We start from the raw sequence: 216,102 nt of genomic DNA, 5'->3' as shown, positions 1-216,102 counted from the left end.
AGCGAAGTTAAATATCTGCAATTCAATTGAATACAGTGGGAGGCCCCAAACAGATTCCCAAATCCTATCCTATATGGCAAGATAGTCTTAGGGAAAGTGTCTGTCTATCTTCTCAGCTACTGCAGGCAACAGAGAGAGGCACTCTCTCCATCTGGAAATATCCATCAGAAGAAATACCTGCGCAGCTTCTTGTGAGCTTGTAGTAGGTTTTAGTGTCTGGGTACAGGAAACGATGATCCTGGGTTAGTGATTCTTGCTAACGAGTATTTAGGAATAGGAAGAGGAAACAGGCACTATTACAGGTGCTCCTCAAACTAACTCTCATTAATTGCTCACCATGACTCTGGAAGACCAACTCCTGGTAGGTGAGAAAAGGAAACACTGCTGCCTAGTGTTCCATTATTGGAACGCTAAGCATGTGGGAGTTATTTATATCCTACTGCTCAAGGTCATCGCCAAGGTCCGGTTTTTCATTCATGCAAAAATTCAAAAAATTGTAACCTCTGGCATAAATGGGTTAAGGAGCTTGCTGAAGCTCATGCAGTTATTTTCACTACGTATTTATTGAACACCTTCCTACTAATTGTGCTACCTGCCAAAAGCAAAGATGAGACCTGTTCCTATCACGAGTCATAACTAGTCAACATAAAGAACCGAGTCCACAGCTGACTGGCCTGGAGTGCTCTTCTCTGGGGTTAAGCTTTGGATGGCCTTTCCTTTCCAAAATCACAGGCAGAGCAGTGGGGCCAACACGAAGAGCCAGAGTGTCCGATCTCCTGCAGTGGGTCGGGTTCTTGCTAGAAGACTCCACGGGTGTTCTTTCTAATCCTTTTGACAGCCTTGGGAGGAAGTATGTGAACTTCACAGATGGAAAAACAAACTCAGAGAAGTTAACAACTTGCCAGAAACCATTTAGTTATTTGACAAACAAGGTCTCAAGCCCAGGTGTGTCTGACTCCAAATTCCAAGTTCTGACCCATCGTCCCCAAGCAATAACTACAATCCACTATCTCCTGACTCCACCTTCTACACAGTGGGCTCAACCAGGGAGGCAGATCTCAGCCCCAGAGCTCTCCCACATTCTCCAGATAAGAAAATTAGTCCATTTCATCTGTGGACTCTATATCAGAACTGCTGAAATTGGTATTTGCTCCACTAAATGATTAGAAAAGTCCAGAAGCAGATACAGGAAGCTTTTTCCAGCAATTGAGTCTCTTAGCATGTGCCCCCATTTCTTCAACTTCCATTGACGTTATTTTTTGAATAACCCAACATAAAAACCCCTCTAGCCTCTCTCCAGCCTTCTCCTGCTATTTGCTGTCTTCCCTAGTGGACTTTCAAAAAGCTGCCTCTATTACAAATTAAAATGTACACAGCGTGTGTTTAATATGTGCAAATACACACACACACACGAGTGAATACACAGATGCACAGCAAACAGTTATCATGCCCTGTGCTGGCTGCAAGGGCCGCAGTGATGAGTGAGATGAAGTCTCTACCCTCTCTGAGTCCATGAAGTGACAGCTTTGGGAGGTACACAATTTTATTTGCTGTGAAAAATGCAACCGTTTAAAATTTTACAAATTCCAAATTAGAGTTTGAATTAATGAGATTCCAAAGAACCTTCCTATGTTACACTTTTTAGGCTCGTTTCATGAAAATAATGAAATATTTTATCCTCAGAATGGCCCTAAGAGACTGGCCGAGTGGACACCTCCTCTCAGTGGGGGAGCAGCGGCGTGGGTGTGTGATGACTGTCTGGGGTCAACGTCCTGGTGACGGAGCTGGAGTAAAACCCTGGTCTGTAGACTTGCAGTTGGATTCTCTTCATCTTGGTGCCTTCACATCTATGGGAATCTGGAAAAGAGCTTCCTGGTGTGCACTCAGGCAGGCCCATGTCTTGTCTCCTTTGGCCCTAGGCTTGGCATGAAAGGAGAGGGGAAATGGGGCCGTTCTCTTGTGTTTCTGTTTCGCCTCGACTGTCAGCACTTCTCTGTCTCATTCCATCTGAGCTCTCACCAACAGGAACCCACCCAAAGGCCTGTCTACATGTTGCCTGGTTGTCTTATCTAAAGCTTATTTTAATTTTTAAAAATATGGTTTTTGTGGGGTGTGATGGCTTATGCCTGTAATCCCAGCACTTTGGGAGGCCAAGGCGGGCGGATCACTTGAGGTCAGGAGTTCGAGACCAGCCTGGCCAACATGGCAAAACCCTGTCTCTATTAAAAATACAAAAATTAGCCAGGTGTGGTGGAGCAGCCTGTAATCCCAGCTACTCAGGAGGCTGAGGCAGGAGAATTGCTTGAACTTGGGAGGCGGGGCCCCTGCACTCCAGCCTGGGAGACAGAGTGAGACTCTGTCTCCAAAAAAAAAAAAAAAAAAAAAAAAAAAAAAATATATATATATATATATATATATATATATATAAAATCAGATCTGACAATAGAACCAGCACACAGATGCTTCCCGATTAGCTGCGACTACATGCATGTGCTATCGTGCCTGGCTATTTTTTGTATTTTTAGTAGAGACAGGGTTTCACCATGTTGGCCAGGCTGGTCTCGAACTCCTGACCTCAAGTGATCCACCCACCCAGCCTCCCAAAGTGCTAAGATTACAGGCATAAGCCACCATCCCTGGCCAAAAATATTCCATCTTCAGGTGCCAATTACTCCATAAACTTTAAGATAGTTATATTTTATTCCTGGGAAATACCCTGCGTGCCTCCCCCCGATTCATGTTCGAGTAGCCGTGAGGAAAGCCTCGTCGTGTCGGGGGTCGACTGCCCCCTGCTGGCCAGCTGTGGAGTGTGCAGCCAGTGACTTTCCGTCTTCACATCTTGATGACTCCGTGGCTGTGTGGACACAGGATTGTAGGGGTAGGAGTGGAAGCAGGAAGTCTCCTAAGCAGATGGATGCCGGAGCTGTGGTGAGAGGGAAGGGGGGCTGAGGAGGGTTGGAGAGAGATGGGTTGACTAGGACACATGGCAGAGCCGGTGCAATGGCTGTAGGGAGTGAGGAGTAATGGGGAATCAAGGATGTCCAGCTGTGGATGGCAGAAGGGCCACTGTCTGAAGTGGGAAGTCTGGACATTCCCAAAGGAGTCTTTAAAGACTGGGTCTTCTCCTGAGCCTGAGAGCAGTGCTAATTCCAAGGACACTGCTTCCATTTTAAGGTATGTGGAGGAAACAGGATTTGGGGTGTGTGTGTGCGCGTGTGTGTGTGTGACATTTCAGATGCCACTTTGTTTGCCAATGGGATTTCTGCCTCTGCCTCCCTGCCTGCAAGCCTGTGTCCACATAGCCAGCAGAGTCACTGTTTTGGGGAAAAAAAAAACTCAGCTGTTCAAAACTCTCCAATGGCTTCCCATTGCCTGAAAATGGAATTGAAATTCCTCAGCAGGCCTGCAAGGCCCTCAGTGGGCTGTCCCCTGCCTCTACCCTCCCTCAGTCTCAGCCTCCCCCATCCCCCACTGGACTCCCTAGGAGGGCTTCATAGAGTGCCACGCTCCTCCTGCCTGGAACCCTGGCTCTCGAGTTTTCATGGGGCTGGCTGCTTCTCCTCACTCAGTCATCAGGTCCAATGTCAATTCCTTGGTGAGGCCACCTCTGCCCAGCCAGCCAAGGTGGACACTCAGGTGCTCCTTATCATAATACCTTGCTCTAAGGACCTGTCCTCATGTGGGTTAACCTGCACACTGCCTCTCTTGCCCCACTGGAATGTGACCTTCTTGAAGACAGGGGCTTGACTCCTTGGTCTCCATCTCATACCCAGCACCTTAGCACAGGCCCTGGCACACCAACAGATACTGGTTGGTTAACTGGATGGATAGGTGGGTGGATGGATGAAGGATCCCACAGAATGGAGAGGGGTCTGGGGGCTAGAGTTCGCCTCACAACACTTTGACCATGTTCTTTGCATTCTCCAGCATCAGCGTGACCCGGGAGCTTGTTGGAATGAAGAATCTCCAGCTCCATCCCAAACCTGCTGAATCAGAATATGCATTTAACACATTACCAGGACCCCAGGTAACTGCTGTGCACAGTGAAGTTTAAGAAGTTCTTCTAGAGCACTGATTCTCAAATTGGCCTGCACACTGGAATCACCTGGGGAGTTCTAAAAGTCACCGATGCAGGCGGGGGACGTTGATAATGAGGGAGGCTGTGCACGTGTTGGGGGCAGAGGATATGTGGGAGATCTCTGTCCCTTCCTCAATTTTGCTATGAACCTACAACTACTCTAGAAATTAAAGCCTTTAAAAAGGTTTTAAAAACACTGATGTCTGGGCCACTCCTGCCAAGGATTCTGATCTAATCAGTTCTTGGACTGATGAAAGTCTACCAGCTGATTCCACTGACTACCCAGTTGACACTAATGTTTGGCCAAGGTTGAGAACTAGCCGGTGTCTAGCATTCTTTTTTGTTGGGAAGCAGAGAGCGAAGCTCAAAGAGTGGTCAGGAGAGAGGCTGGGAGAATGCGAAGAGAAGAAAGGAAAATGTGTGATGCCTCCCGTCGCTGGGGCTTGGCTGTCTGCAGAGTACTTGCTCACCTTCATTAATTATAGTAGGTGCCTTTCTCCTGGTTCCTAAGGTGCTCTAGGCCCTTCAGGAAGCTCTCAGGGTCAAGGTGAGGCCCAGACCCATGTGCGTGTGCCCATAGTACGCATGCACACACACACACAGTGCAGCCTGACTACCATCTCGGGGAGTCCAGAGCTTAGCCCAGGCCTGGTGGGCCCAGCAGATGCTCAGGCAGAAGCTGCAGAGAGGTAGGAGTTGGTAGAAAACCAAGAGAAGCCAGGAAAATCACACTCCATTGCTGTGTTTTTAATGCAAAGGAGTCTGTCCATGGTGGAACCACACAGAAGAAACACCTCAGTGTTGTGTCTCAAAGAACAATTCCAGCTCCCACTTGAGGAAAAGCTTTTGGGTCCAAGAACAGGCCTCCTGCCTCTTCCACCACCCCACCTTGCAGGCCCCTCCCCAAAGGTCTTCCCTACCTTTCCCTCAACCCCTAGCAAGCTATGCCTGAAATCAGAGACTTGGGCTGAACCATGATTGCGGTTAAAATGCAGACTAATTTGTAAGTTGTTTTCATCATCTACACCTCAATGTAACTGGAGTAACCAGATCCTCTTTTGAGAATGGTTTGCTGGGAGGCAGCACAGCCAGCGGGCCCTGGCCAGGGGAGAGAGGCCTTGTGGGGCTCACACCAGCCTCCCGCATTCTCCCAGCCTGACTCCCACCTCCACGATGCAATTCTTGTCTCCCCTTCTGACTCCTTGTCCTCCAGAGCTGCCTCTTAATGGGGGGAAGAAGTCACTAATCTAAGGCTTCCTCTCTGGTTTGCAAAGTTACTCACTTTGCATAGCTGCCTTCAATCAACGTGCCCAGCCCTCTGGTGACAGTCACAGTGCCTACTGTAACTGCCAACAGATCTTGTAGTGTATTCATTTTTTTTAAATCACCAACTGATTTAAAACAGACCGAGAGGCAAAGGTTACAGAAGTCAGCCCTGGGTCTCTTCTCGGCTGATTGCACAGAGTTCCTCCAGTGCCCTGCAGAGACCTCTGTCCACCCAACCAGGCCTCTTTCAGGAGGCTAAGGGGTGACCCTTCGCAGAACTCTACAAAAGCCAGGGACTCTCTCACCAGAATAATGCTCAGAGAATTTAAGTACATTTAAGGTCCTTGTCCACAATTTTTGGGCCTCCAGATAACTCTGAATTTCATATGAAGATCTGAAAAGGGTCCACAAACCCCAAGTGAAAAATCACTACATTTTTTATATTTAAAAATTCAAACTACAAACTCACAATACTTCAGAAACCAGGCAGGTGTAAATTTGTAAGTGAGTAATTGAGTCCATGGATGATAAGGAATGGTGGGTACCATTTAAAGTCATTTCATAAATTAAATTACCAGATAGACCAAGTAATATATATCTTCAGACCAGATTTAGCCCATGGGTAACCCATGTATTGTACAGAATTTTCTAGGTATTTATGCCTGCCTCCACCCTCCATTTGATAATAAGATCTACCTAGTATCTAAGCCCAATCATTTCTGCAGGAATATAAGCTTATTTCTCCTCAGTTTTACTTGGCAGAAGTTCTCTCAATTCTCCTCCTCCATACTACTGTCAGTTCTTCCAGAGGTCTGCCCAGCTCCAAGGCCCAAGTTAAACAGCCCCTTCTTCCATGAAGCATCCCTGATAGCCCCACACCTACAGCCAGACCCGCATCCCTCGCCCTTCCTTTCCTAGCCACAGGTGTGTCGGCACTACAGTATGCTCCCTGAGTCCTCTCTGACTTGATTGTCGACACCCATTCCCCAAGCTGTTGCTCTTACCCGGGAGCTATTTTGCTTCCCAGGGAACATTTGGCCATGTCTGGAGACATTTCTTTTAGTCACAGATTGGAGGGAGGTAATGCCCCTGGCATCTAGTGGGAGAGGCCAGGGATGCCGCTAAACATCCTACAATGCACAGGACAACCCCCACAACCAAGAGTTACTCAGTCCAGATGTCAATGCTGAAGCTCAGAAACCATCCTCAGTGAGCCCTGGATAAATCCCTTGAGGGCAGGGCTGTGTCTGGGTTAATGTGGTCCTGCCAGAGCCTAGGATACAGGGTCTGGCACGCAACAGGCACTCAGACTGGCATGTTGATGGGTTTTAATGGTAGCGGGCTAGGTCAAAAGAGAAAGACCCAGTCTCAGCCCCAAATAGCTCATAGCTAGATCAGAGAGGAAAACACATGTCCAGCTGGCTCTCCTCTGCAGTGGATGATGCAACCAAGGCTGGACAGCCATGAAATGAGTTTGCTCTGGGAGGGGCTTCACCACTTTCAGGAGGGGGCATTAGGACGGGGTGTTTGTTTCAGCTGAGCTCTTTATTGCAATACAGAAATGAACTCAGGGCTCCTTAAGAGGTGAAAGATCCATGCGAAGAGACACCTGAATGAACACCCTGGCCTGGGAAGAGCAGAGCATCTGTCCATGGGAAGGCTGGGCTGGGACGGTTGCACGGGCGCTGCCCACTAAGGACATGCAGAGACAGCCCCACCTCTTCTCTCCACCCCACCCACCCCAGGTTCACCCAGACGTTTCTGCTTCCCCTTGACCTGGGACCCCACCAGGGCCAATTTATCTGTTAGCCACAGTGCCTAGGGCCCACAATACTTCTTAGGGGCCCTTAAAAATGTTTAATTTTCATTTCTTTTGAAATCAGAAGAATAAAGGAACATAACAATGAATCTAAAATAAGGAATCCAGCCTGAATTGTATTCATCTATATACCAATGCAGTCATATTGTCTAATTTTTTCTATATTTTTATGGAGAGGGGCCCAAAGGTACCACCCATTACCCCCTCCACGCCCTCTCCACTCCTCCCGGGTGACACTCCCACCCCCTCCGCGCCCTCTCCACTCCTCCCGGGTGACGCTCCCACCCCCTCCAAGCCCTCTCCACTCCTCCCGGGTGACGCTCCCACCCCCTCCAAGCCCTCTCCACTCCTCCCGGGTGACGCTCCCACCCCCTCCAAGCCCTCTCCACTCCTCCCGGGTGACGCTCCCACCCCCTCCAAGCCCTCTCCACTCCTCCCGGGTGACGCTCCCACCCCCTTCACGCCCTCTTCACTCCTCCCGGGTGACGCTCCCACCCCCTCCGCGCCCTCTCTACTCCGTCCGGGTGACGCTCCCACCCCCTCCGCGCCCTCTCTACTCCTCCCGGGTGACGCTCCCACCCCCTCCACGCCCTCTCTACTCCTTCCGGGTGACGCTCCCACCACAGACCAGCACTCCTGGGTTCTTCATGAAAATCTCATGGAGGATCCACTGGAGACATTTTCTTTCTTTCTTTTCTTCAGTCATACTACCAAATATCTATGGAGATTTTGTGGTGGTTGTTGTGGTTGAGACGGAGTCTCACTTTTTCGCCCAGGCTGGAGTGCAGTGGCATGATCTCGGCTCACTGCAACCTCCACCTTCCAGATTCAAGCGATTCCCCTGCTTCCCGAGCAGCTGAGATTACAGGTGTGTGCCACCACGCCAGGCTAACTTTTGTATTTTTAGTAGAGACGGGGTTTCACCATGTTGGCTAGGCTGGTCTCGAACTCCTGACCTCAAGTGATCTGCCTGCCTCCGCCTCCCAAAGTGCTGGGATTACACGTGTGAGCCACCATACCCAGCCTACGGAGATATTTTTAATACAAATATGTAACTCAGAAGTTCTCTGACTTTGATGAATTTTGCTTGGGAAAGGGTTTTCCAGAATGGACTCCAGTAAGTCAATTTAATTCCTTGATCAATTGTATAAAAAGCTCAGTTAAACTGTTTCCAATTTTTCCACTTTTTCATTTCCAACGGACTGAAATTATTTTCATTGGGACCAATTCTTTTTCACTTAAATTTTATATCAGGACTGTGGTTCATAGATCGATTTTTGTCAGTATTAAATTTCACCAATGATAGCTGCTGCCATAGTAAGTTTCTTTTTGTGGACTTCATTTCTACCACCTCCATTTTCCAGGGTCAAATTTTGTTCTAAATTTTGTCAAGAACATTTGATTATTTCATGAGTTCTACCAGATAACAACCTACCTAATTTAGTATCTGAGATTTTTTATGCATTGGACAAAAGACTTTAGAGTTTGTAACTGCTTCTTGGCTTAAACTGTGAGAAAATTGTGACTATATTTATGAGACAGAGAGGGTGCTGCAGGAGAGAGGAGAGGCAGAGTAGAAAGGCAATGAGTTTAGCAGCACTGTTAGGCTGAATGCACACTGCAGGTCACGATATCCTGGGGAGGAGAAGAGAAACAAGTGGTAGAATCAAGACGCTGTTTTCTGTTCCAGCTCGTTTTGTGAACAATGTCACATCACAGGTCACTTGGCTGTCCTTGGGTCAACTGTGAGTAAGGAGGAGTCCTGCAGTATGAAAAATGACTACCTAGAATTGCCACCAAAATCAAGCAGGAGTGCCTTAGAAAGCAGGTAAGGCACAGGAGCCCCGGTCTTGGGGCACAAGAAGAATGGTCTCCATCTGTCAGTCCTCTTCATGGGAGGAGCCCTTGCCTGTGCATTTTTGTTTTTTCTTTCTTTTTTTTGAGACAGAGTGTCGCTCTGTTCCTCAGGCTGGAGGGCAGTAATTCTCCTGCCTCAGGAACATGAGCTCAAGTGATTCTCCTGAGCTCAGCCTCCGGAGTGACTGGGATTACAGGCATGCACCACCACACCCGGCTAATTTTTGTATTTTTAGTAGAGATGGGGTTTCACCATGTTGGCCAGGCTGGTCTCGAACTCCTGACCTCAAGTGATCCACCCACCTCGGCCTCCTAAAGTGCCGGGATTACAGACGAGAGCCACTGTGCCCGGCCGCCTGTGCACTCTTTCATAAGATTTCTAAGCAGTGCTGGGAGGCAGGCAGGATCACTTTCGACTTATGATGATGGAAGAAAATTAAGCTAAAATGGGTCATCTTGTTTCAAACCCAGTGATTGTCCCATCATGCCTTGAAGCCTCTCAAAAGAAGAAGTGTGAAAGTCAGTACAACACTTTGCCGTTGGCAGAGGTCTTTGGGCTGGGTCCTGATGCCTCTGGGTCCTGGAACAAGAGAACAAATGGAGGCCACCCACCATGTGTCTAAATTTTAATTATTTAAAAGGTATTAATTAGGGGCTGAGCACAGTGGCCCATGCCTGTAATCCCAGCACTTTAAGAGGCCAAGGTGCGAGGATCGCTTGAGCCCAAAAGTTCAAGACCAGCCTGGGCAACATACAAGACCCTGTCTCTACAAAAAATGTAAAAATGTGCTGGATGTGGTGGCGTGCCTATAGTTTCAGCTACTTGGGAGGCTGAGATAGGAGGATGGCTTGAGCCCGGGAGGTTGAGGCTGCAATGAGCCAAGACTGCACCACTGTGCTCCAGCCTGGGCCACAGAGTGAAATTCTGTCTAAAAAGAAAAAAAAAAAAATTATTAATCAGGCTCACAAGCCATTAAAAGAAAAATATTTTTTTCTTCTACCCTGACAAATATACCTTCACAATGGCATGTTTGAAAAAAATAGTTGCTTCTCATGTGACTGAACACTAGTTTTTATAGGACCAAGTTCGTCATATCAGTGATGACTGAGTGCGGTCATTGCTTTGTGTGTCTCAGTGTTCTGTTGATGGGCTAATAATGTTTGAGTAAATAATAAAATAAAAACCATCTGAGTCATACATTATTCATTTACTTCATAAAATTTGTTTCCCTTTATTTCAACAAAATTACTAATTCTATTGTTACAATAAAAATGTTTATGAAAATTATGCTGTATTGGCAGAAGTGCCAAATGAACTACTCTTCCTTCAGTCATTGTCCTCAGTTTTTTATTCAATTCAGTTTTCTGAGACAACAGCAACTGGAATTATCAATACACTGTATTCCTTGAAGCACTTTGATTTGGAATGAACTATAAATTTTACATGTCATGTTCAAACAGTGTAATGGGTAATCCATGTATGTTCAGAATATATGATAACTTATATGTGATCATATAGAAGTTATATGTCCTATGATATATATATAACTTATTATCATAGAAAACATTATGCAACAGTATCGAAACAATATTCTAATTTTTTATACAAATTTGTATCACTTGATAGTTTTTGGCATCTCACAGTGAGACCCTGTCTAAAAAAAATTTTTTTAAAGTGCTCCTAAGCGCACTGTTCAATTCGCTGTTTGTTTTTTCAAAGCAAGACTTTCTTAAGGAAGCAGTGTGCTGATTTACTTTCCTTAATTAGCATTAAGAATTCACATATGGCGATCTAATGTTCTGGTGAAAAAAAAAACTTTTAAAAGAAGAAGAATCCATGTAGCATTTCTTAAGTTCTTCTTCCACACTTTTCAATGCTGGGATACTATCAAGAAAACCAAAAATAGCAGTATTTGGCTCACTTGTTCATCGCTCTCTTCATCTGAGTCTCTGCCTTGATCTGTAATGGCCAGAAAATAGTCCCTATAAACAAGACTATATGGATGTGAATATTCTCTTGTATAATCATACAAACATTTTTTTTTCTAATTTCCTTGTATCTTATTGGAATATCACTTCTATTGCATATTTTTATATAGATTCTTTCCATTTATTTTTAAAAACAATTTCCTCTAAGCATTTAAAAATATTTTCTATCCTTTAAAAATGACACAACCAACTTGTTTAGTTAGATCTGTTTTTTTTAAAATAAGCTTTTGCTAACATTATTACTGTCAAGCCACAGTTCACACTAAATGATTAGGGATAGCAAAAATTTTTCATTTCTAAAATAATTTTATTTTCTGTTAAAGACCATGATTTGCTCTATATTTGAGGACTTTCTGCTGTTTCACTGGACTGTTCTAATTACCTTGTATTTTGTCCAAATTATATCCGATTGCTTTAAGATCATTTTGCTGCCATTCCCATCAAGTGTCTGCAAGTGGCTGTAGGGTCACATATTTGATATGTGTTTCATCAAGATGTCCTATCTTGGGACAGATCCAGAAAATATCATGTGTAATCACTGAATTGTCCATTGCAACAACACAGTGGAAGCCACATCTCCTAGTATGAATTGAAACCATACACTGGATATGGCACATAGAATGCTTCTGCGTTTTTGGCTAAAATTCTGGCTCATACACTTTTTTCTTTACAATCCTGTTAGTGGCTATTACCATAGGTTTACCCTTGACAATTAAAAAAAACAAAAACAAAAACAAAGTCAGGTCTGGGCACGTTGGCTCATGCCTGTAATCCTAGCACTTTGGGAGGCCAAAGTGAGCAGATCACTTGAGGTCAGGAGTTCGAAACCAGCCTGGCCAACATGGTGAAACCCCTTCTCTACTAAAAATAAAAAAAAACATAGCCAGGCGTGGTGGTGGGAGCCTATAATCCCAACTACTGGGGAGGCTGAGGCAGGAGAATTGCTTGAACCCAGGAGGTGGAGGTTGCCGTGAGCTGAGATTGTGCCACTGCACTCTAGCTTGGGTGACCGAGCGAGACTCTTTCTCAAAAATAAAATAAAATAAAATAAAATAAAATAAAATAAAATAAAATCAATGCCTATAATTGAAAGCTATTTATTCAGTATGTCACTTAAATCAAAACCTTTATGTTTTGTAAAAGGCGCAAAACTAATAAGATTCTCCTGATAGAATCTGATTGATCTGAGTAATATTAACTTAAAAAAAATTATGTACAGGTTGGGAATGGTGGCTCATGCCTGTAATCCCAGCACTTTGGGACACCGAGGCAGGAGGCTTGAGCTCAAGGGTTCAAGAACAGCCTGGACAACACAGTGAGACCTCATCTCTATAAAAAATAAAAAACTTAGCCAGCTACTCAGGAGGCTGAGGTGGGAGGACGATTTGAGCCCAGGAGATCAAGGATGCAGTGAGCCGTGATTGCACTACTGCACTCCAGCCTGGGCAACAGAGTAAGACCCTGTCTCAAAAAAAAAAAAAAAAGAAGAAATTTTGTATGCAATTTCTTCTCTCACTTTCTACTCACATTAATAATCTCATTATGAATTCTACATCCAAAATAAATATTTGTCTGATTTTAAAAAAAATTCATCTTACACATTTGGCTATTTTAGCATCAAAATTTAAAATCATTTCTACTATACTTAGGCTTTATTATTTTGTTTTCTGTATATATTATGCCATTAGTGCCTCCTCCACCCAAAGTAAAACTCATTTGGCTGAATATAGGGCACATACCTTTATTCTTTTAAGCACATTCTATCAATGTCCCCATCCTTACTTATTTGTGTTTATTGAAAGCCACCCATGGTTGGCTGTTTATTCGGCTCTTTTTCTGTTTGTAGTAATTGTATGTGTGTGTTTTGGGGTTACAGGTGAAGTATGCTCACTTTTGTTTTTAAAATTTTAAGCAGACTCCCTCTTTCAAGATTTTCTATTTCTCTTTGCTCTTTTATTTTTGAGTTCCACTTCAACAAATGACCCAAGGGATTAAAAATAAAATTAATTATACTAAGAGTAAAATATTTGGATATATTGCATCATAGAAATGTAAATTAAATCAATTTTTAAAATTAACTCTTGAAAATTAACTAGTGAAAAATAAAATTATTAAAAACATTTAAACTAAAATACTTAAAAATATCAAAGACAAAAGGTGAAATACAAATAAGTAATGAATATCCAAACTTCAAATAAAATTATGTAAGTGAACCTGGAATTCTCAATTTGACTTTTTGAAATTATAATTAAATCTTCTTAAATATTTTATAAAAATAAAAGCGCTTGTGATTTGAGCATTCAGTGTCCATGTAGTTGGCAATGTAAGGGATGGGATAACCTCTCCTGATTCCTGGACACATACATCATGGTTGCTGAAAACAACTGCTAACATTGGTAAGTGCTTTTTACATGCTCTAACAGCCCTATGAAGCAGCAAGGATTCTTCCCTTTTTTAGGGTGGGAAAATAAATAAACTAAGGGCTTGTCGAGGAGTCGTCAGCTAGTGCGCGGGCAGAACCAGGATTCCAACCAAGTTTTTCTGACTTACACACTGCGTCCCTGGGAAGCCCTGGAAAGGGCCCACAGAGCAGGACCTCTGATTCTTTGGGCGGACCACAAACCAGGGTTTTCTCTATCTTCTCACTGATGCCACAGCAGCTCCTTCTGGGGCCTTGAGGCCCGGGGTCCTGCAGACCCTACCTGTAGGCTCTTGGGGGCTCAGGATGGGAACCAGAGCTGGCCGCGGGCAGTTCCTGCTAAGAGCTGGGCCAAGTCTGCGGCAGCTCCTGGACCGGCACGCGGGCGCCACCTACAGGGCAGTGGGGGCCCTCCCCGGCACCCTGCTCCTCTCGGAGACCAGCAGCTGAAGGTGCCAGGCTGCATCCAGCCTTGCGGGAAAGGAAGGAGGTCTGCGCTGGACAAGGACAATCAGGAAAGACCCTCGCTGCTCTTCCCACCAGCTTATCGGTTCTCTCTTTTCATGTCTGCCCCCGGCAGAGGGAAAGTTCTTTCCAGTGTCTAACCGCAATCCTCCAGACTGCAAGGGAAGCCCTTTTCACCGCAGAAAAGCAGAGAATAGGGAAATCCAAGCGGTTTTTTGTAGCCATTAGGTAGGGTGTCCAGAGATACAGCTCCCTAGAAGTGCACCAAGGAGTTCCTGTCCCATTCAAGTCAACCAGTCCCTCTACCTACAGCTACAGTTCACCCCCATTTCCTTCCCTTTGGAAAACTCTGTATTTAAGGGTGTGTGTGTGTGTGTGTGTGCGCGCGCGCGCGCGCGCGCGCGAGCGCACACCTCCAAATTACACCCCAGAGCCCTCACAGCAACCCAGTGAGGTCAGGATTGTTAGAACTATTTCTCACATGAGGAAACTGAGGACCAGGGAGAGGATGCAAAGTTTCCAAAAAGCCAGGGGCAGGCTGGAAACGGACAGCGATCTCCGGATCCCAAGCCTGGTGCACTTCCTGCCAAACACTGTCTCCATTTTTGGGGAAGGAGGGTGGTGCCAATGTATTCCTGTGTCTATCCCGTGTATACAGGGGTATCTGCGAGAGTGGGCCTCAGCCCAGGGTGCACACTCACGTGCTTTGTACCAGTGCGTGAATGACTGGGATAATGACAATTGGAGACTGTGATGGTATGATTATATGTATTGGTGTTCATCCACAGTTCCTGGCTCATAGCTCCCTTAGCTCTTGTTACAGTCTTTTGTTCTGGTAATGGGGGTGTTCTAGGCCTCGGAAGCAGGCCTTAGAAAACAGAATCTCTCTCTGACCTCCTCCTGCCTTCCTTTCACCTGCTCATTTCTCTCCTGAAGGCAGGACTCTTCCCCAGCCTGTCTGTCTTGGAAGTGGCCAGAAGGAAATTCTGTGACCTACCTTGTGTGATTGCGGGTCATAAGACCCCCATTTCAGAAGAGGTCCTGCCGCATACCTGGGAGGAAGGAATGCTGCCTACAGAGGCCGAGAAGAATCTGAAGAGCAGCCTTGCTGGGTTTCCCACCCAGTCCGTTAGGAGGAGATCATACCTTTTCTTGTCTAAGCGCATTTCTACTCGGTTGTCAATCATGCCTAACCAATGAAGTCTCCATAAAAGGCCCAGGAGGGGCCGGGTGCGGTGACTCACGCCTGTAATCCCAGCACTTTGGAAGGCTGAGGCAGGCAGATCAGATCACGAGGTCAGGAGATCGAGACCATCCTGGCTAACACAGTGAAACCCCGTCTCTACTAAAAATACAAAAAATTAGCCAAGCGTGGTGGCGGGCGCCTGTAGTCCCAGCTACTCGGGAGGCTGAGGCAGGAGAATGGCGTGAACCCGGGAGGCGGAGCTTGCAGTGAGCTGAGATCAGGCCACTGCACTCCAGCCTGGGGACAAAGCGAGCGAGACTCCGTCTCAAAAAAAAAAAAAAAAAAAAAGGGCCCGGGAGGACGGGATCCAGGAGCTTCTGGCTAGCTGAACACGTGGGGTTTACAGAGAATGCTGCATCTGAGGAGGACTTGGAAATTCTGTTCACCTTCCCCATACCTCACCCTATGTGTCTCTTCATCTGTATCTTTTATAATATTCTTTATAATAAATCAGTAAACATAAGCAGTGTTCCCCTGAGTTCTGTGGAGCCGCTCTAGCAAATTAATCAAACCCAAGGGAAGGGTAGTGGGGCCCCTGATTTATAGCTGCTTGGTCAGAAGCACAAGTAAAACAACCAGGGGCTTGCGACTGGCAGTGGAAGTCGGGGGGCAGTCTTGTGAGACTGAGCCCTCAACCTCTGGGATCTGACGCGGCCTTTAGGTAGAGAGTGTCAGAACTGAATCGGAGGACACCCAGCTGGTGTCCACTGCAGAACTGATTGCTTGTTTGCTAGTGAGAGAAATCCCCGCATATTTGGGCACAGAAGTCTTCTGTGTTGATTGTTGGGGTGTGAGAGCAGATAAAAAACCTTTTCAATTTGTGGCTTTTTTCCACTCACATAACTATATTCAAAACAAAAAAGAAAGGATCTCACATACCCACACCTTACACAAAAATGAACTCAAAATGGATTATAGTCCTAAGTGTAAAACATAAACCTATGAAACTTCTAGAAAATATAGGAGAAAATATGTGTGACCTTCAGAGACTAAAGGAATAATCTATAAAGAAAAAATGATAAATGAGATTTTATCAATATTAAAAATGTTTGCTCTGAAAAAAAGTGAAAAGGAAAACACAAACCACAGACTGGCAGAAAGTATTTACAAATCATATATTTGACAAAGGATGTAAAAAGACTCATCAGTGAGAAAATAAGTACATTTTGCCAATTAAAAACAGGCAAAAGACTGAATAGATACTTCACCCACACACACATACCAAGATGCTGAACATCATTAGTCTAAGGGTAATATAAATTAAAACCACAACAAAATGATCTAAATACTCAAAAATAAGTGATTAGTTAAATAAATTAGGGTGTATTTGTGTTAAATGTTTTTTTGGTTTTTTTTTTTGTTTTTTTTGAGACGGAGTCTTGCTCTGTCGCCCAAGCTGGAGTGCAGTGGCGCGATCCTGGCTCACTGCAAGCTCCGCCTCCTGGGTTCACGCCATTCTCCTGCCCCAGCCTCCCGAGTAGCTGGGACTACAGGCGCCCGCCACTGCGCCCGGCTCATTTTTTGTATTTTTAGTAGAGACGGGGTTTCACCGTGGTCTCGATCTCCTGACCTTGTGATCCGCCCGCCTCGGCCTCCCAAAGTGCTGGGATTACAGGCGTGAGCCACCGCGCCCGGCTTGTGTAAAATGTTATTATCCATCCTTTAAGAATTATGTTTTACACTTTAAAATAACATGAAAAATAGATATGGAACAATGCATTAAGTAAAGGAAAGAGGATTTAAAGATATACACAATATTACTCCAAACTTTAAGGAAAATTGTGTGTATGTTACATACACGTGTTCAACAAACACTGAAATACATTAAATATAAACAGGCCTCATTTCTGGGTGTGGCAATTATAGATATTTCATTTTTATTCTTTCTATTTCTCAGACTTTTCCTAAATATTTTCCAGCCCACACATATTATTTTTATAAATTATTTAAGATGAGAGAAAAACATAGACGTATATCTGAGCCCACCCTCCAGGCATCATTCAGCCCTTTTTGTAGGAGATGCTCCTATGGAGACTCCCCAGGAGTCTCTAACAGAGGAGTCAGGCAATAGACACATCCACAAATCAATGAGCCCATTCACTTCAGAACCTGCATTTTAGCAAGATTCCCCAGACAGGTGAAGGCACATTAAAGTTTGAGGCCCACGGCCCTATGTCAGTGGTTCCCAAAATGTAGTTCCCAAGCAGCGGCTCTCCTAGGAGCTTCTGAGAAGTGCAGCCTCTCAGCTCCAACCCAGACCTACTGAATCGGAAGCTCTGTGGGTGGGGCCCAGCATCATTTGTGTCCTCCAGCTGATGGACAGCCCTCCAGGGTATTCTGCTGTGGTCCCATAAAGGGCTCCCTAGGGCTAGGGACCGCATCTCATTTATCTTGCTATTTGTTAGTTTCCAATTGTAGCGATCACAAATCACCACAAAAGTAGTGGCTTCAATCTACACAAGTGTATTAACTTATAGTTCTGGAGACCAGAAATCTGAAAGCAGTTCCACTGGGCTAAAACCAAGGTGCTGGCTAGGCTGTGTTCCTCTTGGAGGCTCTAGGGGTTGGTTCATTTCCTTGCCTTCTCCAACTTTCAGAGGCTGCTGGCATCCCTTGGCTCACGGCCGTATTGCTCTGACCTCTACTTCCGTCGCCACACTTCTTTCTCTGACTCTGATCCTCCTGCGTCCTTCTTAAAAGGACCCTGTGATTACACTGGGCCTGCCCTGATAATCCATGATGACCTTCCCATCTCAAGATTCTTAACTTAATCACATCTGCAACATCCTTTTTGCCATGCAGGGTAACATACAGGATCTGTGGATCAGGACGTGAACATCTTTGGAAGCTGTTATCTACCCCACACCGTGTCTCTAGCACTTAGCACATGCCCTGTACAGAGCAGATGCTAGGCAAGGATCTGGAGAAATAATGAATGAGTGAATTAATAAACAAAGAAATCAGGAGTCAAATGAAGCCTCCCCTTCTCTCCCCTTGAGCCCTGGTCCACCTGTGAGCATCTGACCTGGATCAAATGCTCCAGGTCAAAGGCCTTGAGGCCCCACAGTGCTCCCTAATGCATGAGTCCTTCAATTCAAGGTGGGGCTCAGGGTTGAGGCTTTGCCCTCAGGACCCAGCTCCACAGGCAGCACCAACAGGCAGTGGGGCAACCAGGCCAGCGCTGTGGAGGTCAGCAGTGAAGGGGCTTCTGGGGTCCTGGCTGGTAGGTATGGTGTCTAGGCGCACCAAGACAACCTGGGCTTTTGGTTGAAGTCCTGACTCAGCCACTTGCCAAGCGTGTGAGCTGGAACAAGCTACTTAACCACTATGAGCCTCCTTGGTTACTTCCTCCTGCGTATGGGATGGTAACAGCAGCCTCGCCAGGTCATCCTGAGAATTAGAGGACATGAAGTGCCTGGCCCTGGAGTGGTGAATGAGGGTGTAGATGCTGCTGCTGGAAGTAGGCTGCATGGGGACCTGGCATTCAGACCTGGGCTTGGGGAGTGGGCTGGGTGCTGGCTTTGATTCTGGCTCGCCTGAGATCAGTCTCCCGCCCTGAGGCCCACTGGCCCCCAGCCATGACAAGCCTGGGCGTGAATTACCCTCTAGGTTTCACACAGTTCTTTCTGTGTGATAAGCTGACTCTCTTTAGTCATTCAGTGCAGGAGAACTGATCTCAGAGAAGGCAGGAGTCATTGGGGGGCCTCCCTGCAGTGCCTAAACTGGGACAGAAAATGCTCAGGACGTAGATGAGGAAACCTGGGCTCTGGCACTCACCAGCTTCCCTGATCCTTTAAACCTCAGTTTCCATGTCTATAAGCATCTGTCCCTCCTCCCATTCCACCCCTGGTGGCAAGGACATGCCGGGGAGGTGAAGGAGTATGCGACCTGGCAGGACGGAGGAAGCAGAACCTGGGACCAATAGAAACAGGCTCTGGCTGGAGACTTCTGATCGGAGGTTTTGATAGTGAGCCTGAGAAAGGTTGTTTATCATTAGTTAGACCTGGGAATATTATGATAAAGACGTTAATGTTCTGTAATTAAGGCTACCAGCTTGGGGCTAAATTAAATATTTACATAGCCCTCGATTATCTTCTCCCTCTCTTTTGCAACTCCCTCCCCATGCTAAAATATTTAGCAGGGATTTCAGGAGTGTTCTCAAATCCAGCTATGGTTCAGAAAGTTACTTAATAGCCAGGAAGTTTGCGAACACTGCTTTTAGTAGATTCCCAGTGGTTGCTGCTCTCGTTGGAGCCCGGGAAATCCACACGGCTCATCAGATGGGGGTGTTAGATAGAAGCTTTTAGGCTTGGATTTTTACAACAGAACCAAAATAAACTGTGTAGGGTAGGCATGAGACAAGCTGGACCCAAAGGGATTCTCTAATACAAGTGTCAGAAACTGCCTCCAAAATAGCTGCACAAAAATGTTTAAAGAGGGAGAAACCCCAGCTGGGCAGGTGGCAACAAATGCAAAGTCAGCCTTTAATTCACGAAGTGACAAGCAAGTCACTTACCCTTTTACGATCTTACTGTTCCTAGAATAGCCAATAGATGTCTGTGGTCCCTTCTGGTTTAATTTATGAAATGGACTAGAAGTACTCTATATTTCCCAAAAGAACAGTGGACAAAATGCCTGCTCCTCACATCATCTGAATATTCACCATTTTTGCCTCAAGGGCACGATCCTGTAAGAGCCTCCAGACTGGCTGGTTGAAGTGAATAGGAGTCCTGTTTGGAATATTAGCTATAGGATATATGTGGTGGTGAATTCAGAGCATATATGTTCCAGGAAGAATTGTATCTATATTTAATTTTTGAAAATCTAAATGTACTCTCTGATTACTAAGAGAAGCGGTACTAAGAACTGGGTGAAACCTAGAGGGTAATTCACGCCCAGGCTTGTCATGGCTGGGGGCCAGTGGGCCTCAGGGCGGGAGACAGCAACTGAGAACAAAAACTTTGGACCAGTCCTGATTTGAGATCCAGCTGTGTGATCTTGTAGACATCATAGCCTCAACTTTCCAATCTATAAAATGGGATGGTGATAGACATGGAGTTTGGTGAGTACCACACGAGATACTGATCCTACAAAGCTCTTGGCACCTAGCTTGTGGTAAGAGCTTGGTAAACACTGGCGGTTATTCTCACTTTAAATCCTCTTATCAAAGTGAAGCCTTCCCCTCCCATGGAATGTTTTGTGTAAATCTGACTTCCACACCCTGAGCAGACTGCGTATGTCATAGGGTCCTTCAGCCTGCCCTGAGCTGCCCCGCAGCCAGCAAGGCCAGCCCAGGCCCCAGGAGAGCAGCCAGGGAGAACTTCCTACTCTTGTGAGTTGGAAGGGAACAGAGAACACAGGGAGGCTTCCTCCAGCCTTTCCTGAGAACACAACTTCAAAACGTCCACACCCAGACGTTAAGAAAGCCCCAGGCCCAGCGCCAGCCCCCTCCCCACTGGGGTCAGCACCCTGTCTCAGCCCTAGAAGAGTCCACAGCCCTCCAGCCTGCTGCAGAGGAGGCTCAGGATAGCGACTGGTCACTTATCCCCTCCCCCATCTCAGGGGGAAGACCCAGAAACAGAGGGGAAAAGGCCTTTGCCCTTGGCTGAGACTACCTGGGTTCAGCTCTCAGCCCTGCCTTACACAAGTTGTGGCCCCTCGGCCCGCTTCTTACTCTTTCAAAGTATCCCCATCTGACCCTACAGATTTTTTTTTTTTTTTTTTTTTTTGAGACAGAGTTTCACTCTGTCACCCAGGCTGGAGAGCAATGGCATGATCTGGGCTCACTGCGACCTCCGCCTCCCTGGTTCAAACGATTCTCCTATCTCAGCCTCCGAGTAGCTGGGATTGCAGGCGCATGCCACCACATCCAGCTAATTTTGGTATTTTTAGTAGAGACAGGGTTTCACCATGTTGGCCAGGCTGTTTCAAACTCCTGACCTCAGGTGATCCACCCACCTTGGCCTCCCAAAGTGCTGGGATTACAGGCATGAGCCCCTGCACCAGCCCAGATATTCTTAATATGGAGTAAAATAACGCCCAGAGAAAGTGAGGCTCGGAGCCTGAGTTTCCTGTAAGCTCTCCGTGACTGTCTGCCCCTTCCTGCCTTGCACAAAGGAGACTGCACTGAGCTAGGAAGGCTGGTGGTCCTGTGGGTGGCTGTGTGGGAAAAGGGTCGGCTACAAGTGGTGAGCTCAGGGCCTTCCCCCGCTTGTAACAAAATAGCTGTCACCGGCCGGGCATGGTGGCTCACGTCTGTAATCCCAGCCCTTTGGGAGGCCAAGGCGGGAGGATCACTTGCGGGCAGGAGTTCAAGACCAGCCTGGCCAACATGGTGAAACCCTGTCTCTACTGAAAATACAAAAAAAAATCAACCAGGCCTCGAGGTGAGCACCTGTAGTCTCAGCCACTTGGGAGGCTGAGGCACGAGAATCGCTTGAACCCAGGAGTCAGAGGTTGCAGTGAGCCAGGAGATCATGCCACTGCATTCCGGCCTGGGTAACAGAGCGAGACTCTGACTCAAAAATAAATAAATACATAAAATAAAATAGCTGTCACCCTGGCTGCGACGTAGCCTTCTTTCAAATGCAAACACTGCAGAAAGACAGCCATGTGAGGACCCGTGCTCATTTACACCTGTGCTGGAATAGGTGCATTCCAGAGGCTTCCCTGGTGCTCATTTACACCTGTGCTGGAATAGGTGCATTCCAGAGGCTTCCCTGGATATACAACCAATTATTATCATTGTTATTTATTCATATAAAATATTTATTGCGCAAATAATATTATAACACCACCACAAAAAAAAAAAAGAAAAGAAAAGAAAAGAAATTACTCACAATCCCCCAAACCTAGTAAATGGGCATTTGGTTTTCTTTTTATTTTTGCAATTCCCCTCCATCTCTCATTCATACACACACAATTTTCTCATAGCTGGGCTCCGGCCCAGTGCAATTTGCACCGAACACCATATCATCAGCATTTCTCCACGTTGCCACAGTTTTCCCAATTAGCTTTTAACATGAGCCTGCTGTTGCTCACCAGCGCTCTGGAGTCGCGCATTTAGGTTGCTGCTTTGTTCAAAGGGCTTTTTCATCTTCTGAGGATTCTTTCCACGGACTGCCTTCTCAGGTGTGTGACTGCTGGATGAAAGTGATGAGTATTTTTGTGACTCTTGAAAGAGACTGCCTAGTAGAGGTTTTGCGTGGGGCTTGCAGACTGCTGGTACCTCAGGGTTGAGAGGGAGCTGGGATCAGGGAAGGAGTCTCTGTGCTTGCCGGGGCGGTGGAAGTTTTGCTTGGAACAATCCTTAAAGGACTTTAGCCCTAAAGGAGAGGCAGTGGCTTCAGGCTGAGAGCAGATCCCAGAAGCTGGCCAGAAGGTGCTGCCTCCTTCCTGTTCCTCCCTGAGTGGTGACAGCCTCAGCATCTGCAGCATCCACTCATTAAGAGAAAGGGCGTAGACAACAAGGAGAAACCTAGGGAAGCAGCAAGCACTGTGTAACTGATGGCCCATGATTCAGACAGTAAGTGCAATTGCGATTGCTGCTGGGAAGAATTTGCTGGAGTGGCAGTAGAAGGCTCTATGTGTCCACACATACACATTTATATGTCTTTGCTGTGTGCTGGGCCCGACCCAGAGCACTGTAGGAGCGAGGTGGTAAGGAAGCAGCCGTGGCCTCACCTCTCAAGGTGCCCCAAGAATCAAGCAGGCCGAGGTAGTTGGACTACCTGGGGGTCTCCCCGCTGGCTGCACATCAGAATCCCCCGGGAGCTTTAAAACAGACATGGGCCTCACCTCTAGATATTCGAATTAAATAGTGTCAGATGCTAACTTGTTGCCAGGATTGAGGACCAATGGGCCAGATGTTATGTTTTCTTATTAGGGCAATTAGGGATGCAGGAACAGAGACTCTCTTAAGCTAACAAGATAAAACAGAAATTACTGTGGGTGACCAGGATGCATGCGGGGGAGGGTGGGCTAACTCCCCTTCATAGAGGCCTCTATAATCACCCTCCTCCAAGCCACCCCAATTAAACCCTCCACCTAAATGAAACAGCCTGCTTCTATGCCATTGTTGCTTCAAGCCCAGCTCCCCAGGTCCCCCTTTGCAAGCAGGGGGCTGCCCAAGAGCCACCGCGGGCCCTCGGCTGCTGTAAAGATATTGCCTGGGCCTGGGAAGCTGGCACCGAGACAGAGGCAACCTGGATGCTACAAGCCTGCTGGTCCCCTCACTGCATCTATGCTTCTCTGCAAGCAGCTTTCCTCCCTGGGTCAGATGGCCCTGAAGGCCTTGCTGAGTGTTCTGGTCCTTGATGGCTACTGGCCCTCAGGAGCCCACCTGGCACAGGGCACGCCTGGGGCTTCCTTCAAGTACCGGACATGACAGACCCTTGTGATCTGTCTCCCTGGCCAAGGCAAGTCACCCTCCTCCTGTCTCAGCATCTTCACCCTGACACACACTCTCCAAGGGCCAGCTTCCCATGCTCCACCTCCCTCAATCCTGCTCTCAAGACAGGGTCACACCTGGGGATCCATGCCAGTCGCAGTGTCCCCTGCCCCAAGGGGTTCTGCCTGGAAGTCTGTGCTTTCCACATGGAATTCAAAGCTTTGTGGCTCCTGGCAAAGGGGTTCTCAGGACCTGGGCATCAGAAGAAGGGCTGGGGGCACAGGTGGGGTGAGCAGGGAGAACAGGCATTTTCTCTGAGCCTATTCACCAGAAAGGGTGTCTTTCCATAGGGACCCCATGATGGGAAGATGTTAGAGGAAGGGGCATCAAGGGTCCTTTTGAAAGGCATAACCAGGCTGGGCATGGTGGCTCATGCCTGTAATCCCAGCACATGGGAGGCTGAGGCGGGTGGATCACATGAGGTCAGAAGTTTGAGACCAGCCTGACCAACATGGTGATATCTCATCTCTACTAAAAATACAAAAATCAGCCAGGCGTGGTGGTACCTGAGTCCCAGTTACTCAGGAGGCTGAGGCAGGAGAACTGCTTGAACCTGGGAGGCGGAGGTTGCAGTGAACCAAGATAGTGCCATTGCACTCCAGGCTGGGTGACAGGAAAAAAAAAAAAAAAAAAAAAAAGCCATGGCCAGACTGTGAGGTGGTAGGAAAGGGAGTTAGAGGGAGGTAAGTCCCCCAACTCAATGCCCCCAGCAAGGACCCTATATGGCTTTAGCCTCCTTTCTCCTCCATAACATGACCAGATAGAAGATGCTATAGGAGACTCTGTCTGACACGGTGAGAAGTTGAGGGAAGGACAAAAGGAGGAAACTGACCTTGCTGGACCCCTTTGTGCTGCCACTGGGGGAAAGACACAGATGTGGATTGAACAGTATCCCCAAAATGTATGTCCACATCCTAACTTCCTCTACCCATGACTGTGATCTTATTTGGAAAAAGGGTCTTTGCAGATGCACTTAAGCTAAGGATCTTGAGATGAGCTCATCCTGACTCCAGTGACTGCTGTCCTACAGAGACGAGGGGACACAGACACTCAGAGACGGCATGTGAAGACAGGCAAGATTGTGTGATGCTGCCACAAGCCCAGGGATGCTGGGAACCAGGAGCTGGAAGAGACAAGGAAGGATTCTCCCTCTCAGGGTTATTGTGATGACCACAGAATGCATTTGGAAGTGGCTTTGTAAACTGCAGGGTGATAAGCAAATTCAGTATTTGGAGTTGTGTTTTATTTTCCAAAGGCCTCAGTAAACGTTTGTGGAACTGACCGGTGTTGGTTTGGGCACTGTGTCTCTTCACAGATGTGGGCAGAGGGACCATAAACGCAGGGGGCAGGGATGGGCAGCAGTCAGAGGGAGCCATGGAAGCTTCAGAGGGAGCACAACTCTGCTAATGCCCCGACTTGGGACTTCTAGCCTCCAGGACCGTGGGAGAGTAAACAGGTGTTGTTTTAAGGTGCTGTGCATGATAATTTGTCAGAGCAGCACTGGGAAACCACTGGCAACATGGACCCCTTATCTGGATGCAGTGGCAGAAAAGAAAGCTCAGCATAAAGTTCCCATAAAGCATGTCCTCGCCCTTAGTGCCCATTTCCTCCTCTGTCAAATGAGGCAAATACTTCCAGCCCTGATGAGATAATGGCCTTATCAGCAGGGCAACTCTGATGGTGTGGGTGAGGCTGTTCTAGGTTTCGCGCGGCCGGGCAGGTGCCAGCACTTCTCCCAGCCTCCGTTTTCTCCTCTGCCAAGTGGGACAGTAAGCCCTGCCCTGGTGACTCCATTGCCGAGGAGATGGGAGGAGGGAGCGGACTTATGGATTGGGGTAGGGTTGGGTGCCAGGGGGCTGAGAACACATGTGAGGGACCTGAGTCTTACCATAGTAGCTGAGGGCGATGGTTTCCGTAGTACCGTTTCGGCTATCCAACAAGGCCTTGTAAACAAATACGACATCTGGGCCCACCTGGGAGGAGCTGGTGAGCGCCTGAGGAGTAGACGGCCAGTGGGGATGGGTGAAGAACACATAGAAAAGTGATGTCTGATATGGCGCCCCTTGAACACACAGGCAAAGGGAGAGACGAGGCATTTTGAGTCACATGGATTGGGGTAGGACTGTTTCCCCCGCAAAAGGCTTTTTGAGTTATGTTGTAAAGATGTCAGAGGGAGACTGACGTTTAAGACTGGAGCTCTCCTTCCTTCACACCCTCACCAGGACTCCCTCTGGCTGCCCCCAATCCCTGCCCCCTCTGTTTTTGGTCCCTCCGCCCATTGCCATGAGGAGACAGTGCTCAATCCAATGTCAGTCAGTTCCACGAACGTTTACTGAGGCCTTTGGAAAATAAAACACAACTCCAAATATTAAATTTACTCAGCACTCTGCAGTTTACAGAGCACTTCCAAATGCATTCTGTGGTCACCACAATAACCCTGAAAGGAAAAAAAAGATGATTATCTCCCACTCCACGGAAAAAGAAACTGAGGGCCAGAGAAGAGAGACAACTTGCTCAAGGCCATTTGATTAGGTTGCCTGACTCCTGGAGCTGCTCTTCCCTGTCTCCTTGCTGCCTTGCTGTCATGTCACCTGCTGTCTCACTGGGTCATTTGGGCGTGTGCCTCTCCCACGCCTGTATCTTCCCAACTGGTGTCAGCTCGAAACCCTCTGTGGTCTGCAGAGCTCCGCCTGGCTTTCCAGGTCTGGGCAGCTCCCTCTTTCCAGATCCTGCCTGTGATTCCAGCTCCTTTCCCTTGCTGTACAAGGTTCCCACCTCTGCACTTTGCCTCCCTCCTTCTTCTTGCCCACGGGTACGTATCCCAGTCCTTCCCAGACTTCAGGTCTCCCTCGGCTGCACAGGAGGTCCAAATCCAGCATAGATTCCTGAAGTCCTGGGTCCAAGTTCCAGCTCTGCTACTAACTTCCTGTGACTGTGTGACCTTGGGCAGGTCACTTTCTCTCTCTGGGCCTCCGTTTCATCACTATGAAATAGGAGTGTTGGCCGGGCGCGGTGGCTCAAGCCTGTAATCCCAGCACTTTGGGAGGCCGAGTCAGGCGGATCACGAGGTCAGGAGATCGAGACCATCCTGGCTAACATGGTGAAACCCCGTCTCTACTAAAAAAAAATACAAAAAATCTAGCCGGGCGAGGTGGCAGGCACCTGTAGTCCCAGCTACTCGGGAGGCTGAGGCAGGAGAATGGCGTAAACCCGGGAGGCGGAGCTTGCAGTGAGCTGAGATCCGGCCACTGCACTCCAGCCTGGGCTACGGAGCGAGACTCCGTCTCCAAAAAAAAAAAAAAAAAAAAAAAGAAATAGGAGTGTTGAACACAATGCTCTCTAAATGCATCTCCATGTGGTCTAAGTACCCCCTCCCCTCCCCCTCCCTGCCCTTCCCCCTCCTCTGATCATCCTGTGTGCTTACCATCCACAATTCCCTTTCCTGGCTCCACATTGTTCTCCAAAGGGTTCAGGTTCAATCATTCAGTCAGACTTTAAGCTCCCTAAGAGCAGAGGAGAGTGTTTTTGGCCAAGACGTGCAGATCGATTCGCTGGTAATCCACTGACCACCTCCATTTAGGTTGGGAGCCTCTGTGCCTTCCCTCTTTAGTTTCTTCAAGGTGCACACACAGATGCCTACAGGAGTCCAGGTGGGGCACCAGGCATCTCTGCTCACCTTGGCTGCTCTGCTGGTGGTGGGGTGCCTGCCTGTGCTGTGCATGCTGCAGCTTCGGCAGGGTGGGCAGTCAGGCCAGTGCCAGCCTTTGCCCCCAGAGAACTCTTCACACCCTATTCTTACCCCAAACCCATCACTGGCCCAGGCATCAAAAGGTGGCATCAAAAGTACATATCCCTGTGCTATTCCCCTTCAAAAAGCTTCATTTCTAATATCTCATTGAGTCCCCCGACTAGCCTTGGAAAGGCAAAACAGGTATTATTAATCTCCATTTTGTAGATGCTGAGGGACTTGTCCAAGGCTGCTCTGAATTCAGCACAGAGCTGGGACTGGGCTGCACTCTCCTGGTGTCCAGTCATTCTTGTCAAACTCTGGTCTGCGGAAAATACATGCCTGCCTCTGTGTAGGCCCCAGTCTCTTTCCCTTTAAGAACTCAGGTCTGAGAGGACAAGCGCATGCGCGCACGCACACACACCCTTACAAGATGCACAACCACCAAAAAGCCTAATAAAGCAGGGTGCCCAAGACCACGGTTCAGGATCCATAAAAACGGCCGGAGATAACTGACTGCAACCTATTCACTGCAAACGGGGCAACTTAGGCCCACAAAGGGCCAGAGACTTGACGCAAGTCACAGAGTAGACTAGAGCCCAGGTCTCCGGACTCCCAGTCCTGTGCTCTCTCCACTGTCTGCGCCCTCGGCAAACAAGGCAAGGCAGGGAGGAGCAGGAGCTCAGAGAGCCTGGGGCTGAAGGGTGGGAGGAAGGAGCCTGGTGGGGGACCAGTCTGCAGAGGTGGATGTTCCAGCCTTTCTCTAGCAGGGCCCGGGTGGGGGTACCAGGCAGCTGCAACCTGTTCCTTCAGCACCTGGGAGGACACAGAGTCTGGTTCCACGAAGCCAAATGTTTCTTCTTTGTCCTCTGTGTCCATTCATCTCTTATCGCTGTGTCCACTGAGTGGCAGAGGTCCAGGCCCAGCACCTTCCAGTCTAGGAGCCTGTGACCTGGGACAGGATCCTTGGAGAAAAAGTGAGGGCTGGCAAAGGGTCCACCCCCCTGAGCACTCCAAGAGACAGTGGTGGAACGCATTTCAAGGATTCAGAGCGGCCAGAAGCCTCTCCCACCGGCCAAGGGGACACTGCCGTGGGGCTGCGGATAGCCAGTTGTTTATTCCTCCTTCCCTGTGCTCCACCCCATGCACTTTTCCGAGGGGCAAGCTCCGCAATTCTCCCATCAGGGAGGCTCTCCAGGGTCCCTGTCGGCCTTCGGCTCCTGGGGTGGAGGTGGGCCTGGGGTACATGAGCCCTAGGAGAATGGGGTGTGAGAGACTCCCCTGGGCTCCTGGCTTGGGTTGCACCTCAAACTGTGGAGTGCGGTGGCGAGTCTTTGGAGGTCACAGAGCCCAGGGTCGGTGACACGTGATGAGGCGCAGGCCTGGCTCAGGGAGTGGTGCCCACGGCCCTCGGCTCCTCCCCCGGGCCCGCCCCGCCCCGTGCGGGAGGGGACGGGCGGGGACCGGCATGGGTAGGCGCGGCGACCCGCAGGGCCAGGTGCAGGGCCCGAGAGTCCGGGGTCGCCGCAGCCCGCGAGAAGTGACCGGTCTCCGGCCTGCTTGTGCTGTCCCCGCGCCCTGTCCACTGGACTCCCGAGACCCTCGGAACCCAGGTAATCGGGGGCGGGACTCCCCGCCGCGCGCCGCCTCCTCACCTCCTGGTCCACGCGCACCCGCCCTCCGCGGCCGCCCCAGCCGCCCTGCGCCCGTGGAGCCCGGGTGGCCACTCCAAGGGCGGGTCTGGGAAAGTTTGTGCCGGGGCGGCGCTGATCTGGCGGCCGAGCGGCGCGGCCACTTTCACCGCACGCGGGGCCGGTGTGAAGGTGGGGCGGCCGCCGCCGTGCAGAAGGCTCTCTGCTGCAATCGAGGCCGGTGAGGGGGACTGTTGCCTTCTAGCACCTTTTCTCTCAGTCTCCAGGGCGTTTGCGCCGCTTACCCTTCCTCCACCGCCCCCCTCCTGCCACCCCCACTTCAATAAAACCCTTGGATTGAGGCTGCACAGTTGGCGATTTCTTTACACCTGTGCTTCCCGCCTCCTGAGCCCAGATGCGAGCCTGGGCTTAGCAGGACCGTGTGGGTGAGGGGCGGCCCTCTGCCTGCGGGGGCCCCTGTTGAAGTGGGTGCCCAGCTACAGGGAGTTCCCCGTGCTCTGTCATTGGCCTACCCCCTGGCCACAGCCCCCAGCTGGACATCTCTTGGCTCCCCTGGCACTTCCCAAGTCCCAGTCGGATAAGCCCAGGAGAGGGGGTGGACCCCAGCACCAGTGGAGCAAGAATTCAGGAACCCGGTAACTCTCATCCGTGAACAGAACCGGCTTCCTCCCGCTTAGGTTGGGAGGAGGGCTCAGCTTAGTGGGAGTTGGGGGTGACAACTGCCCCTTCCCACGCAGAGCCATAGAAAAGAGATGGGGAGAGGTCAGGGGATCTGAGAAGAACTAGCAGCCAACAGGGACATATCCCTGATTTCATTTGAACCTAACAAACCAATGGCAAGTAGATATTAGCACAGGGGCAGATGAGAAGACAAGGAGGCCCAACGAGACTCAGCCATTTGCTGGAGAAACTGGTGGACTTTTCTCCACCACTGAGTGGCGGATTTCCCACCACATCCTTCCAGAGCGGGATGGTTGCTTCTGCATTCTTGCAGTGCCCTTGACTCAGCAGAGGTTGGTTTCTTTCCCCCTACTCCCCACCCCGCTAGGTTCTTCCTGTGAAAGAGGTTCAGGGGAGAGGGCACCTCCGAGCAGGCACAAACTCCAGTCAGGAAAGTCCTCCAAGAGCCAGCCAGAGCCTTGCTAAGCTCCCAGAACTCCAGGAGGGCAGGGACCTGCTTTGTTCCCTGCCATAGCCATAGTACCTGGCACACAGGAAGGTACTCTGTGAGAATGGAATGATTAGTCTGCAACAGCAAAGCTTCTTTTCCAACTGCCTTACCTCTGCCCTTGGCAAGCAGAAAGGGCACTCTGAAAAGTTGGATCAGAAAGGTGTCCAGCCCCACCACTGAGATCCCTTGGCACCCTTACCCACGTGGGGCAATATTTTTCCTTTACACCAAGAGAATATCCTTAATCTTATGTGCTTTTCTTTGTTTTTGGTTTTTTTTTTCTTTTTTGAGACTGAGTCTCTCTATCACCCAGGTTGGAGTGCAAGGGTGAGATCTTGGCTCATTGCCACCTCCGCCTCCCAGGTTCAAGCAATTCTCTACCACGCCTGGCTAATTTTTGTATTTTTAGTAGAGGCAGGGTTTCACCATGTTGGCCAGGTTGGTCTCGAACTCCTGACCTCAGATGATCCACCCAAGTTGGCCTCCCAAAGTGTTGGGATTACAGGTGTAAGCCACCTCGTCCCGCCCCCATGTGCTTTTCCAGACAGACAGGGGCCTTTTGCTTTACCCTGGTCCTGCCAAGGAGAGGCCAGGGCTGGTGGGTTCCATGCCCAGCTTGGCCCTACCCTAGATTGGAGGCAGAGCAACTTTGTCCCTTTATGTAGAATTCTTACGCATCCCTCCAGGGGTAAGAATTGGAATGGAATTATTTGGAAACATTAATCTTCATTGTCTCCTCTCTCTCCTCACCACTCCATGGGGCAGCTACTATTGGGGGAAGAGAAGGTGCTTTTCTGGGTCTCAATTTCCTCATCTGTAAAATGAGAACAACAGGCTTTGCGTGGTTTTAGGACATAGTAAGTGGTTCCAAAGGACTCTGTGGGCTGCAAAGCAAACTGTAAGTGCGGATTGCTATTTTCTCATGTGTGTTAGCCCGGCCTCCCCGGTTGGCGGTAAGTCCTTTCTCAGCATCTTGGTATCCCTTACTCATCCTGAATACACAGAAGGTTTGCGAGACATATTTTCAAAAATAATCCCTACAGGAAGAGAAAAATTGTGAATTCATAAGAAATGGGGGGAGTTTTTTTTTTGTGTGTGTGTGTGTGTTTTTTTTTAGCCCAGTGTTAGGAGCCAAGAATGGTGGCAGGAAACTGGGCAGGGCCATGCATGAGTACAGGGACAGCTCTCAGGGGTGGTGAGGATGCTAGGTTTGTGCGCAGGCTTGAGCCTCAGTCAGTTTCTCAGCGACTTCCTCCAGGAAACGGAACTGACCAACTCTGGGTTGGTCAGATATATATATTCAAGACAGGGTCTGTCGCCCAGGCTGGAATGCGGTAGCATGATCTCTGCTCACTGCAACCTCCACCTCCTGGGCTCGAGCTATCCTCCTCACCTCAGCCTCCTTAGTAGCTGGGACTATAAGCATGTACCCTCATGCCCAGCTAATTTTTGTATTTTTTGTAGAGGTGGGGTCTCACTATGTTGCCCAGGTTGTTCTCGAACTCCTGAGTGCAAGTGATCTGTCTGCCTCTACCTCCCAAAGTGCTGGGATTACAGGTGTGATCCACCATGCCCAGCCAGAACTTTCAAATTCCTCTCCCTCCCTCCCCATGTAAGGGGAGGGGAGACCCTACCATGCAGAGGAGGATCAGTAGGAGGGAAGGAAGGGTCTGAGAGCCCCTGTAGTTGGAGGTGGCCAGTGTCTTGTTCATCGAAGGCCACGGTAGAGTGAGGGATGTGGAAGAGTCCCTGGCAGTGCCCTGAGGATGCCGCCCACCTTGCTTTGAAGAAATCCTCCCCTCAGTCAGGACTTTTGGGGCCCTGCCAGGAACCCTTTGTGACTCCTGGACTCCTCAGCAGATCCAGGTGCTTGCCTTTGAGGACAGGCCAGCATACCCGGAGTTGGTCAGTTCTGTTTCCTGGAGGAAGCCGCTGAGAGACTGACTGGGGCTCTAGCCTACCATCCCCACCACCCCGAGCGCTGTCCCTGTACTCACGCATGGCCCTGCCCAGTTTCCTGCCACCATTCTTGACTCCTAACAAGGATCCAGCAGAGTAAGAGCTTTAGACTCAGAGTCTCTAAGCTAGACTAAGCCTTAGCAGCCATGTCCCCCCGCTCCTTCTCTGCTTCATTTTCCATGGCTCATATTCCCTTCTGACAGCCTATAGATTTCACTCCTTAATCTTGTTTGCCATCTGTCTTCCCTGTTAGAATATCAGCTCTGTGAGGGCAAGGCCTTTTGTCTCTCTCGTTCCATGGTCTCTCCCCAGAGATCAGAGTGTAGTAAGTGCTCAGTTAACATGTGCTGAGTAGATGAACACATCCAATGCACCATTTCTCAGTGCACACAGATGGGGAGACTGAGACCCAGAGGTGAGGAGTGACTCTTGGAGCCAGAGCTGGAGCTTTTCCTAATTAGACTCAAGTTAATTCAAAGTTGGGTCTCTGTCCCCTACTTTGAATTACCTCGGTTGCTAGGGGTGCTTAAGAGGCCCCTGGCAAGAACCTTCAGGCCAGCTGCCTCCAGAGTTACCCAAAGGGGCAGCTCCCAGATTGAAAGGACAGCTGCCACATGAGGCGATTGGAGAGTTCCGGGAAGGAGTCATCCCCATCAGACCTCCATCCTCAAAGGAAACCTCCCAGGGCTGCTCTCCCAAGGCAGCCAGTTCCTCTGCTAGTGAGTTCTCTTTTGGTGAAAATAGTGTCCTCTGCAGGCAGCCTTTTAAAATTCCCCAGAGCAATTAAATAAATAAATAAATAAATAAAATAAAGAAGCACATCCAATAAATAAATAAATTCTCCAGTGCACGGGAGAACTAAGGAAGTCCAAAGCCAGGCTCCTGGCAGCTGTGGGAGAAGGGGTGGCATTCCCATGGACTTGGGCTAGGGATAACCGACCAGTCTGAGAAGTGCAGTCAGAGGCCCAGGGAAGCCTTGGGATTCTGAGGCCTCACTTGGGAATCTGGCAAGACAGCCTAGAGGCCACAGCGCTCAGCGCACCCCACAGAGGAGCAGATCTTGTGCGGGCCTCTACATTCCCTCCATGGGGAGCTTTGGCTTTTCCCCCCAAGCCCAGCTATTAACCCCAAACATCTTTTTCTGTCGTCATTGTGGTCTGCCAAATTCAGGGTTGGAATGCACCTGAACCTTGGAACTGGGGGAAGGACACCAGAAATTAGGCCTTGAAGGATATGTAGGAGTTTTCCAACTTGTTGGAAAAATTAGGGAGGAAGGGGACAGGCAGGTGAGGGAGCTGTGATAATGCTTTACCTGAAGAAACGAATCTGTCATGGGGTCTTCTTCTGTAACTGAGGCCATTGTAGGCCCTCCCCTACCCCACCATCCTTGTCCGCACCACCCTCTATGGGCTTCCTGCTCCTGAAGAGGGTGAGGCCCTGACCTAAGACAGAGCTTCAGGCACTGCTGCCCTGGCCTTCTCTTTATTACCGCTGTTACTACAAGTTTACTGACTTTCAGCCACAGTGGATGGAAAAGTACGCCTGTTGCAACATGACGTGAGTCAGTTGTTCATAAATAATGGGATTGTACCGTCAGCTCTGATGCCCTGGTGTCTGGCCCACGGTTGGAGACATGGTGTTGGCTCTTTGGAGAAAAGGGTAAGGGTGACTCTAGACGTCAGTTTGAAATTACGCAGGATGGCAGTGAGGATCCAGCAGGTGCGGGAGATACAATCATTTTTGGCATCTAGGAAAAAAGATAGTGCCCCCAAAGCAGTGATCCAAGGTTTAATTCTTACCCATGCCCTGTTCTCCAATCCTGGTTTTGCCTTACACAGTCATCCTCTCTTCTGACCTTGACCTCAGCCAGGACCACCCCCAGCATGCTATGGACTTAAAGGGTGAGTTTTGCCCAAGCCTCAGATAGGGTCATTCTGCCTGGACACACCACAGTCCCTTAATACAGTCCTCCTCTGATTATTTGGGAACCCTGTGACCAAGATGGTCAGGCTCATCTTGGTGGGATTCATTTGGAGCCTGCCAGAGACACAGAGCCCAACTATGATAGCTTCTAGACCCCAGAGTCCCAAATTCAGCCACTCCACTAGCTTGCCACTTGTCTTGGAGTTGGTCACTGTAATCCTGGGAGCTGAAGGCTAGTGTTGGCTGGTAGAGAGCCCTGGATTCTAATTCTGACATTATCTAATGCATAGTGTGACTTTGATCCTGTCACTTCCTCTGCCTCAATTTCCTCTTCTGTACAGCTTGGATTCATCATGGTGTCTCACCCTCAGCACTGTTGACTTTTGGGACTGGATAATTCTTTGAGGGGTGGGGGGTGCAGAGGCGGGATGTGCTGTGCATTGTGGGAGGTTAGCAGTAGTCCTGGCTTCTACCCATCAGACACTGCACCATCACCTCCCCTTCCTTTCCTGGCAACCAAAACTGTCTCCAGACATTGCCCCATCTCTGGTTGAGACCCCTGGGTTCAATGATCTATGAAGTTTCATGAATGTGGACTGTGTGTGAGTGAAGAGTCAACAGGTGGGGCGTGCAAGGACTTATGGGTGGAGGGGCCCCCTGGGCCTCATGCTGAGTGCCAAGGCCAATTCTCTTCGCCTTCCAGGCCTTGGGTTACATAAGTTGGGGTGGGGAGGTGAGGCTCAGCATGAGGGGGAGAGAGGCCTGTGGTCCGGGCCCGCACACTAAGGTCAGTGACCCTCCAGTGCAGGGCAGCGTGGTGACTAATCATCTATCCATGCCCTAGGACTCAGCATTCCCCCTACTTTCCCCTCTCACGCTGCCTGGGAGGGCCACAGGAAGTGAATCAGCCCACCCACCAAGCAGAGGAGGGAGAGAGGGTGGAGTGTGGTGTTGTTAGATGCAAGGGTACGCCTGCGCCGGCCTACGCTGGGTTTTATTTTGTTTATTCCTCCCAAGTTAGCTGTTTATTAACTTTGTCCGTGGAAACTCCCTTCTGACCTTGTTGCTCAATGGAAGGGCAGACAATCTTTGGCAGGGGGAAGGGTTTGTTGATGAATATTAGAAGTAAATCACCGTTCTGAGAATAACAGGCTGTGAGGTTTGGGATAGTACTAACCCAGAACTATTGGTTTGGGGGATTCATTCCTTCACTGAAGAAACTCTGCTCTGGACTGTGGGCTAGACGTGGGGCAGGAGAAGGGAATGAGACATAGTGCCTGCCTGCAGAACCCCTCAGTCTCGGAGGGCAGACATGGCTGTCGGGCTGTGTCTACCGGGTACTGGGAATGTTCATGGAATGCATGGAGCGGGGTGTGGGCAGCTCCACCCGGCTGTGTTTCGGGGAATTGGGGGTGGGTGGCTGGGGCAGCACGTGTGTTTGGGGAGGTGGCGGGAATGTCCAGGCAGCTTCCCGAGAGGAAGAGGTGGATTTTTTGTTGCATTATTTTGTTATTACCTTTTGTTATTGTGGTAAAACATACAAAACATAAAATTTACCATTTAACCCTTTTTATTTTTTTTTGATATGGTCTCGATCTGTCGCCCAGGCTGGAGTGCAATGGCACCATCTCAGCTCACCACCACCTCTGCCTCCTGGGTTCAAGCAATTCTCCTGCCTCAACCTCCTGAGTAGCTGGGATTACAGGCGCCCACCACCACGCCCAGTTAATTTTTGTATTTTTAGTAGACAGGGTTTCCCCATGTTGGCCAGGATGGTCTCGATCTATGGACCTCGTGATCCACCCACCTCGGCCTCCCAAAGTACCGGGATTACAGGTGTGAGCCACCGCACCCCGCCCATTTAACCATTTTTTAAGTCTGCAATTCATTGTCATTAAGTATGTTCACATTGTTGTGCAACTGTCACCACCATCCATCTCCACCCCTTTTTATCATCTCCCAATTGGAAGTCGGTACCCAATAAACAATAATTTCCCATTTCCCCTCCCCCAGCCCCTGGCAACCACCATTCTCCTTTCTGTCTTTTTATGAACTTGAGTACTCTAGATAACTCCTATAAGTGGAATCATGCTGCACTGGTCTTTTTGTGACTGGCTAATTTCACTTAGCATAGTGTCTTCAAGTTTCATCCATGTTGTGGCATGTGACAGAATTTCCTTCCTTTTTAAGGCTGCATAATATTCCATTATGAATACTCCACATTTCTTTTTTTTTTTTTTTTTTTTTGAGAGATAGTCTCGCTCTGTCACCCAGGCTGGAGTGCAATGGCATGATCCCTGCTCGTTGCACCCTCCACCTCCCGGTATATACAACATTTTGTTTATCATTTGTTACTGACGCTTCAGTTGCTTCACCTTTTGTCTGCTGTGAATAATGTTGCTATGAACATGGAAATGCAAATATATGTTTGCGTCCCTGCTCTCACTTCCTTTGGATGCATGCCCAGAAGTGGAGTTTCTGAGTCATATGGTGGTTCTACGTGTAAGTTTTGAAGGAAGCATCACAGTATTAAGGAAGAAGTGTTTGATTTAGGTTTAAGGATGAGCGTGGGATCTCTGGGCACCTCAGAGGGAAGGGGAGGGGAGAGGAAGAAAGGAAAAAGCCCAGGCTGCATGAAGAAAGTGGCGCTGAGGTGTTCGTGCCTGGGGCTGGAGATGAGGCCATGAGGGTGGGAGGGGCTGGGGAGAGTGTAGAAGGTCTTGCCCCCTTCATCCCCTGCCAGGCTGGGGAACTTGGGCTCTGCCCTGCGGACAGCGAGAAGTGTCGAAGGAGTTTTCATCGGGAAGTGAGACAGGCCAATGGTCATCTTAGAAGGACATAGTTGGGAGGGATGTCCCAGGTGGACTGAGAGGGGAAGAGGCTTCAGACAAGAAGAGCAAATGGGAGAAAGCTGGGGGACCCCGTGGCTGTCGGTGGGGAGGTAGAGGGAGCAAGTCTGAAGGGTGCTGTGCTGCACAAGGGTGCCCAAGATTCTGGTTTGTTGGCTGGGTTGATGGTGGTGCAGGCACCTGAGTAAGCTCACTGGAGGAGCAGCCGGCTTGACAAGATGAGGAGCGGATAAACTTGGGCCTGGTGGTTTTAAGGGGCCCACAGAACCACCTGGAGATGAACTTAGAGACGAGGCATTGACAAGTGTGAAAAAGCACTGCAGAGTTAGTTGCTGAGTACAAGGTGAGAAGCCAGTCAAGGGCCAGGGCAAGGACTGCCGTCAGATGACCTGGAAGGCCCTGCGGAGTTGAAAGCCAGGACACAGGGTGGCCTCCGCTCAGTGTGGCTCAATCCCTGCCCTGGCCATGTCATATCAATCCACACATTCTCAGTGCCAAGCTCGAGGCTGCATACTTGGTTTGGGCACTGTGGGTAGAGACCCAGAGATCAACATGACCCAGTGACTTTAATTCATTTATTCATCCCATAAAGCTCAGAGAATGGAATCTGGCCAATACCTTTGCACAGCTAAAGACTGAACGTCTGCAGGAGAAATGGAGTGTGTTATGGAAATGTATCATGGGGACATGACAGGCTAGAGCAGGATTTCTCACCTTGGCCCTGCTGACATATTGGACCAGACAATTCTTTGTCGTATGGGACTGTCCTGTGCACTGCAGGGTGTTTAGCAGCATCCCTGGCTTCTATGCAACAGATGCCAGTAGCCATACACACCCCCTCCCTGCTTGTGACAACCACAAATATCTCCAAACTTGCCAAACGTCTGCTGAGGAGCAAGACCACCCCCCAGTGAGATCCATTGGTCTAGGGGTCAAAAAAGGTTTCTTTGGGGTAGTTATGTTAATCTGGGTTCCAGAATATAGATAAGAATTAATTAGAGTACAGCAGGGGTAGAAAGTGGAGGAGAGTATTCAAGGCACAGGTTCCAGCAAGTACAAAGGCCCTGAGGTGAGAAAGAGCATGTAGGCAGCAGTGAGGAACCTGGTGTAGCTTCCTCACTGAATGAATGCGAAACGCTTTCATTAGGCAAGCAGTGGTGAAGGTGGGAGAGAAGGGTCAAATTCTAGGGATCTTCAAGAGGGAGCACTCTAGGTTCTGATGACCAAAAGGGTTTGGACATGAGATTACTAGGGAAATCCCCCAGGTGCAGAGAAGGAAACCAACTAGAAGCTGGTGAATTGCATTTGGAGCATGTTGGGTTGGAGATACCTGGGAGACAGCAGGTGGGGTCCTGAGCTCAGAAGAGAAGTCTGGTTGGAGATACACAGTTGGAAGCTAAATGCATACAGGTGATGAGAGAAGCCATGGGGTGGATGGGACAGCCCTGGGAGTGCCTGCAGACTGAGAAGTGGAGCATGGAGAGGACGGCCTGGCAGGAAGCAGCAGGAGCTCCAACATTTAGAGATGGAGTACGAGTTCCGAGAGAGATAGTGGAGGACCGTATGGAGAATGGTGCTGTGGAGGCTCGTGGAAGAGTGCTCCAGGCGCAGGGCCTCGCCCACTGTGAAGCCTGTGGTGCACGGGCAAGTGGATGAGGACTGAGAAGCGGCTGGGGATTTTGGAGTGCTACGAGGAGGAACCAGACTGAGATGATTGAGGAATGGGCAGCAGGTGGGAAGAGAGGCAGCTGGCAGACAGTTTTCCAAAGATGTGTCAGTAGACATGAGGAGAGAGTGAAAAAGCCAGAAAGGGAAGTGGGTTTAGGATCTCACTGGGAAGAGTTTTCATCCCCCAATCTCCCTGGATCTCCCCATTCCCTCCCACCTTGGAGGCAATGTTACCAGTTCCATGCACGTGTTAGGAAAGACATATATAGATTCCTTCCTCTGGATGGTGGCACATGCATGCACTCTGCCCCTGAGTCTTAATTTTTCCACTTAGCTACCTACGTGAGGTTTTTCTGTATCCGTACATAGAAAGCCGCTTCTTGGCCAGGTGCAATAGCTCACGCCTGTAATCCCAGCACTTTGGGAGGCCGAGGCGGCGGATCACCTGAGGTCAGGAGTTTGAGACCAGCCTGGCCAACAAGGTGAAATTCCGTCTCTACAAAAATACAGAAATTAGCCAGACATGATGGTAGGTACCTGTAATCCCAGCTACTGGGAGGCTGAGGTGGGAGAATCACTTGAACTCCCCAGGAGGTGGAGGTTACAGTGAGCTGAGATCACTCCACTGCGCTCCAGCCTGGGTGACAGAGTGAGACTCCATCTAAAAAAATAAAAACAAAAAACAAACAAACAAAAAAGAAAGCTGCTTCTTTCTTGCTTATGGATGTCACATAACTTATTTAACTAATCTGTTTTTTGGACATGGAGGCGGTTTTGAGCCTTTTGCCACCATAAATGATTTCCCACAGGATCTCCTTGTACTTCAGTCATTTGGCAAATGTAGGTGGCTATAGGTAGGATAAAGTTCTAGAAGTGGAACTGGTGATTCAAGGGTATGTGTGTTTATATTTGGAATGATATTGGCAATGTGCTGTCCATAGAGTTTGTAAGAATGTACCCGCCTACCAGCAGTGGATGAGGATACTTACTCATTTACCACACCCTCCAACAGAGAGTGTTACCAAACACACCAATATTTGCCAATCTGGAAGACAAAAGTGATTTCTTGATGTAGTTTAACCTGCATTTTGAATAAAGTTAAATATATTATTACAGATGTAAAAGTCATTTGAGTTTCCTTTTCTGTGAACTGTCTATAAGTTTTATCAATTTTATTTGAAGTTGTTGATCTTTTTCTTATTAGAAGAATCAGAGGGAATCTTGATGTATTGGGGAAACTAGTCTTTTGTCTGAAATAGACATTACACGTTTTTCCCTTCCTCATTTGGTTAAAAATTTATTATTATTATTTATTATTGCTGTTACTGCTGTTTTTTTAAGAATTATGAATGTTGATGGAAGAGATTCACCAGAGAGGGGATCTCTGATATGGAGGTCCCTGAGGAAGCATTGAGGTGAGTTCCAGAATGGACCAGGGGTTGTCCTTAGGCAGGAAGGGAGATACCTCACCGTCATGACAGGGAGAAGGGAGGGAAGAGGGAGCTGTGTGCCAGGAATTGGATGGCTACACGTTGAAAGAGTGAAGGAGATCGTGAGTTCGTCTATGGAAGGGGCTGCGTTCACAAGATAGGAAAAATCAGAGGGGTGAGAGAGTTCACTGAGGCAGCAAGAGAGTGACTGGACTGCTGAAGCCTGGAACCTGAGTTAGATGAAGGGAGTGAATGGATGGTGTTCTGACGTTGTTTGCTTAAATTTTGTATTTGTTTGTGTGGCGTTTGTTAGTCACAGGGCCTAACAACCAGCCCAAGTTGTTCCCATCTCCCCTGCAACTTAAAACCCATGCTCTCAGTCACTTCCTTATCGAACTCTGATGCACCCTGCCAATCTTTCCCTGCCCTTGGTCGCCCAGGCCTAGGTACCAAAAGACTTGGGACAGCTTCTATGCCCCAGTGCCCACGGGGGTTATTTAAACTAGCCATTCCTAACCTGCTCAACCTGCCCTGCTGTGCTTTTCCCATTGAAACCCAAAAAGGATCTGACCGAGGCCTCCCGCTCACTGACCAAAGCCTGGTGATTCCCCTGCAGCCATACACTGGGTTTGGTGTGCCCCCTCCTCTTGGGAAATGCAGGTAATACATTCTTTCAGCAGCATTGCCTCTCTCTGTTATCACTCAGTTGCCTCCATCAATTAAAATCCTGCAGGTACAATTGAGACCACAGAGGACCCTCAAACAGGAATAGAATGTAAGGGTCAGTAAACTGCAGGCCCAGTGAGGCTCCAGAGCCATCAGAGCATGAGTGGTTAAATAAGCAAGCTCTCTGGGAAGACTTCCTGGAGGAGGTGGGCTGGGGAGATGGGTTCTGAAGAATGGAGGTGAGGAGATGCCTTGTAATGGGACTGGGGGTGGCAGTGCAGGGGAGTGTGTGGGTGTGTTTGGGGGTCTGGGAGGACAGCAATCAGAACTGAAGGAGGCTGGAGGAAAATCTACAATGAGGAGGTTAATCTGATGGTGTATAGAGGAGGCAGGGGCGATAGGGTCCAAGAGGTAGGGTGGAGCCTGCAGATGCTTTTTGAAAACAGAATTTTTCTTTCCAAGAATGATTTGATTTTGTGGTAACTCCTTCTGGGGGCTCACGGTGGGGCTTGAAGATGCCTATGATGAAGGACCTAGATGTGCATTCCAACCTTGCATTAGGTCCAACTTGACTCTCACTATACAGTAAACCCCCTACCCCGCTACTTTTTGGTTATCACATTAACAAAACCCCATTTCTGGCTGAGCTCAACCGTCTGGCTTTGCCCTTCAACCCTGGCAAAAGTCATCCTCTTCTCTCTCTTCTGCTTGTTATAGCAGCAGGGGAACTTCCCTCCTATCTGAAGTGAGCCTCAGCCCTCTTGGCGCCTTCTTCCTCCCCATGAAACCCCCCTTCCCCTGTCCAGTCCCCCACTCCCCCAGGATCAGCTGCGACTGCTTCTGACTTTCCAGGGGCATTTGACTTGAGAAAAAACAAAAAACAAAAAACTGGAAGACTGAAAAGTCTTTAAAGCACGAAGACTCAAGCAATCCTGGTTGGATGATGGGGGCTGGCATTGCTGTACTGAAGCCTGAGGCCCTGTTCCACACTGCCTCAAATCACAGAGACTCTTTTTTGGGGGTGGAGATTTGCCTGTTCTAATAACGGTGGCCTAGGTCACAGTCCTATGTGCTATAAATCAGTAAAGCCATGGGAAGTTCATGAACGCATGCACTTATTTGGCGATTGCTCATGCTACCTTGGGATTTCTCTTGTATTGTTGCTTACACAGTTATTTACCTTTTTAAGAGTGGAATTTGTGGGGAAATCATCTCATATTCAGCAAGTGCTTGCCTAGTTCTCATGAATCCTGAACTTGGCCAGGTGGCACGGATCTTAAACCTTCGTTGTACGTGTTTTATGTCCCCGGTAAAGACCCTGTCACGACTCCCTGATATGCCCTATAGTCCCCATTGCCAATGCAGAGAAAAGGGAATTCAGCCAGGCATGGTGTCTCACTCCTATAATCCAAACACTTTCAGGGGCCAAGGAGGGAGGATCCTTTGAGCCGAAGCATTTGAGACCAGCCTGGGCAACATAGTGAGACCCCCATTTTTACAAAATTTTAAAAATCAGCTAGGTATGGTGGTGTGTGCCTGTAGTTCCAGCTACTCAAGCGGGCTGAGGTGGAAGGATCACTTGGGCCCAGGGAGCAAAAGCTGCAGTGAGCTGTGATTGCACCACTGCACTCCAGCCTGGGCAACAGAGTGAGACTGTCTCAAAAACAGCAACAACCACCACCAAACAAATAAATAATAAAGGGAACCTAGATGGGCTGTGGTTGGCAGAGAAGATTTCTTGAAAAAAGGAAGAGCTTGAGCAGACAGTACGTCTAGAAAAGGTAGGAAAGGGGAAGGAAGATAAAAGGAAGTCCACCAAGGAGGCCCCATTTCTGGCACTCTACAGAGCCAGGTATCCCCGAGGGGAGGTTGAGTGTCAGCCCTTCAGGGTGGCCAGTGGATGGCGACTGGTCACCCTGGGGTGGGGAGAGAGGGGGTGACAGGGGAGCCGCCTAAGAAGGAAAGGGACAGGAGGCAATGGAGTTCCTGCCAACAGTGAGGGTGGGGGTCTGTGAATGTGGCCCCCTCTCCGCCAGCTGGGGAGTCCTGGAGGGCTGCAAGCTGGATGGACCGGGTGGGGCGTGGGTGGACTCAGGGACCTTGCCTTTCTGTGAGGGACTGAAGTTCCTCCACAGCCGCCTCCCCAGGCGCCCCATGGCAGGGAACAACCGCTCTCCCAGATCAGGGCTCACTAAACCTCCTGCCTGGAATCCTGGCTTGCTGAAAGGCAGTGACAGGGAGCAGGGATGCCCAGAGGAGGGCTTCCATTTCTGAAATAGGGGATGTCAATAGTTCATTTCTTGGATGCTTTTGGTACACATCCTCTCTAGAACCTGACTAATCATTTTTTACAAATTGTAAGTGGGAAAAAAAAAAAAAGGAAATTGTGTGCAGGAGGATGAAAACTTTGGCTTAAGCACAGGCTTCACCAAGCAGGAAGGGAAAGTGACTGGCCCAGTCGCCCTTCTCCCTCCTCTCCCTCCTACTCTGGTTTTGTTTAATCTTCACCTTTGTCCTAGAGGCAGTTCCAGACACCCGGTTGCTGGAACGTTACTTCTGGGTGTAGCTTAACAAGACCATGGCCTCTGGACTTACCCTGTGATCAGCTCGCTGTGTGGTCCTGCGCAGCCACCCAACATCTCTGGGCCCTGGATTCCTACCTGGCCTCTCTTCTGGATGCCTTTTTGCCTGTAGGTATCTGGACTATTCCCTCCCACGGATGATAAAGTTTTTGCTTCACACCTTCAGGATTACCTTAAGGTCCTGAAAAGAACAGAAGAGGAGTCTGAGGAGGTGAATTCCAGCCATGCTCTTGCAGGCTGGCCGGGCAGTATGCTGGGGAGGAGAGGGAGCGCCGTGTCTGGCTGGGCCTCCACCAGGCCTGGTGTGCTGGGAACACCCCACATTGTCCCAAGGCCTCAGATTTGACTTTCAAAGGGAAAACAGCTCTCCTGATAAGGTGGGTCTTGTTCTATGAAAGATGGCTTTGTTCCAGTGTCCTGCAGGTATGTGAAGAACAGAGGCTGCACCAGGTCCCTAGGGGGTTAGATGACTCCTGCGGGGGGGGGGAGCCGAAGGGTTTCAGGTGCCCGGGCTGTGCCAGGTTGTGCCTTCAGTATCGCCGTCTGGGCGCCTGCTGGTGCCAGGCACTCTATTAAACGTGATCTTAGGGACCACTCTGGAGGAGCAGAGCAGGAGTGGTCATCTCCATTTTCTCAGCCTAGGATGAGGAAACCGAAGGGTGTGCAGCTTGTGCAGAATCCCTTGGGCTTCCCAGGGGACAGCTCAAGTCAGACTTGAACCACGTCTTAGGACTCCTTGCCCAGAGCTCCTTTCCCCACAGACTGTTTACGATGGGCCTTCACATGACTGGGACTGCATTCTCTGCCCTTTCGCTCCACCCCTTCTGCTCTCATGTGTCCCCTACAGCATCAATGGTTGCCAATTATTGAGGAAATGAATGCACTTTGTTCAGGGAGGAAGATCTGGGTCTTTGTGTGAATAAGAAAAGAAAAGTTTGCTCTAATAATTCCAGCGAATCCCCACAACACCTCCCCTCTCCCCAAAGCATCAGAATGGCTTCAGGTTTTCCAGCATCCTTGAAGACCCAAGGAAATGGGTCTCGAATGGTGAAATCTCCAGTCTCAGGGCATAGGGGCTGGCCCCTGACTCACACTGCAGAGGTGACCGCTTTTCTACCTTCTTACCCAGCCTTACCTTCTTACCACAGCCAGCCCTGTGTGACATTCCTGTGCCAGGAAATACAAGGACCTATCTCCAAGTGTGTTTCACCTTGACCGGCACTTTCCACCTCACATACCCAGGGACGCGTGTTTGGGAGAGCTGTCTAAACTACGGAAGTGATTTCTTTGCTTCTCACTTTTCATGTAGAGGCCCTGCTTTTTCTCCCTGTGCAAACTGAATCATTTCCCATGACAAGCAATGGCAGTTGGAGCTCTGGGGGGAGGGACTACCTGGGTTTAGGGACAGTTGTAGTAAGAGTCCTCCCCTCCCGCCCCTCCGCTGTCATGCACTTGCCAGTTCCATGCCGCTTCCTTTCCCTTGGGCTCTGGGAGGAACTTGGGTCAGGAGCTTAAGGCCAGCCTGGAACCTCAGAGGTGGTCCTGGGCTGTGAAGTCTCGGGCAAGGCGGAGGGCTTACTATTTACACCTTCTGAGCTCGGGCTGCACGCTATTGGGGGCTGATTTAGATGAACTGTTATTCTCATTATTTATAGGTTTTTGTTGTTGTTGTTGTTTCATTTTTTTGAGACAGAGTCTCCCTCTGCTGCCAGGCTGGAGTGTAATGGTATGACCTTGGCTTACTGCAACCTCCGCCTCCTGGGTTCAAGTGATTCTCAAGCCTCAGTCTCCAGAATAGCTGGAATTACAGGTGTGCTCCACCACGTCCGGCTAGTTTTTGTATGGGGTTTCGCCATGTTGGCCGGGCTGATCTGGAACTCCTGACCACAGGTGATCCGCCTGCCTCAGCCTCCCCAGGTTCTGGGATTACAGGCGTGAGCCACTGTGCCCGGCCATAAGGTTTTAAATAATGCATTTTGCCTCAACCCTTTGAAAAAAAGCCTGTGCTGAATAACGCTAGAATAATCACTGTGTGTCACGTTTCAGCCACTGGGGCTCTTAATCCACCACTGCGTTCAAATATTGTGAAATGTGTTACTTATGACATTGGGTTAGCAGGACAAATAATGTCCTAGCAAGAAGGAAGGAGAATACATTTTCCATTCTATCTCGTAGCCTGGGACAGGCCAGAGAAGGCATGTCCCTGGTCATAAGTTAGAATGACAGTTGCTCTTTTTGAGAGTCCCAGTTGTGCCTCAAGGACTTACACATGGGGCTTACGCTTACTGATGCTTGAAACACCCCACAGAGGTAGTTGCTTTGGGGATTACAAAAGTGTCCATCTTAAAAAAAAAAAAAAAAAAAGTGTCCACCTAAAGAGATGCTGTGAAAATTAAGTGGGGTGTAAAATGCCCATAAGGGATTTATTTATTTATTTATTTTGAGATGGAGTCTTGCTCTGTCGCCCAGGCTGGAGTGCAGTGGTGGGATTTTGGCTCACTGCAATGCCCGCCTCCTGGGTTCAAGCAATTCTCCTGCCTCAGTCTCCCGAGTAGCTGGGATTATAGGCGCATGCCACCCGGCCCGGGTAATTTTTGTATTTTTGGTAAAGACGGGGTTTCACCATGTTGGCCAGGCTGGTCTGGAACTCTTGACCTCAGGTGATCCACCCACCTTAGCCCCCACAGTGCTGGGATGACAGGCATGAGCCACTGCGCCCAGCCCATAAGGGGTTTAGAATAGATTGAGTGCTCAGTAGTGGTGTTTCAAATCAAACACCATCATCTCCATTTCACAAGGGAGGAAAGTCAGACCCAGAGGGGCTTCGGGACTCAAAGCCAAGGTGAGCTGACTCTGGAGCCCAAATGCCACACACACCAGGGGGAGTGGCTGTACATTATGCAGGCGGGGGCATCTGCCCAGGCTCCCCCACCCCATCTAAACTCCCCATTGGCTGTGGGGCCACTTGCAAGTCACGCCCTTTCCCATCTAGGTCCTGAGTCCTTCTCTGACCTCTAGTGCCCTGCAGTCTCTGCTGAGGGTCTGGGCCCATGCCGGTCCACCCCCCTACCCAGGTCCATGCAGGCTTCTTCCCTCTGCCAGTTCACATCTCCCTGGCTTCTTGGCTGCCCTGACCATTTTCCCCTCACCTATGAGGTATGCTCTTTGGGTAATGATTACGTGAAATGGCTCACCTACAGCTTTATAGGTTAACAATGCCCCCCACTCCCAGCAGGTAAAGCTCAGTTAATGATTGCTGGAAAAGCTTCCCACAAATGCAAATCATCTAGGGAGGTGCAGCGGCTCCCTGGATGGTCCCTCACTGGCCTGGCATTGAAATGTATCCATGGTGCTATGTCTTGGCCTTCTCCACGTGCCCACCCTCCTTTCCCCTTCTCCCCATGCTGTGCTCCCGCCTCTTGCCTCTCTGAGCTCAGCACCAGCAGGCCTCCCTCCTTGCCGTCTGCCAGCCTGCCTCCCTGCCTTGTGCCTCTGCTGTCCCTGGGGACATCGTTCCCTCTTCTGCCAAAGCAAGTCCTCAGCCTCTTTGGTATCCACCTAAAGCACCGCCTCCACCAGGAGCCTGCCCTGACTGCACCAGCATCCTTGCTCAGGGTTTCTTCTCTGAACTTCTCCGAGCTACCAGGCAGATCTTTTCTGAGTGCTGTCCCATACGTCAGGCAATGTTTAGTTGCGAGGACTCAGCAGTGAGCAAGGCAGGAGCCCAAGGAGGGGCACTGGTGTGCTCTGGGAGTACCCAGTCAGCCTGAGCCACAGCAGGGGCTCAGAGAAGAGGGGTGCGCTGGAGGCTGATGAAGTGGGGCTCAGGCTGAGACAGAGGGTGTGGTGGAATTGTCTAGGCAGGCGAGGAATGCATCTTGAAGCAGAGGGGTCAGCTTGTTCGAAGCACAAGGCAGGATTTGGTGTCAGATAATGACTCAACTGCAACCATGTCGTGTTTGAGACACCTTTTTAACACCCAGGTGAAGGCAGGTGATCCCTCAGAGATGTCTGTCTCCCTCTCTCCTGTGACCTGCTCATGGTCCACTGGGTATGTCTGTCTCCTCAGAAAGATGGGGTTCTCTTTGAGGGCAGCCAACATTTCTGACACTCTGCCCAGCTCGGGCCCCAGCACTGAGCACGCACTCACTGCCGAGATGTGGGACTGAATTTAAACTCACCTCCATCATCCATTCTGCCTCCTTCTTCTTGGGGCACCTGCTTTTCACCTTGTCCTGCTAGTACAGTAGTCCCCCTTATCTGCAAGGGGGATGGTTCAAGACCCCAGTGGATGCCTGAAACCAGAGATAGTACTAAACCTGGTATGTACTATGTTTTTATATATATATACCTATGGGGTGTGTGTGTGTGTGTGTGTGTGTGTGTGTGTATGTATATATATATATACCTATGGTAAAGAGTAAGTTATAAATTAGTAAAGATTAACAACCATAATAATAAAATGGAACAATTATTATAATATATTATAATAAAAGTTATATGATGCCAGGTATGGTGGCTCACGCCTGTAATCCCAGCACTTTGGGAGGCTGAGGTGGGTGGATCACCACCTGAGGTCAGGAGTTTGAGACCAGCCTGGCCAACATGGCGAAACCCTGTCTCTACTAAAAATACAAAAATTAGCTAGGCGTGGTGGGGGGCGCCTGTAATCCCAACTACCTGGGAGGCTGAGGCATGATAAACGCTTGAACCTGGGAGGCCGAGGTTGCAGTGAGCCAAGATCGCGCCACTGCACTCCAGCCTGGGCAACAGAGCGAGACTCTTTTCCAAAAAAAAAAAAAAAAATTATATGAATCCAGTTTCTCTCTCTCACTCTCGCAAAATATCCTATTGCACTGTACACACCTATTTTTGGACCACCGTTGACTGCAGGTGACTGAAACCCCAAAAATTGAAGCCATGGATAAGGGGGCATTGCCCGTACATTGCCCGATGTACGGGATAGCACTCAGGACCTCTATGGGTCCCCAGCTCCGTGTACTTCTGCTTGCTTTTGGTTGTGTCTCGTCTCCCAAATGGATTCTAGGCCACGTGACACGAATGAGCATGGCTCAGGGCGGTCATTCCCTCCCCGGGCTGAGCGTGGGACTCACCACTGGAGCTTGATAACAGGGTGATCCCCAAGCAGCAACCCCAAGGGACCCTGATTCAGAAGGTTTGAGATAGGCCTACCTTGGTGGCTCTGGGTGCTGACAAGCCCCTAGGTTATTTGGATACACAGCTGGGCTTGGGACTTGCTGCCAGAGAGGTTTCCAGGCTCCTGTCTCTACCCTAGCTTTAACCAGTCCTCGCCTCTTCCCAGGATTAGAACCTTAGACTCGATCTGGACGTTTTTGGAGTGGGGAGCTCAGTGCCCATGGAGCAACCATCCTCATGCAGGTGGGAGCAGTGCCTTGCCTCTGTGGATTGAGCTGAAGCCTGTCTCCTAGAAGCTCTTGTCTGGGGGTCTTGGTTCTGCTCTCAGGGGCTGCATGGCCTCCTCCACGTTCCCAGTCTGCTGCCCCTGGACATGTGAAGGCACTCACCCTCGCCCCAAGTCTTCTCTGGGTCTCCGTCCTTTCCTTCCTCTGCGGTCTGGTCTGGCTTCCACAGGCTGGCAGCTTTATCTCAGACTTCAAGTTTCCAATCAGATTAGAAGCTTGAGAGCAGGGTGGAGATAGGATCTCCCCTTCCCTAGCAGCCAGAGACTTCTCTGCTGGGGTGAGGGGAACTCAACAGTCAGGGCCTGGAGTCACACCTTCCATCAGCCTGGCAGGGTCTTCGCCCTTTCCCAGCCTTGGGGGAGGACCCCACCTGCTGCACTCACACTGGAGGCCAACTAGCTGGGTAGCATAGAGCCAGAGCCCAGGCTGGCGTTCGGCACCCTGGTGCTAGCTCTACAGGGCTCAGCAGCAGACTGGCTCCAGGTGGGCTCTGCTCCTCTTACCTGGGACTAGCTTTGTAGTCACTGACGTGGGTTCCACTTCCCCTCTCTTGACCCTTGGTGAGCTGGATTTAAATGAGCTGGGGTTGGGCCTGGGCATTAGTATTTTTTAACTTTCTGGGTGATTCTGATGTCCATCCAGAGAGGTGCCTAGCATCCCCTTCCAGCTCTGACAATGCATGGAAATAGTTATTACATGCTGGGGTACGAGCACCAGGGCTGATAATATGCGTATCATATAATGCTGAAATCAGTATTTTTATTTGACAAAAAGGTATTTAAAAAATGTAAAACAGGAAACCCAAATATTTAATAATTTTAAATATAAAAATGCTTTAGAATACCAATAAAGGTTGACTTAGAAAAATACACATTCTCATTCTGGTCTATGTAGGCAGATAACATAAACAAAAATGAAATATTCAAAACATTAAAACCTATCCACCTCAAAAACTCAAAATTCAGTCATGGAAAGTTCAAGAAGGGATACTATTTGATACCTTTAAAGCAGAAATTCAAAATCAAAGGATGTTGGCAATATCATTATGTCACAAGTATGTTTTTTTCCCTGTAAAATTTTCTAGAAGAAGCTTTTCCTGGCTCTACCCTAGTTGGGGAATAGTGAGAAGATATATTTGTGTGATATCTTCGAATATTTTCCGCTGACAAGGTCTTTTGGCTTTTTTTCAGAGACTGCCGTCTTTTATTTATAAGGAGCCACAATTTTTGTTTCTAAAGCATTTCCGATTTGCCTTTAAGTTCTTTGGTTTTATCTTGTTCAGATGGAGACTCTGATGCACACTTCCTGTATCAGTTTCAAAGCTGTCATGTTGATATCCCACATGTTAGGAAAGTCTGTGAATAGAGTGATAATTATTCTTGCAACAGAGTTTTGCTTTGTCTATAGGCATGCAATGCCTGAGAAGGACTCAAAAGCCATATTTCACATTTCAGGGTTTTTTCTGACATTGTTATTCTCTCCTTTTCAAAGCATATACAAAGATTGAGAGATTAGTATGATTAGTTTCCATGCCTGGCTCCAGCAATTACCAACTCATGGCCAACGTTTTTCATCTATACTCTTACCCAGTCCTCTGGATCCCTACCAGATTCTGTTACAGCCAGTCTGAGACATCATATCATTTTATCTGCAATTACTTCAGTATACATCTCCAAAGGAAAATGGCCCAATAAAACACATAACCACAGTGTTATTACTGTACCTTAAGAATTGAGAATTCCTCATTATCATAAAAAAGTAAATGTTCACATTTTCCCAGTTGTCTCCTACATTTTGTTTTACAATTAGTTTGTTTGAGATTTCTGACGTTTAAACTTTTGAAATAAATATCTTTGGACCGAACAGATATACAATTTTGGCACCGAAGTGCAGTTTTCGTGAACACAGCATGGCAACCACTGGGTAGAAGATGCCAGACAACCGGGCCAGATCCTGCCTCTAGGGCTCAGAGTGCAGTGGACAGCAGAAGTCATTCAGTGGCTCAGCAAACATTCATTCACTGAACAGGAACACTGAACAGTGTTCCTGGGCTGGGCACCACGGGCACAGCAATGAACAAGACAAGCTCAGTCTGTCTTGACCCGATGGAAACCAGGACACTGGCATCTAATTGAAGTTTGCAAATGAAATGATAGATACCCTTGTACTGGAACCCAGAAGAGAGTGGAAGCTAATTTTGCCCTAGAAAACATTATAGAGCAAGTGACATTTGCGTTTAGCCGTAAGAAAAGGAAGAATTTTGTCAAGAAGACAGGATTACATGCCTGTAATCCCAGCACTTTTGGAGGTCAAGGTGGGAGAGTCACTTGAGCCCAGGAGTTCAAGACCAGCCTGGGAAACATAGCAAGACCCCATTTCTACAAAAATAAAATAAAATAAAGTAAAAGAAAAAATAAAACTAGCCAGGGCCAGGTGTGGTGGCTCATGTCTGTAATCCCAGCGCTTTGGGAGGCCGAGACAGGCAGATCACCTGAGATCAGGAGTTCGAGACCAGCCTGACCAACCATGACTAACATGGTGAAACCCCATCTCTACTAAAAATACAAAAATCAGCTGGGCACGGTGGTGGGCACCTGTAACCCCAGTTACTCAGGAGGCTAAGGAGAATTGCTTGAACCCAGGAGGCAGAGGTTGCAGTGAGCCGAGATCGCACCACTGCACTCCAGCCTAGGTGACAGAGTGAGACTCCGTCTCAATAAAACAAAAAATAAAAAACAACAAAAACCTAGCCAGGCATTGTGGCATGTGCCTGCGGTCCAAGCTACTCAGGAGAGAGGCTAGGGTGAGAGGATCATCTCAGCCTAGGAGGTGGAGGCTGTAGTGAGCTGTGTTTGCACCACTGCACTCCAGGCCAGGTGACAGAGTGAGACCTGGAAGAAGAAGAAGGAGAAGGAGAAGGAGAAGGAGAAGGAAGAAGGAGGGGAAGGGGAAGAGAAAGGGGAAGGGGAAGGGGAAGGGGAAGAATTTCATCAAGAAGAGATGGAGGAAGAGATGTCTCATCCAGTGCAAGTAGCAAGCACAAAGAGCACATGGGGGTGGGAAGTTCCTGGTGCACTAAGGACTGAAATGAGAGGTGGGCGGGTATATGGCAAGGCCGGTGGGAGGTGGGACTCAGGGACTGTGGAGGGCTTGAGGATATGCTAAGGAGTGGGGTTTCCAGGGCCTACTGCTGGGGACTGCACTATTTTCTTGTTTGAACATAAAGTGTGGACCATGGGGCAGGAGAACAGAACCCTGCAGGAACAATGAGAAGGATTTGGATTTCCAAGCCCTTCCCGGAGCCCTCTGTCCATTAGGCTAAGAGTCTACCTGGATCTCCATGAGTCTCCAGGGATAACACAGAGGCTGGCACACAGTGAGTGCTCAATATAGGCCTACTAACAGATGGCCTCTGCCATTGCTCCCAGTGAGAGTGCTCCCACCGGCCTCCACCTTCACACAGGGTGGTGAGGGAGGGACCCTCGTCTTTATGCCTTTGGCTCAGGGAAATGGGGTGGCTTTTCCAAATGCATGAGCTATTAGGCTTTCGGACTTGGTCCCCAGCTTCCCTGAATGGCCAGTCGTGCTTCTGGGCCAGCAGGCAGGATGGGAGCACATAGAGTAAGGCTCACCTGTGACCTTCTCAGGTGGGTGTACAAGCAAATGCCAGCATTTGCAAACCATGGGCTGGCTGACACAATTAATCCCTTTAAGACTGGCCAAGAGTTAGAGGAGTCATTCATTTATTTTCTTCTAATAGCAATGGCTTAAAAGAAAGAAAGAGAAAGAAAAAGAAAAAAGAATTCACATGCTCATTGTCAGCAAATGAGTTCCTGTTGTTACAGAAACGGAGAAAGAGTAAAGCAAATCCCTAGATTTTCTGATCTACCACTACCATCTAGAGAGAGCCACAGTGAACAGCCTTCGAAATCTTCTGTTCATAAATACGAAGCAGTTAAATGTAACAGCATTTTATATAGACAGTATTACGGGATTTAGGCTGTTCTATAACCTGCTTTTTTTCCTTTAACAACTTGTCATGACACCGTTTCCTGTCAGTTACCACAGATCTGTGCCATTTTTAATAGCCCCACGGTACAGTTTTGCATGGATGTGCTGTAAGTTACCCAGCCAGTTCTCTGTTGCCAGAAATGTGGATTGTTTTCCGTTTTTCTCTGCAATGTGCTAGGGAATATCATTCAGCTTTTTCAGATGTGTAATAATCGCCTAGCAGTAAATATTTAGAATAGCTGGGATAGCTAGGGCTGAAAAAAAAAAAAGAAGAAGAAGGAAGAAAAAAGGCTCAGTACACTCAGAGTCCTAAGCCAAGCTGGGAGGTCACCATGGCAACCCCCTGCCATCCTCACACAGGGATCGCCCCTTTGCCATGGCTCCAGCCAGAGAGGTGGGTCAGAGCTGGAGGAGAAAGTCTGTTTTCAGCAGTTTTATAAACCAAGGGCAGAAGGCACAGGAGAGAGCATTAATGCAGACCTGAGACAGCTTACAATGCAATGGTGATAATAGCCCTTTATTGAGTCCTTGTCATCTGGTAGATACCATGGTTTTTCATCCTCACCGGAGCCGTTGAAACTTTTATGATGCTCATTTAAGTGATTAGAAACTCAGAGACTAAGGAATCTGTCCAAGGGCACACAGTAAATGATGGAGCCAGGGTTTGAAATTGGTCTGCATTCACTCCTCAGCATTCTCCTGGCCACCACAATTGGGGTGGCCAGCCTCTGTCTCATCACCATCCCTGAGGCTCAGGTCCTCTTTTCCCAGTCCCCCTAGAGCATTCATTCCCACCTCATTCATATGCAGCTCACACCAATTCTTCATCTGGCCTCTGTTTTCTGGGCTCCACTCTGGCCTCCTGCTACTCCATACCCTGTATACTTCCGCGCTGAACTACAGACAGGACCTCGAATGGCACACCTTCTTCCTACCTCCATGGCCCTCTCCTGCTGTACCCTCAACTCTACCCCATAACTGTGGCATTCCTGTTGACTCTTCAAGACTGATCCCAAGCTTTCTTTCCTTTTTTTTTTTTTTTTTTTTTCCCCTGAGGTAGAGTCTTGCTCTGTCGCCCAGGCTGGAGTACAGTGGGGCGATCTTGGCTCATTGCAATCTCTGCCTCCCAGGCTCAAGTGATTCTCCTGCTTCAGCCTCCCAAGTAGCTGGGACTACAGGTGCCCACCACCATGCCCGGCTAATTTTTGTATTTTTAGTAGAGATGGGGTTTCGCCATGTTGGCCAGGCTGGCCTCAAACTCCTGACCTCAGGTGATCCACCCGCCTCAGCCTCCCAAAGTGCTGGGATTACAGGCGTGAGCCACCGCACCCGGCCCCGAGTTTCATTACTTCAAGAAGTCTCCCCTGACTCCCTAACATAACGCTCTCCTCTGTGTTCCCCTAGAGGCATAACCACTTTTTTTTTTTTTTTTTTTTTTTTTTTGAGACGGAGTCTCACGCTGTTGTCCAGGCTGGAGTGCAGTGGCGTGATCTCGGCTCACTGCAAGCTCCGCCTCCCGGGTTCCCGCCATTCTCCTGCCTCAGCCTCCTGAGTAGCTGGGACTACAGGCGCCCGCCACCGCGCCCGGCTAATTTTTTGTATTTTTAGTAGAGACGGGGTTTCACTGTGGTCTCGATCTCCTGACCTTGTGATCCGCCCGCCTCGGCCTCCCAAAGTGCTGGGATTACAGGCTTGAGCCACCGCGCCCGGCCTATAACCACTATTTTTTAAGCACTGTCTATCTCCAGGCAGCTGCATTGCCCTTATAAGTCAGGCGGCCACAGCATGCTGGAATGTTTGTTTCTCTGGAAGAGGGAATGAGCAGCCACCTGGCAATGCAGCCAGATGCATAGTGAGTCTGCAGTAGCCACTGCTTTACTATTAGATATGCCGTGTGGCAATTGTTAGTGCAGATCTACACTAGAATGTGAGCTCTTATGGGTTAGAACTGTTGTGTCTGTTTCTTCATCCCCATATCTTTCCTACTATAGCTTTGGATATAGTAGGTATTCAGGAAATATGTGCTGAAAGAATGAATGAATGAATGAATGAATGAATGAATGAATGATCAAGCATATTCCTGCCCGCTCTCCATTTCCGCTACCAGCCCCAGGGCAGGTACGAACTCGGACTCCATTAACCCAGGCAGCCTACCAAGTTCCCTGCCTGTCACCTGGCTGGTTCCTGACCACTCCCCAAACACCTGACCCCTCCTGTCTCCTTAAGCCTTGTCTACCTCTCCTCCCACCACAGTTTCTACTCACAGCCATCTGCCCGGGAAACTAAGGTTCTGGGTGAACCCTTATCATCGCCTCTACCACATCATCCCATGGACCTACTCTTTCTTATCCCTTCGGCTCCCCTATCTGTATTCCTCTCCTTGGTGGGACCTCAAGTATTCCCTGGGCTTTGAAAGTCACTTTTCTCTCCCTCTGAAATTTATCTGCAGCCTCAACTTCTCCTCCAAGATGCAGTCACGTATTTTTTTAACTGCAAATACGTGCAAATCAAATTCAACTTGTCTGAAAACTGTCCTGGTTTTCCTCACTTTCTTCATCATTTCCCATTTGATATCATCATTTTCCAGCACCTGGGGAAATGGTGCTCCAGAGACCCCAGCCAAATTTGTCTGTCTGCTTCTCTGTGATCAGACACCTGACTTTTATCACCAGGGCCCCAAACTCCCCAAAGCTCCCAGCCAAGCCTGGCAGGAGTAGTGAGGCCTCAGCAAACCTAAGGATGACTACCCATGTGAAGGAGCTGTGTCTCCTGGGCTGCAGCCTGTTCTTTCCATGTGCAAATTCAGTCCAGGGCTGTAGATCTTCAGATTTATCAAAAGGAACTGGGAGCGAGGTTTTTATGTTGACAGCTCTTGGTCTTTTAATATTGGCTTCTTTTTTTTTTTTTTTGAGAGGCAGTCTCACTCTGTTGCACAGTCTGGAGTGCAATGGCATAATCTTGGCTCACTGCAACCTCCGCCTCCCAGGTTCAAGCAATTCTCCCTGCCTCAGCCTCCTGAATAGCTGGCATTACAGGTGCCTGCCACCACATCCGGCTAATTTTTGTATTTTTAGTAGAGACAGGGTTTTCCTTGTTGACCAGGCTGGTCTCAAATTCCTGACCTCAGGTGATCTGCCTGCCTCGGCCTCCCAAAGTGCTGGGATTACAGGCATGAGCTACCGCACCTGGCCTTTTGTTTTCTTAATAGACTTTATGTTTTAGAGCAGATGTAGGTTTATAGAAGAACTGTGCATAAAGTAGTTTCCATTCCCTCCCTCCCCACTCCCCTGTTATTAACATCTTGCATTAGTGTAGTATGTTTGTTAAAACTGATGAACAAACATGGATGCATTGTTATTAACTATTGTCCCTCCTTTACATTAGGGCTTACGCTTTATGTTGTGCATTCTATGGACTTTAACAAATGCTTAATGTCATGTTTCCACCATTGCAGTATCACGCTGGGTTTTTTTTTTTTAGACAAGGTGTCGCTCTGTTGCCTGGGCTTGAGTGCAGTGGCAGTAACATGGCTCACTCGACCATGTTATTCGACCTCAGGCTCAAGTGATTCTCCTGCCTCAGCCTCCCTAGTAGCTGGGGCTACAGGCATGCACCACCACACTTGGCTAATTTCTTTATTATTATTATTATTATTATTGTTGTTGTTGTTGCAGAGATGGGGTCTCACTATGTTGCCCAGGCTGGTCTTGAACTCCTGGACTCAAGTGATCTTCCCGCCTCAGCCTCCTAAAGTGCTTACGGGTGTGAGCCACTGTGCCCAACCCATGCGGATTATTTTTTAAACACTTTAGGCGTCAGAAGTCTCTGCTTTCTACACTCTTTCATCCTAGTGTGCCCCTCCTTCTCATCGTATCTACCCCACAGTATTCAGCTCTTTCCCCCTCTCTCCACTCCTTAGAGTTTCCTGTCCTTACACACAGTCAGCTTTTCATTTGTGTCATCTTTCTACCAAACTCCAAGCTCCTGGAGGCACTTGGAGGTTTCATTTAGAAGTCTCAGTCTCCCCAGTGCCTAGGGTGCTTTTGAGATTCACTAACATTCACCTGCAGGCATATGGAGCAAATGCCTGCAGATGCGTTGGCTCTGAGGCTTCCAGGAAGATGCTTTAGGGCCCGTTGACAACAGAGAAAGTGGGAGCATGTGGCAAGGGATGAAGACTTGGGCACATCTCCAGTGGCAGTGGCTGCAGGGAGGAGAGAGGAGGTGTTCCAGCAAGAATAGTTTTAGAGAGAGGAGAGGTGAGGACAAACGGCTTTGAGTGGGAGGACGCTTGAATCCTTGGGAGCTGCCCCGTAGAATGCCCAAGTTGGGATCACAGCCTCCCAGGGCTCCCCCTCTCCTGGGAGAAACACTGAGGTCAGAGAGGGGAGGGGAGTTTATCCAAAGCCCCAGAGCAAGTTTGCGGCAAGCAAGCTCAGAACCCAGAGCTCTCTCTGCCTCTTGCAGCCTTCCTGGATGGAGACAGTCCTCCATCACCCCCACCTTCTTGATGAATGGCCTGTAAGAAGGGGGTGCCCAGTGTGGGGCCAAGGTTTTCTCCCCAAGCAGAGCAGAGAGAAAGCCCAGGATATGGCTGGCAAGCCGTGTGGGGCAGGAGAGGGAGGAGGTGAAAGGGATGGGGTGGGGCCGCGTACTCCACCTTCCCCTTCCCCTGCCTCTCCCCAGCAGCAGTCTCCTTCGGGGAAAGAGTTTGAGAAGGAAAACAAAGGCAAAACCCCTCCTCCTTAGTGGGGCTGTCCTCCCAGTCTCCCCAGGCAGCCTGGGTTCTCTCCCACCCACAACTCACCCAGCGCTGCCCTAAGTAGCCAGAAGAGGAAACATACATTCCGGTCGGCTAAAGGGACCCCAAGGGGTGAGTGGCTGTTCCCGTGACATGCCCCCCACAGTCACACCTCTGTGCCTTTGCTCAAGCTCTCCCTTCTGCCAGCGTGCCCTCTCCCTTCCTGAGCTGACAGATTCTTCATGCTCTCCTATGCTCCATTCACACGCCATCTCCTCTGTAAAGTGACCCTAAGCCTGCTTCCCCCACACGTGAAGGTTTCCTTGCCCGGATGCCTCCATAGCACTTTTGTCTCCACCATCCACACAGCGTCTAGCACATGGGCTCACAAGTTTGTGTGTCTCCCCTGTTCTGCAGGGAGCTCCCCCAAGGCCCAGGCTGTGTTTATTCCTCTGTGTCCCCAGCTGTCAGCAGAGCACCTGCCACAGAGCTGATGCACCACATGGAGGAGTGGATGAGTGGACGGACAGATGGATGAATAGCCAGTCTCTGAGTAGAACAGTCAACATGTTCCATTGAGTCTCTTATTTTTTTTTAGACGGAGTCTCGCTCTGTTGCCCAGGCTGGAGTACAGTGGTATGCTCTCTGGCTCACTGCAACCTTCACCTTCTGGAGTCAAGTGATTCTCCTGCCACAGCCTCCCAAATAGTTGGGATTACAGGCTCCTGCCACCACACCCAGCTAATTTTTTTGTATTTTTAGTAGAGACAGGATATCACCATGTTGGCCAGGCTGGTCTCAAATTCCTGACCTCTGGTGATCCGCCAGCCTCAGCCTCCTAAAGTGCTGGGATTACAGGTGTGAGTTACCTCACCTGGCCTAATTTTTGTATTTTTAGTAGAGACAGGGTTTCACCATGTGGGCCAGGCTCGAACTCCTGGCCTCAGGTGATCTGCACCTTGGCCTCCCAAAATGCTGGGATTACAGGTGTGAGCCACTGTGCCCAGCCAAGCCTCTTCTTCTATAATGAAAATAGATCTAGGTCCTGTCTTTCAGGAATCTAAATTGTGGCTACCAAAACAATAACACTTAAAATAATCAGAGAATGATATAAATCAAGCTAATAATAATAATGATCTTTGATTGAACTGTTTGCTGCCAGCCACGCTCTATGCAAAGAACCTTATGTACATTATTTCATTTCATCTTTATGCAGTTTATAAGCTAAGGACAGAGAGGCTGAGAAAGCTAAGAGCAAGGCTGAGAAAGTTAAGCAACATGTTCAAGGCACCAGTCAGTGAGTAGAGAAGCCAGGTCTGAAACCCAGACCAGTGTGACCCTGAAGTCTGGTCTCAGCCACTTCCCTACAGCTAGAGGGTTCAGGGAGGAGGAGAGCAGCAGAAGAGGAGTCTCTGGAGCCTGTGTCCCTCCTGGAGGAGGCCGACTGTGGGCTGGGCCTGAAAGGCTGCCAGGGAACTGGCCAGCTAGAGGGTATGGGAGGCTTGGGGGTAGGCCTACAGCCTGGCCAGCCTGGAAAGACTCCCAGGGAGTTGCACGGGATGGGAGTGGGGGTGGCCCTTATCCCAGCCTCACCTGAGTGGCCCACAGTGACATGGATGGCAACCCTTCCTTAGGGCCCTGCCAGGTTCCTGTTGCCTCTCCCTCTGTCACCCCTCCCTCTGGGTCTGCAGAGGAGAACCAGGCCCATTGCTTCCGGTGTGGCCTGGTTGCCTTGGGTGCGGACTTTACCCAAGTTGGAGGGCAAGGCCAGTGCAGCCTGTAGAGCCACTTCTCCCTGGATCACACCTGCTGAGGGAATGCCTCTCCCAGCCACCAGACCAGTTTCCAGTTTCCAGGGTGGGGTAGCCAGGCAGAAACAGGTTTCTGTGAAGTGACACTCCCTTCATTCACCGACTGGTAGCATGACTCTGTCCCACCACTTGGAGCCATGCCAACAAATCCTGCCCTGGATTGGGGATTCCGTCTGGACGCCAGGTTACCCTGGGAATGTGGCTTTGCCCTTGTTCACCAGGCACTGCAGGGGCTGATGGTTCTGAACCTTTCCTGGCTCACAGATGTCACTGAAACTTTGTTGAAAGCCAGGGCCCCTGTCCCCAGTGACAGACACACACACACACACACACATTTACACTCACCCACACATAATTTAACCAATAATTTGATAAATTCCCTGAGGCCCATCCATGGATTTTCATGGACCTCAAGTTAAAAACCCCCATCCTTGAAGATAGAGAGTAGATTGGTGGTTACCAGAGGCTGGGAAGGAGGTGGGGGATGAAGGGCAGAAAAAAAATATAAATATATTTCCAATCACTGAACTAGATGGTAAATTATATATGTATATTATACCTAAATTTCTTTTTTCTTTTTTTGGAGAGAGAGCCTTGCTCTGTCACCTCACTCTGTCTGATTGTCACTAGTGCAGTAGTGTAATCTCGGCTCACTGCAACTTCTGCCTCCCAGGTTCAAGCAATTCTTGTGCCTCAGCCTCCCAAGTGGCTGGGACTGCAGGTGTACACCACCACACCTGGCTAATTTTTTGTATTTTAGTAGAGACAGGGTTTCTTCATCTTGTCCAGGCTGGTCTTGAACTCCTGAGCAGGCAATCTGCCTGCCTCGGCCTCCCAAGGTGCTAGGATTACAGAAATGAGCCACTGCGAACAGCCTCAATTTTTGTTTTTTAAATCATCCTAAAAGTTTTTGCAGCTGATGGCTCACTCTCCTGAATGTGTTCTTTGTAGTAATAGTAGCCACAATAGTAGCCGTAGTGGTAAATACCACTGGCATTGATTCAGTGTTTTGTAGTTCATAAAGTTTGTTCACATCTATTATTATTTCATTTTAGCTCCCCCATAGCCCTGGCCAGGTAAGTATTAGTATGTTTATTTCACAGATGACAAAAATGAAAGTCATTTGGAACAAGCCCAGCCAATTCATACCTAGGAGACGGTAGAGAGGAGACCTGACCTTGGTGACCCCAAATCCCAACTCTATGTGCCTCTCCCCATCTTCATAGAACATTCTCCAAGTTTAGGCAGTCCAGGATACTTGTTACCATACACCAGGGAACGTTAGTGAAACCACCTTTGCAAAATTATGACTGAGACAGTGAAAGAGATCTAACTTAACTAACTCCGTCTTGCTTCTAACACCAAACTGTCTTTGTTCATTCCTGGGCATAGCCTGAACTTACTTTGGGAGTGTATAGTTTAAACAAAAATGGTAACAGCCCTTTCCCAAAGCAGACCTCCTTCTTGCCTGGGGACTAGATTAACATTAGCCACAGGATTAGAAATTATGGTTTAGGAGTCATGCAGTTGGAGGCCACAAGATTCTGACCCTCCCTAGACTGCTCCTAAGATCAGCACTCGGGATATTTTGCGGACCCTGCATTCGATGGATCAGCTGGCACCACCCAGATCAATGAACTGGCCCCTCTGATCTTGTGGCCCCCACCCAGAAACTGACTCAGTGCAAGAAGCCAGCTCCGACTCCCTATGACTTCATCCCTGACCAGCACTCCTGGCTCATTGGTTACCCAGCCCCCCACCACCAACCAAGTTATCCTTAAAAATTCTGTTCCAGGAATGCTCAGGAAGACTCATTTGAGTATAATGAAACTCCGGTCTCCCACACAGCAGGCTCTTTCTCTATTGCAATTCCCCTGTCTAGGCAGGGGAATCGGCTCTGTCTAGGCAGAGGGCAATGTGAACCCCTTAGTCACTTACAAAGTTGGTGGCTCATCTGGGATTGCCCTTGTGGCTACCTGCCCATGGTTCAGTGGCCCCACTCCAGTGATGGATCGAGAAGCCAGCCCAAGCAGCTGCCTAGTTCTCTTGGACTGGGGCTGACTCTGGTACTCTCTGTACTGGTGGGGTGCTGCTGACCCAGTGTGCATGGATCTAATTGCAATGGAGAAATAGTCCTGGGGCAATGTCCCTTAACTGTAGCCCTATCACAGGGTGTCTATATAGCCCCATGATGGGGTATCTGTCTGTAGCCCCATTGTGGGGTGTCTGGATTGGTGAGTATCCTAGATGCTGTCAACACCTCCTTTCTTCTCGCCACTGGTTCTGTAACCCTATGGTGTGGTGTCTGTAGCTCCACCATGGGGTGTCTTGTGTCTGTAGCCCCATTGCAGCATGTCTGTTTAGCTCCTGTGGGGTCTCAGTTGCCTCTTTCTAGCTAGTAGGAAGAGTCTTGGTTTGAGAGACTTATCCTCAATCAGGAAGATTTTAAGGAGGTTTCTCAGATGGATAATAGGAGGATAGTTTGGAAGGGATACTCTTGGAGTTCTTGGTTAGGGATCTGATTTGGAAGGCCTTCGGTCCGTCTCGTCTTTATGTGTGTTTGTATATGTGGAAGGGATCTCAGGATCCCTTGCTAATGGAAGTCCAGCAGGTCTAACTCAGAGAACGCTCCTTATTTGTCTGGTTACATTTGGTGAGCCCTAAAGAAAGCTCAATAGGCCTGTCTCTTGGGGTGACTATCTGGTCTTTGCCTTGCCCAGAGGTCTTATTGTGAATTACCATTTGGAGGTCACCCCTCCCCACCTGGAGTGAATCAGAAATAGGGAGCAATGGGAAAAAGATTGAGCTTTCCCGGGCTGATACTGGGTGCTGAATGAGGTGACTGATGTCTGTTTTGTTATGTGGATTTTGCTGGGATGGAAAATCTTAATTTGGTTCCACATGCAGCCCATTGGGCAGCATCTTGCAAATTAAGAATCTTGCCTATGGTTCCATAAAACAGCAAAGTGGCTTTTTTTTTCTCTTGTAAAGTGGCTTGAACCCCACAGCTATAGCACAAGCGAGCAGGGTCATCAGAAGCCACTCCGTTCTTCTGGAAGCTGCAGAGAAAGGCAACCCAGAAACCTGATATGCCAGTAAAAAGGGTAAGAAATTCTTACCGGCCAAGTTTCTGGTCTCTCTTTCTCTTTCTCTGTCTGGGTAAAACAGTAAACTATTGGTCTCTTCTGCAAGGGTTTGATGAATAGAAAAAAGGATTTGTGAGATTAGTCTTAGGCGGTAGCCAATCTGCTGTACTTTGTGCAAAGAATTTGTCTTTCTGTGTTCTGTAGTGGAGAGAGGGGTATCACAGGATAGAATGTGGGTTTAAGACCCCTATAAGCTCACTTTTCAAGCCAGCTTGGCAGGCTGGTCAGTTACAAACCTTGCTACGGGTCCCTGAAACCAACACTGGATGAAATTTCTCTGTCTTGCTTTGTGCCCTTAAGAGCTTAACTTTGTGACCATGTGGGAATACTTTCTCTTGGTTTCTGCCGTCCAGAGGACAGGAATTTTGGGGTTCATGTCATAGTCCTAAAAAATGTTTCTTGAGCAGTTAAAAGCCTGTGCAAGCTTGAAATTGGTTTTTCTAATCTCCTTCTGGGGAGAGCGATAGAAACTGCTCAATGCTGTAACTCAGTAGTTGAGGCTTTGCCTTTTGACAATGGCGGCCTGGGTTTTAGTCTTGGCTTCTGGTATGATTCCTTTCTGGGTTTTATTTATGAAACTTTGCCATTTATCGAGGTTCCCCCCCGCCGCCCCACCCCAGCCAACCCATGGATAGCTTCTGATTCCCTGTCTTGAATTTTCCTTTCTCTAAACTACCCTGGGGGAGATTCTAAATCTTGTTCAAAAACAAAAAAACAAAAAAGAAACTGCTTACCATCTCCTTGAGACATGTATGTGTCTATGGTTAAGTTATAACCTTAGCTAAAACTTATTAATTTAGTGTGGGAAGTTAACTGTGGTAGAATTTAAAAGCCAAAAATATTGGTCGCTCAGTGTGGCTAAAGTTGGGTAATAAAAATTTTTAAAGGATTTTTTTTTTTTTGAGATGGAGTCTCACTCTGTCGCCCAGGCTGGAATGCAGTGGCCTGATCTCGGTTCACTGCAAGCTCCGTCTCCCAGGTTCACGCCATTCTCCTGCCTCAGCCTCCAGAGTAGCTGGGACTACAGGCGCCCGCCACCACTCCTGGCTAATTTTTTGTATTTTTAGTAGAGACGGGGTTTCACCGTGTTAGTCAGGATGGTCTCAATCTCCTGACCTTGTGATCCGCCCGCCTTGGCCTCCCAAAGTGCTGGGATTATAGGCGTGAGCCACCGCGCCTGGCCCTTAAAAGGATATTTTTAAAAAAATGCTTAATTAAAAGTGGATAAACAAGCAATAGGTATATTTAAAAGGCCTTTATGTTTTTCTCTTTTTGGATCTTGTTTTTTTCCTGGAAATAGGTTTTTTCTTCTTAGTCAACTGAATTACTTTTTTCCATTTTTTTGTCTTGCCACTCCTAATGCACACATGAGAGGCCCTAAGATAACTTCTGGTAGCCTGAGACTCCTTGGGAAAAACAGAGGAGGCGCCACAGACCCCGTTTTGGAAAAAGCTCTGTTTTTCTCATGGAACCCCAGGAATTAAAAGCGGATAGATCCCTCTCAAAATCAAAGGCTCTGTTCTGTTTTGCATTGTGTTATCTGACAGTTTTGAGTTTTGGGGGTATCAGAAATTACTTCTCATTATGAGAGAGTTTTGGTGTGTAGTAACTAGGTAGGAAATACACTTTAGGGGATGGCTAACAGTAGTTATGGAGGGATACTTGATTCTGCACACTTGGATCAGAGACGCTTGCTCTTGACCACCTGGAAGATAAGGAGACATCCCTGCCCCCGACTGGGAGATGAGACTCCCCTGAGAGATGGGCCGATTACAAAATGGGCTGATTGGCTTTGGCTGCCTTGAATGGAATGCAGGGTAGAAGCACTGCGCGCTCTTCTCCCACAGTATTTCCCTCCTCTTGGGGATCCAGGATCCAGTATAAAATGGCACCATTAATTCTGGGGATCTGTCTTTGCCTTCAGCTGCTTACTTGCTGCTTATTTGGCCCTAGAAACGCATGCTTTCCCGGCCCTGTTCCTCCAAGGGCTCCACCCTGAAGCCAGTCATCCAATTAAGAAACTGGCAAATAAGGCCAAGCACGGTGGCTCACGCCTGTAATCCCAGCACTTTGGGAGGCTGAGGCGGGCGAATCACAAGGTCAGGAGATCGAGACCATCCTGGCTAATATGGTGAAACCCTGTCTCTACTAAAAACACAAAAAACTAGCCAGGATCGGTGGCGGGTGCCTGTAGTCCCAGCTACTCTGGAGGCTGAGGCAGGAGAATGACGTGAACCCGGGAGGTGGAGCTTGCAGTGAGCCGAGATCACACCACTGCACTGCAGCCTGGGTGAGAGAACAGGACTCTGTCTCCAAAAAAAAAGAAAAAAAAAAAAAAAGAAAGAAACTGGCAAGCGAAAAATCTTATAAATGCTGAATCTTCTGTCTGTCTGTATTCATATGTGGTGTGTGTGTGTGTGACGTTTGTATAAAAGAGCTCTGATTAAATGGCTTAGATATATAAGCATTTAAATCAAACATTTTATTAGAGAAATAGAAACTATAATACCTTTTTGTTCACATGACTCTAGTAGTCTTTTGGAAATAAAGACAGTTGTTTTTGTTTTTGTTTTTTCTTTGAGACGGAGTCTCGCTCTCTCACCAGGCTGGAGGGCAGTGGCACAGTCTCGGCTCACTGCAACCTCTGCCTCCCAGGTTCAAGTGATTCTCCTGCCTCAGCCTCCCAAGTTGCTGGGACTACAGGCGCCCACCACCATGCCTGGCTAATTTTTTTGTGTTTTCAGTACAGATGGGGTTTCACCGTGTCAGCCAGGATGGTCTTGATCTCCTGACCTCATGATCCACCCACCTCGGACTTCCAAAGTACTGGCATTACAGGTGTGAGCCACCGTGCCCGATCCCGGAAATAAAGACAGTTTTAAAGATTATTGGTAAAATAAAAAGTCTTGAAAATGTAGACATTTGGTCTAAATTAAGGTTAGATATCAGATTTGCTAAATGCTTTATGGTCAAACTGTTTCTTTGACTTTTGAAAATTATTCAGTTTCCCGTGCTCGCTTCGGCAGCACATATACTAAAATTGGAAAATTATTCAGTTTCCCTACTTTGGAGCATTAGATGATAGATAAGGCCTGGGGACATATGGAGAACCAGGCCCGCCAGCTATGCTAAGAGTCAGACCTTATCTTCATTTCTGGCTGATGTCCTAGACTCCACCCCAGTACATAATTAAAATCAGTTACTTATCAGATTTTTCACTAAAAATAAAAGTTGCTAAGATTTAACATTGTAACATGTAGTTGAGACCACTGGAGAAACAGTTTTATATACTAGGTGTGTGGGGAATGTGTTTTTGGTAAAAGATGATAAGAAGGCATGGAAATATGGCTTTTGTGAAAGGGAATGTAGTTTTGTCCACTTCAGAAGGTTTTAAAGATTGTCTTAACCTAAAAGAGTAACGGAACAAAACTGAAGGTTTAAGCAAAGGGAAAAGTGTTTGTAAAGGTTTGATCTTGTAAAAAAATTCTGTGGGTATAAACAAGTTGGCTAAGATTTAAAAGAAATTGGCTGGGTGTGGTGGCACTTTGGGAGGCCGAGGACGGGGGATCCCTTGAGGTCAGGAATTCAAGACCAGCCTGGCCAACATAGTGAAACCCCATCTCTACTGAAAAAAAAAACAAAAATTAGCTGGGCGTGGTGGGAGGCGCCTGTAATCCCAGCTACTCGGGAGGTTGAGGCAGGAGAATCGCTTGAACCCGGGAGGTGGAGGTTGCAGTGAGCCGAGATTGCACCACTGTACTCAAGTCTGGGCAACAGAGTGAGACCATGTTGCAAAAATAAATAAATAAATAAATAAAATAAAAAAGATTTGAAATAGATTTTAGCTTTCTTTTTTGAAACGGAGTTTTGCTCTTGTTGCCCAGGCTGGAGTGCAATGGTGCAATCTTGGCTCACTGCAACCTCTGCCTCCTGGGTTCAAGTGATTCTCCTGCCTCAGCCACCCGAGTAGCCTGGATTACAGGCATGTACCACCACACCCAGCTAATTTTGTATTTTTAGTAGAGGTGGGGTTTCTCCATGTTGGTCAGGCTGGTCTCGAACTCCTCACCTCAGGTGATCCACCTGCCTTGGCCTCCCAAAGTGCTGGGATTACAGGTGTGAGCCACCATATCCAGCCTTTTTTTTTTTTTGAGATGGAGTCTCACTCTGTCGCCCAAGCTGGAGTGCAGTGGCGCGATCTGGGCTCACTGAAAGCTCCGCCTCCTGGGTTCACACCATTCTCCTGCCTCAGCCTCCCAAGTAGCTGGGATTACAGCTTTAAAAACTGTGCTATTGGAAAAAAGGAAACTTCTAGGACTCTCATGGAGAGCTTGTGTGTTAAACATTGCTAATCCTTTTGTTTTCAGAGTCAAGGCTACTTATTTCTTTAGAGTTATTTGCAACTTTTAACAAGTGAGTAAAATATACTCCTGTGGAAAATTTTGGAGCATATTTGTTTCTCTCTACCTGATTGCTCTAGAATTTGGAAACCATTTGTGTGTATTCTTAATTTATGGCAGTATAGTTAATTGCATAAGTGCAATAAGAATCTGTTTTCTTTTGTAACAGGACACCATTGGAGAAACTGGTCGTTTTACCAAGGATTTGACTGGAATGGCATGCTTCCTTTAAAGAATTAAAGTTGACTTATAGAGCCAATTAAAGCCGTTTGGGGAATCTGGCCTCATACCTTGTCCACAGAGTTCCTGTACAAGGTTCCTGAGCTGTGGTAAGTACAAAATGTCACTTTCTAACAGGCCCAGGAACCCCAAGTTATCTTGGGACCTCAGGAGGAGAGGACTTTGCTCAACTCATAGGTATTTGAGGGTAAAAACCCATGGCTGGGCTCAGCTTTTAAAAAATTTTATCTGAGATTCTTCATGGAGCAGAGTTCTATTAAAGCCAATTTAAAAAGCCTAAGTGAAAAATAATTATTCTTGCTGCACTTTATGCAAATAATCAGGCCAAGTAGAGTAAGACTAAAATTTATTTTGTAAACTGTAAATCAGTTCTATCATGATTTACTTTTAATAAAAATGGTGACTGAAATCCCAGCACTTTGGGAGGCCCAGGTGGGTGGATCGCTTGAGGTCACGAGTTCAAGACCAGCTGGCCAACATGGTGAAACCCTGTCTCTATTTAAAAAATACAAAAATTAGCCAGGCGTGGTGGTGTGCACCTGTGGTCCCAGTTACTTGGGAAGCTGAGGCCTGAGAATTGCTTGAACCCGGGAGGCAGAGGCTGCAGTGAGCTGAGATTGAGCCACTGCACTCCAGCGTGGGTGACAGAGCAAGATTCTGTCTCAAAACAAACAAACAAACAAAGCAGAAACAACAACAACAACAAAAAGATTGTTGTGGGAGGACTAAGGCTACCAGGTACCCAGACAGATGCATGTCTGGACAAGAAGCCCCTCCTAATGTAACTGCCCAAGGGGTTCACCTTGTCCACTGCCTAGTGACAAAATTATGCTCTAAAAGAAAACTATAGTGTACTGTTGTTAGCTGTTCTTGAGGGTTTTTTTTGCTGCAGGTTAGACTAAATTCTAAATTCCTTGTGGGTTAGAAGTCCCCAAGCTAATGCTTTCAAATCTTTGCTTTTAAAATCCGGGATCGTACTCATCGTAGAACTCGTGATTTACCTTATAGGAGGCTGTTCACTTAAACACTGTAGTAAAACTATGGATGAAAACACTAATGTTTTTCACACACAAGCCTTGGAAGCCCAGCCAGGCCTGCTTGAGTACACTCAGACAGTTACAAAACGTTTCCATTCTTCTCACCTTGGGGTTCACTCCCATTCCCACAATGTCCCTCGTCAGCAGGAAGAAGCCAGAGCGATTGACAGTGTTTTCCCATCTTCACAGCCTACACCTTAAGATGAAAGTGTTACAAAATCCAAAGGGAGCGATTGAGACCGCCTTTGCAAAATTATGACTGAGACAATGAAAGAGATCTAACTTAATCGACTCCATCTTGCCTCTAACCTCCAGGCTGTCTTTTTCATTTCTGGGCATAGGCTGAACTAACTCTGGGAGAAACTTAGTTTGTAGTTTATAGTTTAAACAAAAATGGTAACAGCCCTTTCCCAAAGCAGACCTCCTTCTTGCCTGGGGACTAGATTAACATTAGCCAAAGGATTAGAAATTACGATTTAGGAATCTTGCAGCTGAAGGCCACAAGATTCTGACCCTCCCTAGACTGCTCCTAAGATCAGTGCTTGAGATATTTTGCAGACCCTGCACTTGATGGATCAGCTGGCACTACCCAGATCAATGAACTGGCCCCTCTGATCTTGTGTCCCCCACCCGGGAACTGACTCAGTGCAAGAAGACAGCTTCAACTCCCTATGATTTCATCCCTGACCAGTCACCACTCCTGGCTCACTGGCTCACCCCACCCACCAAGTTATCCTTAAAAACTTTGCTCCCCGAATGCTCAGGGAGACTGATTTGAGTAATAATAAAACTCTGGTCTCCTGCACAGCCGGCTCTGTGTGAATTACTCTTTCTCTATTACAGTTCCCCTGTTTTGATGAATTGGCTCTGTCTAGAGAGCTGGCAAAGTGAACCCCTTGGGCAGTTACACTAGGAGGGGCTTCTTGTCCAGTCATGCATCCGTCTGGGTACGTGGTGGCCTTAGTCCCCCCACAACAATCTTTTTGTTGTTGCTGTCGTTTCTGGTTTTTTTTTTTTTTTTTTTTTTTTTTTGAGACAGAGTCTTGTTCTGTCACCCAGGCTGGAGTACAGTGACGCAATCTCAGCTCACTGCAGCCTCTGCCTCCCGGATTCAAGCAATTCTCATGCCTCAGCTTCCCAAGTAACTGGGACCACAGGTGCACACCACCACGCCTGGCAATTTTTGTATTTTTTATTAGAGACAAAGTTTCACTATGTTGTCCAGGCTGATCTTGAACTCCTGACCTCAAGTGATCAGCCACCTGAAGCCTCCCAAAGTGCTGGGATTACAGGCATGAGCTATTGAGCCCGGCCTCTCCACAATTTATCTTTAGAATGTACCACAGCATGTGTGACTCTAGGTAGAAAAAAAATCCATGGCTCTCCATAATCAATACAGGTGACCTGTGACATTAACATCTTTTTTTTTTTTTTTTTTTTTTTTTAAAGACAGAGTTTCGCTCTTGTTGCCCAGGCTGGAGTGCAATGGCACAATCTTGGCTCACCGCAACCTCTGCCTCCCGGGTTCAAGCGATTCTTCTGCCTCAGCCTCCCGAGTAGCTGGGATTACAGGCATGTGCCACCATTCCCGGCTAACTTTGTATTTTTGGTAGAGACAGGGTTTCTCCATGTTGGTCAGGCTGGTCTCAAACTCCCGACCTCAGGTGATCCACCTGCCTTGGCCTCCCAAAGTGCTGGGATTACAAACAGGAGCCACTGTGCCTGGCTTCACATTAACACCTTTTTTTCAAGCTTTTTTGATTATGGCTTTTAGTAAGCAATACCTTTTGTCATAATCTAGTACACACATACAGTCATACATAACATAGTAAGCAATATCTATAAACATATATAACAAATATCACAAAACAGTACTTACCTTTACTCTGCAATACACTGGTATTTTCTGTCTATTCTTTTCCATACGATTCTACCTTTAAATGTTAATCATGACTCACTAAATAGATTTCATTATCCATTGAGAGGTTGTGACCTGCAGTTTGGAAAGCACTGCGTGAGCAGACATAATCATGGTTTTAATGAATGGCAAACTACTTGGGAGTTGTTTATGATCTTGCTGAGGTGGGCATTTGACTCATGCTACAGGGAGGCTGAAGTTCAGGCATGTGTCATTCAGCTGATGAGTGACCTCAGCTTTCCCCCAGCTCCCTGCCCTGTGAGTTGGTCCTTTTCTCCCCATGGTGGATTCACGCATTGGCATGGCAGGATGGACTTCTGGTCCTTCCAACTCTAGGACCCATGCACATATTCCCACTGTTCGTTAGAGACCTTCCTTATTTTTGACTTTGCCAGGCCCTCACTGAGTGACCTCAAACAAGTCATTTCCTGTCTGAGGTTCTCAGATATAAAATAGGAAGAAGGGTGGATTGAACTAGCCTGTGCTTCTCACAATAGCGGGGGAGGCAGTTTGCAGCAACAGGATGTGTATAATATGTATTTTTTTCTGGAAGATTTGGAGAAAATAAATTTTTGTGTTAAAACAACTTTAAATTACGGAGCAGACTACAAAGAGCACATGCTTTTTTATGATACTTTTTTATTGTGGTAAAATATACATAACATAAAATGTATCATGCTAAGCCCTTAAAAATATGTAATTCATTGGTATTGAGTACATTCACATTGTTGTGCAACTATGACCACCATCCATCTCCACAACTTTTTCATCTTCCCAAATAGAAACTATGTGTCCCTTAAACACTCATTCCCCATCCCCGCTACCCGCCTCCCTGGCCCCCATGCCAGACTGTCTTTACATAAATGTCTCTATAAATTTGTCTATTCCAGGCATGTCACCTTAGTGGAATCATACAATATTTGTCCCTTTGTGTCTGGCTTATGTGACTTAATGTTTTCAAGCCTCACCCACGTTGCAACACGTATTAGAATTCTAGTCCTTTTTTTTTTTTCTTTTTTTAAGAAATAGGGTCTTGCTCTGTTGTCCAGGCTGGAGTGCAGTGGTGTGATCACAGCTCACTGTGGCCTTGTTCTCCTGAACTCAAGCAGTCCTCCCACCTCAGCCTCCAGAGTAGCTGAGATTACAGGCATGAACTACCACATTGGGCCTTTTATTCTTTCCTAAGGCTGAGTAATATCCTGTAGTATAGATATACCACATTTTGTTCATCCATTCATCTGCTGATGAGCATTTGGGCTTCCACCTTTTGGTTGCTGTGAATAATGCTGCTGTGAAAATTGGTTTAGAAACACCTGCTTCAGGCCGTGCACGGTGGCTCACACCTGTAATCCCAGTACTTTGGGAGGCCAAGGTGGGCGGATCACTTGAGCCCAGGAGTTTGAGACCAGCCTGGACAATACAGGGAGGCCTCATCTCTACAAAAAATACAAAAATTAGATGGTGTGGTGGCATGCGTCTGTGGTCCCAGCTACTTAGGCTGAGGTGGGAGGATCACTTAATCCCAGGAGGTCAAGGCTGCAGTGAGGCACTGTCAGGCTGGGCAACAGAGTGAGACCCTGTCTCAAAAAAAGAAAAAAAAAATATGTTTCAGCCCCTTTCACTTCCTTTGGGTATATACGTAGAAGTGAAATTGCTGGATTATATGGTAACTCTGTTTAACTTTCTGAGAAACTGTCATACTGTTTTCCATAGCTATTGCACCACTTCACAGTCCCACCAGAAATGCATTAGTTTCAATTTCTCCACACCCTTGCCAATACTTACCTTCTGTGTTTTTTGTTTGTTTTGTTTTTTGATAGCAGTCACCCTAATGGCTGTGAAGCGGTATCCCATTATGGTTTTGAATTGTGCTTCCCTAATGACTAGTGGTGCTGAGAATCTTTTCACCTGCCTGTTGGTTGTTTGTTCTTTTATTATTGTTATTATTATTATTTCTTTTATATTGGTTGTTTGCACATTTGGGGAAAAATATCTATTCAAGCCATTTGCCCATTTTTGAATTGGCTTGTTTGGAATTTTTTTGTCAAGTTCTGGGAATTCTTTATATATTCTGGATATTAGTCTCTTGTAGATATCTGATTTGCAAATCTCTCATTCTGTGGGCTGTCTTTTCACTCTCTTGATAGTGTCCCTTGATGCATACAGGTTTTTTATTTTGATCACATGTTTTAAGGTAAAATGGTCTGAAAGCAGCTGGGGCCCCTGCTCCTAGGCTCTGCCTCCCTCCATCCTCCCCCAGGGTGCTATTCAGTCCTTGGAGGTGGTGAGGACTGCCAGGGCCTTCTGGCACAGTGATGGGATCAAGACTCGGCCGTGGTCACCTCCTGGGCTCTGTGCTGTTTTCTGTCCACATGAAGGAGATTAGACAGGAGCCCCAGGGGAAGGAGAGGATCAGAAGTGTGGCTCAGCCACCCAGAGCCCGCCTGGACGCAGGACCTCCCCTTCACCTCTCACTCTCTGTTCTTCTCCAGCCATGCTCGGACCCTGCACCTTGCAGCGCTGGCTAAAGAAGCCAACTCCTCCTACCACACGCAGGAGGCATTCGGACCACTCTGAGGATAAGTAGAAAGGTGATGCTGGCTTCTCTCTCCCGACATCTCCTCGCTGCTTCTCACAGAACCTGAAACCCCTCTGTTAGCCTTGCCCCTTTGGGTCAAATGTATGACCACTTGTCTGAAAGGCCTTCAACAAAATCCAGACATCCAGTGGTGATTTAGACTGGATGGCTTCTCAGAAGCTTCCTGGTCTCGTGTTTCCATTCTAAAGCGAGCACGGAGAAATTTCCTACCAGTGTTCTTTGCCTTTGCTATGCGTTACCCGACTATGAGTTGAGTGTTTTGTTTTCCAATATGTTTTTCAGGAACAAGGAGGTGGCATTACAGCTGGGTCTATCCAGAGTTTTTCATATTCAGGGTCACTGCATTCCATTATTAGAATAGGCTGTCTGGGGGAACATGGGTAACCCTGGAATTTCCCAGTGAATACTTATTTGGAATCCTTTCAGAAGGCACTTGACACAATCAGGGAAAGAAATAGAGGCAAAAAAATGTAACACAGATTGAGATTTATTCCCAGGAATATGGTCTTCCAGTTGCAAATCCTGGTTTTGTGGTAAAAGAGTCTTTAAAGCTTCCTTTAAAGAGCTGAGTAGTGAGTTTGGAGAAAGTAATCATTGCAGATGAACTTAGGCCAACTGCTCATTTACAATGACTATTTCATCAATCAATTTCAACATATACTTTTTTGCGACATTTTAACAGCTCTGAAATCAAGATTCATTTCCTATCAGTGGTGCCTCATGATAAAATTGGCAGCATTTTTGTGTGTGTGTGTGTGTGTGTGTGTGTGTGTGTGTGTGTTAGTGGTAGGCAAAAATAGTGGCATGACTTCCAGCTGACAGTGTCTGAAGTTGATTGAAATACAGTCCTAGGCTCATTCTATCTGTAGGCACCTGAGAGCTAGAAGGACCCCCACAATCTCAGCACCAGGTAGCACAACACAATGCAACATTCAGGGTGAGTTCCATCATGCATATCTTTTTTTTTTCTTTTTTTTTAGCAAGCAGACAGAGAAACAGTATAATGACCTAGCAAACCCCAGCAAGCTACTCTTCCTTCTGTGGCTGGGACCACAGGCACATGCCACCATGCCCAGCTTATTTTTGCATTTTTGGTAGAGACGGGGTTTCACCATGTTGCCCAGGCTGGTTTCGAACTCCTGGACTCAAGCAATTCACCTGCCTCGGCCTCCCAAAGTGCTGAGATTACAGGCGTGGACCACCATGCCCGGCTACAGCAAACTACTCTTTTAGGAACTCTTAGGCACACCTTGCTTGAAAGTTCGTGCATGACTGATGTGACAGCTGTCTTGTGGCATGCTTCAGCTGAACTTCTAGTTGTATTCAAACCATTGACTCTTCCCTAAAAGGCTTATCTGGACTCATTTCGAGGAGTGGCCTCTTTGGGGTATACCATAGCTGTCACGCAAGAGAGAGGGAAGCTTCTCACTCATTCATATATCTCTAATTCCACTCGTTTCTCCAAAGAAACAGCATTCACTCTGCTAATTAGTAAAGCCTCTGGTGTTGATTAAAAATAACCTCAACTGAATCCAAGCTGTACCCTCCGGAATGTGTGTGTGAGTTTATGATTCGTCTTTCAAATGCTAACTAACCACCCCCACCAGGGGTATGGATTAAAACTAACATTTTCATATCATGTTATCTATGTGAAGTATTTGAAAGCAAATTGCAAACAGCATAATAATAGCGAATGAGGACTTGTGACTTGGGACACATTTGTCAGCAATTAGCATTAAACACAGCTTTAACAAGTATAGATTTCAAACAATTTTGTTGGCGGTGAGAGTATTTTTCAAGTAAACTGTGTGAGGTGACTCAAAAGAGTGGCCGTAGTTGTGAAGATGCTCTTGCTGATTTTGAATACACTTATTTCTATGAAATATGAGTGGAGGCTGGGCACCGTGGCTCATGCCTGTAATCCCTGCATTTTGGAAGGTCAAGACAGGTGGATCACTTGAGCTCAGGAGGTAGAGACCAGTCTGGCCAACATGGTGAAACCTTGTTTCTACCAAAAAATACAAAAATTAGCTGGGCATGGTGGTGTGCTATAGTCCTAGCTACTTGGGAGGCTGAGGTGGGAGAAACTCTTGAACCCGAGAGGTGGAGGTTGCAGTGAGCTGAGATCACACCACTGTACTCCAGCATGGGTGACAGAGTGAGACCCTGTCTCAAAAGAAAAGAAAAAGAAAAAAGAAAAGAGACAGAAGAAAGGAAAGAAGGAAGGAAGGAAGGAAGGAAGGAAGGAAGGGAAATATCAGTGGAAAAGCTATTTTAAAATTGATATATTGAATATGTAATATTCAATATTCATATAAATATATGAATATATTTAGGGGTTCTGAATATGTATGCCTAACTAATTAATAAATTAATGCTGTGAAGAGACTTTTTTAGTTTATTTGTATTACTAGAAGTTAGTAAGTTTTTGGACCCTCTCATTGGGAAAATAGTCCATAGGCTTATAATTTGGCCACCTTTTATGTAAACATATTTGATAGGTTATGAGGTTTGCCAACTGTGTCCTTCAAGGCCTAAGATCCACAGAGTGTAGGCTGAAGTTCACTGTTGGGGGATCTTTATGGATGGGCCCCTAGCCTAAGAGGAATGAGACAGCCAAGTGCAAATTTCACCTCTTAGTAATTTTGCTTGGTCTTGAATGGAAAGGTTTTAGCTTGAAACCTCCTGAGGGTGATTTTGCCGTTGATTTGCCTGTTTTGTTTTCTTTTTTAAGGCTATTTCAGGGGAGCTCAGCATGTCCTGGAGAGTGTATTAAACACACACCCTCTTTTTGTTTTGATTTTTTTGAAGCTATTTAAAACTTATTTTAAAGCTTCGGAACTCTCTTTTAAATGAAATCTTACATTCAGGATTTGTATCCTAGGTAAAAAAAGAAATCTTGCATAGCCGGGGGTGCCTGTAGTCCCAGGTACTTGGGAAGCTGAAGTGGGAAGATGCTTGACGCCAGGAGTTCGAGGCTGCAGCGTGCTGTGATCACACCTGTGAATTGCCACTGCACTCTAGCTTGGGCAACAGAGTGAGACCCAGGGCTGGGTTCCCTAAGGGAGGGGGACACTACTGAAAATTTATACTATTATTCTTTCTCCCAGCCTTTGCCAAAGGGACCTGTGGCCCAGGGTAACGGTGCATTAAGAAAAGGAGGTAATCAGAACTTTCATGGACGGCTATATACCAGCTCTGTGCTGACATTGATTCCAGGAGGCCCAAAATGTTACTGTGGCCCTCTAATCAGAGGCGAGGCTCATAGAGGTGAGATGATCAGCAGAGTTGTAGCTCGGGTCTGACTCACAGTGAGTCCAAGGGAATAGACAAACTTAGAGGCTGGCAAGAATCCCCACATGACTTCCCTAACCTGTGAGGGGAGGGCTATTGTGGTGGAAATGGCCGAATGAAAGCCATTAGAGCTGTCTCTACCTGGAAACATAATAAATCAAAAACAATATCGCATCCCTGGAGGGATTGCAGAGATTAGTGCTACTATCAAGGACTTGAAGACACAGGGGCGGAGATTCCCACCACATCCTCATTCAGCCTGTGCAAAAGACAGATGGATCCTGAATAATCCAGAAGACAGTGGATTATCACAAGCTTAACCAAGTGGTGACTCTAATTGCAGCTGCTGTACCAGGTATAGTTTCATTGCTTGAGCAAAATAACACATCTCCTGGTACCTGGTATGCTGCCATTCATCTGGCAAATGCCTTTTTCTCCAACCTGTCTCTAAAACCCACCGGAAGCAACTTGCTCTCAGCTGGCAAGGCCAACAATACACCTTCACCGTCCGACATCAGGGGTATGTAAACTCTCCGGCCCTTTGTCTTGATTTAGTTTGCAGGGCACTTGATCGCCTTATCTTTCCACAAGGTATCATGCTGGCCCAGTACATTGATGGTGTTGTGCTGACTGGACCCAGTGAAGTAGCAGCCACTCTGGGTTTATTTGTAAAACATTTGCTTACATAGAGGGTGAGAAATCTGACAAAATTGAGGGGCCTTCTACCTCAGTGCAATTTCTAGGGATCCAGTGGTGTGGGTCAGGTATCTTGAGATATCCCTTCTAAGACGAGGGATAAGTTGTTGCATTTGGCCCCTCCTACAACCAAGAAAGAAACACGTGAACACCTTGGGCTTGTTTGGATTTTAGGGACGCGTGTTCCTCATTTGGGTATGTTACTCTAGTCCATCTACCAGGTGACCTGAAAAGCTGCTCGCTGTGAGTGGAGCCCAGAACAGGAGAAGGCTCTGCAACAGGTCCAGGCTGCTATGCAAGCTGCTCTGCCACTTGGGTCATAGGACCCAGCAGATCGATTGGTGCTTGATGTGTCAGTGGCAGATAAGGGTGCTCTCTGGAGCCTTTGATAGGCCCCTGTAGGTGAATTGCAGCAGAGGCCCTTAGAGGGCCTTTTGGAGCAAGGTCTTGCCATCATCCACAGATAAATGCCCTCCTTTTGGGAGGCAGCTCTTGGCCTTAGTAGGACTGGGTCTTAGTAGAAACTGAATGCTTGACCGTGGACCACCAATTTACCACATGACCTCAGCTGCCTATCATGAACTGAGTGTTATGTGACCCACCAAGCCATAAAGTTGGGCATGCACAGCAGCATTCTATCATCAAATGGAAGTGGTTTATACATGACCAGGTCTGAAGAGATCCAGAAGGCACAAGTAAGTTATATGAAGTGACACAAATGCCCATGGTTTCTACTTCTCCTACTCTGCCTTCTCTCTTCCAGCCTGCACCTATGACCTCATGGGAAGTGCTGTACAATCAGTTGACGGAGGAGGAGAAACAGGGCCTGCTGTCCAGATGGATCTGCGGGAGATACAGGCCACCTGAAAATGGACAGCTGCAGCACTATGGCCCTTCTATGAGGCATCCTTGAAGGACAGTAGTGAAGGGAACTCTTCTCAGTTGGCAGAACTTCGAGCAGGGCACGTGGTCATGCATTTTGCTTGGAAGGAGAAATGGCTGGATGTATACAGTATATTGATTCATGGGCTGTAGCCAATGGTTTGGCTGGATGGTCAGGAATATGGAAGAAACATGACTGGAAAATCGGTGACAAGGAAATTTGGGGAAGAGGTATGTGGATGGACCTCTCTGATTGGACAAAGGAGGTGAAGATATTTGTGTCTCATGTTAATAGTCACCAAAGAGTGACCTCATCAGAGGAGGACTTTAATAATCAAGTGGATAGAATGACCTGTTCTATAGATGTCAGTCAGCCTCTTTCGCCACCCATCCCTGTCATCATCCCAGAGTCTCATGAACAAAGTGGCCATGGTGGCAGGGATGGGGGTTATGCACTGGCTCAGCAACATTGACTTCCACTCACTGAGGCCAACCTGGCTACAACCACTGCTGAGTGCCCAATCTGCCAGCAGGAGAGACCACCACTGGGTCCCTGATGTGGCACCATTCCCTGGGGTGATCAGTCAGCTACCTGGTGGCAAGTTGCTTACACTGGACTCCCTCCATTGTGGAAGAGGCAGTGTTTTTTCCTTACTGGAATACATATTTAGTCCAGATATGGATTTGTCTCCCCTGAATGTGATACTTCTGTCGAAACTACCATCCATGGACTCATAGAATGCCTTATCCATTGCCATGGTATTCCACACAATATTGCTTTTGACCAAGAAACTCATTTTACAGCCAAAGAAGTATGACAGTGGGCCCATGCTCATGGAATTCACTGTTTTTACCATGTTCCTGTTATTCCGAAGCCGCTGGCTTGATAGCACAGTAGAATGGCCTTTTGAAGTCATAATTACAGAGCCAGCTAGGTGGCAATACCTTGCAGGGCCGGGGCAAGGTTGTCCAGAAGGCTGTACATGCTCAGAATCAGCGTTCAATATATGGTACTATTTCTCTCACAGCCAGGATTCACAGGTGCAGGAATCAAACTCTAGAAATGGAGGGGGGTGGGGAGCACCACTTGCCATTATCCCTAGTGACTCACAAACAAAACTTTTACTTCCTGTTTCCAAGAAGACTTGATGCTCTGCTGGTCTAAAGGTCTTAGTTCCAGAGGGAAGAATGCTTCCACCAGGAGACACAACAATGATTCCACTGAGCTGGAAGTTAAGACTGCCATCCAGCCACTTTGGGCTTCTCGTGCCTCTGAATCAGCAGGCTAGGAAGGGAGTGATGCTTTGGGCTGGGATGATTGATGTGGATGACCAAGAAGAAATTGCCCTTCTACCCGACAATGGGAGTGAGGAAGAGTATGTCTGCAATACAGGAAAGCTCTTTGGGCCTCTCAGTATTGTCCTGCTCTGTGATTAAGGTCAATGGGAAACTATAACAACTCAATCTAGGCAGTACTAACAAATGGCCCAGACCCTTCAGCAATTAAGGTTTAGGCCAACCCACTAGGTAAAGAACCATGACTAACTAAGGTGCTTACTGAAGGCAAAGAGAATGCAGAAGGGGTAGTAGAAGATGATAGTTATCAATACCAGCTACAAACATGATCAGTTACAGAACCAAGGACTGTAATTTTCATGAGTAGTTCCTCCCTGTTTTGTTAAGAATATGTTTCCAGGTGTATGTACATATATTAATAAATAGCTTTGTTTTTGTGCTTCTCTTATTTCTTCATCATGTAATATAAGATTCATTGACCTTGTATCAGTAGTTAAGTATTTTTAATGTTATATCATAGTATTTAAGTCATGAGATATCAAGAGAAGAGTAAATATCACCCAAGAGCTTTACCTCCTCTTCTGTGGAAGGGATTAGTGCGTTTTGGGTTGTATGCAGGATAATTGTATCATGTTATGCAGAACTATTTTCTTGTTATTGTCTTTATTTGGAGATTAAATATGATTTAGGAGATGCAGATTGGTGCCAAGTTGACAGGGGGTAGACTTATGATGGTTAATTTTGGGTGTCCACTTGACTGGATTAGGGAATACCTAGAGAAATGCTAAGAGTGATTTCTGGGTGTGTCTGTGAGGATGTTTCCAGAGGAGATTGGGTTGTGAGTCCATGGACCAAATGGGGAAGATCCACGCTCGGTGTGGGCAGACACCATCCAATCAACAAGGGCCCAGATAGAACAAAAAGAGGAAATTCAAATTCTCTCTCTCTTTCTCCTGGAGCTGGGGCACCCTTCTTCTTCCCTTGGGCATCAGAACTCCAGGCTCTCTGGCCCTTGGACTCTAGGACTTGCACCTCCACCCCACAGAGTTCTCAGGGCCTTCTGCCTCAGCCCCAGGGTTAAACCATCAGCTTTCCTCATTCTGAGTCTGTAGGACTTGGACTGAGTCACACTGCTGGCATCCCAGTGTCTCCAGCTTGTTAGACAGCCTGTTGTGGGAATTCTTGGCTGCTATTATCACATGAGCCAATTCCCCTATCACCTCTCTCTCTCTCTCTCTCTCTCTCTCTCTCTCTTGCTATCTGTCTATCTACCTACCTATCTACTTGGTTCTGCCTCTCAGGAGAACTCTAATACAGGTGTATATTTGTCTTATTTCTTCTTTCTTTCTCTTTTCTTTTCTTTTCTTTTATTTCCTTCCTTCCTTCCTTCCTTCCTTCCTTCCTTCCTTCCTTCCTTCCTTCTTTCCTTCCTTCCTTCCTTCCTTCCTTCCTTCCTTCCTTCCTTCCTTCCTTCCTTCCCTTTTTCTTTTTCTTTTTTTTTCTTGAGACAATCTCACTCTATTGCCCAGGCTGGAGTATAGTGGTGAGATCTCGGCTCACTGCAACCTCTGTCTCCCAGGTTCAAGAGATTCCCCTGCCTCAGCCTCCCAAGTAGCGGGGATTACAGACATTCGCCACCACACCCAGCTAATTTTTGTATTTTTAGCAGAGACAGGGTTTCACCATGTTGGTCAGGCTAGTCTCGAACTCCTGACCTCAGGTGATCCACCTGCTTCAGCCTCCCAAAGTGCTGGGATTACAGGTGTGAGGCACTGTGCCCGGCCTGTCCTATTTCTTTATTTCTTTTTTATATATTTCTTGGAGACAAGGATAGTCTTATTCATCTTTTTTCCCCTGTGCAATGAAGGAATAGAATGATACAAAGCATGCCTACTTCCCTCTATTCTGCGTATCCCAAACTTTTTTTTTTTTTTTTTTTTTTTGAGACGGAGTCTCGCTCTGTCGCCCAGGCTGGAGTGCAGTGGCGCGATCTCGGCTCACTGCAAGCTCCGCCTCCTGGGTTTACGCCATTCTCCTGCCTCAGCCTCCTGAGTAGCTGGGACTACAGGCGCCCGCCACCGCGCCCAGCTAATTTTTTGTATTTTTAGTAGAGACGGGGTTTCACCGTGGTCTCGATCTCCTGACCTTGTGATCCGCCCGCCTCGGCCTCCCAAAGTGCTGGGATTACAGGCGTGAGCCACCGCGCCCGGCCGCGTATCCCAAACTTAAACCATTTTTATATCAGTTAAATTCTCAGCTTTTCCTTAAATCTGCGGCAGCCCACAGAGAATAATCAGCTATTCACTTATCCCTTACCCTTTCTTGCCACATAATTAAAATGCAGTAAGCAGTGAATGAATGAAGAAATGAATGAATCCTACACTACTTTGTATTTCCCCTTAGTTTTGCATGGCTAATGTGGTCATCCTACCTAGATAGTGTGACAGTAGGGACTGTGTCTTTCTTATTCTTCCCATGATATTGAGTCAAAGCCAGGGAGAACTAAGGGACCTAGGTAGGCAGGTCTGTGGAGACCCAGCCTTGATTTCTATTGTTGTCTAAGGCTTCTCTGGTGTGTTTGAGTTTCCCTATTACTGGACTTTTGCCTCTTGTCCTGCCATTAGGTGGATTAGTGGTACTTCTGTGAGTGTGCAAGGCTCGGTGATTTAGCCATGAAAAACTAAGTGTACCACGGCTTACTTACATCAGTGTTGTATTTTTTGCAAAGTATTAACTTCCATTTTTTGACCTGGGCAAAATGTAGGTGAGTTTTAAAAAGTTATTTTCTTTATTATTCTATAATTTTGAAATCGCATGTCACTATTTTATTGGTATAAAATATACATAACATTTAGCATTTTAACCATTTTGAAGTGTGTAGCTCAGTGGCATTAAGTACATTGGTAGTGTTGTGCAACCATCGCCATCATCCGTCTTCAGAACATTTTTATCATCCCAAACAGAAACTCTGTGTCCTTTAAACACCAACTCCCCGTTCTCTCCCCCCAGCCCATGGTAACCAACATCCAGCTTCCTGTTTCTAGGAATTTGACTACTTGGGGTGCCTCGTGGAATTGTACAATATTTGTCCTTTTGTAAGTGGCTCACTTCACTTAGCTTAAGGTTTTCAGAGGTGTGTCCTGGCTGTAGCATGTATCAAAATTTCCTTCCTTTTTAAGGATGAATAATATTCCATTGTATGTATAGTTCACTGATATAGTTTGAATATTTGTCCCTGCACAAATCTCATGTTGAAATATAACCCCCAGTGTTGAAGGTGGGGCCTGGAGGGAGGTGTTTGTATCATGGGGGCAGATCCCTCGTGGTTTGGTGCTATCTTTGAGATAGTGACTTCTGTCAAGATCTGGTTGTTTAAAAGTGTGTGGCATCTCCCCACCCACTATCACTTTCTTTCTTTCTCTGTCACTCCTGCTTTTGCCATATGACTTGCCAGCTGCTCCTTCGCCTTCCGCTGTGATTGTAAGCTTCCTGCAGCCTCCCTAGAAGCTGAGCAGATGCCAGCACCATGTTTCCTGTCCAGCCTGCAGAACGTGAGCCAATCAAACCTCTTTTCTTTATAAATTACCCAGTCTCAGGTTTTGTTTGTTTGTTTTCTTGTTTTTGAGACAGAATCTTACTCTGTCATCCAGGCTAGAGTGCAGTGGTGTGATCTTGGCTCACTGCAACCTCCACCTCCCAGGTTCAAGCAATTCTCCTGACTCAGCCTCCTGAGTAGCTGGAACTACAGGTGTGCACCACCATGCCTGGCTAATTTTTGTATTTTAGTAGAAATGGGGTTTCACCATGTTGCCCAGGTTGGTCTCAAACTCCTGACCTCAGTTGATCCACCAACCTCAGCCTCCCAAAGTGCTGGAATTACAGGCATGAGCCACCGCGCCCGGCCTCAGGTATTTCTTTATAGCAATGCAAGAATGGACTGATACCACCATGTTTTATTCGTTCATCCTTTAACGGACACTTGGGTTGCTCCCACCCTTTGAGTATTGTGAATAATACTTCTATTACTGTTTTTAAGAAAGAATCCTATTTACAACAGTGAAATAAACAGATTGTATTTTGCTGCATAGTTCCAGAAAATACTTGGAACATAAATATAAGAAGAAGCAAAAGCAAACAAACCACAAAAATCAAAACGACTTCAAGTTCAAACTGTGAGCATCATTGCTTCATTAAATAAGCATTTGCTGAGGCCCAGGGTGGGCCAGGCATACACCCCGAGTTTCCAGCCAGCTATGGGAGGCTTCTTCCTGAGGGGCAGACAAGGCCTAGAGAGTTAGCTGTGACTATAGGTATGATGTGGTTGAAGTTAGCTGTGACTATAGGTACGATGTGGTTGGTGCCGCAGGTACATACAAGCAAGGTCTCTGTGTGTTCAGAGGTGGGGAAAGAACCCCTCTGGTTGACAGGGACTATGAGGAGGGCTCTCAGGAGGTGGTAGACTTCGGCCCAGTGATGATAGAGGTAGAGGAGGAAATTTACCATGGTCAATTTCCAACTCTGCTCTTCTTTGCTAAATCCAAGGTGTATTTTTCTGTTTCTTGGACCTGTTCCAAGGGTTCTGGGTCTCTGTGGTGCACATTACTCACAGCTGTTCAGTGGTCTTCATCCTGCATTTAAGCAATCTTGTTACTTACTCTTGAGTTGGTCTGTCTCCAACAAGTGCCTTGGATTTATTTGCTTGGCTTGGTTCTTTTGTGTGTCTCAGGGCAACCGAACTCTGGTCAGCTTTCTGGAAGAGTTGAGTTGCTTCTCCTTCTGTGATCTGGGGCAGCTCCTGGTCCTCTTCCACCCACTGGCTAGACACAGACTTAAGATCCAGGTCAGGAGATCGAGACCATCCTGGCTGACACGGTGAAACCCCGTCTCTACTTTAAAAATACAAAAAACTAGCCGGGCGAGGTGGCGGCGCCTGTAGTCCCAGCTACTCGGGAGGCTGAGGCAGGAGAATGGCGTGAACCCGGGAGGCGGAGCTTGCAGTGAGCTGAGATCCGGCCACTGCACTCCAGCCTGGGCGGCAGAGCGAGACTCCGTCTCAAAAAAAAAAAAAAAAAAAAGATCCCACTGTCCATCCAGGCGCAGCCTCTGGTGGAGTGGAGCAGTGAGCAGCCCAGCTCTCCCACTGCGTTGCTGCCTTGGGAAAGTTATTCCACCCCTCCCACCTTCATGTGTAACATGAGAAGACTGGGTGACCTCTAAGACCCTTTTCAGCTCTGTGGCTTTTTCTTTTTTTTTTTTTTGGAGACAGAGTCTTGCTGTATTGCTCTGGCTGGAGTGCAGTGGCATGATCATGGCTCACAGTAGCCTGGACCTCCTGGGCTTAAGTGATCTCACTTTAGCCCGCCCTTGAATAGCTCAGACTACAACACCATGCCCAGCTAAGTTTAATTTTTTCTTTGTAGAAACAAGGTCTCACTATATCGCCCAGGCTGGTCTTGAACTCTGGGGCTCAACTGATCCTCCCATCTCAGTCTCCCAAATTTCTGGGATTACAGGCATGAGCCACCACATCTGGCCTTAGCTCTGCAATTTTATGATCACTGTCTTAGTCCATTTGGCATGCTATCACAAAATACCCAAGACTGGGTAATTTATAAACAACAGAAATTTATTGCTAATAGTTCTGGAGGCTGGGAAGTTCAAGGTCACGGTGCCAGCAGATTCCCCATCTGGTGAGGGCCCATTCCTCATAGATGTCTCCTTCTATGTCTCCTCACATGGTGGAAGGGGCGAACAAGCTCCCTCAGACCTCTTTTCTATGAGCACTAATCCCACTCATAAGGGCAGAGCCTTCATGACCTAGTCACTTCCCAAAAGCCCTGCTCCTTGTCACCACAATGGAGATTAGGTTTTGACACATGAATTTTGGGGAGACACAAACATTCAGACCATAGTAATTGCCCATATTATTATTTACTTACTTCCCTCCAGCACTCTTGGAGTGGATGACTCAGCAGTCTGATCGTTTCGCTGTTTTTAAGGAAGCTTGATCTTGTGCCATCATGTGTAGCAAGCATATGTTCGATAGTTGAACAAGCGGACTGTCCTGACCCAGCTGGAGTTAGGCTGAAACTGACTGGATTTCTTCATGCTGTCCTCTTTCAGGGAAGCAGCACAGCACCAGCTAGGCAGAGACGCCCCAGGCCATGTCAGAGCTTTGATTGAGGCCTGGTAACAGGGAGGTGCTGTCACCCACTGGCCTTGCCAACCCAGCTCCAAGATGCTGAGCCTGAAGCTCCCCAGGCTGTTTAGCACAGACCAGATACCACAGGTATGTGCTCTATTTATTATGATGGTTCATTTCCAGGGTGTGACCAGGGCTTGGCCTCTGCAACGGGGGACTGTTGTCTTCACCTAGTCTGTTCTGTACAGGCCCATTCTCTTCAAGGATCCCCTCCCACACTTCCTTGGAGGATATTACAGCCTCCTACTTCCCCCACCTACCTTGAAATGGAAGTATTCCCAAAGTTGTTTAAGTTATAACCCTTCCTTATAACATCTGTGTTTTATCCAGAAGCAAAGTCATTACTGAGATTCAACCTGAAGAGATAAAGCCAGCAGCAGCTGGCTGGATAGGAGGTTTATGTTTTTAGGACCCTTCTATGGGTGCTTGAAAGCAGACTATGGGCAAAGGCACACCAGGGCATGGCTTTGCTCATCCCCGTTACTTGCAGGATGCCCAGGCCAGGGCTTCACTGGGGTGATGGGGAGGGTTGTTGAATGGGCTTAGCACTGTCTTGTAGTGGACTCATGGGCCTGGGAGCTCACAGGCATGTATCCTGAAACATGTGAGACTCACTGATGATCTGCTTTAATAAGCCATAGGTGAGCCTGGTTGTGTGCTACAGAGAACTGGTGCACTTCCTCCTTCCCTTGCAAAGGACACATCGTTGTGTTGCACCTCCTTGTTGATGTCAAATTTCCTTCCTTTTTGACTAAGAAGAGTGGGTGTCATTTCATGGTGGGAAGTTTCATTGGGAAGATGTGACAGAGTGGAGGAGAGTTCTACTTGGCTGATGGCCAAGCACTTATGACTTGCCCTAGAAAAATAATTTCAAAATAAATTCAACATCACCAATGGAAGGTTGAGGGGGAAACTGCCAAACCCTATCCCTAAAAGCCTGTGAAGCCAGGTGATTCCAGGAAGATGGCATGGGGGAAAACCATAAGGGATGCAGAGTTGTTTGGTAGGGTGAGCTGAGGAATGTGGCAAGTAATAGGCAAGCTACATGTGTGGCTGGCTCCCATGATACTGGGCAGAGCGCCTGCCTCTGTTCTCACATGGCCATCACCTTCTCTTCTTGGTGCGCTTCGCTGGTTGGTTCTACCCACAGAGCATTAGCAGCTGTGATTAGTCGGAACACAGTGTGATTCTTGAATGTATTTACTCATGAAATGTGTATTGACTGCCTATCATGTGCAAGGGATTCAGCGAATAACTACATACAAATCCTGTCCTTGCGTGGCTCATATGCTGGTCAGGAAGATTTTTAAATGTGCATGAGAAATTCTTTCCTAAAGTGGGTTAGGGTCTCTCTTAAGACAGGGTGATTGTTTCAGAGAAGGGATTGGTCACTTCCATCACGGGGGAGTGTATTAGTTCATTCTCACATTGCTATAAAGAACTGCCTGAGACTGGGTAATTTATAAAGAAAAGAGGTCTAATTGACTCACAGTTCTTCATGGCTGGGGAGGCCTCAGGTAACTTACAATCATGGGGGAAGGGGTACGTCTTACATGGCAGCAGGTGAGAGAGAGCACGATGTGAAGGAGGAACTGTCAGACACTTATAAAACCATCAGATCTTGAGAGAACTCAGTCACAGTCTGGGGGACAACACCCCCATGATCCAGTCACCTTCCACCAGGTTCCTCCCTCAACACATGGGGATTATAGGGATTACAATTTGAGATGAGATTTGAATGGGGACACAGAGCCAAATTATATCAAGCAGGAAGGGATCAGGGAAGTCTTCATGAAGGGGGTGATCTGTAAGACAGAGTTTGAGGGATGGACAGGATTGTGGAGCTGGGGAGAGCATTCCAGGTGGAAGGAGCAGTGTGAGTAAAGGCCTGGAGATGGGAGATCATGGGACAGGTGGTGATGGCGGGAGGACTGGGGAGCCTCTTTCAGGTAGAGGTTATGGCAGTCTGCTTATATATCTTTCTGGACATTTTGGTCAGGGTTGGGTTCAGAGTATGTCCACAGGAAAGAAGTGAAGGGGGCAGAGTGGTATCAATAGGTCCTTTGGGTAACCTGCTGGGAATCTGAATGTATGGAGATTCTGAATGTCAGGACTGGACAACCAAGGCAGAGGCTAAGGGAGAAAGATGAATATGTCCTCTCTGTCCAGTTTTTCATAAGTTAGAGGATGATAATATCTTTTAGTGAAATGGCACTAGCTAGAGGCAGAAAACCAGCATCACACCTTGCATCCACCATTTGCTTCAAAATCTTTCTTGGGCTCCAGCATCCACTATTGGGTTTTTGGGCATCAAACCCAGGGTTCATGAAGCCATAGAGAAAATACAGTGGCTCTGCCTGCCTGGAGGGTAGTTTTGCCTGAGGATTTGGTGCAAAGACATTTATTAGTATTAAAACAGATGCACGCATATTAAAATGGAATGCACTATTTACATGACTATTTAAAATAGGATATTTCATACAATTGTTAAAGCTTACCTTTGGTGGGCTCTGTGGGTTCCAATACTTGGCTTTTAGAGTGGCCTCAAGCAAGATAATCTCTCTACCTCAGCTTTTGCTTCTGTAAAATGGGAATGAAAATAGTATCTGCCTCCTGGGGTTTTGAGAATTAAATGAGATGACCCAAGTGAAGTGCCTGGCACGTGGTGAACAATTAATAATGTTGGTTGTCATTATTATCATTCTCTCCTAGGCTCTCTAGGGCACTTTGAGGGGTACAGCATGCTGGCAGGAGACTTCAGAGGCCCTGTCCAGAGACTAGAACCCCAGCTCCCCAGCCTGCTGTTCACCATCTTCACCAGCTTGATCCCTCCCCACCTCTTCCACCACGTCCCATCCACAGACCCTCTTCTTTTTATTCTCCCCAGCAGATGCAACCTTCACTTGTCTTGATTTCTGTTTGAAGAAGGCTTTCCTCTCCCCAACCTTTGCTCCCCCTTTCTGGCTTCCTTCTTTGCGGAGTGGCACGTGCTTACTCCCTTCCCTGAGCTCTTTCAGCTGTTGGTTGTACTTCTGCAAGCTGCTCTGTACACCTGCCTCTCCTGTTGTATATCAGCCAGCTATGTGACCTGGGCCACTTCACTACCCTGTCTGGGCCTCAGCTATCTATAGGGAATGGTGTGCTCACCTCTCTGCATCATCAGAGTTGTAATCTTGGCCCATTCTTGGTGCATTCCTGGCTGATAGATTCTTCGTGGAAAAGGGCAGTTTCTCTCTTCCCTCAGAAGGCAGAACTTGTGTGTATGCCTAAATAAATAATATTTAGTCTCCCTTGTGTCCAAAACTAAGCCTGGGTACATTAGAGGGTTATTAAAGAAAAAAGACAAGTTCATATGCAACATGGCATGACACTTTGCCAGGAAACAAGAACATCGAGTGTCAAATTACTAATCTGTTTTTTTGTTTGTTTGTTTGTTTGTTTGTTTTGGAGACAGAGTCTCGCTCTGTCACCCAGGCTGGAGTGCAGTGGCACAACCATGACTCACTGCAACCTCTGCCTCCCAGGTTCAAGCAATTCTCCTGCCTCAACCTCCCAAGTAGCTGGGACTACAGGTGCATGCCACCACACCCGGCTAATTTTTGTATTTTCAATAACAACAGGGTTTCACCGTGTTGGCCAGGCTGGGTCTCGAACTTCTGACCTCAAGTGATCCGCCCGCCTCGGCTTCCCAAAGTTCTGGGATTACAAGCGTGAGCCACTGCGCCCAACCAAACTGCTAAGCTTTAATTAACTACAGCCTTGACTCACAGGCTACAGGTAAACACATCCCATAGTCCCAGATGCCTTAGTTTAGGGGCATGGACAGGATTCCCCGAGGCACTGGTCTACACAGAGAGGAAAAGCAACGCTGTTTCCAGACTTGCACTGCAGCTCTGCCACCCAGTCATAACCTCAGTCTCAGTGTTCTCATCTGTAAAATGGAGGTGACTCCTGTTAAGTCAGTCTCACAGGGCAATTGTGAAGATCCAAGAAAAATGAGATAGAACAGTGGGATTATTATGAACGAAGGAAGCATAGCCAGATCAGTGGCTGGCATTGGTGTTTGGTAGGTGGGCTCAGGCACTGGGAACAAGGAGCCATCTCAATGCGTAAATGGTTTCTCCAGCCCAGGGCTGTTCAGAGAGGGTGCTTAGATCACCAATATCGGAATCACCTGGTAGCTTACTAAAATATGATAGGAGCCGGGCTTGGTGGGTCACACCTGTAATCCTAGCACTTTGGGATGCCGAGGTGGGTGATTTTAAGGCAATCACCATTCTGTCTCAAAAAAATAAAAAAATAAATAAAAAAATAAAAAAAATATATATATATAAAATAGGAGTCGTGATAGCAGGCATCTTTGTATTGTTCTCGGTTTTAATGAAAAGAAATGCTTTTAACATTTCACCATTTAGTATATTTGCTGTGTGTGTATGTGTGTATATGTAATAAGTAATCTTTTCATCTTTATCAGATTAAGGGTATTTTTTTGGAGATGGAGTCTCACTCTGTCACCCAGGCAGGAGTGCAGTAGTGAGATCTCAGCTGACTGCAACCTCTGCCTCCCAGGTTCAAGCAATTCTCTATCTCAGCCTCCCAAGTAGCTGGGATCACAGGTGCCCGCTACCATACCAAGCTAGTTTTTGTATTTTTAGTAGAGACGGGGTTTCACTATCTTGGCCAGGCTGGTCTTGAGCCCCTGACCTCGTGATCCACCTGCCTCGGCCTCCCAAAGTGCTGGGATTACAGGTGTGAGCCACTGGGTCCAGCCTTCCCTTATGAATTTTATTTTATTATATTATATTTTATTTATTTTGAGACAGAGTCTCGCTCTGTCACCCAGGCTGGAGTGCAGTGGCGCAATCTCGGCTCACTGCAACCTCCGCCTCCCAGGTTAAAGCGATTCTCATGCCTCAGCCTCCCAAGTAGCTGGGACTACAGGCAAGTGCCACCATGCCCGGCTAATTTTTGTATTTTTTAGTAGAGATGGGGTTTCGTCATGTTGGCCAGGCTGGTCTCAAACTCCTGACCTCAGGTGATCCACCCACCTCAGCCTCCCACAGTGCTGGGATTACAGGCATGAGCCACTGTGACTGGCCTCCTTTATGAATTTTACAGAACTCTTTTTTCCAATCAGTATCTTTTGAGATGATCATATATGATTTATTTAAGTTGTTAAAGTGGTGATTACATTGATTGATTTACTAATGTTAAACCAATTTTTTGTCTTGTTTTAAATAGTTTGGTTATGATGCAATATCTCTTTAATCTATTGCTAGAGTCAGTTAGCTAATATTTTGTTCAGGATCTTTAAGTCAATTTAATGAGTTGGCCTATAATGTTTTCTTCTTATGCTGTGCTTGCCTGGACTTGGGATTCAGAATATGCCAACCACAAGTGAGTTGGAGATTGCTGCCTATTTATTCTATGGGGAAAAATATCTAATATTAGAATTATACATTCCTGAGTGGTTGGTAGAATTTATCTGGGAAATTACCTGGGCAGAGCCACCATATTGCCCAACTCTAAGGCAGCACCATTTCCCTTTTTGTCTATGTGAATGGCAACCTCTGGAGTTGTACAGGGAACAACTTGGCCCTACAGCTGAATTTTCTTGATGGAAAGATTTTTTTTATAACAGCCTTGTTGAGATACAATTCACATATTATAAAATCCACCCTGTAAAAGCGTACAATTCAGTGGGTTTTCGTATGTTGAACACAGATTATGTTGCACAAAACCATCACCATGATCACCAGTTTTTAGAACATTTTCATCACCCCAGAAAGAACTGCACTCGTGGCCGGGCGCAGTGGCTCACGCCTGTAATCCCAGCACTTTGGGAGGCCGAGGCGGGCGGATCACAAGGTCAGGAGATCGAGACCATGGTGAAACCCCGTCTCTACCAAAAAATAGAAAAAAATTAGCCGGGCGCAGTGGCGGGCGCCTGTAGTCCCAGCAACTCGGGAGGCTGAGGCAGGAGAATGGCGTGAACCCGGGAGGCGGAGCTTGCAGTGAGCCGAGATCGCACCACTGCACTCCAGCCTGGGCGACAGAGCGAGACTCCATCTCAAAAAAAATAAATAAATAAATAAATAAAGAACTGCACTCGTTAGCAGCTATTTTATATCCCCTCAGTTCCTGGCAACCACCTAACCTACTTTCTGTCTGTATAGATTCGCCTGTTGTGGATATCTCACACAAACGGAATGGTGCAATATGTGGCCTTTTCTGACTGGCTTCTTTCACTTAGCAGGATGTTTTCAGGGTTCATCTACGCTGTAGCATCTATCAGTACTTTGTTTTAATGGCCAAATCATAGTCTATTGAATGGATAGACCATAGTTTGTTTATCCATTCATTAGTTGATGAACAGGATGAGTTGTTTCTATTTTTTGGCTATTATAAATAAATACGCCACTGTGAACATTCACGTACAAGTCATTTAGGTGGACAAGTTGTCAGTCTCTTTGGTGAACAACCCAGGAGTGGAGTTGCTGGATCATATGGTAACTCTATGCTTCCAAGTATATGGAGTTTTTATACTATTGATTTAACTTAATTGATCTTGGTCTGAGAATGCCCTCTGTGTTATTCCAATCCTTGACGTTTGTTCAGACTAGCTTGATGGCCTAGCATATGAATAATTTTCATAAATCTTCTAAGTGTGCCTATAAATAAAGTATAGTCTCCAGTTGTTGGAGGAATTATTCCATATTTGTCCATAAGATCGATTATCTTTATATTTTCACTAATTTTGTTCTACTTGATCTATGCATAATTGAGACGTGTTAAAAAAATCTGCCATTATAGTGGCAAATTTGTAAATTACTTCTTGTAAGTTAATTTTTGCTTTATGTATTTTGAGCCTGTGTTTTTTAGGTATATCCAAGTTTATAACTGTCCTATTTTCTATCTTCCTGGTGATGCAAAGGTATGATTTTGTAGTGATTATCTTTATATCTAGTGATGCTTTTTGCCTTGGAATGCATCTGATATTAATATAACCACTCAAGCTTTTGTTATCATTTGTTTGGCTTATCTCCTTCCTTTGACTTTCAATCCTTCCCCATGATTATATTTTAACTGTGTCTTGTGTAAACAGCACATGGTGAGATTTTATTAGTTTGACAATATTTGTCTTTTAGCTGACAGTTTAGTCTACTCACATTTATAATGATTACTGATATCCACATTTATTTTCATTGTCTTAAATGCTTTTGTCTTGTTTTCTCTATTTGTTCCTTGTTTTCCCTTGCTTTTTTTTTTTTTTTTTTTTTTTTTTTTTTTTTTTTTTTTTTTTTTTGAGACGGAGTCTTGCTCTGTCGCCCAGGCTGGAGTGCAGTGGCGCGATCTCGGCTCACTGCAAGCTCCGCCTCCCGGGTTCCCGCCATTCTCCTGCCTCAGCCTCCCGAGTAGCTGGGACTACAGGCGCCCACAACCGCGCCCGGCTAATTTTTTGTATTTTTAGTAGAGACGGGGTTTCACCGTGGTCTCGATCTCCTGACCTTGTGATCCGCCCGCCTCGGCCTCCCAAAGTGCTGGGATTACAGGCGTGAGCCACTGCGCCCGGCCTCCCTTGCTTTCTTGGATTGAGTTTTACATTCATCTTTTTTTTTTTTTTTTCTTTTCATATGCTATTTTTCCCTTCCACCTGTTTTATAATTAATGTGTTAGAAATATGCTCTATGTGGATTAGTTTAGTGGTCACTTCAGCTATTTTAACATGAATAGCTGTACTAGCAGGGTCAGGCTGTGCTGAGTTAAAAATTACCCCATATAGCTCAGTGACTTAACATAGCAAAGGTTATTTCGCATCACACTACGTAGCTAAGTGGTCAGTGAGGGACTGAGACACCCAGGCAGACGGAAGATCCACCGTCTCCCAGCTGCAGCCTCCGAGGTCATCCCAGAAGGCGAAGTGAGGGTCTACAGCCATACCACCCTGAACACGCCTATCTCGCCTGATCTCAGAAACTAGGCAGGGCTGGGCCAGATTCGAGCTTGGATGGGAGGAGAAGAGAAAGTTAGTTTCCCTAGAAACAGACTTTGAGAAAAAGATTCGGGCACAGGAAGTTTATGGGGGAGTATTCTCAGGAACACCTGCAAGGATGTGAAGGAGGCAGGATGTGCAGAAGGAGAAGCTGCGTTAGAAGCCTCCACCAGTCACTCAGGAGCTCCGGAGGTTAGTTGGCCTTTCAGAGTTGTCCCAAATGGGAAAAGGAGGCCAGGACCTTGATCCCTCATCAGTGGATATACACAGCCCCCAGGGAGGAGTATAACTAGTGCCCGTTGGCCAAAAGCAATTCCCGTGGCATCATGAGTGGCTCAGTACTGAAGAGTCCCTCCGAAAGGTCCTTCAGAAGTGTGTAGTAATATCTGCAAGCAGGCTTTCTGTTTTGTTTTTTTTTTTTAGACCAAGTCTTGCTTTGCAGCCAAGGCTGCAGTGCAGTGGCACTCTCTTGGCTTACCGCAACCTCCGCCTCCAAGGTTCAAGCAATTCTCCTGCCTCAGCCTCCCATATAGCTGGGATTACAGGCATGCACCACCACACCTGGCTAATTTTTGTATTTTTAGCAGAGATGGGGTTTCACCATGTTGGCCAGGCTGGTCTCGAACTCCTGACTACAGGTGATCTGCCCACCTCAGCCTCCCAAAGTGATGGGATTGCAGGCATGAGCTACTGCGCCTCTGCTTTTAACTCTTCTGGCCTCGAAGTAACATTAACCAGAAATAGTCACATGGCCCCAACCTAACATTGAGAAAGTTTGAGGAATGTGGGAAAGCACATGTAATATTTGGTGAACACCAACTGTCTACTTAACCTCTTGGATCTGAAGACTGATGACTCAATAATTCCAGAAATGTATCAGTTATTTCTTCAAATAGCACATCAAAACCATTTATATTTTCTCCTTCTGGAGAAATGTTCTCTGTGTCTCTTATTAGATTTTTCATATTTTCTATCTATTACTCTCTCTGGACTGCATTCTGGGTACTTTCTTTGGATCTTTCAGTTGACTAATTTTCTCTTCAGACAGGTTTAGTGTATTGTTTATTCCTTTGATGTATTTTACATTTAAATTATTATTTTTTAATTTCTAAAAGTTATATTAGGCTCTTTTTTTTTGAGACAGGGTCTTGCTCTGTCACCGAGGCTGGAGTGTTGTGGTGCAATCATGGCTCACTATAGCCTTAAACTCTTGGGCTCAAATGATGCTCCTGCCTCAGCCTCCCCAGTAGCTGGGACTACAGCTCTGCTCCACCATACCCAGCTAATTTTTTTTTTTTTAATTTTGTAGAGATGAGGGTGTCTCACTATGTGGCCTAGGTTGGTCTCAAACTCCTGGGCTCAAGCAATCCACCCACCACGGTCCCCAAAGTGTTAGCATTACAGGGTTGAGCCACTAAGCCCAGCCTGTTTTTTCAAATTGGCTTGTTTCCTGTTTATCTTTATTTCTTTAAATATATTAAACACAGTTATTTTATATTTTAATATTTGAACTTTGATCTCTGTCTCTGCCATCTACTGTTTCTGCTGTTTCTCACTCATGGTGTTTTATTTCCCTATGTGTGCATGCCTGTGTTAAAGTAGAAATCCGGCTGGGTGTGGTGGCTCACACCTGTAATCCCAGCACTTTAGGAGGCCAAGGCAGGTGGATCACCTGAGGTCAGGAGTTCAAAACCAGCCTGACCAACATGGCGAAACCCTGTCTCTACTAAAAGTACAAGAATTAGCAGGGCGTGGTGGCACGTGCCTGTAATCCCAGCTACTCGAGAGACTGAGGCAGGAGAATAGCTTGAGCTTGAACTCAGGAGGCAGAGGTTGCAGTAAGCCAAGATCATGCCATTGCACTCCAGCCTGGGTGACAGAGCAAGACTCTGTCTCAAGTAAAAAAAAAAAAAAAAAAAAAAAAAAGGTAGAAATCCTTCAGAGAGGATTTGTGTTTGCTTTTGTAACTTACCTGAGGGAACTACAAAATGTTAACCTCTTTCTATTTGTAATCACTTTAATTTTTTCACTTGAGATTTCCTGGACCACAAAAGTAGTAGGGGCTTGGACCACAAACCTATATGAAGACTATTTGATGGTTATGAATTTTGGGAGAGATTTTTTTTCAGAGAAACAACTTTCCTTATTGTCCTCTTCTGCCTGGTTGAATTTATTTCACACTCACTTATCTTTAGACTCCTAGCTTTATTGGCAAAGTCTCCTATTAGATTCCCTGCCTTTGCTGGGCCTTGGGTTTCATCCCTTGTTTACAAAATCTGGCAGCAGAGACTCTGATGGTGAATGCAGCTTACCTCACAGGGTTCCTGGTTTCCCTCTGTTTGGGGGCTTTGTGACTTCTTTACTTTTGTGTCATTTTGCTGATATACTGGCTTATGATGCATACTCCAGACAGCATATTAATTGCATTAATCAGAAGGATCCTTCATAACATCTAATCGACCATCATTTGGCCAGAACCGGAGTCCCCCAGTCATTCTTCCAGGTCCTTCCTTCACCCCCAGTGATTACTTCCTTCTGAAAACTTTCATGACCCTTAGCGTTTCTATAAAACATGTTTGTAGCAATCCTTAGTTCCACCAGCTGGGTGCTGTGAAGCACACAGGGGTTTTGCAATTTAAGACTAGGGTTTGTGTCTTGGTTCTGGTATTTATTATGACCTTGGAAACTTCGTCTCACTGAGCTTCTGTTTTCTTATTTGTAAAATGGGTTGACAGTCCCTACCTTGCCATGCTCTCATGATGATCAAATGAAACCAGACCTGCCCTTAGTATATGCTAAGTCTGAATAAGAAGGACAAATGCAGGCCATAGGCTATATGTCTAAATACTTAAAAGTTATAAATGAAGCCAACAAACAGTTATGTAAAATGGTTCTATTCTACCTTAACAAATGCCCCTTTATTTTATTATTTATTTATTTATTTATTTATTTATTTATTTATTTATTTTGAGACAGTTTCGCTCTTGTTGCCCAGGCTGGAGTAGAATGGCATGATCTCAGCTCACTGCAACCTCTGCCTCCTGGATTCAAGCAATTCTCCTGCCTCAGCCTCCCGAGTAGCTGGGATTACAGGCACCCACCACCATGCTCAGCTAATTTTTCGTGTTTTTAGTGGAGACAGAGTTTCACCATGTTAGCCAGGATGGTCTCAATCTCCCAACCTCAGGTGATCCACCCACCTCGGCCTCCCAAAGTGCTGGGATTACAGGTGTGAACCACTGTGCCTGAGCTGACAAATGCCCCTTTATAAGGACAGAAAAAGTGAAACTTTGATTTTTATATAGCTAAAGTCAGCAAAATATGAAAAACAACTGAGTTTAATTATTATTGTACATGTCTAAATGTTACGTTGATGAATTACTTATGTTTGAAAGAGTAATAAAACAAAAACATGCATAATTTATAAATTATTATGTGTTTATTCCATATAATTCATTTTACTTCTTCATTTCAGTAAAATTGAGTTATAGTGTTGTAATCAACATTATCATATAATTTGTGTTCTGTTGACAATGATGTTATAATTAAACCACTATTCCTGAGTCATTGTAGTTCTTAGTTTTGTTTCTTAAATTAATTTCATTTGGGATAATCTTCTGCTGAGATTCCATTCAGTTTTATTGAGGTAGAACAGCTGGAATTACCAAAAAAAAAAAAAAAAAAAAAAAAAATTGTTAAGGCCACATTTTGAGTCAGAAATGAATTATAAATTTTTTTCTTTTTTTAAATTGAAGCCAGTTTGAGCAAGAAAATTATAAATTTTTCATATAAAGTTCAAACATTGTAATGAGGCTGCATCATATGATAATTATATTAAGCAGAAAAATTATTAAATATTTTAATTCCATATAGATTACCATCTCATCTTGCTATCTTTACTCTCTCAAAGTAATGTCTAGATTAATATTCATCTATTTTATTAAGAAAAATATAAAGAGATAGTATAAGGAAAACTGAAAACAGTAGGCCTTTATTCAGTCAAAATTATACCTTAGTCTACAATGTCCAGAGAAATAATCTCTACAGAAATTAATTTCAGGATGATCTGTATGTGAATCTTCTCTTTCATAGTCCAGAGACATTTTTGTTTCCTTTTTTGGATTTTATCTTATTGGAATGTCACCTTTATTATGTATTTTACGTGTGACTCCTTTGGTTTAGAAAAGTCCTATACATATTTAAAATAATAAATATGTATTTTTAATCCCTTTAAAAATTAAATAGCCAGGTCTAGATTTTTTTGTAGGCTTTTGCTAACACTATCTCGTAACAAATATCAGTTGAGAGCTCAAATTCAAAATTAATGTTATTTCCCACTAAAAATAGCATATTCTGTTACACTGATTTCTTCCCATCATCCTATATCTTACCTAAATTAAATCTAAGTGTTTAACAGCACAGATTTGTTATTCCCATTGTGTGAATGAGAGTAGTTAAGGTCAAATTTGGTATGTGTTTCAGCAAGATGTCCCATTTGGGAGAAGATTCAGAGAATGTCATGTATAATCTTTAAACTATTCCATAGAAAATCTAATTGAGAGCCTAGTCAATTTTAGTAAGCAATTCAAACCATGTGCTACCATACCCAGCACTAAGAATACTTTTAAAGCCGCCTTACATATTTGGCCAGAAGAAATTTACCATTGTCTTCTGTAAATAGTGTGCTATACGTACAAAAAGCATTCTTGGCCAGGCACAGTGACTCACGCCTGTAATCCCAGCTCTTTGGGAAACCAATGCAGGTGGATCACTTGATGTCGGGAGTTTGAGACCAGCCTGGCCAACATGGTGAAACCCTGTCTCTACTAAAAATACAAAATTCTCTGGGCATGGTAGCACATGCCTGTAATCCCAGCTACTCGGGAGGCTGAGGCAGGAGAATCACTTGAATTCAGGAGACAGAGGTTGCAGTGAGCCAAGATCATGCCACTGTACTCCAGCCTGGGCGACAGAGTAAGACTGTCTCAAAAACAAAACAAAAAGCATTCTTTTGCTTGACTGAATATTGGACACATTATTTTTTGAAAACCATCACACCACTGTTGTAAGTTGGCATTTTGCTGTAATTATTTCATACCAAAAATGGCTGGTTATTAATTCAGCCTATTTAAAGTTCTAGTAATTGCATGTGTGTTGTGTATAAGCGATGTTTTATGTTCTTTTAATTGAGAGCACAATCAATTCTCCTAGTAAGCAATTCAAACCATGTGCCACCATACTCAGCACTAAGAATACTTCTGGATTTTTGGTCAAATTCTGACCTTGCATTAGTTTTCTGTTGCTGCTGTAACAAATTACCACAAACTTAGTGGCTCAAAAAACAAACAAACAAATATATGATTTTACAGTCCTGTAGGTTACAAGTCTGACATGGGGCTCACTGGGTAAAATCTAGATTTTGGTGGATGTTGTTGGGGAGAATCTGTTTCCTTACCTTTCTAGCTCCTAGAGGCTGACTGCTCTCCTTGGCTCCTGGCCCCTTCCTCCATCTTCACATCAGCAATGTTGCATCTCTCTGACCTTATTCTGTAGTCACTTTTTCCTCTGAGTCTCTTTTTCTACCTCCATCTTCCATTTTTAAGGACCTTTTGATTATACTGGGCCCACTCGGTAACCAGAGAATCTCCCTAATTTAAGGTCAGTGTATTAGCAACTTCAATTTCACCTGGGACATTACTGCCCCTTTGCTGTGTAACCTAACATATTCACTGGTTCTGGCAATTACGATGTGAACATCTTTGGGGAGCCATTATTCTGCCTACTGCAGAGTTAGCAACCATGTTATACTATTATCACAAGCTTGCCCATGGCAGCTTTGGAAATCAATGCCTAAAACTGAAAATCGTTTTTCTACTTCTTAAATCAAAGACTGCATTTTTACAACAAATGTAAAACCAATGGAATTGCTCTGTTATTTCAACTTTCTTACTTTCTTCTGCTGTAGATCAATACTGTCTATAATGCTAGTCATTCAATAGGACTTTTCTTCCCTAGTACACACTACCTGAGTCCTATTTACTTTTCTTTTTTTGAGACAGAGTCTCACTTTGTTGACTAGACTGGAGTGCAATGGCATGATCTCAGCTCACTGCAACCTCTGCCTCCCAGGTTCAAGCGATTCTACTGCTTCAGCCCCCAGAGTAACTGGGACTACAGGCATGCCCTACCATGTACAACTAATTTTTGTAGTTTCAGTAGAGATGGGATTTCACCATGTTGGCCAGGCTGGTCTCGAACTCCTGACCTCAAGTGATCTGCCCACCTCAGTCTCCCAAAGTGCTGAGATTACAGGTGTGAGCCACCATGCCCAGTGCTATTTACTTTTTAAAAACATTTTGTGTATCATTTTTTAACTTTATTGTCCATTAAATTATTAATATCCTTTGGTTCCTCCATCTCTGATATTGATCATTTATTTCATTACTTTTTATCCATCTTACATGTTCAGCCAGAAGACACTTACCATTGTATTCTGTAAATGTTGTACTGCATGTACAAAAAGCATTCTTATGCCTGACTGAATATTGGATATGTTGTTTTTTAAAAAACATCACAGCAGTGTTGTAAATTGGCATTTTCCTGTAATTGTTTCATACCAACAATGGTTGGCTATTAATTCAGCCTATTTAAAGTTCTAGTAATTGCATGTGCGTGGTGTGCAATTGTTGTTTTATGCTCTTTTAATTGAGAGCCTAAGTATTTCTGTCCTGCAGGAACTAAGCATGGTCCTGCAAGTGACGTGGCATACTGTCCAACCTAGAGCCTGGTGCACCGCAGGTACCCAGCAAATGATATATATAACCAGCAGGTTATAACTGCTGCAGCAAGGCCGGACATGGCGGCTCACGCCTGTAATCCCAACACTTTGGGAGGCCAAGGCGGGTGCATCACCTGAGGTCAGGGATTCGAGATCAGACTGACCAACATGTTGAAACCCTGTCTCCACTAAAAATACAAAAATTTAGCTGAGCATGGTGGCAGGCGCCTGTAATCCCAGCTACTCGGGAGGCTGAAGCACGAGAATCACTTGAACTCAGGAGGCAGAGCTTGCAGGGAGCCGAGATCGTGCCACTGCACTCCAGCCTGGGCAACAGAGTGAGACTCTGTCTCAATAATAATAATAATAATAATAATAATAATAATAATAATAATTGCTGCATCAATGCATGACCTCCCCCTTTTCCCTCTCATTCTTCCCCTGCCCTCTGCCAGCAAACACCTCATCAGACTCCCCACTGGCCTCTAACTATTCCTTGTCCTGGCCTTCCCTGTCATCATGTCCCTCTTACGTAGAGGGAACTTCCTCTTCTGTAGGGAACTGGATTCTGGGCAGGAAGGTGACAGCACGATGCTAGGGTGGGAGTCTGGCTTTGAAGCCAGAGGCAGTTGTAGCATCAGCAGGCCCTGGGAGCTGATTAGAACTGCAGACTCTTGCCCCAGCCACTACACTGCAGTAAGGTGCCCAGGTGCTCTGCACACACTAGAAGAAAGTTTGAGAGGCGCTGGCTCGCACAACCTCACTGCTTGTATTAGTTTGCTAGGGCTGCCACAACAAAATACCACAGACTGAGTGGTCTAAACAACAGAAAGTTATTTTCTCACAGTTCCGGAGACTGAAAGGTATCCAAGATCAAGGTTTGGACAGGGGCGAAGCCTCTCTCCTTGGCTTACAGATGGCCACTCTCTTGCTGCCTCTGTACAAGGTCACCACTCTGTGGGCGCTCATCCCTGGTGTCTCTCTGTGAATTCAAATGTCCTCTTCTTGTGAGGGACACCAGGCAGATTGGATTAGGACCCACTCTAATGGCTTCTTGAAAGACCTTATCTCTGAATGCAGTTGCATCTGAGGTCCTGGGGGTTAGGACTTTAACTTAACAGATGAATTTTGGGAGGGACACAGTTCCCTCCCAGATTTAGTTCATAATGGCACTTTAAAGAAGAAGAATCTAAGGCTCAGAGAAGTATGTCACAGTCCAAAATCACAGTACAGGCCGGGGGATAGGGGTTTTATCTCTTGACAGAGCCCTCCCCAGGGGAAGCAATGAAGGACAGTGCACAAGAGGGCAGGGAATGGAGCCTGCTGTCTGCATTTAGGTTTCAGCTTTGCTTCTGTTACTTTTGAGAACTTAAATAAGTGCCCTAACCTCTCCAGGCCTCAGTTTCTTTTTCTGTGAAATGGGGACAATAATAGGTTCTTCCTCACAAGCTGGTTGTGAGGATTCAGTGAGCAGGAATCACAGAATTCATGTGAATAGCGCCCGAAGCCCCCTGATCCCACTCTGCCTCTTCCCTTTCCCCGCTATCAAAATCTGCCCTTATTTACAGCTGGCCAAAAATGCCCAGCTATTTTCTCCAGGTGGTTTGCAGTTTAATAGCTAGAAAAACCAAAAGCTTTTAACTGTCACGGTGGAATTGTAGGCATCGGCTAGCAGGTGCATGCAAGTCTTGGCCATGCAAGAAGACTTTCCTCGATGCTGAGCCTGGGGCAGGAACTGAAAGGGAAAACTTGCTGATGTGCCCTTCCGCTCCTAGTTCCTGGAGGTTCTCAGTTCTAAATAATAGGCTGCATATAATTTGATTTCATTTCACTCTAAATTGCTCAGCCTGCAACTAGGGGTGCAAGGTGGAGTCCTACAAATCAATTCTGCTGTGCAAATAAGCAAGCACTTGCTTACTTGGGGGCGCTTAGAAATGAGGCCAAGCTACGAAGTGTTGAGGAAATGATTGCAGTTTTCCTTTGGGGTCAAACTGGGTTTGGAATACAAAATTGTTGTCAAATATTTAGTTTGTCCTTTCAATGTATGTACCCTGCATTCCATGAAGGTCTGCTCTAGGCAAAGCACTTTGCTAAGGCTGGAGTGGGAAGACGGAGAGAATGTTTCTCCTTTCCTGTGCTCACAGGAGCTCAGGGCAGGAGTACAACTAAGAACTAGCAATGGGGTTTGATAGACAGAGGTTCAAGTTGGGGAGGGCAGGGACAGGTCAGTCTTCTTAGTCTAAGCCGGAACATCACTGTCCTGGGACAGAGGGACTCCTTTTACTACACTTTATCCATCCATTTATTTTTTTGGAAAGGCTGCTTTGAATCCTGCCCCTATTGCATGGCCAGTATTGGGCTTCCCATCCTTTTCTGGGGTCAGCGTAGCAGGTCAGATGGAGGCAGGTGTTTTTAATCTGGGCCCAGCCCTGGCTTTGGTGGTAAAATATCCTCCCCAGGTCTGGGGCCAGATTCCTAAATGAGGTCAAGTTGTCCAGTGTATGGATTTCCCTTCTGTTCCCCGCTGGCTTTTGACAACATCAGTCCCCCCGGTATTGCCTGCTGGAATGCCGGGATCCACAGAGAGAAGGGAAGTAGTCACAGACTGTGAGTGACCTTTTCCTCCAGCTTCTGTTTAGCCACTGCCACTGTGGCTGTCACAGGGTCTGTGCTCTCCTGCAGCCCTGCCCCACCTCCTCCCTGCAGGCCACTGTCCCCACATTCCCAGTGCTCTGAAATGTTTCTGCTCTCACTGGCCCCTTGTCACAAAGTCTCTTGGTTTATAGGATCTGCTAGTCTAATTCATATGAAGGAATAAATAGTGATTAATGGAGTCTGCATTGTAACCAGTGGCCAGTGCTTTAATAAATAATTATAAAACGACGACTTTAAAAGAAGAGAGAAAGAAGCTTGAAAGGTAGAAGGACAGACCCAGTGTGGAGCTCCTGGGAGCTGTTATTTCTGCTAGAAGGCTTTCTGAGTCCCGCCAAGCACATGCCGTCCTCCTCCACAGGGATCAAAGGCTGAAGGCCATTGGCCTATTTGCCTCCTTATCATCAGCCTTGGTGGGGTGGAAATCTGCAACTCAAGATTCCTGCTGCCCATTATAGGAATCTGTCCACCATAAACCGGGGCGTCAGCAGAATTGAATGGTGAATCAAAAACTGGAACAAATCGCTTTAATTACCTAAGACCCAAACCGAATTCATAGTATTTCTTCATTGGACCATGAGCCAACTTCATTATATCCCCTCCCTCTAGTTGACCAGTTTAACCCAGAACTGAACTAAGAGTTCTCTAAAACTTGGAGCTACTGCTGGAAGGGAATGTTCCGACCATTCAGCTAGCCAAGCCCTCTCATTTTATACAGAGGCCCTGAGAGCTGTGACCCAGGGCCTCAGCTTCACTTTTCTCAAGGCCACATGGCGCCTTGGGGGCCCAGATTTGACTCATTACTCTGGCAGCCCCTCACCTTCTGCACTGTTCCATGTGACTACTTGACTTGGAACCCCAAGAAATAGCACAAGGCTGGGCACAATGGCTCACACCTCTAATCCCAGCACTTTAGGAGGCCAAGATGGGAGAATCACTTGAGCCCAGGAATTCAAGATGAGTCTGGGCATCATAGTGAGACCTTGTCTTTGCAAAAAATAAAAAATTAGGCTGGGCATGGTAGCTCACACCTGTAATCCCAGCAGCACTTTGGGAGGTCGAGGTGGGTGGATCACTTAAGGTCAGGAGTTCGAGACCAATCTGGGCAACATGATGAAACCCTGTCTCTACTAGTAATACAAAAAATTAGCCAGGCGTTGTGGCATGCGCTTGTAATCCCAGCTACTTGAGGAGCTGAGGCAGGAGAATTGCTTGAACCTGGGAAGCAGAGGTTTCAGTGAGCCGAGATCACACCACTGCACTCCAGCCTGGGCAACAAAGTGAGACTCCGTCACAAAAAAAATAAAAAAAATAAAAAAATTAGCTGACCATGGTGGCACTCCTGTAGTTCCAGCTACTCAGGTGGCTAAGGTGGGAGGATCATTTGAAGCCCACGAGTTTGAGGCTGCAGTAAGCCATGATTGCACCACTGCACTCCAGCCTGGGCTTCAGATCAAGACCCTGTCTCAAAAAAAAAAAAAAAAAAAAGAGATAGCACAAACTCTGGTATTATATATTGTACATTTTTTTAACAGAGAACCTCTCTTACACTAAGATGTTGGCACCCCAAATGAGAAATGGGTGGCTAGATTGAAGTTCCTCTAGCCTTCCCCCTCACAGCCCTAGAAATTCAAAGGAGAGGCTTTGCAACTTATTGTGACCTGATTTAGGTTATGATTACTAACATTATCATTGTTATTATTTGCTTCAATTACCCTACTCATTTATAATTTAGGTTTCAAAGGGTATGGCAACACTTATCTAAATCAGTGGTCCTTACCTGGGGGCAACTTTAGCCCCCAGGGGACATCTGGCAATATCTGGAGACATTTCTGTTTGTCACAACTTGGGGGGTAGGGTGCCGACAGTGTGTGCTAGTGGCGTTTAGCAGATAGAGGCCATGGATGCTGTGAAAGGATGCACAGGTTGGCCCCCACAACAAACAATGATCTGGCCCAAAGTGTCAATAGTGTCAAAATTGAGAACCCTTGGTCTAAATCAACAGAGAAGGGGAAAACAGGTCTCCTTCCATCCTACTACCTCAACAAATTAAACACCACTTTTCTATGTTCCTCCCAGCCTCTGCCCCACGGTGTAAACTTCAATTTCCCAAGCTCTTCTAACCGTGGCAGGAATACAGTTTAAATTCCACATTTCTTCACTTCTTATTGCATCCTGGGCTGTTGTCCCTCTGGCCTCATTATCTTCTCACCACTTTTAGTGGATATAATACAATACTCCAGGCAGGTTGATACCCCATATTTCACCTGATCAGTCCAGGTTTCTCAGTGGGGGTGTTTTTTGGGGGGGGACTTGCCAAATGGGCTGCATGGGGGTGGCAGTGGTTTGAGTAGCCGTGCTGTGGGCAGCCACCTCCTCTTCCTGCAGCCCAGGCATCAGCATCACGGTCCTCATCATCAAAAGCCCTTTATGAAGCACCTTGGTGAATATATCCTGGCACCGGGGACATCTTCTGCAGAGTTCTTCCCACCAGCCCCTGACATGCAGGGCTTGCCGGCTCAGACAGACAGCATCTATGTCAGCTCACCAAAACGGCGTCCAAAAACCGGGCTGTAGGCCCCAGGCAGAGGGGTAGGAAAACGGATTCTTAGGCAAGATTCATGCCAAGAGTAAGTACGCCAGGGAATGCAAAGACAGGCTGGATTCCCAAAGGGAGGCTGGCCCTTGAATTCCTTCCTCCAGCTGGCTGGAGGCTTCTTGGAGGATGTGGGATTTTAGAAGCCACTGTGAGGGAAGGAGAGAGTGAGGGGAACAGCTTAACAGGTCAAGGACTTGGGGTCAAGCGTTCCAGGCACACAGTGCACGGCCTGGAAGATGTCTCTCCAGAGACCTTCGTGCTGCCCTCTGGTCTCACCTCAGTGTCCTTTTCCTTTTGCCTCTGCAGGTGTTCCATGAGCAAGGCATCCTCTTCGGCTACCGCCATCCACAGAGTTCTGCCACTGCCTGTATCCTCAGCCTTTTCCAAATGACCAATGAGACTCTCAACATTTGGACTCACTTGCTGCCCTTCTGGTACCTTCTGGCCCCCTTGACCGGCCTGTCTCCTTCAGGAGCCCTGGAGACCAGGGAGTCTTAACACAGCTAGTGTTGAGATGGCTGAGATTCTGTGCTGGGGTTTGGGGATCCCCCATGGGTATGCGCAGGTGAAGGGGGTGTGTGACAGAGGGAAGAGACATTGGGTGTGCCACTGGGATGACCTTTAAGGCATGGACTGGGGTAGGATTTGAGGGGAAATCCCAAAAGTGCCTCAGTCCTTCCCGGCTCCCTGCTCTCATGCCTGATATGATAGCATTTACCTTCACCTCCTTCAGTCTTGGAGACTTTCCAGGTTTTTCAGGAGCCTTGGTTAAAATGTCACTAGTTTGAGGAAGTCAACCTCTCTGAGCCTCACATTTTCCTACCTGCAAAGTAGGAGTGATGGTCCGCACCTCCCCAAGGGTTGCTGTGAGAGTTTCGGGAGAAAACATTGGTAGAAGCATCTGGCACAGAGATGTGGGTGTTCCGTAATCATTCTGGGAACCATGGCAACTGGGAGGCACTTCATCTGGCAGCCTGTAGGTGGAGCCAGCTAAGAGCAAAGCTCTGGGAAGCCTGTGCGCGGAAATGGGAGTTGCCAGGGAAGTGAAGAGGGGCCTTGCTGAGAAAGGTGGGGGATGAAGGTCAATGTCACACACTGCGCACCTTTGCTTAATGAATGGAGGATGGAGACAGGGTCAAAGCACCAAATCACAGTGGATCTGAGCTGGAAGAACTCAGAGGCCATTCAAGCCACTGTCCCACTCAGACCACCATTGGTCGACATAGACACAGCCGAGAGAAGGGGTGGCTTCCTTATGTCATGCAGGGGCGCTGTGTCACAGGTTGGTCACTGGACTCCCTCTAGTCACGGTGAGAAGAGATTAGGAGTGTGCCATGCGTGCAGATGGGCCCAGACTCCCCGCACAGGGGCAGCCAGCCCGACTAAAAATCAGAAGACAGACCCAGGGCCAAAATGCAGTGGCAGGCTGTTTGGTTCCAGCAGCCAGCTCAGTGGAGAGAGGAGAGAGCTCAGTCTGGTGTGGACTAGGGTGATCTGTAAAGGGGCGTGGCAACCCTGGGCCTGCGGACTGGGCAGGGGTGGCAGCACAGCCCTGCTCCAGGGGCCATCTGTCATTTTTAAAAGTATACGTGCTTATAAATTATAACCCTTCAGAAGGGAATAGAGTCAGGCTCTGCCACTGGCCCTAGTTCTCCTCCCTGGAGTGGCCAGGGGGACCTGCTTCCTGTGTGTCCTTCTGCAGCTTTTCTGGGGACTCAGGAGCATCTGTGCTGTGAGTGTCCCCAGCATCTGCCTCTTTCCCCGCTGCCCTCCCCTTACTTCCCTCCCTTGGAGATCTCACTCGGTCAGCATCTGCAATCTACATGTCTCCTGGACTTTGGAACATCTGCCTGGTGTTCCATTTTCTGGATGAATCATGGTTGATTTAGCCTGTTTTGAGATTTGAGCTGCTAAAAGGCTACTGGCCTGTCCATCCCTGCTTGTGGGTCTTGTGCTGCATGCTTGGATCCCTGTAGGGTGATTTTTTTTGCTATTTTACAGCTGAGCCAAGCTGGTTGAGCCGCACCCCCTCACCCCCAGCACTGCCTATGCACCTCTACACTGTGCCAGGCTCTCAGAGATGATCCTGACTGAGCAACAGAGAGTAGCAGGAAGGACTTGGGAAGGTCTGGATCAAGATGCCCTAGGGAAATGGGACCACCAAAACATTGAAATGACTGAAGGATACGTTTTGAGAAACAGCAAATAGCTTAAGCTTTACTTCTGCTGGGACAAAAATGAAGAGACCACAAGTGTAGCTGGAAGGATTTAGCAACGCTCCTTCAGTTCCTATATATGAAAAACTTTGTAGAGTCTCCTTCCTTGGAGGAGTTAGTGGGAAAGGGAGCCAGCTCTCTAGGCGTGGGTTGTGGAAGTGAGGTGTTCTGCAGGCGGGACCTCATGTGTGGATTGCAGGTCAGGCAGATCTGGTGAAGAATTGTGAAGTGTCTCTGCATAGAGATCTAGGCTCTGCTGAGAGTCAGCTGTGGGACTAGCTGATCAGAAAAGTGATTGTACTCTTAGTGGAGGAACAGTGTGGAGGAGGAGGGAGAAAATAGTCCTCTTGTCCTCTGGGCTTGCAAGGTTCCACCTGGGGCATTGTTTCTATTTGAGGAGCCTTCCTACAAGAGGGACACAGATAAACTACATGGAGCAAGGACAAACCACAAGGATGGTGGTAACGCCAAATTTAGATCCTGCAAGGAATGGCTGAAGGAACTGGGGTTGTTTAATGTGAAGTTCAAGGAGGTGGGAGGGGGTTAGAAAGACTGCCTTAAAATATTTGATAGGCAGCCGGGCGCAGTGGCTCACGCCTGTAATCCCAGCACTTTGGGAGGCCGAGGTGGGCAGATCACGAGGTCAGGAGATCAAGACCATCCTGGCCAACATGGTGAAACCCCGTCTCTACTAAAAATACAAAAATTAGCCAGACGTGGTGGCGGGCCCCTGTAGTCCCAGCTACTCGAGAGGCTGAGGCAGGAGAATCACATGAACCCAGGAGACAGAGGTTGCAGTGAGCCAAGATCGTGCCACTGCACTCCAGCCTAGAGACAGAGCGAGACTCCATCTCAAAAAAACAAAACAAAACAAAAAAACAAAAAAACACATGCGTGCACACACACACACACACACACACACGTTTTCTGTCATCCTGGTGGAGGGAACTAGGCCAACCAAATGGAGATAGATACAAGGAGGATAGATTTGAGCCAATGAAGGAGAACTTTCCAGCCCTCAGAGCTGCCTTGGGAGGTAATGAGCCCCCCATCCCTGGAAGCATGCAAACTGAGGCTGGAGAATTGCTAGGGGATTGGACTAGATATACATAAAGCTTCTCTTCTTACTTCACCTGCCCATTCCCAACATACTGCCTCCCAATTAAAAAACGACCCCCCCCACCTCCCTAACACACCGTATTTCCCCAAAGTGAGAACACAAAGGAATTGGTCATCGCGAGGGAATGGAGACAGTAGATAGGTGAGGATCTAAGAGGAGCTTCCATCATGGAGGGTGAGTGGGCCCTCTGTGTTCATGATGGAGGGTGAGTGGATCCTCTGTGTTCATGATGGAGGGTGAGTGGGCCTCCGTGTTCATGGTGGAGGGTGAGTGGATCCTCTGTGTTCATGGTGGAGGGTGAGTGGGCCTCCGTGTTCATGGTGGAGGGTGAGTGATCCTCTGTGTTCATGGTGGAGGGGGACTGGATCCTCTGTGTTCATGGTGGAGGGGGACTGGATCCTCTGTGTTCATGATGGAGGGTGAGTGGATCCTCTGTGTTCATGGTGGAGGGGGACTGGATCCTCTGTGTTCATGGTGGAGGGGGACTGGATCCTCTGTGTTCATGATGGAGGGTGAGTGGATCTTCTGTGTTCATGGTGGAGGGCGAGTGGATCCTCTGTGTTCATGGTGGAGGGTGAGTGGATCCTCTGTGTTCATGGTGGAGGGCGAGTGGATCCTCTGTGTTCATGGTGGAGGGTGAGTGGATCTTCTGTGTTCATGGTGGAGGGGGACTGGATCCTCTGTGTTCATGGTGGAGGGTGAGTGGACCCTCTGTTTATCGTGGAGGGTGTGTGATCCTCTGTGTTCATGGTGGAGGGTGAGTGGGTTCTCTGTGTTCACGGTGCAGGGTGAGTGGATCCTCTGTGTTCATGATGGAGGGCGAGTGGACTCTCTGTGTTCACCACGGTGGGTGAGTGGATCCTCTGTGTTCATGATGGAGGGCGAGTGGACTCTCTGTGTTCACCACGGTGGGTGAGTGGATCCTCTGTGTTCATGGTGGAGGGCGAGTGGACTCTCTGTGTTCACCATGGTGGGTGAGTGGATCCTCTGTGTTCATGGTGGAGGGCGAGTGGACTCTCTGTGTTCACCACGGTGGGTGAGTGGATCCTCTGTGTTCATGGTGGAGGGTGAGTGGATCCTCTTTGTTCATGGTGGAGGGTGAGTGGACCCTCTTTGTTCATGGTGGAGGGTGAGTGGGCCCTCTGTGTTTATCGTGGATGGTGAGTGGGCACTCTGTTTTCATGGTGGAGGGTGAGTGGGCCCTCTGTGTTCATGGTGGAGGATGAGTGGGCCCTCTGTTTTCATGGTGTAGGGTGAGTGGGCCCTCTGTGTTTATCGTGGATGGTGAGTGGGCCCTCTGTTTTCATGGTGGATGGTGAGTGGGCCCTCTGTGTTCATGGTAGAGGGCGCATGGGCCCTCTGTGTTTATGATGGAGGGTGAGTGGGCCCTCTGTGTTCATCGTGGAGGGTGAGTGGGCCCTCTGTGTTCATCGTGGAGGGTGAGTGGGCCCTCTGTTTATCGTGGAGGGTGAGTGGGCCCTCTGTGTTTATGGTGGAGGGCGCATGGGCCCTCTGTGTTCATGATGGAGGGTGAGTGGGCCCTCTGTGTTCATCGTGGAGGGTGAGTGGGCCCTCTGTTTATCGTGGAGGGTGAGTGGGCCCTCTGTGTTCATCGTGGAGGTGAATGGGCCCTCTGTGTTCCAGGTTCTTTGCATGGAGGTTTGTGACTGCACTGTATGTGACAGACATCAAGAATGACAACTACTCCTGGCCCATGCTTGTGTACATGTGCACCAGCTGCGTGTACCCGCTTGCGTCCAGCTGTGCACACACCTTCAGCTCTATGTCCAAGAATGCCCGGCACATTTGCTACTTCCTGGACTATGGCGCCGTCAACCTCTTCAGCCTGGGTATGTGAGGCCTTGTTCTTGCTTTCCTTCCCCTGCAAGTGGGCTGTTTGCCCCTTCTCCTGGGAGCTAAGGTCACTGGAAGGCTTCGATGAGTTTGCAGAAGAGTCCAGGGAATGCCAGTGCCCCTGTCCAGGTTCCCAGTGGGTTTTTTATAAGAAACTGTCCATAAGCACACTGCTAAATATTTAGCCACAACAGCCCTGATCTGTGGTGTTTGCCAGTTTCTATGGTGTAAATCTTCCCATCATGGCCAGCTTCAACCTACCAACATGACATCACAGAACTCAAGGGTGGGAAGAGATATGCGTAGCACACCATTATAGAAATTCCACCATGCAGATACAGTAGATGTAGTCATTGAGTACTCAGTACTTTTGTTAATAGGATTTATTTAATTGCAAGTTTATGTGATTTAATTTTTAATGATGGCTGTGTTCAGCACTCAGCTCTCTCACAGGCCAGAATGAACTGACTCTAGTACATCAGTGCTGGTCTCTGTCATGCCAGGCAAGAGGAGGAGGGTGAGCTCATGAGCCTCATATGTCCAGAGGCTTAGAGCAATCAGAGAGATGCTCAGAGTGTGCAGGAATAGAGCAGCAGCCTAAGCTGGTGAAAATGGGTACTGACTGTCCCCTCTTCCTTGTCTTTTTCTTTGACTATGATGCGCCCTCCTCCAGCCTTTTCTCCTCTCCTCCCCTTGTGGGCATGCATCTGTCCCTAAGGATATGAGTTCTGGATTCTTCCTCCAGGTCCCATTCTAGGTGAGAAAACCAATTATTGTCTTCCTTGCCCAAAAGGTTGTCCATGAGGAGCCTACCTTCATCGTCTTTCTTCATATACACACACTCACACTCACACACACACTCACATACTGACACACATACAATGCACTCACACATACACATACACACACTCACCACATATACACAATACACTTACATGCACACACTCCACACACACACACACACACCACATGCCACACATACTCACACATTGACACACACACAATACACTCACATACACACACTCACACCACATACACACAATACACTCACAGGCACACACACAGTCTCAGACACTACGCACACACCACACATACTGACACACACACAATACACTCACATACACACACAACACATACACACAATACACTCACATGCACACACACATACTCTCAGACCCTCCACACACACTCACATCCACATACACACCACACATACTGACATATACACACAATACACTCACATACACACTCACACCACATACACACTCACATGCACATATATGCACACATACTCTCAGACACTACACACACATCCACACACTCACACTCTCACATACATCACACACACGCACCACACACATGCACATCACACACACCACATACATACACACACACCACACAGACACACATGCTCACTCACACACATACACACACATTTTCCCGCTTCACTGCCCACTCCTCAGTGCTCTGCTGTCCAGTCCCCAGCATTCACCAGACCTTGCCCCTTTCCGTGTGAGCCAGGCTTACCCTCAGGGTTTGATGGGTTTGCAGAAGAGAGCAGGGAATGTGCGTGCCCCTGTCCAGGGTCCCAGCCTCCTGACTGCCGAGATTGACACAGGGATACTTCAGGCCTCCTCAGTGCCCCTCTCTTTTTCTGGTCCCTGTCACATCTCTCCCTCCCTCCTGGGTCCCCTCCCACCCTCCGGATTCCCTCTTACCCTCCATGTCCCCCCTCCCCTGGGCTGGCTCCCCTCCTCTGCTTTCCAGCACACATGGGCGGGGAGGCTCAGAAGTAGTCCTTTGACCTCTCCTCTTGCTTGATCTGGCTCCCCGGGGATCTCCTCCAAGCCTAGTGCATCTCTTCCCACCTCCGGAGAAGCCCTGTCTCCAGTGTAGACCTCTTACCTGAGGTCCACACCACCTCAGAGCCATGAGACAAGAACTGTACCTGCTCCTGCCCCTGCCCCTACACCTGCTACCGTTCTGTATGTCCAGCCTGACTATGGTCGCGCCCCTACTCCTTCTCCCCAGTCAGAAGCCTCGCTAATCCTCGGGGTCCCCTTCCTCTCACTCCCCGCCCACGCCCATCCTCTGGCCAATTGGTTATTAAGGCCAGGTGACTTCTCTCCTACCTGCTGTAAGTGGCACTGCCCCTTCGTCTTGACTCAGGCCCTGGCCTCTCACTTGCACAGTTATCACAGCCTTCTCCACCTCCCCCGGCCCCTGGAGGCTTCCACAACACCTTCTACCACAGGTGTTCCCAGGCTCCCAGGGGTTCCTCCCTCAGGCCATCCTGTGCGCTTTCACTAGGTTTTGGTCATCAAAATCCTTCATTGACTCCCTTAGTGCCTGAAAGAGGAAGTTCCCCTTCCTTAGCCTGCACCCGAAGCTGAATGCCTCCCTGCCCTCAGGCTCCTGTCAGAATCCCAGATGACCTGCCAGGCTTTGTTCCAAGATCAGCTCCTGTGCCTTGTGCTCCACCCATCCTGAGCGCCTGCCCCACACTCCCTCAGGCTCTGATCTTTTGCTTCTGGCTGCGGTTCTGGGCAGGGACAGAGGCTCCCTGGCTCTTGTATGGCCCACAGCTTGCCCCAGGTGGCATCTGCTGAGCGAATGTGTCCCAGTCCAGAAGGGAACCCCCTCCCAGTATGGGGCCAGACGAAGGCCTTGCCTGTCCCTCTGGAGGCAGCTTCCCACTGAAATCTCGCGCGCTGCCTACTGGAGCTGGGAACATGGGACCAGGAGGCTTTGCTGTTCACCCTCTTTGCCTGTGTGGCCAGCTTCGCTAGATCCACCTGTCAATGGGATAAAAGACAGAGATCAACCTGTATGGCCCAAGGCCTTGTTCAGCCCTGAGCTAGGACTCCATGGTTCCTGATGTCTTTGGAATGGCAGGTGTCCTAGGCATGGCCATCAGGCCCTGGGCTGCCTCCCTTGGGGGAGACCTCAGGAGGTGAGGGTGCAGGTCCAGGCCCATCTCCCCAGCTGAAGCACACCTGGCCCCTTTGAAAAGGACAGTGATCTCCCCTGCTCTTCCAAATAAATGCTTCAGCAAACAGGTCTCTAGAAGGTCCTTAAGCAACCCTTCTCTCACAAACTCCAAAACCTAAAACACAATGCAACACCCAGCCTCTCAGCTGGCCTGTCCCCCAGCTGCTGATATGACATCCTCATCTCAGTAAGGGCCCTCCCTCCAACACTGATCTTTCTACCAGGAGCACCCATGTCCCTGGGCAAGTGAGATGTGCACACCCTGAGTGGAGCTCGGCTCACTGGGTCTGTCATCGTGGACCACAGCATGTGGCTAAAAGCGGGGACTGTCACTAACCTGCCTGGGTTTGAAGCCCATCTTTGCTAACTCCCTAGCTGCAGGACCCTGGACGAGTGATTAAATTCCCATCTGTGCAATGAGGATAAGTACAGAGTTATGAAGGAGGATGGTTGAAGTGTTATGTGATGTCACATATGTAAAGCCCTTGAAGCAAAGCTAGGCTCACAGTAAACTCTCAGGATAGGATTTGGGTGGGCAGAGAAGAGAGAGGAGGACATCCTGGAAGGGGGAATGGCCCCAGCAAGGGCACAGAGCCAGGACTATGGGAATGATGGGGGCCAAGTCAGATGCTGGGGACGGTCTTTGCAAGGGGCCTACATGGTGGCAAGGCCTGGCTCCTCTCCCAAGGCTGGTGTTTCTTCCCCAGGCTCAGCCATTGCCTATTCTGCATACACGTTCCCAGACACGCTGGTGTGCACCACCTTCCACAACTACTACGTGGCCATGGCTGTACTGAACACCGTCCTCAGCACAGGCCTCTCCTGCTACTCCAGGTACTGGGTCGCTCTGACCTCAGATGGGAGGGGAGGGAGGGTCTTTCGTGCAGCTCCCTGCGCTCTTTAAGGGAGCTGGGGAAGAAGTGGGCTCAGTGGAAAAGGTGCTTGGGAACCTAGGACTCTGTTTCAGGTGGACTTCCTATTGCTGGCAAAACCAGCTTCCTGGGCATGCAAGCTCCAGGCCTCCATGCTCAGAGAGCCTCATACTTGCTGCTAATACTCTGCTGCTTTTTTTTTTTTTTGAGACAGAGTCTTACTCTGTCACCCAGGCTGAAATGTGATGACACAATCTCGGCCCACTGCAACCTCTGCCTCCTGAGTTCAAGTGATTCTCCTGCCTCAGCCTCCCATGTAGCTGAGATTACAGGCACCTGCCACCACGCCCAGCTAATTTTTGTATTTTTAGTAGAGACAGGGTTTCCCCATGTTGGTCAGGCTGGTCTGGAACTCCTGACCTCAGGTGGTCCACCCACCTTGGCCCTCCAAAGTGTTGGGATTACAGGCGTGAGCCACCATGCCTGACCTGTTTTTTTTTTTTTTTTTTTGAGACAGGGTCTCTGTCTGTGGCCCAGGCTGGAATGCAGTGGTGGGATCTCAGCTCACTGCAGCCTCGCCTTCCTGGGATCGTCTGCTGCATTCTTAATAATTTGTAATAATTTTTGAACAAGGAGGTCCTGCCCTTTGATTTGGTACCAGGCTTTACAAATGATGCAGCTGTTTCAATTGCTGGACAAGTCGCTTTTCCACCTCAAACTTCAGTTTGCTCATCTATAAAATGAGGCTGTTACAAATACCCCTAAGGCAAATGGAAGAATTACAGGTAAAGTACCCAGGACACTTAGCACAAGCCTGGCACAGAGGAGGTGCCCCACAAATGTGCGGTCACTAATGGTGACTGGGTGTGCCTGCCTCTGGGCATATGTGATGGATGATGGTGTTATTCAAACGCCCTATGCATCCCTCATCACTGTGAGTCAGGCCCAACTCACTGGCTCTAATTCCCACTGTTTTTTTTTCTTTCTTTCTTTCTTTCAAGAAAACTCACTGGGGTGTGAGTGTAGAGAATGTTGTTATGTTGTTATGGGGATAACTACACCTGTTTATTCAGCTCTTTGTAGAAGAGAACTGCCCGAAGTTCCTTTTCCCTAAAATACTCAAGGAATCTCCCAAATGGTTGTGTTGGGGTGACAGCCCTGGCTGAATAGTGCCAAGGCCAGTACTTTTGGGCCGGAGGCCTTTGGTGCTGGTCGGGAAAGGTAGGCTGGCAGGTACATCTGAGTTCTCTGTCCTCCGCAACGGCAACTCCAGCGAGCCAGTGGAATCTCCCGGCCTCCACTCGCCCCCCTCTCCCCAGGAAAAAACAGGGAGGTGAAATATGCCCCATCTGGTAACTTCTCCAGAATGATTTTGTCTCCACCTTCCTTTGGGTGACCCTTGGGATGTGTGGGGCCAGCAAGTTTCACAAGGGAGGGCAGGCAAGTTTCACAAACAGGACAAACCAGTTTTTTTGTTTTTGCTTTTTATTTTTAAATGGAAGGATAGATTCTGAAACAGCATCGGGAATACCTGTTCCAACTCGCTTTCCATTCGCCTGTGCTGAGGCGGGTTGGAAATATGGAGCTGCCTTCCATGGGAGTGAAAGTCTCTTTCTAGGAGTCCCTGCCATGGATGAAGGGAGGTGTAGCACACATAGAAAAGTAATAACGCTGCGGAAACAAGTCCAGCAGAGATGAAGCAAGCCCCGGAGGCCTGGGTGCATAGACTTGTGGACCGGCCATGGTCCAGGAACCTGGACACTCTTGGACCTGGTCCTTGGACCAGTCACTACTCCTGTCTGTTGGCTCTCCTAGGGCTGTGTGACTCTGATGTTTGAAATTTAGGATTAGACAGGGAGAGCACCATAGGTTGAGAGGGCAAAGGAGGAAGAGAAGGCGTCGTAAGTGTGGAAGAAAGTCTCCAGAGTGAGGCTGGGCGTAGTGGCTCACACCTGTAATCCCAGCATTTTGGGAACCCCAGGTGGGTGGATCACCTGAAGTCAGGTTTCAAGACCAGTCTGGCCAACATGGTGAAAACCTGTCTCTACTAAAAATACAAAGGTTAGCTGGGTGTGGTCATGGGCGCCTGTAATTCTAGCTACTCAAGAGGCTGAGGCGGGAGAATCGCTTGAACCCAGGAGGCAGAAGTTGCAGTGAGCTGAGATCATGCCACTGCACTCCAGCCTGGGCAATGGAGCAAAGAAAAAAAAGAAATTGTCTCCAGAATGGATGATCCAAGATGGTGGATCATCCCCCAGGAGCTCATAATTCAGATTCTTAGAACACTTGCTGGTTTTAATTTTTGTTTTGTTTTGTTTTTAAGGAGAGACAGGGTTTCGCCATGCTGGCCAGGCTGGTCTCGAGCTCCTGACCTCAGGTGATGCACTCTCCTCGGCCTCCCAAAGTGCTAGGATTACAGGTGTGAGCCACCCTGCTCAGCCTAGATTGCTTTCTTCTAGCCAGGAGTCTTCCCTGATGGTTCAGATATAACAGATGGGGTCTTTTGGATGTGGCATGCCTGGTGTCTTTGGAGGAACTTACCCGACAGGGCAGCTTTGCCAGACATCTCCTGGGTGCCTGAGTTTGGGGGCTTCTCCCTTTGCCAATGAAGTGGATTATTTATTAATAGCATCTGTGGCTATTCCATCCATCCACGCATCTACACGCCCACCCACCCATCCAACATTCCTTAAATACCTGCCATACTCCAGGTACCACGTTAGGAGCTGGGGGTGCCAGAAGGATGCCCTTGCCTTCAGAGAGCACCCAGTGCTGTAGGAGAGAGACTGCAGATGCCCCTAGAGGCCCATGAGGCCATCATTTCCTTCAGAGTGTAGCGGGAGGGAGTGTAAACAAATAATGATAAGGCAGAATGACACCTGCTGAGATACACAGGGTTCTGAGAAGTGGCATTAGGACTGGATATTGAAGGAGGTCGAACACTTTAGCTGAAGAGGAGGACAGAGCAACCAGCCAGGACAAGGATGAAGACTACAGAGAGGGTGGGCCAGGGTCGGGAAGCAGCAAGGTGCATCAGAGTTGCCAGAGTCTGCAGGAGTGGATAGAGGAGAGCAGCTGCAGAGGGACTTGGATGGTGGGCTGGGGGCTTGTGGGTCCTATGAGGACTGGTCCTTTGCTCATGAAGGATGAGAGTCTCCTAGGGGAAAAAAAAATCCTATGCACTCAGCTTCTGTGCCCTGAGGGGTTTCCAGGCATGTTAACAGCCACAGAAGTGGGAGCTGAGGGGAGAGGGAGGTGGTGGGCTATGTTGGAAGCAAAAAGGAGGAAGGGGGCACGTGCCACACTTTTGCACCCAAAGGTAGAGTGGGCATTCCAGCTGTGGCCCTTCCAGTGCCCTTTGTACCTCGTCCTCGCTCCACATTCCCCTGTCTGTGGTTTTGCTGCTCTTACAAGCTGTCCTCCACTCTGTTCACTCCCTATCTCTGCCTTTAGTGTCTGGAGAGTGAGAAAGCTGACTCGTGCAGAAGTGATGCTGGCCCTGAGTAACTTCAGGAGAAGTGGGTAGAGAGGAGGGTCTGGGCATCTGGAGGCCTCAATTTCAACCCTGCTCCCCCAGACTTGCTGTGTGGCCTCAGGGCAGTCACTGTCCCCTCTGGGCCTCAGGGTCTGCATCTTCAGTGAGGGCATCTGAAACAACATCCTCTGGGTCCTCTCTGGTTTGGGCATCCTGCAATGCCAATGCCTTAGTGTCTTCTCCAAGCTTCCTCTCCCAGCTGTCTTCCTCCCCCAGGCTCCACCCCTGCCTCTCCCTCCTGCTCTATCCAGCTGTAGTTGGGCAGAGCAGGAGAGAACCACCTTCCCCTCCCAGGAGCACAGGGGGAGACCAGGAACCTCAGTATTAGCTTGATAGTTATCTGATGCTTGCCTGAAAATCAGGGTTGAAATGGCATTCGTTCCATTATAAGGCAGACCATTAAGGCCAATCTCAACATAGCTTTGTCATACCCTGAGTGGTTTTTGGTTCTTACTATCATGGACTTTGGTTCAACTGAATATGTTCCAGAAAACTGCCTTCTCATTCTGTAGCATTTGAGAGGGGAAATGAGAGAATGCATGCCTTCTTCATGGTTCTTGGAGCAAGGCGGGGGTGGCCGAGGCCCTGGCCTGCTCATGCCTGCACAGGAAAGGGCTGCCACTCCCTTCACGAATGTCAGTTACACAGCGAGTGCTGTATATCACAAATCATTGTCCCTCTCCATCCAATGCGTCCAACTATTGATTGCTTTTTTTTTTTTTTTCGAAGAGCTGCTGAGTGAAAAACCTGCTGGTCAGAGCTGTGAGGGCGAGAGATTAATTTTCACTCATGAGCTCTGCTGTAAGGACAGCTTGGCAGTTGCTGAGGCAGCTCAGAGGAGTAGAGCTGACCTGGAAGGGGTTTGAGGTCAGCGAAGGAGGTAGAAGGCTCAGCAGACATGGTTCTCAGAGGATTGGCCAGGTACGGACATGGGGAAATGTCCACATTCCTGCAGTTCTCCAAGATAAGACAACTCCTACACAAGAAAACAACCATAACCACCGCCCTTATGTACACACACACGTGCACTCGTGCGTGCGTCTCTGCAATAAAATGATTTTTCCGAAGGCCCGCTACTTTCAAGCCCTAGTTTCCGGAATTCCAGTTGCCAGTGCTTTCAGCTGTGTTGTCAGGGTTTAGAACAGACTGTGTTGAATCAACCCTCTCTTAACGAAGGCTTCTCCCGCAACTCCGTGTGCCTTGCCAACCTCGTTCTGAGCAGAGACCTGACTTCCTGTATAGCAGCCCCTTAGCCCTCTGCTGCGGGACTGCCCTAAGCCCGAGCAGGCTGGGCTGTGGGGCCGCGCGTGGGGCGCCTCTGAGGATGCTGTGGCTGCGGCTCTGCTCTGGCTGTGGCGACATCGCGTGGCCTGATGCGGAACTGCAACTTGGCAGCGGGCGGCCCTTCTCCCAAGCTACTGGCCCTTCTGCCTTTTTCTCTCTGTTGCTGTCTCTCTTCTATTCTGCTTTTTCTCCTCTTTTCCCTCTAGACTCGGCTTTGCAGCTGGAGAGGCTGGTCCGTTTGCCCCTGGGGAAACACTTTGTCAGGCCGAGCGAAATGTTGTCTCAAGTCACAGAAAATCCATGCTTTGGGGGATGGCCTTCGCCAGCCAGAGCCAGATTTCTTCGAGTGTAAGTGGCCACAGGGGCCCTTTAAGAGCCAGCCTCTCAACCCAGAGAGGGCAGGCCGTGGCAGGGCACAGGGCAGGAGGGGGCGGCCTGCCGCGGCCGGGCAGGGTCTGCTGGAGGACTAAGAAGGCCGGTGAGGCAGGTACCTGGCTCTCGGGATGGCAGGAGTGTATGCCCTCTGCTCCAGGGGCAGAGTGGGCAGGGAAGGGTGAAGGCTGGGCGGAGTCTGAGGCTACCCAGCCTACTGCTTGAGGCAGAGGGGGTGACACTTGGGAACCAGAAAGCCCAGGGTTTATATCCTAGCTCTGCTTCTTATTGACTCATCTGACTTCAGGCAAATCACCCAGAACCTGTTTGTTCCCTCCTGTTCCTATTTTCTGGACCAACATCGATACAAGGTGGGGCGGGGGAGAGAATGGAGCTCCACGATGCATGTTTTTTAAAAGCTGCTATTTAGTCTGTGTGACTGTACCATGCACGGTTCTAAACACCTCACGAGCATCGTTTCATCGAATCCATACAACAAGGCTGTGACGAGGCACAGTCATTGTCCCTGTGTCACCCGTGAGGATCAGGAGGTACACAAAGGTTAGTGACCAGCCGAGGTCACGTGGTTGTGAAGGGCAGAGTCAGGATTTGAACCCAGTGTGTCCCGATCAAGCTCTCCACATGAAATCACAGTGCTGCTGCCTCACCTCTCCTAGAGTTTGGTTCTTTTTTGGGGGGACGATGCATCCTAGTCCCTTCTCATTGAGCTTCTCACCTGGTACGTGCCAGGTGCCATGTATGACTTACAGGCAGGGTCAGCAAAGAAGAAACACCAAAGTGGGCTGGAGTGAAGTTGGAGTTTGTCTTGGGAGGCCGTGGGGCTTCTTGGGGCACACAGTGGTGTCCCTTTCCCCTGAAACAGGAATCTCTGGGTGGGCCGTTTGTGCTCGGATGCCCTGAGGACTGAGTGGAGCACACTAGCCTGGACAATGTCCACATCCTTAGACCTGATTCTGTGCTGGGTCCCCGGGATCCAGGCCTGACCAGACCTGGCGCCTGCCTGAGGAGCGTTCCCTAACTGCCCGATGTGGAAGTCCCTGCATACTCCATGCTGAGGGATACAGGCAGCAGCCAGGTTTATGGTCAGGTAGCTTTACTGGCTCATACGAGATGTGAACAGCCTGGCCACGGGAAATGCGTCTGGGCTCAGAGGAAACAGCAGATGGCATTTGAAGGAGAAAGAACAGGCTTGTGGACTGGGCCCGAGGTTCTTGGGAGCAGAGTGGGAGCCACAGCAGGACCCAGACCCCATCGCTCCAGTGTGATGAGGGGCAGAACTGTCAGCAAAGGCTGAAAGGGCCCAAATGCACGCATTGCTTTTACAGACTGCATCAGAACAGCCATCCCAAGAGCCTCAGCATGTGGCTCTGCATCCCCTGTGCTGGGTTCCTTACCTTGCAGCCCTGTGGGCCCTGAGGGAGGACACAGCCCTCCACAGTACACCTCAGCATTGATGTGGGGACTGTACCTGTCCCTACTACCTGGCCTTGGTGGCCCAGCCAGGGCCCATGAGCACTTCCTTACCCAGGCCTCAGTTCAGGGCTGTGGTTTTGTGCAGAGATCCTCCTTGCCCATCCCCATGTCCTCCCAGTGTGCAGCCTGCCCTCTGTGCGGCCCAGTTCCCCATACCCTGAGCTGCTGCCCCAGGCTGGGCCCAAGTCAGCTGAGGTCCTGTCATGTTCTGTCTGGGGGGACCTGCCTCTCAACAATCAACATCACTTGTTTTAATGTTGCTGTCAGCTGTCTTGGATTGGAGGTTGGGTGAGGGTGGCAACGAAGGAGAGAAGGAAAGACTTCATGTTTATTTAGTTTTCCCAAGCCAAGTATCCCTGTGTGTGGTATAAATATTCCAGAAAGCTCTCCAAGGATCAAATGCCTACTTCAACCCAGGCCTCCTGCGTGATAATACCTGGGCTCCAACTAGATGGGTGCATCTCAGCCTTTGCAGAGTGTGCCCCCCAAAAGTCTGTGGCAGTGGATCTCCTGAAGCTCCCTACTCATTCCCTGTCCCAGTAGCAACTAGAGTTTTAAAAGGCTCTTTGGCAGTTATGTAACTTGGCCCTCAAAGGGTTTCTGCCCAGCGCCTCCTTTCTGGCTTAGTCTGGACACCACTGCTTCCCATGGTCTGGAGATGGTGTCTCTGGAGATCTTTTTGCATCTGAAGTTTTGTCACTTCCATTGGGGTGGGAGGAATGGATGAGGCTGGTGGAGAAGCTGCTGGCCACAGGAGCTTGTACAAAAATGCTTGTCCTCTGTCGATGACCAGGCCCTCGGTGTGCATGCATGTGCGTGTGCAATTTACTGAGACTCTTTTCATTCCATTTCCTCCCCACTTTCCTTCCCTCATTTAGGTTTCTTGAAATCCAGAAGCCCAGACTCTGTAAGGTGATTCGTGTGCTCGCCTTTGCTTATCCGTACATGTGGGACTCCCTGCCCATCTTCTACAGGGTAAGGACTGGCTGTATCTCCTCTCTGCCTGTTGGCAACACCAGGAAGTCAGTTGTTTTACTGAGCTTCTGGGGGTCACAGCACTGCAATGGGAACTGTAGAACAAAATAGGAGTCAAGACCTAGGTGAAGGGGGCCAGCGCCTCCACACCTGTGGGTATTTCTCGTCAGGTGGGACGAGAGATTGAGAAAAGAAATAAGAAAAATTTTTCTTAGTACAGATCAAAATGGAATTTCTTATGTCTTCCTTTTTCTACATAGACACAGTAACAGTCTGATCTATCTTTCTTTCCCCTGCACCCAGGTGCTGCCTTGGTGGCACTTGAGGAGTGGTTAGGAGATGGCATAAGCACAGAGGCCCTGACTGACAATATGACTGTGGGCTCAGGAATGTCATAGAGCCAGGCAGAGCAGGCAGCCTGGGGCTGAGTGGAGTGAGCAGGAGAGTGAGCTCTGCAGGCAGGTCTCCAATACTTGCTGTCAGTCCCTGGGCCAGTTCTCTATGCCTCAATATCCCTCATCTGTAAGCTGGGCTTGATAACACCTCATGGGCTGTGGGGAGGATTACACGGAGAACATGTAAAGTGCTGACTGTTAGCAAGAGTTCGGGAATGCATTGTTCCATCATCAAGCAGTATACTGTTAATATTGAAGGAAAAGGCATGAACGAGGGTCTTAAACAAGCAATGGGAATGAGATGGAGAGCATAAAGGAAGAGGTTATAGTAGGGACAGCAAGTAGGACAAGAAGGGGAAAGTCCATGCACTTTCAAACCATATGGGCTTGAGTTCAAATTCTAGTCCCACTGCTCACTGGCTGTGTGACCTCAGGCAGGGCACACAACTCTCTGAGCCTCAAATTAGTTTCCTCATCTGTACATGAGGGTACCAGCCCTCCTTTGTAGGGGGTAATGAGGATTAATCAAAACAATGGATCTGATAGGCTCTGCAGTGCTTATCCAGTACCTGGTGAGTGAAGTTTCCTCCCAGAGGTGGTGTCCTGTGGGCTTGAAGAATAAAGCCCAGATGGCAGGGCTGAGGGACAAGGGGAGGGGCTGAGCTCCACCCAGCAGCTGGGGCATTGAGCACGTTCTCTGTGCTCTGCCTCTGTGGGTCTGGAGGAGCACCAAAGATGGGGCTGTAGTCCATTCCCCTCACTCCTTCCTCGAGGGCGCAGACCACACACAGGAAACCAAGAGCAGACAGAGCAATTCTGTCCCATGTGCCTCCAAATCAGGCAGTGTGAGTCCTGTGTTGTGACAAGTGTTGCGTGCTTCTGGCACGTGGCTGAGTCAGAGGAGGGCAGAGGGAAGGGGAGGTCCAGTTCTAAGTGCCGATGTTGATGCTGGAATCAGCCTGCCTGGATTCAGATCCTGACTTCACTTCTCACTAAGTGATATGCAAGTCACTCTCTGGCCCACTCTCCTCATCTGCAAAATGGGGAAAATGGAGTCTGCCTTATGATAATTGTGGCTCAGGTGAAATGATGCACGTAAGAGGCCTGGCTTGCTGCCCTCGGTAAGTGGCGGCTGCTATGACTGTTTATAACAATAATACAAAAACTACACTTAGCTCTGAAACAGTATAGTGGCCATGATTGATACTTTTGGATGACTCAGAAGGCCTTCCAGGGATTTCTAGGCCTTAAAGCCTTAATTAGGAGCACCAGTTCAGTGGATGTGCTGATAAAAAGTGAGTTCCAGCGTGAATCCCCTATACAGTTGACCCTCAAACACGGGTTTGAACTTATACATGGGTTTTCTTCCACCTCTGCCACTCAGGAGACAGCAAGACCAACCCCTTTTCTTCTTCCTCCTCCTCAGGATTTTCTCAATAACACTTGCTTTTCTCTAGCTTACTTTACTGTAAGAATACAGTATATAATACATATACAAAATATGTGTTAATTGGCAGTTTGTTACAGGTAAGGTTTCCAGTCAACAGGAGGCTATTAGTAATTAAGTTTGGGGGAGTCAAAGTTGTACATGGACTTTTGACTGCAGGAGGTCAGTGCCCCTAGCCTGTATGTTAAGAGTCAATTGTACTTACATTTTACCCCCAGAAAGAGTACCAATTATCTAGTAGGATTTTTGTCTTTCTTTTCCTTTCCCATTCCTTCCTTCCTTTCCTTTTTCTCCCCGCTTCAGTAAGTAAATAACCCAAAAGACTCTCATGAGCATTTGGGGGACTGAAATATAATAGTCTCGAGTCTCAATCGACCACACTCAGGATAGGAGTTCCGCTCACATGGTGCCTGAGTTTCCTCTCCCAGGCCACAACCTGAGGAGGTGAGGGCCTTGGCCTCTGGAGTTTGTGTGTGTGCTGACGTGTGTGGGTGTCAGAGCCCCCAAAGTCCCAGCTGCAGGTGCTGAGAAGGAAGAGGGCCTGCCTCAGGCCTGTCCTCTCAAGACCTGATGTTTCTTTAAACACCTGCAGCTATTCCTGTTCCCAGGGGAGAGTGCACAAAATGAAGCCACCTCCTACCACCAGAAGCACATGATCATGACCCTCCTGGCCTCTTTCTTGTACTCTGCACACCTGCCGGAGCGCCTAGCCCCAGGACGCTTTGACTACATCGGTGAGTGGGCAACAGCCCTGCTGCTCTGCTTATTGCCCACCTGGCTGGGCAGGGTTCTGTCCCTGACTCTAGCGCATGGAGCTGCAAAGGGCAGGGAGGGGCAGGGAGAGAGGCCAAGGTGAGTACCACTGCAAGTTGACAGAGGCCAGGGTGTCCGCAGCAGGTGCACTGTTAGGTAGTATGGGCAGGATGAAGGGCAGGTAGGCCCAGGAGCCTAAAGCATTCTGATGGGGTATGGAGCCAGTGGGTCCTATTGTCATCCAGAACATGGATCTCATTATTAAATGAACATTGGGGCTGGGTGTGGTGGCTCACGCATGTAATCCCAGCACTTTGGGAGGCCAAGGTGGGCAGATTACTTGAGCCTGTGCTCAAGACAATCCTGAGCGACACAGCGAAACCGTTTCTACAAAAAACACAAAAATTAGCCGGGTGTGGTGGCGTGCGCCTGTGGTCCCAGCTACTCAGGAGGCGTTGACTTGAGCCTGGAAGGTTGAGGCTGCAGTGAGCCATGATGGTGCACTGCACTCTAGTCTGGGTGAGAGAGATCCTATCTGAAGAAAAAAAAAAAAAGTACATTGGGGGCAGCCGAGGACAGGAAGAGGAAAGACAGGATGAAGATGGCTCTGAGGGTACCAGATAACAGGGGGCTGTGCAGGAAAGGGAAAAGGGGAAAGCATCCTTCTTTGTCTTGAGCATGGTGGGCAGGAGGGGGCCAGGAGTTCATGGTAGAACAGTGGTTTCTCAAGGGGTGGTCATCAGCCAGCAGCATCAGCATCATCTGAGAACATGCAGATTCTCAGGCCCCACCACAGACCTCCTGAACCAGAAACTCCAGGAGTGAAACCCAATACTCACACAGGCCGAGTCATCCTCCAGATGAACCTGAGCTCACTGAAGCTCCAGAGGATGTGGTGGAGAGAAGGTGTCGGAGTCACGGGGGTTTCCACCTGCTGGCAGAGTTCTTTCCCCGCTCTGTCTAGGGAAGGAGGGACGGGGCCCTGCAGAATGTGCCTCCTCTGCTCTGGCTCTGGGACTGGCTAGGAGGAGGCATCCTTGCATCACTTCTGGTGAGGATGACAAGACTTTGGGGTGAGAGTTCCTTAGATGAGTACCTGGGAATCAAAGGACCAGTCATTGTCCCCACCAGGGTGGGAAGCTTGCTTCTCTCCAAGCCCATTTTGTTCCTGATTTTCCATCTCCTCCCACTAAGAGATGTGGCCAGATGCAGTTTGTTTGATCTGATAAAAGTTTTTATCTCTTTTCCCACTTTTGTTGTGTCAGAAGGGGTTGTAACTAGCAAAATGCTTAGAGAACAGATTTCCAAAAAGGAGGAAAAGGAGAGGCCAGGGAATCGGAGTGACCAGCATCCTGACTGCCATGTCCACCTCCGCAGCCCCCTTGATGAAGTAGAGGTGTCTGTGTAGCAAGTTTTGGGGTTGCAGGAAAAATAGCCCTGGGCCTTCTTTTGCTACCACTCAGGTTTCTTAATAACATTTTATTTATTCAACTCTGACCCATCTTCTTGGGCCTAGGGATACAGAACTGAAAAACACCCCTCTGGGGGACATTTCCTAGACAATAGTTCATGACAGATCATTAACAAGATTCGGGACATTCTCAGTCCTTAACTGAGTCTGCTGGAGGTGGGAATCCCTCTCTGGCCATGAGCCCCAGGTTTCCTGGGAAGTGCTGGCCTGGCATGGTTTGGCCCAGAGGAAGCTCCTCCCTATTCCTGTTAGGCAGGATTGTTGAAATCACTCTTCCTGCTGCAGCCACATTTCAGATACATCCAATGCTGATGGCTCTTTCTGTCTTTTATCTCATGCCCCAGTGGAGACAGGTTTGAGCCTCAGCTGGAGAAGGTGGCTAGTTACCGCTCTGCTTTGCCCTGTGTCCTGAGAGCACAGCTCTCTGCTGGAGATGAAATCACTTTGCTGCATCACATACACATTTGGAAATCATACACAGCCCATTAGTATAGCTTGAGTAAGGCAGGCATGGCAGCTCCAGGCATACCTTCTTCCTGGAGACAGATACTGGGGGCCTCACAGCTCCCTGCTGTAGGAAACTTGTCAGACATCCACTTGAGAATCCTCAACCCTTCTACATTCTTATTCCTAACTCTGCTCCTGCTCAATAGTAGAGGTGGCCAGGCTGGATCAAGTCCTAGGACACATTTATTGCGTATTTCTTCTGAGATAGGTCCTGAGGGTGGAACACTAAATTTTCAATTTTTCTAGAGATAGGATCTCACTCTGTTGCCCAGGCTGGTCTCAAAACTCCTGGGTTCAAGCAATCCTCCTGCCTTGGCCTCCCAAAGTTCTGGGATTATAGGTGTGAGCCACCATGCCCAGCCTTTTAATTTTTTTTAAACCAAAAGAGAATCCTTATTTAACTTTTATGTTGTATTAGTTTGCTAGGGCTGCCATAACAAAGTATCACAGACTGTTGTGGCCTAAACAACTGAAATTTATTTTCTCACAATTCTGGAGGCTGGAAATCTGAGATCAAAGTGTTGGCAGAGTTGGTTTCTCCAGAGGCCTCCTCTTTGGCTTGTTGATGGCTGTTCTTTCCATCTGTCTTTACATGATCTTTTTCTCTGTATACATGCATGTCTGTGTCCTAACCTCCTGTTTTTTTTTTTTTTTTTTTGAGACAGAGGTCTCTGTCTGTCGCCCAGGCTAGCGTGCAGTGGTGCAATCTCGGCTCCCTGCAAGCTCTGCCTCCCGGGTTCATACCATTCTCCTGCCTCAGCCTCCTGAGTAGCTGGGATTACAGGTGCCCGCCACCACGCCCGGCTAATTTTTGTATTTTTAGTAGAGATGGGGTTTCATTATGTTAGCCAGAATGGTCTTGATCTCCTGACCTCGTGATCTGCCCGCCTCAGCCTCCCAGAGTGCTGGGATTACAGGCATGAGCCACCGTGCCTGGCCTAACCTCCTTTTCTTATAAGGACACCAGTCACAGTGGATTAGGCCCATCATAGAGACTTCATTTTTACCTAATTATTTCTCTAAAGATCCTATCTGCAAATATGGTCTCATTCTGGGGGTTAAGACTTCAGCACATGTATTTTTCAGGGACATCATTCAGCCCATGACACATGTGATCTCCTCCTTACTCCTGGGGTCTGAGGGTTGTCCCCCAAAGCTGCCCCTGACCCTAGGCATTGGACTTGTTTCCTCGCCAACCACCAACCACCCAGCATGTCCCTGTCCCTGTCACTCCCACTACCCTCTACTCTGCTCCCAGGCTCTGTGATGAGCACCATGTAAGATGGGTCCAGCATGGCATTGGCGAGGAAGAATCCTAGTCATATCTGTGACTAACTGGCAGTAGGGAGAGGTCCACTTGGTTAGTGGCCAACAGAAAATTCAGCCAGCTTCTCCCTGAGCATTGAATGAAACTCTGAGCTGATCAGTGCTGGCTCTCCAGAGATGACCTTTGGTGCCTAATTTTTTCTTTTTTTTTTTTTTTTTTGAGACGGAGTCTCGCTCTGCCGCCCAGGCTGGAGTGCAGTGGCCGGATCTCAGCTCACAGCAAGCTCCGCCTCCCGGGTTCACGCCATTCTCCTGCCTCAGCCTCCCGAGTAGTTGGGACTACAGGCGCCCGCCACCTCGCCCGGCTAGTTTTTTGTATTTTTTAGTAGAGATGGGGTTTCACCGTGTTAGCCAGGATGGTCTCGATCTCCTGACCTCGTGATCCGCCCGTCTCGGCCTCCCAAAGTGCTGGGATTACAGGCTTGAGCCACCGCGCCCGGCTGGTGCCTAATTTTTTCATCTGAAAAATGAGACTGGTGGATAGTTGTTTTAAAAAAGAATTTGGATTTGGTTTTCTCTGATGGACCTTTTATTTTTCCCATATTGCTTCTTAAAAATAAATTTATTAAGGTGTATATCACATATTCAATAATTCCCCAATGTCAAGTATACAATTTAATGATATTTTCAGTAAATTCACCATACATCAGTTTTAGAACATTTTCATCCCCTCCATCAGACCCATGCACTGTTAATCCCTATTCTCACCCCCTGTTGAAGCAGCCACTAATCTACTCTCTGTCTTTATGGATTTGCATATTCTGGAGATTTCATATAATATGTGGTCTCCTGTCTGGTTTCTTTCACTTAGCATCATTTTTAGCATACATGCCATAGCATGTATCAGTATTCATTCCTTTTCTTTCTTTTTTTTTTTTTTTTTTTTGAGACGGAGTCTCGCTCTGTCGCCCAGGCTGGAGTGCAGTGGCCGGATCTCAGCTCACTGCAAGCTCCGCCTCCCGGGTTCACGCCATTCTCCTGCCTCAGCCTCCCGAGTAGCTGGGACTACAGGCGCCCGCCACCTCGCCCGGCTAGTTTTTTGTATTTTTTTAGTAGAGACGGGGTTTCACTGGGTTAGCCAGGATGGTCTCGATCTCCTGACCTCGTGATCCGCCCGTCTCGGCCTCCCAAAGTGCTGGGATTACAGGCTTGAGCCACCGCGCCCAGCCAGTACTCATTCCTTTTCATTGCTGATCTTGACGGCCTTTTGTGTTTGCCATAGGTCACAGTCACCAGCTGTTTCACGTGTGTGTGATCCTGGCCACGCATATGCAGATGGAAGCCATACTTCTGGACAAGACTCTGAGGAAGGAATGGCTCCTAGCCACCTCCAAGCCCTTCTCTTTCTCTCAGATAGCCGGAGCCATACTTCTGTGCATCATCTTCAGCCTCAGCAACATAATTTATTTCTCAGCTGCTCTGTATCGGATTCCCAAGCCAGAATTACACAAAAAAGAAACATGACTCAGACCATAAGCTTTTCATGCCAAATGTCAACATAAAGCTGCAACACCAAGCTGGAGGCGGTTACAACTTACCATGGCCTAAAATATTCATAATGGTTGGTGTCTTTTGAATGAATTCATGTCAAAAAGGTATTCAGCTGGCGAAATTTCTCCAAATGTACACTGGTTCTGTGTGTGTGATTTTAAAAGGAGAACATGGTTCAAGCAAGTCCTTGTTAAGGCAAACTACTGATATTTCATTAATTTTAAATTTACTTAAAATGGGGTTTTTTATTCTATTTAAACAATTGGATTAAGCATATTACCCTGGAGCTTTGTAATATTTTTTAAAAAATGAATCTTGCTTCATTTGATGAATTTCATGTCACAAAGCTTCTCTCAAGAGCTCTCGTAGTGGCCTGTTGACTTCTTCGGGAGAATGAGTCAAGGTCAGTCACTGGGAGGACCTGTGAAAGGAAGTTGGCCACTGAGCGCCTTGGGGACTGGGAAAATATTCCAGAATGAAGAGAGCTGTTTGGGGAGAGACCTTCCCTTCTCCACCTAGTGAAGGGAGAACAAAAGGGGAGTCCTCTCTTCCCACAAATCCATTCTGCCTTCAAAGTGCAAGTTCTCATGTCACTAGGGATTTGGAATTCGTCAGTTTTTTTCTTAAAAATCCACAGCAGGGTGTCATGTGTTCTGTTATGCTGTTTTCTGGTTGCCAGTTTGATCTGCAAAGTATTATTCGGTGCAGGTAAAATGTGTTAAACTCTAAGAATTGGCTGAGTTAATCCCAATTGGTTGTGCTCATCTGCCACCTTTTAAACCAAAGGAAATTACTATATTTGGGGATGTCATACATTTGATATTGCTTCAAGATTTCAAATATGCTGCAAAATTCAGTATCCATATGCATAAGATGTTAATGACCTTGCCAGTGGGATGGTCACATATAATGTTCTCAAGCTTTACTGTGAATCAGAAACATCTAGTAAGCTTGTGACAAATGCAGACTCCTGGGGAAAACCAGGGGGTTCTGCTTCACTAGGTTAAATGTAGGTTTTGTAGAGGAGATCTGCACTGGAGCAAGTCTCCCAGATGGTTCTAATACAGGAGGGCCAGAGGCCAAACTTGAAGAACTGCTGGTGTTACACATTCCAGAAGGCATTGGACCTATCACCTTCGCTTCACCTGATCTCAAGTTTTAGCAACTCACCAACTAAGGCGTACCCCCCCATTTTATGTTCCAGAGTTTTCTGCTCTGCATAGTTCTAAAACACTGAGCATTTTCTCATTTGTTGTATTACTGATTAAAGTTCAGTATTTCATGGTGTTTTCAGGGAACACAGAAATGCGGATGCAAAACACTTTTGACAGAGGCCCATCAAACCCTGATCTGCACTTGTTAATGACTTAGGGGGCCTTCCTCACAATGCAAGATCCTCTTTGCTGACTCAGGAATACCCCACATCTTAGACTACTGCCTCTACCATTAACTAGCCCAGACATTTGAATGCCCTTGTAAATAGCTCACTGTCTAATCCTCTAAGGACAAGTAACAATTTATATTGGATGAGAGTGGTCAAGAAATATGATTTCATTAGTTTTATTATCTGTTTACTTCCTCTGGGGAAGGCAGATGATGAAACTGTATGGGCTGGTAAATTTTTGGTACATTAATTGCAAGCTGCATGACAAAATTTGTTTTTTTGGCAACAATCTGACATTATTAGTGGAATTCCATACCAACAGGGCCGTGGGCTTCCATTTCATCTTACTGTAACTTCAATTTTATGGCAACAAAAGGTACAAAGTTTAAATACCCCTTTCTAGTAATGCCAAAGACATACATTGTTTTAAATTCTCTACTTTATAGATAACAAAATAATGTTTAGCTCAGTAAGAAATGAAGTAATGAGTGATCAATTTGAAGGATTTTTAGATTATTTAATCTTTGCTTATGTTGCTTTTTCACATGATTAATGATGAAAATGAAATGTTAAATCAACAAAATAACATCCAGTGTTTCATAACATTTTTAGTAAGTTTGGTAAACTTTAGTCCCATTATATACTTTTGGGGACAGTGTTATAAATCAGAATTTTACAACAGTTTGCAGCACACTGATTTGAAAGTTTCCACTGCAAAATGAGAAAGGGTTCAAATATATTAATTATTATTAAGTATTAAGTGATAGGCATTAGATGTCTAATGTGAGTATAATTTCATCCAAGCCATTTCAGAAAGTCTAAAAGGTTGGCAGGGGTCAGCTGAAGACCTCACTGGAATGGGTCTCAATTTTTAAAAAGTGTCTCACTACACTTAAGAGATGTGACACATTCCCATTGGTAACAATTGCTCACCATGGCATTGTCTCAAAAAAGGCTATGGTGGCGAGGGTGGCACATTCCTAATGGAATGTACCTCTCCTCGCTCCCCTTGCTTAAGAAGCGCTACTCTAAAATTTACCAGACCTTACAACTGTGATAAAACTTGAATATGTAGGAATAAGGCCATTCAGTTAACTTTACCTCCCTTTACCCATTGAAGGGGTTCCATTGCTTAGTTTTTAGAAAATAATTCTCATCTTTTTTCTAAAGAAATGAATTTTTGGCTGGTCTGAAGGTAGTGAGTTAGCTCAATTGATTGTTCACAGTCAGTTATAGGTCAAGCTCCTTGTTCTACTCTTCCCCTCTTCTCACTACTGCACTTCACTAGTCTTAAAATAAAGAACGAACGAATGAATGAATTAATCTGTAGCTGGATGCAGCGGCTCATGCCTGTAATCCCAGCACTTTGGGAGGCTGAAGTTGAAGGACTGCTAGAGCCTAGGGGTTTGGGACCAGCCTAGACAATAGAGCCAGACACTGTCTCTATTAAAAAATTTTAAAACTAGCTGGTTGTGGTGGTGCATACTTGTGGTCCCAGCTACTGTGGAGGGTGATGTGGGAGGATTGCTTGAACCCAGGAGTTGGATGCTGCAGTGATCTATGATTGCACCATTGCACTCCAGACTGGGCAACAGGGTGAGACCCTGCCTCAAAAAAACAAAAAAAGAATTTGCAATTGTTGGTAGGATGTTGTGGGAAATTTAGAGGCCTTCTGAGTATAAAGTGGTTTAAATATCTGGTCTGCTGAAGTCTTTCTGGAAGTGTTGTACAACACTTCAGAACATATTATTTGAATGTCAGCCTCTGATTTTCTAGTCAACAATCCATTAAGGCAAAGACCTGTTTTCAAACTCAGATGTTCTCCAACTTACACTAATGTCTGGTTTCTTGAACTATGTGAGAGAAAAAAATAAACAGAATTTATTTATTATCATAAAGTCATCCTGTTTGCCACTTAATTTGGTTATGTTTTATCTACCACACTGCAAGCGTGTTCATTCACCATGAGAAACAGATCCCTGTACACATGTATATCAGTAAATCATCAATGAATAGTTAGTGCTTAGGATGTATAGAATGGCCACTGTCCTAGGAACTGGGGATACGCAAATGAAAAAAACCTATAATGTCCCTCCCCGAAGAGGCTAGTGTTCTGGTTGGGCAGGCAGACAAGATATATAGATGAATCCAGATAATAAGTGCTGTAAAGAAATTAAGCCTAGTAGGGCATGTGAATTCATGGTCACTCTGATAAGCTGACATTTGAAGAAGACTTGATGGGCATAAAGGAGCCAGTCTTGTCAGCTTGTCGGGGGAAGGCACTGCAGGTTGAGCTAAGTAGAGGGGTCCCAAGGCTGGCAGGTACTTGTTCTGCTGGAAGGATGTTAACTTCAGAAAATATCTGGATGACTTGACTTTTGAAGAATTCTGAGATTTGCCTGATTTTTTTTCCCTTGAGAAATTGCCTATAGGGCTTTCCTATGTCTCTTGGTACTTGCATGGAATGTGTCAACTCGTAAGAAATGAACTTCAGACAGTTGCCACGCTCATTCTCTTAATGCTAAGCAACAGATTTCTGAAACAGGCTGAACTTTTTTGCCTCCTCCAGAACACAGAAGGAAAGGCCTTCTAAATAGTCACAGTTACCTGGGGTTTTTCCCCCTTTCTGTGTATGTTATTTATTTGAAATATAGTTCAAGTCATTTGTTTCTTTTTGTGTAAATATTACAGTCCTCCAACCCCCCAACACACACACACACACACACACACACACACACACACACACATTGATTTTATTGTGTTTTGTGTATGTAAACATTAACATCTAACCATCCATGTTACAAATGGCCTGGTGAGAGAGATTCATGGCCTGGGAACCTGAGACAATGTTTCCAAGGCCACTGAGTGACCAGCATGCCCTGTGAGGGAACAGTGTGCGCAGCATGTCCAAGCTCCCAAGGCAGTGCTGTCTCCATTTTACTGCCTCCCCTCAAACACTCTGGGCTTCAGCAGTTTCTGGTCATTGGTGTTTTCTGGGTTCCCACAGCTGGACTTGCTTATCTGGGTGTTTGGATTAACACATGGTTTCAAATTTGTGTAGTGTCAGCCCCTCTTCAATGATTTGGTAAGACTCTCCTGGTCCAATTTAATAGTTTCTAATAAAGTTAAACTTACCATAAGACCCACAATCCCACCTAAGAGAAATACAAACACGCCTACATAAAGACTTTTACACAAATAATTATACCAGTTTCATAATCTCCAGAAAGTAGAAACAATCTAAATGTCCAACTGGTGAATGAATAAATTGTCCTGCATTCACACAGTGGAAAAGACTCAGCAACAAAAAGGGAACAAATTACTGGTACATGCAACATGTTGTTGAATATCAAAGCATTATGCTGAGTGAAAGAAAAGACATGCTGGAAAAGGCAAAAGTATAGGGAAGAAAATCAGAAAAGTGGCTGCCAAGGCCTAGGAGTAGGGGCAGCACAGAGAATTTTCCACTGTGATGGAAATATACATTTGATGTGGTTACAGCATACTATATATTTGTCAAATACATAGAACAATACAACTAAAAAGGGTCCGTTTTACTATATGTAAATTATACCTAAAATACTTGACTTTAGAAAGAAAAAATCCCCTCAGTTCTCCTCTCCCCGCCCTCCTACCCTCACTCCTGCTCTGGATCTCTAATTCTATGGTAAAATGCAAATCTTTTAATGGCTACAGGGAGCCCTTTGCTATTTTTGAATAGAGAAATGATGTAATTATTTGGTAGTTTTAAGGAAATTAATAAGCCAGAGAGCTTTAATACAGAAGTGAGGGAGGAAGAAGAAACTGACCTGAAGAGAAGCTGGAGGTGGTGCGGTGTAACTGGGTCCTCAAGTGGAGTGTTCTTTGAAGGGATGATTCATTCATCCCCTTCAAGCCATGTATGGGGCACCTGCACTGCTAGGCACTGGGCATGCAACAATGCCATCTAGTGAGGCTGTGGGGATAAGCCAGTAGAGGAGACAGGAATGAACAGTGACTGCCAATTGGAATGTGAGTGCTGAAACAAGTCAACAGGTGCAGTGAGTGGGAAAGGGCAGTTTTGGGGGCATGGGGGCTGTACCACAGGACCCAGTATCCACAGCAGGGTAGCTGGCAGATCTGCAGAGAACTGAAGGCAAGGCATTGTCAGAGGAAAGGAGGGAGAAGAGCGTGTTAGCACAGAGAATGGCATGTGAGCCCAGTGTGTTCAGGGCACTGCAATTCAACATGACTGGAAGGGACGGGGCAGTGATGGGTGATGGGCCCCAGAGGAAGCGCCTCAGGGCCCTGTGGTGGGTCTCCAACAATGGGGAAGCACTGCAGAGTTTCATACAGGTGTGTGACATAATCAGATCCGTGATTTAGAGGTGAGCAAAATGGAAACTGGATTGGAAGGTGGCAGCAGAGAGGCCTGTTAGGACACTGCTGTCTTCATTAGACAAGAGATGATGTTGGCCAAGGAGATGGAGAAAAGTGGAGCGGTTTGGAGGTTTGGCTACTTAGTATGTAGAACTGTTAAGATTTAGTGATTGAATATTGAGACAGAAGAAGACAGAAAAGCCAAAAATGGTGCCTTAGACTCTGGCTTGGCAGATGCCATCCACTGAGAGGGAGCAAGTTTGGGAGAATAGATTAGAATGTGTTAGGATGTGAGATGAGATTAGAATGTGAGATGCTTGTGGGATATCAAAGTGGAGAATCCAGAAGACAGTTGGATATATGGCTCTGGAGCTCAGAAGAGCAAACATGAATGGTATGTGAAGCCATATGAGTGCTTGAGAGTGCCTAGGGAGAAGGTACACCTAGTGACCAGCTCTAAACCCTGAACCACAACATTTAAGGGAGAAAAAAAGAACTCACACAGGAGACTGAGAAAGAAGGGCTAGACAGCTAGGAGAAAAAATAAAGGCATGATAAGAAAGGAATGGGCAACATTTTTTAGTGTTGTTAAGAAGTCAAGACAGACAATGGTCAATTAGATTTAGCATCGAGGAAGTGGTAATTTTGGTAACAAAAGGTCCAATGGAGAGTCTGAGGTAGAAGCTAAACTGAAGAGCAACTAGGAGATAAGTAGTCAGCAACCAAGCCCAATTCCGAAATGATAAACATTCCAAACTCTAGGCCAGGCGCGGTGGCTCAGGCCTGTAATCCCAGCACTTTGGGAGGCCGAGGCAGGTGGATCACTTCAGGTCACGAGTTCGAGACCAGCCTGGCCAGCATGGTGAAACCCCATCTCTACTAAAAACACAAAAAAATTAGCCGGGCATGGTGGCACACGCCTGTAGTCCCAGCTACTCGGGAGGCCGAGGCAGGAGAATCGCTTGAACCCCAGAGGCGAAAGTTGCAGTGAGCCGAGATCTCGCCACTGCACTCCAGGCTGGGTGACAGAGACTCTGTCTCAAAAAACAAAACAAACAAAATAACACTCCAGGCTGGGTGACAGAGACTCCGTCTCAAAAAACAAAACAAAACAAACAAACAAAATAAACTCTAGCTTAACAAAATCCTAATGATTCAAAGACTTCCACATAAGAAGCAAAGCAATAAAAGCACTAGGAAACAAAAAATGGGAAATAAAATAAAAAACTCAGAATGGATGTATTTTTCTAGTATGACACAAAACAGAAGCCATAAAAGACGGACAAATCTGTCTACCTGAAATTTTTTCTAAGCTGTCACAAAACATATACAAATAAAAATAGCCTAAATGTGAACAATAAAAATATTTAAACTCGTATTTTGGATGAGGACCAATTTTTTTTTAATATAAGAACTTTCACAACTCATTAAGAAAAACTAACAACCGATAGAACAAAGAGGCAAAGAATATGAACACAGTTCATAGAGAAGGAATCAAAAGGGCTCTTAAATATATGAACAGACAACATCATTTATCTGAAAATAAATGAAAAATTTAACTACATGTTTTTTCTCACCAGTTGATAACAGATACCAATAGATTGATATCTACTAAAAAGTTTGATAACACTTAGAGAATTGTGGAGAAATAGGCACTCTCATACAGGCTGGTGGGAGTGTACATTTGGACAGCTTATGGAGAACAATTTGCAATATCTGTGAAATGTTACACATGTGTATACTTTGACTCAGCAATTCTGTTTCTAGAAATGTGTCCTACATATTTACCTGCATTGTATAAATTTCCAAGTTTATTCACTATAGCTGTATCTGTAATAGCAAAAATTGGAACCATCCTAATGTGCAATGTAGGGGTGGAAAAGGTGTGATACTTTTCTTTACCCATCTTAAGGGTCACAGCTGACATTACCATAACAAAAGACAGGTTAACAAGATAAATGGATAACTAATTTATTGAATCACAGTTTTATGTGGTGTAAGTGCCTTCAGAAATGAAGACCCAAAGACCCAGGGAAAGCTGTCCATTTTTATGCTTACATGAGATGAAGAAAGGACAGCTGTGTAGAAATGTGATTGGACAAAAGGAGTATGATCTAATGGTAACAGACTGAAGGAGGAACCCAGCAAGTCCTCTCTGTTCAGATTCTTGTTGGCCTCTCTGTGTAGCTTTCCTTCTTCTTGAATGTAGGGCAAGACCCTTTTGGAACCAGGGTCTTATGACAAGGTACATCAAAGAATTTCTTTATGGCCAGCTCTTACACAAAAAGGTGGGGGAAGTCTAGATTAATATTTCTAGGTTTTTCTAGAATAATGTTTCTGGCTTGCTTGGGTGAAGAGGGGTTCTAGTTTCCATGAACTGCCTTGGGGAACAGAAATTCTGATTTCTATTATTTGCTTTAGAAGACACGGAGGGGTGGGAGACAAGAAGGCAGGAGAAAGTCAGAGAGAGACTTTGCTTTTAAGGCTTCTCTGAGGCACTTTCAATCTTCTTTAGTTCAAAGCACTCAGTGTGCCAAAGAGCCATACTTTGGGGTGTTGCTTCCTGAGCACCAACGATATGGGCCAAGGATATTAAATTGTGACTATCCTTACCAGTGCTGTGGTCCTTTAGGAAGTTGATAAGGGGCTAGAATTCCATGAGAGCCCAGGTGTAGATGTGTATTTGATAGTCATCAGCTTAGGGTCCAAGACTGAAGTGATACAGAATCAGTTCATCTAAGGCAAGAGAGTAGGTTCTAAAGGGCAACCCTTCAAGGGTAAGGACCAAATTTTATTCATCTCCGTAAGGCCAAGATCAAACACAATCAAGATTTGATAAAATAGGCCGGGCGCGGTGGCTCACGCCTGTAATCCCAGCACTTTGGGAGGCCAAGGTAGGCGGATCACCTGAAGTCAGGAGTTCCAGATCACCCTGGCCAATATGATGAAACCTCATCTCTACTAAAAATACAAAAATTAGCTGGCCGTGGTGGTGCGCGCCTGTAATCCCAGCTACTTGGGAGGCTGAGGCAGGAGAAATGCTTGAACCTGGGAGGCGAAGGTTGCTGAGGTGAGCTGAAGACTGCAGTCCAGCCTGGGCGACAGGGCAACTCCATCTCAAAAAATAAAAAAGGAAAAAAAAAGATTTGATAAAATAATGTACATATAGGACAGAGCTGGAGGGAAACCCAGGAAAGTTGAATCAGAGAGAGAAAAGAAGCCAAGATAATGTGGTGACTTGGAAGGCAGAGAGAGGGAGCCTGAGACTCGGAGCAGGGCACAGCACAGGAATACAACACTTTTCACCAGAACGACATTCCGACCTCTGAATCAACCCTGGAAAGGCCCCTCCATTGAACTTCTTGTGATGGAGGAAAAGAAACCCTCAATTTCCTCATCGCAAGGCGGAAGAGTTTACATACCATACCTCAAGATCTCCCTCCAGCCCTGACACACAACTCCGCAGCCCTTTCAGCGTCGGTCGCCTAGGAGACAAACGCCACTTCCGGTAGCGCAGTCACTTCCGCGGAGGTCCTGCCGCTCCCTGCGGACGGGCGCTGATTGGCCCGTTTGAAATGCGCCAGGCGGGAGCTCACCTGGGCTTTTAGCGTCGCCGCCGGCTTCTCCGAGCACCGCACTTTAGACGCGGAGTCCCAGTTCCTGCTGCCGGTCCTAACGTCCGGCAGTCTTCGCCAGCCCGCCGTTCCGCGCGCGCGTTTGGGCAGCGTGGAGCCTGTTGCCATGAAGTCAGCGTGAGTACTAGGCCACCGAGCAGGGAGGGAGGGCGGACGGGGGCCGGGGCCGCGGGGCTTGGGCAAGCGTCTCCACGCAGGCCGCGGCCGGATGCGGGCAGCGCGGACGGCGTCCCGCTCGGTGCTGCTGCGGCCGCGACCCCAAAGTGGGAACCTCCACGTGTGGCCGCTCCGCGGGAGCCTGGGCGCGGAGCCCCCTGCCGCGTCGCCCCCAGCCGCCCCGACTGGGCCTCCAGAGGCCAGGAAGCGTCGGCTTGAAGCCGGGGGTGTTTTATGCGGCACCCGGTTCCCGATAGCGGGGCTATCCTCCTCGGGTCCCCGGGACAGCCTTCCCCTTCTCAAGTTCCCCTTCTCCCTCGCTGGCTGCCGCCGCCGCCTCCAGAGCGCAGTTGGCCGACTGAGTGAGGATCGGGGGTGGTCTCGCGTGTGGAGCCGAGCGAGTGTGCTGGGCAATGGTTAGGTGGGCTCCGTTTCTGGAGAGCCCTGGCACCGGTGATCGCCGCGAGCTTTTTTTTAGCCCAGCACCCTGTCCTTGAGGCCGAGCCCATCCGCTTAACACAGGCCAGTTACTTCTGCTGTATTTTGTGGCCGCAGAGAACCCCCGCCCACATTCCAAAGCCAATATTTTCGGCGCAGCATCGTTCCTGGGTAAAGAAGTATTTGTCGTGCAAAGGAGAGGATTGGCTTTATTACCATTTAGGGAGTGGTTTGCAAAAGGCCACTTGTTTATTAAGAGGCCGAAGTCAAAATCTTTAGATGAAAAAAATTTATATATAAGAAATATACGTTGAGTTTAAGTTAAGCCCACCACAATGTGTTTGCACTGAACAACACGAATCTGCTTGTGTTTCATCTGAGAATATGTTTTGAAAAATATTTTTAAATTACAGTCAAAGCCAATAGTCTCACTTAATTTTAATATGTTAAATGTATATCTAGCCTATAGGTAAATGTGAAGGGAAAAAGATGAGATGCTAGAGAAACGGTGAAATCAATCAAAATAACTTTTTGATTGCCCCTACTTAAGAAACCAAGAAATTGGCAGTTTGGGACCGGATTTTTTTGGAGACAAAGAGTAATCGTTTTGAGCATTCAATGACTGGTTGTTCCTTGAAAGTACAGGCATAAATCTTGTCGAAAGAATGGATTCCTCCGTGTGCATTTTTATAGTGTATTGAAGTTAATCGGTTGTCAGTCTGTAAAGTGTGGGCAGTTATTTGTAGATTTTTCAAATTTGTAGTGCCTCTGTTAAATTGTTGCTCAAGAAAATATGCAAGCTATTTTAAGTATAGAACTAATCCGAGAATAAGTAGGTACATTTGGTACCAAAAATGTGTTCTAAAGCAAATTTTAATTACTTTTGGATTCCGCATGCCATAAACACTCTGCTACTATGATTATTATTCATGTTATTTGGGATGCAGTGTTTTGGAACTGCTAAGGGATAATTTACAGATAACCTAGAAAGATTGTGTAAGTTTTAGGTGAGGCTTTTGTATTAGTGTTGAACTGAAAAAAAAGTTATTGTTATTTTTTGAATCTATGACCAGGAGAGCTAAGACACCCCGGAAGCCTATCGTGAAAAAAGGGTCCCAAACGAACCTTAAAGACCCAGTTGGGGTAAGGTCTCCCTGTGAATTTATGTGTGTGTGTTTAAGAAACTTATCTCTTCAATCCTTTCTGTCTTATGTGTGTGCTTGGAAGGGAAGGAAGAAGACATGTGGAAATATAATCAAAGAACAATTAGTTAAATGGATGTACTAAATTCTGTAAAGCTAGTTCTAACTGTGAAATTTTCTCTGTAAGATTAATTAGTCCAGTAAAATGAAGTCTTTGGTTGTCAACTGCATACCTTCTGTAATTATAATTTGGCGAGTTAGATAATTAAAAATCTCCAACTGGGTTCATATTCATCCCAGAGAATATGAAGTGAGTTCATATGAACCCAGTTCATGCCATACAGTAACTGACGGCATGAAGGAGAGTTCCAAACTTCTTGGGACCGAGTTTAATTCAGTCTAATATCTACTCCTAATTCAAGTACTTCACTAGTTTCTGGCTTGGGAACTTGCTTTTAAAAGCAAATGTTAAATTATGAAAGAAAAATGAAGCAGGCAAAAGGAATAAGAATTTTGAAACAAAACAGCAAATGGCAAACAAAAAGCGTTCTTTGCTCTGAGGTATTTGAAATCTACCCCTCGCTGCCACTGGAGTGGGTCGCTGGCTCTGACTTAGGGGAACCAGGTGCTTTGCACACACCTGAATGAGTTTTCCTGAAGCCCCCTCCCCTGCTTTCAAAAATGTCTCTGTAGGCCGGGTGTGGTGGCTCACGCCTGTAATCCCAGCACTTTGGGAGGCTGAGGCGGGTGGATCACCTGAGGTCAGGAGTTCGAGACCAGCCTGGCCAGCATGGTGAAACCCCATCTCTACTAAAAACACAAAAAAATTAGCCGGGCATGGTGGCACACGCCTATAGTCCAGCTACTCGGGAGGCCAAGGCAGGAGAATCACTTGAACCCAGGAGGTTGCATCGAGCCAAGATCACACCATTGCACTGCAGCCTGGGTGATGAAACTCTGTCTCTAAATAAATAAATAAATAAATAAATAAATAAAAATGTCTTTGTATATTAAATGTCGGGTTAAGCTGACAAGTTTTTAAATTGACATCGATTTCCAAGAAATTCTAACAGTTTTAAAAATCTCAATGTGTGACATGTTGACTTTTAGAGATATTAGTATAACTACTATTTGTGTACAATATAGTAGTAAATACACTGCAATTTGATTTTTATTATCAAAATTTATTTTAATTTTGTGTGTATTTAAAGTCTTCTCGTATCTAATATTTGTTTGTATTTGTCAATCTCAAGTAGCAGATTTTAATTTTCATAGCTCTTGGAGATACAGAGCTCTAAAATTGAGAGACCACAAATGTTTGTTGAATGAATGAAGGAATGAATGAGGAGCTTAAGTGAAAAGTCAGGCAAAAGATCAAACTTTGTTCGTTAAGCACCTTCTTATTTCTTCAGGTATACTGTAGGGTGCGCCCACTGGGCTTTCCTGATCAAGAGTGTTGCATAGAAGTGATCAATAACACAACTGTTCAGCTTCATACTCCTGAGGGCTATAGACTGAACCGAAATGGAGACTATAAGGAGGTAATTCTGATTTGAACCAAGTTGTTTTTTCTCAATATGTTGTTTCCTGAATGACTTACAGTTTTAAATGTAACAAAGTTCATTTGTGAGCCCACATTTTCGAAAGACTTATTTACTTCATTATAACCACTGTATCTAAAGTGTTTTTGACTTCTGCGATGCACAGACATATCTTTGGTATGCTGGAGTTAGAGGATTGCTTTTAGCAGATAATTTCTTACCCTGAGTATTATTGGTTTTTAGAGCATGTGTTAGGGATGATTTAATGTGGAATGATACATGATTGTACTAGGCAGTTTTATATATACAACTTCATGTGTGGAAATTAAAGTAACATTTAATAATAGGCATTGTATGCTTGCATCAATCTCCTAGGCAGTGTTTTTATTTTTAGTAAAATTTTGAACCAACTCAAAAATATCATTTAGCAAATGTGCTAAGCTAATAGCTGGAGGCGGGAAGGAGATTTTAAAAAAATGAGCATGATATACTCCTTGCCTTTAGAAAGTCTATAACTTAAGACATATGGTAAACAAATAATTCTCATATAAATAAGACAAAGTTAGGTGTGCTAAAGATGAGGGGACCGTGGGAATGCAGTAGGATTAATTCAGGCAGGCTACCATTTCTACTTCTAGCTATCACTCACTCTTTTGTGCCTACTATTCCTGTGAAATTGCTCTTCAGAAGAATACCAGTGGCCTCTTTGCTGCTAAATTTGATGTATACCTCTTCATCCTCATTATAACCTGTTTGTCTGCAGCACTCCCCTGTTTCCCGCTCCAGCTCTCCCTGTATCTCCAGCCGAAACCTTTTCTCTGGCTCTAAACATTCAGCCACTTACTTGATATCTCTGCTTGGATGTCACATGTGCATCTCAAATTTTACATGCCCAAAAAGGAGTTCTTGATTTTTCTTATTCCCTTTATAAATACTTCCTCCCTTGTTTTCTTCTCAAAGAATGGCACTGTCATCTGTCCAGTTGCTCAAGCCAGAAACCTGGTACCTACTGTTTACTTGCCCCTCCTCATAACTAGTTCATTAATAGCTCCTATCAGTTATATTCCAACATGTGTCTTGAAACTGTCCTTTCATTTCCATCTCCACTGCCACCACCCTAGTCTGAGCCCCATTATTAACCACTGAGACCAGTGCTACTGTAATGAAGGAGTAGCTTTTTTATTTTTAATGCATCACAGCTGGGACTTTTGTACACTGTGCCTGTGTGAGTTAGACAACAGGGAACTAGTTCATAATCTCTTCATAGAGATGAGCCTATTGAATACGGCCTGAAATACTGATAATTGGGCAGTGTCAAATGCCTGTAAAACTTTCTAAACATTTGGCCGGGCGCAGTGACTCATGTCTGTAATTCCAGCACTTTGGGAGGCCAAGGCTTGTGAATCACCTGAGGTCAGGACTTCAAGACCAGCCTAACCAATATGATGAAACCCTGTCTCTACTAAAAATACAAAGAAATTAGCCGGGCGTGGTGGGGCGTGCCTGTAATCCCAGCTACTCGGGAGGCTGAGACAGAAGAATCACTTGAACCCGGGAAGCGGAGGTTGCAGTGAGCCGAGATCGCACCATTACACTCCAGCCTGGGCAACAAGAGTGAAACTCCATCTCAAAAAACAAACAAAGAAAAAACAACTTTCTAAACATTTAAGTAGTCTTGTAACAGTTCTCAGACAGGCATTGGTTTGCTGAGTGTGCTTTGGGTATCATTGACAAGACTGCCAAAGCCCAACTGCCTCCACTTGAAATCTTCTCTAATCCATTTCTACAGAGCAGACAGTGTTCTTTTAAAACATAAAATCTCATCATTTTCCTATTCAAAACCTTTCAAGGAATAAAATCTTTAAACAGACAAAATCCTGCTTCATCCGCCCCCCATCTGTCTCTCCACCCTCCACCCTCATTCATCTTTTAGTATTTATCCAGTCCTTTGAGTTCCTTGGATAAGGCAGAATCCTGGCTGTTAGCTGTTGCCTTAACCCAGACTTTTTCTGGACCTTAGCATGGGTCATTCTTGGGTTTCAGCTTAAATGTCACCTCAGGTCGTATAGACTGCGCAATCAGAAACAGCACCCCACAGCCCCTCTCCCCTGATCTGTACTCTGTGTACCTCCTTTATATTACTTAACCACAATCTATTTATTTACCTGTTTATTGTCTTTCCTCTACTATAATGTAAACTTCCAAGGAATATGTACCTTATATGTTCTGTTCATTAGACAGTAAATACGGCTTCAGCAAGAATGCATGGTCTGGGGGGGTTTTATGGAGGAGCAGGTCTTTGAGGATATAATATGGTTAAACACTGATTTACTGAGTTTTACTTCTTTAAGTAAATTTCAAGTATGTATAAATAAAGGTATCAAGTAGGTATAAAAAGGTTTGATGGGGATTAAAAATAATCACTGCTTTCTGACAGAAGGCAACATTATATAATGAAAAGAGCATTGCGGCCCGGCATGATGGCTTACACGTGTAATCCCAGTGCTTTGGGAGGCCAAGGCAGGCGGATCACCTGAGATCAGGACCAGCTTGGCCAATGTGGCGAAACCCCATCACTACTAAAAATACAAAAGTTACCCAGTGTGGTGGCAGCCGCCTGTAATCCCAGCTGCTCGGGAGGCTGAGGCAGGAGTATGGCTTGAACCTAGGAGGCAGAGGTTGCAGTGAGCCGAGATCCCGCCACTACGCTCCAACCTGGGTGACAGAGCAAGACTCTGTCTCAAAAAAAAAAAAAGAAAGAAAGAAAACAAAAACATTGCACTGACGATGGCTTTGATACTAATTAACTCCATGAGCTCAGAGGATTTTCACCTTTGGGCCTCAGTTTTCTTTACCTTGAAGGGAGGGAGTCATTCATGAGGACTGTGAGGTCATCTATCTTCTCAGTATTGTCCTATGTGTATCCTTTCAGTTCCAAGATTGTTTGTTCTTTTTGAACTCTAAAGCTGTTTTTACAGGATATTTTATTAATCGTATTTAGAGAGCCTTGATAATTGAAGTGTTCTTGCTTTCTTAAAGGTCACAATTTATTTAAAATGTATTTCATGTAAGAACTCAGAGATGAGATAATATTCTGATTTTAAAGTATAGTACATCAAAATGTGGTATTATGCTACTATGCCATTTTATTTTATTTGTCTGTTTTGTTTTTCTTTTTTGAGACAGGGTCTCATTCTGTTACCTAGGCTGGCGTACAATGGTGCGACCACAGCACACTGTTTTTTGCGGGTTTGTTGTTGTTGTTGTTTTTACTTTTAAAATTTTTTATTAGATGAGCTTACCCAGGCTGGTCTCTTAACTCCTGGCCTCAAGTGATCTTCCTGCCTCAGCCTTCCAAAGTGCTGGGGTTATAGGTTTGAGCCACTGTGCGCATGCTATGCTATTTTAAATGACACCTTTATAAAGAAAAACCAGGAAACAGTAAAGTCATGTGTGACATAATGCTTGTAGATTTCCACAAATCTGTGACCGTGACTCATTATAATACCTTTTGATCTTTGTCACTTAATTAAAACAAAATCAGCCTTACATTAGAAGTATTAGTGGACTTAAGATTTTCCTACATTTTTGGCTGGCTGTGGTGGCTCATGCCTATAATCCCAGCACTTTGGAAGGCTGAGGCAGGTGGATCACCTAAGATCAGGAGTTCGACACCAGCCTGACTAACGTGGTGAAACGCGTCTCTACTAAAAATATAAAAATTAGCCAGGTGTGGTGGTGCGTGCCTGTAATTCCAGCTACTCGGGAGGCTGAGGCAGGGGAATCGCTTGAACCCAGGAGGTGGAGGTTGCAGCGAGCCGAGATCGTGCCATTGCACTCCAGCCTGGGCAACAAGAGCGAAACTCCATCTCAAAAAAAAAAAAAAAAAGGTTTTCTACATTGTCTTTAGTAGTTGTGACTGAAAACATTTACCAGTTTATAATTGGTTTAATATAGGTATGTCATGACTTTTTAGTAACTAAAAAACTAAGGGTTCCAACTGTAAAGACCATTTATATTTTTTCTTTGCATGCTTAGATCTTAAATGTCATAAACACCTTGAGTTTAAGTAGATGTATTTTTAGCCTAGATAATAGTGGAATTCCATTTAGTGCATTTTTTTCTCTCTCCACAGACTCAGTATTCATTTAAACAAGTATTTGGCACTCACACCACCCAGAAGGAACTCTTTGATGTTGTGGCTAATCCCTTGGTCGATGACCTCATTCATGGCAAAAATGGTATGATATGACTCTTGGAGTTTTGTTGGATTTTCCTTTTTCTCCTCTTCTGATAAAACTTTTTTGATATTTATATATTTGATTTATGTTTGGCGTTGAATCCATTTTTAATTTGTTAGGGTGGTGCTAAATTTGCCTTTTTTGATTCCTCTGGCTAATTGTTAGTGTTTTCTAATGCAGTGAAGAAATATTGTAAGTGGGGAACTTCTAAGATACAACTCATTGTGACTTGTTACACTATAGGTCTTCTTTTTACATATGGCGTGACGGGAAGTGGAAAAACTCACACAATGACTGGTTCTCCAGGGGAAGGAGGGCTGCTTCCTCGTTGTTTGGACATGATCTTTAACAGTATAGGGTCATTTCAAGCTAAACGATATGTAAGTATGATTCTTTTGTGTTGTGACTATCTTGCTGGACTAAGACACCTATGGATACAGAAGTAGTAAAGAAGAACCAAAGCACTGGATTCATTTTGAAACCTTAACTGTTCCTTAGTTTTTAAGCATGTTTCTTACTATTTAAGTTAAATTCTACAAAACGTGGTATGATTTTTTTGCCCCCACTTCAGGTTTTCAAATCTAATGATAGGAATAGTATGGATATACAGTGTGAGGTTGATGCCTTATTAGAACGTCAGAAAAGAGAAGCTATGCCCAATCCAAAGACCCCTTCTAGCAAGTAAGTAATTATATTTGTCTGCAGCACTGGCCTTAGGGGCACAGGATTCTTTCCTGTGGTTTGCCCAGACATGAGGAATGGTGAACATTAAATAGAGAAGTTGACTTTTGTGAGATTAAAGTTAAGGAATGTTCTAAGTTCTTTGCTCAGATGTTTTCTCTTTGGCTCTGAGCACATTTTGTTTCAATCACTGTTTTAAGAAGATGCCACTGTGGGTTGGGAGAGGTTATAAAAGCCTTTGTTGTGTGTTTGGGAGGACGTGGGGATACTGCTGGCAAACTGTGAGTATGAATAAAGTTGCTTTGTATATTTCTGCTTGTAATTGCAGGTATTTATTGTATCTGTTAGTTTCCCCTTGGGATCATTTACTTTTTTTTTTTTCTTTGAGATGGAGTCTCACTCTGTTGCCCAGGGTGGAGTGCAGTGGCATGATCTCGGCTCACTGCAACCTCTGCCTTCCAGGTTCAAGCGATCCTTCTGCCTCAGCTCCCCTAGTAGCTGGGATTACAGGCACGCGCCACCATGCCTGGCTAATTTTTGTATTTTTCGTAGAGACGGGGTTTCACCAGGTTGGCGAGGCTGGTTTCGAACTCCTGATCTCAGGTTATCCGCCTGCCTCGGCCTCCCAAAGTGCTGGGATTACAGCCGTGAGCCACTGTGCCCGGCTGGGATCATTTACTTTTAAAATGGACTTACAATGTATACAATTGAACTTTTTTTTTTTTTAGACGACAAGTAGATCCAGAGTTTGCAGATATGATAACTGTACAAGAATTCTGCAAAGCAGAAGAGGTTGATGAAGATAGTGTCTATGGTGTATTTGTCTCTTATATTGAAATATATAATAATTACATATATGATCTATTGGAAGAGGTGCCGTTTGATCCCATAAAACCCAAGTAAGTAGTGAAGAGAGACCCTTCTTAGCTGTTAATGTTGGGGAAGTTACTTTGCCTCAAGGAGCTTTAGTTTCTTCAGTTATGAATGAGAATAATGCTTGCATTTGTTTTCAGAATGAAATGATATAATTTGTATATCACATGGTTTGGTGTTTGAGTATGTTTATCATTAACTAGATATGTACCTGTATTAGGGAACTAGTGGGTTAAAGCATCTAAGGAGAAGAGGGACCCAAATATTCATCTTAGAGATTACTTTTGAAAACTCTGGGCCCTGGGCTGTTTTGAAAAGGATCTCAATTATATAAGGAAGTGTCCCTATTGATGTGTTCTGGGACTACCTTTCAAGAACCTGACACAGTAAAGGGAGTTTTGTAGCCTCTTTAACCACCTGTGTCTTGGTGATTTCTATAGACTGGAGCCTAAAGCTGTTATCTGTACAAGTAATAATTACATACCTTCTATCATTCGTTAATATGGACTGATATCTGCACTGTAATTCCACCAGAGTTGAAATACTACCTCCTAGATTTCCTTGGGTCTTGCCTTTCTGAGACGTAAGACTGTACCACTTGGCATCACAAATGATAAATCTGCATTTGTGCCAGAGTTGACCCCGGAATCTTATGTTTCATATTAGTATCTTGTTCCTGAGTTGATGGCTTTGTTTTTAAGCCAAAGGCTTGTCTTCAATGCTGTCTTTATTAGGGCCTCTCAGAACATAAATAATACAAGGACTTTTGTCTTATATTTAACTGTGTGTATATCTAATGGAACATTATTGGAGAAACAGCTGGATTTAGAAAATCATTAGACTGAGAATACATACCAGTATATATCCGCTTTTAATTACATGAAAAATTTGTGGACTCTGGTTGAGGCCATACTTGATACAGGTATTTCTGTGGTTCTTAGTGAGTCACATTTTGATACAGTTATCTTCACCACAGTCCTTGAATTTTCATCACATTGATTAGGAAAACAATTACAATATGGCTAAGTAAGCTAAATGTAAAATTATTAATCCTAGGAGTTTATGCCAAGGAAGACTCTTGCTCTATTTAACCTTTCCTCAAGTGAGAACTTTATTTACCCTTGGAATGTTGGTAATAGTAAAAATACTTGGGATAGGTTGTGGAGCAATACATGTGAGAGTTAAGACCTTGTGAGACAGTTACTTTTTACTTTTTTTTTAGACAGGGTCTTGCTCTGCCGTATCAGCTCACTGCAGTCAACCTCCTGGGTTCAGGTGATCCTCCCACTTTAGCCTCCTAAGTAGCTGGAACTACAAGCACAAGCCACCATGCCTGGCTAATTTTCTAATTTCTTGTAGAGATAGGAGTGATAGAGGTCTCACTATGTTGCCTAGGGTGGTCTCAAACTCCTGGCCTCAAGCAGTCCTCCCACCTTGGCCTCCCAAAGTGCTGGGATTACAAGTGTGAGCCACCATACCCGGCCTGACAATTACTTTTGATATCAAACTAATTACTTTCCCATTTGTTTTAAAGTGTCAATTGTCTTGACTCTAATCTTGAGTATATCCATTTTCATGTATGCCCACGTGCCAAGTTTTTGTTTGTTCTAAATGAGATTATTTTCAAAGGATCATATCTTGGCTTTATTTAGTTATACAAAAGAAGATTGACAAAAATACCTTGTGTGCTTTGTAACCTTTTTGGATAACTCCTTGAATGAACATACAAGGGTGCTTGTTTGGCAGTGAATTCAGATTTAATTTGTTAGGTTGGTGTTAGACCTGCTTTTTTAAGCTAGTTAACTTTTAGTAGTTTTTAATACAATGAAAAACTGTTACAAGTGGAGGGTTTTTAAGATATGACTCATTGTGAATGTCACCTAGTCTGGACTGAACATGTTGGTGTGAGATGGCTGCTGTAGAAACAGTAACTTCTACCTTATTCCTTTGGTAGGTGGAACAGTTGCAGCACACCCATGAGGAACACAGATTTTGTGTATGTGATGGTGTTGGCTCTTTTCTTAAGGAGAAGGGTGCAGTTATACTATGGTTGGCATTCCATGGCATGTTTGCATGTAGATTATTTTCCATTGTCACTGGGCTGGCTGCTTTCTCTAAGCCCTCCTTGCTTCCTGACAGATCTGCTATTGACTATCAGTGATGGTGGCTGGTAAATGTCTCTACCCTCACCATTCACAAAACTAAGAGCAAACAGGTAGCCACCTTCATCTTGTCATACAGACTAAAACTTCATAAGCCACTTTGGAAGGATTGCCACTCCTGGTATATACCAAACTCTTTCTGAATTTGTTTTCTGCTGTTGCAGAGGAGGTCAGAACCGGTTCTATCTGCTAGTCTTTTAAAATTAGGAAAATACTAGATTTTGATGCTTAACCTGTGCATGTGTTGTTGCCGTAATACTACTTTGGTCTCTAAATTGTTTAGTAAGTATTATTTCATGTGCTTTCTTAGAGTAAATTAGAGCAAAGCTTTTAAAACAAAATTGGTTTCTGTTATCTTGTTATGTAACTAATCTTGACTATTTAGCTTTACAATCTTATCTAAGTTTAATATTTCTCTGGAGTATTATACATTATATACTTATTATAAAATATATATAATTTTCATTAGAAGAGTAACGTCATGTCACTTGGCATTTTAGTCCTAGTCTTAAATGAAGGTGCTGGCATCTCATAATTTAGGAAACCAATCTTTTTTTCTTTCCCATAGACCTCCACAATCTAAATTACTTCGTGAAGATAAGAACCATAACATGTATGTTGCAGGATGTACAGAAGTTGAAGTGAAATCTACTGAGGAGGCTTTTGAAGTTTTCTGGAGAGGTTAGAAACATCTAGAAATAGAAAAATACAGAATGATAAATATTACCTAGAGTTGCTACTAAATTTAATGGCAATCTTTTTTGACTTATTAGCATGTGTAATGAAATGACTGAGTTCAGGTTTGACCAATGATTTCTCTGTTGTCATAGGCCAGAAAAAGAGACGTATTGCTAATACCCATTTGAATCGTGAGTCCAGCCGTTCCCATAGCGTGTTCAACATTAAATTAGTTCAGGCTCCTTTGGATGCAGATGGAGACAATGTCTTACAGGTAAAGTTGTAGTATGTGGAGTTTTTCTGGTTCTAACTCTATCCTTAATTTTTGGAATTAGAGTAATCCCACCAACATGGTGAAAGCCAGTCTCTAGTAAAATTGGAAAAATCAGCCAGGCATGGTGATGCACTCCTGTAATCCCAACTACTTGTGTGGCTGAGGCAGGAGGATCACTTGAACCTGGGAGGCAGAGGTGCAGTGACCTGAGATCGTGCCACTGCACCCCAGCCTGGGCAACAGAGTGAGACCCTGTCTCGAAAAAAAAAAAAGTTAAATTAGAGAGGTTTTATTGCAATGAAGATTGCTCTAGAATAAATACACAGTTGGTTCTCTGGATCTGTGAGTTCTACATCTATAGATTCAACCAACTGCGGATTGAAAATATTCAAAAATAAAATGCTGCATTTGTGCTGACCATGTACAGACTTTTTTTGGTCATTATTCCTTAAACAATACAGTATAACAAAGTGTTACATAGTGTTTACATTGTATTAGATATTATAAGTACTCTAAGTATGATTTAATGTATACAGGAGGGCTGGGTGCATGCATGGCTCATGCCTGTAATCCCAGCACTTTGGGAGGCCAGAAGTTTGAGACAAGCCTGGGCAACAAAACAAGACTCTGTCTTTGCAAAAAAATAAGTAAGTCTAAAAAAAATTTAAAAAATAGAATTTTAAAAAGTATGAGAGGATGTACATAGGTTATATGCAAATACTACGCCATTTTGTACACGGGACTTGAGCATCCATGGAATTTGGTATCTGAAATTTAGTATCCATAGGAGACCCTACAGCTGATCCCTTGAGGATACCGAGGGATGACTCTGTATGTAGGTGATGACATTAAAAACTTTTTTTCCCCGTTATTATAGTTTTGGGAAGTTGGATATTGAATCTTAGAGCCTGAATTTTGCTGTGAAAAAAGTTTGCAGATCTTTAAAAATCTCTTTGATAGAAGTGATAAAATAAGACTGTGATTGTTTTCTCTCTGGTGACTTATTCTGTAAGTGGAAATTCAGTTAATGGTTTTAAAATGTCATTAATTCATTTTTCAGGGTAGGTATAGTTTAGGAAGTGGCCAGTGTTATAAGTTGTTCATCTCTTGGCTGATAGGCCAGTAGGGTCCCCCATATGCAGATCACTATTTACTGCCGGGCCTGCCACACTACAAGGCTTGTGTCAATTAGTAACAGCATATGAGTCTGAGTATACATAATCTAATAACTGTAATGCATTAAAGTGTAATTTATTCAAACTGTATCATGAAGTTGTGGCATTCTGAAGGTTTATAAGTGACAGGAGTGGTATTGAAGACCTCCAGGATTTGAATGCTGATTTCTATTTATTTACTGACTAGCTATAATAAAACCTCCTTATAAGGTTGTGAGAATTAAAGGAGGTAATGCGTGTAAAGTTCTTAGTCCAGTGTTTAGCTTATAGTCAACACTCAATAATTGTTAGCTAGAAAATAGTTATAAGGGCCAGGTGCGGTGGCTCACGCCTGTAATCCCAGCACTTTGGGAGGCCGAGACAGGCAGATCACGAGGTCAGGAGATTGAGACCATCCTAGCCACCATGGTGAAACCCCGTCCCTACTAAAAATACAAAAATTAGCTGAGCATGGTGGCACGTGCCTGTAGTCCCAGGTACTCGGGAGGCTGAGGCAGGAGAATTGTTTGAACCAGGGAGGTGGATGTTGTAGTGAGCCAAGATCACGCCACTACACTCCAGCCTGGGTGACAGAGCGAGACTCTGTCTTAAAAAAAAGAAAAAGAAAAATGATTATAAGTCAGCCTTCCATATATACCTGATTTCCATTGAATCACATCTAATATTATAGCATCAGTTAGGTGCCACTTGGCTTTCACTTCTTTTTATAAGAATTATCTGCTGGGCATGGTGGCTCACCCCCGTAATCCCAAGCACTTTGGGAGGCTGAGGCAGGCAGATCAACTGAGGTTAGGTGTTCGAGACCAGCTTGGTCCACATGGTGAAACCCTGTCTCTACTAAAAATACGAAAAAAATGAGCTGGGCATGGTGGCGCATGCCTGTAATCCCAGTTACTCGGAAGGCTGAGGCAAGAGAACCGCTTGAACCCAGGAGGGGGAGGTCGCAGTGAGTGTAGATGGCACCACTGCAATCCAGCCTGGAGACACAGCGAGACTCTGTCTCCCCTGCCCCCCCCAAAAAATTATTTATAGCATTATGAAATTAGGTTATAAGATTATTAAACATCTGATTATAGAAGAATTTAAGATAATCCTGTTCTAGACTCTTATTCAGCAAATATCTGTGGAGTTCCTACTGAGTGGTAGGCACTGTGCAGCATGCTGGTGATAAGGTAGTAAAAGACAGAGTCCCTGCTCTCAGGGACCTTACTGTTTGATGCAGAAGGAAGACCAGCCAGTTGACAAGTAATCATTAATGTCATGAGTATATTTATCAAACTCTTTTAGCAAACTCTTCGCTAAAATATGAACCCTTTGCCTATCCTGTGCATTTTGTTCTGTGCAAATGTTCATTAAGACTTAGCTTGTTGATATGAATCTATTTAAAGAACATTGTAAACCAGTTATAACCCATTTTAAGTTATTGGCTTTGTGATTGGCTTTGTGATCTTTTTAGGAAAAAGAACAAATCACTATAAGTCAGTTGTCCTTGGTAGATCTTGCTGGAAGTGAAAGAACTAACCGGACCAGAGCAGAAGGAAACAGATTACGTGAAGCTGGTGAGTAAAGCATAGTATTTATTTATTGCTCTAACTTTCAGAAACTTGCAACGCCAGTTTATTATCTGCTTATCAATGGGTGGGGTTTTATTTTTTTTTTTGAGACAGAGTCCCGCTCTGTCACCCAGACTGGGGTGCAGTGGCTCAATCTCTGCTCACTGCAAGCTCTACCTCCCGGGTTCATGCCATCCTCCTGCCTCAGCCTCCTGAGTAGCTGGAACTACAGGTGCCTGTCACCATGCCCGGCTAATTTTTTGTATATTTAGTAGAGACGGGGTTTCACCATGTTAGCCAGGATGGTCTCGATCTCTTGACCTTGTGATCCGCCCGCCTCGGCCTCCCAAAGTGCTGGGATTACAGGCATGAGCCACTGTGCCCAGCCCGAGATGGAGTCTTGCTCTGTCGCCCAAGCTGGAGTGTAGTGGCGCGATCTCAGCTCACTGCAAGCTCCGCCTCCCAGGTTCACTCCGTTCTCCTGCCTAAGCCTCTCGAGTGGCTGAGACTACAGGTGCCTGCCACCACGCCTGATTTTTTGTATGATTAGTAGAGACGGGGTTTCACCGTGTTAGCCAGGATGGTCTTGATATCCTGACCTCATGATCCACCTGCCTCGGCCTCCCAAAGTGCTGGGATTACAGGCCTGAGCCACCGCACCTGGCCAGTGGGTGGTTCTTTGTTTTTTGTTTTGTTTTTAAATTTTTATTTTATTGAGACGGCCTTACTCTGTTACCCAGGAGGGAATGCAGTGATGTGATCATGGCTCATTGCAGCCTCAAACTCCTGGGCTCAATTGATTCTCCCATTTCAGCCTTCTGAGTAGCTGGGACTACAGGTGTGCACCACCATGCCTGTCTAATTTTTAACAATTTTTTTGTAGAGATGGGTTCTCCTTATGTTGCCCAGGGTGGTCTCAAATTCCTGGGCGCTCTCTCACCTTGGCCACCCCAAAGTCTTGGGATTACAGGAATGAACCACTGTAACCGGCCTCAATGGATGGTTTAAGCATGATTGTCCTCCATTAGATAATTTAGAGTCTAAGTTTATAGTTATACTGGTTTGGTATCAATCTATTACAATACCCTGATTTCTTTAAGAATGAGGAAAGTTGTATTCAATTAGTCTGGGTGCGGTGGCTCACACCTGTAATCCTGGCAATTTGGGAGGCCAAGGCATGTGGATCACTTGAGCCCAGGAGTTCAAGACCAGCTTTGGCAACATGATGAAACCCCATCTCTACAAAAAATACAAAAAATTAGCTGGGTGTGGTGCATCTGTAGTTCCAAGCTACTTGGAGGCTGAGGTGGGAGAACTGCTTGAGCCCTGATCTCACCACTATACTCCAGCCTGGACAACAGAGAAGCTGTCTCAAAAAAAAAGTCTATTTTTAGTATTGTAGGTCAGTATTGGGTCCTTGAAATGTTATTTCAGTATTTATTAGTGGTAAAAATTGGCTTCTAGAGTTGGGAAAATTCTGAACATAAGCCAGTTGAAGGCTTTAAATAGATATCTAGCCAATCTATATATGTGTTTTTTAAAATCTATGCATGTTATGTCTCATTACCTTTTTGTAGTTTTTTAAAAAATTAATAGAGTTGTACATACTTTTTGGGTATATGTGATATTTTGATAGATGTATACAGTGTGATCAAATCAGTGTAACTGGGTTTTCTGTCACCTTGCATGTTGTGTTTTATGTTAATAACCATGTATTGAGTACCTACTGTGTGCCAGGAATTAAACACAGATACAAAAGACACAGTCCTGCTGGGGAGAGCCCATCCTAGTAGAAGAGATCAGTAGATAAACTAGATTTTTTGAGTAGAGTATGATGGAAGTGCAGGGTAGGGCTGCCTAAACCAATCTGGGAGTGGGAAGGTGACAAATTGAGTAGGAGTGAGCTGTATGAAGAAGGATAGGATTAAAGGCAACATTCCTGTCCCAGGAGGCAGTTGCTTAGTCCTGAGATAATATGGCAGAGTCAAAGTAGCTGAAGTAGAGGATGTAGGTTGGTGAACTGTGAGAACTGAGGCAGGAAAGCAAGGCAAGGTCATGAAGACCCTTGTCTTTCATACCAAGAAGTTTGAATTTTATCTTGAAGGAATAATGTTAGCTGCCAACTATTAAGGGTCTAGTGTGTATTGTAGTATCTAGATACAATAGATAGGTAGGATTGTATCATACCCATTTTACAGATGAGAAAATGGGTTTGGGAAGGTTAAATTTCTCAAGGCTAGAGCCAGGTTGGTTGGACTTTCACAGCTTGTGTCTTTATACTGTGTCATACAGCCTCCCCTTAAAGAAGGATTAGTCTTTTAGAAAGATCATTTTGCCAGTGTAGAGAAATAATTTACCAGGGGCGAGCCTGAATATATGAAAGAGCAGTTAGGAGCCTTTTGCAGCAATTCAGGCAAGCAATTGTGTGACCTGGAGGCAAAGCTCAGACAACACTGAGAGCTACTTAGGAAGTAGGTCCACCTGGATGTGGAGAATAAGGAGGTGTTTGATTGAGGAGAAGCGGTTTTAGGAGCAGGTGTAGGCAGTTAATGAGTTGTGTTTGAAATGTTCAATTTATGCAAGTGAAAGTGCCTTGTAATTGGATGCAGAGGTACATGGATTTGGAAGGAGAGAGATTTGACTTGAGGTTTGTAGGTTTAGGCTTTGCCAATAGAAAAATGATTGAAGCAATTGGGTGAGATTAAAATAATTCATAGCGAATGGAGAGGAACAAGCTGAGAGCAGAAGCTTGAGGAACAACAGGCCCTTGATTATTAGCTTGGGAAGGACAGAGAAGGGTGATAACTAAAAGGGATTTGAGGGATTATGCAACGATGAAAAATACACACACACATTATATATGTATATTAGAAGACAGTAAAGACGAGTTTATTCATATGCTGAAGAGATGTTTAAGTCCAGCGGTGAGAAATGGGGCCTTTAGAGCTGCCCCTACCCTGGGCCAAAGGACCCTTACAATTTGTCTGAATCACTTGAATTTAATGAGAGTGGACTGTGTGTGCTGTCTGTCATTGTCTACCCAGTGCCGCTTACCTACTAGGTGTTAATAAACATGAAAGTGATGATTATTGGTGGAGCATGATCCCAGAAGTGGCAGGAAAATCTGAATCTAGATCCAAGAAGAAGGATTAACTTTGATGGGACAAGAGTTGGCTTGGGAAGAAAGTTAAAACTTGAAGTTTTGGATGCTTTGGGGAAAAGCTAGAAAGGACTGTTAGTGTAAGTATGGGTAAGGTGCAGGTATGACAAGAGTTAGGGAGTGAGAGCAGAAAAGGATATTGTAGTTGGGGCATATGGCAGAGGCTCCAGGTTCTTAGAGGTGGTACACTTCTGAGGGATAGGGTTTGGCCTGTCAGCTGTAATGGAATAGAGATAAAGATTTACCGGAGTTGGGACATTGGGACCCTGTGACTATAGCATATGAGAATGATTGTTGTTCTCATGGATACCGAAATAAACCAGGGGCTGGCATGTAGGAGGAACATTTCAAGGCAATAGGGAGGAACTAGGAAAATGTTGCTGGCCTCTCCCTCTGTTTACCATACTTGTAGAATGTCAGCCTTTAGAAACCAAATAGCTTTTTTTATTCCAAAAGTCTACAGGGCTGCAGCAGGGGATAAACGGTTAGGTTGCAGGGCTGTATGCCATGGATGTAGGGTGAAGCCTGTGGACCTTTCCTGGTATAGTATTTCTGAAGGTATAGCACAGAGAGAATTACAGAGAAAACCAATTGCATTGAAATGTGTTTTAAAAGTATTCTTAAGTTTGTCATACAGAAATTTGTGTGCTTCTTTATTAATACCTTAAAGACACAGCAGCAGATCTGATTAAATAAATGCAGTGTAATGATGAACATAAATATCTTGATGAGCAACAAACTGTAATGTGCTATAAAAATATCTGTAGTTTGTATTGATACCAATTACAGGTACTACTAATGCTGTGATTTTTGGCCTGCATTTATGATTGAAGGAACTAGTGAATTCCAGTTAGAGTTTGGTAAAAATAAATAATGTAATTTATTTTCCATCTAAGTATGCAGACACCCCATAATGTTCCCCCGGACAACGTCGACCTCAAGTTAAGAACCCCTGACCACTAGGGAAAGCTATCAATGGATTATTTTGTGAGAGATTTGAAGTTGCAGGGAAATCTGTTAATAAGAACATGAGTTCCTGAGAGCACAGTGGAAGAAGAAAGAACATTAGGAGTTTGGGTCAAGGAACATAAATCATGAATCATGGAATATTACAGAGGTACAGATGAGTTCTCTATTTTGGGAGTTGTATCAACGATCCTCTGTATCCTTGGGAGGCCAAGGGTAAAGCATAATCGAGTTAGCTGACCTCAATCAAAGTTCCATAATCAACTCATTCTCATGGGGTCTAATCAGATGAGAGCTGCATTCGTGAATGCTTGATTAGACTGTTAGACTTGCCTTGGCTCAGAAATCCAAATAAGAGCGGTCAGAAGTAACAAATATGCCACCTAAGAAATCCTTGCTGAGATGTAGAGGGGACAGAGTTAGCTGATTCCGAAGACATTTGACTGTTAGAAACAGCAGGAGAGCCCCTGTAGATGCAGGGAGAGCTTCAGACTCTTGCATGCTTCCTATGAAAATCTAATACCTGATTATCTGAGCTGGAATGATTTCATCCCAAAACCACACCCCCCAAGCCTCAACCCATCTGTGTGAAAATTGTCTTCTGTGAAACTGGTCCCTGGTGCCAGAAAGGTTGGGGACCTGCTGCTTTAGAGAATATATTTTATTTATTTATTTATTTTATTATTTTTATTTTTTAGCCACATAAAAGGCAGCACACAGTAATTTCAAAATCATCTCCTGAACTCAGAATCGATGGGTCAGGGTAGACACCCTAAGTACATAGGTGAAATCTTCATTAATTGTTCACTTCTTAAGTACAAATTTAAATTAATAGATTGTGTACAGCAGTGTTTTTCCACATTTCCCTGATAAGAATCATTTGGAGTGCTCTGTAAACACAGCTTCACTGGAGATTAATCCCATCAAATTGATTTAGTGGCTCTGGAATAGGCCAGTAATTTGGAAATTTTTATTTTTACAAATGCTTCCTGATGATGACCAAGTCCAAGGAAATTTGAGAAACACTGATCTGGAACATAACTTTCGGTTTTCTCTAAAGTTTTAAAGTCTTGAACTACTGATCATCTTAGAGATAACCCACTGAAAAGTCTTCTCCAATCCAGTTTTATGAAAGAAAACTCTTTAGAACATTTGGTTTGATAAAATTTTTTTCAAAGCACCAGAAGTATTTTACTTTGGCTTTTTAAATTTCTGGCCCATCCGTTCTAGTTCACATTTTCTTGAAGAATCCATCTTCTTTGAGTTGAGCTGTAGCAATCTAATCATTTTTTAAAAATAGTTGGTTTCTTATTAAAGATTTGTGACATTTACTAGCTGTTGCTTGCTTTTGTCTTGCTCCCATCTCCCTGAAACTTCTTAAGAAATGACTCAATATTCTGGCCTTTCCACCTTAAATCTCATACTGACCATGCCGTGTATGCCAGCCTGGATCTCATCGTTTTCTTTAACCGGTCCAACTCCCTTTGGTGTCCCAGTCAAGATAATATTTCCTTCCAAGGTCATGATCTTAGAAACATGGTTGATGATGTAGGAGGATGGAAAAAATCATGGAGGCTGTCTCACCCTCCTGTCTTGAGTTCGCCGTTGACTTTGAGTCACAGCCTCAGGTTGGGAGGATCAGGGATCTTCTCCTTGGGCACAAACGTGCTGACCAGGCAGGAGGCCGTAAAGCTCTTAGCCAGAGCCCAGAGCAGCCCCTTCTTCTCACACTCGTCCTGCACGTCCCTGGCAGTCATGTCCAGGCACAGGGCATAGCTGCTAATGTAGTCCATAGCTGTGCGGCCATGCTTGCCTATCATCACACCCAACTCCAGCTTGTGTTGCAAGTTGGCGACTGTACGCGGGCATGCGGATGGGCGAGCCCTCAGGTGTATAGGCCATGGACAGTTTCAGGAACAGCATGGGCTCATTCAGCACTGCGCTGTCATCTCCCTGGCGTGGTCCCCGTAGTTCCTCCCCACGCAGATGATATTCTTCCCCACCCCAAGAATCGGGACAGTGGCCTGGGGGTCGCCATGATTCCTGCCAATTGCCTAGAGAATATATTTTAATATGAGGATATTAAACATCTGTATCAAAGATATTCCTTCAGAGAATTTAGGATTTGGAAGAAACCTTATAGTCATTAACTGTAATGTTGCATTTTGTGGAAAATCCTGTTGATAGAATCCCTGAAGGATGGCTGTTTAACCTTCCCAGAAATACTGCTATTGAAAGAGAGCCTGGACCGTGCATAGACATCTCTTTATATTGAGCCATAAAAATTTGTTATTTATAATTTCTATCTAATAGTTGTTTGAAGTTGAGATTTTATAGGCAAACAGAACACACTCTAGCTACTATATTGTTTTTCTAAAATAGCGTCTATGTATATTTTTCTGTCAGGTAATATTAATCAGTCACTAATGACGCTAAGAACATGTATGGATGTCCTGAGAGAGAACCAAATGTATGGAACTAACAAGGTAAGCAGCAGCCTTCTCTGATCTTTTGTGTAGTTTCATTTGTGTGCATTTTTTTGTGTAACACATTTGGATTTGAATGTCTTTGTAGATGGTTCCATATCGGGATTCAAAGTTAACCCATCTGTTCAAGAACTACTTTGATGGGGAAGGAAAAGTGCGGATGATCGTGTGTGTGAATCCCAAGGCTGAAGATTATGAAGAAAACTTGGTAATTTTAATGTAGTTGTCCTATAAAGTCTTGAGTTTTTCTCGGGAAAAGTTATTTGGATGAGAAGAATGATATTTTGAATGTTTTATAAATTGATAGAGAACCATTGATTGTAGAAGTAAACTAGGCTTGGTGTGGTGGCTCATGCTTCTAATCTGAACACACTGGGAGGCTGAGGTGGGGTGATCAGTTGGGCCTACCCGGGAGGTTGAAGCTGCAGTGAGTCATGTTCATGCCACTGCACTCCAGCCTGGTGACAGTGAGACTGTGTCTCACATAAATGAAAATAAGCAATCTTTGTTTCATGTAGTCATTTCTGGGACTTGGATATCCTTATTTTTTTTTAAACTCCATTTGTTTTGTGTTTTAGCAAGTCATGAGATTTGCAGAAGTGACTCAAGAAGTTGAAGTAGCAAGACCCGTAGACAAGGCAATATGTGGTTTAACGCCTGGAAGGCGATACAGAAACCAGCCTCGAGGTCCAATTGGAAATGGTATGATTTGGTGTCGTATCATTTGTCCACTCATCGGTCTGTCTCTTTCTCTCTTTTTTCAAAAAAATTATTTCATATAAGAGAAATGTTTACATACCTTCTGAAGAACCAAGCACATAGTAATTTGAACAAAATTTAAATGAGCTTATTTTGCATACTATGATTCTCATTTTTAGGGAAGTAAACTTATATCAGCTCAAGAAATTGCAATGGTTAGTTGGACTGGGGCTGTATTCAGTGTTAAACTTGTTTAAATAAGCTCTTTCTCTCCTATGTAACTTTTTGTAATTTTCTGTAATTCAATACAGAACCATTGGTTACTGACGTGGTTTTGCAGAGTTTTCCACCTTTGCCATCATGTGAAATTTTGGATATCAACGATGAGCAGACACTTCCAAGGCTGATTGAAGCCTTAGAGAAACGACATCACCTACGACAAATGATGATTGATGAGTTTAACAAACAATGTAAGGGCAAAACTATTTGCAATAATTTTATTTAATTAATTTTTTGTTTTGTTTTTTTGAGACACAGTTTCACTCTGTCCCCCAGGCTGGAGTGCAGTGGCACAATCTCAGTTCACTGCAACTTCCACCTCCCGGGTTCAAGCGATTCTCCTGCCTCAGCCTCCCGAGTAGACTACAGGCACATGCCACCATGCCTGGCTAATTTTTGTACTATTAGTAGAGACGGGGTTTCGCCATGTTGGCCAGGCTGGTCTCAAACTCCTGACCTCAAGTGATCCGCCTGCCTCGGCCTCCCAAAGTGCTGGGATTACAGGCATGAGCCACCACTCCTGGCCAGTTTGCAATAATTGTAACTTCTGAAATTGAATGTATTTTCAATGAATCTGAGTTTATATGGTAGATTGCATCTTTAAGAAAGTTAAAGAAAATTGTGTCTTGGTACCTTTGAAGGACTCAAGGCATTGTTTGATTAGAATGACAAGGGATTTTTCCACAGCTCTTTTTTGTATTCTAAGGAAGTCAAAAAGAAAAAAGTGAACGTGTGTTCTTTCTTTTGTTTTTTACCAACAGTGGTGGAGACACAAAGAAATATTTTTTAGTTTCCCCTGTCTACATAGTAGGGATTGTAATTGTTTCTACCTTAGGATGTGTTGTAAAGATAAATAAGATAAAGTATGAAGATCCTGTAGAACAGTAAACTCTGGTACATAGTGAACGTATCTCAGTGAATGAATGTATGTACTTTTTTTTTTTTTTTTGAGACTGAGTCTCGCTCTGTTGCCCAGGTTAGAGTGCAATGGTGCAATCTTGGCTCGCTGCACCCTCCGTCTCCCAGGTTCAAGCAATTCTGCCTCAGCCTTCTGAGCAGCTGGGATTACAGGTGCGCGCCACTGCACCCAACTAATTTTTGTATTTTTAGTAGAGACAAGGTTTCACCATGTTGGTCAGGCTGATCTCAAACTCCTGACCTCGTGATCCACCCACCTCAGCCTCCCAAAGTGCTGGGATTACAGACATGAGCCACCACGCCTGGCTCTACTATTTTTATTATCATTATTCATTTGAATCTTTACCAAAAAGTTGTGAGATAAAGTGGTATTTAAATTTCCATCCTGAAATGAAATTTGCTCAGAAATATTAATTAACTTGCCTAAGTCATAACTAGTAAGTGATGTACCAGGGATTTCAGCTCAGGTTTAATTAATCCCAAATACAGTGTTATTTCTATTTTGCATTTGTTGTTGTGAAGCAAAGTACCTGTAAGGATTGGGAAGAGAATGCTATAGTGACAATGAAAGACTTGAATATTTTTTTTAGCATTTAACAGAAAGCTTCTGTGACTATCTTGTCAATTTGAGAATTAAGCTCCTGATTTCCCTCTAAACTTGTTTTCTCATTATAGACTGATTCTCACAGAGATTTGCTGAATAACTACATTTTATCTAGTGTCTGCTAACAAGTTGATATCATTGTTTGTTTTAGAACTGGTGTAAAACTTGGCCTGTATGTTTTTGTTTCAGCTAATGCTTTTAAAGCTTTGTTACAAGAATTTGACAATGCTGTTTTAAGTAAAGAAAACCACATGCAAGGGAAACTAAATGAAAAGGAAAAGATGATCTCAGGACAGAAATTGGAAATAGAACGACTGGAAAAGAAAAACAAAACTTTAGAATATAAGGTTTGTTTTGACATTATTATGATAGATGTATGTGCTGGTGTTTTAGCACTGGTCTCTGAGGGAGCTATTGTGCTCCAACGGCCTGTAAATGCTGCTCATTAAGAGTTCTTGGTCGGGTGTGGTAGCTGTAATCCCAACACTTTGGGAGGCTGAGGTGGCCAGATCATCTGAGGTCAGGAGTTCAAGAACGAGACTGGCCAACATGGCGAAACCTCGTCTCTACTAAAAAAGTACAAAAATTAGCTGGGTGTGGTGGCGAGCGCCTGTAATCCCAGCTATTCAGGAGGTTGAGGCAGGAGAATCGCTTGAACCCAGGAGGTGGAGGTTGTAGTGAGCCAAGCTTGAGCCATTGCACTCCAGCCTGGGCGACAAGAGCCAAGACTCCGTCTCAAGAAAAAAAAAGGTTTCTCAGGCTGAGTGCAGAGGCTCATGCCTATAGTCTCAGCACATTGGGAGGCCAAGGCAGGCAGATCACTTGAGCCCAGGAGTTCCAGACCAGACTGGGCAACATGGCGAAATCCCATATCTACAAAAAACTTAGCCAGGCATGGTGGTGCACACCTGTAGTCCCAGCTACTCAGAAGATTGAGATGGGAGAATAGCTTGAGTCTGGGAGGTTGAGGCTGCAGTGAGCTGGGATTGCACGACTGCACTCCAGGCTAGATGACAGAGCAAGAGCCTGTCTCAAAAAAAAAAAAAAAGTTCTCAATTGGTTATTTACTAATCCTCATCCCATGCTAAGGAGGAAATGTGAGTGAAATGAAGAATCATATGTTCTTTAATTTTATGAGAGTTTTAACAGTTGAAAAGGATATTCTCTGACCCAAACAAGGGAGCTTTCTAGAGCTTAGCTTTGGTTGTAGCTTGCTTTTTGATTTATTAGAAATATTTCCTTAGTATGCTGTTTTTAATGAGATAAATGATTAAATGAAATAGTATAAAAGTGCCAGCATAGTACCTTGGACATAACAGATACTCAGTAAAGCTTAATTTGATCTGTATTTGGTTTACAAATCAGATTGTAAAAGTATAAACTCAGGATTAATCTCTTACTATGGGGTAGAAGGGAATACCATTTTGTTGAGAAGCATTGCAGCACTATGTAATATATGTTTGTTTTCTCATTTACAGAGGGTCATTTAGAGGTTTGGTGGGGGTACACATTCATAAGAGAAGTTAGTCTCAACCAATATAGTTTTTTTTTAATTCTGAAAATAGCCTAAAAACTAAATTTTAGGCATTCATTTTAGAAGAAAGTAATTTTCACATGAAATTAGTTATAAATGTCTCTGAGTGAGGAACTTGTTTAACGTGTTTTCATTTCTGAGAGTGGGGGTGGGAATTCAGATGAAATGTTAGAGAAAAAAGTGCTTTCTCCATGATTTTTCTTTCCACAAATATGCTTGTATAAGCAAATTAAGGAAGATTATTTTATAGTGACATGAAATGTTTATATGCCAAATATTGAACATAGTGGTCTACCTTCCTAGATTGAGATTTTAGAGAAAACAACTACTATCTATGAAGAAGATAAACGCAATTTGCAACAGGAACTTGAAACTCAGAACCAGAAACTTCAGCGACAGTTTTCTGACAAACGCAGATTAGAAGCCAGGTTGCAAGGCATGGTGACAGAAACGACAATGAAGTGGGAGAAAGAATGTGTGAGTGTCATTTGGGTAGTGCTTGCCTCAGAGTCAGATGATTTATTTTACATTGTAGTTAGGTTCAATATTTTGAATTATTGTATTTGTGGTAGGGTTTTGGTGATGGTCGTTAACTCTCAGGAAGAATTGGAGAACTGTCATTTTTAGGAAATAAAGTGATTGGCTAATCTGGTATACTCGTTTGCTGTGATTGAATGATAATATACATTGCCATTGATAATCTGTAGGAGCGTAGAGTGGCAGCCAAACAGCTGGAGATGCAGAATAAACTCTGGGTTAAAGATGAAAAACTGAAACAACTGAAGGCTATTGTTACTGAACCTAAAACTGAGAAGCCAGAGAGACCCTCTCGGGAGCGAGATAGAGAAAAAGTTACTCAAAGATCTGTTTCTCCATCACCTGTGCCTGTAAGTTATTTGTAATTGTGTAGTAACTTTGTACTACAGCTATTTTGTTCAGATTAGATGACTATTTCTATGAGAATTTTTACATTTTATAATACTTACATTTCTGAAATTTCTCTTTAAAAATATTTTAAAATTTAGAATAAACACAAATTTAGCACAAAAAATTAGTACAAATAATTATTTGTAATGTTAAGTCTTCATGTGCTAACATTATAGAAAAGTAATGAATTGTTTCTCTCAGTTTTTCAGTCTTGCTCATTAATTTTTCTCCAATTTTTCTAGCTTTCTAGTAACTATATTGCTCAGATTTCCAACGGCCAGCAACTCATGAGCCAGCCACAGCTACATAGGCGCTCTAACTCTTGCAGCAGCATTTCTGTAGCTTCCTGTATTTCGGAATGGGAGCAGAAAATTCCTACGTACAACACACCTCTCAAAGTCACATCTATTGCAAGGCGTAGGCAGCAGGAGCCAGGACAAAGCAAAACTTGTATCGTGTCAGACAGAAGGCGAGGGATGTACTGGACTGAAGGCAGGGAGGTGGTTCCTACATTCAGAAATGAGATAGAAATAGAAGAGGATCATTGCTGCAGGGTTAGTGCCAGTATTATTTTAACGCATTGTAGCAATAGATTTTATCTTCTTTGTTTTTTGTAACTTGTGTCTGAAAGTTCATTGGAAAAATGGTTGGGCTATAGTATAAAAAAGGTCTGATTTCTCAGTTAATTTGAAAGATTGACTCACTGAAATTGAGGCCTGGCTCTTCATCTGAAAAAACCTAAACACATCTGGCAGCAGAAGTGTGTTCAGTGAATACAGGTCAATTTGGTGCATGCCAGAGTAGTGTGAGCTTTTCAGTTGCATAAGCTAATAAGCTTTGCACAAAATTGGTGACTGTGTTTTAAAGCATACTTTCCATATTTTTCTTTTGGTTCCCCTTCCCCAAATTAGATTTTTTGTACCTCCTTTCGAGCCCTAGTTTTAAAAATTGTTTTCCCAAATTTTTATTTTGAAAAATTTCAGACCCAAAGCAAAGTAGAAAGAATAGTATGGTAATGTCTTTCCCTCCTTGCCTAAGTTTACCAGTTGTTACTTGATGTAGATACATAAACTTTATTTCCCTAAGCCTTGTAAAAGGAAATCATAGACTTAGAGACACTTAATCTCTAAGAATAAGGACATTGTACTACCTAGCCACAATCTTTATCACATCCAAGAAAATCAATATTAATTAAATAATTATCCTCTATTGGGACATTATGCATTTGTCCCAAAATTGGCTTTTCTTTTTTAAGACAGGGTCTCACTCTGTCACCCAGGATGGAGTGCAGTGGCATGATTATGGCTCACTGCAGCCTCAGTCTTCCTGAGCTGAAGTCATCCTCTCACTTCAGCCTCCCGAGTAGCTGAGACTACAGGCATGCCACCACGCTGATTTTTTATTTTCAGTAGAGACAAGGTCTCACCATGTTGCCCAGGCTGGTGTTGAACTCTTGAACTCCAGCAATCCTCCTGCCTTGGCCTCCAAAGGTGCTGAGATTACAGGCAAGCCACTGCACCCAGCCAGCTTTTTTGTCAATCCATGATATGAAAGTGTATGCATTGCATATCATGATTATGTCTTTTATCTCTTTTAATATAAAATAGTCTTACCCTGTCCCCCTACTTTTTTTATTTTTATGACATTGACTATTTTCACTGAAGAGTCTAGGCCAATTATTTTAAAACTACTGATTTCCATGCCCAATAAATTGCTTTTAATCGAGGCATTTATCTCAATTAACAAGGACTTTGTCTCACATTCAAGGGTATTTAAATAAATTCACTTTCATATTTCTCTTCTTAAAGATTAAAGTTTCTTTTGAATCTGAATAAATGGACCAAGTTAATGTTTGTGGATTTTATATTTAGTAAAATCTTAACAAAGCTCTTTTAGAATTTTTCTTCTAAATCTTACAGTAAACATTTACTTTAGATTTTCTTATATAAGTCAGGGTATAGATGAATGTTCATTTAGGTGGCCCAAATTCCTGATTATTAAGGGATGGTGATGAATCCCAAGTTATTTACCAGGGAAACCGATGATTCTTTTTTTTTTTTTTTTTTTTTTTGAGACGGAGTCTCGCTCTGTTACCCAGGCTGGAGTGCAGTGGCACGATCTCGGCTCACTGCAAGCTCCGCCTCCTGGGTTCACGCCATTCTCCTGCCTCAGCCTCCCGAGTAGCTGGGACTACAGGTGCCCGCCACCTCGTCCGGCTAGTTTTCTGTATTTTTTTAGTAGAGACGGGGTTTCACCGTGTTAACCAGGATGGTCTCGATCTCTTGACCTCGTGATCCGCCCGTCTCAGCCTCCCAAAGTGCTGGGATTACAGGCTTGAGCCACCGCGCCCGGCCAAAACCGATGATTCTAAGGTCTGTTAAGTTCTTTACTTTGCAGATTTTTCCTTAAACATTTTTAGACAGCAAATTAGGTAAATGGTCATTCTGACCAACTCTAGTAAGTCATTTTATGACAGTTTATAGGCTGAAAACTATTCAAGCCTTGCTTATGCCTTGCAAACAGTAATGAGATATCTAATTTGGCTATGAGATATTTAAGGGAATTTACTAGAGATTCTTACATGAAATCAAACTATTTAGAAGTGCAGCAGAAAAGTTACTATAAGGTTAGTATCTGTGCATCTGAGTTTGTTGGTCAAAAATTATGTCAAGTGGACTAAATTTATACTTGAGTGAGGAAAAAAATTTAAATATTTATTTCATAAATGCTAGTAGATCGTATGGATTATCATCTTTCCGAAGCTTGTTTCATCATATGTTTACTGTTAAATGTTTGAAGAAAACCCTCGCTTTTGCTAAATGGTAGATGATAAGGACCAGACTTTCGTGTTCAACATTAAATAAATCATTGTCAGAATGAAATGTTTCCTGTTTGTCTTGAGGCTCAGCATCTTTAATGGCAAACTGTATTGCCCATGTCTTGGAGCTGTCACTAGTGCTGCATTTGTACGACTATATAGGGAAAATGATTCAGTTCCTCAGATGTGCATTTTGAAATTGAGGTCTTCATACTTGACTAGCTTTGACGGATTTGGCCTGTGATAGACTTTTTCCATTTGCTTTCAGTTTTGTTTTTTGGGGTTTTTTTGTTGTTGTTTGTTTGTTTGTTTGTTTGTTTTTTGAGATGAGGTCTTCATCTGTTGCCCAGGTTGGAGTGCAGTGGCATCATCTAGGCTCACGGCAGCCTTGACCTTCCAGGCTCAAGCAATCGTTCTACCTCAGCCTCCTGAGCAGCTGGGACCACAGACATGTGCTATCACACCTGGCTAATTTTTAAAATTTTTGTGGAAATTTACACAAAATTTAAATTTTTTGTAGAAATTTGTAGAAATCACCCGAGACCAAAAGACTCCCGAGAAATTCTTCTTACGTTGCCTAGGGTGGTCTTGGGTGATCCTTCTCCTACCTCAGCCTCACAAATGTTAGAATTACAGGTGTGTGCCACTGCACCCAGCCCCGTTTTCAGTTTTACAAACAGGAGATGTTCATAAAACACCAGAGATAATTCATTGCTTCAAACTATAACTATGGCATACATGTGAAATATTATTTTCTTAGGCTGAATGTGCTTAACTTAACTTTGCCAGATTTACATGACATTTGACCGGAAGCAACTTGTTTGTTTTTGAGGCAGGGTCTCATTCTATTGCCCAGGCTGGAGTGCAGTGGTGCGATCTTGGCTCACTGCAATTTCCACCTCCTGGGCTCAAGTGATCCACCCACCTCAGCCTCCTGAGTAGCTGGGACTACAGGCACGTGTCACCAAGCCCAGCTAATTTTTTTGTGTATTTTTTTGTAGAGTCTGGGTTTCACTATGTTGCCTAGGCTGGACTTGAACTTCTGAGTTCGATTGATTCCTCCACCTCGGCCTTCCAAAGAGCTGAGATTACAGGCATGTGCCACCATGCCTGGCCTGGCAACTAGTTTTTTATTGTATGATAAGAGACTGATTTGATGCTGTATTATTTATTTGTTTCTTGGAACCTGTATGAAATGTTTGGGGGAAAAATTAGTTGGTATATTGTAGCCATTATTGTATTTGAACTTTTCATGAAGTTCTGTTTTGAGGTTTTAAAATCTTAACTGAAAGCACTCAGAAGTATTTCACATTTCTTTAATCATTTTATTCATATGGTTCTTATTATACCTTATGTTCTTTGGATTGTTTTCTGTTTTGTTTAGAAACCTAGAAAACATATAGGGCTTTCATCGATCTTATTGAAGATTTTAACAGAGTTGTGGACGTAATAGATTACCTCTCAATAGCAGGGATAAATAATGGTTTTTGATCAAAAATATGAAATGAGTTGTTTGTCCTGAATGACCCCCAAGCAGGAAAGACTTGCAGCATTACCAGAATTTTTTCTTTTATCCTTTGTTGAAAGGGAAACTCCCAGGTAGAATGTGTAACATACAAGTTGGCATTAAAGATGTTTGTTGGTTTTGTGTTTAAATGCAAAGATGTTTAAATTACTTGAATAAAATATTTAGCTTTGGAAAGGTTTGCTATGATACTGTCATCAACTAATGTAGCCGAACCTGCTGCACTTCTAATAATACCCTTTAATTAATTATGGGTTATGCTTGTTTCTCAGTTCCTCTTTCAACCTGATCAGAACGCACCACCAATTCGTCTCCGACACAGACGATCACGCTCTGCAGGAGACAGATGGGTAGATCATAAGCCCGCCTCTAACATGCAAACTGAAACAGTCATGCAGCCACATGTCCCTCATGCCATCACAGTATCTGTTGCAAATGAAAAGGCACTAGCTAAGTGTGAGAAGTACATGCTGACCCACCAGGAACTAGCCTCCGATGGGGAGATTGAAACTAAACTAATTAAGGTAAACTAATTTTCACGGGAGAAAAAAATATATTAAAAAATTCAACAAAAGTCCATTTGTCCTGCTACTCCTTTAGTGGCACACAGGCAGTGTCAACTGGAACATCAATGAGTATTTGATATAACCTTTTTGTTAGCAGAAAATTAGTCACTGCTTAGGTTTTAAGTCTGCCAAAGTGGGACTAAGTATGCTTTAAATAGGTATAGATTCTTCAGTTTCTTAGAATTCTACATCCATGATATACTTTAATTTTTAATGACTATATTTAGTTTTAACCACGACTTAAAAAGTAAATCTAAGCAAAGAACTCCCATTGCTCTCTGTCAGTTCAAGATAAAAAAACAAAAACAAAATAAAACAAAATCTATGTTAAAATTTGACCCATCAAAATTCCTCAGTATTGAGCTGCCTAAAGCTGTTTTCCAGAAAGAAGAGACTTGCTTGCCTATAGAAGAATTCTCCTTTGATCATAGAGTCAGTGAATAATCAGGAAAGTAAAAGATAATACCAAAAAAAAAAGCTTTTTATTTCAAGTTCAATTTAGAGTTTTTGTTCTTATAATTAGCTACAAATGAGACTATACTGTCATTTGAATATGGGCAACAGGGGGCACTCAGAGAAGAAAGTGCCATGTCTTAGAGCATGTAGAAATTTCCAGCAAATTTCTTGATCCTTAGTGCAGTTTAGTTTTTAAATTACAGGTAGAGCAAAAGAAATATTTTTTTCTGCAATTATGAATGTTACTGATTACATTGTATTGGACTTCTTTTGTTTGTGAGAGATACGTACTCAAATTTCTAAATTATTTTGATAGTACAGACTCAGCAAGTACCAAGTACCATCTGATTTTGTGGATGGGAATTTCTATAAAATAGAATCATGAGAACAATTTGAAATATATATGTGTGTTTTTCATTTGGGTGTATCCGTGTGTAACAGTGACCTTTTCTTTTGGCTTTAGGGTGATATTTATAAAACAAGGGGTGGTGGACAATCTGTTCAGTTTACTGATATTGAGACTTTAAAGCAAGAATCACCAAATGGGTAAGTAACCATCAAAAATCTCTGTATAAAAGTTGGTCATTTTCTTAGCTGCTTATTTCTGAGGAACAGAACAGCCTGTGAAATGTATCATTAATTCTCCAAAGGGATGTAGATAGTATTTCCCTACCTCTAATATTTTTCCTCTTCTTAGATGCAAAAATAATTGTTGCATCATGTTTCCCCTTTTTCAGTAGTCGAAAACGAAGATCTTCCACAGTAGCACCTGCCCAACCAGATGGTGCAGAGTCTGAATGGACCGATGTAGAAACAAGGGTAGGGGAAAAATTAAATATTTCTCTGCTTACTAAAATTAGGTTTGTCACGTTTTAAACTCCACAGCTCTAGATTTTTATGCTCTTTGAAAACGCTGAGGTATAATCTCACATTGCCAGTGCACCATGTAGGCCTATTCCTAGAATAACAAGAATCCACTTCATCAGGAACCCCCTTGCAACTGTTACTCCTGAGGAGAAGCTCTTGGAAAGAACATGGGAAGGTAGGGGTCAGGAGGCTAAGCTATGGCCTTAGCCACCAACTCTCTTCACGAACTTATCTAAAATGAGATGAGTTACCTAGATGACCTCTAAAGACCTTTCTGACTCACAACATTTGTGGCCTGTGCCAGAAATAAATTACAAGTGACTGATGTTTTAACATAAGAGTCTTTGCTGAACTAGAAAGCAATATTGCATTTCACTTAGGTGTAGAGCCCACTAAATAACTGTATTTTATAGACTATTGAGAGGAGCTGATCTTTTTCCTCTTGTCATTTTCCTCTCAGTGTTCCGTGGCTGTGGAGATGAAAGCAGGATCCCAACTGGGACCTGGATATCAGCATCACGCACAACCCAAGTGAGCACTGACTAACTGCGGTCTTGCTGTGTGCTTTTTTCCTCCTTTGGTCTTTACGTTATTCTACCATCTATCCACTTGTTGTTCAGAACAAATATATGGTTTTGGTTTTCCCCTTGGACGATCTGGGCCCCCACGGGAAGACTGCAGTAGGAAGCTGGAATACTGAGAGCCTCAGAAGGCTGGATAAGAGCAATCAGAGCTGCAAGGCAGGCGGTGGGGGAAGATTGGTGGCTCTTATTCATATTCTGCCAATGCTCATAAAGCTTTCTGAGGCCGAACTGAGAGTACCTCTAAGGAGGGAAGGCTAAAGGCTTAAGTTGGGGACTAGACAGCTTTGTGTAAATCATTGTTTTCTGACTTGCTTCTTGGTCTTGGTGTAGCAATACGTGTTCACTAAAATAAATAACACTGAATGGAAGAATTTATAGTAGGGAAGAAATTGTACCTTTTCCTCTTCTGTTAAACTCATACTCAGGAGTCTGACCCAGTCTTTTTCCATATTTTAATAAAATCCCTTCTTTACAAATACATGCATTCATATATAAAATGTTATAAACGTATATATACATATATACGTAGATATAACATTTTAAACATTTACATTCCTTAACGAGCAATTTAGAAGATTGTTGCAGCAGGATAAAGATGGGAAATCCTGTTTTCTAAATTTAATACTAAGATAAGCATATTTTATAAAAGTTGTTTGCTTTCTCAGAGGGACTTCTCAAAGACCTTCTAAAGATTGATTTGCTATGAATGTGTTACTAATTGCAAAGTTCAACTCTTTAAGTGCTGGTTGTTGTGTTTTAGGCGCAAAAAGCCATGAACTGACAGTCCCAGTATTGAAAGAACATTTTCATTTGTGTGGATGATTTCTCGAAAGCCATGCCAGAAGCAGTCTTCCAGGTCATCTTGTAGAACTCCAACTTTGTTGAAAATCACGGACCTCAGCTACATCATACACTGACCTAGAGCAAAGCTTTCCCTATGGTTCCAAAGACAACTAGTATTCAACAAACCTTGTATAGTATATGTTTTGCCATATTTAATATTAATAGCAGAGGAAGACTCCTTTTTTCATTGCTGTATGAATTTTTTATAATGCTTTGTTAAAATATATTTCATGTATACTTATAAACTAATTCACACAAGTGTTTGTCTTAGATGATTAAGGAAGAATATATCTAGATCATGCCTGATTTTTTTATTGTGACTTTTCCAGCCCTGGTCTGAATTTCTTAAGGTTTTATAAACAAATGCTGCTATTTATTAGCTGCAAGAATGCACTTTAGAACTATTTGACAATTCAAACTTTCAAAATAAAGATGTAAATGACTGGCCAATAATAACCATTTTGGGAAGGTGTTTTGAATTTTGTATGTATATATTCACTTTCTGACATTTAGATATGCCAAAAGGGTTAAAATCAAAAGCACTAAGAATTAAGTAGTTGTGTGATGGCCGTTCATTCAGTCCTCCCAGCATCTGGCACAGTGGCCTGCATTCACCTGGCACTCATTGTTTGTGGGACAAATTGAAAGATAGCACTAAAAAATACAAGATAATATGTTAAATGGACAATGCCTTTTTTATGTGACAACCATAATTATCTACATATTAAGTATGACTTCTAGACATTTAAACAAAAAACATTGGGGACAACATAAATTAGAAAAAATAATGTCGAAACTATGGTGAAATATCCCATTGCATGGGTGAACACACATTTTACTTGAATTTAATTTGGATTTGAGGCTGATTTTTTTTTTTTTGAGGTGGAGTTTCGCTCTTGTTTCCCAGGCTGGAGTGCAATGGCACGATCTTGGCTCACCGCAACCTCTGCCTCCCGGGTCCAGGCAATTCTTCTGCCTTTTGTATTAGATTATTCTGCTAATTCTGTATTTTTAGTAGAGACAGGGTTTCTTCATGTTGGTCAGACTGGTCTCGAACTCCCAATCTCAGCCGCCTGCCTCGGCCTCCCAAAGTGCTGGGATTACAGATGTGAGTCACCGTGCCTGACCACTTTTTTTTTTTTTTTTTTTTAACTAAAATGATAGTTTAATATTTTGTTATTCATAATAAAAGTGTGGTATTAGTCCTTGCCAAAAGCTGATTCAAAAGTTAAGGGAGAAGATAAAATGCACTAGTCACTCACAGTATAGTAGTAAACAATGTTATATATGTGTTTGTGTGTGTGTGTGTTGAGTTTTTTTTGGGGGGGAGGGGATGGATTTTTGCTTTTACTGCCCAGGCTGGAGTGCAATGGCGTGATTTCAGCCACCACAACCTCCGCGTCCCAGGTTCAAGCAATTCTCCTGCCTCAGCCTCCCCAGTAGCTGGGATTACAGGCATCTGCCACCAGGCCCAGTTAATTTTGTATTTTTAGTAGAGACAGGGTTTCTCCATGTTGGTCAGGCTGGTCTCAAACTCCCAACCTCAGGTGATCAGCCCTTCTCAGCTTCCCAAACTGCTGGGATTACAGGCGTGAGCCAACACACCTGGCCTATATGTGTGTTTTTAGAATGCTTCAGAACACTAAACGTTAAATTGCTATTGTAGTAGATACAGAATTTATTTCTTGATTTTCTTGTTTTTAAATTTTTTTCCAGAAACAGGGTCTTGCTCTGTTGCACAGGCTGAAATGCAGGAGTGCAATCATGACTCACTATAACCTCAAACTCCTGGACTCAAGTGATCCTTCTGCCTCAGCCCCCCAAGTAGTTGGGACCACAGGTGCTCAGCACCATGCCCAGCTAATTAAAAAATTTTTTATTTTTTTAGAGATGGGGTCTTGCTATGTTGTCCAGGCTGGCTTTTTTCTTACTTTTTTGAGATGAGATCTCATTCTGTCACCCAGAAGGGAGTGCAATGACATGATCACAGCTCACTGTAGTCTCAGCCTCCCAGGCTCAAGCAATCCTCTCAGCCTCTTGAGTAGCTGCAACTACAGGCAAATGCCGGCACATCTGGCTAATTTTTTATTTTTGTAGAGATGGGGCCTTGCTCTGTGGCCTTGTCTAGTCTCAAACTCCTGACCTCAAGCAATCCTCCCAACCTGGCCTCCCAAAGTGCTAGGATTACAGGCATGAGCCACTGTACCCAGCCTGCTTTTTAAATTATTATTTAACAGAGACAGCCTGGGCATGGTGGCTCACACCTGTAATCCCAGCACTACAGGATGGCTTGAGCTCAGTTCGAGACCAGCCTGAGCAACATGCTGAAATCCCATCCCTACAATTTAAAAATTAGCCATGCATGGCGGCACATACCTGTAGTCCCACCTACAGGGGAGGCTGAGGTGGGAGGATTGCCTGAGCCTGGGAGGCAGAGGTTGCAGTGAGCTGTGATGGCGCCACTGTGCTCCAGCCTGGGCAATGGAATGAGACCCTATCTCAAAAAAAAAAAAAAACAACACAAAGTAATAGGGACTGGGTCTCACTATGTTGCCCCAGGCTGGTCTTGAACTCCTGGGCTCAAGCAATCCTCCCGCCTTGGCCTCCCCAAAGTACTTGAATTGCAGGCATGAGCCACCATGCCCTGTCCCAACCCACTTAAAAAAAAAAAAAAAAAAAAAAAATTTAGCCAGACGCAGTGGTTCACGCCTGTAATCCCAGCACTTTGGGAAGCCAAGGTGGGCGAATCACCTGAGGTTAGGAGTTTGAGACCAGCCTGGCCAACATGGTGAAACCCCATTTCTATTAAAAATACAAAAAATTAGCCAGGCGTGGTGGCACGCGACTGTAATCCAAGCTACTCTGGAGGCTGTGGCAGAATAGCTTGAACCTGGGAGGCAGAGGTTGCAGTGAGCCGAGATCGCGCCATTGCACTCCAGCCTGGGGAACCAGCAAAACTCCGTCTCAGGAAAAAAAAAAAAAAATTTTAAATGGCTTATTGCATAGTATTTTCAAAATATTAATGGGAAATTTTTACTATGATAGGAGAATATAGGGCAGTGGAATTTGTCTGAAGTAACTGTTGAATGCACTAAGTCCTTCAACACAAAAGGAAATGCATGAGTACTGACATTTTGCTTAGCTACTTCTCTTTAATAGCTGTGGTTAGTGCTTACTGTTTGATACCCTGTAAAAGTGCGTATACGTGGAGAAAACGATTATTTCCTCAGTGACCACAAAGTGCCACTTGCCAACCAGATCAGTTTTTTTTTGTTTGTTTGAGACGGAGTTTTGCTCTTGCTGCCCAAGCTGGAGTGCAATGGCACGATCCCGGCTCACTGCAACCTCCGCCTCCCGGGTTCACGCGATTCTCCTGCCTCAGCCTCCCTAGTAGCTGGGATTACAGGCACCCGCCACCACGCCCAGCTATTTTTTTGTATTTTAAGTAGAGACGAGGTTTCACTATGTTGGCCAGGCTGGTCTCGAACTCCTGACCTCAGGCGATCCACCCGCCTCAGCCTCCCAAACTGCTGGAATTGCAGGCATGAGCCACCGCACCCGGCAGATCAGTTTTTTAAGTACACTGCTGGAGGTACACAGTATTTTGGACTGACTCATTGTAGCTTTGGAAATGTTTGGATTTTTAAATAGCTTTAAGCTTTCTTGACCAAAATTCCACTATAATGGCTTCTTAGATTTGGATGAAAACTCAGTAGCTTTATTTTTAAAAAGTTTGATAGCTTTATAAAAACTTTTTTTAAAAATTCGGGATATGAAAATATTTGTTTGTAGTTAAGATTGACCCAAATAGGACTCTAGATTGGTGGATTCCAACAGAAATGTTTCATCAGAGATGATTATTAAATAATGGCATGGACTAAATAAAGAAGGTTCCCGAAAAAAAAAAATCTTGAACTAACCTTCCAGTAAACTAAGCAAATTCCACGAGCAATGTAAAGGTGACCATTTTTGAAGGTAGGAATTTAAATTGGGTTCAGATAACAAATAACAGGTTGTATACAATTTACCCATAATCCCCCTTCCCCGAAGCACTAGGCGGTGAAGTTAGGCTTCTGGATTCCAACTCCACGCTCCACCGCGCGGAACTATGCAATCTTGGGTTAGTTACCAGGTCTAAGGCTTCTAGATTCCAAATCCACGCTCCACCGCGCGGTAACTACACTATCTTGGGCTAGTTACCGGCTCTAAGACTTAATTTTGCCATCTGCAAGATGGAGATAACATCCAACTCCTGCTGTGTGAGGATTACGTGAATCCTTGTAGAATGTGGCTCAGTTACTGGGCTATAGTAAGCGCTCCACGGCTACTGCTATCATAATGCCGTTAGTTTGCTCGTCCTCCTACATCTACCTACATCTATCTATCTCACCCAAGGCCCAGCGCTAAGCAGCGACGTCCATGGTGGGACGCAGCCTTTACCCTCAGGGTCAGCGCCGGCTGGGAAGGCCGCGACCTAACTGGGAGATTACGAACAGTGTCACCACGGCCACAGCGCAGCTCCTGCCAAGTCAAGCAGCTCATGGAACCAACGGCGGCGAAGTCCGAATACCTACGCAACCCTATCCTAAAAGTGTTTTTAACCGTCTCAAGTCCTATAATTTAACAAAATAAAGTGAGACCGTAACTGTTGGCGCTGAGAAACTTTCTCAACAGGAAGAACGAATCAGCCGCAGCGCGCAGGCGTCTTCAATCGGTCCTGGGTCCGCCTCTTCCGCCCGGTGCGGGCGCCGATTGGTCCGCGTGGTCACATAAGAGACTGCGCATAGGCGCAAGAACCTCTTTCCTCAGCTGTCGCGAAGGTGCTCGGTCCTTCCGAGAAAGCTAAGGCCGCGTTGGAGTGAGGGCCTCACTTCATCCGGCGACTAGCACCGCGTCCGGCAGCGCCAGCCCCACACTTGCCCGCGCTATGGCCTCCGTCTCCGAGCTCGCCTGCATCTACTCGGCCCTCATTCTGCATGACGATGAGGTGACCGTCACGGTGAGTGCGGGCGCGGGTCGGCGGCCTGGCTGCCTGTGGGCGGCGACTCCCGCCTCTCCAGGCGGTTCCCGGCTCCAGGCCGTTGGGCCCAGCACTTCCGGCCGGGGCCAGGCCGCGAAGACAGGCGGCATGGGGCGGGCGCTCCTGGGGGCTGGGGCCTCTCTCGCAGAGCGGGACCTGGGCCCCCGGGACCACGTGCGGGCCCGGGGGGCGTGGAGTGCGCTTGAGGCTGGGTTCTCCGGCTCCAAGATCCTTCGTGTAGAAAAGCTTTTCCGCAGCGCTTGGGCACCCTGACCCGCGCCTCGTCTCTCTCAGGGACACTTACTTGGAAGTCTTTTGGTATAATTGCCTTGAATTCCCCGGGTCGTGGAGGATAGCGCCCCAGCTCGGCTCCACCTTCCAGGTCCTAACTTAAAAATAGCCGCGTGACTCAGGCAAGTCCCAGCCCGTGAAACAGCAGTGATGGGCTCGCCTCATTGCAGGGCGCCTGGCACACATCTCTTTTGCTTGTGATAGAATATTTGAGCTGGTTAAACATGTCCTGTACACTTTTTATTGAGTGACTTGCCTTTGACTTGCAGCGTTTTGGAGATACTACATACGCTATGTTTTGATGGACTGACGTTTTTATTTGTTGTAGGAGGATAAGATCAATGCCCTCATTAAAGCAGCCGGTGTAAATGTTGAACCTTTTTGGCCTGGCTTGTTTGCAAAGGTAAGGTGATGGTGGCAAAGTGATGTGGTAAAGCCTGCTGATTTACGAGGGCAGGTGTACATGCTGAAGTACCTCCAGCAGTGCCATAAGGCCCCACATGCCGCTGGATCTCCTAGGTGTATTTGGTTGCATTTATATCTCTAGGAGCTAAGAAGATTTCAGTTTCTCAAGTCTTATGTTTCCTTATCAGACTCTGGTTTCCCCTTTTGCTCTGAAACCATGGTCAAAAAAAAAAAAAATCTGAATCAGGTCATTGATTCCCAAAAAGGATCACCCGGGAGATAGGTACTACCCATGTTAAAGTTGCAAGCAAATTCTTGCATTAAACCTGTGGTTTAATGGACATTTGGGTTTAGCGGACTTCATTGACACAGTAGGTACTATGTGTTGGGATATAAAAGACTAATAAAGACGAGATTCCTGGTCATGGAGCTTGCACTGGCTATTTTCCATTGTACAGGTTACTTAATCTCTGGCAAGTTAAGCTGATAGCATCTAACTCCGGGGTTGTGTCCTCTAAAGAGTTTTGAAAGATTGTAAACATTGTATCTATGTCATCTTTAAGTCCTATGTTTAGTAGACTGAAAATTTGAGTTCACTGTTCAGAGGAGACATGGAATTGTGCAAAGAATATTCATTTGAGTGTTTCAGGAAGTTTGGATTATTTTTTTGCCAACATGTTATTTGTAAAAGGAGGGGAAATCAGCTACCTCAGGAGGTTCTTAACATATAGGAAAGTAATTATCAGATTCAAAGCTGAACAATAGTGTGTTGCCCTGTCTAACCTAAGTTTTGGCTGTTAGCAAAGAAAAGCCAGTGTCTAGGGTATTGATTCCAGGGCCTTCCACTAATAACAAAATCCCAGGATGTTCCATCTCTTATATAAATGTATTTGCATATAACCTATGCACATCCTCCTGTATACTTTGGAAGTCTACATGTTTGGTATGCATGCGTTTCCACTGTTGAAACCATGGATGTGGAACCCACTGTATATAGTGTTAGGGGTTGATCACTGTAACCTGGAAGGGGGGATACTTTTCGTTTTTGGTGCGTGAGTGCTGTGTAACAAGGACAGAACCGGGCATTTACCTATGCATGCACATGTATTGCAGGCCCTGGCCAATGTCAACATTGGGAGCCTCATCTGCAATGTAGGGGCTGGTGGACCTGCTCCAGCAGCTGGTGCTGCACCAGCAGGAGGTCCTGCCCCCTCCACTGCTGCTGCTCCAGGTAGGAAACATGGAGTTTCTAGTATTGGGAGGAGTGTAGAGATTTAAAAAATATATATAGTATTATAGGTAAAATTGCCGTTAATTTTCCACAAGCAGATGATGTATGGAAATCCTAACACCTGACTGTTTTTTTTTCTAGCTGAGGAGAAGAAAGTGGAAGCAAAGAAAGAAGAATCTGAGGAATCTGATGATGACATGGGCTTTGGTCTTTTTGACTAAATCTCTTTTATAACGTGTTCAATAAAAAGCTGAACTTTACTGCTGTTGGTCTTGCCCATAGCTTGGGAATGCGCTCTGCAAAAATGGTATCAGTTTTGTAATGTTGGCTTTCAACCTATTCTGCCATGACAGGCTGGATTTTCCCTGCCACTGTTGCCAGATGTGAGATCATAGACAATCCTGATGCTAACAAGAAGGCACCTCATGGTACAGTGTTAAAAACTGCACTGGGGTGGCAGGAGGAAAGATCAGAGCAGATGCTTTGTCCAGGTTACCTGTATAAACTTGAGGATTATAAGGTGTGTCCCCTCCACTGGGGGCAGAGGGTAATACAGACCAGCATTAGAAAGCCTCCTGGGTAATTACCCTATACAACCCTGCCTAATAATGAACTTTGACCTATGCTGAATTGACTGCTACATCCCAAGGTTGTAAAGAAACTAAGACCTAGCTGTGTAATGTCTCACCAAATGCTTGGGTAACACTGAAGGAATGCAGAAAGTTTACTTCATAGTTTATTAAGGTCCCCAGTTACACAAAGTGGATAAAACAAGATTCAAACCTGGGTTCCAAAAGCTAAGAGCTTTTTTTGTTTGCCAATTAATAATACCATGAGGCCGGGCGCGGTGGCTCAAGCCTGTAATCCCAGCACTTTGGGAGGCCGAGACGGGCGGATCACAAGGTCAGGAGATCGAGACCATCCTGGCTAACACAGTGAAACCCCGCATCTCTACTAAAAAATAAAAAAAAATAGCCGAGCGAGGTGGCGGGCGCCTGTAGTCCCAGCTACTCGGGAGGCTGAGGCAGGAGAATGGCGTAAACCCGGGAGGCGGAGCTTGCAGTGAGCCGAGATCCTGCCACTGCACTCCAGCCTGGGTGACACAGCGAGACTCCGTCTCAAAAAAAAAAAAAAAAAAAAAAACCATGAATGGAAATTTCGACTTTTCAGGCTTGGATTATATAATAAACCATGGGTATTGTGTATTCAGAGCAGCTAATGACATGCCAGGCACATGAATGAGTCTTATCCTTATCTGCATTAGCATTTAATAGATGAAGACATTCAGTGATGAAAAGCATGACTTCTAGCCGGGGCTGTCATGTCAATGTGAAAAAGACCATTTGTATAAGTTACTGCAACTACTTGGGGAAAATGGCAGTTCTACTTCAAGAGAAACTACATGTGGACATGAGGATACATGCCTGGGAATGTTCAAAGCAACACTTTGAGCAAAGACATTAAGTATATGCATCTGATAAGAGAAATATAAAAGATGGGATGGTGAACAATTTAGGATCTTGAGTAGTGCAGTTAACAATGGGTAGGAGTATGTAGGTGTCAGTATTAAAGAGTTTTTAAGTTTTTTGAGAGGGGTTCTAGGCTGGAATGCATTGGTGCAGTCATGGCTTACTGCAGCTTCAAACTCCCAGGCTCAAATCAATCATCCCACTTCAGCCACCCCCAAGTGGCTGGGACTACAGGCATGCCACCATGCCTGGCTAATTTTTTGTAGACAAACCTCAACCTCCTGGTGTCAAGCGATCTGCACGCCTTGACCTCCCAAAGTGCTGGGATTGCAAGTATGAGCCATCATGCCTGGCTAGTTTTGTGTTTTTAATATATGGCTTGAGCATCCCTTACCCAAAAAACAAAACATCAACATGACACTCAAAGGAAATGTTCATTGGAATGTTTTGGATTTTCGGGTTAGGAATGCCCAACCTGTATATTAAAACCATAGGCCAGGCATGGTGGTTCATGCCTGTGATTCCTGCACTTTGGGAGGCTGACGCAGGAGGATCACTTAAATCCATGCCCGCCTCTACAAGAAATTTTTAAAAAAATCAGTGCAGCGCGGTGGTATTCGCCTGTGGCTTCAGTGAGCCATGTTTGTACCATTATACTCGAGACTGGGTGACAGGGCGGGACCCTGTCTAAAATATCTAAGATCATAAAGTATATATAAAAACCTTAGGTATATGCAAATATTCCAAAGTCTGAAAAAAAATTAGAAATCTGAAACAAATGGTCCCAAGCATTTTGGATAAGGGATGCTCAGCCTGTACTAAAGGGCAGTTGTGAACTAGTGAGGATGGTGTCACGAGACAAAGATAGGTGATAGCCTATATCCACATGTTAATGCCTGCTTTTCCTTCACCCATTAACAGCTAACATTAGCTAGGACTGCTCATCTGTGTGGCATCTCATTCTTCACAACAGTCCCATGACAGGATGACCCCATGTTGGGGATGGGGAAGTGGAAGCTCTCAGGTTACAAACTAGTAAGTGGGTGGGTGAACTAGATTAAAACCCCACTCTGAGTCCCTGTTCTCTTAACATCATGGCCCATGCTTCTGGTCGTGTCTCCTACCTGCATCAGCTTCCTCATCTGTAATGACTGTAGGGTTCTGAAGAGGTAACAGTAGGAATTCTTTGTGCTGAGTGAACAAGTGTCAGAGGAAGGAATACTAACACTTCACCAAGCTGAAGAATGGGTTAAAGAGAATACTAACAAGATATGGGAAAAGGACAGCATCTAGAAGAGCAGACATTAAGTGGTAAGCTAGGGATATTGTAAATATCAAACTCAGCTGTCCAAACAATCCAATCAACTAAAATGTTCACTAGCAAGACTCCAATGTTAACAGTCTGTAAGTGCATGGCCCAGGCTTCTCCCCCCACTCAGACTGCATTCTCTCCCTCTCCCTTGGAGGAAGAGAAGAACCATCATCAATGGCAAATGACAGTTGCAGCAAAGCAACACCAAGAGCCAACCTCACGCCCAGCAGAGAATGCTGTCCTGCCACCTCCTCATGGTTTCCAGTGCTGTACACATTGAGAGAAACTTCTCTAGTAAGGAACTACAGAATTGATGCCTGAAATTATACTCTTGGTCTAGCTTTTTTTTTCTTTTCTCAATTTATTTGAGACAGGGTCTCACTGTTGCCCAGGCTGGAGTGCAGTGGCATGGTCATAGCTCACTGCAGCCTTTCTTGGGCTAAGTGATCCTCCCGCCTCAGCCTCCTGAGTGGCTGGGACTGTAGGCATGAGCCACCCTGCCTGGCATGGCCCAGCTTTTTAAGAAATCTTAATATAGCTAAAAATCTTTCTAAAGAACAATTTGAAAATCAAATTAGAAGACCCACATACATACATAGAACTACTAACTTAATTCATCCGATACTGAATGAAGTCCTCTTTGTTCCATCTGCTTTCTGGTTCTCCCGAGCCTCCTTTTTTCTTTTTCTTTTCAGAAATGGGAATATCTACTTCATATTGGGGAATGAAAGAGGTAAGTGAACATTCAATACTTGTTACTTCCCTTTTGCATACAGTACAAGGAACACGGTTGCCATCCCTAGTTCCCCAAATCTCCAGGTCTAATAGGTCCAAGCCTCATGCTCCTCAAACGGCCTACCCCCCATTCTGTTTGTTTGTTTTTTGTTTTGTTTTGTTTTGTTTGAGACAGAGTCTCACTCTGTTTTCCAGGCCTGAGTGCAGTGGCACGATCTCGGCTCACTGCAGCCTCCGCCTCCAAGCGATATTCCTGCCTCAGCTTCCTGAGTAGCTGGGATTATAGGCATGCACCACCACACCTGACTAATTTTTGTATTTTCAGTAGAGACAGGGTTTCACCATATCGGTCAGGCTGGTCTCGAACTCCTGACCTCATGATCCGCCCGCCTCAGCCTCCCAAAGTGCTAGGATTACAAGGGTGAGCCGCTGCACCCGGCCCCCCATTCTTATCAATCAGGCAGGTTTGGTTTCTCATATTTCATACTTCTGATTGTTCACCAAGCATACATGTTACTTTGCTTACATTTCCATTGCTCTCAGCATTGTGTTCACATCTCCTGTAGCCACTGGTCCATGTATCCAGGTCCATGGCTGGCCAACTCACACCCCTTGAGAAGTCTATCAGCAGGAGCCCAGATTAGGCATGAAGGGCTCTCATGTTCTGGAGAACTGTAGGAACAGACATGCTCACAGACAAACCATCTAAACAACTTCGAAAACCTGTATTGTCACGGAATGTGTTGCACAATAGAATAAGTAAAAATATCCAAAAGCTCCTGCCAATTGTTTTACTCTCTAATCCTTTTTTTTTTTTTTTTTGCTGCTTCTCGACTGAAAATAAGGAGAGAACCACATGTGAAATTTTAAAACCACCTTTTGGAAGAGAAAAACACTCTTAATTAAAATGAAAGAATTAGGTGCAGTGGCTCAAGCCTGTAATCCCAGCACTTTAGGAGGCCCAGGCAGGCAGATCACTTGAGCCCAGGAGTTCCAGACCAGCCTGGGCAACAAAGTGAGACCTCCATCTCGACAAAAAAGAAAAAAAGAAAAAAATTATAATGTCCAGATTATTGATCTGACCAGAACAGTCCAGGTTCCATGATGCATGCAGTGGTGTCTGTGATCTGACTTTTGAGAGACATCTGGCTGTGTTTCAGAAGAACTAAAAATACAAGTGCTGTAAAACTTTAAAGCAGCCATGTTTATCTCAAGCTGAATTATTCAGGCTTGCTTACAAAGATGAGAGAGAAGTGGCCTGTAAAATGACAGAGAAAAACATGAAGGGCTGGTCGCTGTATCTTACAAAAGTATGCGTGTGGAGGGGACTCCGTGACGTGGCAGAAGAAATGCTGGGTTGACACAGCTGAAGTGCCAGGCCTAACTTTACCCTGTCATAGCTGTGTGAACTTATGAAGGTACTCAACCTCTCTGAGCAAGTTCATTGTTTTGTTTAAAATTGTTTTGAGACAGAGTCTTGCTCTGTCACCCAGGCTGGAGTGCAGTGGCACAATTTCAGCTCACTGCAACCTCCCAGGCTCAAGCAATCCTCCCACCTCAGCCTCCCAAGTAGTTTGGATTACAGGTGCATGCCGCCATGCCCGGCTAATTTTTTTGTATTTTTTGTAGAGACAAGGTTTCGCCAGGTTGCCCAGGCCGATCTTGAACTCCTGGACTCAAGTTATGTGCCCGCCTCAGCCTCCCAAAGGTTTTGTTGGGCCAGTGTGAGCCACCATGCCCGGCCAGTTTGTTTATATTAAGAGGGCTAATTGAGTTCTCCTGACAGGGTAAAGCCCTGAATGGGAGAACGCATAAAAGTTATCTCTAAAGTGCTACTCAACCAGATCAATAATTACCTGGCTCACATTGTTCCCTAAGAATTTTACTGTACATGCTCATTGAAATTATGGGGGGAGAAAGGATTTGGCATGTTTTATTTGAATTTATAGAAATATAGCAAACATTTTGCTGCATAATTATTTTAAATTCTTTCATTTTACTTTATTTTTTGACACAGGGTTTTGCTTTGTTGCCCAGGCTGGAGTGCAGTGGTGAGATCAGTGCAGTAGTGAGATCACACCTCACTGCAGCCTCAAGCTCCTGGATTCAAGCCATCTTCCCACCTTGGCCTCTGAAGTAGCTGGAACTATAGTTTTAGTTCTTCTGAAACAGAGCCAGATGTCTCTCAAAGTCAGATGACAGACACCACTGCTTGCATCATGGAACCTGGACTGTTCCGGTCAGATCAATAATCTGGACATTTCCATCAGAAAACAGGGTCAGAGGTCTTCACATACGTTTATAGGATTGCTCAAATACTTAGGGGCTTTCAAAGAATTCTCCAAGGCCTTCTCAATTTAACTTGCTGAAGCTTCCACACCTCTGACTTGTATGCTTTTAAGAGTGCTTATAATGTCCAATTCAAGAAATGTGTGTGTTTCACGCTCCAGACCTTTGCAGTTGCTATGACCATGCCACTGCACTGCAGCCTGGGCAACAGTGAGACCACTTTGGGAGGCCAAGGTGGAAAGGTCACTTGGGGTCAGGAGTTCGAGACCAGCCTGGCCAACATGGTGAAACCCCATCTCTATTAAAAAATACAAAAATTAACCGGGCGTGGTGGCGCATGGCTGTAATCCCAGCTACTCGGGAGGCTGAGGCAGGAGAACTGCTAGAACCCGAGAGGCAGAGGTTGCAGTGAGCCGAGATCGCGCCGCTGCACTCCAGCCTGGTGACAGAGCTAGACTCCATCTCAAAAAAAAAAAAAAAAAAAAAAAAAAAAATGTACACGTATAATTACGTCCACGTGATTGTTGACTGCCTCCTAATCCATACCATATATTCTGGGGATCAGGGCTGTCCGTTTTGCTCACCTGTATCCCCAGTACTTAATGCTGGGCTCCTTGTTGGCCTTCAACATATATTTATCAGAGTTCAAGTCTCCTTTTACACGTTAAGAAGTTAGGACTGGCCGGGCGCAGTGGCTCACGCCTGTAATCCCAGCACTTTGGGAGGCTGAGGTGGGCAGATCACCTGAGGTCGGGAGTTCGAGACCAGCCTGACCAACATGGTGAAATCCCATCTCTACTAAAAATACAAAAATTAGCGGGGCGTAGTGACGCATGCCTGTCGTCCCAGCTACTCGGGAGGCTGAGGCAGGAGAATCGCTTGAGCCAGTAAGGCAGAGGCTGTGGTGAGCTGAGATCGCACCCCTGCACTCCAGCCTGGGCAACAAAACTGAAACTCCGTTTCAAAAAACAAAAACAAAAAAAGAAGAAGTTAGGACCCAGATGGGGGGAGGAACTTATTAAGCAGCAATGATAAACGGAACCAGAACTGGAACCCATAACGCCAGACTAGCAAATGTTCTTTCCATTGTAGCAGCCCTACAGGGGCAAACACGCGCCCGCCATCCACCAGGAGCCTCATTCATTCATTTACTTTCACAGCACGCACCTTCCAGGCTCCCCAGCACGGGTACAGGTTTGAGGCGGGAACCAGATGAGGACGAAGGCAGAGATGCTGTTGGTGGTACCAGGTCTGGCTTTGCACTCCGGCTCTGCGAACGTAATGCGCAGTCTTGCAAGCCTAGCCCCTGGGCATCAGGGCCGATTGCCCTGGGTATGCCTGGAGAGATGAACAGGGAACTCATCAGATGCCACAGCAGAAGCAAAGGCGTGGTACCTGGAGGCCCACTTCGTTCAGACTCACACGGAGTCCCGCACTCAGGGTGACCTGTCACCTTCTCTGTCACGTCCAGCATCACCTAGGATGAAGCAGAAGATGCAGGAAGCTTAGAGGCCGAGGCTAGGAGGCCAGATGAAGTGTCGTCGCCTGCCCCGGTCTCGGCCCCAGGGAGCCTGGCACCTCTCCAGCGCTGGCGCGTGAAGGTCGCAGGCCCACAGTCGAGCTTTTTTTTTTTTTTTTTGATACGGAGTTTCGTTCTTGTTGCCGAGGCTGGAGTGCAATGGCGCGATCTTGGCTCACCTCACCGCAACCTCTGCCTCCCAGGGACAAGAGAGTCTCCTGTCTCAGCCTCCCGAGTAGCTCGGATTATAGGCGTGCGCCACCACGCCCGGCTAATTTAGTAGAGACGGGGTTTCACCATGTTGGTGAGGCTGGTCGCGAACTTTGATCCACCCACCTTGGCCTCCCAAAGTGCTGGGATTACAGGCGTGCGCCACAGCGCCCAGCCCACAGTCGGGCTTTCAGAGCCCGCTGCGCGCCCATCAACGCGGCGCTGGAAGGAAAAGGCGGGCCGAGAGGCGGGGCTGGAGACCGAGTGTGGCCGAGGGAAGCCGAACTTTCCAGTTTCACTGAGGCTTGTTAGCCGCTGGGGGCGCCTTCGGGCCCGCCGGCTTCTGCGCATGCTCTTGACCCTCAGTCCCCCGGAGGAATGCCTTTAGTCAGGAGCTGATTAGTGGATGAAGGCGGCTGATCTGTTTCGAAGCTTCTGTGTTGGGAAAGGCCAACGCTTTCATTAGCCAGCAGAAGTGGGATGGGGCGCGTTTGTAGTTGGGAATCCTGAGCCCGGGCTGTTGCTTGGAGGACTCGGGAGCAGCAGTAGATTTCGGCGTTACCAGGAGAGGTCTCACCAGGTCCCTGTTCCTTCACTTCCCAGAAGTGGGTCCTGGCCGTTCCCGGCGCCTTCATTTCCAGAAGGCGATTTTACCCAGAGAAAGGAGAGGGAAGATTTGCTCTACCTTTGGCTCCTTACCAAATAGCTAAATCACGTGGGAAGCTGGTAAACAAAAACACAAAAATGAATGAAACAACTTGCCGGGCCCCTCCAAGGCCCACTGAACCAGCCCCTCGGGGCAGCCACCAGGAATCTGTATTTTCATAAGCTCTTCTGATGAACCGGGGGATAAGTCAGTCAGGGCTGGAAACTCCCGGATCAGAGCAAACCCAGCTCCTCACTCAGCGCCTGAGGAAAAGATGCTTAGTCAATATTGTTTGAAAGAATGTGTTGTGTAAATGAATATATGAATGAAGAGCTGTCTTCAGACGTGGAAGGAAAAGTTAACCGTTTGATAAAAGGCGATATTGATAAACCTGGGAAAATGGGCTGTTGGTTGATTTGGGTGTAAATTCCTACAACGTTTTTCTTTTTTTCTTCTTTCGTTTCTTTACTCCTCCTCCTTTCCCTCCTCCTCCCCCATTCTTCCTTTCCCCTCCTCCTCCTCTTTCTCTTCTCTTCTTTTTTTTTTTTTTTTTTTTGAGACAGGGTCTGACTGTCGCCTAGGATGGAGTGCAGTGGTGTGTGATCTCTGCTCACTGCAACGTTGAACTCTGGGGCTCAAGCGATCCTCCTGAGTAGCCGGGATTACAGGCACATGCCACCACGCCCGGCTACTTTTTTGTCTTTTCTAGAGATAGGGTTTCACCATGTTGCCCAGGGTGGTCTTGAACTCCTAGGCTCAAGTGATCCTCCAGCCTTGGTCTCCCAAAGTGCTGTGATTACAGGCAAGAGCCACCATACCCAGCCCCTTAATGTTTCATTCCAGTATTTTATTAAAGGCTGAAATACCAGTTAATAATGTGGGGATTTTGAATTTTTTAAATTTAAAAACCACAGTTAATAATGTGGGGATTTTGAATTTTTTTGATTTACTTTTTTTTTTTTTTTTTTGAGACAGCGTCTTGCTTTGTCACCCAGGTCCGAGTGCAGTGGTGCGAATAAGGCTCCCTGCAGCCTCGACCTCCTGGGCTCAAGCAACCTTCCTGCCCCAGTCTCCAAGTACCTGAATTACAGGTGGTGAGCCACTGTGCCATCACTACAACTTCCAATTTTTAAAAAAAATTTTTTAATGTTTTCTTCAGCCTGTTTGAGTTTGAACTACTACAATTTTTTTTTTTTTTTTTTCGAGATGGAGTTTTTCTCTGTCGCCCAGGTTGGAGTGCAGTGGCGCGATCTCTGCTCATTGCAAGCTCTGCCTCCCGGGTTCACGCCATTCTCCTGCCTCAGCCTCCTGAGTAGCTGGGACTACAGGCACCTGCCACCATGCCCAGCGAATTGATTGTATTTTTAGTAGCGACAGGGTTTCACCGTGTTAGCCAGGATGGTCTCGATCTCCTGACCTCGTGATCCGCCCACCTTGGCCTCCCAACATGCTAGGATTACAGGCGTGAGCCGCTGCGCCTGGCCAGAACTACTACAATTTTTTGAGGGTAATTTGGTCCTCTCTCTCCAAAGTGCACTTACCCTCTATCCAGGAATTTCATTTGCAGGAACCTATGCTATGTACAATTGCATTGAATTATTGCTTGTATTCGAAAAAAAAATGTATGATAGGCAGATTGAATAAATGTTGATGTTTTCATGTAGCCATGTATAGGAATGCCGCTATGGAAAGACATCCAGGACACCTTGTTAAGTGAAAAAGGTAAGTTGCTACCAGTATGCATAACATGACCCTATTTGAGTAAAAAAAAAAAAAAAAAAAAAAAAGTGCATATGTTTATAGTATTAAAAATCTTCTGGGAGGATTCAAAAGTAATTACAGCGATTACTTCTGAGGACAGGGATTGGATGGGGTGGAAGAAATATTTTTACTTTCCAGTTTATCCTTTCTATATTGCTTGAATTTTAAAAGACCATGAACATACATTACTTTTCTAAATTAAAAACGCTAGTTTTGATTTTTTAAAAATTGGAGAGGGTTTCATGTGGAAGAGAGACTCAACTTTCAAGTAGTCTAGAAGGAAGAACTCTGACCAATTTTGAGACAGTTTTAGGTCAAAATAAGAAAAATAAGGAAAAGCTTTGCCGGGTGGTAGGCTGAGGCTGGGATATGGAAGACAGTGTTGCTTCAGGAGGAAGCGAACTAGATGCTTCCTCCAGCTATGAGATCATGTAAGTCTTCTGGGACACAGGGTTAAATGCTCTTGTATCAGACTACCTGGGTTGACTCAAATCCTATTGCCACTAAATAGGGCTGTGTGACTTTGGGTGAGTTATTTAACCTCTCTGTGCCTCAGTTCCATCATATACATAGTGGGGATCATGTTGACACCTACCTCATAGAGTTCTTGTAGAATTAAATGAGATGGCACATATAAAACACTTAGCATAGTTCCTGTTCAAAAACTGTTGAGCGTTTCTTTGCTATCTCATATGAATTGGTGGCTAAAAGTTAAAAAGTGGCTGGGTACAGTGGCTCACTCCTTTGGAAGGCTGAGGAAGGTGGATCACTTGAGGCCAGGAGTCAGAGACTAGCCTGGCCAACATGGCAAAAACCCATCTCTACTAAAAATACAAAAATGAACCGGGTGTGGTGGCATGTGCCTGTAATCCCAGCTACTCAGGAGGCTGAGGCATGAGAATCGTTTGTACCCTGGAGCTGGAGGTTGCAATGAACTGAGATCGCGCCACTGCACTCTATCCTGGGTGACAGAGAGAGACTCTGTCTCAAAAAAAGCAGTTTCTACAATTAGAAAGGCTGTTTTATTTTTACACCCTTTATTTATGGGGAAAGTCAAATATTGGATTTTCAGAATTAATGGAATTTTTGGGTTGGTACAATTTCATGTACGCTGGATTGCTTTGCTGGGAAAAGGAATGTGTGTTTTTCAGATGCTGGCTCAGTGTTGCCCCATAGTGGCCAACCCTGGGAAGGGCTACTGGGGTTGACCCCTTCACCTAGAGTGTTTCTAGGCTGGGGTGTGAGTTCCACAGTCAGGACTGTGTGGCTGCTTGGCTGAGGGATGAGTGAGTCAGTCCACACCTTAGTAAGGAAAGCATGTTTGTGTGCCCTTCCATGACCCAGCCAAGAGGAAACCAAGAGCACTTTAATATGGTCTTCCCTCCCTTGTAATTTACTTAGCACGCTTGACTTCGCCTCTTAAAACGCTCATTTCTTGTTTAAAAACAAAGAAGGATGTCACTGAATCACTGTGCAATCTGGTGCACCCTTGGTTTTCCTCAAAGGTTGTTGGAAGAAAAGGCCACATGAAAACCATTTCTGCTTTTGCCAGAAAACTTGAGCAGGCTGTTATGTTGTTATGGTCTCCTAAATAAGGTCTCATGTGAAAAATTCTTGTAAAATTTAGGGGCAGGAGAAAGTTTGTGTCCTCTTGGGCATTAGTCCGCATCCTCCTGTATGATAATGAGAGCTCTGTGACTTCACACTCTCTCTTCTCTGCTTCAGCTGCTGAGAAATTCAGTACCAGACCAGATGCCCAATCTCAGTAATTAAATTAACCCAAATGGATAAGGTATTTACCTCCTCTTCCTTTTCTTGGCACCGATTTTTAAAATAAAAATTTTGGCAGCTCTTTTATTGACTTTACTGCATAGTTATACTTTGATCTATATTCTTAAATTCTTTTGAGAAAGAGGAAAGGAATTCTCAAATTAAATGAAAAATTGAATATTGGAAGGTTTTATTCTGGTGGCACGTTAAATGAGATAATATTAAGTTAGTGGTTGTACTTGGGTTTTGAGACTCACAAACTTATAGGTCCAAGATTTCAGGTCATAATTTTTCTTTACTTGGAAAAATGAGAACCTTATGCATATCAAGCTGTCAAAGAAGTTGTAGGGTGTGGTGAAAAGATAGAAAGCAGTTCAGGCTTGTTTTTCGTTTGTTTGTTTGTTTGTTTGTTTGTTTTGGAGACAGAGTCTCTCTGTCACCCAGGCTGGAGTGCAGTGGAGTGATCTCTTCTCACTACAACCTCCACCTCCTGAGTTCAAGCGATTTTCCTGCCTCAGCCTCCCAAGTAGCTGGGACTACAAGTGCACACCACCACACCTGGCTAATTTTTGTACTTTTAGTAGAGATGGGGTTTCACCACAAGGCTTGTTTTTTATCCACTATCACCAAGGATAATATTGAATCAGTGTGAACATTTAGAGACTGAAAAAGCTAGAAGCCCTATTTGGACCCAAAATATTTTCCCACTGCTGTCATTTCAGACATGCCACCATTAGGGCTTCATTTCCTTGTAGTCTTCTTTAAATACCAAAACTGCCCTGGGAAGGTTAAGACATCAGTTTCTTCATACTTCAGAGCAAACGGGATTGATTCCCAGGTCCTCCTTTCTGTGGACTGGGTTTTTGCCCCCTCACCAAGAGAAAGGGCTTCCTGGGCGAGCAGAGGCTGCTGGGTAAGAGAGACTTAGTTCTGTTTCAACAAGCTGTGTGGCCTTCGACAAGCCCCCTGGCCTCTCTGGACCTTGGTGTCCTCATGTTGCCATGAAGGGCTTTTGAGGATGCTCCAGCTCCCACATGGCCAATCCTGACTCCCCTCCCAGGGCCCCTGATGGACCCTGCGGCCGGTGCCAGTGGAGTCACCTTCCAGCCTGGCGGGGCGCTTCAGCTCCTTGCTCTGTTGACTCTCAAGTAAAGCCTTTCTTGTGTTTACTCAGCAAAGATTCTTTTAAGACAGGCTAAGCACACGGTTTACTCTGCTAACAAGCCTTGGCATTTATTGTGAGGACCTGTGTTGACTTATTCTCGAATCTTCATTGACATTCACTGAGAAACGTTAACGCAAACACAAGGAGACATCCTGGGAGCTCTGAGGCCCGACGTTGTGCTGGGGAAGGCGCTCCAGAAAGGGCCATCCTTTCTGTTTTGGTTAGAATCACCTTGAGAGTTAAAAATAACAATAATATAGGCACCATAAGAGATTCTAATGATCTCCTTTTATTTTTTTGTTTCAGTATCTGAACACTTTTGCTAAAGGTCTCTGGAAAGCTCCCTGTGTTAATTCTGGATGAGACTATGTCTGTGCCGGTCACTTCCTGAGCCTCCTTCCATGTGCATAGGCCTGCTGCGTGCTGGAGACCCACGGCACAGCCGCCAAGTGCTCCTGTGTAGCTCTGTGATCTTGGGACAGTCACTTCCTCCCTCTGGTTGTCAGTCTTCTCATCCCCAAGGTGAGGGGACGCTGTCTCCACACTCATCTCCCCAGCCAGACCGGGGCCTCAGGCCTGAGCCCAGGGCCTAAGAGCCCTAAGAAATGTTTGCTGAATAAATGAATGAATAAGCCGCATTAGCCACTCTCTCCGGGCTTGCTCTGACATCTTGCGCTTGAATCTTCCCCCATTGCAGGCTCTGCTTTGAGTCATAGTCTGACAAGATCTGCTAATGGGGTCACTGCAGACAACCACAGAGCCTCAGCATCTGACTCATACACTGTGGCTGCCAAGTGGTTTCACCTGCCTCTGCCTCTCTCCTCCCTGCCTCTCATCCAAGCTGATGCTTGTAAAGGAAACAGCTTTCAGGTGAGGGGCCTGTGTATTTGGTTTGTCTTTGTTGCCTGGAAACTGTTGACATCCTGAGACATTCTGTTGCCTTCACTGGGTAATGAAAAATTGATTACTTTCCTCTCTGTCAACAAACTATAGCCCGTTCCCCTTGGCTGGGAATGGTGAGAAGTGTGTGCGTCTTGCTCTGTGGCTGTTTGCTTGCTTTCAAGAAGTTGGGTTTGCTTGACTTAGAAGTGGGGGTAGCGCCCAGAGCAGAGGGACAGGATGAGTGGCTGTGGGGGAGGCTCTCAGGGAGAGGACTCTCCTTACTTCCCTTGAGTGCTCCCTCACTTCCCTTGAGTGCTCCCTCACTTCCCTTGAGTGCTCCCTCACTTCCAGCAAATGCCTTCGCCCAACTGACCCATGGCACCTCTCCCCTCTGCAGTGTCCTCTCTGCTCAGCCTGCCCAGAAGCCTTCTTGAGTCTCTCCAGCCCTGGGGACAGCCTGAGATACACAGCTAATACCATTTCCTCTGTGTTCTGCTCTGTGTGGTGTTTCCTCTGGACTGTGCACTGGGCTGGCATCCCCTGCCTGAGGGGATGGGCAATAGATCTACCCAGAGGAGCTCAGCATGCTAGATTTAGAAGGGACCTCAGAGAGCATCCAGCCCTGTTGGTTTTACATTTGTGGAAGAGGAAGTTCAGAGCACAGGTGACGTGGCTGTGGCCACATACTAAGGTGATAACAGAGTATGGCTTCTTGACTCCCAGTCTGGTGGGATGAAGGTTGTCAGTTTGGTACTCACTGTCCTTGGTGGAATATAAAAGTCATGGGATGGCCCTCACTCCAGGAACATATCAAACACTCAGCAAAAGGGGACAGAGACTGGGCAAGAGTGGACAGAGGCCTGGGGTCTTTCCGTGGGGAGCGTGGTGACTTGGCCACTCAGCAGGGATGGAGGTGGTGGAGCTCACGTGAGAGAAGATTTCAAAAGGTAGTGTTGAGAGAACAGTGAAGAACAGGCTTTGCGAGGGCGGCCTGATGTATAGGCTTGGCGAAGTCCTCTCCTTTCCCGACTCCACCTTTGGTGCCTTCATGCCTTGCTCCCTAGAGCGGGGACAGTGTGTGGGCCCCACAGCCATAGGAGAGCAGAACTGCCCAGGGTAGGAGGTCACAGCCTCAGGCTGCCTGGTCACCCTCCTGCAGCCTTCTTGGCCCCAGGTGAGATCTGTAGATAACCCCATAGGCTCAGCCTTGCCCCCAGCCTCAGGGGAGCCCATGCTTGCAACAGGAGAGGTAAGGGCTCTCTGAGATTCCCTGAGCTATCACTCCCGGCTGGCCCTACTTTAGACCTGCCTTGCTCCAGGAAAGGATCGTACACTTCGCTCCAGGGCCCCAGGCCTGCCTGGACATCTCTGAGTCAGCTTCAGGGGATCATAACTTTAAGCCTCTGGTTCTTCACTGATTCTTGTACTCAGGCATTTCTTGAGTTCCTTAGTCCTTGGGTTTCAGGCTGGCTTAGGAGCAGCCAGTTGGAGGGCTCTGGACGTGTTTTGCTTGCTTTGCATCAATGGTGGACTGGGGCTGGGGCTGGGGCTGGGAACTGGGCTTTATCACTGATGTCATTTAGAATTGCCAGTGCATGGTCAGGATGAGAAGCAGACTAGCTCCTCCTCCTCCTCCTCCTCCTCCTCCTTCTTTTTTTTTTTTTTTTTTTTGAGACGGAGTCTTGCTCTGTCGCCCAGGCTGGAGTGTAGTGGCGTGATCTCGGCTCACCGCAACCTCCGCCTCCTAGATTCAAGCAATTCTCCTGCCTCAGCCTCCTGAGTAGCTGGGATTATAGGTGCCCACCACCACACCAGGCTAATTTTTGTATTTTTAGTAGAGATGAGGTTTTACCATATTGACCAGGCTGGTCTTGAACTCCTGACCTCAGGTGATCCACCTGCCTTGGCCTTCCAAAGTGCTGGGATTACAGGCGTAAGCCACCATGCCCAGCCCAGACTGGCTTCTACTTAGTTTTATCACTATTGTCACATTCTCTACAGACTCTTTGCCTGACCCTGTGGGATGGACCTTTCTGCCCCTCACCTCCACCCCAGGTATACCACTGGTAGGTATAAAGGTTTTTACATACTTATTTCTTTTTAAAATAAACCTTATTTTTTGGAACAGTTGTAGGTTTACAGCAAAATTGAGCAGAAGGTACAGATTTCCCATATATCACCTACCCCTACAACATGCACAGCTTCTCCCACCATCAAAAACCTGCAGGGAGTGGTCCATTTGTTACAGTCCATGAACCTACATTGATACATCATCATCTCCCAAAGTCCATAGTTTACATGAGAGTTTGCCCTTGGTGCTGTGTATTCTGTGCATTTGGAAAATGTGGAATGACATACATCCATCATTGAGGCATCACAGAGCAGTCTCACTCCCCTAAAAGTCCCCTGCGCTCCACCTGTTCATCCCTCCCTCCCCCCAACCCTGGCAACCACTGATCTTTTTACCGTCTCCATAGTTTTGCCGTTTCCAGAATGTCATCTAGTTGGAATCGTGCAGTCTGTAGCCTTTTCAGATTGGCTTCTCTCACTTAGTAATGCGCATTTAAGGTTCCTCCATGTCTTTTCATGGCTTGGTAGCTCATTTCTTTTTAGCACTGAATAATACTCCACTCTCTGGTTGTGACACGGTTTATCCATTCATTTACTGAAGAACATCTTGGTTGCTTCTAAGTTTTGGCAATTATGAATAAAGCTGCTATAAACACCTGTGTGCAGGTTTTGTGTGGATATATGTTTTTTTTTTCAACTCCTTTGGGTGAATACCAAGGAGCATGATGAGTTTAAAATTGTAAATTTTAAAAATTTAAAAATTTAAAATTTAGAATTAAAAAAATTGGGAAGCAGGTGAGGCACGGTCACTGATGCCTATAATTTCAGCACTTTGGGAGGCTAAGGTGGGAGGCATGCTTGAGCCCAGGAGTTTGAGACCAGCCTGGACAACAAAGTGAGACCCCCATCTCTACAAAAAAATTAAAAAGTTAGCCGGTTATGGCAGTACACACCTGAAGTCCCAGCTACTTGGGAGACAGGGGCGGGAGGATCTCCTGAGCCCAGGAGGTTGAGGCTGCAGTGAGCCATGGTTATTCCACTGCACTCCAGTCCGGGCAACAGAGCAAGACTGTCTCGAAAAAAATAAATCTGGAAACGTTTCCCAAGTTGTGGGTTTCTGGTTTCTTGTTAAACATTGGAGGATCTGGATGGTATCTGTCTGATGGTGCAGTCAGGCACCGCTGCTGCTGTTCTTTTGGGTTGGGCATGTGCCGCCTCTTCAACTCCTCACAGCCCCCACCTCCTGTAGTCTTTACCCTGCCACGTCCGCAGTCATGCCTGGCCATTTGAGTTTGCAATCCCTGGAGGAGATAGTGTAACACTTCTCAGGTGGGGGACCTTGGGGATGGTCCCACCGCATCACTACCTGTCCCTGGTGGTCCTGGATTTGGTAGATGTGGTTTAGGTGCCCTGGAGGTCCCTGTAGCAACGTGTGATTTTCCTGTGGCCTGGTTTTGACGTGAGCATGCCACAAGGTTGGTAGAATGGAGTGAATTGCTGACAAGCTAGTGAGTGGGCCTAGCCTGCCACCTGCCACCCAGCTCTCAGTACCCCGGTCGGGCTTGGTTCCGTTCCCAGAATCCAGTCTTGATGATTTGCCTGACAGTCTGCTCCTTCCCAGGTGCAGGGGTTTGTTTTATTTCTGTTTCCCTTCTATGGACTGGACTCATTCGTCTACTAACTCATTCACTCATTGAATTATTCAACATGTATCCACGAATTATCTATTGGGCAAACACTGCTTTAGATGTCAGAGATGCAGAGATTAATTAGATCAAGTCCTAATTCCTAAAAGTCTCTTATCTGGTGGAATAAAGACCCTTCAAGGGTTATACTGTATTTAGGAGGTCTGTGTAAGGAGCGGCAGCTGTCAGGAGGCAAGGGCAGGGCAAAGGGGTGGGCTTGTGTGGGAAGGTGTTAGGGAGGCTTCCTGGAGGAGGAGACATTTTGGCTGCAGAGAAAGCTGCTCTTAAACAACACGGAGTAGCTAGATAAACATCCATGGAACTGCAGGGATGTGGTGTGGTTGGAACTGAGTGTAAGGAGAGTGGCAGTGGGAGAGAGGACTGGGTGAGGGCCAAGCTCAGAGTAGCCCTGCCCGATAGAAATAGGACGAGCCGCCTCGGTGATTATAAACTTCCTAGGGCCACATTCAAAAACGCAAAAGGACACAAGCTAAATGACTTTTATTTTATTATTTTTTTTTTTTGAGGCAGAGTCTCACTCTTGTCACCCAGGCTGGAGAGCAGTGGCACAATCTCGACCCACTGCAACCTCCACCTCCTGGGTTCAAGCGATTCTTCTGCCTCAGCCTCCTGAGTAGCTGGGATTACAGGTGCCCTCCACCATGCCAAGCTAATTTCTTTTTGTATTTTTAATAGAGATAGGGCTTCACCACGTTGGTCAGGCTGATCTCAAACTCCTGACCTCAAGTGATCCACCCACCTCGGCCTCCCAAAGTGCTGGGATTACAGGCACCTGGCTCAATTTTTTTTAACATGGAGTCTCACTCCATTGCCCCAGCTGGAGTGCAGTGGCACTACCTCAGCTCACTGCAGCCTCCACCTCCTGGGTTCAAGCGATTCTCCTGCCTCAGCCTCCTGAGTAGCTGGGATTACAGGCACATGCCACCGACCACGCCTGGCTAATTTTTGTATTTTTTTTAGTAGAGACAGGGTTTCACCATGTTGGTCAGGCTGGTCTCAAACTCTTGACCTTGTGATCCACCCACCTTGGCCTCCCAAAGTGCTGGGATTACAGGCATGAGCCACCGCACCCGGCCTTGAGCCACTGTGCCTAGCCTACCTGGCTCAATTTTAATAATGTATTTTATTTAACTCAATATATCCAAAATATTGTCATTTCAACATATGGCACTAGCCACATTTCAAGTGCTCAATGGCTACATGGACTAGTGGCTACAGTAGTGATGGGACATTCTTCTAGAACATTCTTTTTATTTTTATTTTTGAGAAGGTCTAATTCTTTTACCCAGGCTGGAGTACAATGGCATGATCTTGGCTCACTGCAGCCTCTGCCTCTGCCTCTTGGGTTCAAGTGATTCTTGTACCTCAGCCTTCCAAGTAGCTGGGATTACAGGCTCATGCCCCCACGCCTGGCTAATTTTTGTATTTTTAGTAGAGATGGGTTTTTGCCATGTTGACCAGACTGGTCTTGAACTCCTGATGTCAAGTGATCCGCCCACCTCAGTCTCCCAAAGTGCTGAGATTACAGGCATGAGCCACTATGCCCAGCCTCTCTAGAATGTTCTTTATCCTCAAGCCTCAAGGAGGGAGTGACACAGTAGGGTTTTGTTGAAGAAATACCCTCCAGCTCCTGGAAAAGTGGGAAGGTACCTGAGGGAGGGAGGCGGGGAGGCCCGTGGAGGCAGTGCAGGAAGCACCGACCTAGGCATGAGACGGAGAAGAAAGCTCAGGTATGAAGCAGGACTGTTTTTTAATGACTGTCTCCCAAGGAAGTTGTGATTCAGCCTCCTGAGAAGATGTGACATCAGCAGGAATCCCAACTCCTCATGAGAGCCCCAGAATTGTCTTGAGCCCTAAGATAAGGATATAAATTTAGGGAAGTCATCACAGATAATTTTGCCCTCAAACTCAGGGTCCTTGACTGGGCACGGTGGCGCACACCTCTAGTCCCAGCAATTTGGAAGATCAAGGCGGGAGGATCCCTTGAGCCCAGGAGGTCAAGACTGCAGTGAGCTGTGATTGCACCACTGCACTCTAGCCTGGGTGACAGAGCAAGACCCTGTCTATAAATAAAACAAAACAAAAGCCACCCAGGGTGCCACCATCCGCAGCACCATGTCAGGTTCAGATCCCATCTCTCCCTCCCAGTCTGCATTTCCAGAGGCCATCTTGACTCCTTGACTCAGACAGCATCCACCTTTCTGCTCTCTGCCTGTCCCTCACAGATGGAGAGGGCTGAGCTCAGGGGCTGACTTTGAGCCACTGTCCCTGGGGCTCTGTCTTTGTCCTGAGCTACCCCTCAGCTCCAGCTGCAGATCTAGAGCTGCACCCTGAGTCAGCAGTGGGACCTGAGTCTCAAAATGGCAGAGGAGTCCTGGCTGTCTGCTGAGGCAGCACACGAGGAAATGGATTCCTCGTGCTGGCCGTGTGGCCTCTGGCCTGTCATTTGTCCTCGTTGGACCCATGCTTCTCACAGCATAGTCTGTGGGCTGCATTGGCTCTCAAAATATTGTTACTTGTCTATATGGAGACAGGTACAGTAAGTCCCTGCTGAGAATGTAAAAGTAAGCATAGAGAAACTTTTGGCAGGGTGCAGTGACTCAAGCCTGTAATCCCAGCACTTTGGTAGGCCAAGAGGAGAGGATCGCTTGAAGCCAGGAGTATGAGACCAGCCTGGGCAACATGGTGGAATCCTATCTCTACAAAAAATAGCCAGGCGTGGTGGTACAGGCTACTCAGGAGGCTTAGGTGGGAGGACCCCCTGGGTGGGGAAATGGGGAGACATTGGTCAAAGGGTAAAAGTTTCAGTTAGACAGAAGGAATACCTTTTTTTGAGGTATATTGCACAGCATGGCAACTGTCCTTAATAATAATGTATTGTATATTTCAAAATTGTTAACAGTATAAATTTCAAATGTTCTTACCACAAAAATTATTTGGTAAGCGAGATGATGGATTTGTTAAAATTAGCTTGACTTTATCATTCCACATTGTATACATATATCAAACATCACATCAGATCCCAAAAATGTATGCAATTAATAATAAAAAATTATAAACAGGAACAAAAGACCAGTGGCAACCTGGTCCTTCTTCAGAGAGGGCTTGGGAAGTTCTGCCTCGACCCCCTTTCCAATGGGGTGAAAAGGGAGGTGAGCCTTGCAGTTCTTCTTTCGGGCAGGAGGGGGCGGCAGATACACGGTTAATCCATCTTTCCCTTCGGGACCGGTTCCTTCTTTCTCCAATCTTCCTCCATTTGGCACCTTCCGGATGCTGGGGACACAGGGAGAAAGAGGCTTTCTCCTTCTTCTTGTTTTGCCTCAGTCCAGGGCAACGCCACCAGGGAGAGTGTCCAGGAGGGCCATCTACATGGAGATGACACAAAACATGACCCCTGCCAGGGACTCTCCTCCCAGGAGGTGTAGCTACTTGACTTGAGTGTTTAGCAGAGGCCTGAGTCAGGCTTTCTGGGTTCGAATCCTGGCTCCTTCTCTAGTTGCTGTGAGACGTAGGAAAGTCAGTCACTCCAAAGCCCGGCTTCCTCAAGTGTAAAGGGGGCGTGTTAATGGTAGCTGCCCTACAGGGTTATTGGGGGATTAAAGGATAATTCTGTTTTTTTTTTTTTTTTTTTGAGATGGAGTTTCACTCTTGCTCAGGCTGGAGTGCAATGATGTGTTCTTGGCTCACTGCAACCTCCGCCTCTCAGGTTCAAGTGATTCTCCCGCCTCAGCCTCCCAAGTAGCTGGGATTACAGGCGCGTGCCACTATGCCTGCTAATTTTTTTTTTTTTTTTTTTTTTTTTTTTTTTTTTTTTTGAGACGGAGTCTCACGCTGTTGCCCAGGCTGGAGTGCAGTGGCGCGATCTCGGCTCACTGCAAGCTCCGCCTCCCGGGTTCCCGCCATTCTCCTGCCTCAGCCTCCTGAGTAGCTGGGACTACAGGCGCCCGCCACCGCGCCCGGCTAATTTTTTGTATTTTTAGTAGAGACGGGGTTTCACTGTGGTCTCGATCTCCTGACCTTGTGATCCGCCCGCCTCGGCCTCCCAAAGTGCTGGGATTACAGGCTTGAGCCACCGCGCCCGGCCAATTTTTTTGTATTTTTAGAAGAGATGAGGTTTCACCATGTTGGTCAGGCTGGTCTCAAAGTCCTGACCTCAGGTGATCTGCCCGCCTCGGCCTCCCAAAGTGCTGGGATTACAGGTGTGAGCCACTGCACCCAGCAGGAGATAATTCTTAGAGAGCCCTTAGTACTGTGCCTGGCCTGTACAGACGCCTGCCCAAGCAATGTGTGCATTATTGTGACAGTCTCATCCTGCTTGCTTTCTCTCAGCTCCTGCGAGGTTGAGAAATGTCACTCTTCTCTGATAGGTGCTTTTCCTGAGGGCAGCCTGTTCCACCAGTCACTCTGATTGTTGGACCCTTTGACATAGTGAGATTTGGCTCAGTCCTAACCTCCTCCAGGAAGTCTGCCGAGATGAACCCAAGTCCTAAGAGCCTCCTCGCTGTAGCCTCATTTTTTCAATGATTAATTTGTCTAATTTCTTCCTTCTGCATGTCTCCCCAGCCCTGCACAGACTCTGCACATTTCATAGTGTACAAGGCATTGTCCTAGCCATCTTGCTGCTGGAAGACACTGTGAGGGTTGCAAGCCTGGCACCAGGAGCCAGGCTGTCTGGGTTGGAATCCTGTCTCCACATCTGGCCAGCTATGTGGCTTTGGGCAAGTTGCTTGACTCCTCTGGGCACCCAGCCCTCCGTTTCCCTATTCCATCTTGCATATTACTGTGATATGAGTGAAGTAGTGCAGGTGAAGGCCAGGTACCTGCACTGAGCAAGTGCCCAATAATCCCAGCACTTAGGGAGGCCGAGGTGGGTGGATCACTTGAGGTCAGGTGTTTGAGACCAGCCTGCTCAACATGGTGAAACCCCATCTGTACTAAAAATACAAAAATTAGCTGGGCGTGGTGGCGGGCGCCTGTAATCCCAGCTACTTGGGAGGCTGAAGCACGAGAATTGCTTGAACCGGGGAGGTGGAGATTGCGGTGAGTTGAGATCGCACCACTGCACTCCAGCCTGGATGGCAGAGTGAGACTCTGTCTCAGATAATAATAATAATAATAAATTTAAATAAATAAATAAATAGATAAAAATCAGGCCAGGTGTGGTGGCTCATACCTGTAATCCGAGCACTTTGGGAGGCCAAGGCATGTGGATTACTTGAGGTCAGGAGTTCAAGACCAGCCTACCCAATATAGTGAAACCCTGTCTCTACTAAAAATACAAAGAAAATGAGCCAGGCATGATGGCACGTGCCTGTAGTCCCAGCTACTTGGGAGGCTGAGGCGAGAGAATCCCTTGAACTTGGGAGGCAGAGGTTTCAGCGAGCCAAGATTGTGCCACTGCAATCCAGCCTGGGCAACAGAGCGAGACTCCATCTAAAAAAAAAAAAAATCAGCAGATGAGAACACTGGAGCTCAGGAAGGAGAAGAGCTTGATTATTAAGTACCTACCAAATGCAGGGCGCTAGATAGATACACTCTCTCATTTTTTCCTCCCAGAAGAAAGGTAGATACTTTTGTCTCCATTTTGCTCCTGAGAGACTCAGTTGCACAAGTCTGCAGGACCAGGGAGAACAGGAGTTGTTCCTGATATGAAGCATCTGACAGTATCTGATACAAAGTCTAGAGTTCCTCTTTGCCTGTTTCGTGATGGAAGGGTAAAAAGATGTGGGTTTTTTGGGGTCCCCTAGGCAGAGACCTAGAAGGCCAGAAACAAACATTTATTTTCCTCTCTGTTTTGCCTGAAGACCCAGGAGGGCTTTCAAGAGGATAAAGGTGTTAGTGGGAAAGTGGGGGTCTCATTCGAGGACCCCCTAGGGTCTCTTGTAACAGGCATTCCTGCAGCATTAAAGGCTCTTGCAGAAGAGCGTGGGAGTGAGCAGCAGGGGGCGCTACGACCTCGGCGGAGAGAGGCGGCATCCCTGGGGAAACAGACCCCGGGCTTTGAGTGCTTAGGGGCAAAGCTCAGCCTGAGATAGGCAGGCAGCAGCACCCCAGCCCGCTCACCCACTCAGGAAACTTGAACCTGAGAGCTGAGCGCTAGAGAGGCCTCCCGAAATCAGGATCAGTATGGTCATTGCAAGTACTGGCTTTGGAGTTTGTGGATTTGTAATTGAAAATCCGCTCAGCACTTTCTAGTTATGTGACCTGGGCAAGTACTTAACCTCTTGGAGCCTCAGTGGCCTCATTGAACAAAAATGAACACCTGTTTCATGGGGCTCTCAGGAGGATCAAGGCAATGATGCGTGTAAATTTCTTAGCATAGTGTCTGGCATCTATGAGCACTCAGTGAAGGACAGCCAGTGTTTCTATTAAGGGTCATGTGATTTGCAGGGTAGTCCCAAAGAGGCAAGGCCCCTGCCCTGCAGTGTCTAGAGCCCCTGTGCTGCTGTGGACACCTGCTTTGTCTTCAGTGGGGCTCACTTTCTGGGATACTGGACTGTCTGAGCCTCTTTCTGCCAAGCAAACTGCCCACGCCCTCACAGCCCTGCTTGTCTCCAGATGCCTAAGACTCCCATTTGGGCCAACAGGTTTGCTGGAGGTCAGTGGGGAGGAGGAGGGCAGTGTGGTCCCTGCTCTGCTATGAACTTGCTAAGGCCTGTGTTGCCTGGAATAAGTCCCTTGCCCTCTCTGGGCCTCGATTTCTTCGTTTCGATCTAGAGGAGCTGCAAGAGATAAGTGTTGGGATCCCTCTCAGCCCAGCCTCAGCATCCTATGAGTACGTCCCCATCCAGGAAACATACGTGTATTTTAATGGAGCCCTTTGCTAGCTAAATGTGAAAGTGTGGTTTGAGGTAAAGAACAGATAGACTTCTAGCTAAGGCCCATGGACGAGAGAGCTTGTGGACAACTTTTCTCAGTAAAGAAGTGGCATGGGCCTTCCACACTGTCCAACATGCCCTTCCTGTGTCTCTCCTGAATGTCATTGTCCCCAGGATCAGGGTCCCTATCCTCTCTCCACACCACCCAGCACAGTCTGCTGTAAGAAAGAAAAGAATAATTTTCCCTAAGGCACGAATGACTGGTAGGGCTGGAGCTACCCATTCTGAGGAGATTTGAACTTGGGCAGGAATAGAGTGTTTTATCCAGATAATTAGACTCTATTTATGGAATCCCAGCAAGAGACTTTGAAACTGGAAAGATGTCGCCTCCATTCAAGTCACAGCAGCCTCATTCCCTGGCTTTGCTTGGGCAGGTGCAGCGGCCAGCACAACTGATTCAAAAGAAAGCCTGTGGCACACAGAACGAAGAAGAATGAAGACACTGGATGTCATCAAAATCACAAACTTTTGTGCTTCAAAGGACACTGTCAAGAAAGTGAAAGATTTTCCCACATAATAGAAGAGAATATTTGCAAGTTATGTATCTGACAATAAACTTGTATCCAGAATATATAAATAACTCTTACAACTCAACAACAAAAAGACAAATGCCCAATTTAAAAATGGGCAATGGACTTGAAAAGACATTTCTCCAAAGGAGATATACAAATAACTGACAAGCACATGAAAAGAGCTTGGTGTCATTAGTCATTAGGGAAATGCGAATTGAAACCACAATGAGATACCACTTCATACTCACTAGGATGGCAATTATTAGAAAGATGGATAACAATAGGTGTTGACGAGGATGTGGGGAAATTGGAGCCCTCAGTGGGTGGGACTGCAGCCACTTTGGAAAAACAGTTTGGCAGTTACTCAAAGAGTAACACAGAGTTACCATATGACCCAGCAATTCACTCCTAGGTGTATACTTAAGAGAATCAAAAACAGATCTACACAAAACCTCCTATGTGAATATTCATAGCAGCATTACTCATAATAGCTAACAAGAGGAAATACTGTCCATCAAATGATGAATTGATAAATTAGTATATATCCATACAATGATTTGAATAAATGAGTTTGGCCACTAAAAAGAAATGATGCACTTATACAGGCTACGACGTAGATGAATCTTGGAAATATTATGCTAAGCGAAAAACTCAGAGACACAAAAGGCCACATACTGTATGATTCCATTAATGTGATGTCCAGAATAGACAAATCCATAGAGACGGAAGTGGATAAGTGGTTGCTGGGGCTTGAAGGAGAGGGGGATGGGGCAGGACAACTAATAGGTATAGGGTTTCTTTTGAGGGCAATGAAGATGTTCTAGAATTAGATAGTGGTGATGGTTGTACAACTTTGTGAATGTACTAAAAACCACTGAATTGTACACTTTAAAGAGCAAATTTTTATGATATTAGAACGCTATTGCAATTTTTTTTTTAAAAGAAAGCTCATGGAAGCTGGATGTGGTGGCTCTCGCCTGTAATGGGAGGCTGAGGTGGGAGGATTGCTTGAGTTCAGGAATTCAAGACCAGCCTGGGCAACATAGCAAGGCCTTGTCTCTGCTAAAAATTAAAAAAAAAATAGCTGGGTGTGATGGTGTGTGCCAGCTACTCAGGAGACTGAGGTGAGAGGAGTGCTTGAGCCTAGGGGGTTGAGGCTGCAGTGAGTCATGCCACTGCATATAATTGTGCTCGTAATTCTAGCAATTTGGGAGGACAAGGTGGGCAGATCACTTTGGGCCAGGAGTTTGGGACATTAACAAGCAGTTGCTCTGTAAACAGGAACCTGGACTCTCTTAGTGCCAGCAACAGCCAAGAGGCACCGCCCATTTCATTGTCACTCCAGCCTGGGTGACAGAGTGAGACTTCGTCTCAAACTGCACCCACGTCTCACAAAAAAAACAAACTAACAAAGCTCATGGAAAGAATGGGGAAGTTCTTGAAACCTTCAACAAATAATAAATGCCCCATCCCCACACCCAACCCACAGCTACCCTAGTGTATATGGTGACTGTTCTTTAGGGCACATTTTCCATGCAGATGGAAATGCCCTGGGCGGCCCTTTAAAAATGTATGTGTAGGGTATTTCTGGTGGGCACGATGTTAAGAGACAACTGCTGGCATAATTGAGTGACCTGTGAGAAACCAAGGGTATGAGACACTGCAATGCGTGGGCCATCTCACAATGAGGGACTGTCTTGCATTCCACATGACTTTTGAATGTCCCTTAGGACACTGATGTAGATTAGATGATTATCTAATCTAAAAACTCAACTTTGCTTTACATAATAAACATCAGACATATGTGCAAGGCTTTAACACACACCAAATTTTCCAAGAATATCGCTGCCCTGTCAGTTGGGAAGACTGCACGGCATCTCCTGTTGAATGTCCGTAATCTATCCCCCAAAATAAGTTGTTCTGTGTGAAAATGCTTCTGGGAACATATTTCCTTTCATCTCTTTTTGTTTATTGTCTTTCCATTATTCTTAAAGGGAAAAAAGTTATATTGTTATTGGTCAACCCAGTCCTTTAACCAATTTCCTAACATCTAACTAAAATACAGTAAAATGCTTATATTTGTAACAAACAGTCATACTAGGTTGTAAGATGCTTAAAGCTTTGCTTCTTGGTCACCACGTAATTGATATAGACATGAACAAGCAGGTACTCTGTAAACAGGAACCTGGACTCTCTTAGTGCCAGCAACAGCCAAGAGGCACTACCCACTTCATTGTCACTCTCATGTTATTTATTTATTTATTTATTTGAGGTGGAGTCTCGCTCTGTCAGCCAGGCTGGAATGCAGTGGCTCAATCTCAGCTCTCTGCAACCTCTGCCTCCCGGGTTCAAGTGATTCTCATGCCTTAGCCTCCTGAGTAGCTGGGATTACAGGTGTGTGCCAACACACCCAGCTAATTTTTGTATTTTTAATAAAGACAGAATTTCGCCATGTTGGCCAGGCTGGTCCCAAACTCCTGGCCCAAAGCGATCTGCCCGCCTTGATCTCCCAAAGTGCTAGAATTACAAGCACAAGCCACCGCGCCTAGACACCACTTTCATGTTTTTCAAAACGTAACTTAATTCAGACAGTCTACTAATTGTATTTAGAATGTACCTTAATTATCTTCCTGTACATTATTTCTTTTAAAAAAGTTATATTGAATTTTGGAGACATATACACATATTTTTCCCCAATGTAAATACCAACCAGAAAGCACTGGAGTGACGATACATATGTTCTGTTAAGGAGTGGTTGTGCAGGGAGAGTGTTAACCGGGGTGAAGTTCTGCAGGTAGACCTGAACTTTGTTTCTCTGAGCACAGGAGGGAGTATGATTCTCTAGTCCTGTTGCAGCTTGAAGGACTTTGGAGAATGTCTCATTCTTTTTCAGTTCACAGGGAAAAGACAAAGAGGCCTGGAGATTTCTCCAGGGTCATACAGTGCCCATGGTAGAGCTGAGCTGGGAACCCAGGCTCCTAGCATCCAGATGGGCAGCAGCTCTGGGCTTTACACCAGGATCTCAGGCTCGCAAATTGGAGCGGCCTGTGGAAATACAGGCCACCAGACAGGTTTGGTGGATCAGTCACTTTGCCTTGAGCAAAGCAACCTCCAAACATCAAGTAACTAATCTATCGTGTTGTCCCTGCTAGTGGAAGGTTAGTGCACTCTTGGTAAACACACCTACTGGCTATTTACAGAACTCAGTCTGGGGACCAGACTGGGCCTTTCAACACAGTCAAGTCAGGATGTGGGAGCCAAGCAGAGAGGCTGGGAGGTGGGGCCCAATGGTTTGCAAAGCCTGTCTGTGCACCTGCTGCTGGGGATGGGGAGGTCAGGGCAGTCCTGGCTTCCAAGAAAGCCAAGCCTACAGTCCCAAGGTGCTTCTTCCCAGATGGCACTGCAGATTCATCCTGATGAAGGTGTCCTAGCCTGGTTTCCCCCAAGCAGGGCCCAAATCAGAGGCTTTTGTGGGATGAGTTCTTTGAGTACATTCCCAGGAAGCTGGGAAGGGGGTAACTGGTCCAAGGAGGCATGCTGGGCTTGCTTCTGCTCAATGTGGTGGGGCCTTATAAGAAGCCTCCTGAAAATGAGTCCCAGAACTGCCTGCCTGGGAAAGAAGGGGTGCCATTTATTCATTCCCCCCTGTGATCCGGGTAGCCCATGAAGTGTTTATGCTGCGTTGCATTTGGGTGAGCACCAGGTGGGTTCGGGGCCACTCAGTCAGGAAAGCCTGGGGCAGATGAAAGAGGACAGGGAGGAGTCAGAGGTGAGACTGGGACAGTTTGCACCTTCATAAAACAAGCAAAGCCGCATTGGAGCTGGTAGCTTCAGGGCTGACTGGGACAAGAAAGAAGGCCAAGGAGGTCTGCAGTGGTGTCAAGAGGGCATTGGTACAAGCGGCTGGGGAGATGAAACTAGGAGCAGATTAGCAGTTGGTGGGAGTCCAAATTCCAGAACACGTGCAACGTGTCTCTTGCCCTGTGTGCGGTACAAAGGGAGAGGTGTAATAGATCACAATCAAAAGACAGAAGATTTCAATCTCCCCAGAAAGTTCTCTGTGCCCTGTTTTAGCTGCCCTCCACCTGCTTTCAGTTCTGGTAGCAGTAGTGTTATATGGTCCCTCTCCCCACTCTTTTTTCTCTCCCTCTCCCTCCGTCTCCTTCCATCATTCTCTCTGTTCCTTCTGTGTGCCCCTTTCTACTCTCCTAAGCTTTCTGGGAGCCTGGCTCACCTGCTGAACTACACACTGGATGCTCTTTGAGAATAGGAGACGCACCATGTTCGCTTTTCCATCTTCTCCCATCCCCTGTGAACATGTATCTCAGATGACAGCCAGTGGCCCCAGCCCCTGAAAATCGGAAAGAGCGTGACTGAAGTCCTCATTTCGTGCCCAAGGGAACCCAAGGCCCTGTAAGATGCAAATTCCTGCGAACTGTCCCCATCCACTCTGGCTTCAGACTGCTGCCTCAGTGGGGTCTGATTTTCCTTTCACTGTGAGTTTCAGTTGTTTCTTTATCTCTTCCCCACAGTTGACCCAGTTGTAGGGCCTGGAACTTTCTCCATAATATTCCCATTCTAAAGACACCCAGGTAGTAGAAAAGTGACAGAAGATTCTTGGGTCACCAGGAGGTGTCTCATTGTGCTCCGAACAGCGATAACATCAAAAACCTTTCACCTTTTACGTTTTACTTAGAAAAAGTTCTGCCAGCCTTCATGTCAACTGGTTATTCCTTCCCCACCCTTTTGAGAGATGAACTTCCCCCAACCCCTCTGGGTCCAGGCCATCGCGCTCTGGAGCAAACCAACCAGGTTCTTTCCATTCTGGACCAGCTCTGCGGGACCAAGGCCACCTGTGTTCTCAGTCAACCCAGGGGTCTGGTCTGTAACAGAGTTCATCGTCAGCAGGAGGTACTGGAGCTACGGCTCCCATGGGACCCCAGAACCTCCTCCATGGTTCCCTCAGGATTCTGGAATCTCCATCCTGTTAGGTTTGGCCAGAGGCCTCCCTACCTCAGGGGCCTTCTCTCTCCAGTGGGAACTGGCATAGCTTCATCCTGGGATTAGAGTCAGATCTCAAACAAACCGCCTTTCTCAGGGAGACAAGCACCCCAGAATCCACTAATCTCCTTCTCCAGCGCCATCGTGTTGCTCTTTGCGATCTTAATCTCTCCTGGCAGGCCACGCTGGAAAAAGTGCCAGGGGAAACAGGATCTTTCTGGGCAAAACCAGGGCTACCTCCCAGTCCACTCCCTCACAACGCTGGGCATGCCCTGCCCAGGAAAGAAGCGCTTCCTTACAATGGCGCCTAGCCACAGCCCCACAGTTACAAGCTCACAAGTTCTTGGAGCTCCCTCTAGCTCTCTTTCTTTTCAGCTCTGCCAGCCCAGTGCTGGGCTCTGGGCCCTTGGGGTTCAGTGAATGGTCTCCCGGTTCATGTCCCCTCTGCGTGGTGGAGGATGTGTGGAGAAGAGGGAAGGGAAAGAATTGGGCTTCCAGAGCAGAGGACCTGGGCTTGCCCGCTTTGCCCAAGCAGGGTAGGTCACCGTGTAACTGGCTATGTGACCTTAGACCTCAGTGTGTGCATCTGTAACCGGGTATAATATGCCACAATCAAAAGATAGAACAGTTCAGTCTTCTCTTTGATTGAAGTTCTCTCGTCTCCCTTTGTACCTGCCCTCCACCTGATTTTGGTTGGGATAGCTGGAGTATTGGATGATGGAACCATACAGATAGGTTATTTTATGTCTGGCTCTGGCTTGGCGTGATGTCTATGAGACTCATGTATGTTGTTGGGTAGATCAGTTGTTTGTGCCTTTGTCATGCTGAGGAGTAATCCATTGTACGGATAGACCAGAATTTGTTCATCCATTCACCTGTTGTTGGACACCTGAGCGATTTTTGGCTTTTTCCCAGTTTTTGGCTATTATGAATAAAGCTCCTAGAAACTGCCGTGCAGAGATTTTTGTGTGAACATAAGTTTTCATTTCTCTAGGGTAAAACCAGGGAGAGCAATGACTGAGTCATAGGTTGAATATGTGTTTCATTTTATATGAAATTGCTGAACTGTTTTCCGAAGTGGCTATACCACTTTGCATTTCCACTAGCAGTATATGAGCGTTCCAGTTGCTCCACATCCTCGTCAGCACTTGGTACCGTCTGTCCTGATTTCTTCCTCCTCCTGTCTCTATCCGCAGCCATTCCCTGTGACCCCAGGCCTGCCAGGGCTTCTTATCCTCTGAAGCTCTCCTGCTGTCTCCCTCGCCTGCTTCTCAGGCCTGGCTGAGGCCTTAGCATGGGTGGGGACTCTGAGGAGATGCAAAAACTTTCAGGTCACTTTTATTTGAGATCTGACCTGAGATATAAGTTTAAATGTAGCCTTTTAACTCTACAAAGCAAATAGCTTGGGACCTTTTCAGAATCTCTTGGCTCCCTGTCTCAGGGCCAAGAATCTTACTTTGCTCATTTTAATGGTTCCTTTCTAATTATTCAGGTCCATGCTCAAATGTCACCTTTTCAGAGAGGCCTTTCCTGACCTCTGGGAGCAGAGGCAGGCTTTGTGGAGCCTGATGCTTATGTAAGTTTTGAGAGTGGTCTTTAGGAAAAAGAATACACAATTGTGAATAAAAATTTGGTCACGAAGCATTAATCATGGGAACAAGAAGGGACCCAAATGAGCAAGGGGCCCTAAAGCTTAGCTTTATTACGTCGGGGTAAATTCACTTCTGCTGACCTCACTACACGAGTTCCCGCTCCCCCACCCCTCTCGTTTAGCCCTGTTCCTTGGTGTCTTCGTTTTCACAGCATGTGCAGCTGCCGATGTCATATTCTATTTGCTCTCTGTCTGGAGAGCATACTCTATGAGGGTGAGGGATCATTGGTTCACTGCTACACCCCTGGCCCCCAGAATAGTACCTGGTGCATGATGAGTACTAGATAATTATTGATTAAACACATGAATAAATGCCTTTTGAGTGCTACTGGTTTTCTATTTGTGGAAGTGAGATTGAGTTTTTAAAGTGAGTCAAGTTATAGAAAAATATTAAGCTCATGGTGCATGGTGGTGATGCACAGAAATGGCCGAGGTCACAGTGAAGGAAGTATGGGGGCTGTGGATGACAGCCTAGAAAGCCGGCATTTGGTGAGTGCATGCTATGGGCTGTATATTTTCTATCCATGGTCTTCTTGAAGACTCTCGCAGCAACCTGTGAGGTGAACATCTCTATCCCCATTTTGCAGGAAACAGAGGCTCAGGGAAGTGAAGTCACTCAACCGAGTGTCATACCACCGGTAAGTTTGCACCCAGGTTCTCCCTTTCTCTTGCCCTGGCATGACCCTTGAAGCTCCTGAATCCATGGTCCCTAAGGGGATGGTAGAGGTCTAAGAGGGTCAAGTACTCAGAGCTGAACGCTGGGGAAGTTGGGGTTACAGGCATGGAGAAGAGTCATTGCATCACATTTTCTGATGGGCACCAGAGAGGGAAAAGGAAGGCTCTGTGCTCCTTCACCCGCCTCCCCAACAACATCCCTGCTCAGGTCAACTTGAACTAGGCCAGCTTGGAATGAAATCATGTTCATTGTTAAACAAAGGCACAAGGGCCTGGCTTCTGAAGAAGGTGAGCTTTGAGCAGCTTCCAGGACTTGATTTGATTTAGAGAATAGGGAGAGTACCTGGGAGCCCAGAAATCCTTCCTGCATGAGATGCCAGAAATTCCAGCGGTTATAACACCCCTGAGAACCTGGGTGAGCAATTTAACTTGTTTGTGTTAATGTTTTCTCTTGTAGACATGGGCACAAAACCACCCACCTCTCAGGCTGACATGAGGATTAATTAAGGTCATGCACATAAAAGTACTAAATATGTGTGAATTCTCTCTCCTCCCCCACTTTTATTAAAAGTCCTTGAACTATAGGTTTTTGGCTAAAGTCAGCCTGGTAGCCCTTTGCTGCCTTTGCTCGGAACACTCACCTTTGCCTCAAGTTCTGCGTCAGGTGTCATTTTCATCCCAGCATCTTCATTTTAGTCACAACAGCCTTTTATTTAGCACCTACTGTGTGCCAGGCACTGGACACTCGTCCTCCCTTCTTCACCCCAGCTCTGCAAACTAAACTTTATGACTCCCATTTTGTTGCTGAAGAGAATGAGGCTCCACAGGTAGTAAGCAGTGCAGCTGGGGTGAGGAGCAAAGCTCTTGCTCTATTTTCTAAGCCACTTGCCTCCTCTCCTGTGTTCCTCTCCACTGCCTACTCCAAGCCCAGAGTGCTACATGACTTGACTTTTACATAATGGAATATTTATTTATTGAACTCTTACTCTGTGTGGGGCAGGGTCCTTCCCAGCACAGGACCGAGGGAGAGGACAGCCTCACTGTTGCCTTCAGGTTGCTCAGAGAGTAGCAGGGAGACAGATGAGTAGTAAGGAGTTCTGGAGGAATGGGGCAAGTTCAGATTAGCAGGAGGGATGCAGTGCTATGGGGCACCTGTTTCTGTCTGGGAGGCAGGGAGTCTAGAATGTGAGCCATCCAAATGGGATTTATCAATACCCTCTCAGTGCTTTATGTGCATTTGTGTGTGCATGCAAGTGTAAAGTGACGGTGATAAAGATTAATGAGACATCGTTGCTACCTCAACTTATGGTTATGGTTGTGCAGTGCCCCCAGCCATCTCCCTCCATCCCGAATGTCAATTTTCACATCTTTAAAATGGAAGTTTTGACACAAGCATAGGTCTACAGACTGGAACTTGTTGATGGCAATTTGGCATTTTTTAAAATCCATAGGCAAAAAATGTTTATAATGGAAGTGCTTACTTCTGACACATTAATTTGAGAAACAGACTTAAAAATATACATATGGTTTCAAGTTTTTACTATGGAATTTTAAATTTATAGATAAAATAGAATAAGATCATGAAGCCCTATGTACCCAGAACATGGCTTCATTAGTTATCCACATTATGCCATTCTTGAAGAAGTGGAATCTTGATTAATTAAATAAATAGATATTTTGCAACACATTGAATGTAATTCATGTAATGCCTATTTTTGTTTTTCTCTGATTAAAGAACTAGAAAAGATTTAAAACTATTTATGATGTTTGTTGTAGAAGCTAATATAGACACGCATCTGTTATCTGTCTACAGTAACTTTAAAGGTGCATGGTGGAGAATTCAGATTCTTTGGCTAGAGGGAATCTGGCTAGGGAAACACCCCACTAGTCCGTCTCTTGAAGACCTAACATTCTGTGGTTCTCTTATCTGTAGAGAGAAAAAGCCCATTTATAACTTTTCTAGTCTGGTTTTAAATGTAGTGGCAAAGATTCAGGAATGTGTTTGCTTGGAACTCGTAACCCTTGGAGATTCACTTAGAAAACAAGGACTCGTTGTCTCCTATTCTGACTCCCAGGACACATTTTAATGAAATGCCCTCAAACCCAAATTGGCTTCAGCCTAACTCACAGCAACCGCAGTACGCTGGGGAAAAAGCAGAAACCAGGGGGGGCAGAAAATGTGGCTTTGAGCCTCAGCTCTGTACCCATTAGCTGTGTGGTCTTGAGAAAGTTGCTTTCCCTTTCTGAGCCTCCATTGCCTCATCTGTAAATGGCTTTTCACCTGGGCCTTCTCTGTGGATTCTTCCAGCTCTGGGTGCCTGTGGTCTGTGGCCAAGTGCAAGAAAGGAGTGTTAAACACCATGCAAGACACGGTAGATATGTATACTTGTTCATTTATTCTTCAGGAGATGATATGCTAGAGGGCTTCGATGTACTTTAGAAAGGTCAACAGTTTTCTCTGAGTTTATTAGATGCTCTGCACTTAACAAGTGTGAGCCAGATGTCAACTGGGGGCACTTAAGGTCTACCAGAATGACTTGAGCCCCCATTCCAAAGCCCCCCTCACTCCTGCAAAGATTGCTATGAGTCCCTGAGGGACCCTAGGTTCTCGAGGTGCAAATCCAGTAACCCTCTTTCTCTCTTCACACGGCCCAGAAGTGAAATCAGTCCATTGCTGCTCCACCCCCAAGAGACCCACATACATGAAGATCTGGGAGCATGACAGACTTCCCTTTGGGAGCCAGCCACAATGAGCATCACCCCACACGTAATTTAGAATCATGCAGCAGCCTTCCTTGTTTTAAAACGTTGACTCAGCTCTTTGCCCTCTGCACCGCCTAACCTTTCCCTACCTTTCTGGTTTCCTTCTTTCCTCCTTTTGTTTTTGGATGCCCTCTTCTTCTCTCCCTTGAATGTCCAAATACATTTCATTCTATTTTGCAGAGCAGTTCAGCATTGCTCCAACCTGCAAGTGCACACACTCAAACCTGTCAAGGTGCTCACCAGGCAAAAAGCTTTCCACTTAATAGGATCAGCCTTCCAGAGAAAGGACTTGTCATACAGATTAAAAAAAAAGAGTTACCCAAGAAAATAGCCCTAAAACCATTTGGGTAAGGTTCAGGGGTGATGGTACTACTTCTGGTTTATGTCCAAAAGATCTGGCCTTATGCTATGAGAACATCCTGCAGCATTCAACATGACTGTTTCCTCCCTGGCAGCTACCCGCACTTGCCCTCCTGGTTCTCCCCTTTCCTCTGCAATGGCACCTTCTCTGCCTCCTCATCTTTGGACCTCTGGGCTGCCTGTGTGGGAGTGAAGGAGAACTCAGGAGTTTGGCTTTGAGCATCCGTGCAATTGGCTTCTCCTGGGGACCAGAGCTGGACATGCTTCACTCTTCCTGATGCTCTCACACAATGTATCTTTAGGCTTAATTGGTGAGTCTTTAGAGCTGGTGCCAGAAACTGAACTTGATAAGGGATGCAGAGAATGGAAGTCAAGAAGCAGTCATAGAAAGTGATGCAGTTTGACAAGGCTGGGAAGGGGCAGTTGCACCTGGGAGAGAGAAGCAGCCTCCTACCCATGTCCAAAACTCTCCAATGTGTGCTAGTCGACATGAAGAGCTGGAAAGAATGGTCTGTGCTGTTGCACAGGGGTGGACTTTGGCTCTGAGTGGGAAGTGACTTGCCTTGGTTCCCACACCGAAGAAAACCTGGTCTTGTGCCTCAAGATGTGGCTGGAGGATTGCCGGAGAAAACAAAAGAATAGGAGAGTGGGGAGTGGGGTGTGGGTGTGTGTAAATTTCTTCACAGAGATTTGTGAGCTGAGCCTTGAAAGATGAATGTGGACACTTGCCAGACTGATCCACTTTGATAGGCGAATAAGTCTGGGTGGGACGGGGCTGCGGAGAGAAAAACTCACTCCAGGCCAAGAGAGCAAGTCACACAATCAAGGCCTGGAGGCTGAACAGCTGGCATGTCTGGTGAACCACAGACAGTCCTGTGAGGCTGGATTGGAAGGGTTGTTGGGTGAAAGATGAGGCTTTTTAAGCTCTGCTGAGACATTTGGGCTCTGTCTTGTAGGTCCCAGAGAGTCATGGGAGAGTTCTAAGTAGGCAAGTGACATTGTCAGACGCATGTCTTGGAAAGATGCCTTTGGCTGCTGGGTGACTTCCAGGGGCCGATGTGGAGCAGGGAGCCCAGTTATGCCTCTGTTGCATCATCTAAGCAAAAATTATGGCAGGGCCTTGGCATAGAGGGAATGCAAAGGAGCAAATAGACATCAGGGAGGTAGAATTTGTAAAGTGTAGTGGATAAATGTGAGAAG

The 216,102-nt window shown here is 46.1% G+C and overlaps 3 protein-coding genes, 4 long non-coding RNA genes, 2 other non-coding genes and 1 pseudogene across 20 annotated transcripts; 3 read left to right on the top strand and 7 right to left on the bottom strand.

The window, feature by feature from the left end:
- Positions 1–28,799: 28,799 nt before the first annotated feature.
- On the top strand, positions 28,800–131,319 carry LOC105487821 (progestin and adipoQ receptor family member 5). 5 transcript variants are annotated; one of them, XM_071101134.1, is made up of 10 exons: positions 28,800–28,928; positions 66,938–67,097; positions 72,456–72,554; positions 84,854–85,019; positions 105,261–105,388; positions 109,935–110,140; positions 113,843–113,969; positions 121,571–121,667; positions 124,102–124,243; positions 128,789–131,319. In XM_071101134.1, exons 4-10 carry the CDS (start codon positions 84,969–84,971, stop codon positions 129,028–129,030), a joined length of 993 nt encoding a protein of 330 aa, XP_070957235.1. In that variant the 5' UTR covers positions 28,800–28,928; positions 66,938–67,097; positions 72,456–72,554; positions 84,854–84,968; the 3' UTR covers positions 129,031–131,319. The 5 variants fall into 5 exon arrangements, with proteins under 5 accessions (XP_070957235.1, XP_070957234.1, XP_070957236.1 ...); XM_071101133.1 differs by lacking the exon at positions 72,456–72,554; XM_071101135.1 differs by lacking the exons at positions 28,800–28,928; positions 72,456–72,554 and adding an exon at positions 43,185–43,323.
- Positions 54,405–54,532, bottom strand: LOC112428685 (small nucleolar RNA SNORA77). Its single transcript, XR_003020740.2, has one exon. It is a non-coding gene; the product is annotated as a small nucleolar RNA SNORA77 (small nucleolar RNA).
- LOC139364441 (uncharacterized) lies at positions 87,197–88,164 on the bottom strand. The gene is made up of 3 exons (XR_011626403.1): positions 88,080–88,164; positions 87,431–87,512; positions 87,197–87,310 (listed from the first exon to the last, which is right to left on the bottom strand). It is a non-coding gene; the product is annotated as an uncharacterized lncRNA (long non-coding RNA).
- LOC139364439 (uncharacterized) lies at positions 96,343–105,879 on the bottom strand. The gene is made up of 2 exons (XR_011626401.1): positions 105,778–105,879; positions 96,343–96,580 (listed from the first exon to the last, which is right to left on the bottom strand). It is a non-coding gene; the product is annotated as an uncharacterized lncRNA (long non-coding RNA).
- Positions 129,356–138,335, bottom strand: LOC139364440 (uncharacterized). Its single transcript, XR_011626402.1, has 3 exons — positions 138,228–138,335; positions 134,251–134,396; positions 129,356–129,478 (listed from the first exon to the last, which is right to left on the bottom strand). It is a non-coding gene; the product is annotated as an uncharacterized lncRNA (long non-coding RNA).
- A 43-nt stretch (positions 138,336–138,378) lies between these two features.
- Positions 138,379–173,134, top strand: LOC105487826 (kinesin family member 23). 8 transcript variants are annotated; one of them, XM_011751451.2, is made up of 24 exons: positions 138,380–138,552; positions 140,103–140,172; positions 141,584–141,712; positions 145,848–145,953; positions 146,197–146,333; positions 146,525–146,634; positions 147,363–147,533; positions 149,462–149,503; positions 150,238–150,350; positions 150,500–150,621; positions 153,253–153,355; positions 159,882–159,961; positions 160,050–160,169; positions 160,540–160,663; positions 160,972–161,130; positions 162,651–162,808; positions 164,299–164,472; positions 164,703–164,882; positions 165,165–165,476; positions 169,538–169,789; positions 170,751–170,833; positions 171,025–171,106; positions 171,615–171,685; positions 172,499–173,134. In XM_011751451.2, exons 1-24 carry the CDS (start codon positions 138,542–138,544, stop codon positions 172,512–172,514), a joined length of 2,925 nt encoding a protein of 974 aa, XP_011749753.2. In that variant the 5' UTR covers positions 138,380–138,541; the 3' UTR covers positions 172,515–173,134. The 8 variants fall into 8 exon arrangements, with proteins under 8 accessions (XP_011749782.2, XP_011749789.2, XP_011749753.2 ...); XM_011751496.3 differs by lacking the exon at positions 138,380–138,552 and adding an exon at positions 139,182–139,200 and having other exon boundaries at positions 172,499–173,020; XM_011751480.2 differs by lacking the exon at positions 165,165–165,476 and having other exon boundaries at positions 138,379–138,552; positions 172,499–173,022.
- On the bottom strand, positions 158,471–159,853 carry LOC139364438 (oxaloacetate tautomerase FAHD1, mitochondrial-like; annotated as a pseudogene).
- On the bottom strand, positions 172,878–176,661 carry LOC139364442 (uncharacterized). The gene is made up of 2 exons (XR_011626404.1): positions 176,502–176,661; positions 172,878–173,235 (listed from the first exon to the last, which is right to left on the bottom strand). It is a non-coding gene; the product is annotated as an uncharacterized lncRNA (long non-coding RNA).
- A 91-nt stretch (positions 176,662–176,752) lies between these two features.
- LOC105487864 (ribosomal protein lateral stalk subunit P1) lies at positions 176,753–179,788 on the top strand. Its single transcript, XM_011751501.3, has 4 exons — positions 176,753–177,580; positions 178,221–178,295; positions 179,411–179,528; positions 179,670–179,788. The coding sequence occupies exons 1-4, from the start codon at positions 177,509–177,511 to the stop codon at positions 179,747–179,749; spliced, it is 345 nt and encodes a 114-aa protein (XP_011749803.1). The 5' UTR covers positions 176,753–177,508; the 3' UTR covers positions 179,750–179,788.
- Positions 179,789–182,427: 2,639 nt separating this feature from the next.
- Positions 182,428–182,642, bottom strand: LOC112428717 (small nucleolar RNA U3). The gene has a single exon (XR_003020762.2). It is a non-coding gene; the product is annotated as a small nucleolar RNA U3 (small nucleolar RNA).
- Between the last annotated feature and the right edge of the window lie 33,460 nt (positions 182,643–216,102).

The sequence above is a fragment of the Macaca nemestrina genome, chromosome 7 (assembly GCF_043159975.1).
Source record: "Macaca nemestrina isolate mMacNem1 chromosome 7, mMacNem.hap1, whole genome shotgun sequence".
Lineage (NCBI taxonomy): Eukaryota > Metazoa > Chordata > Mammalia > Primates > Cercopithecidae > Macaca > Macaca nemestrina.
This window is presented reverse-complemented; position numbering and strand designations above follow the sequence as displayed.

Bases quoted from the DNA above. Each gene is read 5' to 3' on its own strand.
- LOC105487821 (XM_071101133.1), top strand. From the start codon at position 84,969: ATGCTGAGCCTGAAGCTCCCCAGGCTGTTTAGCACAGACCAGATACCA. The intron at 113,970-121,570 runs GTACTGGGTCGC...TCCCTCATTTAG, and splicing joins GGCCTCTCCTGCTACTCCAG to GTTTCTTGAAATCCAGAAGC. The intron at 124,244-128,788 runs GTGAGTGGGCAA...TGTTTGCCATAG, and splicing joins AGGACGCTTTGACTACATCG to GTCACAGTCACCAGCTGTTT.
- LOC105487826 (XM_011751451.2), top strand. The intron at 140,173-141,583 runs GTAAGGTCTCCC...TTATTTCTTCAG, and splicing joins ACCTTAAAGACCCAGTTGGG to GTATACTGTAGGGTGCGCCC. The intron at 169,790-170,750 runs GTAAACTAATTT...TTTTGGCTTTAG, and splicing joins TTGAAACTAAACTAATTAAG to GGTGATATTTATAAAACAAG.
- LOC105487864 (XM_011751501.3), top strand. From the start codon at position 177,509: ATGGCCTCCGTCTCCGAGCTCGCCTGCATCTACTCGGCCCTCATTCTG. The intron at 177,581-178,220 runs GTGAGTGCGGGC...TATTTGTTGTAG, and splicing joins ACGATGAGGTGACCGTCACG to GAGGATAAGATCAATGCCCT. The intron at 178,296-179,410 runs GTAAGGTGATGG...CATGTATTGCAG, and splicing joins GGCCTGGCTTGTTTGCAAAG to GCCCTGGCCAATGTCAACAT.